At 44.9% G+C, this 288,358-nt stretch overlaps 1 protein-coding gene across 1 annotated transcript; it reads left to right on the top strand.

Annotated features, from left to right (window-relative positions):
- The first annotated feature begins 13,469 nt into the window (after window positions 1–13,469).
- On the top strand, window positions 13,470–240,209 carry LOC147747128 (cytochrome P450 4B1-like). Its single transcript, XM_086952389.1, has 12 exons — window positions 13,470–13,748; window positions 73,883–74,027; window positions 113,557–113,598; window positions 127,583–127,710; window positions 155,281–155,405; window positions 160,413–160,564; window positions 194,820–194,926; window positions 199,667–199,857; window positions 205,758–205,891; window positions 214,125–214,189; window positions 237,378–237,460; window positions 239,972–240,209. Exons 1-12 carry the CDS (start codon window positions 13,545–13,547, stop codon window positions 240,138–240,140), a joined length of 1,545 nt encoding a protein of 514 aa, XP_086808515.1. The 5' UTR covers window positions 13,470–13,544; the 3' UTR covers window positions 240,141–240,209.
- The last annotated feature ends 48,149 nt before the right edge of the window (window positions 240,210–288,358 follow it).

The following is a 288,358-nucleotide window of genomic DNA, read 5'->3' on the forward strand; positions in this document are numbered from 1 at the left end:
CGTAGTAGGGCGGCTCGTACAAGCATGCGAGGCTAACGCGAGCAGTTTAAACGCTTAATTGTGAACAAGCGGCACATACGCGCTATGCGGGTGAGTGAAGTTCATGCAGGACTTACTGAATGGCCAATGATTGGGAGGTTGCTCAACTTTAGGGACAGAGACGCTATCCTGCAGGCCTCCAGAACTGGGGGCCCCCTGAAGTACGAAAATTCCTCCCTCAGTTTTTTTCCGGACTTCATGCAGGCGGTACAGAAACAACGGCAAAGCTTCATTGGAATCAAAAGGACGCTCCGTGATAAAGGACTTAAATATGCCATGATGTACCCTGCCAAGTTACGAGTGGAACTTGAGGAACGGGCGTATTCCTTTGACAATCCCGAAATCGCCTCAGACTGGTTGGAGAGTCTTTCCTCTCGGAGTGAACAGCGGAGACGGGGCGGAGATGCAGATGAGGGCTCGAAAGAATAAGAATAATGAGTGATATTGTTGCTGGTGGGGTTGGACCGAGTTCGGGGGGGTGGACCTTGGATGAAACGTATCCGCTGACATGTTTTTGTAGATGTGGGTTAAACAGGTACAATAATATCCTTGGGGTCAGGCGGGGAATCGGAGGGTCGTGCTCCTCCTCAGATACACTTTTCGATAGTTATGTAGTTAGATTATGGGGCGACAGACACACTGCGAGTTGGGGCGGATGAACACCGTTAGCAGGGGTGCAGGGTGGGGGGTGGTAAGTGGGGATTGTTTGTGGGGTGTTTTTGTTTTGTTTTTTGTATTGTTTGTTATTGTTCACCAAGGCATCGAATTGGAACATAGCATGATTATTTTGCAGTGGTCGGAGGGTGGTCACTTCCTTTACATCTTTGATGAAGGGGGGTAGGGAACTAAAGGTTTTGAGTTGGAATGTGAATGGGTTGGGGGATAAAATCAAACATAGTGTGGTTCTCCAGTATCTTAAACGACACACTCCTGATGTACAGGAAACGCATTTGGTTGGGAATTTGTGTAAGGCGATGCATAGAATAGGATACAGGTTGGTGGCACATGCAGGCTTCACTTCGGGCTTTTTAGAAAAATTCATAGTGGCACCGGGTTACGTGCAAGAGTTCAAACCACATAAGTTAGACGCTGAACAATAATACAGATTCTAATAGATATTTGTGCGTTTTGTTTACTATTTTATTTTATTTTTAATTGTTGCATCAAAATAGATTTTATTCAAATATTTTTATATATCTTTTGTTTATACATAAAAATTATTATTATTTTTTTTTACATGTTTTTTATCTTTGCAAAAGTGCATATTGTTACATGTGACCATGTACAATTATTTATAAAATACAATCATGAATAAATCACATAGAAATAAAGAGTCATTTTCCAAAATACAGAACCAATTCCTCTTCAACGTGTTTCGGCGATTAGCCTTCCTCAGGAATTCTGTATTTTCTATGTGGCAAAGTGATACTGTGCGGTGGATAGAGCTACTCCGTAATTGTTTCTGGAGTGTGTATGCAGTACTCCTCTATGGACTAATTAAAAGGACGGAAATTCTCGAAGAGTTTGGTAAAAGACTGGTAAACCGTCTTTAATATGTAAATTAGAGCTTCTAAAGCAAGCTCTAATTTACATATTAAAGACGGTTTACCAGTCTTTTACCAAACTCTTTGAGAATTTCCGTCCTTTTAATTAGTCTGGTGTATAGCTCTGGGCCAAGGCTGGCATTGTTGGTGGGAGAGAGAAGTGGAGAGATCTGCTGGGATGAGCATTGTTACTTTCCTGTAAAATGGCATTTACATTTTATTTAGATTTCACCACTGTTGCACCCTAAAATGTTTCAAAACACTGTTCACGCACTAATTTACCAAAATGTTCTTGATGGATAAGTTCAAGAACTCGGAAGAGATATTTTAAATTAGTGGCAAGTTAAAACTTCACTTACAAAGATGGTCAGAATTGGGAAACTTCACACTTTATGAAGCAGAAGAAATGTACTCAATTACGTAAGGTTTATCCTTGGTCTTTCAGGTGTGAGGATTTGCTGATGCAGTGTATCCCAGGTAGGACATCTCCAGCAAAAGATTTTTTGAGCTTGGAAGCTGGACATCCACCACTAGAGGTAAGAGTTGAGGGAAAGAGGGCTTTCAGCTGAAGTCCGCTTATTTTTTTTTTTTAAAAGAACTTCATACACTTTGCATTGCACAATTTTTGAGCAGTTTAAAGAGTCCATAGAGTTGCGAGTCAGCCTACTTCACTAATTTACACCCTTCTACTTAAAATCCAATCAAATTGATATGATTTAAAGTTGGATTCTGAAACGTTGAATGAGTTTGCTTTAATGTGTACCTTAAAATATCCATATATTCCTGCACATAATATCACATAGTATGCGCCTGAATATCAAAACCAGAATATTGATGGCACAGTATATTGAGAACAGGCTATCAAATACATAAAATATGTATGTGTATATATATTTTTTTCACACTGAAACAACAAAGGTTACAGGGACGTATAAAAACAGTGAAATTAGGCATTTATAGTTAGTTGAGCTAACTATAACTTTAGCCTCCCAAATGCACTGCTTATGTCCTCACATATTATATCACTTATTACATGGTTAGTGGCCAGTAGTGCACCAGGAGGCACGTTTGCAGACTGGTGGGGAAAGGGGGCATGACCTCCAAGTCCTCTCAGCAATTGCACAGTATGGGACTTACCGGAGGTAACAGGAGGACTTGTTGGCCCCCCAAGGACCCTCTGTCACCAAGGGGACTCCATCCCCCAACCAGAAGTGTGCCAGGAGGTGCATTTGCAGATTGGTGGTGAAGGGAGTGTGGCCTCTGGCGACATGTTGGAGGTTTAAAAAACCAAACAAATCAGCCCCCCCCTCCCCAGGGCCAATGTAGGTCCTGATGACCCCAACCCTGAATGCCTGGCACCACACTGAAGGGGGCACCCTTGGCATGATATCTAGGTCGAGGGGGCATATGGCAACCCTCCCCAGGCTGGTTCTGGCCCTGCAGACCAAATTCCCTAGGGCCAGGCCCTATCATTAGGGAAGCGGGGCATGCAGCCCCCCCCCCCCCTTTGATCCCCAACCAGATGGGAGCCCTTTGATTAGATTGGGAGAGGGCTGGAAGGCTGGAAGGGAAGGGTAATCAAATGTTAGCCGCACCTCTGGGTTGGGACACACTAACACACACAAGGAGAGAATTTCTCCATTTTGATTTTTGTAAGAACAGTGCACTCTGGGTCACAAATATGCCACACTTCACAGCAGAAGGTGACAACTTTACCCCTATTGGCTGGGGTGTCCCCACTTATTGCCAGCCCAGCATGCAGAATAAATATGGGAGATCTGCAGAAGCCCCTCGGATTCCTGACCAGAACATCTGAAGAAGAAGGACTGTCCTGCTGGACCCTTTGACTACCTCACAGAAAGCTTGTACTCAAAAGACTGCATCTGCTGCACTCTGAAGGTGCCACAAAGAAAGTGCTGTGCCCAATTGAATTCTCTGAGCAGCAGCAGGTAGAAAAGTGCTAAAAGAAACCATCTGCAGCAAGACAACGAGATGGCTACTCCAGCTGACCAGTTACAAGTGGAAGTGGATTTTCCTGAACTGCCCAGGTGCATTGTGGGAGATTGAGTTCCAGACTCCAAGAGGCAATCAAGAACTTCTAAAACCTTGGTTGGTGCTGTTGCACACTGTTCAACACAAAGAAAACAACCAAGAAGAGTTCTGAAAGTTAGCGAGCTTCCTACAAAGTTTTGGTAAAAAACTCCGGAATGAAGTTGAGTGTCAAGCCACCATCGTCGACTCGAGAATCCTTCTGATCATGCTGGTTTGTCCCAATTAATGCTGCGGAGCTCCTTGTCATTGACGCAGAGGACAAAGACTTCCAGGGATTCACAGAGGTAACGCTCTGCAGCAGGCCACTATCGTCTGAGTGAACTCCGGATCAGAGGAACATGATGGCTTGACATCGAACGAAAAGCTCCAAGAAAGAGATTAAGGGGCAGATGTACAAAGCTTTTATGCATTTGCACATGGCATGTTTCACAGAATCGGGCTGTTTGAGAATGCAAAAAGGCATTTTTAAACGTAAAAAGGCCCAATTGTGATTTGGGAACCTGTTATCGAATCGCAATTTGGGTTTGTGATGTGGTATTATGAAGGTATGTGTTTAGGGCGTCCCTTCCTAATAAAGAATCGTAGTGGCATGTATGAATGTTTTGTGACTGAAATGCTGTTGCAAATCATTGGCAATTTGCCACCAACGTCAAGTTGGTGGTAACCCATTTGCAAATGGAAAGGAACCCCCAAGGGACTTCTTGCCCTTTGTAAATGTTTGTAAAAAATTTTTTTGAGAGCAAGGCAGTGGTCTCACGGATCACTGCCTACTCTTAAGAAATGAAAAGAAAACGTTTTGTTTTTCTAGAAACGCATCCAATTTTCCATTAAGGAAAACAGCCTGCATTTAAAAAAACAAAATTGCTTTATTGAAAAGCAATCACAGATAGGGTGTCCTGAATGCCACCATCCCGGTGATTTTTGCGATTCCCAATGGGTCGCAATCCGAGACCTACCTCAATATTTATGAGGTAGGTCCATTTGCGAACCACTGGCAATCACAAAAAGTGTAATACACATATTTGTACATGGGTGCTTGTGATTACCAAATAGCAAATGGGAAAAATTTGCGGTATTGTAATTGCAAATGATTACCTACGTACATCTGGGCCAAAATGCTATATGTGCCTACATGCCTGCATATTACCCCATGGGGTGCTTTTTCTAATCTCCAATACTTTTTTCTCAGCTGTTGCATTCTCTTTGTCGTTACATTCTTGCACTGCCCTCTTCCCCCCTCTCCTCCATTCTTTCTTTCACTGATGTCCTTATATCCTTGCTTCTGCCAACAACTTGCACACAGCTTCTCCTTTCTTTGTTTTCAGCTGATTTATTTAGCTCCTGTTGTCACCAAAAGGAGGCTCCAAAGCACTGTCACTACAGATTGGCCTGGTGCATGCTCATCATTATTCTGGGCTCACTGCCTCTCATTCAGGCCCCCACACCACAGTTATAGCCTCACGCTTTAGCGCGCGAGCCCGTGCACACGAGTGCACTCTGGAGAGTGAAAGGTAACGCTAATCACGTGTAGTGAGACAGGAGTTGAAGCTGCTCCCCAGGGTGCTGACACCTGCAAACAAGGTTCACATTTTCCTTCATGCACAACTCATTGGCACAGGAATGCAGTGAGTTGTGCAGAGGCCACTTGTGGCACACCCTGAACCTTTGCCACAAGGGCCAAAAGGTACATAACCTGCCACAGCCCTGAGATAAAGTCCAGGAACGTCCATTCCCTGTCAGGACTTTGCCCCCCTGCTGAGCAAACGATAGAGAGCAAACACTGCAGGAAGGTAGAGAGTAGAGATATTGCAGGTCAAGGCTTTGGTCTGTTCTTGCTTTGATGACTGATCCTGATACACTTTTACTCTGTAGGTGAGTGAGTGGACCCTTTCTAAATACACAGTGGCGCGGAAACAGTTCTCAGAGTGGGGGTGCTGCCATCAATGTTACATCACTGAAGTCACAGGGATTGTAAAAAATCCAAGTGTCAGACCAACCACAAGTATAGCAAATGATGCACTCCAATTCCGCAGGAGCGGTAAGAGTGTGCTATGTAGAGCATTTTGGCGCACACTGTCATAAATATTTCACAAAAACATGGTGTGGCAGCCCACTGTCATTTTTAGAGAGTGCATGTTCCATTGAAATGGACTGTGACTGGGGGTGAGTGTCTGAAACTTTCTGCGCTCCGTCCATTATCTCCTTGTGTTTGCTTTGATTTTAGCTTCTTGTCCACACTTCCTGTATCCCTATTCACTCCTCCTTCACTGCACCTTCACCACTCACCTGTACCTCTGTATTTTTATTGCACAACTCTCTCTGTCTCTTCTGCACCCCCCTCTCTCTCTTCCATACATATTTCTTACCTTCACTGCATTTTCCCTTTCCTAGTTTACCTCTTCTCTCTATTCAAATTATTTTCCTTTTTTTATTAAAATATTTTTATTAAGAACTTTTTTTTTGGAGCGTACACACAGCACAACAAGGGAGAATTAACAACCAGCGTATTACAAATTAGTTCAGGAATTTGAACAATAAAATAACGAAAAAGAAAAAAGAAAGAAAGAAAGAACAAAAATACGAAAAAACAACAAAAAGAGCTTAAACATAAAGGAAATAAGTAAATAAAAGGACAATGAATATATGTCGCATTTCACATTACGGTTCAATAGATTGCATTAGCCAAAATAATAACACCATTGTACAACATATTGTCCAACAACCTAGGAAAGGAAACCAATGAAAAGTAAAAGGGAGCAACAAGTATGCCATGAAATTTTTCAGCTTTCCCGCATACCCTTTTTCCAACGCCGGATCGGCTCCCACATTTGTTTCCCCAACCTCCTCGCTCTCCTACCCTTTCTCTCATATATACCCTTCTCTAAATTATAAACTGCCAGCATGGTGGCCAGCCATTGTTGCATAGCCGGAGGAATTTTATCCAACCATACCCTGGGTATTATCAATCTAAGAACAGCCATGGCAATAAACACAAATTCTTCATACTCTGTATCAGAGTCCCCGCTGACCCCCAACAAAATCAGATGCGGATTAAGAATAATCTTAATCCCTAGGGCCCCTGCCATCAAATTATTTTCCTATGTTCAGCCCAAATGCCATGCACTTGTTGCACTGTACACTTCAATGACTCTTCCCAGTCCAACCTGGAACATGATAGAAGTCATAGGGTCATATAGAAAAGAACCTTCATAAAATTATTGCTGTTTTAGCGGTAGGAAACTGCAGCTAAAACGGCGTTAATGGGCTTGCTAATTTGCGTTATAGAATTCCAATAGAAGCCCAGGTTAGATGTCCTGCACATCTAACCTGGGCTTCTATTGAAATTCAAACAAGTTTGCTATAGGCCATTTGTTAAAATGTGGTACCCACTGGTGGCCACTTGTGGTAGTATCATAAAACAGCTGTCTAAAATGGCCCAATGCAGCATCAGTCATTACTCCCTAGGCCCACGAGACATGTAGCTGCTAAGTATGTCTACAAAATCATTATTAAACCATCCTAATCTGTTATTTGCTTGTTATATCAGACCATTAACGCGCAAGGAGATCTGCCACTGTTATCTGACACATTTAACTCTATTCCAGCCCTGCATCTCAATCCTCATGTATAATTCCTTACTTAACCCCACACTCTGCTCAGAAAATGTAGTGCATGGTGAGTGAAACTGCACGATCTGTTCGCAAGGTTTTAAATTACTCGACTTCATGTCATTTTCACCTAGGGCAAGTAGTTTGAAAAAAAAATGTTCAGCAGGACCTCTAAAATGGTGGCTGAGAAAGATTTTCTGCTTGAATCCCTCTTGCTGGTATCTGACCTGACTTTTGCCCAATGAATTAGATACTCTCAAATGCAGAGATGAATGATTGATCCTGACAATGCTTCCTTTGTTTTAAAATTTGAAATTCCCAGTTAACTGGCAGTTGTTATTACCCCTGTCGGAAAAGTAGCATTTGATGCAGCAAACCTACTTTTATATTTCTTCTAACATTAACTGAGCCTTATATCCTCTAGTAGAGGGTCTGCATTAAGCATGGGCGGAAAATCCGTTTCGCTCGCGGATTTTGCGGATTTTCGGTAAATTCGCAATCCGCGAGATTCGCGAATCTCCCGCAAAATCCGCAAATCCGCGAGCAGCGGATTTCATGGCTTGCTCGCACTGTTCGCGTGAGTTCGCGGCTTCCCAGTACAACTTCGCGCCCCGCGAATAAGCGCAAAATTGCAGAAATACGATCTTAGCAAAACTGAAACTACTTACCAGGTTCAAAAGTTCAGGCTCATCATTAGTAGCCATTTCCTGTAGTGCTTCCTGAGGGGCCCCTCCAGAGTTCAGTTGCCAGTTGCAACTATTATGTGACCCTGCTCTGAACCTCAGAATAGTTACACATATGCCACAAAGGTCCTGAATTACAGCTAAGGGAGACAAGCAGGAGCCAGGCTGGAGGTTCAAATCCATTAATCAGCCCCTAATTCATTATTGTCAGTTGGGGCAGGGCAGGTGTTGTAACTAATTTTGCAACAATGAAAGCACTTAGCAAGTGCAAAAGATCACTAATCAGGAAGCACTAAGGAAGCAGGTGCCAGCTAAAAAAATATTCTGTGACACATTAATCAGCCCCAAATTAATTCAGGTCACTTGAGGCAGGGAAGGTGTGCTTGCGTTGCCACAATAATGTACACTGACTGGACAACCAGAGGGTGCTGTGATGAAACATAGGGTGGCATGGGTGGGCCAGAGGGTGGCATGAGTAGTCAGAGAGTGGCAGTGGTGACAGAGAGTGGCAGTGATGAAGAAGAGTGTCCCAAACAGGCTGGACACGTAGAAACAACAAGTTCGCGAAACTTGCGACCCGACAGGTAAGTTCGCGTTTTGCGAAATTGTACAAAACCCTCGCGAACTGGCAGAAACCCGCGCGAACACAAAAAAAAAAAATCCGCAAATTCGCGAGAATTCGCGGATTTTGCGGATTGCGAGTTCGCAAATCCGCAAAATTCGCGAACGCGAGATTCGCAAAATTTCAAGTGAAGGATATTACATTGTTCTGACATAATTTCCTGTTATCAAGTTACATCATTACCTATTGCCTACGGTAATTAACTCTTGTGGAGTGGTGTGGCTCACTGGTTAGAGGCGGCAGACCTGTAAGCAGAGAACGGCCCGGGACCAGGGTTCAATTCCCGACGCAGCAGGGTCGTGGACCAGGGTCAAAACGGACTCTATAATTCTCGCCTCGATGCCTACTCTAACCAGGGAACACACTCTGCAACTCTGGGCATTAAGCTTGCCTCATCTCTACAATGGCCCCCCACAGACGCCGGGGATGTCTGGTTTCACCTTGGAGATACCCAGAAAGGGACCATCTCACAGGGAAAACCAGGACGGGTTCCCCAGCGGTCTTCAGCGCCAGGATACTCCATGGAGTCACAGTGCGCTTTACAAGTACAACCGCATTTACATTTACATTTGTCTGTTTCAGACATTGTCTCATGTTTTCAGTGTTAAACGGAAGGTAGATTCTGTGTCTGTTGTTGGTTGGCACTGTATACAATTAAAAAAGAGTGAGTTATTTATGCATGCTTCCGTCGTCTGAAGTCTTGACAGTGCGGTTATTCCTAAATCTTTTTCATTAGGCACCTGTTGCATTGGTCAGTGTATACAGGGCGGTGGTGCACGGCAAATGGCCTTCGTGGAGTCACTTTTAATTACAATTAGTTGTTTATGCCACTTACAAGACTTAGTAAAGGTCCGAATAAATGTCCTCCACCTAAGTTTACAAGTAAAGCATGTGAGAAATGGGGTTACTGGTTGAGGGGGGGGGAAAGCTACTCAAGTGGAAACCACAATTCTCTGTTAGGGTGAAGCCACAAGCAAACACTAAGTTAACCTGTCCTCAACCACCTGGTAGTTTGGCACAGAACAGTCAGGCTTAACTTGGGGGCAATGTTTAAAGTAATGATGCAGCATGGCAAACAGTAATAAAGTGAAACACAAGACAAAAATAATCCAGAACCTATTTAGGAAACAAGAGTAAATTTCAATGAATAATTTAAGACCAAGATGATAAAAACCCATTCATTTCCTCCTTGAATCTCCTTCTCAGAACACATCCGGACGTGTTCCAGAGATTCCAGGAGGTATTGATTTTCTAATCTCCTTGAACATTGAAATTAAACTGAAAGATAAGAAGATAGACAGAGTTTGTCTACTTTATAACCTTTTACCACAACTAGGTCCCTTTCTGACTCTGGAGCCTGTAGGCCCTTGTCCCCATCACTTTGCCGCCTGCAGTGGTGACTTAAGGGTGCCCCCCCTATGTGGTCCCGATGAAGACCCTACTGTAAGGACCCCACTCACCTACAATTAACCCTGGGATGAAACATTGACAGCTTTATTTTGTGTTTACCTTTTCGGACAACTGTGATAGATTCACTGTGTTCTCTTACATTAAGGTTTTGTAAATAGGTGATTGCGCTGGATCATAGGTTAGCCTTTGATAAGGCTGGATTGGCTTTTTATGATTTGGATGTACATATTGTTCACTGCCCTCCCTCACTCACCTACCTTCTCACTTGCACATTGCTGCACTTTTCCCTTCCTGCCCTACGGGGCACCTCTTCACGATTTTATTCAACAAATGTGAAGTTTCTATACAAAAGGACCTTGTGTTCAACATGAAATAAAATGTTTAAAATGGTTACCATTGTTTGCATTTGATCTAACAGGTGTTGTAGAGATTCAAATGTCAGTTTTAAGTTTGTATGCGCTGGCCCAATTGTTCCTTGTACCGCATGTTACCCAGGTTCTAGTGTCTGGGTTTACCCCATTGTTTTGTAACTCTAAAAGTAAAACGGGCCAGCTGTGTTTATGTGGTCACACCAGCCCGGGACAAAGTTGCAGAGCATTGCGTGGTCTCATTTTGAGGATGCTTTGCGCAATCGGGGCAATGCGAGATCCTGCTGTGGATAAGTGTCATGCGGGAAACATCGTTTACAATGCTCGCGTTACAACGCGTGTCATTGCAACACATTTTTTACATCGCAAAACCCATTACAACACATGTCATTACATTGCATAATCCATTACAATACATTCCCCAAAGTAATGCCCCAGCGGAGTTAGAATTGTAATTGCGTTGTAATGGATTATGCGTTGTAACGACATGTGTTGTAACGACATGCATTGTAATGTATTTTGCGGTGTAAAAAATGTGTTGTAATGACATGCTTTGTAACGCGTGCATTGTAAAGTGTCATATTTGTGTCATGCAGCTGCGGTTCTGAGGAGCAGCGAGGCTGCGATGCGATGTCCTGCAGCATCATCAAGGAAACCATCGATAAAGGGCTTGCGATGTGAAGTCCTGTGCTGAATGTGCATCACGCACCGTCTGGTTCCGAAGAAGCTGCATGGCATGTTATGCGGAGTCCTGCGTCATCATTGAGGCTGCTGTCGACAAGGGGCTTGCAATGAGAAGACATGCGCCGAGGATGCTTTGCACAGAGTGGTTCTGATGAGGCTGTGGGCTGTAATGCGAAGTCCTGAGTCAGTGTTGTGTCTCTCAGTAGTTCCAATATGGAGTTTTCAAGAGGTGAGGTGCCGCGATGTGTCACACTGTTTTGGTTCTGCAGGGACTGGCAGAGCACCTACAGGCTCCCTTTCAAGGGTCCAGGACTGGGGTGGCACTTAAGAGGGCAGGACTCACAGCTGGCAGAGGCCCGGTGTTGGATTCAAGACAAAGGAAGCCTGTTCTGTCCCTGAGGCTTCTGATCAGGAGGCCAGCCTATTAGCCCTTGAGGTCACTTTGGTAGTTGTGCATTCAAGTCGCAGGTCTAGTCTTTCTCACTCTGGCAGGAGGGGAGCAGGGCAGCAGAGTGGAAGACCTTCTTGCAGAACAGCAGCAAAGCAGGCCTTATTCTGAGTCTTCCACAGGCCCAGATGTGTTTGGTCTAAGGGCCCAATATTTTTATCTTTGGCCTACTTTGAAGTCGGTGAAGATTCTGGAGCTTTCGACCACCAGAGGTGTTTGGAATTTTCTGCCTCTCTGCCTTTGCCGCTGATTGCCTGGGGTCCCAAAAGACCAGTCTCAAACCCTTTGTGAGAGTGCTAAGGCAGAGCCTTTGGGATATGCAAGTGTAGTAGGAGACCGCTCTCCCCCGCATCAAGTAAGAGATGACCCATGCTGCTACCACCTATTCCCCTTTGTCTTAGTGTCTGGGAGCATTACATAATGACCAGTTGCAGCAAGTTATGTGAACTGTGGGCAGGCTCCAGGCGCCAAATGGTTAAGACAGTAAGACAAAAAAATTACAAATTTCTAAATGTCGCATTTTCAAATGACTGAAAATCCAACTTTGCCATTAAGGAGGGACTTTAATAAAAATTCTTTAGACATCAAACCCGATCTATCTACCTGCTCCCAATTGAAACTTACCACTTATTAAATGTAATGAGAAAACCCAGTGTTAACCTGTGGGAGACGTAGGCCATGCTGTTGCGAAAAAATAATTTAAGAGTTTTTCACTTCCAAGACAAGGAAAACGTAAAAGTACTTGTCCAACTTTTTAAATACATTGCACCCTGCTTATAAGCTATTTTAGGAATACCCTAGGGTTGACTCATATTTATTAATAAGAAAGGTTGGATCTAGGGCCGTACTGGTCGTAGTGGGCATCAGGCATTTACCCGGGAGGCTGGAAGGGTGGGGGCGTTTTTTCAGTGGTGGGGGCTGGTTTTGTTACTGGGGACTGGTTTTGCAGCGGTGCTGCAATATCGGCCCCAGTAACAAAAGCAGCAGTGCACACTTGTGCAGCTCCTCCTCCCCCTAGGTGAGGGGGGGGGGGGAGGCTGTTCCAACAAAATTGCCAGGGCTGCTTTGGTTTCCCGGTCCGGCCCTGGTTTGAGATTGGCAAAACGTCAACCCCCTCAAAAAACCCCAAAAAAACAATCTAACATCAAGTTCGAAGTTTAGGAAAGACATACCTAATGCGTTGCTGCTCCCTCGTACACTCACCATTTGGCTACGCTCTGATCTAAAATAACACACAAACCCCAAAAAAATGTAAATACAATATAGCCATGCTTATTGTTGCAACTTGCAAAGTATCTAGCTATCTCACTCTAGCGTGAATACCATTGGCACTTTCCCACAACGCTACTGCATGCAGTTTCCAAGTGACTACTCCCTTTAAATACTGATCCTAATTTCATTCCCAGCTGGGCCAATTAAACTCAGGTATTTCCCATTTCAGATATTAACTTAATATTAATTACATAGCCACACAATATGGGCATTGATGCTGGTTGCAATGGTGAATAAGTGTGTTATACCATGATGGAAACAGTTCTTTCTTTTGTTTTCATTATTTTAGCCCTGAAGAAGTGGAATGTACCACCCGAAACACGTGTTGACTGAAACTGTTGTGTCATAAACTAGTTAATTGTAAGAATCTGTGGACACACTTTGTAATATTGTGCCACGCGTTTTTTTAATATCTCTTATGTTACTGTTCTGGGTAGAAATGATGGGAACAGTGTTTTTTGGAAAACGCTCTGCTGTTATTGTCTAAGCAAAGAGCCTGGAAGACATTTCAATGAGAAGTCATTATTCGAAGTGTATTTGTAAGTTCAGTATATTTTTGTGACTATAATTGAAAGAAGTTTAATATGTAGCATGCCATTGCATCACGAAGGTGCTTCTTCACGGCGCTGCGGCAGCGGGGCGCCATTGCTCCACCTCCGCCTCCTATAGGAGTCCTGCGTGATTGGCAGGTGGCCAAGCGCTGTTTGCACACAAAGGGCGAGGCGTGGGTGCCCATATCTTCCTCCGTAAGTGACTGCACGCAAAGAGAGTCAGCAGGTCTCGGTGCCTTGCAGAGAAGCGGAGCCTCAGAAACATGGCTTCGTGGCGCGAGGACATGGCGAAGCACTACGGGCTGTCGCTGGCTTTCGGTCCGGTCTCGCACCTGCTCGTCGCGCTATGCCTTGCTGCCGTGCTGTGGAAAGTGGCGACACTTTATTTGACAAGGCGGCGAATGCTCAAAGTCTTCAAGGCGTTCCCCGGCCCCCCTACGCACTGGCTGCTTGGAAACATGCTCGAGGTAAGGCTGAGGCCAGGCCAAGTTGAACTTCGCTCATTGGTATGCGTGGCATGTTCAGATTAAAGCAAGCAGGGAAGAGGGCACACCACAGGCGCTTAATATGTGCATGCATGATGGGCACAGCAGACCCCCTTCGTTTCGCAGGCATGAAACTGAGGTGTTACAAGCTCATGCGTGAGTACATCATTCAAGTCAACATATCACAGCAGGCAAGGGGGAGATTTTGACAATAAAATCTGCGGGGGAATGTATTATCCCCACTGACACATATTAAAACAGAGGCACAATAAACGCCAATTTTGTTGCTTTCGAACTCGAGAGTCTCCCGCCCGCATCGGGCATGTTGGCATGTATGGTTCTGATACCTGCAGTCATGTTCATCCCATTATAAATTCAGAGCTTCAAGGGCCATAGCACAAAGAAAAGACATGGAGTGAATAAATGGCAATCCGGAGAGCTCTGTGTATAGATATGTCAGCATCAACTTACTGAAAACATGTTTGAATATGTGTTGATCTCGGTACTACAGGAAGACAGGAGGAGACAAGAAAGAGGGTGCAAGAAAAAAAGAGAACTGAGAAGGAAATGGGAAAGAGATGGGAATTCTAAAGTGCAAGAATGAAAATGAGAGACAGACGGAGGCAGTGGTATGTCAGGGCTTCAACTAGGAGAGAGGAGAGGCAGAAAAAGGGCAGTGTTGCCAAAGCTACCTTGCTCCACTTTGAGAGGACATGTGTTTATAGTTCTGCACCTGTCTTATAGAAATCTTTCATTGGTGCAAAAATGCTGGCAAATCATTTTTTGCTTTATTTTCTTAAAAAGCCAATTGATTGTGCACTACTACCAATAAAGGGAACACACTGATTTTGCCTCAAGACTCATCCTATGGCTTACGCATGAAAAGAAAGTAGTGAAAGTTAATTTTTTACATCCATTTCTGTAAACAGCCTAAATGAAGTATGTAGTCAATTTTCTCTGTATTTTGCTATGGTTGAAAATCACGGTGATAGAGGGAAAGCAGAGATTTTTCCCTCGACAATGGTTTGCTTCGTTTTCTATATACATACACTTTAGTAATTGTACAACTTAGTTTGTCCAGATTTGTGAAATGTTTCTGTAACATGGCCCTTAATTTTTCTACTACAAGTCATTGTTATCAGATGTGTAAGATGAATTGGTTCAACATACGCAAGGCAAGGCAACTCCCAAAAGGTAGAGGTCTAGTCACAAAGGCATTTTGGAGTATGTTAGGTATTGTGGGCCTCATTTATGAAAAGTGACGCATTGCTGCGTGAAAACAGTGATGCGTCACTTTTCATTGCACCCTACTTGTGACATAATAAATGCGTCAAATTGACTGTATGACGCATCATGTCGCAAGGAATGACAGGTATATCAGATTTACTGACGTATCTGTCAAGGCAAAAATTATGCATTGCTGGAGTAGAAGGGCTATGCCATGAGGCAGGCGTAAGGTTTTGACGCACTTGCGTCCTAGAAGTGGCGCAGTGAAATCTCATAGATTTCCTTGCGCCACTTCCATGAGGATTACTTGCGTGGAACGCCCCCCCCCCCTGCATACATTATACCTGAGGCAGGTACACTGTAGCACAGGGGTTTACAAAGTGACGCATCTGCTTAGATGCGTCACTTTGTAACTTGGGTGCAACAGGGGGCGTGTTTTACACAGCAGATGAGCCACAAAATGTGACACAATGGTAGCGCAAAACTGCCACATGGCCTGATAAATAAGGCCCTGTGTTCTCTCTTTGCACTTTGCTAATAGGAAATTGTACAATGGTAAAATGGTTTTGTAAATTAGGACGAGATGTTTCTGAAGATCCAAGCCTTGAAGCTTCCAACATTATGTGGACACAGTATGGTGACATCCGATCGTAACTGCAGCCATAGCCTCCTTTGAATTTTGCAAAAAGAGCAGATGATGGCCGGAATGCTGACCTAATCAAACATTCACCCCAGTCACAGAACTGGGTTAAATCCATCGTTTATTGCATGCCATGCCGTTCCAGTTTAGACCCAGCTATCTGCAAACCAGTCTTGACCCTGCGCTCCACCGGAACAGTCCAGCATGAACTGCCTGGCCAGGTTCTCCCTGGACCAGAAACAAGCATCCTGGGACCAATTTCGGGGTATCACCCCTCATCAGCCAGGCTCGCTTGATTCCAGTGGCACAGTGAACCTGGGACCCAGGTCTGGGCACACCCAATGCACTTAGGGCAAGAAAGTAGAATACAAAAGACACAGAGATGACAGACAGAATGTGGAACAAATCAAACATTCACCCCCAGTCCAAAGATCTTGGCTAAATCACTTGTTCTTTTGCTCACCTTTCTAGACCCAGCCACTCCACTTGTTTCTATTTATCAACCTCACACATCATAGCTTTAGTAGTTGTAGCCCCCGCCTTTGTGGAATGTAATTATGGATAGACCTATGCTACTCAAACCGGTGTTGTACATTTAGAAGGTGGAGTTCCACCAGGTTGCCACCTCCTGTATGAGGACGTTTACAGGGGCTTCATTACCACACTTAATGATCCTCAATTGCTTTGGGGCTTTGAAATAATAACTAACGTGTGTAATTTTGTCAAAACGACCAATGTCTTTTTGTTTTGAAGAAGTCCTAAACAGCTAGGTTGATGCAATGCACTAAACATAGTAATCTGAAGTATCGTCTATCAGCATTGACTTTGACAATATTACCGCCATTGTCACTGACAGCAAACCTAATACTGAGTCCTCTCATGCGGTCTGATTCGTTGACTTTGGTTAAATTCTTCCAAGATGTTGACAGATGAATTTGATTACTCCATGGAGAATATTGCAACTGTTGCATGGCACTTAAATCCTCAATGGTGAGAACAGAGGCTAACTTTTGCTTATCCCCCATAAAGGAGACCCAATGTGAAGTGATGCATATGTATTCTGTGGCTTGACCACTGTTCCACATGTCTGTCTTGAGGTGGATGGACTGAACAGCATTCTCCTTTATTGCTTCGCCAACCATTTCCAGCGCTTGAAGGTTTAACACTGACTCATCAACCGTAGAAAAAGAGGCTTGGCTTGAAACTTTCCATTTTGGACAGAGGACCTCCTCAAATTCCAGAAATCCCTCTCCTTTCACCAAAGAAAAAGGCAGTAGGTGAATCGCTAAAATTTTCTCTAGCTTCTCATTGTATAAATGGGCTAGCTCATTGGTTGGATGGTATTGCAACTCGTTGCTGAAGATAGATTTGATAGTGCGTTGTCATGATTGTTTTCTTTGTATGGATTACTCCAAAAGTGACATATGATTAGCAGCAGCTAAGCTGGTTGGAAAAATTTTGGGGACACTGTTTTTCTCCTTTCTTTGTGCCTTCTTGAGTTTACCACAGTTGACGACTGTGCACTGAGCAACAGCCACAGGACCACTTCACATAACCTCTTTTTTCTCATCACCACCTTCTCGTATCAGTTCAACAACTTCACTTCTCTCACCAGCAGCTGTCTGTTTGTGGTGCTATTACAACAGAATATGTGTTGATTTTTCTGATAAGCCAGTTGGTCCCTGGTATTGTAAAGTCCACATGACTTAGCATGATGCACTGAGTTATGGCAAAGTAAGTATTCTGCAATATTCTCCTCATGTAGCTCCTCATTTAGCCCAAGTGTAAAGATGTCCCACATGTGGGAGGGAAGCTTTCTTATCAAACCCATGTCTGAAGAAATTGGTAAGGAAGTGCTAGGAGGCTGTATTTGGCTTTCTCCATTACATGCTGACACAGTGGTGGCGGGGGGATAAATGCTGCAGGTTCTTAGTTTCTTGAAAAGATGGAAGCAGGTGGTGGTGGTACTATGTGAATCCACAATGCTGAATAGAGGCGTCCTGCTCTTGCACTGTGCCACTATCTCACTGGTTCATCATCTTCCTCACTTCCAATGGTTTCAGAACCTCCCCTTTCCTTTGTCTCTCTGGGACGACTTCAGCCAGGGTCCAATCCATGTCAAAATCATCAGATCTCTCCTTGCAGGAGATCAAAAGACAATGTGTCCAATGGAAGAGAAGTCACAACAACATCTTTCTCAGCAGTAAGCCCAATGTCCTGCTCAGTTCCTACTCTAGAAGATCAAGTGTAGCAGACTATGGTTGTTGTTGAGTTTCCTGTGAAGATTCTGCTTGCTGCTTGGACAATTCCGTTTCCTATTCACTGCTCTCTACAGTCACTGCAGCACTGTGACTACAATTACTACAGCTTAGAGAGACCTCTGCTTCGATTTTGGTGGTGGTGGTGAGGTAGTTGGTCCAGGGAGGATCCTCCTGCTTCTTCCTGCCCAAGGAAGGGTGCAGAAGGAGCATTGCGTTGCTGGAAAAAATATAAGGATTTGGTGGCACTGGCAACAGACATTTTTTCCTCCCGGCCACTTTCCACACAAGAACCCTCTTCTTTAGGACCATTTGTTTTGCTTCTTGTGTGGGTCAGAAGCACAAGCAGAAGCAGTTAGCTGAGAGGTCTCTCTGGAATCTGGTATTCTTTGGTATTCTCTTGTGCACATACTGGCAATAAAAGAAGGGACAGATGGAAACTTTCAAGTCAATGAAATACAACCATAAATAATCACCATCATCAACACAACGATATTATACAAAATGGATTAAAATAATTTAAAAATACCAATATTTCCCCAGGGCTCCTGGAACTTCTAGGGGGGCAGGGATAGGAGACAGTCAAGTAAACTTTATTGTTAGATTAATTAAAATCATTACAATATAAATTAAATACAGTAATAAATACACAACATTAAAATGATTAAACTTGGCATTTAAGCAGTGGAAGGATCTCCATGTTCGATGATTAATGTCCTGGCTAAAAGGTTGAGTCCTACTTTGTGATAATTAGCAAGACGCAGTTTAGCATGTGTAAAAGGTTTGGGGATGAGTTGCCTAAGGCACAGTCGGTTCATGTAGCCGAGGTGTAGAAAGTGCATTGTGCAAAAGGGGCGACCTGTGCAAGAGGTGACTAAGGCAAAGTAAGTAAGCCAGGGATTTGAGTCCATTTCTGTGATTAAAGAAGGACATACTTTAGCCCTATCCCCGGTGGAGACCAATGGACGAGTGAGCTGTTCATGCTGATGGGGTGCTTTCTTTAAGGCCTTGTCAACTCCCTGGAGATATCTTACTGTTTTGGAGATTGCTCGAGGCTACCCATAGTTTAAACATGCTATTATAGCTTGTCTGCAGGAGGCCTGACCTTGTTCCAAAAGGCCCTAAGCCAGAAGCAGTGCAGATTTAAGGTGGACCTGCAAAGGCATAAAGTGTGGATTGCGTCTCCTTTTAGTTGGCCGCACAACCTACTGCGAGGTTCTCCTTCTGCCCTTATCCAGGGTTCTGCGTACGTGTACGTAGAGAAGACACCAAGGCGATATTTAAAAAAGGTTCCCTTGTTCTTTATACTGAAAGCTTTACTGAAGTATGGTTGTGGTTTTGGCATTGTGCAGCTATGTAGTACCAACCATGCTTGGGCGCGGTTTTCATGAGAAGCCTTGTCCTCTAGGGATGAGATTTGTTTTGAAATTTTGCTAGCTGTCATTTGAAACAACTCATGAGTGAGCACTGCGAACCATAGTTGAGCTAGTCCAAGTAGGTCAATGGAATGTTTGAGATATTTTCCAGCTGCTGAGTGAGTTTATTGATCTCCAGCCAGACATTATGATTTATGGTGTTCCTGTCAGCAAACTGAAGCCTATAGCACATGATGATGAATGCTGTGCTCTTTGCTTTTGATTGTTTGGCAATATCAAGTTCTAGCCTGTTCTGGGCGGCTGAGGTGTATCTGAGGAGATGGAATATTTCCCTGTAGATTCTGATTACAGTGCTATCCAGAGTATTAGAGGCCCTTCCTAGAAGAGCTTCATTTCCATATGCCAGAGTTGGGACTATCTTCGCCTTGCAATTTCTAATTTTCTAAAATAGGGCTGTACGATAGCCCATTTAGGTGCCTAAAAAGTACCTTGAGACCTGTACCCAGAGAGAACCCTTTTCTTTTTATTTCCTCCATTGCGTATTAAAGTTTCTTTTGTTGTTTAAGGTGAGACTGAGATATTCCTAATCAGTGACTTCTTTGACCTTGGTGCACTCAAGGACCCGTTGATTTTGGCACTTGTTCTTCTAGACCAGTTCATGATTGTAAGACTCATTGTCAGGGAAATTGCTCTCCCTCCCTTGCAGCTCCCCCATTAAGTGAGGCCTTCTCTCGAGCCCCTGCACTCTCGAGTGTTGGTGTTCGAGGCCCTCCTCCACCCGCAGGTTTCGCCTGTGCCTCATCCCCGGTGGTCCAGTGGACCCCTGTCTCCATTCTCTCGCTCTGCTTTTTTTCTCCTTTTCACTAGTTTTTTCCTCACTTCTATCTCCCCCTTCATTTTCCTTCTGGGTCTTTCCTCCGTTTTCTGTCATTTTCCCCTCATTTCAAGCTCCCTCCTCCACTCTCCTTCTGTGTCCTCTGTGTCTTTCCTCCACTCTTTCTTGCACTTTTGGTGCCTTATTTGCACTTTTCTCTCTCTTTTTGCCTTTTTCCTTTTGCCTTTTTCAGCCAGTTTTTCCCCGCCGCTGCTGCCCCCGCAGCCCCTCCCCCCAGCACGGCCAGAGCGACCAGCCCAATCCAGCTCTCATCCCCGCTCCCACCTCTCAGCTGTCCAGCCCTCCGCGACCCCTACTTAATGGCAGCCGCTGCGGGGACAGGCGAGCAAGACCACTGTCTCATTGCCAGTGAAATGCTTTCCCTCCCCCGCAGCTCCACCATTAATGAGGCCTTCCCCATAACCCCTGCACTCTAGAGTGTTGGTGTTCGAGGCCCTCCTCCACCCGCAGGTTTCACCTGCGCCTCATCCCTGGTGGTCCAGTGGACCTCTGTCTCCATTCTCTCACTCCCCTTTTTCTCTCCATTTTCACTCGATTTTTGCCTTCACTTCTATCTCCCCCCTTCACTCTCCATCTAGGTTTTTCCTCCGTTTTCTGTTGTTTTCCCCTCATTTCAAGCTCCCCCTTCAATGCCCTTCTGTGTCTTTCCTCTGTTTTTCACTCGTTTTTTACCCTCATCTCAATCTCCCCCTTTCACTCTCCTCCTGTGTCTTCCCTCCACTCTTTCTTGCATTTTTGCTGCCTTATTTGCACTTTTCTCTCTTTTTGCCTTTTTCTTTCTTTCTTTCTTTAAATTCTTTATTTCGGCTAAAATGCCATAAAAGACAGTGCATACATTACATTGCATTTCATTAGTAATTAAAAAACATGTTACCACTTAGGTACATAAAACACAGTACATAAAAAATACAATTCAAGTTGGGGGATAATTTGAGCGGGAACATACATTCATAGAACATAGAATGGACCATCATATCAATCCCAAGCAATCAGTTCAATTACAATTGATGCCCCATTTTTTTCCTTTGATAAAAGATAGAAAGTAAAAATCTACTGACACTAAATACTATGTGTTGAGATGTGTTTGTTGTCAGGATTCTCAGAGCCTGTGAACATGACCTCAAGCCTAAAAGTAGGCATATTGGTTTAATCCACTTCTTTCTTGCCTGTAAATAAAAAGGGCAGAAAAAAAGAATGTGCTGCTCGTTTTCGGTCTGGTTCTGGTCACACATGGGGCAAATTTCATCCATTACTGGGGATGATGAGTCGCGGTTCCTAGACCAACGTGCCAAAGTAGTTTTAATTAATAAATTTCCATACCGAAATTTTAAAAATAAAGTTTTGGCAAGTGGAGGCTCTATCTCGTCCATAAAAATCTCATAAAGGGATTCATCCTTAAAGTTTAGAAACTTTGCAACTAAGGTACCACTGGTTGTAATACTTACAGTCCTACTTAATATGAAACTCCAAAAGGCCCTTTTTAGGATTAATTTGGGATTAGCAGGTAATTGCTCGGGATTCTCCCAAAAATGCTTCAATCCTATATTATTCAGCCATGTCTTAATATGCCTTAGCCATGGGGTGGTGCTCTGGCTGTCAAGAGTCATGATTTCCTTCAACCCGTTTCTGTAGTCTAAAAGTTCGGGCACATGCCATAATCTCACCCACAGCATTAGAGGTCGAATCAAGACTTGGTAATCAGTCCTTTTGAAGTTTAGGTCAAGTTCCAGGGGAACTAGTGGGGTGCCTCTAGGGACCCTTACCAGACTGCGCATAAAGTTATTATCTAGAACACTGAAAGTCTCCCTGGATCCAGGACCCCATATTTTAGCACCATAGAGGACAGATGCTTGGACCTTAAATTTGAATAGTTCCATCACTGGGGACACCGCTTTACTAGTGCTCATACTTTGCTCCCTAAGAATTGGTTTGACATTCTGGGCAAAGATTAATTTACCTTTATCAATTTGGGCTTTCCAAGTAAAGTTTGAATCCAAAGTCACCCCTAAGTATGAAAAATGAGGCACTGATTCAAGCTTAACTCCTTTTAATGTTAGACAGCCCTTGTCCGGTTTAATCGGATTTAGGGCCATACATTTGGTCTTCTTACCATTGATCTCCAACCCCTTTTGGCTACAATATTCATTAAGGGTATTTAATAATGTCTGTAAGCCATTTTTTGTTTGGGAAATCAGAATGGTGTCATCAGCAAATAGTAAAGATGTCACCTTTTCGCCGTTCAGTTTCGGAGAGTCATTTTTACATCTCCCTAAAAAGGAGGGAATATCATTCACAAAGAGGGAAAATAACGTCGGAGCCAGGACACAACCCTGGCGTACTCCACGTTCGATGGGTATTTTTTGAGTTAGTTCACCATTTGGACCCCATCTAACTCTCGCAAAGTTCCCTTCGTGTAACTCTTTAATCTGAACGACAAGATTATTTGGCATACCTGCTGCACTCAAGGTTTTCCATAAGAGATTGCGAGGCACCAAATCAAATGCAGCCCTTAAGTCTACAAAGGCAACATATAGATGGCACCTTTTAATCACTACGTACTTCCAATAGAGGCAGCAGAATCTAAAAATTTGGTCTATTGTGCTGACCTTAGGTCTGAAACCGGCTTGGAATTTAGTTAGAAATGAATTTTCATCTAGCCAATTACTCACGCGTAATAGAATGTGTCGTGAGTACATTTTCTGTAAAATGTCCATTAGACTTATTGGCCGATAATTACTTGGGTCCATCCTATCTCCTTTTTTAAAAATTAAAACAATTTCCGCTCCCTTCCAACTTTCAGGGAATTCTAATGTGCAAGAAAATGTATTGCACAGGTAATTAATATAAGGTGCCCATACTCCTAGGTCGTGCTTGTATAGGTCCCCCGGGATTTTGTCCAAACCTGGGGCTTTCCCAGATTTAATTTGTGTTATTGCCAACTCTGTTTCCCCTAAAGTGAAAACCAGGTGGTCTGCTGGGGGTTCGAGGTTTGCTACACTCGTGTTCATATGTGGGTCATCATATTTTTTATATAGATTCGTGAAATGGGTGACCCAAGTTTGCTCATCCAAGAAAACGTCTTTGACTACCCTACCTACATGGTTCCCATTTGCGACCAGCCTTCAGAAGGCCACATTGTCACGTGACCTGGCGGCTAGCAACAAATCGGCCCATTTGTCTTCCTCCCATGCTATCTTTGAGGCCCTTTGGACAGATTTATAATTACTCCTTGCCCTTTTTACATCTGTTGGAGATTTGGTCTTTATTGCCATTAATAGTTCCCTCTTTGACTCTCTACAGGATCTGTCATACCATGGCTTACTATGGGACAGATTCTGGGTCTTCTGCTGGGCTTTTTTGGCATCTTGGGGACTAATAGACTTAGGTCAGCAAAAAATTTCTGGTGAGTTTGAAGGAATGAAATTTTACTTTCATCATCAACCGTTGCAGCTAAGTAGGGACCAAAAGTACCTGCCAGAAGTGAATATATTTCGCTTAAAATGTCACTGTGATCCAGTATGAATGGCCATTTTAGGGATCTTCTATTATTGCTGATATGGATCTCAGAATTATCAGCACCACTTTCCTCAGATGTAAGTTGCTGGACCGTATCATTGAACAGATAAGCATCTAACGTCAGGTTTAAGGGGAAATTATCACTTTCAGACCGTTCCATTACTTCAAGGTCCAAAAGATGAGGCCAGAGGGGAATAGAAGCAATCACAAAATCTAAATTATTTTTATAATTATTCCTGGTGAATGTTGGTTTCTTCGAGCTATCGGATGATAACCGTCCGTTACAAGCCCTAAGAGAGTGTTCCGTACATAAGTTAATCAATTGTAAGCCCAATGTTGTACATTTAACCGGTTTTACATTCTCCAGGATAGGGATTTTGTTTGCTTGATCTTCCTCATTAAAGATTTCACTGAGGCCCAAGACTGGCTCAAAGTTACAATTTAAATCGCCAGCCAAGATAACAAAATCCTCCCTGGGGTCTAATCTGCTCAGAAAACAATCTAATTTGGCAATGGTCGGTGATTCTCTTGAAGAGGGTAGGGGCCTATTATAGACATTTACAAGAAATAAATTCTTCCCATTATAAACTGTGGTCTTTAGAGCTAATATGTCTACAGAGTTTGTGGGTATCTCCTCAATTTTTACCCTTAAGTTTATTTTCACCCATATCAAAAGTCCACCTGACGGCCTTCCACTTCTAGAAGGTATCGCACCAATCCCGTAGGTCTTGTAGCCCACCCTATGAGGCGTCTCCACTGCCCAAGTTTCCTGAAGGAAGCAGAGATCAAAGGACTCTATATAGTTTGCCTACTCCGGGTCCCTCAGGTTTTTGACAACTCCAGCTATATTCCAACAGATCATTTTAATCGGAATTTCAGGGACAACTGATCTCTCAGTAGAAGCCCTAGGCGTCTCTTCGTGAATAATTGGAAGCACAGATTGAATTACCAAAGCATTACCTCTAAGAGTGAGTTGTTATTTGAAATAGTTGTATGCAAAACCTGCTCTTCTGGATTTTTTGCATCATGGGATACATTAACATCGTCAGGGACAGTTTTACCCACACAAGAGGACACAGTATTGACCAGTACATCATTCGCAGCATCAAAGGACACAGTATTGACCAGTACATTCGAATTATCAATACTCACATCACCAAAACTCATTGTGTCTAGCCCCACACCCCCCCACATCTCATGGCATCAGTCGCAGTCATCTAGACCGCTAAAGATGTCATACCTATTAAAGGTTTCTAGGGGTGTGAAGGGTTTAAGGCTATCCATCCTACCTTTCTGGGTGTTATATGTCTTGGCCGATACGTAGTTCCATCCCATAGAGTCTGGTGCTACCACAGGGCATGGAATGTAATGCATATTGTTTACATTCTGCAGAAGGGGGGGATACAGAGCATAATGATTACTCCCAGCGTTCTGTACAATGGGATGGTTGTTTGATTGGGTTACGGGTATATGCTGTAATGGTTGACACTGCGGCGGATGGTGCTGTGATGGAAACACCACTGACCTTGGATAGAAATAGGTTAATGGTTTAGGGATTATTATATTATTTGAACTACCTGTCTGCCAATTCAATATGAATTGGACATCGTTAGGGTCCCTAAAATTCACCACCACCACGTCACCATCAATGTCTTTGGGTCTGCCCCCCAGCCATTGGAGGCGACGGACATGGACAATTTCACCATTAATATGATTTGCAATTGGCCTGTATACGCTAAGCCAATGCATAATCTTATTTTTTAATTGGGCAAAACCCTCCCTCTTATTTTGTCCGAGCACAGGCACCCCTGTTAAAACTACCACATAAGGTACTGCCTCTGGTGGAAGTTCAGGCAGAGGAGTCCTTCTAGGTTTCCCCCAAGCATGTCTAATTTCCCCCACCTCCCTTGTTGGTTTCCCCAAAGGTGGATTGGGTATGTTACCAATGTTTTTATTTGTAACATTTGATGATGGTTGATCAGAGTTTTTTTGATGGGGAGGTTTAGGGGGTGGGTGGGTTTGTGCAGTCGCCATCACCGTGTTCCCCATAGATTTGGAGGTGGATGCAATTGAGGGAGGGATAATGATAGGAATAGGGGTAGGTTTGGGTGGTTGGGCTGAAGTTGGTATATTTTTTGATACATTGTCTGGAGGTGCATTGGTTACATTGTTTACATTGTTTAAGCCGGTGTGAATTACAACGTCCTTATTACCCAGTGCACGCTCAATTTTACACAGCCTACATTCCACCTCCATCAACCTCTCCAATATACTTGCCGAGTAAGATTTAATCAAGCTCTCTATATCAAGTAATGACACAGGATCCTTGTTCTCAGTAGGTGCGTTAACAACCACACTAGTGTCCATAGAGACCTCATTGGCTGTCGGAGTAATTGACAAGGCTGAAGAAGTTAATGGTGTAATGACCCCCTCGGTATGTATATGTGGAGTACTAGTTTCTTTTGCAACATTACTCATTTTCTTGCCAAAGTCACAACAGCTTAGTTTAGGTTGGAGAGGGTCCCCCCTTTTCCGCTGTTTTTTGTTTGGTGGTGGACCATAGGTTTTTTGAAGGGGAGTCAGTTTTTTAGCCTTAGTACGGGGTATTTTCACAAAAGGCAAGACTTCTCCCTTCGATGTACTTGGACTATTTACATGTGAAGATAACCCATTCACGTCTGACATAGGTAAGGAGTTTTGTGTAAGCACAACAACGTTGGCTTCCAAGGGCTGGCTATCCAGTAAAATAATCGACTCATTTACTATTAGTTCAGTGTCAGTGTCGATAGAACCAGCAGCGGGAAGTGGGGGCAAAAGAACTAACCCATTTTTTATGCTTTCCACGGAGCGTCGTCGGTCCGCCCGCCGCTCCGCCAGGACTATCTCCCTTGCAATGTCAGGGGATGATTTAGAAAAATAATTGTCCAAGGTGTCATTTAACATCACTCCCTGTTTGTCATGTACAGGCTGGTCTATGTTTAGCGACGACATTTACAAAGCCTAGGTAAATAAGTAAAGAGGTCGAGGCTAATGAGGGGAGATAACAGAGCAAACAATACCTGTACAACAAAGATTTATGGCCAGTCCAGTCTCCTCGGTTCTCGGAGGGTCTCAGAGGGTCCGCCCTTAGTCCGGGCTTTGTCCCGGGATGTGTCCCGCACACGCGTCCCGCTAACGCGTCGTAATACCAGGTCTTATACGGGCTGAAAATTAAGGGGCGGAGACACGGGAAGAGGCGTCAGGTGTGCTCGGTGGTTCACGCACAGCCTGGTGGGCCTCGCAGTCCCGTCCTCCTGCAGCAGCAACTCTCTCCCCCAACGCAGATGCCCAGCGGGGCTCCAGGCAGGCAAACGAGCACAGGGTCCAAATATCCTCAGCGAGCGGCCCCCGCGAAGCGGGGGCCGCGAGGAGTTACCAAAGGCTCAGAGCAGGGGGCGGAGACACGGGAAGAGGCGGCAGGTGTGCTCGGTGGTTCACGCACAGCCTGGTGGGCCTCGCAGTCCCGTCCTCCTGCAGCAGCAACTCTCTCCCCCAACGCAGATGCCCAGCGGGGCTCCAGGCAGGCAAACGAGCACAGGGTCCAAATCTCCTCAGCCTTTTTCCTTTTGCCTTTTTCAGCCCGTGTACCCCACTCGCTGCTGCCCCTGAGCCCCCCCAGCACGACCAGTGTGACAAGCCCAATCCAGATCCGCTCCCACCTCCCAGCTGTCCAGACCTCCCCGACCCCTACTTAATGGCGGCTGCTGCGCTTCCGCCCAAAGGGAAGCCCGTCTGCACCCATCCGTGACCCCACTGCGAACAGTGCCAGGAACGCTGGGTCTCTGCACCACCAACACTACCCCTAACGGCACTCCACCCTCTCACCCCAGGCCACGACAATAACTGCAAGCTAGCATCACCAGCCGACACCCAAGGACCCTTCAGCTGTCACCACTGCCGGCACACCTGCAGCACTGCCAAGACCACGGACCCAGCGCAACCCACCTGCAAGAACACAACCAAACCAAAGACCCTGCAATGCATCCTCCTCAATGTCCGATCCCTTCACAAAATCGCCACCGAAATCTGGGACCTCCTCAACAGCATCACCCTGGACGTAGCATTCTTTACCGAAACCTGGACCAACACCACCTCGGGACCGGACATCACCATCGCCATTCCGCAAGGAAACAATATCTTCAGGAAGGACCGCCCCACCCGCCCGGGAGGAGGAATCACCATTGTCCACAAATCCACCCTCTGCCTGAGCACACTCCCCGACGAGCCCACATACTTGATGGAACACCTTCACTTCAAGACACTGGCCAGCCCTACCTCCACCCTCTGAGGAACCCTTATCTACCGACCCCCTGGACCCTGCAGACTTTTCGCCAGCTCCATCACAAACATTATCTCCCCGCATGCCATCCCGTCCACCAACTACACCCTACTGGGAGACCTCAACTTCCACCTCGAAAACCAACTGGACCCCAGCACCACATCCCTCCTAGATAACCTCCACAAAATTGGGCTGCGCCAGATCATGACCGAACCCATGCACTTAGCAGGACACACCCTGACCCCCTCTTCACAACAGGAAACTCAATCACCTTCAGCCACACCACCGTATTCCCATGAACTGACCACTGATGCGTCCACTTCACCTTCAGAACACCCACCATCCACAGACACCAGCACCTGCTCCCACGAAGAAACTGGACCAGAATCACCGACGACCAGCTACCCTCATCACTCAGCAACTTCACCCCGACTATCGCGGAAAACGATGACCCCAATGTGAGAAGGTGGCCTGATATGCAGTGGTCACTATTCTAGTGAACACTATGTATCAGTCCAGCAACCCTTATTGATGATTGGTTGTAAGTCAACCTTATAGACCAGCTATCCTAGTAGCGTGGATACGAGCAGTCTAAGGCTAAAGACTCGAGAGGGCGTGTTAAGCCAGCTGTTATACCACATATACCCCTTGAACACCAAGTGAAAGGACACCACACAAGTGTTATGAAAATAAACAGTTATTTATTAAGGATCACAACAGCCCTGTACTCTTTATGAGGACAGGGTACTAAGCACAAACCAAAACTCTTACAAAAATACTTAAGTTAGCACAGTATATACAAATGCCCGAGGGGCACGGAAAACCATATACTTGAAAAGTGGAATGCGAAATTACTAGCAGGTAAGTACAGTACTAATAGGCTTAGGAATCGCTAGGACTTGACTATAGAACCTTCAGATTACTTATAGGAGGCCTAGGGGACTCGGGTGCATTGTGTGCACTCTCACGCGAGATGCGGGACAAAGTCTATGGTAGCTAGAATTTGCAAAGTTAGTGTTCTCGGGCGAACCCGACCTGGTAGGGAGAAAACGAAAGTGGATCCTGACCCTTGGATAGTGAGGCTATGCTGGGGCACCGAAATGCCGAAGTTACCTAGCCCAGGGGCTGCAGCTGCATAGGACTCAAAAGACGTCGGGAATCCTCGTTGACGGACCAGGAGCCTGGAAGAAAGAAGTTGCTGGCAGGCGACCAGTGAAGAAAGTTCGGTGGATCCAAGCCTGGATCGATGGAAGATGACACCTGAAAGCAGAGGGGACCAAGTTCGAGACTACTAGCCAGTAGTCAGTGGGCACCAGGAGGGCACCGGATGGTAGCCACCTCGACAAGGCGTGTGGGTGACGCTGGGCTCGGAGATCTCACGGACCAGGAGGCGTTGTCGGCGACCAGGAAGGAGGATCGAGCTGTCCCACGAAGATAGAAGCTGTCGGCGTCGCTGGACCCAGGATTGGGCAACAAAGCCTTGGCAAATTCAAGCCCACGCGGTGGACCTAAAATGGCGTCTGGAGTGGACCAGGAGGGTCCGGGGTGCCTCTCTTCAAGAAGGAAGCAAGGGCCAGCCTGGAGCAACCAGACCAGCAGCAGTGATGTCGTCGGGCGTCGTTCAGAAGGCCACAAGCCAGCCGGCTAGTAGCCAAACAACGCGGTGCACAGCAAACAGCAGAAGGGCCCCACGCAGATCGTGGAGATGCAGGGAGGCTGATCTTGGGTGCTGGAGCTGCGCAGGGTCGGGGCTTCTCGGACCCCAAAGCACTCACTCGTGGAGGACACGGTGGGCTTGCAGTAAAGATGTCGTGCAGTCTTGGCGATCGTCGGTCCCTCGAGGTCTCGTCGCACTCACGGTTCTCAGCTTGGCTGTAGAGGTGAGTAGAGGTCAGAGGTGCCAGGGAAGTCGGGTCTCGTCGAGCTGGGTCGTCGGATTCGTGATGAAGGACTTGCAGCAGACCGCAGTGTTCTTTAGGATGGTGCCTGCGGATGCAGGGTGACTACTCCTTAGCCACAAGGGATAATCTTGATGAAGAAATCTTGAAGTCCTTTCGAAGAAAGTTGTGTCTTGATTCCAAAGATGATCTAATTTGAACAGGGGGCCCGCTCCCATCTTTATACCAAAAAAGGGGGCTGACCCGGTGACTAGGTCCTGCCTATGGGTGGGACTAGGAGGGGGGTGGTTACACCCCTCTGCCATGCCGGACTTCCCCAGGCCAGGGGCTGGTGTGCCCCTGGAACTGGTTCAGACCGGCCTATGCGTAGTGAGCACCGGGGTGCCACTCAGCAGTCACCTTCCTGAAAAGCCCTGCCTACCCAGGATACACAAAACCATGTCTGGGACGGTGCTAGCACCGCCCCTGACAGGAAACCCTTTGTCCAGGCTCCCCTCACTGGGAGGACTCCCAGCTGCAGGGGGTCAGACTCGTGTCTGTGGTGGCAGCATCCATTTTGTGGAGCTGAGGCTTCAGTTAACTTTAACCGGGGTTCACAGTTACATACATGTCGTGTCCCTCTAGAAGGGTGGAATGCTAACCCCGTCGCCAGAATTGGCGAGGGGTTAGTATTCCAATTCGTATGACACCTTACTCGACATGTTTTGATAAAGCAATACCAAAGTTAGCATTTAACCGCGAGGATTATAATGCACTTAAGAGTATATGGTATGCGATATCATGGAACAGCTATTAGGACTTGGTTCCGCAAGCTGCAGACAGGCTCAGCTCATGCCAGAGCACCATCTCACACGATTCCAAGCACTCTGCCTTCAGGATTGTCAAGGCCTGCCATAGGAGTGACTGATAGGAATCTGTGTGTCCATTTTAGGGTTAGGTATAGGTATACTACACCTACAGCAAAGCGTGATTACACGACTTTGCCCCAGCTGTCATGCAGCCAGTTGTGTCAAATTTAAGAGGCCAGCCAGGGGTGGCATAATACATGCTGCAGCCCCTGGCAGCCCTGGGTACACCCATGCCCTGAGTTACAGGGTCTGATAGGGTGGCCCAGTACCAATTGGAAATGTACCTAGGGTACATGGAATCCATTTTAAAGAGAGAGCAGTAGGCCTGGGGTCCTGATTGGCAGGGTCCCAGGTCGACTATGTCCAAAACCAGCTAAAACACAGGGCAAAAAGTTGGGGGCAACCATAGTCAGGATGTACCTTCCTACACCCAACACCGCAGCCCAAACCCTGCACAGATCTCCGACAGCGCCAACACCATAGCCCCCTCAAGATAAACAACACTCATGCCAAGAAAGCTGAATGGTTCACCACCGAACTTCGAGAGTCCAGACCCTCTTGCCACCACCTCGAAAAGGCCTGGAGGAACACCAAATCCACAGAACCCCACAACAACATCAGAGCCGCCTCCAACGCCCACCACCAAATCATCAGAAAAATGAGGAAAAAAGCGATTGAAGACAGAATCTCTACTCATGCACACAACAGCAAAGAACTCTTTAACATCATAAAGGGGTTTGCCCAACTCACAAGCGAGTCCACCGACATCCCTCCCTCACAAGACCTCTGCAAAAAACTCAGCACCTTTTTCCACCGCAAAATCAAGAGCATCTACGACAATTTTGACAAAGACAGCCGACACACTGAACCCTCACCAATAAGGGTGGGCGTAAAATCCGTTTCGCGGGCGAATTTGCGGATTTTCCGCGATCTGCGAATCTCACGAAATCGCGGTAAAATCCGCGAATCAGCGGGGACGAATTTTCAGCAAAGCAAGGGTTACAGCAGCAGGTGCAAAAGTTGAACCTAATGTCTTTGCTACCTTTTACAAAAGGGTTACAAACAAATTAACTTCCACTTGGACACCTGCTGCTAATTGCTTCCCGGTGCCTCGTTGCCTACTTGCAACTATTCTCTGACCCTGCTCTGACCCTTGAAGCAGGGTCAGAGAATAGTTACAAGTAGGCAACGAGGCACCTGTCCAAGGAATTAAACCTCATCAGGAAGCACTTACAGATATAAAAAACAGGTAGAAGGGAGAGGATGGCAAATACACCCATTTTGAGTTGTCAGGAGGGGTTAAACTAAAAGAGACCTTTACAGCACAATTTTCATATGCATTTTGCTAAAAATAAAAAGCTGTATGTTCTGTAGGGGCAACTCAGGAATCTGGCCCTTCAGAGATCCGGCCTCTCTTTCTTTCTCTCGTTCTCTCTCTCCCTCTCTCTTTCCCTCTCTTTCTCTCTATCTATCTATCTATCTATCTATCTATCTATCTATCTATCTATCTATCTCTCTCTCCCTCTCCCATAAACGACTGCATGGGTAACTTCGCTATGCAAGCGGCTCACGAAGACGCAAAAATCCCCGCAAACACGCATAAAACCCAGCGAACACGCAAAAAAGCAAAAATCCGCAAATTCGCACAAATTCGCAAATTTTGCGGATCCCGAATTCGCAAATCCACAAATTCGCGGATCGCGAATTCGCAAAACTCGCCCATGCTTACTCACCAACCACCCGATCCCCGAAGCCCTCACCACCGAAGACACACTAAAGGCAATGAAGGCAATCCCCTCCGGGGCCCCCACTGACCCTTGCTCACACCACATTTTCAACAGATTTCTTAGTGATTAATAATAGGTGGTGTTCAAAAGGTGCTGCATCCCCACCTTGGTTCGGCTGACACCATTGCACCCATGCTCTGCCACATCATAAACTGCTCCCTGGCAATTGCCTCGTTTACTGATGACTGGAAACGCGCTGAGATCAACTCCCTCCTGAACATATCTATGGCGGACCCCACCGACCTCAAAAACTACAGACCCATCTTTCTGCTCCCGTTCCCAGCGAAAGTCATTGACAAAGCCATCAACAGCCAACTCGCCACATTCATCGAAGATCACAGCATCCTCGACTCCTCCAAATCCGGCTTCAGTAAAAACCACAGTACGGAAACCTCCCTGCTCGCCGCAACAGACGACATCCGTACCTTACTGGACAAAGAAGAAACAGCAGGCCTCATCCTCCTCAACCTCTCAGCGGCTTTCGGCACAGTCTCTCACTGCACCCTAATAATACCCAGACTCCAATAACGCAGGGATCCAAGACAAGGCCCTCGACTGGATCAGCTCCTTCCTCTCTGGCAGAACGCAGCGGGTCAGACTCCCTCCTTTCCTCTCAGACCTTACACCTACCCTCAGGGGTCCTCCCTCAGCCCTGCGCTCTTCAATGTCTACATGGCTCCGCTCGCCCCATCGTCAGAACCTACGGAATCAACATTGTGTCATACGCAGACAACATCCAACTCATCCTCTCCCTATCCAACGAACCCAACACTGCCAGACACAACTTTTGAGAAGGCATGGAAGCCGTCACCAAATGGATGAAAAACAGCTGCCTACAACTAACCACCAACAAACCAGAAGTACTCATCATGGACCCAAACCCCGATGCCTGGAACAACACCTTTTGGCTCTCCGCACTCGGAAGCCCACCCTACCCCACAGACCATGCACGCAACCTGGGAATCATCCTGGACACAGAGGGGTCAACCCCGTCTCGACCTCCTGCTTCCACACACTCCGCCTCCTACGTACGACCTTCAAATAGATCCCCCTCAGACACACGCCCTGGTCACCAGCAGGCTCGACTACGGCAACCCACTCTATGCCGGAATAAACAAAAACCTCATGCGCAAGCTACAGAACATCCAAAACGCTACCCCAAAACTGGTCCTCAACCTGCCAAGACACTGCCACATCTCCCAGCACCTGCGCACACTCCACTGGCTCCCCATCGAAGATAGAGTCACCTTCAAGATGTTAACCCATGCTCACAAGGTCCTCCATGACACCGGACCAGCATACCTGAACAGTCGACTCAAATTCCACCCTACGATCAGCCCATCTCTCCAATGCGATGGTCCCCTGCACCAGAAAGACCTGATCGGTAGGTCGCTCTTTCTCCTTCTTCGCTGCCATAGCCTGGAACGACCTTCTCTTCCACCCCTGACAGATAACATTGCTCCCCATCTTCGCAAGAAACCTCAAAACCTGGCTTCACGATGGACCCCAACCTTCATGGAATGGAACCGGGGACCCCCAGCGCCTTGAGATCCTTACGGGTGAATAGTCGCGCTTAACAAACACCTGATTGATTGATTTCTTAGTGATTAATAATAGGTGGTGTTCAAAAGGTGCTGCATCCCCACCTTGGTTCGGCTGACCAACACCAAGTCATCAGCATACAGCAAGTTTGAGAGGAGAATAGTGCTGAGCTTAAGGGTGTGAGAGTGCACAAAAGACGTGGATGAGGAAAGGTCCACTAGGTATAGATTAAAAAGCGTTGGGGCTAGAACACAGCCCTACTTGTGCCCCCGAGATGTTCCAATGGCACTCGAGAGGTTAGCCCTGTTACCCAGCTTTACTGTGACCCAGGTATCTGTGTATAGATTTTCAATTGCTCTTCGAAGCACTGGTGGTGCGTCCCAGTTCTTTAGCTTGATCCAAAGCAGATTTCCGGTGACACAGTTAAAGGCCGCTTTGTAGTCTATGTAGCGTAGATAGTTTGGTTCTTTGGTTGTTTTTTAGGCATCAAGCAGAAGGGTCAGTGCCATAATGTTTGACAGAGTCCCGCTTTTATTTGTGAACTCTGTCTGATTGATTGGGATGATTGAGGTACCATTAGCCCAGTCGAGGAGCAGTTCCAATAGAACACATGTGTAGTACTTCACTTTGTTATCGATAAGCGCTATTAATCTGTAGTTTTCGGGTTTTGACTTGCCACGCCCTTAAAGATTGGTGAAGTGATGGACCCTTTTTAGGATGCTGGGATTGTGACACTGAAAAGAGCATGGGTGAATAAAGGGGCCATGTACTCAAACCTATTTGGCTGGGTAGGTCTTATAAATGGCCTCAGGGATTTATTTCCGTCCAGGAGCACCTGTGATTCTGCCTTTAATTACCTGTAATTTCACTGTGGCCTCATCTAAGGTTTGCTCCTCCTCTGAGATGCTGATCTCTTATAATGGCCTGAAGGGTTCAGTTCACTCCAGGAGCGACTGTGATTCTTCCTTTAATTATTTGCCAGTGTGAGACAGAAATTGGGAGTGAGGCAAACTTATAGATAATCAAAAACAACAAATATGTACTACACACTACTGCAATCAGACATCAGTACAAACATATATATATTGAGAAACACATCTAGAAAACACAAAAAAAATTAACAAAAATGCCATGGGCCTGTTCTAATATCAATGCTCCTAGACAATAGAATAAAATGATGAATATTCAGAAATGGTAAACAACCTTTACAACAAAACTTTTACAACGCACTACCATTACGATGCAACTTTTACAACGCAAACCATTACAACGCATTGCGCTGGGGGGCGCTCTAGGATAGGTAATAGGTTTAATGTACTATCCAACACCTTCCCTACTATCCACGGGGACTGGAGTTGGAATAGTAAATTAAACTATTCACTATCCAGCGCTGCAAAGCACTATGCGTTGTAAAGGCATGCGGTGTAAAAACCGCGTTGTAAAGGCATGCATTGTAAAAGCATGCATTGTAACATACATCCGATTGGACCCCAGCCACTCACCTGAAGGCCAGGACTGTTTGCAGGGGCGATGATAGTTCTCCAGTCCTCTTAGAACAGCTCTCAGCACTACTGAATGGGAACAGAAGCTCTGACAGATGTTCCAAAAGGAAAGGGAATTGGGACGAGAGAGAGAGAAGACAAGAGACAGCAACTGTTTGGACCTGCCAGGTTCTAACTTCTCACCGAGATGTGCTGTGCCTTATTGTCAACCTGTAATCAAGCAGGATATTTAATTGAGTAAATCAGTTTACAGCTTATTCTCTTAGAACATACGCAATGTCTGCTTATTAGGTTTACCTTGTAAATATATTGATGATTGTACTAGGTTTCTCTCTTTTAACCTTTAGGGAATCTTTACCAGAAACTGGTTTTTGTGAGTTTTTTCTTAATGTACCTAAAACATACTATAGAAAAACAGGACACATATACATTAAGTTGACGTATTCTAGAGTCACAAAAATCACTGATTTCCTTAACATGAGTTTTATACCTTGTAGTTTGTAGGTAGGAGTTTATTAAGGGGTTTCATTAGTTCCAACTTGACAAAAAATAAACATCCAAGTCCCAAAGTCCAAAGTCTTGTTTCTCTTTTCAGTTCAAAATAATTTTATTGAGATCAGGAAAAACATGAATGCAGAAAATACAATAACAATAACATTGAAAGAATGACATACAATAAAGTCTTTCATTTGTGAGGAATACAGAGGATTTAGATGAAAGTCAATCAAGCAAAGCATGTATAAAGGAGTTGCAGAGTCGAATAAAAAACAGTAAAATAAAAGAGGTAAAAAAAAGAAACTTACATTCTACTGTAGTATACATAGTATAAAGTGGATTACATTTAAAGTATATATTTTCAACATGGAGGAATTCATGGAGGTTTAGTCACTTCCTGTTGGGAAGGAGAGAGAGACAAAGAACTCCGGGCATTTATATCAATAAACAATGTAACAGGCACCCATAAATCTAAACGTTGTGGTGCCATATGCATCGGGTATACAAATATTGTGTCAAGTCTATGATTGTAGCAGACAGCATACCACCATGCCTGATACGACAACTTAGTAAAGTCTTTCCAATTCTTGGTTATTTGTTGAAAGGTAACTGCTAGCAACAAGTCTATTACCTTTACATTAGAATCACAACGTTCCCAAATGGGGGCTAGACTACCTAAGAAAATATCTGCAACAGAGAAGGGGTAATCAGAATTAAAAATCTAATTAATCTGATGCCATACCACTTCCCAAAACCTATGAACAGATTTGCATGTAAAGAGCAGGTGAAATAAATCAGCATGTGGTGAAGAACATGTCCAGCATGTATCTGGGAATGCAGTATGTCTTGCATTGAGGATGTGTGGAGAAAGTAGGAGCCTATTGCATATAAAAAAGAGTGTCTGAGTGGTATTTGCAGCTCTAAAGGATTTCCTAAATTTAAGCCAGAGTTTATTCCAAAACTCCACAGACCAAGAGGTTCCAGGATCTCCTTCCCAAGATATCTCTACCTTAGTTTTTTCTCTCTGAGTAAATGAGCTGTGTAGAAATTTACATATGACGGAAGCCCTAGAGTTCTTAAGTAGGAGGACCCGTAATTTATCTGCCGGGATGAGGTCAGGAGGAGTAAGTTTCTAAGGAGTTGTGCTGGCAGCTTGAATAGCGTGTCTTAAGAGGGAGTATTTAGGGCAAAAAGTTGGTGGAAGGTCAAAAGAGTTGCTGGCATGCGCAAAAGACATAATCTCATTCTGGTTATGTAATTGGCGCACCAAATCAGGCCTCGTTGTCTCCAAGATTTCCAAAATATAGGTTTATTATTTATCTATACTACTATTATAAAGAGAGAACAGAAACCTTTTGGCAAGGTAAACTCGGGAACCACAGCGCCAATCCACACACCCAATACATTGTTGGAATCCTCAGGGTGTGTAGATGGACATAGGCGACATAAAATTAAAAAAAACGTAAATTAAAGAATTAAAATTTACAAACAAAGTAGTCCCCTAAAACTAGCGCCGGTCGCGACGTAGCGCTAACCGTGACCTAGATGTGCGTGATGACGACAGGTGGGGAGGAGCGGTGACGAGCGGCGGCGAGGAGTGGTGGTGAAGTCCGGACCTCGGGGAGGAGCGGCGGTTCAGGTAAGGCGAGGCGGGAGGCGGGAGGCGGGAGGCGGGAGGCGGTCTGAGCAATGTCGGGGCGGGTGAGGGCCCGGGAATGGCGGTCAAGTCCGGAGCAGCTCAGGTAAGGCAGAGGCGGGAGGCAGGCGGGCGGGAGGCAAGCGGGTGGGAGGCAGGCGGGCGGGCGGCAGGCGGGCGGGAGGCGGGCGGGAGGCAGGCGGGGGGCGGTCTAGGCAATGTCGGGGCGGGCGGGCTTCGGGGGCCCGGCTGGGACTGCACAAAAACAGAAAATGCTGCCCCCAGCCCCCTTCTGCCCCGGGCAACGCGGGGGTGGGCTGCTAGTTAAAATATAAGCGTTATGCCAAATAGTAGAATTTAAAACTGACATCCAATCATTGGAATTCGAGGAGGATGTATCCGGTATAACCTTAGAAGTATGTTTAACTAAATGAGTGGAGATTGACTGTGGTTTATGTGTAAAAGACACATTTTCTTGGAATGAAAAAGGGGAGATGAAGGATTGTTCAAGCGTGACCCAAAGAGGACAATTTACAGAAGATTCAGAGAGCCACCTCAAAGCTTGATGTAATAGGAAGACTTATGATATACGGGAAAATCAGGGAAATTTGTCCCAACATTTTGGATGAATCAATATTGATATACACATACGTGATTTTTTTATTACTCCATAAAAAGGAGGATAAGATGGAATTACATTTTTCAAAATATTTTAAGGGGATAGACAATGGTATGTTGGAAATTGTATATAAGACTATAGGAGAAAGCATCACTTTTATGGTATCCAAATGGCCCCACCAGGACAAGTACAGGGGATGCCATTTCATCGTTAAGGAGGATAATCTTTGTATACAATTGTCCATACAGCGTGATATTGTTCCTGAAATAGATGGAGTGAAGTGCAGACCTAAGTTCTTAATGTAGGGGGGCTTCATGTGAAACCTGAAGTGACAAAGTCAGCCTTAAAAGTATATTTTGTTAGAGGGAACATTTTGCATTTATCCTTATTCAGTTTATAACCAGAGACGTGTGCAAAGGAATCAACCTCTTCTAAAAAGGCTGGGAGAGAGGATTGAGGTTGTGAGAGAAAGAGAAGGACATCATCAGTATATACTGCAATTTTAATACTAGTTTCCTTAAAATTAAAACCATGAATATTAATATTTTGACAAATTCCTAACAAAAAAGGTTCTAAGGCAAGATTAAATAGAAATGGCGAAAGTGGACAACCCTGTCGGACACCTCTACTGAGTTGAAAATAAGAAGATATACCCCCATTCACGCATACAGCTGCTCTCGGATTAGAATTCAAAATAGATATTAGGGTGATCATTTTTGGACCAAAGCCAAACCACTTAAGTGTACAAAAGAGGTAAAGCCACTCGACTCTATTGAATGCTTTTTCTGCATCCAGAGCTATTGCTGCTAAGGAGTGAGAAATATGTGAAGTTTTGGAAAGGATTTAAAAAAATAGGCAAGTGTTATCTCTAATGAGCCTCCCCTTCACGAAACCAGATTGTTTTGCTCCTAGGAGATCGGGGAAATGAGAGTCCAAACGTGATGCTAGAGCCTTTGAAAAGATTTTATCATCTATGTTAACCAGAGAAATGGGTCTATAATTTTTACAATGTTGTGGATCTTTACCATCCTTTGGTATGATGCAGATGAGGGCGTCTGAAAAAGAGCCAGAGGACTTACCAGAAAGTAAGAAACATTTATGAGGGTATGTAATTTAGGAATAAGTAAATGTGCAAAATGAGTGAAGAACTCTACAGTGAAGCCATCCGGGCCAGGAACCTTATCTTTCTTGAGTGTTTTTAAGGCAGCAAGAGAAGTTCTTTCTGTGTAAGGTCAGATTCTAAAAGTGAGAGATCTGGGCGTGTGTTAGGGGTGCATTGAATGTTGGACAAAAATTGAGAGATGAAGGAATCTGAAGAGAGAGTTTCAGATGTGTACAGTGTCATTCAGGATATCTTCATCTTTGAACTTCAAAGTGTGATTTTGATCCAAAATAGATTCTATATTTAGCTTGTTTTGTTTGACCTTTAAATAATTAGCCAATAGCTACCCAGCTTTATTCTGACCGCCATGAAATTATAAAATTAGTTAGTTGTGTCTTGATTGAATTGAAACTTAGCCTTTAATTGTTCAGATAGGCATTCTTTTGATTTGGAAGAATAATAACAGTGCTCCAATCTCTTTATTTTGGTTAAAAGAACGTTGTTAATTTGCTGCGCCTTTCTATGCTTTTTAGAGAAAAATCTGATAACAAAGTCTCTAGTTGATACCTTAAAGGCATCCCAAACCACATGAAAAGGCATAGCGTCAGATTGATTGAAAATAAAAAATTCATTGAAAAAGGAAACAAAGGATGACGTGAAAACAGGATCTAGAAGCAGGGCATTATTGAAACGCCATTTTCTAGACAAATTAGGCTTCTGCAAGACATCAAGGTTAATAGTGACAGGAACATGGTCAGATATTAAAATAGATCCTATATCTGCTGACACTAATGATTGAGAAATTTTGCGGGATATAAAAATGTAATCTAACCGTGATTGAGGGTGATGTGTTGGGGAGTAGAAGGAGTATTCTCTTAACGTGAGATTGCAAAGTCTCCAAGCATTTATGAGTTTATGTTGTTTAACTGTTTGTGTAAAAAATGTATGAGATGAGGAACAAAGGGAGTAGACGAGTTACGATCTAAAAAAGGGTCAAAAACTTCATTGCAATCTCCTGTGAGGATAAAGTTATCATCAAAACGTTGTTGGAGTTGCTGAGCCAGAGAAGTCCAGAAGGAGGGATCTCCAACTGTGGGTACATACATTTTCAATAATAGATTGGAGCATGATACACCATAAATTTAACAAATATCCATCTACCCTCTTTATCTGCACACTGTGATAATACTTTAACAGGAAGGGACTTTCGAAAGAGAACAAGAACACCATTTTGTTTACCATCATCTGGGGAAAAGAGTACCTCTCCCACCCATCATCTTTTTAGTTTTGCAGATTCCTCATTCGTTAAATGAGATTCCTGTAAACATGCAATATCTGTTCCCAACTTAGCTAAATGAGTTAAAACTCTCTGTCATTTAATTGGTGAATGTAATCCTCTAACTTTCCATGAAACAAGCTTTAAAGGCATAGATTAGAACTGCAAGTATATAATAATTGAAGACTAAAACAATACCTTAAACAAATTAAACAATGTTGAATATTGAACCAACAGTATGTAAAATGAATCAACTGCGATGAAGAAGAGTGGAAAAAAAAAGAGAAATACAGCCAATAGATACCATTTGAAATGTGAAAGAGTGTCGCGGGATAGGAAAAAATAGGAAGGTGAAAAGAAAACGAGACAAGACAGTTAGGGTAAGAGAGAGATAGAAGAGAAAGTAAATAGTACAAGGGATGAAGAAATTAGGTTGGATGAAAGACTTACATATAATCCAGGACATACAAAGGGTGGAGGGGTGTGAGGCCACGCGGAATACTGACGCGTCCAAAATCCATACCGGAAGGCGGAAAGGAGAACAGAACCAACGAACGCTGGAACATAGGGGAAAGGATGACACACAACAATATCCTTTAGGGAGAAGAAGAAGGTGAAATATATAATTGAAACAACATGTACAAAAATGTACTTTGTATATTCATTTTCAGCCCACAAGCAAACCAATAACATAGTTAAAGTTGATAACAAAAGTAGAAGCATATTAGGAGCCAAAAATGTCTATCTGGAGCTTTATGAAGAAGTAGTATCCATTGAATCAGCATGGTAAGAGTATATGAAGCTTTTTAATTTTGTAGAGTATTAGTAAGTGCTTGTTTTGTTATTGATGGTCACTTTGAATAGGCAGGGGTGGAAGAGACCATATCTTGGACCTATTGAGTGTAATTGCGGTCTTAATGCCAGGAACTCCTTGCGTTTGTCTGCAGTTGGTTTAGCATAGTCTTGAGAAAAAAATAAGGAATTCCCTGACCAAGTAATAACATTCATTGCTCTAGCTGCAGATAAAAAGTTTAGCAAGTCAGTGTATTCTAGAAAGTATAAGATCACTCCCCTTAGTTTTCTTGCTGAGGAGGAGGACATCAAGGATACTGTCGGGCCCAATTGGTGATCTCTCTGGATATTGAGAAGAGTGCCTTCCAGTAGCTTTAGTATCTTTGGGAGAAAAGCTTTGGAAAAGTTAATTGGATCTGAACCTTCTGTTCCTTCAGGTAGACCATAAATACTAAGATTATTTCTCCTATTTCTATTTTCCAAATTTTCAATCTGCTTATTAAGCTTTGACACCTGGGAGCTTAAAGAGTCCACCTTGGAAGTAGAAGAATTTAAGGAGTCCATATTTTGTTCCAGTGTGGTAACGCGTTCTTCCATACCTGACCATTTATCAGAGAGCATCTGTAACTTAGAGTTGTTTTTTTCAACAAATGGGCGTAGGGAACTAATTTCTTCTAGCAGTAAATCCATTGTGACAGAAGTAGGTTGTTTAGGAGGAGAGGGAGGATCTTTCTTCAACCTGTTAGACTGAACTTTGGTAACACCAGAAGCTAAAGTTGTAGTAGAGGACGACGCACCCTTGGGTGAAGCAGTGGCTGAATCATCCATGGATAGACCGCTGTAGCTTGAACTGGTATGGATTAAGAATCTACGAGGCGAAGATTTGGGTTGAGCAAAACCTTTTGACAATCTTCCTATCAATAAGTAGAAAATTTGAATTGGAAAGTCAGTAACAGTGTGTACTCAGCTTGAAATATCTCAATAAATAGCTCCTTAGTGTAATATGAAATAATAGACACACATGAAGATGCAAGAGGTTATGTGTAGTGATTCAATAAATAAAATAAGGTGTAGGTGAAAATCCAGTCTGTGCGCTAAAGTAAGTTTGCCTGCCTTACAAAATGGCGGTCAATAAATGCGCGGGCTACAATATGTTGTTTGGGTTAGTAAAAATCCTTGGGTAAAATGGCATGTGAGGTAATAAATAAGGCATTCAGGTATAGCTTCTGAAGTCCTCTGCTGAAAGATTGTGGCAGTGCAAGCAGCGCGTTAGAGAGAAATCTCCGTCAGCCAAAATGCACAGAAATGGCAGCCAGAAACTTAGCAAACCCTCTGCTCAAAGCACGAATGCAAGGAGAATATCTGCAATTATGTGAGTAATGTGAAAAGCAATTCCTTTAATGGTATAGGGTCTCAGATACACCATTAGTGTCTTGCACATTTGTTTTAAAATGCTTCATGCCAGAAAGTACTGTGAGCGCAAAAATACATTAGAAAGACAAAGTGAGCACAGAAAAAAAAGCATCAACCCAACATGAGTAACACAAGTGACATGTGGTGTTTCAGTCAGCGCGCTAAAGCAGGCTCATTATCAAAATGTTCTAAAATGGCGTCCGTTAAAATCACACGCTACATCCTATTATTTGGATTTGTAATAGTCACTGTAATAAGTGAAGCATTGGAGGGAGGGATGAGTCACTCATATAATATTGCTTAGCACTCGACATTTGTAAAAGTTGGCAGTAGGAGCCGCGCGTTGGGATGACAGCTCCATCGGCAATAACTCACAAAATGGCAGGCGCAAACTCAGCCGGGCCGCGTCACAAGTCACAATTGAGATTAAGCTGTCTGTGGTTCCACAATCGATGGAAAAAGCATTGCCTTCGATTCTTCAGTATTTCTGATGCATTGTCCTCCGGTTATACTGCTATGTGTGAAGGTAAAGTCGTGTTCGGGCCGTTTTCACCTCTGTCGAACCGGGAGAGCTACGGACTGGCCACCAACTTCTTCGAGCGCTAGCCACGCCCCCCCCCCCCCACGTCTTGTTTCTCTTGATTAAATAAAAGTTTTTTGAATAATTGTCTTTCAAACATCTATTAAAATCCACTGAGAATAATCAACTGTTAAGCATCAGCGCTATTTGGGTTCATGTGCGATGCTACTAGAACATGCTATGCACCAGAAATAAGAAAAAGAGTTCAACAATGTTCACCAAGAGTTAAGAAACACTTGCTTTAAAGATCTGACTTCAATTAACAGAAGCACATTGTTCTTTCCAAGAACTAAGCCATTAATTAGCCATAAATCAGTCAGTATGCGATTTAACAAGCAAGCTCATCTGTACTTAGCTTGTAATTGTTGTAGCTTGACATGAGTTCTGAAATTCCTGGAGATCTTCTACATGTGCTGAATGAAGACGTCAGTGGGATTTCTTAGAGCAGGAGGATTTCTAAGAACAGGACGCTTCCTCCCTCGATGACAGGAACAAAAAGCCAAGCGTTCGTGCTGTGTTGGGTGTGGCTATTTATACCTAACAGTTGGGCGTTGTCTGCTACGTTACGTAAGCGCTTCACTAGCGTTTCACTGGAAGATTCTCCAAGCACCTCAAAAAGCATCAGTCCAGCACCAAACAAGCACTGGTAAAACCCAAGGAAACAATGAACACATTTGGTCCTAGCTACACAAGAAAGAACTTCACATGATTTAGTAAGACATGACCTCAAGGCCTATAACAGGTCATATAATTACAAGGAACCAGGAACAGCGAAATGGTTCATAAAAGCACCCAAAGGATGGCAGCAGATAACACACGCCTGATGTGATTGTGAGAGTCGTGAGTTCCTAGTAGGAGGCATAGAAAACAAAGACAAAATGGTGTCTGTGACACACACATTCTCACACGCACATTCTCACTCACACATTCTCCCACACACACTCACACATTAATCTCTCTCTCTCACACACAAACACACACAAATGCACGCACATGGTGGGCAAACTAATGGGAAAGAAAAAAGGATAATGTCTGAAGCATCAGTCTGGACTACTGGAGCCACCCTGATCCTAGCCACCAATAGGTATATGCAGACCAATAAACCCTAAAACTGGCTTGAATACAAGTCCACCTACATGCCCTAGAATTATACAAAATGTCTCTAGCACACAAGCAGCAGAAATATGAAAAATATATTCAAAATATATCCAGGGCCTACAGCAGACTAGCCCCCAAAAAAGAAAACACAAGACAAGTCTGGCCAAATTTTTCAAAAACAGAAGGGAACTGAGGAAATGTTGTGAACCCCAAGCCCCAGCCATCCAAAACTGTTCCATTATAATAATAAAATGTCAACAGAAACAATAAGTATGTTTAAGTGTTTTCTCACGTTCATTGCTTTCAGCGTGGATCTCCAATTCAAAAGCTCTTTTTTCCTGGAAACAGTGATCTTAGCTGTATTCCGAAAAAAGATAAGTCTGTTATTGGACCAGGATATCTGTTTCAAACCTTTAGCTGCTATAGCCACATTCACTGAGGCAGTATACTCTAGAAATAAAAGTAAGACTCCCCTAGGTCTAGAAAATAGCAGAACCATATGTCTTTAGCTTTAGCCCAAGCAGGGTGCTTATTAAATATTTAAGTTAATAAAATCCAGTATGACGTACACCTTTGGGATGAAACTTTTAAAGATGGCTACAGGATCAGATCCTTCTATGTGTTTCTGGTTGACCATAAATTCTTAGTTTGCTTCTTCTTTTACATGTTTCTAAGTATTTTGCAATCTTTTTGACCATCTTAATTACAGGTTGCAGTTCATCCACTTTTGCAACTGTACCTTGTATGTTACTCACTCTTTGTTCTACTGCCAATAGTCTGTGCTCATAATTAGACCATTCATTATCAATGCTCTGAGCTTTTAGATTCTTCTATGAATGGTTTTTCTCCCCTATTTTTCTCCAATAGCACATTCAGTGATGAAAGCAGAGGATTTTTCGAGGGAAGAAGGGCCTTTTTAGGGTGATTAGAAGAATGCAGGTACTATTTAGCATCTTAGCAGAGGTATCAGACTTTGGAATTTGTGGGGGCACTCTTTCAGGGCATTGGCGTCAGCCATCTTGATCTCTCTCCCTGTGACCATCAGGAGCATTCAGAATTACTTGGCTTTTAGGAAGGCAGTAAAAACCTGGCTCTTCCTAGTCTAGTCACTGCTTTCCATTTTCCACCTTGCAATGTTATTTTTGGGCCAAGCCCTGGGACGCCCCGTCGCTGGGGATGCCATACGCTCTACAAATCTAGTAACATAACATAACATAGATGTCCAGACATACTGTTTTGGGCACTTGGAATTCTTCATTTTGGAAGACCAGAGCCGGTATCACAGCAATTCGGAGAGTGTGAGATATTAACAGTAAAGTAGCTTTAGTATAAGGTTTGAGTTTCTTAATATTTCCCATGGATAAAAACTGTGAAGAAAACTAGACAGTGAGGCTAATATTGTGTCAACGATAAATAACTGCAGACTTTCCACAATACATTTAAGAGAAGCTAATTGGTTTGAAAGGAAAACAATAAGATATTAAATATGAATCACTATAAGAGTGGCACAATTGACTTGAACTTCTTACGGTATGTCAATATTAGAATAAATAAATGGTTCTTTCACAAGACTCCTTGTTTCAGAGTGGAATTGAATGCATACATAAAGTGACAGGTGTGCCCTGGCCAAGCTGAGGGAGTGCCTTACAAGACTCAATTTTTAGACTAGTAAACCAAACCACTGACACCAGCATTTTGGAACAGAATTGCTCAGAGGTGTCATGGAGCTCTGGTAACAGACAGACATCTGCAGCAGGATCCAGGGAATGCACTTGAAACATGTATCTTAAGTGTACATTATGTATGTCTATGGTTATAAAAATACACAAAGAATATTGGATGGATTGGTACACTTCATTGACATTTTTACCCATTGTATTCCGTACCCATTGTGGGTGGAACTGTAACCAGCGCATTCCTAAATCCTTGTGAATACTCACAAAGTTACTAGTATTTAGGTATACACCATATTTGCTATTTATGTACTAAGTACTCGGTTTAGCCACTTTTGCACACCCATTCAGAAATTACATGTGCATGATGTAGCAATTGGAGAGTACATTGAGCCAAATAGAAAACATGTATGTGCATATTTCATCCCTCAACTTTCTCCCATTATGTGCTTCCAGAATATTGTGGCAATGCATGTTTGATTACCGAAATTTGAAAATTGGCATCAGCACGATATCTATAACTTGGTGGATACATGTAGAACCTTAACCTGAAAAAAATATAACTGGTAGTTAAAATATTTATTCAATCAATTTTAGTATGATAAGCAGCTACCCTCTTGAACTGAGCAGCAGTATTTGCATGCTAAAGAACCATTGCATAGTAAACACACACCTATTTTTAAGTTCAAGAAAAGTTTTATTGAAAAGAATAGAGGTGTCCATATGCATTGCAAAATATCAAACTCACATCAATTCATTACCAGTTTACTACATCCAAATTACAAGTATTGTACTTAATAATAAAAGTAGAGAAATTAAAGCAATATAAAGGAAATGCGAATATCATTAAAATATAAAGAATTAATTTTTAGAAACATTTGGGGGGTTCAAGGTCGTTCAAAATTTTCTTGCTGAGATGGTTGTGTCCGGGAAAACCTTTTGCCACGTGTATCACTGTATAATGTGACGGGTGACCATAATTCTAGGCGTTTTGTTGCCGTATGTATAGAGTAAACGAAGAATGTGTCTAACCTTTGATTGTGCCATACAGCATACCACCAAGCCTTGAAGGAGATTTTAGTGAAGTCTTTCCAGTTTGCTGTGATTTCCTGGAAAGCAATCCGCTAATAACAAATCAATAGTTTTAACATTAAGTGTGACGTTTTCCCAAGTAGATGAAAGACTTTCTAAGAAAACATGGATAAAGGAGAAAGAAAACTTAGTGGCAAAAATTACATTGATTTGAGACCAAACTTGTTTCCAAAAAGTTATGTACATGTGAACAAGAGAATAACATTCGAAATAAATCCGCATTTGAGGACGAGCACGTCCAACAAGTATCCAATACAGTAGAAATCCTTTTATTTAAAGTTTTGGAGTGAATAAGAGTTTATTGTAAACAAAAAACAATGTTTGCGTTGTATTAGCCGCTCTTGAAGACTTTCGTATCTTGGTCTATATGTTTTTCCATAGTGATAGTGGCCTGAAAATCTCGTTCCCATGCCTCTTCTATTCTAGTTTTCTATGTAACAGTATCATTACCTTGTAAATAGCTATAAATAGTGGATGCTTTGGACATGGTACTCAGCAAATTGTTAAGGCATTCAGAAGGGTCACGAAAAATAGCAATATTGGGTACAAAAGTAGATTGGGTGTATGTGTCTGTCACTTGAGAAGGTTGTATTTATGAATAAAGGAGGCAGGCAAATTGAATGATTGGCTAAGTAAAGAAAAGGGCAAGAGTTTTGATCGTGAGAATGGTTGATGAACCCAGATCAATCCTCTTTGTCTCCAGGTCTTCCAATAGAAGGGCTTATTCCGAATAAGTAGATTTTTGTTGTGCCAAATTGTTGAGTTGAGAAAGGAGTCTAGAGTACTGTGTGCTAAAGAAGAGTTTGACTCCAGCAGTCTGGAAGTGAATTTGATTATGGGAGTGGAGAGGGACTGTGGTTTGCGTGAGAAGGAGAGATATTCTTGAAAGGGGAAGGGAGATAAAAATAGATGTTCAATTGAGGTCCATAGAGGGCAGTCTTCAGTGGAATCAAGCAACCAAAAAGAAGCTTGACGTAAAAGGAATGTTTTTTGATATGCCTGGAAATTGGGGAAATTAATAAAGAAATTCGGGCTTTCGTATTTCTCCATAAGAAGGTAGAAAGGATTAAATTAACTTTCTTAAATAATTTCACAGAGATAGGACCTGGGATGTTAGAGATAGTATATTAAACTATTGGGGAAAGCATCATCTTTATGGTGTCTAAACAACCCCACCAGGATAAATAGAGTGGGTGCCATTTAGTGGTTAACTTCGAGATATTTTGAATACATTTATTCACATATAGTATAACTGTGTCCGAAATTGAAGAGGTAAAGTGTATTCCTAAATACTTAATATGCTTAGGATGCCAAGTGAAATTGGAAGAGGTATAGTCTGAGCTAAAAGTATATTTGTTTAGTGGCAAAATCTCACATTTATCATTATTTAATTTATAGCCGGAAATAAGGGAGAATGATTGTACTTCCGCTAAAAAAGCAGGGATTGAGTAATTTGGTTGTGACATAAAAAGCAAAATATCATCAGCGTAAGCTGCAAATTTGATATGGGAGGTCGACGTTTGGAAACCATATATATTCAGATTTTACCATATTTTAGAGAGAAAAGGTTCTAGAGCTAAATTGAAAAGGAAAGGGGATAAAGGGCAGCTGTGACATACTCGTCTGCCTAAATCAAAGAATAGAGAAATTAAGCCATGAGCGCAGACTACAGCACAGGATTGTCATAAAGGAGAGATATTAAGGATATAAATTTAGGGCCAAAACCAAACCATCTAAAGGTGTAGAACAAGTACGGCCACTCAGCTCTATCAAACGTTTTTTCCGCATCCAGTACTATTGCTGCAAGGGGTTGTTTTATATGGGAAGGGTTAGACAAAATATTTTTAAAAAGTTGTGTTGTCTGTTATGATCACCCCTTGACAAAGCCAGATTGCTCACTACCTAATAAGTTTAGAAGATAAAAAATCTAAGCATCAGGGCTAGCGCTTTGGAAAAAAAATGTGCAGTCAATGTTAACACGGGTGATGGGTCTGTAATTTTTACAATATTTAGAATCTTTACCTCTGAAAAAGGGCCAGTGGAACTATTTATGGAATAAAAAGATTTTAACAAGGAATACAATTTGGGTAATAAAAGTTTGGAAAAGTGAAGATAGAATTCAACAGTAAAACCTTTATCTTGTTTAAGGTGTTGGTGAACAGTTAATAGTTCCTGCTGTGTTAGATCTAATTCCAAGGAAGACAAATCAGGAGGAGTGTGTTTGGGTTTTTGGATAGGAGAAAGAAATTGTGACAATGAATGGTCTGTAGACTGTGTTTCAGATGCATATAATGACTTATAAAAAAGAGAAAATTCATTCAATATCTCAGCATCATAAAATTTTAAAACAGGGTGTTCATCATAAATAGATTCAATATTTAGGGGCCCATTAGGATCGCGGACAGACCGCGACCCCAGAGTAGGAGGGAACCTCCGCATGGCCTGCGGAGTTCCCTCCTGTGAAATTAGGATGTGACCGCCACCCTGGCAGTCACATCCTCTATTTTTACCATTGCGGCGGGTGCGGCTTCAAGCTACATCCGCCGCAATGGTAAAAATGCATACATTGCATTTGTATGCAGAAAGCGGCAGGCACTGTGCGGTGCCTGCCGATTTCTGCATACAAATGCAGGGGGTACCATAGGTACCCCCCATGTGCACCCCCCACCGCCCCTTCACCCAGGGGGCCCGCAACGGGCCCCTGCAGTGAAGGTCCACATGCTTTTCCACGGCGGAAAACCCCCCGCCGCAGAAAAGCATTTTTTAAAACCCATCCTAATATAGCTGGCGGTGTTTGAGAGACACCGCTACCACATTAGAGCTTTTCCGCTGCGGTTGTAAGCCAACCGCGGCGGAAAAGCAGCGGACTGAAACCAGGACCCGCCAGCCATCCTAATGTGGCGGGTCCGCAGCGGATTTTCTGCATCCTCCGGGCCGGCGGTGGCTTCCGCCCGGCCCGGAGAATGCGGAAAATCCGCTACCCTAATGAGCCCCTAAGTTTGTTTTGCCAAAATTGTAAGTAGTTAGCAAGTATTTTCCCTGCTTTATTTTTGTCTCCATAGAATTTCGCACTGGATTTTAACAAGTATAATGAGGCATTATCCGTTGACTTCTTATTAAATTGCATCTTAGCATTAATGAGAGCTGTTAATCAATCTTACAAGTGAGATGTATAATTTCTTTACATCTTGAAAGAGATGAATAAGTTACATACAATAAATTTACATGCATTTTTACTTTTCGTGGCAACAAAACCAATAATGAAATCTCTTGCTGAGGCCTTAAAAGCATCCCAGATAGTTGAAAATGACAGGGACTCATTTTGCTTTTATTACAAAATAGTCATTGAAAAAGGTGGTGAAGGAAGAGGTGAACACTGGGTCGAAAAGAAGAGCATTATTAAAACGCCATCTTCTCGGAGCGTTTACCTTAGGCAGTATATCAAGGCCAATTAATATAGGGGCGTGATCTGATAATAGGATAGGACCAATCTCCGCACTTGTGAGGGCTTGTGAAATAATGTGAGAGACAAAAAAGGTAATCTATTTGTGATTGGGTGTGGTTTACAGGAGAATAAAAAGTATATTCTCTGGTTGGCTTGCATAATCACCAAGCATCAAGAAGTTTATGTTGAGTGATAGTATGAACAAAAGATTTGTGGGATTTATTAGGAACAAAATAAACTTTGGAATTTCTATCTATAAATGGGTCAAAAATGTGATTACAATCACCAGCTAATATTAAATGATCTACAATACAATGAGTAATTTGCTTAGCCAGTGTTGGCCTGAAAGAGACGTCACCACCAGTGAGAGCATAAACATAAAGGAAAGAAACTGAAGCACCCTTTAGTAACAATTTAACATTAAGCCATCTACCATCCACATCTGATTCTTGTGAAATAAATTTTACTGGAAGTGATTTACGACAAAGAATCATAACTCCATTACGTTTACTATCACCTTGGGAAAAGAATACTTCCCCCACAAAATCCTTTTTTAGTTTTAAAGATTCAACATCTGTAAGGTTTGTTTCTTAAAGAAATACTATATCAGCATCTAATTTAGCTAGATGGGTTAAAACTCTCTGCCTTTTAATAGTAAAATTCAATCCCCTAACGTTCCAGGAGATCAATTTTAATGGCATAATATATTAAAAGAAAAAATACACAGAAACATTGAGCAAAAGTCTAATTCAATGAAAAAAACGTATAGGATGTGAAAAAAAGAAAGACAAGGTAAATGATCAATTTATTCATAAGACAAAGAAAGAGAAAATGATCAATTAATCTAAGCCAAGAAACTAAACCAGACTGAGAATTACTAAGGAAAATTGGTATGATAGACGAGAAGTGAAAGACGGGAGAAATAGGAAAGGTCAGATATGTAATGACAAGTGTAATTATGGAGATGAGTAGAAAGGAGAAAATGGAAATAGTGGAGACACCAAAAGAGAAAAAAAAAATGCACGAAAGAACAAAAAAAGACAAAACAGATAACATACCTACAAAAAATGAACAAAGATGTTAGGAGGGATGGAGCTACATGGAGCACATGAAACGTCCAAGGATGACTTGACGGAACAGGGAGAAGATCATGCTACAATGTAGACATGGCTGTGGAGGCGAAGAATAACACATTTAACGTTAATTTATAAATTAGGCAATCAACAAGAGAATACTAAAATCAATTAATGCAAACGAAGATTCACAAAAACAACCATAAGTTGTGAATCTATAACGGTCAAACATTATCCTATAAGTGATTTGGACAATATGTAACCTGCAATAAAAAGAATGATGGGAGCACAAATGCAAAGTTCAAGATAATCAAGGATTATGTGAAGAGGTAGATCCGGAGGAATCCATATGATCTGTGTTGTGCGAGTTGATGAAGCTTTGCACTCGAATTGGACTTTCGTATGTTGTTGTTCTGTTGTTGTATGTAACCTTAAAAAGACAAAAGTGGAATAGACCGTACCTTGCTCCCATTGAGCAAAGATCTGATCTCATGCTTAGAAAGGCTTTGCATCTGGCTGCAGTGGCCTTGGAATATTCTTGTGCAAAGAACAATGTCGAACAAGACCATGAAATCCGTTGAATAGCTTTAGCTGCCACCAAAACTCTCAACAGATCGGTGTACTCTAGAAAATAAAGGATGACTCGTATTGGTCGCTGCGATGGTGAACCATTGGGGGGATACGACCCATCCTATGGGTGCGTTGTATTTTGAGCACAGTGTTCTCTGGCATATGAAGAATTTTGGGAAGGGAGGATTTAAAGGACGCAAGAGAGTTCATAGCTTCGGCCCCTTCCACCAAACCGTAAATACGAATGTTGTTTCTCCTGTTGCAATTTGCAAGGTCTTCAACCTGCTTTTGAAGCGTTGACACTTGAGAATGAAGGAGGGTAACACTAAATGTAAATGTAAATGTACATGTATTTATATAGCGCAAACCACCCACATCGCAGGCATCTAAGCGCTTGCTTAGGGAACCCGTCCTGGTATTCCCCTGTGAGATAACCCCGGCAGGGTATCCACAAGGTGAAAGCCTGGCATCCCGCCGCGAGGGGCCGTTGTGGAGATTAAGCAAGCTATTGCCCAGAGTCGCAGAGTGTGAACCCGTGAGTCGAGTAGGCACGGGCGCGAGAATTATCGAGTCCGTGGAATTATTGAGCTCAAGCCCCGTCGAGGCGGGGAATTGAACCCTGGTCCAGGGCCGATCTCAGCTTCCGGGTCTGCCGCCTCTAACCCCTGAGCCACACTTCTCCACCTCTCCACACTCTTAGTGGTATCCTTAAAGGAGGAGACATTCTGTTCAACTGCTATGAGTCTTGCATCTAGTTGAGAACAGCTGTCTGAAAGGACCTGTAATTTGGAATTGGTTTCCTCAACAAAAGGTCTGAGGGCCCTTTTTTCCTGTAGTAACAAATCCATTGAAACTGGCGAGGTTGGTTTAGTCAGCAAAGGGGAATCTTTTTACAGGTGTTTCACTTTGGACTTTCCTGATGGTACCTGAGTGGGCTCCATTATTCTGTTATAGCCCTATGGCGCAAGTAATCCTGAATCTTCTGATCTAGAAAGTTCTGAGAAGAGCTTTTAGTTTTTTATTAAAGAGCGTTTTGGCTTAGACGTAATGAAGAGAGATCCTTTCGTTCATCCCATCAATCTGAAGCTAAATAGAAGGGAGAGTCTTGATATGAAACTCAAGAATGAGGAGCAAGTATATTCCAAAGAGAAAAACAATTTGAGAAAGACTTTGCAGCTTGGGTAAGATTTGAGGACTTGTGTATCCACTGTAGCGTTAATAAAATATAAAGTCAGTCTTTAGCGTGCTTTTTACTTCATATTTATATAATGCCAAGAAACCAATATGGAGAGGTATGGGAGGAAAAAATGAAAAAGAACCCAGCTATTCATTGCATCTAGCTGAAAAAACATTCTGCAAAATGGCAGTCACAACCACATCCCTTCAGAACTTTGTAAGTTGATGAGTAGAAACTGTGTTGTTGGACTTCTTTATGTTTCTGAAAAGAGGTAATGCTGGGTTTATAATTTGTAGAAAAGGCTGATAGTTGCATAAAACTGAGTCATTTTCGCCACTGTTGACGGAAAACGTTTGTGGCTCGGATCGGAAAAAAAAAGACAAATTGGCAGCCGCGATATCGCAGTGTCATCTAGAGAGGTTTTCCTGAAGATTAAATCTTTCTAGTGCGCTGAAAAAGTGTGAGCAAGGTCATATCCTGGTATGCAACTCCTCAGAAAGACACTCCTCCAGGCAGTTTGCATGGATTTGGCTTGAAGTGCGATACCACTGCACCCGTCCGGAGAGCCTCACTGAGGCGCTGCCATGCTCATGAGGCACCTAGCCACGCCCCCCCATAAACAAACACCTCTGACTGACCGGGAAGCTCTGTCATATTTGACCAGTGCCAATTTGATCAGTGACACCCTCACATAATTGAGAAGCCCCGCTTGCAGACTAAGAAACAGAGCCCAATTCTAACGTGTACAGGGGGAGATTTATATAAAATTCAGACAGCGCAGCCCCCTGCGAGGCTGCGCTGTGTTGTGCGACAGGAAAGGAGCAGGAAATCACCATATCTTCAAAGATACTTTTGTGACGCAAACACAGCGCAAAAGCTTAGTAAATCTCCCCTACAGTGAAAATGCATACAACTCTTTAGTTAATTTCTTTGCATCTCTGTAGATAGTTTGTGTTTGGGTGAGTTCATGCTGTGAGACCTTCCAGTTTTGTTGGGCCCACTTCTATCCCAATCTCAAAGATGATGTGGCTGCATTGCATGACACAGAGGTACTAAGATTAGCACTTGTTCACAGCCTTCTATGATATTCCTTCTTCAGGTGGTTAAGCACCTTGAGTAAGCTATGCTTTGGCTTTTCCAGAATTCTTCTGAAGATAGTAACGCAATTCAGGTACACCAATACATTCCTGTCAACCAGTGTTCACACTATGAGTTTTAGAAATGGTCCCAGTGCTTTTGATAAGCACATGGGAATCCTTGTGAACACACTAAAGACATAATGAAAGTTGAAAGCTGTTACCTCCTGCTTCTTCTTCCACACTGGTATCTGTTATTAAAATTCCTCAGGGTGAGTACTAAAACTCAGTGGATGTCCAGCAAGGCTATTGACCAGGTGTGTCATGAACATGCACCCCATTATTTCTCTGCTGTTCATTATTCATTAGTCAATGCAAGTTCTGATATCAATATCTTTTGCAGGTAACCATATGTGGCACTGCATAAAGCATTTTTCTCTGACAGAAGCAGCTTAGGCATTGCCAGTGGAAACGCTGTGTTTCCTTCACCTTAAAGTGGAGGATGGAAACTCAGAGTAGAGGATCTGCTGATTTACTGTGTGTAAGAAAGTGCCCCTTTTTGACATGGTCCCCTACCTTTTGATTGGTGTTTGATGCACTTTTAAGTGAAGTGCACAGAGTTCGTGGAAACCAGGTCGCCAGTGTTCTTTTCCTAAAAGAAGGTAACTGTTCAGTTGTTCCTAAATAGGCAACGCCTTTAGCACCTTGTAAGTCCCAAGTAAACAATGCCCCTGGTACCTAGGTCATCAGTACTTAAAAAGTTCCCTAAGGGATGCAGCATGTATTGTGCCACCTTAAGTTATTGCCATTGATTGGCTACTTATAACAATGTTCATTTCTCCCACCATCTCCAAGCGACAGTTTTTTTGTTTGTTTGTAGCATTTTCAGTGCACAGTGTGTTTCTGTGTGACACTTCTTTGGAATACACTTTGTGGCATGTTAAGAAAAACGCTTATTTCTATGCAGTGAAGAGCCAACTTCCCTAGGCTACAGCTGACATGAAAGATGGCTATCAATGGGGCTAAGCCCGGGAACAGAGTGCTCAGGATATGACTGGACTAAGAAATGTTAAGCATAGAGGATAGGGCTGGGGACACAGACAGCATAGGACAGGGCTGTAGTGATGGAAGCCTAGCATAAATGATAGAGCTGGAGATACAGTCCACCTAGGACAGGGCTAGAGTGATGGAAGACTTGCATAGATGATAGGGCCGTGGACACAGACTGCCTAGACCAGGGTTGGAGTGATGGAAAACCAGCATAGATATTAGGGCTGAGGACACAGACTGCCTAGGACAGGGCTGTAGTGATGGAAGACTAGCACAGGGGGCTTAGACCAGGGACACAGAGGGCCCAAATCACAGAATGAATTTAAGACTCAATCCTAAACTTACTACTATTTTGGTATTCACAGAATGCACTTACTCATTTCGGTATTCAGAGAATGCACTTACTCATTTCGGTATTCACAGAAGGCACTTACTCATTTCGGTATTCACAGAAGTTAGTAGTCCTAACTTTAGGACTCCTAAATGCCTTCTGTGAATACCGAAAGTCTTAAAATTAGGATTTTTCTCAATTTAGTAGTAGTAAAGTTAGGACTCCTAATTTTAGGACTCCTAAACTGAGAAAAATCCTAATTTTAAGACTTTCAGTATTCACAGAAGGCATTTAGGAGTCCTAAAGTTAGGAGTCCTAACTTTAGTACTACTAAATTGAGAAAAATCCTAATTTTAAGACTTTTGGTATTCACAGAAGGCATTTAGGAGTCCTAAAGTTAGGACCACTAACTTCTGTGAATACCGAAATGAGTAAGTGCCTTCTGTGAATACCGAAATGAGTAAGTGCATTCTGTGAATACCAAAATAGTAGTAAGTTTAGGATTGAGTCTTAAGTTCATTCTGTGAATCGGGCCCAGACTGCCTAGGATGCTGGAGTGATGGAAGGCTAGCATAGGTGGCTAGTGCCAGGGACACAGACTATCTGGGGCATGGCTGAAGTGATTGAAGACGAGCATAGGTGGCTGGGGCCAGAGACACAGACCGCCTAGGACCAGTGGAAGTCTTTCATAGGGCGCTGGAGCCTGAGATACAGATCGCTTAGGGCATGGCTGGAGCAGTGGCGTAACATTGACTGCTGTGGTTTGGGGGGGACCCTGTGCTCCAGGGGGTCCCCTCAGCACTGTGCGCGTGCAGCGGGCACCTGGCCTGAGAGTTCCCATCTAGAGCATGGGGCCCCTGTCCCTCTCCACACACTTTGGAGGGGGGGGACTCAAGTTTTGCTACGCCACTGTTTGTGCTGGATTCTGAATCAAGATTTTGGTTCTGCGGGGGAGGCCACAGGCAGGGCAGCAGGCAGCGTGTGCAGAGTTTGTTTCAAATTGTCACGCCCCAGCATACCCGCAGGCGCGCACCCACTCCACCACGAGTCATCCGTTGGTTACTAACAGGCAGCAGCACCTCCAGGGGCCTGCCTAATGGAACCAATCAGTCAGTGGCAATGCAGTTCAAGAGTACAGGTAAAATAGACTGTAATTGCCAGTGAATTCACAGGCAGGGTTATGTAATACATCCCACAGTTGTCGCTCTTGACTTGTGCTGCTTTCACATTGTTTTAGTACTTTGCATGTCTGATATGCCTCCTTCCAGAATGAAAGTTGTCCTTTGCGGTCTGTTCACTTATTACATGTTGTGTTGACTTATGTGAACGCGCTGCTATGAGAACAATGTAAATTTGTCTCTGTTATTTGGACTTTGGACCGGATGTACATTCTTGTGTGCGTTGTGCTTCCCGTGGTGCATTAAGTCCGAATGTACAAGCTGCTATACATTATTTGGAGTCAAAACACACGCTTTAGTCAAAATGACCATTATGTGTTTGAAGATGAACTTTTGTTGGTGCTCAATTCCGGTTGTTAATGATAGTTATTGCATTGGACTTCGTACTGACCTGGTTATCTAAAGTACATATTAATATGGACAGGCAGTACTTAAATAAACATCTGTAATGGCTTTAAGGAGTACTGCACCTACGGTGCACAGTACTCCACAACACCGAACTAATTTAACCCATTAATGTCCGCTTCTTGCATTTCATGACCTCTCCCTGCACTTAACAAAAGCGATCACTAAACCGTGTATAAATGTCAACAGAACTATGAGATGCCTTTACTAAAACAGAATACAAATGATGTGTCATTTGTATGTGTTTACATATCTGTCTGTAAATCACTATGTGTTTGATTATGCTGGTGTTTTACTCAGATAAATATTCTGGTCACTAGTGTACTCTTACGGGTAATCTTCAGAACGAGGTAATCTACTGTGCTCAGAATATGAGATCATTTTCAATGTGATTGGCAGAGAAAATGCAGAATCTATTTAGTATAGGCAGTAGTAAGGGAAAGCATCACTCTGTCCCAAAATTGGCAGCATCAGTTTCATCAGGAACGTGTGCTTTCTTTCACTGATTGTTTACTGCCCCCAATGGGCTGTCTTTTGATATTTCCACATGCACTCTAGATCATTAACTTATGTCTGCAGAATAGGCCTTGCATCACAGGTGGTTGAGGTCACCAAATACTGACAGAATTTAAAAGTCATTGTAATTGCCACTGGTAGTCATTTACGTATTATTGTTTTTATGTAGCACTTACATTGCCTCTTGACACTAGTATTCAAGGCACTTGCGAACCAGTATTTGGAATCGCATTTGGTAGTTATGTAGTTATTGTTGTTATATACCACTGGCACAAATTGAGCACAGCAGGCACTGATCTCATAGTATGGACTCCACATGATACCCCTGGTCTCCACCCAATAAAGCAAGAACGTTTGCTTGAAATTGCACCATTGGTCCACTCATTTTTAAAACATTTTCTCGGGGTGAGAACCCCCCCGAACTCCCCCTGAAGATTGTTCAGGCACGCTCACTACGCTCGCTCATGACAGTGCAGTACGACGATTGATTTACACCTCCCCACTTTCAAATGTCTCCAGGAGAGTAAAGGGTTCAGTGAGTAGACTGGGCCTCCCGGGCCATAATCCAGAGAAGAAAATTACCTCACAGGTAGTCAGCAGTGCCAATTGAGGAAGTGGTTGGAGCAACTAGAGTAAGTGGGTGGAGCCACTGGTAGAAGTGGGTGGAGCCAAGGGAAGTGGGTGTTGCCTCCTAAAAAGATTTGAGCACCTGCACTTCATATTTTACAAATTAAGCACTGCATGCACAAGATCGTCAAACAGCAAATGAGGATTTTCAGATGATATTTGGACTGACAATCATAGTAGCGCAGGCTAGACACATTGCTTTTACATGCAATATGTAAAACACCCTAGAAAAGGGCTATAAAATAAATACAAAAACTCTCAAAATAATTCAGTACCGTGTATAAGGAGTACAATTATCTGGCAATGACAGCTTTCAGCTAAGGTAGAACTATTTCGTTAAGGCAATGTGTTACTGCGAAAATAGCTCAGCACAGTATTGAAAAAATGGGAAACACACAGAACAGAGCCATATGTACAAAACCAATATGCTGGTAGTATAACCTCCAGTGTGATGCTTTGCACGACGCACAGCCTCTCACCATGGCACAAAGGCGTAGTATTTATTCTGGAAGAATACCCTTCCATTGCAGGTTACTAAGACATCTGCACAAGGGTCAAGTGCATGGGATATGTATGTGCTGAGTCCTACAGCACACATGCAACATGTTGGTTTCTGGGGAAATCATTGCATTCCTCTTTGTTTTGGCCTGTTTCAACTAGGTGTTATTTTTTGTGGCTGATTCTGGTCAGTCTGCCTTAGTAACACAGGCTTTGTATCAAAGACTATGGGTGTTTGCAGTTTTCTGACCTTGGAATAGCCCCTTTGATGGCAAAGTGGCCCAAATTGGGTTTGACTCTTTCAAAATGCTACCTTAGCAGCATAGAACACCTTTCGATTTGGAAAGGTATTCAGAGATGCATCTTTGCATCACGCTGCATTATGCCTAGCTCCAGCACAAATGCAAAAACAAAGGTTGATGGACAGAATGCAGAACATTGTCATACATTCACCCAGCACAGAGATCTGGGCCTAAATCCATCTTTTTTTTGCACTCCACACCACCCCAGTTCAGACATGGCCATATGCAAATCAGCCTTGACCCTGTGCCTTCTGGGAACAGTCCAGCCCGAACTGCCAAGCCATGTCTTTCCTGGACCGGAATCAAGCATCCGAGGACCGGTTTCTGGCTATCAGCCGTCTTCAGCCAGGATAGCTTGACTCGGGAAACAACCTTTACAACGCAACTTTTACAACGCACTACCATTACAATGAAACTTTTACAACGCAACATCCATTACAACGCATGCATTTACAACGCAACCATTACAACGCATGACACTACAACGCACACCACTAAAACGCATGTCATTACAAAGCAGTCATTACAAAGCATGACATTACAACACATAACATTACAACACATAGTACCCTTACACTATCCAACATTTACCCTACTGTTGCACCCCCTGGAGTTAAAATAGTAATTGTTATCCCTACACTATCCAACACTTACCTTACTGTTGCACCCCCTGGAGTTAGAATAGTAATTTTAACCCCTACACTATCCAACACTTACCCTACTGTTGCACCCCCTGGAGTTAGAATAGTAATTTTTACCCCTACACTATCCAATACTTACCTTACATGCAATGTAATGTTATGCGTTGTAATGGTATGCGTTGTAAATGTAGTATGCGTTGTAGTGGAATGCATTGTAAAGGTAGTTTCAAAGAATTTGTTATAATGGCATGCGTTGTAATAGTGTGCGATATAATGGATGTTGCGGTGTAAAAAATGCGTTGTAAAGGTAGGCCTTGTAAAAGTATGCGTTGTAATGTCATACATCCGCTTGACTCCAGTGGTGTGGAGAGCATGGGACTAACGTCTGAGCATACCCATCCCACTCGGGGAGACAAATGCAAAAACAACAGTTGATGGACAGAATGCAGAACAATGTCATACATTCACCCCAGTACAGAGATCTGGGCCTATATCCATAATTTTATTGCACTCCACACCACCCCAGTTCAGACATGGCCATATGCAAATCAGCCTTGACCCTGTGCCTCATGGGAACAGTCCAGCCCGAACTGCCAAGCCATGTCTTTCCTGGACCGGAATCAAGCATCCTAGGACCCGTTTCTGGCTTGGTGAGCAAAATAACGATGTATTAAACCCAGATCTGTGACTCGGGGTGAATGTTTTGCCATTGTGAAACATTCCGTCCATCATCTTGTGTGTTTTGCTGTTCACCCTATGTGGGAAGGGTATGCCCAGACGTGGGTCCAGTGCTCACTAAGCCACTGGAGTCAAGCTATCCTGGCTGAAGACGACTGATAGCCAGAAACCGGTCCTAGGATGCTTGATTCCGGTCCAAGGAAGACATGGCTTGGCAGTTCGGGCTGGACTGTTCTCATGAGGCACAGGGTCAAGACTGATTTGCATATAGCCATGTCTGAACTGGGGTGGCTTGGTGAGCAAAATAACGATGGATTAAACCCAGATCTGTGACTGGGGGTGAATGTTTTACCATTTTGCAACATTCTGTCCATCATCTTGTGTGTTTTGCTGTTCACCCTATGTGGGAAGGGTATGCCCAGACGTGGGTCCCGTGCTCACTAAGCCACTGGAGTCAAGCTATCCTTGCTGAAGACGGCTGATAGCCAGAAACCGGTCCTAGGATGCTTGATTCCGGTCCAGGAAAGACATGGCTTGGCAGTTCGGGCTGGACTGTTCCCATGAGGCACAGGGTCAAGACTGATTAGCATTTAGCCATGTCTTAACTGGGGTGGCTTGGTGAGCAAAATAATGATGGATTAAACCCAGATCTATGACTGGGGGTGAATGTTTTGCCATTGTGCAATATTCCGTCCATCATCTTGTGTGTTTTGCTGTTCACCCTATGTGGGAAGGGTATGCCCAGACGTGGGTCCCGTGCTCACTAAGCCACCAGAGTCAAGCTATCCTGGCTGAAAACCGCTGATAGCCAGAAACCGGTCCTAGGATGCTTGATTCTGGTCCAGGGAAGACATGGCTTGGCAGTTCGGGCTGGACTGTTCCCATGAGGCACAGGGTCAAGACTGATTTGCATATAGCCATGTCTGAACTGGGGTGGCTTGGTGAGCAAAAAAACAATGGATTAAACCCAGATCTGTGACTGGGGGTGAATGTTTTGCCATTGTGCAACATTCCGTCCATCATCTTGTGTGTTTTGCTGTTCACCCTATGTGGGAAGGGTATGCCCAGACGTGGGTCCCGTGCTCACTAAGCCACCAGAGTCAAGCTATCCTGGCTGAAAACTGCTGATAGCCAGAAACCGGTCCTAGGATGCTTGATTCTGGTCCAGGGAAGACATGGCTTGGCAGTTCGGGCTGGACTGTTCCCATGAGGCACAGGGTCAAGACTGATTTACATATAGCCATGGCTGAACTGGGGTGGCTTGGTGAGCAAAATAACGATGGATTAAACCCAGATCAGTGATTGGGGGTGAATGTTTTGCCATTGTGCAACATTCCATCCATCATCTTGTGTGTTTAGCTCCAGCACAAAGCATTAGTAAATCTTGCATAATATTTAGCAAATTAGTAATTCTAGGTCGTCACTGTACAGAAAGAGAAAACAAAAGTAAAGATTCATAAAATTCTATGATAAAATAAAAAAGTATGTAACCGTTATATAGCAGTACAAATTTCAGAATAGGTTAATTGCGACAAAAGCTATACAATACTTCCGTTATATTTGCCAAAGAGGTATGCCACTGGAGTCTAGCTATCCTGGCTGATGAGGGCGGAAAACACGAAACCGGTCCTAGAATGCTTGTTTCCAGTCCAGGGAGAACCTGGCCAGGCAGTTTGGGCTGGACTGTTCCCATTGGGCACAGGGTCAAGACTGATTTGCATATGGCCAGGTCTAAACTGGGGTGGCATGGTGAGCAAAAGAATGATGGATTTAGGCCCAGATCCCTGTACTGGGGGAATGGATGACATTGTTCTGCATTCTGTCCATCAATTGTTTTATTTGCACTAGCGAGCCTGCAGCACTGATTGTGCCACCCTCTTAAATTGCTTTTTAAACATATCTAAGGCTCAATCTGTTTGTGCAATTTTACACTGCCATTTTGCCCTGGCAAAATAAACTTTTTACTGGGCACAAACCTTCTTTTTGAATACATATTTTTAATACATATATGTTACCCCTAGGGTAGGCCCTGGACAGCCCAGAAGGCAGGATGCAGTGTACTTAAAAAGTAGGACACACACTTTTAAGCTTTATATGTCCTGGTAGTGAAAAACTCTTAAATGTGTTTTTCAGTAATGGATGGCCTACCTCTCCCATAGGATAACATTTGAATGACCTTATATCATCTAATAAGCTGTACATTCCAAATGGGAGCAGGTAACTAGTTCATGTTTGGTCACTTTGGAATTGTAATGAAAAGTCTTCAATTATGGTGAAGTCAAATTTTAAATTACATTTTTGAAAATGCCACTTTCAGAAAGGTGGCATTATCTTGCTGTAATCATTTAGTATCTGTAGCCTGTCTCTAGGTCACATGACTTTGTTTATGTGACAGTTGGGCTTTGTGTATTCCTCCTAGACAGGCACCCACAGTAGAGAGCATAGGAGTGCATGGATGGGTCATCACTGGAACGCTGGGAGGCTATTGCTGAGCACACCCCTACTTATACTTGATTAGTCTGTGTCCTGCCTCCAGACAAATGACTGCATACCCCTTGTAGTTAGTCTGGAGCCAGGGTGGGAAATTAAGGATGCTTCTCCTCCACTTCAAAGTGACAGCTGGGTATAAATACTGGACCTCAGGCACCAACTCTTCAGTATATGTCTTGACCTGTGGATACTGAACCCTGCTTTGCTGCTGAAAGGACTGCCACTCTGGTGGACTGCTGCTGTGAAGGATGTCTTCCCTGCTACGCTTTTGTCTGGGTGAGGACTAGACTTGCATCTGTTGAACCCAGGACTCAAAAGTGACTCCAAGTGTTACTTGGCTAGTCCCCTGACTTGAGCGTGAGGGACAGAAGGCTTCAACAACCTTGAACCAGCATCCGTTACTCTACCATGCTAAATAGTGTCATCCCAGTCCTGGACTCTTGGAAGTATGCATAAGGTGGTCTGCCAACCTCTGTGGATACAGCAGAACCAAAGCTTCTCCTCAGCTGTGCCTCCTTCGCGTCCCTCATCAATGGAAGCCTCGATGAAGATGCTGGACTATGCATCGAAGTCCAACAGCTCCTTGGAAGCAACAGATGCCCTGACTGTGCGATGCATCCTTAACACTGGATTTCAAATTACAAGCCCACGTCGATGGAATCCTCGCCAATGATGCAGGACATCACACCACACCCTTGCAGCACCTTGGAACTGATGCATCGATTCGAATGAGCAAGGTATCTTGGATTAAGCATGGGCGAATTTTGCGAATCTCGCGTTCGCGAATTTTGCGGATTTGCGAACTCGCAAATCCGCAAAATCCGCGAATTCTCGCGAATTTGCGGATTATTTTTTTTTTGTGTTTGTGCGGGTTTCTGCGAGTTCGCGAGGGTTTTGTACAATGTCGCAAATTGCGAACTTACCTGTCGGGTCGCAAGTTTCGCGAACTTGTTGTTTCTACGTGTCCAGCCTGTTTGGGACACTCTTCTTCATCACTGCCACTCTCTGTCACCACTGCCACTCTCTGACTACTCATGCCACCCTCTGGCCCACCCATGCCACCCTCTGTTTCATCACAGCACCCTCTGGTTGTCCAGTCAGTGTACATTATTGTGGCAACAAGCACACCTTCCCTGCCTCAAGTGACCTGAATTAATTTGGGGCTGATTAATGTGTCACAGAATATTTTTTTAGCTGGCACCTGCTTCCTTAGTGCTTCCTGATTAGTGATCTTTTGAACTTGCTAAGTGCTTTCATTGTTGCAAAATTAGTTACAACACCTGCCCTGCCCCAACTGACAATAATGAATTAGGGGCTGATTAATGGATTTGAACCTCCAGCCTGGCTCCTGCTTGTCTCCCTTAGCTGTAATTCAGGACCTTTGTGGCATATGTGTAACTATTCTGAGGTTCAGAGCAGGGTCACATAATAGTTGCAACTGGCAACTGAACTCTGGAGGGGCCCCTCAGGAAGCACTACAGGAAATGGCTACTAATGATGAGCCTGAACTTTTGAACCTGGTAAGTAGTTTCAGTTTTGCTAAAATCGTATTTCTGCAATTTTGCACTTATTCGCGGGGCGCGAAGTTGTACTGGGAAGCCGCGAACTCACGCGAACAGTGCGAGCAAAATCCGCTGCTCGCGGATTTGCGGATTTTGCGGGAGATTCGCGAATCTCGCGGATTGCGAATTTACCGAAAATCCGCAAAATCCGCGAGCGAAACGGATTTTCCGCCCATGCTTATCTTGGATGCAGGTTCCCACAATGCTCCACAAACCAGGATTTAAGCTACTTTATTCAGCGGGTCCCTGTAGCCAGCCCTTGCTCTATACTAGTCGGCCTGAACTTGAGACTTTGTCCCAGTCCGACGTGACCAAATGGCCACAGTTGGTGTTTTGTGCTCTTTGGCTCTATTTTTTACTAAAACCTATACAATTATATCTCCCTGGTTCTACTGTTTAGATTTATGTCATTTTGGTCGTGTTTTATTTATTTAAAAGTACTCTATTTTTTAAAATTTGGTGTTGCCACTTTTTGAGGTGTATTCTTTACTGTTTTACTGTTTGAAGTGTTGCACAAATACTTTACACATATCCTCTAAGTCTGACTGCTCTGTGCCAAGCTACTGAGGGTTAAGAGTAGGTTCATTTAGGGTTTGCTTGGGACTTCCCCGATAAGTATTGTGGTTGCTGCTTGAGAAGGGTTTCACCCCCTCAACCAGTAGCCCAATTTCTTACACTCACTGACTGGACGTAGAAAGGCATTGTTTCTCCTTCTGATTCTAAGTTTGGGAGTCTTCTCAGTTCATGAAAATTCACATCTTCAAACCAGGTATCACTGGAAAATCTGCTTTAGTAATATCTCTGATTAAAAAGCTCTACGTTTCTGAAATGTGCCAAATATCTTTGATGTATATATGTATAAATTTATGATCTAACATAATAAAATGCTATTTGAATAACATAACAGCTATAATTAAATACATTAATAGGTAAACAATAGTGGTGTAATTTTATAACTTTAAAATAGTAATTAACATATTAGTTATGTCATTTTAGTTATAGGTATACAAGAGTGCATGCTTATAGGTACAGAGGACACATTGTATTGTTGGAACAGGAACACATTAGACATGGGTTGCTGTCCACCAAGCAATATTATATATGAGGTGGTATGTTTTTGAAATCAGATCTTGAATGGGAACATTTAAACAGGCAGCACATTGTACACTTTAATTTTAACATAACATTTGTTTTTTTACGTCACACAGTTCTATTGTGCGAAGGGTCAAACGATTATTAGTCTAGTGATTAATTAGGAATACTATTGCCAATGCTAATAATAATAATCAAAGTAATACCAATAATATTAAGATAATACCAATAAAGTTACAGTCCTGTATATAATAGATTACATTTAGCTTTTATAGATTTTGAACAAGCTTTGAAAAGCCAAGAGCTTTGAGCTTTAAATATCTGATCTACTGGCATACAAATGCATGCATCAATACGCATGTGCTTAAAACATCTTGAAATGTGCTTCAGTTGAAAGAAAACTCTTTTACAGCCATGCATCATGACCCATCCAAATGCAAGCATGTGTTGTGACAAATGTATGCCTGCATCATTACACCTGTTCAGAAGCTTCATGGTACAGTCACCATTTTGTTATTTTTTTCCAGGATTGGCAGATTTATCAAGGCTTTGGGCTGGTGCACAGACACAAAAAGTGATGCAAACAGGTGCAATGTGTTGATAAACTAATTTCTTTCCTGTGCACATATTGGCAAAACATAATGCAAACAGCACTTTGCAATACTTACGTTACCTTACGTAAATAGAGAGTTCCATGGGTGATACATTGACTATCCCAATGCAGCCTCTTAAGGTTTTTCATTCAAAACCCTATCTATTAATAATGGTAGACAGAACCTCCTGCCAAAAAATAATTCATCTTGAGGCATGAGGCAATCATACAAAAGCAGAAATGCCTTTATCACTTCTAACATTTCGGACATTGCATGTGTGATGCATTGTGTAGCGCAAACCAATGTAGGAAAAGTTATAAATAGAGCCTACAAGACAAAACCAATGCTATATGTAGCTCACACAAAAATTTGACACCAAGAGTGGCAAACTAAAAGAATATGTTTGAGAGCATATTTTAAGGAAGGTGCAGCACAGCTGCAAATTATTATTATTATTTTTTTTTTAAAGTTTTATTGTTTTATTGCAAGGAAATACAGCAAAACATATTAATAAACAAAAGAAAAAAAACAGAGTGTCTTCAAAAAAGAAGAACAAATTATATAATGAATTTTTAACAGAGTACAAAATGGAAGAGCAAATATAGAGTACATAAAAATTAAATCCACTCGGCAATTGGTGCCCAGATTTTTTCTCCCATGATTCTTTTTTTTACCCCCTTGAGCTTATAGATAGCAGATTCCATATTAAACATAAATAGTAATTTTTCCCTCCACATAAAGTACGTGGGGGGATCCTAACTAATCCATTCTTTGGTAATACAGGATCTAATTGCGGCCATGCATAGAAAAAGAAAATAAGAAATTGGTCTAGGCCGAGTAGTAGTGTGATCTATACCAAGCAATACTAATTCATTAGTTAACTTTATATTGCATTTCAAAATAATAGACAAAAAAGTTTCAATTTGTTGAAACAGCAATGATAATTTAGGACAAAGAATGAACATATGCAATTCATCGGCTGCATACAATCCACATCGGCTGCACTTCGTGCCTACCAACGTGCTCCATTTAGCTACTTTTCTAGGAGTATAATAAAGATTATGGATACACATGAAATGTTGAGATTTCATCATCCCAGTTATGAGACATTCTGCAGCCATTCTAATTGACAATAAAATATCGACATCTACTATACCTAGACTGTTGGCCCATTTAATCTGACATTGGTCTAAATCATCCCCGTATTCCTGCATTAGACTTGAATATATAGCACCTATCCGAGGTTTTCTTTGTAAAAGCTCTAGTAAAGGATTTTTAACCGGCGGAATTGCGGAATGGCCCTGTAGGAAGCTACGAAGTTGTAGGTATTTAAAAAAATCATTTCTTCCCACAGAAAAGTTGGTCATTAAATCCTGAAACAAAATCATTTGCCCATTACAAAATAAATCACCCAGGTGCTTTATTCCTTTCTGCTGCCACCTATACATAATTAAATCATGAAAGATTTCTGGAAATAGCTCCATTGATATAAGAGGAGTGTAGAAATTTAATTTCGCTAATTTTATATGTTTTCGAATTTTCTGCCAGACTCCAAAAGCTGATTTCAGCGTCTTATATTTGTTTTTTTTGTGGTAGCTGGGTTCTACTATTCTCAAAAAGCTACCCTTAACTTTCTCGCCCAAAATCATTTGGTAGATTGATGGAGTCTGACATTCTACAAGTTCAATTCTTTCACCCAAAATTAAGGGGCCAATGTATTGTAAGACAGCAGAAAAATAATAAAAAAGAAAATACGGTACATTCCATCCGCCGCATTCCTTACTTAGAATCATTTTTTTAGCAGCTTTTCTGTGACGTTTATAGCCCCAAAGAAAACGAAATGTGGTTCTTTCTAAGTTTTTGAAGGAATGTAATTGGAAATCCAGAGGAATCGTGCGGAATAGGTATAAGACCTTCGGTAAAACCAGCATTTTTAAGATGTTGGTTCGGCCAAAGAGGGACAACCGTAAATGATCTAGACGCTGTAATGAAGTATTGATTTGGGTGATAATAGGGTTTAAATTGCGCTCTGGTATTTTTTCTATAGGTAGCGAAATTTTAATTCCCAAATATGTGACTTCTGAAGTGGTAGGGATATTTGCTGGTGGGTTTTCTCCTGAACACAAAACTTGAGTCTTTTCCAAATTAAGTTTATAACCTGAAAAGAATCCGAACTGTTTAGCAATCTGATCAATAATAGGTAAGGCTGTTTGGACATCTGCAGTAGTAATCACGATATCATCGGCATAAGCAAGGACTCGGTAGTTAATATTAGCTAAATGTATGGGTTTAATATTGGCTTCCGAAAAAAAACGATTGATTAAGGGATCAATATAAAAAGCAAAAAGTAGGGGAGAACAGGGACATCCCTGACGGGTACCCCTAGAGATTAATAAAGGTGAAGATAATTGTCCATTGATTCGAATATATGCTTTGGGGGTAATATACAAAGTTGTCAAAGCTTTAATGATCCCCTGACCTAATCCCTTCCTGAGCAGAATTTCCCAAAGATAGTCCCAAGCAACCCGGTCAAAAGCTTTTTCAGCGTCTAAAAATACGAGTCCAATATTAGACCGAGTTGCTTGGGACCAATCCAGAAAGGAAATCACACGTCGAATGTGATCGGCGGTGTCTCTAGCTGGGATAAACCCATGTTGGTATTTAGAGACTAAAGGGGAAATAATATTAGAAAGTCTAACCGCTAAGATTTTAGAAAAAAATTTGCTATCAGAATTTATGAGTGAAATAGGGCGAAAAGATGAGGGTAATAACGGAGGTTTACCTTTTTTAAGAAACACCGTAATAATAGAATCATGCCATGATTGAGGGGAATTACCTTGCTGTGCATTTAAACATAAATCCAATAATTCTGCTTTTAATGCATTCCTAAAAAGTTTATAAAATTCTAACGGAATGGCATCAGGTCCTGCAGCTTTGCCTGAGGCTAGGGACATTAGGGAGAGTTCGATCTCCTCCCAGGTGAATGGTAGATCTAGTTTCTCCTTCTCTTCAGTAGATAGAATAGTATTCAATACTGGATCAACAAACTGATTAATTTGGTCTAAACAATCAGGACGATCATCATCCGTGTACAGTTTGGAATAGAAATCACTGAAGACTCTCAGAATATCTTCCATTTTGCTAACTGTCAGCCCTAAATGGTTATCTATTTTGTTAATACTAGCAAAAGCTGCTTTCTGTCTTGCCCTCTTTGCCAATATTTTGCCCGAGTTTTCTCCAACTTCATATAACTCTGTCCTGAATGCAGAGACTTGCTGTGCAAATTTCGCGGCAAAACGTTGGTAAATCGTATTTTTTAGGGCTGCTAGTTTCTTTATAATGGTTTCCGTAGGTAATCCTCGCTTATATGACTGCATAAGTTGGACCTCTAAAGATCTAAGATTTTTAAGTTCAGAAATTACCTGGCCTCGGGTTTCTTTTTGTTTGCTTAATGAATAACTAAGTGTTTCATCCCGAACCCCGCATTTAAAAGCATCCCAAACTATTTCTGGTGATGCAGTGCCTTTATTATTAAGAAAGAATTCTGGAATCCAAACATTCATACGATCAACATAGGCTGGGTCATACAGTAGTTTACGGTCAAAAGACCATGAGCGGGTAGTATTAACGATATTCAGTGCAAACTTGAGTATTAAAGGATTATGGTCTGAGATAACTTTTGGAAGGACCTCATATTCTACTTGTGCTAAATCATTATATAATCCCTTATATACAAAAAAATAATCTAATTTAAAAGATCTTTGGTGCGGTGCAGAAAAAAAAGTGTGCCCAAACATACCTCCTCTTTTCTCATGTCCTACATCAGTTAGTCTGTACTCTTCGATGATCCCTTTAAGTGCTATAAATACCTTCTTCTTCCTACCCTTGTATGGAATCCTGCTATGAATATCAAATGTTTCTTCCAAATGTAGATTAAAATCTCCACAAAAAATAATATTGGGTGACCATTGTGCCAGCTCTACACTTAGAAAATCAAGTGCACCAGAGTCATCCATTATAGATCCATACAAGGAACATATAGTAACTACCAATCCTCCAACTTTAAGTTCAGCAATCACCCACCGTCCAGATAAATCCTCTTTAACTCTTTTGACTTCCCCCATTCCACGCCTCTTGAGTATTGCGACCCCTCGTGTTGTGGAACCCTGACGAGAGCACCCTACCACTTCCAACCCAAGATCTCTTAGGGTCCCTCTGTTAGACCAGGCAATATGGATCTCTTGAATGCAAACTACATCCACCCGCATAGTTAATAACATCTGGGCCATTATACCTCTTTTTCTTTTATCATTCAAACCACATACATTGATAGAATATATCGATAATTTAGCCATTATAAAGCATTTTTAAATGAACTTGACTAAACACAAACATATGAGCAACAACTGCCGAAATCCGATATCTACCAAAAATGAATCTTAAACAAAAAACAAATACATCTTCCAGCTGTATGACCTTGCACCCCAAAAGAAGAGCTTCTTCCCACCCACCCACCCCTTTGTTCCCCCCACCCCTCCCTTCCCCCACCACCCCCCCACCAGAAGCGTAAGGGCTATTGCCCTCATTGATGGAATGTGAGTATCAGCTGTGAGTTCCACCCGGGTCTGACCCTCCTGACAAAATAGCAAAAGAAAATAGAGTGCATCTGGGACTAGAAAAAACAGCAAAATAAAGAAAAAAAGGAGAGCAGTTAAGTATCAAAGCATATTGCTAAGGGGGTCAGCCTATTGAAACTAACTGCAGTGTTAAACATAACCTTGTTCCTATAACTCTTATTACATAGTCTCTAAGTATTGTTGCGCTTTTATCTCCGATACAAAAAATAAGGTTCTTACTTTATGCACGACTTTGAGTTTAGCAGGGTTAAGTAAGAAAGTTTGACCCCCCTTAGCTTGCATTGGTGCCATAAGCTGTTTTAATCTCCAACGTTGTTGAACAGTTGCAGCACAAAAATCTGGTCTAACAAAGAATTCGTGCCCCAGACCTTTTCTGGGTTTAGAAGGTCTTGCCAAATCATAAAGAATCTCGTGGAGAAGATAGTTCTGCACACAGATGAGAATAGCTCTTGGATGTTTGTTCCTCCCTTCCTGATCTGTTTTTTGATTAAATGGGAACCGATGAGCTCTTATAATTTCTTTATCCCAGTCCCATCCAGTGAGATCTTGAAAAGCATCCGAAAACAAGTCTATTACAAAACGTCGAGTGTCTTTCCCTTCTGATTTTTCCCCAACTCCCAAGATACGCAGATTGTTGCGCCAAGCACGATTCTCTAAATCCGTTAACTTCCAGTCCACATCTTGCCTAGTACTGTCCAAGTCTTTAATTGAGTTCTTTTGTAGCGTTAACTCATCCTCTACCGCCGATATACGTGTTTCAGTCTCTTGCACTCTCAAGTTAGTGTCCGTACTAGACTTGGCCAATCGTCGAACAACATTTTGAAGTTTACGTACCGCTCCCTGAGTCCGAAGACCCTCTACCTTTGTTTCTTCTCTATGAGTTAGAATCATACGATACATTGAGGCCTGTAGCTTATATATGGACTTTAAGGTGATCTCCTCAGTTTCCTCTAATAACTCAGGAGTTTCGGAATTTTCATGATCGAATTCATTATTTACACCGGCCCCATCCCATTGAGGTTGATTCATTGCTGTTATATTCTCCTTAGATTTTTCCTCTATGACCTTGCGGACTGTATTTGAAGCTCCTTCATTAGTTAGAAAGTCAGGGCCAAGCATGTCTTCCTCTGTGATTTGATTGCACTCCTCCGACAGCTGCAAATTAAATGATGTCAACAAAAAAACTAATATGAAGGAGAAGTATGTGGGATAGTGATAGGCAATGCAGAGGAGTAAATGCTATATTACAGATATTTAAAATAATTAAATAAACAAAAAGGCAGGAGGGATGGGGTGATGGTGGGGAATGAAATGTATGAGCTTAAGGGGGGCCGGTGGAAGGATGGGGAAGCAACACACGAGGAGATAGCAATAAATACACATTTACTCTCAGGGAGTGCTGAAAGCAAAATAAAAAATAGTCCCCTCAACTAAGCAGTGGAATGCTGCAATTCATCTAAAAAGAATAATGTGAGACTGAAGGCTCCTAAGGGAGACAAACACAATAATAGGAATGAAACGCATCTAATGAGAAACAAGAAAGTGACATAGACAACAAAGCCATCCAGTCCTGAGCAAGAAGCTGACCAAACTTCTACTCTATGAATATGTAAGCAAAAGGTCTGGCTAACTCAGCTAAATCTCACTATAGCAGAGACTTAAAAATTTAAGTGTTAGTTGATAAGATGTCATAAATAATTCTATTAACCTCTTTCCAATCAATTTCTATTTAAACTTAAATATTTAAAATAAATTTAATGAACGTTAGGCATTGGTTGGTAAAATAGTACAGAAAATGTACAGAACCATTTGCTAATCAAAACCAACATTTGAAAAAATGTTCATGGTCCTGATTCCTGGTGGGCCAGTCAATACTGATCCCTGCCAAAGCCCTGGTTGCATATGGTTTGGAATTCTGAGATTTACTGTAATCATCGCACCCTCGCAATTTCCCCCGGTAAATTTTATCCAGTCAAAGTTGATGAAATTTATTGGGAAAAATTTAGTTCTGGATGTAATTCCTCAGTGTCCTGAAGAAAACACGGAATAAGAGGAATTTGCCTGGTACTATAAATACCCTACCCTTTTCTGGCCCACATTGAATCAGGGTCTAGATATTTTATAAAGCTGATTAAAATTAGCTTTGGCTGTCAAAACACCCTACTTTTTGCTAATCAATCATAACATTTTCTGAAAAACTCAAGTAGGTTTATAACTTTTCAAAGAAGAGATAGATTGATTCATAAAAATGTAAGAAGGTCCTTTATAGCATTCAACTAACTGATACCAAACATTGTTCAAAATAATCAGAATTCCTTTTAATACAATAAAGAACAAAACAAAACATTTTATAACATGTAAATGATACCTATACATTGTGTTCAACTTTGTCTTCTTTTTTGGTTCACTATGCACATTCTTTTACTCATTAAACATCATAAACAGCAAAATGTAGTGAAACAGGAATTATTTTCCATCCATTTAATGCAGAATGCAAGTTCATATTTCCATGTCACCATCACAACTTCTAAAATTGTTTGAAGATCTATGAACAAAATTTAACATTAAAATATTGTTTTCTGTGTTTTGTAGTTTCGGCAGGATGGGAAAGATTTAGATATATTAACACGCTGGGCAGGACAATATCCATACGGACATCCTGTTTGGTTTGGGAACTTTGCACCTGTGCTATTCATCAACAAGGCTGACTATGCCAAAACGTTACTTGGCAGAGGAGGTAAGAAATATACATTTATGGTCTAGAATGTAACACATAGTTTGATGAGTCCCACTGCTCCTTTAACAGAATGACTCTTTGACGAACATGCTGCTGTAAATACAACACAGTATTTTAAAACCTTTATAGTATTTAAAATTTAATTAGAATAACGGAATTGTTAATGTTAATGTTAATGTTACCGGATTTCTACAGCGCATAGCTGCCCGTGAGCGTCCCAGCGCTGAACCATTACAGATGGAATGAAGAGGGGGGAAGCTCACGGGAACAGCCATGTCTTCAGAGATTTTCGAAATGCCAGCAGGTTGGGTTGTGCACGAAGGTCAGAGGGAAGGGAATTCCACAATTTGGACTCGTTGTACGAAAAACAACGACCTCCTGATCGTGCTCTATTGATCTTGGGTACTCGAGTGAGGTGGGCATTAGAAGATCGGAGGGGTCTGGAGGTGGTATAAGGAGTGACCAGATCTTTAAGTATAGGGGGGGCTTTTCCGTTAAGAATTTTGTGCGTAAGGCAGAGAGCCTTGAACTGCACTCTTTCTATGACGGGTAGCCAGTGCAACTCTCGGATAGCTGGTTTGGCCGAGCAGCCGGTCTAAGTATTGGTCAAGATCCTGGTGGCGGCGTTTTGTACTACCTGTAATTTAGTTGCAACTTTCTGTGGTACGCCCAGGTACAGTGCGTTGCTGTAATCCAACCTTGACAAAATAAGGCCTTGGATCAAAAGTTTCCTTGATTGGAGAGGGAGCAGTGGTAGGATTTTTCGGATTGAGCGCAAGAGAACGAAACAAACTCCCGCCGTTTTCCTTGCTTGGGTTTGCATGGTGAGGTTTTTATCTAGCCATAGACCGAGGCTTTTAATCTCGGGCTTGGGAGTTGGAGGTTTACCCATGCAGGGGGGCCAAAGAGAGTCTGGGTGGAAATGGGCCTGATTCCCCATCACCATGATCTCCGTCTTGTCGCTGTTAAGCTTCAAGTGAGATCTGTCCATCCAGCTGACTATGTCTCTCAGGCAGGAGTAGAGGTCTATGGTTGGATTTTCCTGCTGGGTGAGAGAGACCACCAGCTGCGTGTCATCTGCGTACGTCAGGAGTTTTATCCCATGTGGGGTGACTATCTTTTCCAGGGGGGACATATATACATTGAAGAGCGTGGGGCTCAAAGAAGAGCCCCGAGGCACTCCACAACGTATAGGGGTCTCTTTGGATGTATAATTGCCCTCTATAACCTGGAATGAGCGGTCCTGAAGAAACGATTTCAGCCACGACAGGGCAGTGCCTGTGATCCCAAGATCGCTAAGTCGCTGGATTAGGATCTGGTGGTTGACCGTGTCGAAGGCCGCGCTCAGGTCCAGGAGGATCACTGCCACTGATCCTCCTGTGTCCATGATCTTCCTGGCTTCCTCGACCACCGTCACCATCGCGGTTTCAGTGCCCTGGCCCGGGCGAAAACCTGTCTGTGAGGATTTAAGTAATTTATTCGGTTCGAGATAATTAGACAGCTGGGAGTTGATTAATTTTTCTGTAATCTTGCTAGTGCACGGAAGGAGGGAGATCGGTCTAAAGTTGGAGAGGTTGAGGCGGTCTAAGTTAGGTTTTTTAAGTAAGGCCCTAACCTTCGCCTTCTTCCAGCTAGGGGGAACCAGTCCATTGGTCAGCGAGGCATTGATCACATTTACCAATGGTTCGAGAATGGTAGGTGCAACCAGCTTTAAGATTTTAACTGGAGCGGGGTCGGATGGTGAGCCACTTTTGAGTGAGTGGAAAATGGGAGACAGGGTGTCAGGACTTATAGGGGTGAATGAGTCAAGTCCCGTGTAAAGGTAGTTGCCCTGCAGTACAGGTAGCGATGAGTGGTCTATCGGGGAAAGGGGTGGGAGTAGCTGTAAAATGTTTTGGATCTTTTGATCAAAAAACGTAGCCAGTTCGTCACAGTGGTTGTTTAAGGGGTCAATCGAGCCTGTGGATTCTGGTGTTTTGAGAAGTTGTTTGACGATTAAGAAAGTCTTCCACGATGAACATGATGCCGAGCTGATTTTCTCTTGAAAAAAAGCGGTCTGGGCATTTTTCAGGGCTTTTTTTATACGTAAGAATAGACAATCTGTAGTCCTTCTTGCGGTTAGGGTCGAAGTCTTTCCGCCACTCTCTTTCGGCTTTCTTGCAAAGTTTCTTTAGCTGGCGAGTCTCCTGGGTGAACCATGGGGCAGACGTTTTTTTGCGGGAGGTAAGGTGCGTTTTTTTTGGGAGAATCGTGTTAAGGGAGTTTTCAATCCAAGAGGAGAACTCCATATCTGCTGTGATAGGGTCTGTTTCCTGGGTTGGTTTGCAGAGTTCCAGGGCCTGCTTCCACTTATCAGTGTCTAGTTTGGCCCAGGGATGCTTAGGTTTGTCAGGGGGTTTATTGGGAAGAGAGATGTTAGGTACTTCCCACCTGAAAGGGATGAGTAAATGATCCGACCATGGCAGAGGGATCGGGACATTAGTTTTAAAGTCATCAATGTTGCTTATGATGGGGTCGAGTAAATGTCCGAGCATATGCGTGGGTTGATCGCTCTGAAGGTGGAGCTGAAGAGTCGCTAGGTCTGCAAGTAATTCTAATGCAGTATTGTCATCGCTGTTGTCGAAATGTATATTAAGGTCCCCTAGGACTATCATGTTAGACGAGGTGCTAGACAATATAGTTGAAAATTCCAACAGGGAACTACAGAATTGGCCCAGAGGTGCTAACATTTTGTGTGTCACTACAGGGAATTAGGTGTTGGGATTTTAGCCCATCTATCTGTGAATGGGTCTCTCCCCTGCAACAGTAAAGACCCCAAAATGAACCTGGGGACCTTAAAGATTTTTCCTTAAAATGTCAGTCTTTTTTTTGTGGATACATGTCCTTGTGGCATTTGGGCCCAGGGTCAGATGGCAACCTTCCAGACATTGTGGTGAAATTTGCATCAGGAGAAGTGGGGGAATATTGGATGGTTGGGTTTTTTCTCAAGCCTTGCAAATTCTAGAAAGTTCTGTCAGAGAAATAATTGTTTTTTGCTAAAGGGAATTGTAGGTAAGAAAAGCACTTTGATCTTTTCAAGCCACAGTATTCTGGACTCCCCTGACTGTCTAGTTTCTTGAAATGTTTGGGAATTATAGGTTTCCTTGGGTGCTGAACAAAGAACAAGTATTCCTGAACTCAGATTCTTCGGCACATTTCAAGTATACATAGTTTTCTTCCACACACATTATAGTTCACCTTATGAATTGATGCGTGATCGGTACACAATAAATTCAACATGTGGAAAAAAGGACACAAATTTGACATGGATATTGTTTTGTCGAATACAATTATGAAGACTTATTGCAAAATGGCACAAATATCAAATAAAAGGCTGTGCACATGGGCAGGGGTGGAAAGAACGTAAAACTAAGGGCCGTGCACATTGTGTGGTTAGCTGCCTGTGGGGAGGTTGGATGCAGGTCCTGCTGTGTGCTGCACTGGGGTGGCTTTACTCATGGTAACAAAATATTACTTTACATTAAAAAGAACCTTGAATTTCAATAAAAAAAAACAAGGGTTCAATTAGCATTATAGTTAAGGGTGATATATATGAATATATATATATATATATATATGTGTGTGTGTACAGCTGTAAAGAGAGAGTGCACAACGAGCAACTGTATAATGTGGTCTAATCTGTCATTCGGGTTCGGTCTGGAGACATCATGAAGCAGGAGACTGAGTAGTTTGTACCATCACAAGAACCCTGTACTAGGTATTTAGGACCTTATTATATTATGTTTTATTTTAGTACATGTTTATTTTGAGGTACTTAGCTTGTTTTCAACAAAATTAAGCTAACAACGGTCACTGATTGGAATTAAAATGTTTAGGTTTTATTTTCCGTTCATAAATTTTTGATTAAACAGATACATAATTGTGAAGGTCAGTGCGTTTATGTGATTATGTGTGTGGCTCCAGAGTTTACTGCATAGTTATGAATTTAATGCATTTACCACATATTTGCAGTATTTACAAATGTCTTGAAAAATGTTCTTTATACTCAATTAAATTGAAATAACGCTGCCCGAGAATGTGCAGCATAATTTGTCGTTGATGGCACATAAATTGGAAAACGCTTCTCCATAATGTTTGCTTCTCTTGCCATCAAATCTTAGTAGGCTTTGTGTAGTGGTTTGTGGTCTGTCATTAAGATGATGAATCCCACATTTTCACACAGATATGTTTGAATGTGCATTTTTATACCACTACACTGGGTCATGAAGTGTCATCATTCTCCTCCCCTCCCTCAGCAATGGTCATAAATAGCATATTACACAATGCTTATCTCCATATATGGTTTATGCATTGTAATTTTTAATCTGTATTTTGTTTAACCAAAGGTAGACACTCAAAAACAGGATGCAAGGCGTTAAACTTGTGCAGTAAGATAAAATTCCACTGAAGAGGCATTGCAAATGTTTGGAGAATTGTTCCCTTTCCCTGTGCAAAGAAGTTGTTACCTGCAATCTGTGATGCAATAAACAGCATTTCTGCTATCTCAAGTTTGCTGAGCTGTGTCGTAAACTTGAGTTTGACCTTTGTGTTGTAGTGACAAAAGTAAATCTACATTTATTAATACAGTTGCTTTAAATGGCATGTTTCATTGGGCCATGATGTGGGTGTATATATATGTATTCACACAGGTTCAGGGACGTTATAGTTAGTTTGACATTTCACTTGTACAAAACCAGAAAAATTCGACCTCAGTACACGATTCAGGAACCACAAATCTGCAATAATTAATAAGAACATTGACCAGCCTGTAGCCAATCATTTTAACCTTGTGGATCATTCACTGTCAGATTTGAAGATTTTCCCCGTGGAACATGTTTCAAAGGAAGAACTACTGGACTCAAGGGAAAACTTCTGGATGTACAGTTTAAAATCACTCTTTCCAGATGGACTGAACATTACTGACAATACAACCTGATTACTGCATATCTCAAGAGCTCTTAGGACTGCATTGATTCCACATTCCAAATGGAATCTTACTCAAGGTGCTTTTTGAAAATTCAGCTGTTTCATCTGTGCTACCACTGAGCAAACCATCTTGTACTACCTGAGGAAGGCGGAAGCTGAAACTTTGTAGTGGAAATATATTTTTGTTCTTTGGTGAATCTGGTGGAGAAATGTGGCTCAATGATTAGAGCGGCAGACCCTGATGCAGCGGTCTAGCCCGGGACCAGGGTTCAATTCCCTGCCTCGGTGGGTCTTGGGCTCAAAATTCCACGGACCTGATAATTCTCGCCTCGGTGCCTATTCCAATCATGGAGTCCCACTCTGCAACTCTGGGCAATAGCTTGCTTAATCCCTACAACGGCCCCCACAACGCTAAGGAAGCCTGGCCTCCACCTTGGGGGTGCCCAGGAGTGGACGCCTCACAGGGAAAGCCAGGATGGGTTCCACAGCGGTATTCGTGCAAGCGCCTTGAGACCCTTGCGGGTGAGTAGTGCACTATACAAGTATCAATTTACAATTTTATCTGTTTGAGTCACTTCTTTCTTTGTCAATGACAACATTAATATTTTAACCCCTTCGCTGCGGCGGCTATTCCGCCGCAGTGCTAAGGGGGTGGGGCGGCCGCGCGGCGGCTCCATACTAGTGACGGAACCGCTCCATCACGGCTCGCGGGTGAGCTGTGCTTGTGACGGAACGGTTCCGTCACGAACCCACCCGCCCATTAATGCGTCAGCGCAGGCGCGAAATCAGCGGGCCGTGACGGAACCGTTCCGTCACAAGCACAGCTCACCCGTGGCTTGTGACGGAGCGGTTCCGTCACAAGCATGCAATGGGTTAAACAACAACAAAAAACACTGACATTCACCAGATATAGTTAGCAGAGCTAACTCTAACTTGTACCCCACCATGCTCTGCTTTTGACCACACATGTGATATCACTCATGATATGTTCTATAACATCATTTATGGTATTTCTGATGACATTACTGATTACATCATCCAAGCTTCATTTGTACACATTGCTCTATAAACAGGTAAACTATTAGAGCTATGAATGTAAGTGCAGAATAGATTGGAATAATATGAAGCGCCATTTCTGCTATCATACACACAACCCTCATAGGTAAAACAAGCTTGTGTGATGTGCAACATTGGCCCTATACCATACACTTCATGGTTTGCTGAGTTGATGTTGACTATGAATCACAGATGAAAAGGTAACCTATCCTGTACATGGTGTTCAATCTGTATACAAATGTCCCGGAAAAAACAAGTTCCTCCAGATACTGAAGCCCTGTTACATAACTAATGCCCTACTATGGACAGTCTTAACCTGTATAAAGCACCTGACAATCACTGAACCTACATTGAGAAAAGAAGTAGATATAAGTTGAAAAGCGGGTACTGTTGACAGCGTTTACCCTTCTGAGCCTGTAGACTTGTTGAGAAACTTGAGTTTCAGATTGGATAATGCCCTTTCTTGCAAGACCCAGATTTGCAAGTCTCTTCCTCCTGCTTCGGGAAACTCTGTATCCTGCGGAAATTTCTCCACTTCCTCCCGATGGACTGCAGGAGAACGGTGGTTCATGCCTTTATTACATCCCATCTGGACCATGCCAACAGTCTGTACTTGGGTCACCCTGCATATCTGATCCACAGACTGCAAATAATACAGAATGCAGTGGCTAGACGGATTTGCAAGGTGCCTTACCGACACTCCATCACACCCCACCTAAGAAGCCTCCACTGGCAACCCGTCATAAGGAGAATAGAATTCAAGGCACTCACCCTGGCCTACAGAGCAACTAGGAGCTGAGGCCCAGCCTACTTGAGATTTAGACTCCAACACTACCAGCATGACCGGGTCCTGAGATCTAACCACCTGCAGGTCCTCACCACCCCCCACCATCGCAAGGCGAGGGTAGGCGACAGAGCCTATGCAGTTAGAACCACTAAAACTGTGGAACAATATGTCGCTCCCTCTACGTCTGACTGAACCTGAACCCGCCTTTAGACGAGCTCTAAAAACCTGGCTATTCAACCATCACTAAGGCTACTTGTGCCCTGTGTCTCTCGACTGCCTTAGCGCCGGGACACCTCCGGTGGAGGTAGCTGCGCACCCTACAAACTCCAAATAATAAAAATATGGAGGGAGTCCACTCTGTACCAGTTTGTTTGAAGACAGACATTGGAGAAGCGTGGCTCAATGGCTAGAGCGGCAGACCCTGATGCAGAGGTCTGGCCCGGGACCAGGGTTTAATTCCAGCCTCGGCGGCTCTTGGACTCAATTTCCCCGGACCTGATAATTCTCGCCTCGGTGCCTAGTCTAATCATGGGTCCCACTCTGTGACTCTGGGCAATAGCTTGCTTAATCTCCACAACGGCCCCAGCAGTGCTGTGGATGCCTGGCTTCACCTTGGGGGTGCCCAGGAGTGGACATTTAACAGGAAAAGCCAGGATGAGTTCCACAGTGGTATGAATATAGCGCTACGAGGCCTCTGAGTAGAAGTGCGCTATATAAATACTCTACATTTACATTTAAATGAGAAATACACCACAGAGTAATAAATAGTCGCTACTAAGAACAGTGTACACTCAATGCAAAACTCGTCCAAAGAGCTACTATTCACTGAAAATAACCTTGGTATTAAGATGTCAAAGATCATAATACCTCCATACCTTCATACTGTGGTGAGCACTTTACAGATAGGTCATCTTCTGAAGCAAAACAAGCACATGTACATAGGTTGGTACCTGGTGCACACAGTCGTCTATGTTTTTTTTCTTTTAAATATCTTTATTGTATTTCTTTTTTGTTTTTCTTGGTTATACAAACATGCAAAGGTTATTCACAATTGCATTGAGTCATATATGGACACACAACGTTAAATGGTACATATGGTTGGGGTTCGCAATACAGTTACAAATTCAAGGCACATTCATTTCTTTCTTCATACAACATTGTAAAGAGAACAATCGCACTCCATGTCCTTTGCATCCCATGTCACTTCTGCAGTCACGGGTAATGTCGCCTATGTGCCACACAGTCATTAAAAGCACGGTTGTGGCTAGGTACAGTAGTCAATGCTCAGTTGTATAATACATTTGGGCGGCTCGCAAAGGGTCACCTCCACTTGCAACCAAGGGGTCTTTGGATTGTGCTAGTAAGATATATGTATTCTAATCTATCAAACTATTAACTCAACTAAAACTGCCATCCAGAAATTTTCACAGCTGGGTCGGTGTATGTACGACTTATGCGTGTTACGATTCAGTAGCTCGCTGGGGTGATGTGTCGGCTCGTGCGCGCAGTCAGACACCTAGATCAGCAGGCACACAATTATTACCATGGGTGTTGCTTGTGTCGGTGAATGCAGGCTGTGCCCTAGTATAATTATAGGTCACAGCTGGTGCATGAGATACCATACATCTACAGGTTTATGGCCGCAGAATTCTCATTAGCTTCCTGTGAAGAGGCAGTGCTGTCTACTCTGTCTCTTTGTGTGAATGCCGAGAGGATGGTGTCCTAGGACTGCGCTATTGGGTACTTGCGTAGTCCTGTAGTCTCCTCCAGATGCAGTGTTGTGCTTTCTGCTTGTGCCCATACCATGAGGGATTTTACCCAGCTGTCTATTACTGGGGGGCCCCATGCTTCTATCTATTTGTAATGAGGTGCTTCGCCACAATCAATCCCAAATCTTGAAATCTGGAGGTGACCCTGTTCTTGTTGGATCTAGTATACAGGCCCAATATTCAGACTTCACATGAGTGTGCGAGTGATACATCTGTGCATTGCGTGAGCGCTGCGGTGACCCCAAGCCCAAAAGTAGGTGTTGAGAAAGGTACAGGACCGTAGCATATGTAGGAGATCTGCATTTATGTGTTGACACTACGGACACGCAAAAGTGGTGGTCTCAAAATACCTATTTATTTTGTCCGGCGAATTATATGCCCTCCGTATTATGGACGTTTGTTGGAGTTTAAATTTCTAGCTCCTGGGTATGTATGAGGGACTGGCGAGTGTTATGCCCTTTTGTTCTCTGTCATTGGTTGCCCTCTGTCTGTTTCCCACCTCTCCCGGAGGCCAGACATGGGTTTGAGTTTATGTGTGAGTAGAGCTTCTACTAACCAGTGTACTATATGCAAGCCTGCGCCCATGATATGTAAGTATTGCAGCAGCAAGTGTGTTTCTGGCTCTGTCGTTATGTCTCCCCACGCTACTGTCAAGGACCTCACAATGGAGTTATGTAGAAGGAATTGTTCTGCTGGTAAATCATAGTCTGCCGTCAGTGGCTCGAAAGAGAGCAGGGAGTCGTCAGCGTAAAGGTCGGCCAGTGTCTCTAGGCCTGCCCCTCTGAAGTGCCCGCCCTCCTTTGGGCGTCCTCCTATAGCACCTGTGCGCCAGCACCAGCTATATCTGGGGTGGGCGTGAGAGACGAGTAGTGGGTTGAAACAAGTGGTAAGCCTGAGATTTAGACCACGGTTGCTGCGTGCCAGCCATGTCATCCAACCCCGTCCCGCTTAACCATCTTGTTACCCACTGTAGCTGGGCCACTAGATTTCACAGTACCATATTTGGAACTGCCAGCCCTCCATGGCTGATGGAGTATATAAATTCCACAGCGCAACCCGGGGCCTGCCCTTATTCGAGATTATGTACTGAAACAGGCATTCCAATTCTCAAAATATTTTGGCCTGGACATAGACCGGGAAGTTCGAAAAATAGTATAGCAGTTTTGGAAGTTTTATCATTTTTGTCAGTGTTGTGTGGCCCAGGAAACTTAACCGAAGAGTTTTCCAAAAGTGTACCTGAACTCTAACCGTGGAGATTGCTCTAATTAGGTTTCCTTCCAATATCTCAGTGTGGACCGATACATAAAGATGCCAAGGTAACGAAACTTGGTTGGGTACCAGGCAAGGGTGGAGTTATTTATAGACAAGTTTATTTCCGCAAAGGTGTCGCTAAACGGGTAAGCTCCCGATTTAGCCCAGTTTACCTGGAGTCCTGACATTTTCTCAAAGTCCCTAAGGGTATCTGCTATAGTCGTGGGGATGGTGTGTAGGTCGCGTTTGTACAACAGTAAGTCATCTGCGTATAAAGAGATGGTAGGTATTCCGTCTCCCAATCGAATGCCCCATTCGTCACCAGCCTGTCGGAGTAGCGTCGCTAGTGGCTCCATGGCTAGGGAGAAAAGTAATGGGGATGGGGGCAACCCTGAAGTGTGCCCCTTCTCCCTGAATAGTGTCTGAAATTAGCCATCCTGTCTGGACTCTGACAGTGGTGCGTCGATAGAGCAATGGGATCATACTCATCTAGTGATCCCCTAACTCGTATTTACTTAATACCGCTGTCAGGTAAGGCCATTCCAGGGAATCAAAAGCCTTCTCCAAATCTAGTACTAGACAGCCAGATTGCGGTCATCCATGCAACACGTATTTCAGTACCCTGAAAAACCTATGAATATTGAGGGAGATACTTCCTATGAGTGCGCTGCACAGTTGAGGCATCGGAGCCGTTCTAACAACCGAGTATGTTCCTCCCTATTCCGTGTCAGCAATCCAGTGGAGCCCTCGACCGCCTCCCTCTCACTAGCTGCCAGTTTCTTCTCTAGGGTAGTGAGATCTTTTACTAGCTGGACTCGCATTCCTGCCTGTGCTCCCAAGCAGTGACCCCTTGCGACCACCTTGAAAGAGTCCCACTCTAATAATGGCGTTGAAGCCGTGTCTGCATTTTCCACAAAGTACTGTGCTATTGTAGTTGCCAATAGGTCACGGAATGGTGCGTCAAGCAGGGAGTCATGTTATAGGCGCTGGATGGGGATCGGCGGTGTGCCGCCCACCCACTCTAGTTCCAGCATGTGTGGGTTGTGGTCCGAACGGGTCCTTCCTAGATATAGAGATGCGGAGACATTCGATAACAGGTCATCAGCGACCATGAATCGATCTAATCGTACATGGAGGCAGTGTGGTCCCCAATAGTAGGAGTACATTTTATCTTGTGGGTTTCTATGTCTCCATGCACCTGTTAAGTGCCATTGCGTTGCCCAGTTATTTAGCGCTTTCATTGCGGCATGTGTGAATGTGCCCTTACGGGGGAAGGAACAGTTTAGTGAAACATCTAGGACACTATTGTAGTCGCATCCCAACAAAATGGGGGTCTCGTGCCACATGGACAACTTGTGGGACATGGTTTTGAAAAACAAGGCCTGGTCGGAGTTTGGTGCATATAATGACGCTATGACCACCGGACTTCCATCCAATATGCCTTTTACTACCAAATAGCGACCCTCTGCATCTATTAAGAAATCCAAGATTCGAAAGGGAGTCCCTGGCCGCACCCATATCGAAACTCCTCTAGCAAATGCTGAGTAGCCTGTGGCATATAGCTGTCCTCTCGATCTCCTTTGCAGCTGTATCACCTCTGACTTAGGCAAGTGTGTCTCTTGGAGGAGGGCTATTTGTATGTGATGTCTTTTAAGGTATGAATAAATGAGATACCTGGGCGAGGGGATATGTATACCCTGCACATTTCAAGTTCCTATTTTAATTGGGGCCATGGTATTCGGTTGATGTTATTGTGTAAGGCTGTATTAAGCTAACAGCCATGGAAAGTTGGAGCGTTGTGGCTGAAGACGGTTGTGGTCGCCGCACCTCCATCGAGCTAAGTCTCCAATTAATACATCCTATCTTGTGAATGATGGTAGAACAAACATAAACTGTTCAAAAGAATACCAAAAGGGCGAGGGTGCAACAGGCAGTCATCCAAACAGCTAGTGGAAGTAACATTTAACTAATCTCTAGGGGTGTTACTGTGTGCAAAAAAACTGTAAGTGTCAGGCTATAGGGAATCTGCCTCAGCAGCATTCCACCCTCCTGCTAGGTATGTGTAAATCAGGGACTCATTACTAAACTCAAACATCATGTTCCCATTGGGGGGAAAAAGAAAGCAGGTGTCCCCCATATGTTAACACTTTGATTCATTTTGGCTATGACTCCCGCCTCCCGCCTCCCGCCTCCCGCCTCCCGCCTCCCGCCTCCCGCCTCTGTCTATATCTTCGGCTGCAGTACAACATTTCTACAACTGTGAGCAAATAATTATACAATGTGGCCTAAGGCAAACTTGTGACACTTGCGTGCATGACGTCACAGCTCTATCCTTGCCAGACAGAGAAGTCCAAAAGGAAGGGAGAGAAAGCGGGACTAAACAATGTCATCAGAGTTTTGCGGGGTGACCTGAGGCAGTTCGCATGAGTCCTGTGAGGCTGGGAAACCAACTGAGAGTTCGTCATCACTGGCCTGTCCATGTTGGCTAGAAGTTAAGGCGGTTTCCTCTTCTTGTGTTCTGAAGTTGCTTGGGGCCGCCTGGAGGGCCCTGCAGTGGTCACTTAGAATCTGCTCCGGATCTGACCCGAGCGCTTGAGAGGCTTCAAGTGGAACCCCACCGAAACAAGAAGAACAGTCACCCAGGCCCTCGTCACCAGCAGGCTGGTCTACGGAAACGCCATTTATGCAGGAATTTCGGCCAAGCTCCTGAGACGACTACAACGCATCCAGAATGCCTCGGCATGTCTGATCCTTGATATTCCCCGCTGCAGCCACATCTCAGCCTACCTGAGAAATGCACTGGCTCCCCGTCCACAAGAGGACAACCTTCAAGCTCCCCATCCACGCTCACAAACCTCTCCACAACACCGGCCCAGCATACCTCAACAGACGATTCAGCTTCTACACCCCTACCCGCCAGCTCCGCTCCCCCAGCCTCAACACAGACCCCTGCACCCGAAGAACAACCTTTTCCGGCAGATCCATCTCCCACCTCGCCGCCAAGACCTGGAACACCCTCCACACCAACCTACGACAGACCCAAGAACTACTGGCCTTCAGAAGAATCCTCAAGACCTGGCTCTTCGATCAGTAGCAGTGCCCCCCGCTAGTGCCTGTAGACCCTGATGGTAAGTAGTGTGCTTTACAAGTATATTGATTGATAGATTGATTGATTGGAGTTGTTTCAGTTTCTTCTCCCTGAAACGGTAGCCTGAAGAGGCGCCGGGGGGCAGCGTCCCTTGTGCCAGTGGTCTGGGCTCTGGTGCCCCTGGAGTCATACGTGTCAAGCCAGTCCTCCGCCTCCTCTGAAGTATTAAAGAAGTGAGCCTTTCTGCTCGCACAACTCTCAGTTTCGCAGGGAACATCAAGGAATGATTGAAGCCACCTCTTCACCGCTATGTACCGTTGCCTCTGTACTTGTAGCGTGCAATCTGGGAAAAACCTGACTTTATGATTGTCAACCAGTATGTCCTGCAATTTCCTCATTTCCTGAAGTACAGAATCCCCGTCTCTGTAGTTCACCAAGTGGATTAGGAGTGGTGTTGGATTGGAGCCCAGAGGGGGGGCCTGGCCGGCACTCTGTGCGCTCTTTCGATGACAAAATGCATAGAAAGTGTTTCCTCAGGCAGCAGCGTGCAGGGCCAGGACTTAACATGGGCCACTGGGTCTTTACCTTCGGGTCCCCTCTGGCAGGCCCACCACTCTGACGTTGTTCTTCCGGGCCCGGCCTTCGGCGTCCTTGGCCTTATCTTCCAAGTACTCCACATGATTCAGGAAGCCCTGAATGTGCTTGTCCGCCGCCTTTGCCCACGGGGAAATGCCAGCAATAGCAGTTTCAATAGTGGTGGTGCAATCCATGAGCTTTCGATGATCTGTGTAGAGTAAGGTTAGGTCGATGGCCACCTTGTCAATCTTGTCTTCCAATAGAGTGCAGGTTTGGTTCAGCGTTTCACCCGGTTTCTCCACCGCCGCCAGCATGGCGTTTAGCTTGCTGGACATTGGGTCAGGCGATCCTACATCCGCCATCTTGTCCGCTTGGGCTCGGGTCTGCGGGGGTGGGGCTGTTGTGCCCCCAATACCAGACTTAGGGCCGCCCCTGTGCGACATGTGTCTCAGGGCATCGAGCGGGAGGTCCAGCAGTAGGCAGGGCAGCGCAGTGAGTGTCGCAGGCAGATGGTTGTTTCCGCATAGAACGCAGGACATGTAGGTGGAGTCCACCGCTCCAGTGATTTCTAGGCCTGCTTACCACTGTGGTCCGCTGCGTGTATGTGAGGCCCCTCTGTTTTCAGGGTGGCAGTTCATGGGTTCTGTGCCGGTCCACGGCTGGGTCCTCCTGCAGGGTGCCTTATTCCAGCGCCTTCATTGTCACTATTGCTGATGCCTTCCACCATCAGGTGCCCCCTCGCTTCTTGTAGAGGCGATATCACTTCTCTCGTCCCATGTCGGAAGCACCAGGATACCCGTAGGGTGACAGTATGCGCTATATAAGTACTAAATCATCATAAATCATCATCAGGTAAGGAAATGTTTGCTTGCAGGGAAGGGCAATTTTTTTGAGCCACCCGGCCCAACCGGTGTGTGAGGCAAGACCGCTAAAACTGTAACATGCCGGTGGGCATGTGACTGTGCAGACACGCAGGTATTTTAAAGTAATGGTCCACCACACAGAGACACTGCACCGTGAGGAGCCCTCTGACCCCATCTTGATTTTCTGTACCCCCGCTGCTCTGTGCTGTGTGCCTGTGCCCCCTGCCCATTTTCGCCATTTTGTCTTCTTTGCTCTTGTGACCCCCCGCCTGGTGCCCATGCCTCCTGCCCGTCGTGTATTTCCCGCTGCTGCCTCCCCTGTGGCCCCGACCCCCCATGCCCATTCGCTGCCCGTCCTACCCTACAGCCTCCCAGCTTAATCCCCACTCCCCACCTCCACTTAAATGGCGGCCGCTGTGCGTGTGCGCGCAGCAGGCGCGGCGCTGGCGCGCCGAAGGTGCACCTAAGGCAAGCCCGTCTGTGCCCATCTGCGCCCGTCCGTGCCTGGACCGCGCCCAGTGCCAGACCTCCACACCACCTAGGACTACCGCTACGACGCCAACACCCTCATCGCTCTCAACCACGGACGAACCTTCAGGTGCTACAAAGCCACCCCCAAGCGCACTGACGGCCCCTTCTCCTGCCAGAACTGCAACTTCTCCTGAATCAACGACACCGATGCACCCTCCAGTAACAGAACCCAATCGACTGGGTTGCATCCTGCTCAACACCCGCTCCGCACGCAAGCACGCCGTCGAACTCTGGGACCTACTCACCACCACATCTCCAGACGTGGCCTTCTTGACCGAGACCTGGATGAACGAATCCTCCGCCCCAGACATCGCAGTCGCCATCCCCGACAGATACAAGATCTCCCGCAGAGACCGCACCAACTGATTCAGAGGAGCAGGGCCGGCTCTAGGCTCATGGTGGCCCTGTGCAGGGAGCGTAGGTGGGGGCCTCGGGAACTTTGCCATTAACCAAGGCGTATCTCGCTGCTCGTATGTCACCCTTCAACTCAACAAGCACGGCTAGTGCATATAAAAGGCAGCCAGAAACAAACACTCACGCAAACAACCACACATTCGCGTGCTCACGAACGCACAAATGTGCACGCACGCACTCACGCACAACAGGAACACACACACGTTGAGGAGCACACAGACGCATGCATTCATGAGTTCTCGGTCATGCACAGGCACACACTCAAATGTGCATACACACGCGTGTCGTGAACATGCCTAATGCAGACAAACCATTCAGTATTGACTACGCTGCGCATCTGAGACATGTTGTTAACACTCACATAACTAGGCAGCTCAACTGGAAAGACAGGCGATTACATTATAATTATTTTGTGAGCAGTCTCGTCTTAGAGACAGAGTCAGACTCTCACCGTTCCCAATTTGAAGGGTCGGACTCGGGGAAGAGTCGAGATAGTGCCGGAGTCGGACAGGTGTTCTCTGTCTGATGATCGGGTGGCGACGTTAATTGTTCTTTATTCTCAATCTCACACGATGATGACGCACCGCTCACTCACGTCACGCACTCTCCCTGGCGGGAGCGTGACCACCGTGACGCGTCACTGAGCGGCTAAGAGCAGCAGGTGCACAGTTGCGCACTACGCACAGCGCGCGGGGGCTATCCCAGGGCCGTCACGTCATTGGTATAGTAGGGCTAAGATTGACGGCCCTGGGACCCAAACTGCCTGCTGGCTGGGCAAGTGAAACTGAAAACAACAACGCTCACGCTGCCATTGCCCGGAAGCCGTCGAATCCTGCCAGGGGGCCGCCAGACGGGCCTGCCTGTCAGTGTATCCTGTCCGTCTTTCTGTGGAGGTCTGGTGTCCTGCTCACCCTCTCCTCAGGGGCAGTTGCCGGTTGGTTCCTTGTTATCCTAAATATTTGCCATTGTGCACACTGTTTGTAGGACAATCTGGCCTGTGATGTGCCCCACCATGGACAGCAGCAGCCGGTGAAGGCGCCGCTCTCAGCTGCCCACGTTGGAATCCTGGTGCACTCGGCGTTCACCAGTGGTGGCCGCAGAGTGACCAGGAGAAGCACCGCTGGAGGGAGCTGTTTCACCACCGAATGCTCTGGCTGGATCTATAGACGGAACAGAACTCAGAACTGCGCCTGAGGAACTAAAACTCGCATTCGATGTGCATATATATATATATATATATATATATATATATATATATATATATATATATATATGTAGCTGCATTTATAGGGTTTAGATGGAAACGTGAAAATGGAAGTACAAAGCACAGCGTTGTGCGTGTTGAAGTGTGTGCTCACAGACTGATAACACCTTCATTTCCAGAGGCGGTGCGGGTGCAGTCCCAAGATATGATTGCACACACAGGCCCCAGTGACCGGAGGGCGGTGAAGTACTAACCTCTTCAACTAGTAAATCCGATTCCCACCGTCCACGGGGTGCGTGGGGGGTGTCTCGGGGAGGGTAAATCAGTGCCGCCTGTGCCAAGTTTTTCACTTGGGAATGGGGCACAACAGGTACAATCGGGATCTGCAGCGCAATTTCTCTCAGGTTTTGTCTTTTGTCCTGACCTGGTCCCCTGATAAGTTCCAGCCCGTCGGTCCTGTTGCACAGCCAGGTGTGGGTGTGCCGTGTGGTACCTGTCGCCCAGCGCCGCGTTTCATCCTCCGTGCTGTTTGCAGAGGGATCGGAATTTAACGAACTCTGGCTGCTATCAGCGCCAAGTAACCCCCACCCAAACCCAAGCAGACTGGAAACACCCCAGTTTAGCTATCGGGGATATCTTAAATTCCACCCCTCCCACCAATCAACGGATTGCTATAGCGCGGCGAATCACTCGGGGGTATCCAAGTGCTGGGGCCGTGCGGGGCTCAGTGGCCCCTGGAAGTCCCAGAACAGGCGAAGAGGAGCAGGAGGGCGGGGGATTGTCCATGCCTCGGTCACGAGGTACACACGATCGAGTAAGTAAATCTATCGAGTCAGAAAGAGCCTGAACCTGTATTTGCGTCATTGTGTGTTGTGGGTCAGTCTGTGTGTTGTTAGCTCAGGCCTGCGCGGGACAGGGGACGTGAGGCGGAGGTGCCCGGCGCGGGGAGCACGCCTAGTGTGCCCTGGGGGTGTGTCACTTGTCTCAGGTTTGAAGGCACGAGCGTGTTGTGTACTTTACATACTTGATACTGTGACTGCACGTGCGCTGCGCTCTCCGCGCTTATCAGCAGGGCCAGGTGAGTGAGGCTGGGAGTGAAGTTAGTGTCAGGAGCCTAATTGTTGCATTTGCAGCCCTTTTTGTGTTATCTCCTAAAGGCCTGATAATGATTTGAGACACTGCTGCAATCCTTGTGAAAAACCCATTTTGAGCTGGCCCTTATAAATGGTGCTTCTTGTATTGGTAATTCCGAGGTGCAGTAAAGGCCGCCCCTTGGTTACTCGTCGGCGGGTCAAACCTGCTGGAAGTTGCCCTGTGTATTTACTGACAGTTTGGCTGTTGTAATCGCCAACGCCCGCAGATTATTCCCCAAAGACTCCGAGTGTGTGGTAATTATCGCTTTTGGAACATTCCGAACACCCCCGGGTCAGATTATTGCATCCGAGGCGTGTCCCCTGTAATCGGGCCATGGGAGTGCTCGTGGTCCTTGTAATCCTGCAGTTTCATTTTTCGGTTATTAACTGAACTCGGTCACCCTTTAAAAAATCCTGGCAGTGCGCTACTGGAACATTTTTAGGCTCCGTTCGAGTCTGGGTTTAACATCCTGTAATTCTCGGCAAATCACTGCATCTCCCCGTGCCCATAAAACTGCAAAAAAGAAATGTGAATTTGGCAGATCCTGTTCAAACCTTGCACTCCGATTCTGTAAAGCAATAGTGTGCAGCACTTTCACCATGGGGGCCGCCAACAAATTCCCTTGTTCAGGTAACACATTTGCATAATAACTCACTTATCCTTACCTGGGCTGCCTGGTGAACTGCAGTGCAGACTCGACCCCTGACTAGCTGTCACGGGTCGGTCGGGACTCGAGTGAGAGTAGACTCGTCTCTGCAGTCTGTCCGTGTCCGTCTAGCTCCAGGCGCTGGGAGTTGATGGCACAGTGATGGCAGCCAGGCTTCCTTCTTCCAGTACGTTCCGAGGACCACCACCACAGAATGCACTGCAGGCACACGCCGACGGGGGAAGCAGTATGAGGTTGAGTCTGCGCAGACTCGAATCCTCGGCTTCCGGCGTCTGCCATACCCGACGCCCTTGGTGAAACACTGCCACTGCCAATCAGGGATGAGAGCCGGAGGCCGCCAAATCCCTGCCAGGGGCCGCCACACAAATATTGTATTCATCCTCGTGGCGGCCCCTGGGGTTTGGCGGCCCTGTGCAGGTGCACAGCTTGCACATGCCTAAAGCCGGCCCTGAGAGGAGGTATCTCCATAATTCACAAGAACACCATCAAGGTCTCCACAAACACAGATGACACCCTCACCACCGCCGAACACATGCACTTCAAGATCCACACAGACCCCAAGACCACCCTCAGAGGCTCCCTTGTCTACAGACCACCCGGCCCACGTCCCCAATTCTGCAACTCCATCGCCGACTTCATCAGCACGCATGCGCTGACCTCCACCGACTACATCCTGCTCGGTGATCTGAACTACCATCTGGAAAACAACAACGACAGCAACTCCTCCACCCTGGTCGACAACCTCGCCACCCTTGGACTGAAACAGATCGTCACAACACTGACCCACATCGCCGGCCACACGCTCGATGCCATCTTCTCTTCCAAGCCACACGTTGCCTTCAGCCACGATTCCGAGCCCACCTGGACCGACCACCACTGCATCCACTTCACCTTCCAGAAACCCGTCACACACCATTGCACCCCACAGATCCCCCGCCGACGCTGGGGCAAAGTCATCAAGGACCTACTAGAAACACACCTTGCACTCAACCCACCGACTAGCCCCACCGACCCCGAGGATGGGACCCGCACCCTCAGACTCTGGATGGAAGACTGTGCCAACACCTTAGCACCAGTAAGACAACCCACCGACAGAGACACCAGCCAGAGAGCCAGCTGGTTCACCCCGGAGCTCCTGGCCTCCAAGCACACCTGCCGGAAACTTGAAAACATCTGGCTCAGCGATAGAACGCCCGCCAACCGCGCATCCCACAAAGACACCATTCACAACCATCACCACCTCATCAGGACCACCAAAAGAGCCTCATTCAAAGACCGCCTCAACAACAACCCCTACAACAGTAAAGAGCTCTTCAACATCGTGAAAGAACTCTTGAATCCTAGCTCCTGCACCAACGACATTCCGCATTCACAAGACCTGTGCGACACCCTCGCTGCCTTCTTCCACCGCAAGATCACCGACATCCACAACAGCTTCAATCCCCGGCTGAACCCTACAGACCACCCCACGACGAACACTCCAAACCCCACCGACCTCGACCTTCTGACCACATGGAGCAACGTGAGCACCGAAGACATAATCAAGACCATCAGCACCATCCACTCAGGCTCCCCGTCTAATCCACTTCCCCACCACATCGTCAAAAAAGTCAACAGCCTCATCGCACCCCACCTGCGTAACATCATCAACCTCTCCTTCGAGACCGCTACCTTCCCTGAGAGCTGGAAGCATGCAGAGATCAAAACCCTACTAAAGAAACCCAAGGTGGACCCGAGCGACCTCAAGAACTTCCGGCCCATCTCCCTGCTCCCATTCCCAACGAAAGTCATCGAAAAGACCGTCAGCACCCAGCTCACCCGCTACCTAGAAGACAACAGCATCCTGGAGCCCCCCCAGTCAGGCTTCCGCAGCAGCCACAGCACCGAGACTGCCCTCATTGCCGCCACAGACGACATCAGAATCCTACTCGACAACGGCGAGACAGCAGCCCTCATCCTCCTGGACCTCTCTGCCGCCACGACACCGTCTGCCACCACACACTACGCACACGCCTCCACGACGCAGGGATCCGAGACAAGGCCCTTGATTGGACCACCTCCTTCCTCTCCGACAGTACCGAGAGAGTCCGCCTCCCCCCGTTCCAATCCAGAACCACAAAAACCATCTGCGGCGTCCCGCAGGAATCCTCCCTCAGCCTGACGCTGTTCAACATCTACATGGCTTTCCTCGCCAGACTACACGACCTTACCATAATCTCCTACGCTGACGACACCCAGCTGATCCTCTCCCTTACCAAGAATCCCCTCACCACCAAATCCAACCTGTACCAGGGTATGAAGGACGTAGCCGATTGGATGGAGGCTAGCTGGCTCAAGCTGAACACGGACAAGACGGAGATCCTCATCCTTGGGCCCAACCCCTCAGCGTGGGACGATTCCTGGTGGCCAACATCACTGGAAACCCCCCTCCCCCCACCCCCCCCCCCGGCACCAACCAACCACGCACGCAACCTAGGAGTCATCCTCGACTCAAATCTCAGAATGACCAACCCGGCAGGGCTCAGAACCTAAATGCCAACATGTTTAGTATTCGAGTGTGGACAAGTTCAAATTGTAGAAAGAAATTTTTTTATTCGTGGGCAATGTTCCCTCTAATTTTTTTACTCTGTGTGCGGCAGTGTAAGGTCTATGTGCGCTGCTTCCAAGGCTGTGTGTGCCAGTAACCAGGTGCGCGTGTGGGTGCAGCGCTAAATATCACTCCAAACCTTTGCTTAAAAAAGTGAAAAGTGCATTTCCGCACATACAGATCCACATGAACGGTGTTAAGGCAGGTTTGAAACCGTCCCACATAGCAATTTGAATCCTTAGCAGCTGTGTTGCTGCATTTCTTTTCTAAATAGAGCTGGGCTGCGGGGTGATTGTGTGCATTTGTTCGAGTTTTCATGTTAATTTCAGCTCATGGTGGGCGCTGCAATTAACATGAAAACTTTAACAAATGCTCTCTTTAAGCAGGAAAAATAAAATTATAATAACGTTATTATAATTTTACTTTTCACAGTTTCAGGGCTGGATTACGGTAGGGCCGCATCAGGGTTTTGACTATCATTTTTAATGCTAGTGTCCGCATCTCCGCATTAAAATGCATTAGTCACGTATTCTAGCACCCCTCTAACAATACTGCAATTAAGGCACACTGCCAATGAGGAACGGTGATGGATTAAACCCAGATCTGTTGACTGGGTGTGAGTGGTTGATTGGTTCAGATGCTCCGTCCATCACCACCCCCTTTTGTACCGCTTTGTTCGCCATAAGTTGGCAGGGTATGCTCAGACGTGAGTCCCTTGCTCAATTTGCCACTGGATTCAAGCAAGCCGGGCTGAAGACGGCTGTAATGCCAGAAACCGGTCCTCGGAAGCTTGTTTCCGGTCCAGGGAAGGCATGTCTTGGCAGTTCTGGCTGGACTGTTCCTATGAGGCACAGGGTCAGACTGATTTGCATATAGCCATGTCTGAACTGGGATGGCAGAGTGGGCTAAAGAACGGTGATGGATTAAACCCAGATCTGTTGACTGGGTGTGAGTGTTTGATTGGTTCAGATGCTCCGTTAATCAGCACCCCCTTTTGTACCACTGTCATATGCAAGAGGTCTGCCTAATCTAATTCTTTTGGGGACTCACAACCCTCAATCATGCCAGGCATCAGCCTTGCAGAGGGCGGGGTCTGAGTTGGTTTGTGGAGGCCGGTCAGCACCAGTCTGGCTCTCGACACAGGAAGTGCCCAATGTAGCCCCTGAGGTACCTTTATTTTAATATCCTTATGACTTGATGTGCTTCCATGCACATCCCGTGCGGTTATACATTCCTCTTTAATTATGGCCACGTTTCACAGCTGACCATTATATAGGCACACATGGCGCACCTGCTTGTTTGCAAAGAATGCAGTTGATTATGAGTGCAGAAAATTGCAGTTTCTTGTGTCCATTTTGCACTTCTGTGTTTTGCTGTTGTGTGTTTTGTTAATGTGACGCTTTGGAGATGGCACAGGCAGGCAGTGCTGCCGTGACTCACGGAAACCTGGATGAACGCCTCCTCAGCACCCGACATCGCCATCGCTATCCCGGATGGATACAAGATCACCCGGAGGGACCGCGGAAACCAGACCGGAGGAGGCATCGCCATCATCCACAGGAACACCATCCGCATCACGACCAACACCGACGACACCCTGACAACCGCCGAACACCTGCACTTCCAGATCCACACCGACCCCAAGACCACCCTCAGAGGCACCCTCATCTACAGACCCCCGGGACCACGCACACAATTCAGCGAAGACATCGCCGACTTCATCAGCCCGCACGCCCTCCCCTCCGCTGACTACATCCTCCTCGGGGACCTCAACTTCCACCTGGAGAACAACAACGACCGCAACACCACCACCCTGCTGGACAACCTCGCCAACCTCGGTCTCAAGCAGCTGGTGACCACCCCCACCCACTACGCCGGACACACACTCGACCCCGTCTTCTCATCCAGCAAGGACATCGTCTTCAGCCACGCCACCGGACTCCACTGGACGGACCACAGCTGCATCCACTTCAGCTTCAGAAGAACAACGGTCCACCACCACCAGAAGCTGGAACAAGATCACAGCCGACCAGCTCGCCGCATCCCTGAGCCAGCACCCCCCCACCAGCTCAGCGAACCCCAGCCAGGCCGCCGACAACCTCAAGTAGTGGGTCAGCGGCTGCGCAGACGACCTCGCCCCACTGAGGACCCCGCCTAGCAGACCCGGCAGTAAGAAAGCACCTTGGTTCACCGACGAACTCAAGAGCTCCAAGAAGAACTGCCAAGCCCTCGAGAGAGCCTGGCGCAGAGACCCAACACCAGACAACATGACCACCCTCAAGCTCGCCACCCAAAAACACCATCAACTGATCCACGCCACCAAGAAAACTGCATTCAAGGAACGACTGGACAACAACGCACACAACAGCAAGGAACTCTTCAACATCGTTAAAGAGCTCTCCAACCCCAACTCCGGAAACAACGACATCACCCCATCTCAAGACCTCTGCAACTCCCTTGCCTCCTACTTCCACAACAAGATCGCTGACATTCACAACAGCTTCAGCACACAACCAACGCTCCCCACGACCGCACCTACGCCCCCCACCACCACCCTCCGCGCCTGGACCCCGATCAGCACCGAAGACACCATCCGCACGATGAACACCATCCACTCCGGATCTCCAACCGACCCCTGTCCTCACCACGTCTTCAACAAGGCCGACGCTGTCATCGCACCCCACCTGCGGGACATCATCAACACCTCCTTCGACACCGCTACCTTCCCTGAGAGCTGGAAGCACGCCCTACTGAAGAAACCATCAGCGGATCCCACCGAACTCAAAAACTACTGCCCCATCACGCTCCTCCCGTTTCCGGCCAAAGTCCTCGAGAAGACCGTCAACAAGCAGCTGGCCACCTTCCTCAAGATGAATGGATCCCTCGACCTCTCGCAGTCTGGCTTCCGGGCCAACCACAGCACCGAGACCGCCCTCATCGCTGCCACCGATGACATCCGAGCCCGGCTCGACAACGAGAAACAGCGGCCCTCATCCTCCTGGACCTCTCCGCGGCATTCGACACTGTCTGCCACCGCACCCTAGTGCAGCGCCTCAGCAACGTCAGAATCCAAGAGAAGGCACCGGAGTGGATCATCTCCTTCCTCGCCTGAAGGACACAGAGAGTCCGCCTTCCCCCGATCAGATCAGAAGCCACCGAAGTCATCTGCGGCGTTCCTCAGGGCTCCTCGCTCAGCCCCACCCTCTTCAATGTCTACATGAGCCCCCTTGCAGCCATCGCACGCCAACACAACCTCAACATCATCTCATACGCCGACGACACTCAGCTGATCCTCTCCCTCACCAACGACCCCGCCACCGCCAGAGCCAACCTACACGAAGGGATGGCAGACGTAGCCGAGTGGATGACGACCAGCCGCCTGAAACTGAACTCAGACAAGACGGAAGTTCTCATCCTGGGCTCCTCACCCTCCGCCTGGGACGACTCCTGGTGGCCCCCCACCCTGGGCAGCGCACCCAAACCGACAGACCACGCACGCAACCTGGGCTTCATCCTGTACACCTCCCTCTCCATGACCAGACAAGTCAACGCCGTCTCCTCGTCTTGCTTCAATATTCTGCTCATTCTACGTAAGATCTTCCAGTGGAACCCCACCGAGACCAGGAAGACGGTCACCCAGGCCCTCGTCACCAGCCGACTGGACTACGGCAACGCCCTCTACGCCGGAACCACCGCCAAGCTCCAGAAGAGACTCCAGCGGATCCAGAACGCCTCAGCAAGACTCATCCTCGACATCCCCCGACACAGCCACATCTCCGGACACCTGAGAGACCTGCACTGGCTCCCGGTCAACAAGAGAATCACCTTCCGTCTCCTCACCCACGCTCACAAAGCCCTACACAACCAAGGCCCAAGATACCTCAACAGCCGCCTAAACTTCTACACTCCCACCCGCCAGCTTCGATCGACCAGCCACGCCCTCGCCGCCGTCCCCCACATCCAAAGAGCCACAACAGGAGGAAGGTCCTTCCCCTACCTGGCCGCCAAGACTTGGAACTCCCTCCCGACCCACCTCCGCCTGACCCAAGACCACCTCGCCTTCAGGAAGCAGCTCAAGACCTGGCTGTTCGAGCAGTAGCGGACCCCCCCTCCCCAGCGCCTTGAGACCCTCCGGGTGAGTAGTGCGCTATATAAATGTTTTTGATTGATTGATTGATTGAGAAAGGGCCAGGTATCACACTGTGTTGAAGCTAGCCGACTGTACTATGTAGGCCGGAAGCGTGCCGCCCTTGTTCGGAGCCCAGCTCACTCCGCATCTGCAGCCTGGCTCCAAAAAGAATGGGCGGTGCCGAGGATAGTTAGGACCAAGCAGCAGCTCGCCAGCCAACTGGAACACATTTAATCTGCATTGCCTAGTTTCTAGAGGGCAGGCTGTTGGCTTCTCCTAGTAGCTTTGAGGCAGCCTGGACTGTAAACAAACACAGGAGGTAGGGTGCCAGATTCTGCCTAATGGGCCTCTCTCTCTTCACACTGCCTGATAGGAGTTTGGGGAAAAGGTCTACAGGCCTCATTCAAGGGCTCTCAGCTGGAAAAGCGTTGTATTTTAGGCAAAACATTGGTTTTCTAACACCCTGGACATATTTATTTGACAAAGAGAAACATACAAACTATAGCCTTTCACAGTATCGGTCAACTGACATGACCCACACATGTTCGAAAAGCTGCATTTATTTCATGAGGATTAGCTGTAACTGTTTTTAATAGTTTAGTGCCCTTACATTTCTGTTGCTTTACAACAGTTTAAAGATATTAGAGTTTCTCATTCCTCAAACAAGTTTCTGATTTTAAATGTTTCCTTCATCTTCATTCTTTGATATTGTTCGTATAAAAATGCCTCTCATATTTGTTGAAATGTCACTCATAATTACCTCGAAATTATGAAAATGTCACACATGGCAATCTGAAACCTTGGCAGCTATACATTGGAACTAGCGGTCCCTAAATTACAAACTTATTTTGTGAACAGTGAAACATTGCAGCGAGCAGCTATCAAATCCAAAGTTTACTTTTAGCATGAGTCTTCCTGCATTTATTGATGTACCTTAACGCCAAACCCGAATTGCTCACAATAAACATCTACTCCTCGCAGCCGCGCAGTTAACCTCTTTCATGCCACACACAGGTTTATGCAACAACCTGAAATTGATCCGCTAAGTACCGGGCGGCCCCACACCTGTGAAAGTTTAGAAGCCTGAGCTAACTTGCACACTCACAGGGACATAATTACACGCAAATACGAGGGACACCGAGGGAAAAGAAATACAATGTATTCCCCAAACGAGGTAGGGTAGTGGCAAGGTAGCTCCGTATTTTGAAATTTCGCTCACCTTTAGCAAGAGCCAGGTTAGCACTCCTCAGCCCAACACCTCCTATCCCTTGCCTCAGAAAGGTGGTCTGATTGTGTCTTCGCAAAAAAACCCTTCCTGGCTTCTTTACCCGGCTATTGTTCCTGACCTTTACCGTAATCTACAGAGCAACTACCACCCCTAAATGCCTCTTTCTCCTGTCTGCTGAAAGAGGAGGAAAGGGGAGGGGTCTTCCCTTACCGGGAACTTTAACCTAATTAAGAGGGCACTCAAATCCGGCAAAGCGAGGCTGCGGGGGGGGGGGGGGGGGGGGCTGAGTGCTTTCATTTAAATATCCATGTTAATCGCCACTCGTGAAGAGGCTGCAATTAACATGGATACTTAAAGAAAAGCACTCCATGCCCCTTGCAGCCTCACGTTACTAATAAAACATTGCAGCAAACAAATGCGCTTCAGGGCAATAGAAAAAGCACACACTCCTTTCGCCGCAATCTGTAAATGCCCGTTTTTCGCGGTGGCGGCGCGAATACTCTCGGCGGATGTGCCCTCTGTGCGTGCTCCTCACATGGGACTGCGCGCTCGGGGGTAGAGAAGTGCGCGTGCGCCCGGGCGCGTGGCCTCCTGGGAACAGTGTTCGTGGGTCCTGTGGATAAATCAGTGTGCCTTTAATCGAGTAATTCAGTGATCCTTAAAAGATCTTGTTGTAAACCATACTCCGTTTGGAACACACCGAGCGGGAGCACGAACACATGCTCTCCTTCCGACGGCACTCATGTCACGAGGAGTTATCCTCTCCGATCTCGCCAACCTTGCAGACGTGTTGAACTTCTCCGTGAGGCAATCCAAACGGAGTATGGTTTACAACAAGATCTTTTAAGGATCACTCGAATACTCACACGCTGGCATTTAGGTTCTGATCCATGCCGGGTTGGAATTATCACCGGTGGAGCGACCTCTATTTCGAGTTTATCACGAATCATAGCCCTGAGGAGTCGCGGGAGAATTGTCCCAGAAGCGACGAAACACGTGTCGGCTGGTTTTCCTTTATCAACATTAAACTACTTCACTTTCAAGAAACTGACAAGAGAACTTATTTTGTTACCAATTTTATGGCTTTGTTTCTGTTAAAAATGTTTATAGTGTCTAAACAGACACCACCTGTTATTCTCAAATTATGTGTGCAAGGGTATTTTGCTGATACACGAAAAACCGTCACCCACGCCCTCGTCAGCAGTCGACTCGACTACGGAAACACCCTCTACTCTGGAGCCCCGTCCAAACTCATCAACAGACTCCAAAGAATCCAGAACGCCTGATCCTAGACGTCCCACGCCAAGACCACATCACCCCGCACCTGAGAGATCTGCACTGGCTCCCCGTCGACAAAAGAATCACATTCAAACTCATGATCCACGCACACAAGGCACTCCACAAGACCGGCCCAGCCTATCTCAACAGCACAGAACCACTTCCGCGGGCAGATCTTTCTCCCACCGTTCCGCCAAGACCTGGAACACCCTCCCCCTCCACCTATGACAGACAGCAGACCTCCCGGCCTTCAGAAGACTGCTCAAGACCTGGCTCTTCGACCACTAGCTGCAGCTCCTTCCCCCCACCCCAGCACGTTGAGACCCTAGCGGGTAAGTAGTGCGCTTTACAAATCCCCTAATTGATTGATTGATTGATTGATTGATTGATCGGCTGCAGATGGAGTGAGACCAGGTTCGGTGGCAGCAGGAGATTCCGGCGTTTCTGCTGCAATGTGCGCCACTGTGCAAGGCCTAGTGAGCGGGGCCTGCCTGCGGACTTGTGTGATGGTGATCTTCCCCGAAGTGGCAGCGATCTGCTGGGCGTCCCCAGACCTTGTGGAGCGTTGCGCGGAAATCTTTGTCCGCCGTTGCCACAATTTTCACCAGGGCATCGGGTGCTCCTCAGGCGTTGACAGAGAGGCACCCGGTCCCAGCAGATGCATAAAGACAGAGATATGCAGCTAGAGAGGAGAGCCGCTGACGGAGCTCTACACGAGCACGTCCGTCTCCATTGCTGCGTAGCCACCCCCCACCACAGTCGTCTATGTTAAGAAGAAATTGTCATGGTAATACAATTATGTCTAATAACTCAAGGCTGCTTCAAATATTTAGTATGTAGTATGTAGAATGTTTGCCCAGCTGGAAACTTCTTCTGCAGTACCAAAAAACCTGTGTGGAACGTAATGACCACAAGTCAACTGTCACTTGCACACAGAGTTACTATTCAGTACAAAGATTTATAACATGTTCAATACCTCTACACACCTATGGTTCATTAAGAGCACATGCGTTTTGTAAACACTTAGACCAATAAGCTGGACATAGGCCGTACAAAATTGGGTAAAATATTATATGGTAGTTACCCACCTCCACGTAAACTTAAAAAAAAAAAAAACACACTTATTGGATGATGTCATCAGTGATATCATCAATGATGTCATAGAACGTCATGAGTAAGGTCATGTGAGATCATACAGTGCATAGCAGGGGAACAATTTCTGTGTTTTTATTTAGTTCAAAACATGAATGTTGTCACTGAAAAATTTACCTACCTATAACCTTACTTTAATCTTTGCTTTTTTCAGTGAATTTCTAAGGGGCTTCTTTAAACAAAAACGGATCTTTTTATCACACCTAACTATGACGTTACTTTAGCCTTTGTTTTGGTCAGTGAGTTTTTAAGGATTTTTTTATTGGAAAGTAACATTTAATTACCAATGTGCGGCGGGGAGTGGACTACAGAGCCTGGTCTGCAGTCAGACCCTGCAGTGTAGTCGACACATGCACTTCAACTCATGCTGTGCATGGCCTCTGGCCATGTGCAGTGGGGGTCGGCCACAAGGCCTGGCCTGCTGCAAGGAGCTTTGACCAACCGTGTAATGGCAGCCAACCCCACACTGAGCAGGGGCTTCTGTCATGCACAACAGGGGGTTGGCCACAGTATCTGTGGCAACCCCGGCATGCAGCCAACTCCATGCCTGTAGCCAGGCCCTGTAGCCAACTCCCCCAACAGGCAGCCAACCCACACACTGCACACAGTTATTGGCTGTTTGCAGCAGAGGGGTTTGACCACAGGGCCTGGCCCTGGGGAAAACATCACCCAGGTCCTTTTTTTAAGGGGAGGGGAGTGGTGTCGTCCCCCTCCCTGGGCCTTGTTTTGGCCCTGGGGACCGCATCATCCAAGGCCACTATTTCAAAAAGAGAAGGGGGGTCGTGCAGCCGCATTCCCCTAACCTTAGGCACCCCAGAGCATTACTAAGAATAGTTCAGCACCCCTATAGATCCTTGTTCGGCCCTGAGACCCCATCCCCCAGGGCCACACGTTTAAATAAAGGGGAGGGGGGCCATGCCCCCCCTCTGAGCCTTGTAAGTCCCTGGTTGCCCCATTCCCTGGAGTCATTGCTAAAAATGTATGGGGGAGTGTGGACCCAGAGCCTTGTTAGGCCCTGGGGACCCCATTCCCCAGGGCCATTTCTAAAACTGAAGGGGAAGCAGGTCATGCAGTGCCCCTTCCCGAGCTGCTATCGGCCCGGGCACCCCATCCCATGGCCCATGGTTTTTAAAGGAGGGTGTCCTGGGGACCACTAATGGTCACCCACCATATACTTGTTGGGGGTCACAGAGGGGGCTCGGCGGCCCCAGCCAACTCCCCGCAACCAGCAGGAGCCGGCATTGCACCCTCCTGGAGGGAACAACTACTAATGCTGCTCCCTCGGGGGCAGAAGCAATATTTTGATCTGTTTCCCTGCCTGCTTCAGTGTGGGCAGGAAAACAGATCAGAAGTCTAGCATGCAGGAGCATTTTCAAGGCCCCTTCTCTCTGGGAGCAGACTTTGTGTTTGCTCCTGCTTGATTGGAGACTTGGAAATGCTCCTGCCAAGCCTGAGCAAACAAAGGTTTCCCTGCCTGCTAAGCTGCAGTCAGGGAAACAGCTATGTCCCAGGGTGGGCTTCCTAGGGCATAGGTTGTGAGTTGGCCCGGGGGATGGGGTCCTCAGTCCATTAATGGCTCATGGAGGGGGGCTGCGCTGCCTCCCCTCTCTGCCATCGTACCCTAGTACAACGCGTCAGCAACGTCGGAGTCCAAGAGAAGGCACTGGAGTGGATCATCTCCTTCCTCGCCGGAAGGACACAGAGAGTCCGCCTCCCTCCGTTCAGATCAGAAGCCACCGAAGTCATCTGCAGCGTCCCTCAAGGCTCCTCGCTCAGTCCAACCCTCTTCAACATCTACATGAGCCCCCTCGCAGACATCGCACGCCAGCACAACCTCAACATCATCTCCTATGTCGACGACACCCAGCTGATCCTCTCCCTTACCAACGACCCCGCCACCGCCAGAGCCAACCTTCACGAAGGGATGAAAGAGGTAGCCGAATGGATGAAGAACAGCCGCCTGAAACTGAACTCAGATAAGACGGAAGTCCTCATCCTGGGATCCTCACCCGCCGCTTGGGACGACTTCTGGTGGCCCCCCGCCCTAGGCAGCGCACCCAAACCAACAGACCACGCACGCAACCTGGGCTTCATCCTGGACTCCTCCCTCTCCATGACCAGACAAGTCAACGCCGTCTCCTCGTCGTGCTTCAACATCCTGCGCATGCTTCGTAAGATCTTCCGGTGGATCCCCACCGAGACCAGGAAGACGGTCACCAAGGCCCTCGTCACCAGCCGTCTGGACTACGGCAACACTCTCTACGCCGGAACCACTGCCAAACTCCAGAAGAGACTCCAGCGGATCCAGAACGCCTCAGCATGACTCATCCTGGACATCCCCCGTCGCAGCCACATCTCCGGACACCTGAGAGATCTGCACTGGCTCCCGGTCAACAAGAGAATCACCTTCCGTCTCCTCACCCACGCACACAAAGCCCTACACAGCCAAGGCCCAGGATACCTCAAGAGCCGCCTCAACTTCTACGCTCCCAAACGCCAGCTTCGATCGACCAGCCTCGCCCTCGCCGCCGTCCCCCACATCCGTAGAGCCACCACAGGGGGAAGCTCCTTCTCCTACCTCGCCGCCAAGACATGGAACTCCCTCCCCACCCACCTCCGCCTGACCCAGGACCACCTCGCCTTCAGGAAGCAACTCAAGACCTGGTTGTTCGAGCAGTAGCAGATCCCCCCCCCAGCGCCTTGAGACCCTCTGGGTAAGTAGTGCGCTATAGAAATGCGATGATTGATTGATTGATTAAAGAAATTGGTCACGGGGTGGCCTTCCCCTTCCGTTAATGGTTCAGTGAGGGGGGCCGTGCAGCCAAACTATTTTGACCCCAGGCGGTTGGCTCACTGGGGCCTTTTGAGACCCAGGAAGGGGGCGGCCACACGGCATTCTATGACTGGGGATGCCGGGCTGCACAGACCCGCTTCCCCTGTACACTTAATTTAGCTTTGGGAGGGGCTCAGGGAGGGGGGCCATGCGCCCCTCCCTATTTTGTAAAATGGCAACACTTATTTTCCCACCGATTTAAGTAGCCTTTTAAAACATGTCTCGGGTCTGCCATTGCAGCCTTTATGCAGTTTTGAACAGCCATTATGACCCAGCAAAATGCCAAGCTTAAACCTTCCTTTTTAATACACATAAGTCACCTCTAGGTTAGGCACTGAACAGCCCATGGGGCAGGGGGCAGAGAATTAAAAAAGTTGGACATGTACTTTTAAGTTTTGCATGTCCTGTTAGTGAAAAGAAATTAAATGTGTTTTTTAATGCTGCAAGACCTACCTCTCCCATGTGATAACATTGGTCTACTTTATTACATTTAATAAGTGATAAGTTTTGATTGGGATTAAGTAGGAATGTCGAGTTTGGTCTCTAAAGAATTGTACTCCTGCATGAAAAAGTCAGATTTTAAGTCACAATTCCAAAAATACCACACTTTGAAAGTTGGCATTTTCTTTTCCTAATCATTTGGTGCATTAGATTGCATTTTTGTCTTTTTTGGTCTCAAATAATTTATTATATTATACTTTATTTTTCTAAATTGATGTGGGATTTTTCTTGTGTTGTATTTTCGCTTTGTTGCTGTTTAAGTGCTGCATACATACTTTACACATTGGCTATAAGTTAAGCCTGACTGTTTTTGTGCCAAGCAACCAGAGGATTAAGCTCAGGTTAATTAAGTGACTTTTTGTGATTCACCCTGACAGGAATTGTGGCTGTTGCTTGTGTGGAGTTTCACCCCTCTCAACCAACAACCCAACTTCTCACATAACCCAATTAATTTTGAGGGGCACATTTTATGGAGTACTGTTCACTTTTCTTTAAAAGGTTTTTTTGTTGGAAATATGTTTGCTGTCAGCCTCAACTGGCAGCAACTCTCTCAGTGAAGAGCTGAAATTATTTTTCACCATTGAGGATATATATTTTTACTTAAAACACAGTTAGAAATTGAGTAATAGTTATGGTTCAAATTTGTTAAAGTAATGAAATTGGCTATTTTTAGTTTGAGGCACATAAAATACCCATCACCTCTCCTCTTCATTGAGAATTTCATCACATGCAACAGCATCGAAGATATCATAAGTGACCACATTAATTCCATCACGTATGCCTCCATAAGTGATATGACTACTTAAGCCATAACATACATCAGGATAAACAAAAAAGTGGTCTGACTAATAAGGAGCAATGGGACTGGGATAATCTAAATACAAGGGTTACATTTGGCCAAAAGTCCATGGATCTAGGATAATAAATGTATCACAGGCATGCAATAGATTTTCTACATCGGGTAAATGTAATTCTCAAATGACTTCACCACGATTTAGCATCAAAACAGATAAACCCCAGACATGGAATACATATAGACACTGTAGTACAGTAATGTTGCAGGGCCGGTCGCTCCACACACCGCGCAGCTCCCTCCTTGAGTGCAGGGACCCCTGACCCCTCCGCTGCTGCCTCGCACAGCCGTGTGCCTGGACTGCTGTTCTGCCGGTTCTTTTCCTGTCTCCTTTGCCTGTGCCCCTGATCGTGTATTTTACTGTGTTTTCTCCATTGTTTACTGTGTTTAACTTCTGTGCCCCTGATTGTGTTTTTGCTGTGCCTTCTGTGCCCCTGTATTTGCTGTCCTAGTGCCCTTCCCACCGCTTCTCCCCCTCTCCACTCCCCGCCGCTGCTCCCCTGCGGCCCGCCCCTTTTCGCTTCTGTTACCCGCCCATTGGCCATCCCGCTCCTGCCTCCCAGCTGCTACTCCCTCGCTCCGCCCCCCCCCCCACTCTCCATTTATGGCAGAGTCTGCACGTACGCGCAGCGTTCCCGCGCAGCGTTCCCGGACCTATACTGCACCCGCCAAGCCGAGCAACAGCCGCAATCACCTGAAGTGCATCCTGCTCAACACCCGCTCCGTCCACAGACACGCCGTGGAACTCTGGAACCTACTCGACACCACATCTCCAGACGTCGCCTTCCTCACGGAAACATGGATGAACGCCTCCTCAGTACCCGACATCGCCATCGCCATCCTGGACGGATACAAGATCACCCAGAGGGACCGCGTCAACCAGACAGGAGGAGGCATCGCCATCGTCCACAAGAACACCATCCGCATCACGACCAACTCCGACGACACCCTCACAGACGCCGAACATCTTCACTTCCCAATACACACCGACCCCAAGACCACACTCAGAGGCACCCTCATCTACAGACCCCCAGGACCTCGCACACAATTCAGCGATGACATCGCAGACTTCATCAGCCCACACGCCCTCGCCTCCGCTGACTACATCCTCCTAGGGGACCTCAACTTCCACCTGGAGAACAAGAGCGACAACAACACGACCGCCCTGCTGGACAAACTCGCCAACCTAGGACTCAAGCAACTAGTGAACACCCCCACCCACTACGCCGGAAACACGCTGGACCCAGTCTTCTCCTCCAGCAAGCACATCTCTTTCAGCCACTCCACCAGACTCCACTGGACAGACCACAGCCGCGTCCACTTCAGCTTCAGAAGAAACGTGACCCACCGCCACCCACATCAGGCTCCCCTCAGGAGCTGGAACAAGATCACCACCGACCAGCTCACCACATCCCTGAGCCAGAACCTTCCCGCCAGCTCAACGGACCCCAACCAAGCAGCCAACAACCTGACACAGTGGATCACCAACTGCGCCGACGACCTCGCACCTCCGAAAAACCATCCCATCAGGCCCGGCAGCAAGAAAGCCTCCTGGTTCAACGCCGACCTCAAGACCTCCAAGAAGAACTGCCGCATCCTCGAGAAAGCCTGGCGCAAAAACCCGACTACAGACAACATGACCACCCTCAAGCACACCTCCCGCAAACACCACCAGCTGATCCGCACCACCAAGAAGACAGCATTCAAGGAACGACTAGACAACAACGCACACAACAGCAAGGAACTCTTCAGCATCGTCAAAGAGCTCTCCAATCCCACCGCCGGAAACAACGACATCACCCCATCACAAGACCTCTGCGACTCACTCGCCTCATTTTCCACAGCAAGATTGCCGACATACACAACAGCTTCGGCGCACAGACCACGCACCCAACCACCGAACCGACGCCCCCCACAACCACCCTCCGTGCCTGGACCCCGATCAGCACCGAAGAGACCATCCACACGATGAACACCATCCACTCTGGATCTCCAACCGGCCCATGCCCCCAACACGTCTTTAACAAGGCTGACTCCGTCATCGCACCCCAACTCCGGGACATCATCAACTGCTCCTTCGACACCGCCACCTTCCCGGAGAGCTGGAAGCATGCCAAACTCAGCGCCCTGCTGAAGAAACCTTCAGCAGACCCCACCGACCTCAAAAACTACCGCCCCATCTCGCTCCTCCCTTTTCCTGCCAAAGTCATCGAGAAGACCGTAAACAGACAGCTTGCTGCCTTCCTCGAGACAAACAGATCCCTTGACCACTCACAGTCCGGGTTCCGGGCCAACCACAGCACCGAGACCGCCCTCATCGCAGCCACTGACGACATCCGTGCCCTGTTCCACAACGGGGAAACAGCGGCCCTTATCCTCCTAGACCTCTCCACAGCGTTCGACCCTGTCTGCCACCGCACCCTAGTACAGCGCCTAAAGAACATCGGAATCCAAGAGAAGGCACTAGAGTGGATCATCTCGTTCCTCACCGGAAGAACCCAGAGAGTCCGCCTCCCCCCGTTCCGATCCGAGGCCACCAAGGTCATCTGCGGCATACCACAAGGATCATCACTCAGCCCCACCCTCTTCAATGTTTACATGAGCCCCCTCGCAGCCATCGCATGCCAACACAACCTCAACATCATCTCCTACGCCGACGACATCCAGCTGATCCTCTCCCTCACCAACGACCCAACCACCGCCAGAACCAACCTTCACGAAGGGATGAAAGACGTAGCCGAGTGGATGATGAACAGCCGCCTGAAACTCAACTCAGACAAGACGGAAGTCCTCGTCCTGGGATCTTCACCCTCTGCCTGGGACGACTCCTGGTGGCCCCCCACCCTGGGCAGCGCACCCAAACCAACGGACCACGCACGCAACTTGGGCTTCATCCTGGACTCCTCCCTCTCGATGACCAGACAAGTCAACGCCGTCTCATCATCATGCTTTAAAATCCTACGCATGCTCCGAAAGGTCTTCCGATGGATCCCCACCGAAACCAGAAAGACGGTCACCCAGGCACTCGTCACCAGCCGACTGGACTACGGGAACACCCTCGACACCGGAACCACAACCAAACTTCAGAAAAGACTCCAACGAATCCAGAACGCCTCCGCACAACTCATCCTGGACATCCCGCGACACAGCCACATCTCCGGACACCTGAGAGACCTGCACTGGCTACCCGTCAGCAAGAGAATCACGTTCCGACTCCTCAACCACGCACACAAGGCCCTCCATGACTTGGGCCCGAGGTACCTCAACAACCGCCTGACCTTCTACATTCCCACCCGCCAGCTACGATCGACCAGCCACGCCCTTGCCGCCGTTCCACGCATCCAAAGAGCCACCATGGGAGGAAGATCATTCTCCTACCTGGCGGCCAAGACTTGGAACCCCCTCCCCATCCACCTCCGCCTGACCCAGGACCACCTCTCCTTCAGGAAGCAACTCAAGACTTGGCTGTTCGAGCAGTAGCGGACCCCCTTCCCCCAAGTGCCTTGAGACCCTCCGGGTGAGTAGCGCGCTATACAAATTTCGTGATTGATTGATTGATTGATTGAAACTGAACACCAACAGATAAAACAACCATAGAGGAGGATGAATGAATTAAATAAACACCATTCATTAATGGAATATTTCATTAGTTTTGGCAAGAACGTTCTACAGGTGTGCGTGCCCCTTGTTGCAGGTGTGGGTGAGAGTGGGTAAACCTGGTTCTGCATCAGATACCCTCATGACACTCTAGATTTTCTGCCTTTGGAGCGCTCAAACAAATATCTAATTGTTGGTGGGGGTACTGGTATGGGTGAGTAGGGGGGGGTGGAAGCCTAGACCTGAATCAGACACCCTCTACCACTCTATGTTTGCTGCCAATAGAGGGCTCCAAAAAATCCATGATTCTGGCCCTGTGTACCGGTATGGGTGACTGGGGTGTGTTCATAAACCTGGACCTGCCTCAGATACCCTCCACCACACTATACTTTTGTTGACTTTGGAGTACTCTGCCACAAACCTGAATGTGGCTGTGAGTGCAGTTTGGGTGGAAGAGGTGTGTGCATAAACCTTGACCTGCGTCAAGCATCTTCAATCTCACTGTACTTGTGCTGCCATTTGAGCACTCCCCCAAATTCCTAATTGCCCGGGGATATGTGCGTAAACCCGGACCTCCATTGCGCATCCTAATCTGTACTCTTCTATTGCAGCCGTTTGAGCCCCCCCCCAATCCCAGATTTTAGCCCTGAACGCTAGTATGGGTGTTTGGGGTATTTCCATAAACCTGGAACTGCGGCAGACACCCTACTCCACACTCTAAGTTTGCTGCCATAGGTGCTCTCCACCAAACCGATATGGTGGATCTGAGCACTGGTATGGATGAATGGGGTGTACATGTGAGTCTCGACCTGTGTTGGACACCGTCCGCTGCTCTATCTTTGCTGCCATTGAAGTGCTGCCCCAAATCCCTGATTGTGGCCTGGCAGCTAGTATGGGTGTGTGGGGTGTCCGCGTAATCCTGGACCTGCATTAGACACCCAACACCTTACCCTACTGCTGCGTCCATTGGAGCACTTTTTCTAATCCCTGATTGTGGCCCTGAGTGCTTCCAGCAAATTGTGTTAAAAAAAAATCAAAATTAAATTTAGAGTATTAACCTTTTAAATCCTGTTCTGCACCTTTTTTTAACTTAAGTATCCAAACTAGTTCTGGACAGATTTACACCAAATCAGAAAAAAGAAACTTTCGAAATAAGTGTGATGTACTTCAGCACATCGGTTTTTGATCTATCTTTCAGAAAGTTTTCTTATGGGTGTCGCTTTAACTTTTTTCCTGTGGAAGATATTCATGAAACTTGTCACTCCGAAACTTAGCTGAGTTTTGGGACATCACTCCAGGTTCTATGTGGAATCCTCCCATGTATTCCATGTGGAATCTCACGATGTAAGGGGGTTCTACTGTTGTTAGTTACTAGTCAGCTGTTGATGGATGAGGTAAATAAATCGGACCTGAGCCTTACCTGGTGTACGTCTATTTAATCTTATGCGGAGAACACCACATTTATCTGGCGACGAGCGTGGTCTTACCTCAACATCAAGCCTTAGTTGTCTTTCTCCTCCTTCTTTGTATGAGAAGTGGTGGTTCATCCTGGATTGCCTGGAGTGTTGTGCAAGTGCAACATTTTGAAAACAAAGCAGATACCTATGGTCTGCAGGAAGTTTACAAAACATCCATGGGATAAAATAGCTATTGATATTGTTTTACCCTTGAATGGTGTGAGTGATACCCCTTATTTGATTATTGTCTTGGATCTTTATTCTAGATGGATTGAAGTGAGCTCAGTCAGGGATATTTCCTCTGCAAGTGTAAAAAAATTCTTAGAAGGAATATTCAAGATGGAAAGTTATCCTAATAGCATTCTTTCTGATAATGGCCCACAATTCTTTTCTTCGGAAATGCTGAACTTTTTGAAGGATTGGGGGATACTTCATACGAGAAGTTCAGTTTACCATCCAGAAACAAATGGAGCTGTTGAGGGGGTGAATACAACCCTCAAAGAAAGCATCCAATTAGCCAGGGCGAGTGATTTAATCTGGAAAATTGTCCTACAAGACAAGATCACTGCCTATCGCATGACACCTCACTCGTCTATGGGTAGAACTCTCTTTGAGTTATTCAAGGGAAGGGCCTCTAACTCTAAGTTGTGTCCAGGTTGGATTGATATGAATAAAAGGTTTAAAAACAACGAGTTAGGTGATTGGATGTACAGAGAGCTTGATAAACAGTGGGTAAGGAAAATGTACTTCGATGAAAAGAAGTCCGTTCAAACCGATGATGTGAATATGGGTGACTATGGAAGAATTAAGGCACCTGTTGGATGTCAACCTTGGTCAAAGTTTACCAGGGTAAGAAACGTTGCTAAAAGTTTTAAGAATGCTGTAAAGACTGAACATGGTAGGCTTTGGAATAAGAGCAGAGTTGTAATGGTCCAAACTAATCCAAATCCTGCTTTCAGGGAGACAAGTCGCTCTAGCATTTATTCCACGACAAGTGATGTCGATTCTTCTCCGACAAGGTCTCATTCCGTGCCTGTTAATGTTAAAGAGAGGAGTCAGAGAGTGCATAGGCAACCTTTGTAGATGAAAGACTATGTTTGTTGAATTCTCTTTCATGCATTCTTGTTTCCTTTCTTCTGATTATTCATTATTTGCCATGTTTGTTACACTCCTCCCTCACTTTTGTTTTTTTATGTTTTATTGTCTCTTTTGTTGTAAAGAGGAAAGATGTGAGACATCACTCCTGGTTCTATGTGGAATCCTCCCATGTATTCCAGGTGGAATCTCACGATGTAAGGGAGTTCTACTGTTGTCAGTTATGGTCAGCTGTTGATGGATGAGGTGAATAAATCGGATTTTCCTGGTGTACGTCTATTTAATCTTATGTGGAGAACACCACCCGTTTCCCCTCATAGATTCTCTATAGAGCCAAAATAAGAGTTTTGCAACACAAGGGGTGACTGGCACACCGGGAGAAATGTGCTTCGAATCCCTCTCTTGATTGCGAGAAAAAACAGCCAGAAAAAGTCAAGACCAAAGATTGCACTGAATGTGAGTGATTTGTGTAACTCGGAGACTGACTATTCTCTTGCAATGTTTACATTTTCAGATCCCAAACCCTGGACCTACAATTTCTTAACCCCGTGGATAGGTATGTACATCACTGACACAGAGATTAAATATTTTCCAAATGATTATTGCAAATACTGTAATTTGTTAATAATTGATATTTTTCTACAACCTAATGAAGTAGTGAATAACATATGCAGGGACGTGACTTTGTTGTTCTAAAGGCTTGTCTAATCTACTGCTTTTCCATCACATACTCAGTCGACCCTATCTTGAATTCATTGTGCCAATATTTTGAAAGCAGCTTATGTCAAGACTTCGAGTGCCATATGCTGTGACTACATACGGTGACGCAATCAAATGATGGACGGAATGCTGAATGAATCATACATTCACCCCAAGTCTAGAGATCCGGGTTAAATCCATCATTCCCAGGGAGCATATGGCCTGGCAGTTCGGGCTGGATATTTGCATATGGCTGGGTTAGGGCCGAACTGGTCATAGCGGGCATCGGGCAATCCACCGGTGCCATAGCGGGCATCGGGCAATCCCCCGGTGCGCCGCACGGGTGCGGGCCGGTTTTGGGTCCCTGCGGGCCGTTTTTGTTACAGGTCTGTTTTTTGCAGCATAGCTGCAAAATCGGCCCTGTATTAAAATCGTCTGAAAACCGGCCCTGGCAAAGAGCTCAGCGGCACCTCCAAACCACCCCTCCACTCCCCCCCAGTGAGGAGGGGCGCCGGCCGAGCACTTTGCCAGGGGCGGTTGTGGTTCCCAGTCCGGCCCTGGGCTGGGTCTGAACTGGAATGTCATGGGGAGCAACAAAAATTGTGAATTTAGGCCCCGATCTATGTACTGGGGTGAATGTTTCACATTGTGCAGGATTTTGTCCAACACTTGTTTTTTTTGCAAGTGACATCATATGGTTAACACAGAGAGAAAGATTTAGACTGCAGGGTTTCAAATGTGTGTGGACAGTTGATCCTCCTGTGGCCCAGCACCCATTGACAGGTTTCACCTCCTGTCTACAGAGAAAAGTGAAGCAAATCTAATAATGTATGGTGATATTGGTGCAAAAACCAAGGACTGAAATAAAAGTGATGGCTCCTGCCTGGGCCCAATACTATGAGGAATACGAAAGGCTACCTAGCGTGCCAGGAATGACCAGCATTAATTCACCATTTTTGATTCAGTAAGACTGCACCAAGACCCTCATTTTGAGTGGCCCATAGATTCCAATGGGCCACTAATTAGAGTTAGCTGCTTCGTCAGAGTTGTACCTTTTGCAGGAATCCTGGAGCTCTGTGTGTTTCACCCTTTGATTTCCACTGCCCTATACAGAAAAAAAGTCTCTGGGTGAAATACCAGCGAAAAACACATGGGAATATGCATGATAAATGGGATTGCTGCATGTTTTACCCCAATAAATGATAATCAACATAATTTCTGATTCCTGGAACTACCTGGACCCACATAATGGCAATTCCAGGGGAGAAAAGTAACTGGGATTAATCTGGGCCACTCGTGATGAGGGCCTAAATCAGGGGGCACAATCTGATGGCTAGCAAACCTTTGGCTATGCACAGTAAGATTTCCGGGTGGTACCGTGCTCTAGCACACTGCTCTGCTGCTATTCAGCCAGCTACTTATTTTATCTAGGTGCTAGCACATTGATTCTAGAAAAAAAGCAAATATGGATGAGCCCTATTGAAATGGTATGCCTTCCAAAGCAGAACAGACTTAAAGGCCTTCATATCTAAGTTTTAATGTCGGTCACTACAACAGTATCTTTAAACTCCACTGTTTAGTGCAAATGTCACATATACAAGCCCTGATAAAGCCTAAAAGTTTGACGTTTGCATGGTGCATGCAGACCAGTGCCATGTAAAGGTCACACAGTGTCGAGGTACAAACTGACATGGTGGCTGACAAATGCAAAATAGTGATCAACTTTTAGGAACAGTCTAAATCCACAGTGTGCAGAACAGTTACCAAGCGCCAAAGCCAGGCGTCAAAATAAAAACTGATATTGTTATATATCTATTTTTTTTAAAAAGCATGGCTCAAAGAAAGACTGGTAAGTGGGTCCGATGGGTAGAGTGTAGGCTCCTGTGATTTGTATGTAACTGGTAAATAATAGGCTTGAATCCTGCCAAAGCGGAGTCAGTGTTTCAACCTTCAGAATTTGATGAAATGAGTGCCATTGAGATGTCTGATAACATGACCTGCTATTGAAGCACAAAGAGAACAAACAGTGACTACAGTGATGTTTACATATAAACACCTTTCAAGAAAATACAAAAAGGAGGATAGTTTAAGCTGTACCAAATGTGTACTTCTATTTCAAGACTACTTAGTCTTCTCGTGGGCTCTTTATGAGGGATATCACTCCATAATCTACGTAGAGGTGGAGACCGTGGCCATGCAATCCACCCTTGCCCAGTTAAGGCAAGTCATGAAAGGATTGTGCCTTCTTAGCACATTTCCCAATAGGGAGCTGGACGTTCTGGCCTGATTCACAAAGGATTACAAGAGCATGAAAAAGAGGCCTCCTGTAGCATCACTTTCTGAAATCATAAATGCATTGGGCCCGATTCACAGAACTAATTTAAGACAAATCCTAAACTTACTACCATTGTCGTATTCACAGAAAGCACTAACTCATTTCGGTATTCACAGAAGTTAGGAGTCCTAACTTTAGGACTCCTAAATGCCTTTTGTGAATACAGAAAGACTTAAAATTAGGATTTTTCTCAATTTAGTAGTAGTAAAGTTAGGACTTTTAACTTTAGGAATCCTAAATGCCTTCTGTGAATACCGAAAGTCTTAAAATAAGGATTTTTCTCAGTTTAGTAGAAGTAAAGTTGAGAAAAATCCTAATTTTAAGACTTTTGGTATTCACAGAAGTCATTTAGGAGTCCTAAAGACTGCAGATGAATTATTCAACGCTGATTTACATATGGGGGTCGCACTTACACGTCACGTGAAAAAAGGAAAACCAAAATCACTAGCGAGAACGGGGGTAAAAAAGAAGAAGGGTCCAGAAGAAATTATGGACAACATAGACACTGGGGAAGGAGGATCCTCTAGCCACACTGTAATGGCCAACGAATATCCAACATGGGTCACAAATCTAGTGTTGGACTTACAAATTCAAGTAAGGGCTAATGTAAAGGATGAGCTTAAATTTCTGGTAGAAAGGGTTGACAAGCTGGCTATGCTGATCGAGGCCCAGGCAGGCAATAGAGGGGAAATGCATGGGAGGGAAGCGACTGTTAGTGGTCAAGAAGCCCAGGCTGCACCCAGTATCAATAAGGCTGACCCTCCACCGGTACAGAATGGCACCATTACCATCATTGCTCCAAAACAAGCTAGACAGTGTACTTTAAGTTCTAGCAGTGTGTTGTAAACGAAATGAAGACTCTGGATCCAGGTAGGTGGCAGATAGGTAGTTTAATGCAGCAGTAAAGAAAGTAACAGGACCGTCGCCCATCTGGCCAAGCAGTAACTGACACAGGATAGAACCAGGGATAGTGTCACAGGGAGAATCATGTAAACGATCTAGAAGGTTGGTACAAGGACAAGCAAGGAAGAGAACAGGTAAGGAAAAAGCCATGTACAACACATCTCCCCCCTTTGGACAATAAAAGAAAAGAAAGAAAAACAAAAGACAAATGAACAGAGAAAACTCTCAATGAACATAATCATTTAAATAAGCAGGTGGATGACGAGAGCGAGGACTCCTTAAACTCACGCTAGAAGAAGAATGAGCAGAAGTAGAAGCGGGGACGGAAATCCCAACTCCATCATCACACAAAGAAGAGGACGCATCGCCACCACCCACCTCCCCCCGTACAGCAGGCAAACAAGGCAAACTGGAATCCGCCTGAGCTGATAACATATAGCCATTGCAACTTTTATCAGAAAGACTAGAAGAACAATCTGAAGGAATTGTTCCATTTTTTTGGTAAAGCGCAACTCTCCTGTAGTTCCATTTAGCACCATTTTCAAGCAATACAAAATGAGGAAAAGCCTTCTTTACACGAAATGGACCAGTAAATTTAGAGAGGCCTTTGGCACACCGACCAGGTTTGACCTTGACAAGATCGCCATTGAAAATAGGTAGAGGAAACAAATTTGATGGGGAGGGTTGCTTACCATTGTCTCTTAACCAGGCAGGAGTCAACCTTGAAACAGGGGAACGACCCCGCATTAGTTCAAAGGGAGATTTTTCTCCCTGCTTATGGGGCGTTGAGCGATACGCCCAAACTAACTCTTGCACACGTTCATCAGAAAAACATCCACTCGCAACCGACATCTGAATCACACCTTTCACCAGTCGGTTGACTCTCTCACATAGACCATTGCTCTCAGGGTTGTAAAGACAAGTGCGGTGATGAGATATGCCACATTCATGTACAAAATTAGCCATTTTGGTAGATGTTAGCTGGGTGCCGTTATCGGTAATTAGAACGGATGGAAAACCCTCATTCATAAAAACAGACTTAAGGAAAAGAATAGTGGAATCAGTTGTGATTTCCCTCATGAAACGTACAGTCAACCACTTGGAAAAACAATCAATAACGACCACCGCAAAGCGTTGACTTGGAGGTAGTTCACTCATAGGACCAATGAAGTCCAAGCATATTGTATGCCAAGGTATGCTTTTAAAAGAGATATTTCCAATTGAATGAGAACCAACGATTTTTAGACGTTTCTCTCCTTCTTTACAAAAGGAACATTTAACTACGCAGTCTACAGCATCACTATCGATTGAAGGCCACCAGAAATTTTCTTTTACACGCCGCTGAGTGAGGGTTTGGCCCAAATGACCCTCATGAGCCAAATTGAGAATTTTACTCCTCAAGGAGCTGGGAGGAATAAAACGATCACCCCTCATTAACACATTCTTCCCAAGAAGGAACAATTCACCCAAAACTCTAAGAAAAGGTCTGACAGCAGGTTCCAGAGTACTTTCTCTTCTTGCCCCCTTGAGGACAAGATCAACAACAGCCTTTAAAACATGATCTTCATCCATGCTCGTGGACCACTCTTCAGCTGAGAAAGTACTCTCACACAAAAACAAAACATCTTGCAAAGAGGCAACAGCTATGTCATCACGAATCTCATCTAATGAATCTTGACCACTAACAGAAGGAGCAGGGAGGCGCGATAAACAATCGGCTTGAATGTTCCTCCAGCCATGAACGAACTCAACCTCAAACTGATAATCCTGCAGACGAGAAGCTAATCTGGCTAGCCTGGGCGAACCTTTGCCCGTTCCACCAGGCGCTAACACATTGACCAGGGGTTTGCGATCTGTGCGAAGAACAAAACGTGAACCCCACAAGTATGTTCTAAAATAGTTTACACCCCATGCAGCTGCAAGGGCTTCCCGTTCAATAACGGAATAATTAATCTCAGAGGTAGATAATCGTCTAGAAGCAAAAGCTATAGTTTTTTCAGTTCCTTCATGTTTCTGGAGAAGTACGGCACCAAGGCCGACACCACTCGCGTCAACCATTAGGACAGAAGACCGTTTAATGTCAAAAGGGGTAAGGACATCAGAAGACTTGAGTTCAGATTTGATGCCACGGAAACAAGACTCTTGTTCATTTGACCAAGAGAATTTCACCCCCTTTTTCAACAGGGACCTTAAGGGAGCTGTTTTCGTAGAGAAATCTTTCACAAATTTAGAGTAGAACTCAATTAGTCCCATGAAGGACCTGAGTTGTTCCTTATCAGCTGGGGAGGGAGCTAACTCGATAGCTTCCAGCAGATTTTTTTTATGTCTTATACCCTCTGCAGAGAGGCAGAAACCTAAATATTCCACCTCTTTGACCAAAAATGCACATTTCTCACGGCGAAGCGTGAGACCAGCATCAACAACTCTACGAAGAACATTTTGTAAGACATTGTTATGTTCCTCCAAAGTATCCCCGAAAACGAGAATGTCATCCTGGAAGAAAATAACCTTATCTAGCCCCTTGAACACCTTGGTAACCATTCGCTGAAACACACTAGCAGCAGAAATGAGGCCAAAAGGTAACCTAGTAAATTGAAAAGTTCCTTCGCCTGTAATGAAAGCCGTAAGATGCTTTGAACTGTCGTCCAAACGAATCTGATGATACGCGTGTTTAAGGTCTAATTTGCTGAAGAATCTTGCTCCCTTGAGTGTGGAAACTAACTCACCTATATTGGGTAAAGGGAAAACATCAGCCACTACACATTTATTCAAAGAGCGCAGGTCTACACAGAACCTAATTTTGTTGTCGGGTTTCTGTGAAATGACTACGGGGGAAACCCATGGAGAAGCTTCTACTGGCTCAATGATGCCACCCTGAAGCATCTCCTCTAGGACAGTTTTAACCTCATCACGCAAGGCAAAGGGAACTCTCCTGGCTTTATGTTGTACAGGAATACTGCCATCTTTTAACAGTATTCTGTGAGAGTAGCCCTGTAGTTCACCTAATTCTTTTCTGAATACAACACTATGATTGGTAAGAATGTCATCAATAGAGCAGTCATCAATAACTAAAACAGGTTCGTCAGCTCTGGGATTAACAACTATGTGCAAGTCATACTGGTGGGAACGTCCCAATATTGCGGGACCATCTACGGACACATAGATCTTACCCCAGGTGGACCTATTTTTAAAAACAATCTTCCCTTCAAAGTAACCAAGGAGGTCAATTTTCTCGCCCTGGTAGCCGGAAGGAAAAATGTCACATACCTCTAGACATTTGTTTCCCCATACTTCCTTCAGCATAGATGAAGGAATAATAGTCCACTTGGAACCAGTATCAACCATCAAGTTGACACATTTGTCATCAACCATAAAGCTAGCTTTAGGGATTCGTTCCCTCTTTTCAGCACATGAACACACTGAATCATATAACACTAGAATTTTGTTGACATCACGCTTCAGGTCACTATATTCACTCACAACAGTAACTCTCGGGTTAGATCTGTTTTTGCACACTTTTGCAAAGTGACCTATCTTACCACAACGCAAACACTCCTTATTGTTAGCAAAGCAGAATTTTGCATCAGACGAGTGTGAATAACTCCCACATCTAGAACACATCTTAGACATGAATATGTTGCTAGACTGTAACTGGGGTCTATTGAAAGACTGTTGAGGCATATTTTTTTTCTGCAAAACATAACCTTTCTTTCTAACAATAGCGACAGCAGCTGCTTCATCATCACTAATGTCGCTATTGACAGGCTTATGAGAAATTTCAGCAACTTTTGAGTCTGTACTATTCTTTTGCAATTCCTTAATGCACTTTTCACTCTCTTCAACAACCTTAGCTAATTCAATTGCTACTTTGAGGGTAGGGTTTTTGGCAGCCCACAACCGTTCTTGAATCTTCCTATTATTAGCTTGAACAATTAATTGGTCCCTAATGTGTTCATCAGCCATTTGACCAAAGTTACATTTAACAGATAGTTCACGTAGGCGGGCAACGAAGTCATCTATGCTTTCACCCTCGAGTTGTTTGTTCTTGTAGAATCTGTAGCGTTGAAGAACTAGATTTTCTTCCTTCCCAAATCTATTCTCCAGTCTAGCAATAGCTTCCTTAAACTCATCCAAAGGTTGTGAAGTGGAAGAGAGAACCTGAGGTAAATACTTAAAAAGACGTTGTCCTTCCTTTCCCAGTGTAGTCATCAAGAGCGCTTTTTTTCTTTTGGGTGAGAAGTCTTCTCCATCTAGAGCTTCAATGTAGTTATTGAACATTATAATCCAATCCTCCCAGGGAGTAGATGGATTGCCTGGCTCAGCCAAAAATTGTGGAGGAAGAGCAACATTTATAGACTGTGCCATGACAAAATACTTTTGAGTAAAGTCTATGAAAGGCTGGGTTAATTAAGGAAAAGAGGCAAGTCACCAAAGTGCTAATATATGTCCAAGCACCAATATTATAAACAATAAATGGGTTGATGCCACAAAGTCACGTAAATAAATGTCTTGCGCTTAGGTAAATATCACAGGAATGAAGAAGCGCCACAAAAATCAATGATAAAATAAGCTTACTTGTATTTTGAAGTCTTGAATCCTTTCTTAGGATTAACGAACCACTTATGCGCTGAAATCACGAGCGTTTTTCTGCCGATATTGTTTACAGGAAGAAATGTTTTTTAAAATGGCCGCTTGCGCCACACGTCATAGAGGTCACGTAGTTAACCTCGCGTAAGTGATGCACGGCGTTCAGTTCGTGAACGTTCCTGTGAACGCGCAACACACTTTGCATCTTCAACTCTTCGCGTCACATGTAAACAGGGAGACGGGTTTACATGGCAACAAGGAATGCCATTCTGCTTACGCACCTTGTTGCTCCGTTGCTGGGTAACGAAGAGGACTGCACGCGACTCACAACGTCATCAACTGAAATCGGGCAGAGAAGGCGGAGAAAAGGGAAAAATTTGATTTTCGGTCGGTATTTCTCAACGCCGATCAGCACCAGAGACACCAGGAAAACGGCAGAATAAAACGCTGTATCCAGTGGGTTCGTTGGGGAACGGATCGCTGTTTTTCTTCAATCCTTCTTTTGCTGCAAGCGGAAATGGCCAGATGCATCCCAACCAGAAGTCGCCAAAATGTTGTAAACGAAATGAAGACTCTGGATCCAGGTAGGTGGCAGATAGGTAGTTTAATGCAGCAGTAAAGAAAGTAACAGGACCGTCGCCCATCTGGCCAAGCAGTAACTGACACAGGATAGAACCAGGGATAGTGTCACAGGGAGAATCATGTAAATGATCTAGAAGGTTGGTACAAGGACAAGCAAGGAAGAGAACAGGTAAGGAAAAAGCCATGTACAACACAGTGCCAATTTAACATCTCCACAACCACATAACAGTAGGCAATAGCAGGAAAATAGACAGCGGGAGGGGGTAAGATCTATTAAAAGTACAGAAGCAAACAAAGAAAGTCTACCCCTCCCGTGCATTAATCTACCACCTGCCTCAACCCCATATGTTGTTGTCCTTATAGGTATTCCTGAGCTTAGGAGGGGGCAAAATGAATCTCAACAGGAACTAAAGAACAATTGTATGTTCTGGTTAGCCGATCATGAGTAATTCCCTTATGAGGATGCAGGCGAGATCCTAACAACCCGCAGAGTCAGCTGGGTGGGCTGGAGACCCAAGGTTATGCAGGGAGACTGTATAGTGATACATTTCAGAAATTCACTGGTTGCCCGAGCAATCCTAAGTAGGGATGACTGGAGACAGGAGGGGGCCATAAGGGCCCTCCCGCTGGATTACTTCTACCCTCCAGGGAGACCCCAAGAAACTAGAAGGCAGAATGACTAGGAGGGGAGAACTTCAAATCAGAGCTACCAAACTACCAACCGAGATTACGATGAGCCCAGGTATCTACTCTTTAATATTCCAACAACAAATAGATTTGGTGGTTTAGAAGGAGTAGATTGACTTGAGCCCAAGAGCTGTGGGCTGAAAGAATACTATCACCAGAGAGAGCTACAGGTGAAAACTGTCCAAACAGGGGAAGTCATAGGCCAGAGTATGTCATCAAGAGAGGGTGAGACAGGTGGGAGGCTGAGTGGGACATCAAGGGATGAAATTGATAGATGTAATATGGCCACAGACAATGTCATATTTCATCCAATGAGGTCATCCAGAAGCCACATTTGTGTACTGGTGGGACCCCGCACCCGCCCGCCCCTGTACTTGCTGCTATAGATAGCTGGCCGGATCCATCAAGGCTGCGAGTTCTATCTTGGAACATAGCTGGACTAGCCTCCAAGAATGTTAATCGCTGAATGGGGGAGATTTATTGAACAACCTGAGATCTGAATGTTTCAAGGGACTTGGGCAAGGGGGGACATCCGTAAACTAGGCTACACATCGTATAGCGTAGCTGCAACATCGGGGGGAAAGGGGAGGCCCTCAGGGGGGCTCTGTATCTGAGTGGGTGTATATCTGGGCTGTACTGTTAAACATTTAGAAACATGCTCAAATGACATTCTATGTGTTCTCCTTAACTTTCCATCAAGGATCACAACCGCCCTAATAAATGTCTACACACGACCAGTTGGCCGTAGTCAAGAGTCAAGGACACTTGATGAGCTAACAACTTTTCTCACTGCTATCCCTGATAACTGCCTGACGATTTTAGGAGGGAACTTCAGCTGCCAATATGAGCCCTTAGATGGTATGATCAAAGATAACCCTTGTGAAGAAGATCAACATTGGGCTATTCCAGAGACTACTAGTCCATCAGTAAGAGTCTGGACCCCTTTGGTGCTCCAGATGAACTCTCTTGCACTAAAACATTCACTGAGGGCACATAACGGTAGAACTAAGTCCGACACACCAGGCAAATACACCTTTAATAGAACTGGACACGGCTCAATACTAAATTATATTCTGATTGATAGAAAATCCTGTCATATGTAGCAGATTTTAAGATCGAGCCACGTCACAATAGTGATCACAATGCCTTAATTCTAGAGTTACTATAAACCAAAACAAATGCCAGTACTGAGCACTATTTACCAATCACTATATCTCTGGTGCCAATGCAAATCTGTCACAGGTCCCATGCAAGATCACTTTCAAAACACTTTGCGCAACCCATGGACTTGCATACACTATCCTAGATAACAGATTACATTGGATGCATTTGTGAAAATAAACAGAACTCCAGTCTTCTGTGATTCCTTCTCACTCGTGCATTGGTGAGAGTTGGGAGTGGCATCATTTGAAAGCAAGAATGCACATTCAAACCATCTGCAAATAGGCGTACTTCCTGAAAATGTATATCGTCTTGTTTGTTTCTGTGAAGTAAAATGATCTAGGTATCAGGAGGGAGGCATATTTACACAAGGGATTAAAGCGCATTAGTTCATTTCAGTAAAGGATAAAAGCAGCACAAAAGAAAGAGGAACCCACTCCATATGTGGACTTGTACAACGAATGACTCACTAAAACCAGCTGCACCATTTACAAAGCCATCGCTGCCAGCACCCCAGCTTATCGTGCAGACAAGCTCACCATATCTGCGGCACACCCACACCCAGGATTCCTTCAGACTTCAGACTATCAGACCAGGGGCCAGATGCAGGTAAGTATATTTTACCGACTCATAAATACCGAATTTTACCGATTCGGTATTTATGAATCGGTAAAATTGAAGGAGGGAGATTTAGGTAAATTCGGTAATTGAATTACCGAATCTGTAAAAATCGGTATTTACCGAATCGGTAAATGCCGATTCGGTAATGCCCATTGATTCCTATGGGCCTTGAGGCCCATAGGAATCAATGGGCATTACCGAATCAGTATTTACCGAATCGGTAAATACCGAATCCTGCAAGGGTGCAGGGGGTGTCACTTTGACACCCTCTAGCACCCCAAATACAGGCATGTGTGCCATGTGGCACACAGACATGCCCTAAGGGCATGTCTGTCTGTCTCATGGCATAGGTGTGCATGCACACATGTGCATGCACACCTGGATTCGGTATTTTACCACCCAATTGGATTGGGTGGTAAAATACCGAATCTGTAAGGCCTTTGGGACTCAGAAGAGTCCCACCTACATCTGGCAGTTACCGAATCGGTAAAAATACCGATTCTGTATTTTACCGATTCAGTAAATTTACCTAATCGGTAAAATTGGCCCCCTACATCACAAATACCCATTTACCGGTCGGTAACGGCTGAAATCGGCCGTTACCGGTCTGTAAATGGCCTCCTACATCTGGCCCTAGATTGTGTAAAAAGAAAATGGCAGCACTCCTTTACCTTCTATGCTCCCAGTATCTGGAACATCATCCCTGTATTCATCAGGACTACCCCAATGTTGCTCCAATTTTGGATAGAGTTGAAGATGCACCTCTTTAACCCCTTCCATGCTGATGATGGCCGGGAGCCATCATTGCACACAGTGCTCGTGTGCTGATGACGGCTCCCGGCCGTCATGACCGCACCCGCGATTGGAATGCGCCGCACTGCAGCCAGGGTGTTCAAGAACACTACATCACAATGCATTAATCATCCACAACCCAGAGAACTCCCCTATTACTCGTTGACGTCATGCTTGTCTTTGACTCTGCACAGCGCTCTGCTGCTTTTTTGCTAGGGTTGCGCTATAAAAATACCACATGCATACATACCTCAATGGAATGTCTGTGCACAAACTAAATCACATATAGTCAATTACATTTTTATTGTAAACGACCTAAAATCATTACAAATATATCGAGAGTGGCCCTTTTTCTTGAACTGAGGCTGAAATCACAAATTCAAAAGCAGTGAAATATAAAACAACTTGTAGACCAACACATGACATAATATCAAATGATGAGTAGATTGATGAATAAATCATGCAGGCCATGGTTATGTGGTTATATATCAATACTTCATTAAGCACAAATTAAGTATAGTGACTGCATCACCATGAATAAGCAAGTCAACACATTCTGTTACTCCACGTTTCATTTCATCTTCTGAATATTTTCCTCTACACACAAGTGTGCTGCCTCTTTCGTGGAGGTCATACACTGTTGGTGAAAAGTGGTTTTAACAGTTTACCATATTCGATTTTAAGACCAAATATATCAAATGAAATTTCAATTCACAAATGCGACAACAACGACAATTCAGTTATACCGCCACCTCCAATCTACTGATGTGTCAGCTATTGCTAACGTTACAAATCTAAAGCTCACAAATTTCCTTTTTTAACACCTTCGACGCTCATGACGAGCTCAGCTCATCATGAGGTACACCTCTCGTACACTCATGCCGAGCTGAGCTCGTCATGATTAGTAGGAATTACAGATTTTCAGCGCAGGGGGGGAAAACCATAAGCGTTGATGGTGTTAAAGCATGCAGTCCACCTCTCAACACACATTGATTTAGTCCCAAACTCTGTTGGCAAAAAGTACTTCAGGGTACTCCTGATGGGATCATGAAGGCGGTAGCCATGTTTATTGCATGTCTTTTTGGTACTATCATGGAATTTCATGCAGTACTAAATTGTGCCAGTGTTTGCAGGCTGCATAGTGGGGATATCTCGTGCCATTCGCTCATCACCCCTGGCTCACCCCTCCACGGTAAAACACTTACAAATGATTGATGTCCTCTGCGTAGCTTTATTATTATAGCAAACACCATTTCAGTTGTGGGTAAAACTTCCCACTTTGACCATTTATTAAATTCACACATAAGTGCTGCGCCCCATACATATGTGCCACAGTTTGCCATATATTGGCATCTCTAGAGGCGTGTTGTACCAGCAGGACACAACACCACCCCCTTTTCCAAGCCACCAGCTACTAGGGTAGAGCCAGAGAGTCCAGGACCACCAGCAGGATGGCCCCCTCTCCCGCCAGCCTAGAGCTGCCATAACTGCCTCCCCTGCTCCAGGGTCAACTGTTTTTCCGTCCAAAAAGAGTCCCCCAGCCTTTTCTCTAATCAGGGACCCCGCCCCCTCAATCGAACTTAGGGATGGGTGGGTGGGCAACTAATTTCCCGGCTAGCCTTCTTGTAATCAGGGGAGAGACGAAAGAGGGCTACTGCCTGGAGTGCTGCACTTCTTATTGCCTTGGGGGGAGGGTCCTCAGACGCCCACCAAGCGTCTCACATTACGGAGAGACCCTCCCCATGACGGCAATCTCATGAAACGAAACTCACCTACTGAGGCGGGCACGGAATGCCCACTAAAGGCCCCCCTCCCCTAGCCGCGGGGGTGGCCTTTCGTTCCTTTTTGGGGACCAGGAACTTATTTTTACCATCAGATTTTGACTCAGAGCAAGAGAATGAAAACAAAAATGGGAGGAAGAAATAGGTGGAAAAATGTATGAAAACAACAAGAAAGAGAGAAAGCGAGGATGAAAAGACCCGGAAGCATGAGATAAAGAGTAATGCTGGGTGTTGGACGAAAGAGGCATGAGATAGAGTCAGCAAAAAAGAAGCTTTGATATTTGGTACTTGTCTGCAAAATAAGTGGGCTGTGTTGAAAAACTTTGGGTCCATGAGCTTAATTGTTTTTTACAAATTGACTCACTAGCTGACTTACCTTTTGCTTGTTTTAGGGAAGGGTTTGTTGATCCTCGCTGGACCGAAGTGGTACCAGCATCGTAAACTGTTGACTCCTGGATTTCACTATGACATTTTGAAACCCTACGTGAAACTGATGTCTGATTCGACCAAAGTGATGTTGGTATGATACACAATCCAGAGTTTTCTATTGATGCATGCGCAGTGGGTTAATGTTAAACACAAACAGGGATATATTTGTTCAGATTGGCAAGAGTGAAACTTGTGAGAAGAACGATAAATTGAGGGAGAGACATACAATGACGAGAGTAAATGTGTGGGCTACAGAGATACTTCAAGCACTGGAGGTACTTACATATGTACTATATCCACAGCACTTTTTTACAATATATTCTTGAGATTTATATACATCAGTTTAGCCCATGATTTGTAATGAAATATACTTAACCCTTTCTTCTGACTCTTGGTTCTCGCTATGTGGCCAAATGGGCTAAACTGTAATTTGAATTGCTGCATTAATGTTAACTTCCCTTTACTTCTCAGGCAACTAAGAAAAGTTTGTTACAAAATAAATGGTAATATTGTCCCACTGCTCCAGCAGATGTTTGACTATGGAGTCTCCATACATAAAGGATAGGACTATCCTATTGTTTTATGTGTGGACATTCTGCTCTCGTAAATCCCTTTGTGAATGGCAAGCAATCATAAACTTACACAAAAGTGTAAGGCCCAAAGTTTGCATGTAGCAGGACAGGCAGAGACATTGGTTTTCTCTGAGGCCTGCTAATGGCTCAAGTGATATTGTGCATTGGTTAGTTCAATAATACAGTCCTCATTCTGATCTCTTGGTAATCCTGAATTGACAGTAGACAGAAATATACAATTATTGCAGTAGTACAGCATTTTCTTTAGAAACATTTTGTTAGGTAAAATATTGCAAAATTAGTTTCAGTAAAATATCTGCATTCTGCGTTTTGCATCTCAGCACAAGGCATCTGCTATTCCTATGCCATCCACCATTCCCAAGTGCAGAATTCAGAATGAGGAGGCAATGATGCACCTAGAAAATAATGCACTCAGCTGTACTGTTAGTTAATGGGGGCTCTATTATCTCAAAATAACTAGCAACCTGGCACTAGACCCAATGGGCCTCATTTATGAAGGCCTTGCGCCACCGGTGCGTCACTTTTTCCCATGTTAAAAGTGACACACCGGCAGCGCAAGGCCTTCATAAATAAGACCCCGTGTTTTATACATGATATGCTCCCTGCTTCTACTTCAAGGAAAACAATAAATATGCTTTATTAAAAGACAGTCTGTTTTATGCATTTGTCATATGTTGAAAACTTGGGGCCATATCATCAAGAAAGGGCGATACATTATCGCCGCTTTTATCTCCAGTAAACTGCTGCTAAAGCGGCGATAATAGGCTTGATAATATGCCCTTGTGAATTCCCATAAAAGCCCAGGTTCTGGTGTGATCCTGGGCTTCAATGGGAATTCACAAGGGCATATTATCAAGCACATTATTGCCGTTTTAGCGGCAGTTTCCTGTCGATAATAGCGGCAATAATGTATCGCCCTTTCTTGATAATATGGCCCCAGATGTTTGAAGGGCGTTCCTGGGTGCTTCAAGGGGGAGCTAGCTTTAGACGTTTAAAAACATTCACAAAGTATTACCATTTCTATTTTGGTGTCAAGGGAAATGGAATACACTCAAATGTGTTGGGGGTGCGAGGGTTGGGGTTTTTCTAGGGGGAAAAATTATTTCCCTGTGTATAAAAAAGAAAGAAAAAGTATGTATTCACTACATTCCTGCTCTGCAGAGTTCCAAATAAAAGATGACACGATTTGACTAGGAACCAACATGGAAACTACAGTGGCGTGATGCAAAGTGATGGACCCCCCTTGCAGAATTTGAAGAAGGGCCCCTAAGTCTACTGTATCACACAGATACTTATTGGACATTGGCTTAATAAGGGCCCCCTTTTGTGTTGGGGGCTCCCTGAAGGGTTGATCCCCCTGGGGCTTGTGTTATGCCCATGGGAAACAAGTGTGAACTGTAGTTTTTCACTGCAAATTCTTTGATGAGTTTGTGAAGTCAACAAAGTAGAAAATTGACACTGCAATATAAATGTAAATATCCCTATGTAGGCACCAGAATGTCTGTTCCCACAGAGTACATTTTGTAGCTTCTATGGAGTCATATTAGAACATATACATAGAAAATTTTTAAGGACCATATATTATATCGGCCCTATCAGCTGCTTTCCTATGTGAACCTATTTTACACACAAACGAGCCTACACACACAAACACACACACATACATTTGCCACTTGAAAGACTGCACACAGTAGGTATGGGATGCATATTTTACACATGATGTCCGTGCCCCATCATTACCTGCAACCATGTTGGTATGGGCAAGTCACACACACTTACCTTTTTCAGGTCACGCCTACGCAGCGCGCATGCGCTGCATAGGAGGACTTTTAGCTGTTGCTCTGCTGTTTTTGGAAGCACATACTCGGGCTTCTGGGGGCATCCACCTTGCGGGATCGAACAGCGGCGCGCATGCTAATTTGCTGTTGCTTGCTCCTGCAAGGCGGATGGTGCCACAAGCACGAGTGTGCCTAAAAACAGCCACTGCTTCTAGCGTGATCACTTTCACGGCTGCGTCGCTTTTGCGGTCAATGCTTGTTCTCTTTCTGATTCATTCTCTCTCCCGTAGTTTGCCATTTTGTGCTCTCCATTCTTCTCCATCGCTTCTCGCCTCACTCCTTTCATCGTCTCCACATTCGTCTTCTCTTTCCCGTACAGTTTCTCTGACCACTCATTGCTCCATCTCACCTCCAGTTCCTGACATATCTCTTCCCACCCCACTTTTCTCCCTTTCCACACTCTGTCTCCCCCTTATTTTCACCATCTCTCCACTCTGCTTTTCCACTTCCCTCTTTCTTAGTTCCCTTCTTCTCTCCAATGACTGCCTATAAGCCATTCCCACCTCTCTTCCTTCGTTTGCTTCCATGCTCCCTACTCCTTGAACTTACTTCCTCTGTTTCTCCATGCCTCTTTTGCCTCCCCTTTCTTATTACGCCTTCATCTTACGTCTCCCACTGCTCTTTCATCCTTATCTTCCTTGCTTCACTAAACTTCTGTGCAGCACTGGCGTATTTAGGCAGGCTTCAGAGATGGGAATTTATTCTAGGAAATACATTCGCAATCAGGAAAGAAATGTCTCAGCAGAACTCAGAAACGGTGAGTAAAGTGTTCGGAAGATAATGGAGATTGTCGAAGGTCTGTCAAGCTGCAGTAGATTTAGTCATGAATTCAAAGACGTGAGTGTTGAGAATGCAATTTATGACATTTCTCTTAAAAGTAGTTTACTGTGGAAATGTCTTCAGTAACAGTCTACAATAAGATGACTGTCTTCCTGTTTTGAAGATGTGTTTACGGGGCTCGGGAGCATGTTAAATTGAGAAGTAAGAAGTAGCATAAAAATGGATATACATCCCACATAGAGACACACTTCAGATTTGGCGGTATTGCTGCAAACTAATTTAATTGCTTGCAAAAGACAATCGTTCCCTCCCCACTTTTCTCCCTTTCCACACTCTGCCTCTCCCCCCTTATTCTCCACCATCTCTCCACTCTGCTTGTCCACCTCCTTCTTTCTTAGTTCCTTTCTTCTCTCCCATGACTGCATTTAAACCGTTCTCGCCTCTCTTCCTTCGTTCACTTCCACGCTTCCTACTCCTTGAACTTCCTTCCTCTGTTTCTCCATGCCTCTTTTGCCCCTCCACTTCTTTCTTATTACGCCTTCATCTTACTTCTCCCACTGCTCTTTGATCCTTATCTTCCTTACCTCACTAAACTTCTGTGCTTCTCTCAGCTCCCTGCTCCTCACACCTTCTTCCCTCTTCATCTCTATGCTTCGCCCTTTGCTTTTTAGCCTCCTTATCCTGCTCCCCCTTTCAAACATGCCCCCCACTTCTTTCATACCTGGCCCCCTTTTATTTTCCAGCGATTTTTTGTCTGCCTCAATTACCTCCCTCACTTTTCGCCCACTTCCCTCCCTCCGCCTCACGTGTCATCATTCTCTCTCTCTCTCTGGCCATTCCTCGCACCCTCTTACAACCTGCCCCACATCTCTTCACTCTCCGCTCTCCCCTCAGGCTCCCCTCAGGCTCTCTCCCCCCTCGTGTCCCCCCCACCCCACCTCCTGTGCTGGGGGTTGCCCAGCATGCTGCTGCTGCTGCCTTGGCTCGCAGCCCCTGTCAGACACATTCTGATTTGTTCTAGCAGCTGCTGCAGGGGTGCTGGCCCAGTACCCATCACTAAACCGATGCATATGTGTAGACGAATGTTGTCAGATGACCACCTATACCCCTTGACTTCCCTCAAAGTACGCAGATAGATTGTCACAACTTGTGCCCTCATAGAATGCCCTGTGATGCCTAGTTTAAGGGTGTCATCTGCAATCAGCAGTGTAGTTAGAAATGTACTCTGGGCAACACCAGAGGACATGCTTTCGGATTTTTATTAATCTTGAAATAACAGTATGTTAATAAGTTACATTACAGCTTGGCGGAAACCATGGAACTTATAGTGTAATACCAGGTATGTAGCTTTCAATGGTGGAGCAGTGGCACAAGGGGTAGAAAGGTTTGAGGGGCCCACCACTGAACCCTGTTTATTGCTGCGTTTCAGCCTTCAAACAGCAGACAGGGGTTCCATATTCTTCCTTGCACTCAGGGATTAGGTTGAGTCATTTCAGTATGTATTTACGTATGCTTGGATTGTCTTTTCTTTACATAGAAAGGTAGGTCTCTACTGCTCTAGTGTCTAGGTACATTCTTTGAAAGAAAAGTGTTTTTAATTATTTATAGCCTTTCTAATAATGAAGTACATCCCTCATGGCAATCTCAACCTCATATCAATGAAATTACTCTATAAGGACATGTGGCAATATTATTTTGATTTCATTTGTTTGTTTTGTGGTTCATGCTCCAGAACAAGTTACTTTGAGGAATGTTATCAATGGTTCATTTTAACAGATGCTTTTGCTCTGTGATCCGCTATGAATTGGTACATATATTGTAACATACCAGTGTAACACACACAACAAAGGAGATGAGGTGGTAAGACAAAAAATATATTATGATCTATTATCACCCTCTCTGGAAATCCATATATAGGTAAAAAGTAATAACATTTTGCTTTTACTCAGTGTGTGAATAGAGGGTGACGCTGCTGCCACAACCCAGGTTTTAAAGAGTTGAGAAATTACCTGGGTAAGAAGCAATAGTCTTAATCCCACTGGTATTCCTGTATTTTTTAACCCCATGTTAATGCAAATGTGTTGATTGGCGCTTCACATTGAAAATGTGATATTGGGAACAGAAGGCATTACTGTGCATGACACAATCAATTACATGAGTTTTTGATCCCAATTGATGCGGTTTGGGTGCAAGGACCACATACATTCACCCTCTTGTGGAATCTGATTGAATTTGTTGTTATTTGTTTTACAGTAAATTCCTGGTGTTATGAACGGAAGTGACAGGTAAGGTCACTGCATGACATTACATCACGGAGAATCTTACTAACTAGTGCAAACCAGGAATTGTGATAGTGACTACAGGTATCTTAGTCCTGATGAAGGCCAAGGACCCTGAGTGATCATAGATAACTAGCTGAAACATGTTGACAGTATAAGAGATGACAGGTAATAATACCTCAATACCATCGCAGGATACGTTTTTAATGCTGCCTGGGGGGGCCAGAATAAAATAGAGAGGGAAACTCCTGGGGCAGATTTAATAAAATATTGCACGGTGGATCACTTGTAATGTTTATTTCGAAGTTATATATATCTATATCTATATCTATATATATATATATATATCTATATATATAAAAACAAAAGTATGTCATTCTATTTGTCCTTCATGCTTTACTACACCATTCATCCGATCGGGATGAAACTTCAGGAAGTTGTTGAGTATACTCCAGCGAAGTTTTATGGCAAAAAAAATAATAAAAAAAAAAAAAATATATATATATATATATATATCGGCCCCCCAGTCCCCCAGGTCCCTCATAATCTTTCCAATACTGAACGTTTATAGTTACCGGTGCGACTCGCTTTTGCAATGACCATCAACAATGCACAAGGACAATCGCTGCAAGTGTGTGGACTAGATTCGGAGAATCCGTGCTTCTCACATGGACAACTGTATGTGGCCAGCTCACACATCGGAAAACCTTCTGATTTATTAGTGTACGCACCAGACAGAAAAACAAAAAATACAGTGTATCCACAAGCACTCGAATAAATAAACAGAATTAAAACAACACTTTAAATTGTTTTCCATATTAAAATGAATAAGTTTCAATAAAAGTGACACAATGTAAATTGAGTGTTATCATAACAAGTTTCCTTAAATTTCCTTTCTTCTGAGATCGCAGGAACACGCGACGAGTAAGCTAGTATCTATATACATAAAAACGAATGTATGTCTTTCTGTCTGTTTATCCTTTATGCATTACTACACATTTATCCGATCGCCATGAAACTTTGGAAAGTTGTTGAGTACACTCCCGCGAAGGTTTCTGGCATAAAATCTTTTTAAATATCGGCCCCCCCAGGGCCCTCATAATCTTTCGAAAACTGAAATTGTCAGCGAATTTGCGAGCATCGTCGACAGTTATGCCCCCCAAAACGGAAATTGATTGGTCGACCTACATCTGATGGACACAAGAGAAAAAGGCATTACAAGCTTCAGAAATAGATGAGCTACGGGAAACAAGATTAGAAGCTGTTCGAACACAAACTGCTCAAGCACGTTCTTCTCAAACGAACGAGCAACAACAATCAAGATTGGAAGCCGATCGAGTACGAACTGCTCAAGCCCATTCTTCTCAAACGAATGAGCAGCGAGAATCAAGATTGGGAACAGATTGAGTACGCACTGCTCAAGCCCGCTCAAATGAAACAGGAGAGCAACGAGAATCAAGATTGGAAACCGATCAATTACGCACTGCTCAAGCCCACTCGAATGAAACAGGAGAGCAACGAGAATCGAGATTGGAAGCCGATCGAGTACGCACTGCTTAAGCAACACTTTCAAATGTTTTCCATATTAAAATGAATACAATTCAATAAAAATGACACAATATAAATTGAATGTTATCATAAGGAGTTTCCTTGAATTTCCTTTCTTCTGAGATCGCAGCAACGCGCAAGGGTAAGCTAGTATATATATATATATATATATATGAAAAGTACAAATATTCAAACACCACACTCCTGCTGTGGAAAACGAAGACACGGACCCAATGGCTGCAGTAAAGGAGATTTTATTAAAAACCTCTCTGGTTACGCGTTTCGAGCAACTTGTGCTCTTGGTCACACACCGCGCACCAGGTCAGCTACAAATTTATACCATTTTTTGAAGTGATGCTCCACCCATTTCCGTGAGTCACATGGTGTAAACATAAAAAAAACACGTTTTTGTAATTTAGAATACGTGCACACCTATTTATACAATAAAAACAGTGAGCTAGGCACTGAAACAAAATAACTGCATGAATGCAAATACTCTGATGTATTACATAATTTGACATGTACAACCTATAAGTCCTATATAAGATTTATCTATGAGGCAAAAATACACAATAATTTATATACACCTAGAAAAATATATACTATCTATTTACACTGTTCACAAAGTGTGAAAAAATATATATATATATACAAATATATACTCTATTTCTATATACAGTTCTACATACATTCTAAACAAAATCATGACTCCATGTGTCAATATCATAATCTTAGGGACTTATCCTAGATACAGGAATCCTACTAGTATGAATAATTCACAATTAAGATATATACATGTACATTATGCATGCCATCACCCATATATCAAAACCCAGTAGTGATTCCTACCAATATGAACTGAAGTGAAAATGTGAGCTAAAAACAGACTACTGGTTGATTTACAAAAAATTCATTAATCAACTATTCCTACTTAAAGTTGGTACAGAGAGAAAATTATTTACAGGGAGCAAATGTATATCAAGATCTATGCAACTAAAGAATCTTGACTAGGCTCCTATACGGTGCCGCATCGGCGCCATCCAGTGTCAATTTTTTCGTTCAGAGAGACCTTGAAAAGAAAGTATGAAAAAGACCACATGTGAATATTTTCTGGATATACTACTGCAAGTTGTTATCAGATAACCAGAAAAAATGCAGAGATAGACAAAATTACAACAGATGGTGTAAGTCTTCAGTGGTGTTTAACCCGTTCGGGTATTTGCTGTCTAGTTCAATTATATATTCGGTTTCTTTTCTGCGTAACTTCAATGGTTTTGTATGAGTGAAATGTCCAGCTAACTATAACACCCCTAAAACTTATAGTTTTTGAGTGAATTTCAAAGGTTATTTAAATGCTAATTCATAACTATATCACTGAAAAAAACAAGGAAGGAGCAGAACTGAGCTGGCCAAAATTTTGGAAAATTGCACGCAAATTCCTCAATCGACTCCAAAGTTATTCCATATAGATTGTTGCGGATTTCCTATGAGTACAGAGCAGTGATGCCATGTCAAGAGAAAGAATAACAGCATTGGTTATATTATTCTATTTCCCTCAGGTCCTTTCTGACAAATCTACTGCTCAAAATGAAAAAGAGAATCTTCCTTGAGCCGTTAGTATTTCCTAGACATAAAATGAAAAGCCCATACAGGGCTCAATTCTGAAACCACAGTACGGTTTATGATAATGAAATTGGTCTTTATTCACGAATTGATTGCAAATATTCTCTGTGTTTCTCTTTTCCTACAGTGGTTAAGATTAAAAGAGGCGTTATACATTGAAAATAATGATTTTTTTGTATTATATTATGTATGTTTGTAACTGAAATTTTCCTCATTTCATAATCATTGTTTAGATGCATTTTCTTACTTTACACTTGCACGTTAAAATGAATTTAATTATGTTTTTTGTACTATATTTACCCATCACAAGATGGCCACCTTGTAAACTACATCATTGAGGTTGGTGGAAATTCCATCTTTTGTTTTCATGGTGATGATGACATGTGGAGGGTTAAAAATAGTTGTTTTGCATGATTGTAATCGACATTGAAAAAGCCGCGAGGCGAAACGTGTCTGTCGATAGGGGGGAGAAGGCTGAGCACCGAATAAAGCATTCTTTGAAGCTTTAATTTAAAACTATGTGTGTACCTTTCAATTTGCAAGCTGAAGGCAAAACTATGTGAAAGTAGATGAATCTGTTATGACCAAAAGCCATCTAATTTATAATTGTAAATTGTCTGAATGGTATATGCAAGGTCTGTTGAAAAAAGATGAGGTATCATTTCTCAAGATAGACAAACCTGTGACCCCAGTAATGTACCTAATACCAAAAGTACATAAAGATCAAAGAAATCCACCCGGTAGACCAATAATTTCCGCGATTCAAAGTGGCTTGTCCAACACATCCAAATACATTGATTCATTTCTGTGCCCATTGACTAAATCCCTCCCATCATACATTCAAGACACGGGGGATTTCTTGAAAAGAGTATATGATCTGCCATGGGAAGAGGATTATATTTTGGCAACCATTGACGTAACTAGCTTGTACACAAGCATAAGACATCGAGATGGACTTAATGCAGTTAGTTACTTCTTGGGGAGTAGACCAGTCAAATATTGGGCCCACACACAAATGATTGTGGAAATGACTGAGATATGTCTGCTAAACAATTATTTTCTCTTCAATGGGGAACTGTTCCATCAAGTCTGTGGTACTGCGATGGGCACCTGCTTCGCCCCCAGCTTTGCTAATTTGCATATGGGCTGGTGGGAGGAGCAGGTAGTCCGGAAGCAGTACCCAGACATCTGGCAGACCAATATCATGCATTGGAGCAGGTTTATCGATGACCTCTTCATCGTATGGAAAGGTACGGAAACCCATTTGGTAAACTTCATCAAAGATCTAGAGCACATTGATTTAAATCTGAAGTTTACCAGCAACATCAGTAAAACTGAGGTCAATTTTCTGGACCTCACAGTTTACATAGAGAATGGAAAATTAGAAACAGCCCTCTATCGTAAACCAAGTGCTGGTAACACTTTGTTACACGGCAAAAGCTTCCATCCCCAGAACTTGATTCGTAGCATCCCCTATGGGGAAAGTCTACGTACCATACGCAATTGCAGTAATACCAACAAATGCAATGATGCCCTTACCAATCTGAGCAGTCGCTTTAAAGCCAGAGGCTACACCACAGAATGTGTAAATTCGGCAATTTGTAAAGCAAAGAAACCAAGAGAGGAAATTCTGTTTGGCAAAAGTAACAGCGCCAAAAGAAAAGAAAATGAAAATCAGAATACTTTCAGAATGATCACCACTTACAACACTGAACATACTCAGGTTAGGAGCATTCTCAACAAGCACTGGCACTTGATACGGAGTGATCCTGTCTTAGGTAAAATTGTCACCAAAAAACCCCAGATCACATTCCGAAAGGCCAGATGCTTCAAACAAATGATGGTTAGCAACACTTTGAAAGTTCCTCCCCCTAAAAAAACAACCAAATTGTGGTTAGTGAAAAAGGAGGGATTTTTAAAATGTCTAAAATGCAAGGCATGTATTCATGGTAAAAACACCTCTACATATACATCCAATCTCTCAAACAGAAAATTCAAAATCAAAGGGCACTACCACTGCAAAACTGATCATGCAGTCTACGTGCTTCAGTGCCCTTGTGGCCTGAAATATGTGGGCAGCACGACCCTACCTGTTCATATGCAAATTTTGCAGCATCTACGAGCGATCAAAAATGGAGACAAGACATATCCTGTCGCTAGACATTTTGACAAAATCCATGATAGAAATTTGACAGGACTGTCTTACTTTGTGATAGATGCAGTAAAGAAACGTGAAAGAGGTGGAAATTATGAAAAGAAGCTGCGAAAACTTGAGTCGATGTACATAATTAAGCTTAATAGCAAGTACCCGGGAGGTCTTAATATGGAAGAAGATCTTCATAGACACCTTTAACACTCTTGCAGTACAAAAACTCCCTTCCAATGTTTGCAGTTGTTTTTAACCATTTTTTTCATTATTTTGGGTTTCTTTGGTGTATTTGTTTAAAGCTTACAAGAGAATGCTAGCCATGAAATATGCCGCTGGTAAAACTGCCCACTGGGGCTAAACTTATATGAATCAAAAAATGTATAACGGTACAATTCTTATGTATTTTGACTATGTGTATTTAATAGAATTTATACATAGCAAACTGGTATTCACGCGCACATGCGCTCAATTTTTTGACGACGGTCGATATTTGAATGCACTAGTCACTTTATTTAATGCTTTGAATGAAATCGCATTTTTTAAAACAGACTGTGTAAATATTTGAAAAAAAAACATGAGTTTCTAAAATGTTTTACCGTTTGTATAATACTCGACCCGTAAAAAGTACGAGTCTGTTTTCAGTGGCAATGGAATTGTAGTTTCATTCACGTAATTGTACGTAAGTGGGCTTTAAGTAATGCAAACTTTACTCGCACTGTGGTGAACAAGCCTGGTGAACAGGCGAAACGCGTCCCAGCAGCCGACTTGTAAAATAAAACTTATTTGACAAAAGCAGAACATGGCGTTGTCTTCCTGTGCCTGTGGGTAGAGGATTGTTTTTTATATATATATATATATATATATATATATATATATATATATATATATATATATATATATATATATATATATATGAAAAACAGCACTCCTCGCAAAATAAGAAAGGAGAAGAGGCCACACGAGGGAACTGTGCAGGAGCCGTTTTAATGAGAGACAGCGTAGCAAAATGCATTTCGGCAATAAGCCTTCTTCGGTTGCTGTTGCTGACACGTGATGACCCCACCTGCATCTTCAAAATGTCCAATACCACCCTCATTGGAAGGTAAGTAAGCCCCCGCCCCCAAGTCACATGTTGATTCGACCATGGTGGCGCAAAATGAAACTTCAACTCCCAGAAGACAGTGCTGCTGGCGAGTATTGCAGGGGACGGCAGACAGAGTTAAAGGAAAAATGCAGTGATGAAATGAGGTAAACACGTAAATAGAAAGTCTTGCGCACTCCTACACATCCCTCTCAGTTCAAGCCTCGAGCATAGTGCAGCCCAAAGTTTAGCCAAAATGCAGAGCCGAGCAGTCAATGCAGCCGACTCCTCGTTAAGTAACGAGCTGCCAGCTGGCAGAAGGCTGAGGCAAACACAAACTCGAAGCGGGCAGAAACTGGTCCGGGAAACGGGAAACACTGATGCTTTGGAAGCAGGCGCCAGCTGATTTCTGCCACTTGAAGAACCGGAGCCTCCAGCGCACCTCTGGCATGTGCGTGAATTTGAATGAAAAACAGCACTCCTCGCAAAATAAGAAAGGAGAAGAGGCCACACGAGGGAACTGTGCAGGAGCCGTTTTAATGAGAGACAGCGTAGCAAAATGCATTTCGGCAATAAGCCTTCTTCGGTTGCTGTTGCTGACACGTGATGACCCCACCTGCATCTTCAAAATGTCCAATACCACCCTCATTGGAAGGTAAGTAAGCCCCCGCCCCCAAGTCACATGTTGATTCGACCATGGTGGCGCAAAATAAAACTTCAACTCCCAGAAGACAGTGCTGCTGGCGAGTATTGCAGGGGACGGCAGACAGAGTTAAAGGAAAAATGCAGTGATGAAATGAGGTAAACACGTAAATAGAAAGTCTTGCGCACTCCTACACATCCCTCTCAGTTCAAGCCTCGAGCATAGTGCAGCCCAAAGTTTAGCCAAAATGCAGAGCCGAGAAGTCAATGCAGCCGACTCCTCGTTAAGTAACGAGCTGCCAGCTGGCAGAAGGCTGAGGCAAACACAAACTCGAAGCGGGCAGAAACTGGTCCGGGAAACGGGAAACACTGATGCTTTGGAAGCAGGCGCCAGCTGATTTCTGCCACTTGAAGAACCGGAGCCTCCAGCGCACCTCTGGCATGTGCGTGAATTTGAATGAAAAACAGCACTCCTCGCAAAATAAGAAAGGAGAAGAGGCCACACGAGGGAACTGTGCAGGAGCCGTTTTAATGAGAGACAGCGTAGCAAAATGCATTTCGGCAATAAGCCTTCTTCGGTTGCTGTTGCTGACACGTGATGACCCCACCTGCATCTTCAAAATGTCCAATACCACCCTCATTCGAAGGTAAGTAAGCCCCCGCCCCCAAGTCACATGTTGATTCGACCATGGTGGCGCAAAATGAAACTTCAACTCCCAGAAGACAGTGCTGCTGGCGAGTATTGCAGGGGACGGCAGACAGACAGAGTTAAAGGAAAAATGCAGTGATGAAATGAGGTAAACACGTAAATAGAAAGTATTTTGACTATGTGTATTTAATAGAATTTATACATAGCAAACTGGTATTCACGCGCACATGCGCTCAATTTTTTGACGCCGGTCGATATTTGAATGCACTAGTCACTTTATTTAATGCTTTGAATGAAATCGCATTTTTTAAAACAGACTGTGTAAATATTTGAAAAAAATACATGAGTTTCTAAAAATGTTTTACCGTTTGTATAATACTCGACCCGTAAAAACTACGAGTCTGTTTTCAGTGGCAATGGAATTGTAGTTTCATTCACGTAATTGTACGTAAGTGGGCTTTAAGTAATGCAAACTTTACTCGCACTGTGGTGAACAAGCCTGGTGAACAGGCGAAACGCGTCCCAGCAGCCGACTTGTAAAATAAAACTTATTTGACAAAAGCAGAACATGGCGTCGTCTTCCTGTGCCTGTGGGTAGAGGATTGTTTTTTATATATATATATATATATATATATATATATATATATATATATATATATATATACATATGTCGCTCAAGGTTTCCACCTCTTTCACAATAGAAACCACGCACTCCAAGCTGATTTTATTGTTCGCAACAGACGCGTTTCGGTGCTCTGCCTTCCTCAATGTTACAAACATTATGAGGTGGCGCCATGTTTTATCACTCGCATCCACGTGAATTTACAATGAAAACAAACAAGGGACTATAATCAAGACGCCAAATTAGGTGATCTTCATATTAAGCTCACGTTATACCTAAGTAATCTAATACACATTAACATGTTTTCATAAGTGCATTACGCTTCAGATTACTATTTCCGATTCACAAGTTAATTGATTCATTTGTACTCGTCATGATTTGCACTGAATACATTATAGAGCAAAAATACAAAATGATATTGTCAGGCAGTGTATCGGCTCCACATTAACCCGTCAAATGGGTCGAATGTTCGACCAAGATTAAAGCGCTGCCACAGTCAGTTTGTTTGGCATATACTCTTAACCTTTTCTTTGATAACTGCCATTCTGGTAAGTTATATCAGTACCGAAACCGGCAGCGCCATCTTGGTGGTCCCACCCCAAGCCAGGTCAAGTCATTCAGCCGTGTATCGGCATGACCAGATTACTTTTGACAACCCGTGACACTTCATCTTATTAAGCCATGGATCGGCCAACTTCCCTTGTCAAAATTTGTTTTCACAAAATACTTTTTATCATAATTCACAAAATTCATAAAGTTCATTGGGGGATCACCCACAATCAATTCTGTAAAATTTCCATTAAATTCAGCAATTACAAAATTATCTATTCAAATATCGAATACATTTCAAAATTCCAAAATTGCTAAATAAATACTTCAATCAACATCCGTTCTGTTCTTTCCTGTAAGGGTCACACAGTATTAATCTAGATTTTACGTTTCTTTTCTCAGAATTCTTTCAAACTTACACATTATCATAAGTTCTCAATTCAATTTTTGTATTCTGTTCTCTGTCTATATTATAGGGTATATCTTAGAACCCAATATGAGATGCCAATTCTTCTCCCGCATTTAATCCCTTAAGGTGTTTTGTCATTAAGTCTATTATGTACCGGGACTCTAATCTTCTCAATCTATGCAGCCTGTCCCCTCCCCTGGTAAAAGGAGCGCGGATATATATATATATATATATATATATATATATATATATATATATATATATATATATATATATATATATATAAGCAGTCCACTTCCTCCCTTTACGCCGGGACCTCTCAGCTGTGGTGCATTCCAGGGGCGGAGGTCGCCCTGTCTAAATTATTTTCCACAGAAACACAGCAGCAGCCGTGTATATGCACTCCCTCCAGCGTTTCATAAATCCACAAATCCACAGAGACCAGTGTGTGCGCTGCAAATCGATTTATTCATCCATAGCGTTCCAGCATGTAATCACAGCAAACATGGAACCAACACCCTGGTGTTGGTTCCATGTTTGCTGTGATTACATGCTGGAACGCTATGGATGAATAAATCGATTTGCAGCGCACACACTGGTCTCTGTGGATTTGTGGATTTATGAAACGCTGGAGGGAGTGCATATACACGGCTGCTGCTGTGTTTCTGTGGAAAATATATATATATATATATATATATATATATATATATATATATATATATATATACATATATATATATATATAGGTAGTTATAGTTAGGATTATTTTCTATAGGAAAACCACAACATTCTGTTGGGAATAACTTTGGCGTCGATTGAGGGATCTGCCTGTAATTTTTCTGACATTTGCCTCGCTGTGCTCCGCTCCTTCCCTGAAAGTTTGGGGGGGATTCGTCAAGCGGGGGCCGAGATAAAAGGGGGGTCCCAAAACATGTTCTCCCCGTGTTAATTTCCATAGGGCGGTTGGACTCACTTTTAGCCCGAACGGCTGAATGGATTTCCACCAAACTTGGCAAAATTGTAGGGACTGGTAGGCCGATGTGCCTTTGCTATGTCTCAAGATATGTGCTCCAGTGGATTTTGAGTAATTTAGGTTAAAAAAAATATATATATCTATAAGCGCGCCCCAGTACGCGCACTGGGGCGCGCTCCAGCGCGCTACGCAAGTTCGCAAGGGGAAAGCTGATTGGCTCTTGGGTGTCTGTCAAAATTCAAAACAGTCCGGAGCGGCTGCCATCTTGTGTCTCGGTCGGATCGAGACACAAGAGGTGGCAAAAACAAAGGGGGAAATGACCAAAAGGGGGGTAGGGTAGAACCCCCTGGCCCCCTAGGTTTGATTTGGGGGCCATAAAAGGGCCCCGCGGGGCAAAAAATTATTATATTTTTTTTTCGATTTGTGCACCGCGGAGCGTACCGGGGAGCGTACCATGGGGAAAAAAGAATGACAGAGTTTTTTAAAAATGTAGCATTTTTTTATAAATTGGAGGTAGTTCTAAAAAGAACTGTTTTTTTATTCTTTTTGTTGTTTTATATTTTTTTTATTGTTTTTTGGAACATTTTTTACTTTTTTTGGCTTTTATGAACAATTTTATATTTTTTTTTGTAATTTGTATGGGGACAAACAAAAAACAGGGAATTGTAAACGGCTTAACTGGAGCAAAAAAAACAAGAAAAAATTAAGGTTTCTTTTTACAGTTGTGGTTGTCTCCAGCACGGTTGATGAGTTTAATACTTTGCTCTCCATAGCAAATTGTAGTCCCGCAAAATGTAGAAACTATTTTAAAATCTCCAAACTGGGGTTGGATGTTTGGGACCATCTCCCTTGTCTATGGACCCGATGGAGTGGGTTGTTTACTTTGGGAGGTGCTGGGAGAAGATTGTGGAGCGTTTCTGGTCAGTTCTCTGACCTCTGCCGCAGCATAGTTGTTTGGGTGCCGGCGTTGCATGTGGCGAATCATAGTGTTGTTGCCAAAAGAATACTTTTTGGCAGGGTTCCCCCTGGAAAGTACAGTGCCACAGATCAGACAAGTAACCTTTGGCGCATTAACTTTCTTGAGGCCCCTTGGGATTTTAAAAAACTCCCAGACAATGTGCTCCTTTGGCTTATAGGGGCTAGTATCTTCAGGCAGGAACCGCCTCTCCTCCTCCTCCTCCTCCTCCTCCTCCTCTTCTTCTTCTCCACCACTGTGGTGTTGTGGTGGTCTTTGTGGTGGGGGTGGTTGAGATGCTCCTGCTGCTGCTGCTACTGTAGCCATTTCTCAGTACAAATAGGTACAAATAGGTCTGCAAACAGGTCTTCCTCAGTCAAAGTACAAAGTGAGAATGAGGAAAAAAGGTGGGGGCTTTCATCATTTGGAAAACAAAACTGTCCTGAACCAATGAAAAGTGTTATTTTCAGGTCACATGACCCGACGCGCTTACGCTACGCGCCCCGGGTCCGCTTACGCCGTGCGTATCACGCGGACGCGACTACGCGATACGTCACAATGATGTTTTCGTTCGCGGCAATAGCGCAAATGGGACCCTCACCACTACGCGCACTGGGGCGCGCCGCAAGACTGCGCTTTCCGGTGCGCACACCGGTACGGGCACCGGGAGCGCTCTAGGGCAAAAAAAAATATATATATACATATAAAAAATAGTATTACATAAATATACAATATAGGATTCATTATAAAAAATATTATATTTGATAGCAATAGAAATTTGCTATTAAAAAATCTTTGAAATTCACTGAAAAAAACATAGTTTTGAGGCCCTATATATAGTTAGGAATTAGCATTTAAAAAACCTATGAAATTCACTGAAAAAACATAGGTTTCACACCAGTTATAGTTAGGAATTAACATTTAAAAAACCTATTAAATTCACTGAAAAAAACCATAGGTTTGACACCAGTTATAGTTAGCTGGAAATTTTACTGACATAAAACCATTGAAATTCCCATCGGTGATGTCATCAGTGATGTCACTGACCATGTCATGAATGATGTAATATGTGACATCATCAGCAGTGGATTGCGGGCGCGCAAGTTATAGTGAGTACAACTAACTATGACGGGGGAAGTTCAATGGTTTTGTATGAGTAAAATGTCCAGCTAACTATAATATATATTCACTGAAAAAACCGTAGGTTTCACACCAGTTATAGTTAGGAATTAGCATTTAAAAAACCTATTAAATTCACTGAAAAAACCATAGGTTTGACACCAGTTATAGTTAGCTGGAAATTTTACTGACGTAAAAACCATTGAAATTCCCACGTTATAGTTAGTTGGACTCACTATAACTTGCGTGCCTGCAATGCACTGCTGATGACGTCAAATATTACATCACTCATGACATGGTCAGTGACATCACTCATGACATCACTGATGACACCATCCTTGTGACAGAGTGACAGACCTTCTTTCAGTGTAATGTAACCCTTGAAACACATATTCAAAAATAGAAACTAACATTTTCAAAAAAATGGAGATACCCATACCAGTTACAACAACCAATTCAGTAATTCCACCATCTATATACACATCCACTCATTCACCAACAGTTCTATATAGTCACTCATACATATACTCACTCATCATATGTAGTGATACACCTATACATCCTGTTACACACCGACAGTCATCCAAAAGTTACTCACACACATACTCACACATGCAAATAAACTATTGAACATCCATTTATTTGCATATACAGCTATACACACACTACCACCTTACTTCTAAGGAAACTTACACATACTTACTCTCTTAAACAATCACTTATAGAAACACATACTTATTTAAACAAGAACTCTTTCAATCTCTCACTCTCACATATACCCAATTATATACATCAATACTCACATATACTAGATTAAAACATATGTAGTTACTGATAAAGACACTAGTGAGACAGTCATTCACTCACTAACACACACATATACACACTCATCCACCCATACAGTCCTGTACATATGCTGTCTTCAAAACACATACAAACAGTGAGTCAGTCATTGATGCATCTATGTGCTAAGTAATACCCCCACCAAACCATACAGACACTCATACTGATACTAAAAAAAACATCTAATAACGCATATACACACACATGTAGCTACTCACCAACCCATGCAGCCACTTATACACACAGTGAAACACTGATACATATATTCAAATATTTAAACATTACTCGCTAATATATGTATTCACTAAGATACACTTAATAAGCCAGTTAACCAATCAATTTTTTTTAAAAACATCCATTTAGACACTTATTTAAACATTTATTCTCCCATCGACCTTTACAAATACATATATAAAACATGTTTATTTTTCAGAGAGACACACATTCACTGGATGGTGTCATCAGTGATGTCATGAGTGATGCCACTGACCATGTCATGAGTGATGTAATATGTGACGTCATCAGCAGTGCATTGCAGGCGCGCAAGTTATAGTGAGTCCAACTAACTATAACGTGGGAATTTCAATGGTTTTACGTCAGTAAAATTTCCAGCTAACTATAACTGGTGTCAAACCTATGGTTTTTTCAGTGAATTTAATAGGTTTTTTAAATGCTAATTCCTAACTATAACTGGTGTGAAACCTATGTTTTTTTCAGTGAATATATATTATAGTTAGCTGGACATGTTACTCATACAAAACCATTGAACTTCCCCGGTTATAGTTAGTTGTACTCACTATAACTTGCGCGCCCGCAATCCACTGCTGATGATGTCACATATTACATCATTCATGACATGGTCAGTGACATCACTGATGACATCACTGATGACATCATCCAGTGAATGTGGTTTGCTTTGATATTTAAATATGTATTATAAATACACTACTTTGCATTGAAGAATTAGTGGATATATAAATATAAATGTGTGGATGGTGGTGGATTTAGTAACAGTGTCATTGATTGTTTCCTTGACTAATTTGTAGAGTCTCACTATACATAATGTGTAGTTACTAAACTGTGTGAAAGTATTTATTGCCTTGTCTTAATTGCTATGTTAAAGACTATATTTGTTATTGGTTTCCTAACTGAGTATTTATATGGGTAAATGAATGTCTATGTGTTTTGGTGGGGGGTGTGTGATTGCCAAAAAATGTGTGAATAGTTCATTCAGTAGGTATATGAGGTTAAGACTACATGTTATAACAGTTGTTTCAGTGAGTGTATATGTTTATGGGTGTGGTGGTGATGAAATATTTCTCTCAATGGTACATCTCCATTAAACTTGAAAAAAAGCTGTGTATGTGACAGTTATATCTAATTAAGTGTGCCTAAGACTTAGTGATTGTATGAGTCACTATATGGATAACTGTATACTTGTAATAGTGATTTTATAACACACTAAGTGTGAGTTACTATCTATATAAATAGATGAAGTGGCGTTTGTATAAGTGTGTAGGTGAGTAAATGTAAGTATAATCAATTGTTTGCATAAGTCAGAAGGATGTCTTTATAAGTGAATGCAATGTGTGCTGGTGTGTACTGTTGAAATAGGCGTATAAGTATATTTGATAGTGTTCTGTTGATTATTCACGGCATATAACACTGAATCTATAGGCAAGTAATTAGATGTGTGTATAGTTCTATGAATTACTGAGTGGGTGTTTAGAAATTTCTATTGGTGTGTCAATGGTTTCAAATATGGCACTTTCTATTGTACAGTGAGTGATGAAAGATTATACTATTGTGTGATGAGGTGTATTTGATTGTCACATGGATGATGTCATCAGTGATGTCATCAGTGATGTCATTTGAGATGTCATCAGTGATGCCATCAGTGATGTCGCTGACCATGTCATGAATGATGCACTTTTTGTGACGTTCCGGTGGCGTTCCGGTGACTGAGTGATATTTATCAGGCTGGACAAAACCACTTTTTGTGGCGTAATCCTGCCTGATAAATATCAGTCCCTTTAACGCAGTGTCCTGCGTTAAAGGGGTGTGCAATGGGTGTGGCTGGGGGCGTTCCCAGCGGCATCCATGGACTTGAGTAATTTATAGCATCCTCAAAGTCAGTCTTTCAAAAATTCTAAAGTATAGGACATGATAATCCAAATCCAAATGTTTCTCAAGAAAAGTCATAAACCGTGTCCGTGGGTCATATCTGCCCAAACGCCGATATTACGAACGATTGAAAATTACTTTTCTTTAGAAACATTTGGATTTGGATTATCATGTCCTATACTTTGGAATTTTTGAAAGACTGACTTTGAGGATGCTATAAATTACTCAAGTCTGCCCAAATTGTGTGGGTAAAATTGATACCTAGTCACTTTGAATAAGAATGTACTTACGTCTCGTCTAACCTTTGGAAGAAATATCTAGTTATATGACAACAGGATACCGACATAACTTGAAGGAAATAAGAATGCCCTGAAGAAGTTCTGTTGTACAGAACGAAACGCGTCGGCTGGCTGTGGTACATAAACTTAAGGAAAATAAAAGCATTTGAATATACTCCAAGATTCAGCACTTCAATAAGGAGTCTAAGTAATATGATTTGATTGGACTTGTTGTGCAAGTGGTGCTGTGCCAAACTTTGGAATATTCTCCACTACTCTCTACTACTCACTCTTTACTACTCCACTACTCTCTAATACTCACTCTCTACTACTCATTCTCTTCTACTCTAGAACTCTCTACTACTCTCTCTCTACTACTCACTCCCTACTGCTCGCTATCTACTACTCTCTACTACTCACTCTCTACTACTCTCTACTACTCATTCTCTTCTATTCTCTCTCTACTACTCACTCTTTACTACTCACTCTCTACTACTCTCTACTACCCACTTTCTACTTCTCACTCTCTACTCTTCTCTACTACTCACTCTCTACTACTCTCTCTCTACTAATCTCTACTACTCACTCTACTACTCACTCTCTACTACTTTCTACTACTCCCTCTCTACTACTCTCTCTCTACTACTCTCAACTACTCACTCTCTACTACTCACTCTACTACTCACTCTCTACTACTCACTCTCTACTACTCTCTCTTCTACTCTCTACTACTCACTCTACTACTCACACTCTAATATTCCCTCTCTCTGCTACTCACTCTCTACTACTCACTCTACTACTTACTCTCTACTACTCTCTACTACTCACTCTCTACTACTCACTCTCTACTACTCTCTACTACTCACTCTACTACTCTCTACTACTCACTCTCTGCTACTCTCTCTACTGCTCTCTACTACTCTCTACTACTCACTCTCTACTCTCTATTACTCACTATCTACCTCTCTACCTCTCTCTACTAGTCTCTACCTCTCTACCTCTCTCTAGACGCACACATATACACATATACATATGCATATATATGCATATGTATTTATATATATGTATGTGTGTATATATATATATACATACATATATAAACATATATAATCTGCATATCTATATAAATACAAATATAAATGCATGCATAAATATACATATATGCATACATATGCATGTTATTTACATGAAAGTTTGAAAAACACTAATAAAAGCAAAGCTAAAAAGCCAACTCATTACAAACAGAATGGCTTTAACTTAAACGAGGGCGAGATCTATTGCATTTTCAAAGCTTGTTTACTTTGGTTCCATCAAGAAGGCATTCAGATGTGTCACACATTTGCCATAAATTCTGAATGTTAGCACTCTAGTTGCTCATTAGATCACTGTAGTAAAGCTACTGCTCACCAGGGAAGTCTGCTGCTGGTATTCAAAGTGCATGTTTCAGTCTGCATGTCAGATTTTTTTTAATGAAATAGAAGAGGATTTGAGAAGTCACTCAAAATGTGCCCTAATTTTTCTTTCTGAAGCACTAATCATACTTTCTATGGCAAAATGAACCCCCTCCTTTTGTTCCTTTTTAAATTAAATGTTTTTTGACTTACCACTTCATTCCATTCAAGATGGCTTCTGGTGTGCCATACTTTTGTCATAAGTAAGACTGTTAGCGCTCTAGTTGTTCTTTAGAACACTCTTGGACATTTTGCCATTGGGCTATACTTGGGCTACATCTGGGTGATATTTGGGCTACATTTGGGCTCTTTTATCTCTGGTGGCCATCTTGCGAGACTGCATGTCAGAATTTCTTAATGAAAGAGAAGAGGATTTGAGAAGTCACTCAAAATGTGCCCATATTTTTTCTTTCTGCAGCACTAATCATACTTTCTATGGCAAAATGAAACCCCTCATTTTGTTCCTTTTTAAATTAAATGTATTCAGACTTTCCACTTCATTCCTATCAAGATGGTTTCTGGTGTGCCATACTTTTGTCATAAGCAAGACTGTTAGTGCTCTAGTTGTTCTTTAGAACACTCTGGGACATTCTGTCATTGGGCTATACTTGGGCTACTTCTGGGTGATATTTGGGCTACATTTGGGCTCTTTTGTCTCTGGTGGCAATCTTGGGAGACTGCATGTCAGAATTTGTTAATGAAATAGAAGAGGATTTGAGAAGCCATTCAAAATGTGCCCTAATTTTTCTTTCTGCAGCACTAATCATACTTTCTATGGCAAAATATACCCCCTCATTTTGTTCCTTTTTAAATTAAATGTTTTAAGAGTTACCACTTTATTCCAATCAAGATGGCTTCAGGTGTGCCATACCTTTGTAATATGTAGGACTGTTAGCGCTCTAGTTGTTCTTTAGAACACTCTAGGAGGCTGCAGTAGAACACAAAGCAATCAACTTACAGTCTCTGTCCTTGTTGGATGTACATGTTTTACTGAGAATGTCAGACTTCATTCTCACATGACAGAGAAAGATAATGTGAATTTACAGAAAACATGCTTTCAGTTTAGCTTATAGATCCCCTTCCAAACCACTGTGGGAAAAGCATTAGATAATAGTTTTCTTTCAAACATGATTCATGATATCCCCGCTGAAGGTTTTTTCACAAGGTAAAATCACCTTAGAACACACCACAACTCCTAAAATGAGTATGGTCCCATCAACAAATGATTTATAATGTAACTAAAGTCTTAAAACCTTCTATTAACTGCAATGCTTTTAATGAGATGCTATCATGTACGCGTACACCGTGATTTAAAAATAAATTGGGCCTTGGGGGTCCTTGTGGGACCCCCTGAGCAGGCCTAGGGGGTCAGGGTGCTTCTAACCTGCTCCCTTTGCGTGTTTTGCACCTTTGTTTTTCTGATTCCCTGTGCCTCAGTCTACCGAGGCACAAGATGGCTGCCAACATTTTCTGGGTTGGAGTGTTTACAGACATTGGCAGACAATCAGCATGCAGCTCGTGCTCGGAATGGTACAGAGTAGAGTAAGCTTACAGTAAGCTTACAGTAAGCTGCTATAGATATATATATATTTTCTCTTTTGATTTTCTCAGGAACTACTGGAGGGATTTACACCATTTAAACAAAAGGCACTTCTGCGTACCTGTCCCTATAGAATTGCCAACTTTGGTGTAATTCCGTTCAGCGGCTCGGGCTGTAGGCGTGTCTAAACGTCTAATGGAAATTAACATGGGGAAGACACGTTTTGGGACCCCCCTTTTTTCTTAGCCCCCACTTGACGAATCCCCCCAAAACTTTTAGGGAAGGAGCAGAACTGAGCTGGTCAAAATTTTTGAAAATTGCACGCAAATTCCTCAATCGACTCCAAAATTATTCCAAATAGAATGTTGCGTATTTCCTATGGAAACTATGTCCTAACTATATATACCTACTGGCGACCGCCAGTAGGTAATAAGGCCTGAAACCTATGGTTTTTTCAGTGAATATATATATATATATATATATATATATATATATATATATATATATATATATATATATATATATATATATATATATATATATATATATATATATATATATATATATATATATATATATATATATATATATCTCCCAACAGCTTTCTGCTTCTCCAGCGCGGCATGCAGAAATCACGGACCACCAGGCAGCTTTCCAGTACACAGGTAAGTTTATTATCACCTTTTGTTTTGTTTGGAATGACGCGTTTCGGGTAGACACTACCCTTGATCACATAACAGTCATGTAGTACGAGATACCATTAAATACTCATTTCTTTCACTCTGAACACCACGTGACAATAGAAAGTGAAAACATACTGGTGTTTGTGATGAGAACGGCAATCTCTCTTTGTGAGCAACATTCAATTACATTTCTGATTTGTATTAAAAGATCTCAAGCGTGGCATAATTATATCCACAAATTATAGCAGCATAAATGCATTAATGATGTTTTTAGCACACATATAAATAAATAAATACGCAAATAATTTAACATGGTATGATTTTTGCACTGTAAATAATTATACACATTTAAAATTATTTACAATTATATACACTATAAAATATCCTGTACAATGAAAAAAATATATATATATATATATCTATACAATTATATACATATGCATTTGATACACCACATTTAATTGTGCAATATTCCAGCCTAAATGCTGAAAAAGCATGTGCAAAGTACGCCAGTATGTTAAGTAGTCCATGTTCAACCCAGTTGTTTCCCTTTGGAAAACCACGGACCTCGTGCAAAATTACTGCCTCAATGCAGTTGCGTATGTGCAAATTCGCTGTTTATGCATGCTACATCTTTCTATACAGAAATGTGCAAAATTAGTTAGCTCAAAGATGTTGCAATTCGACACCTGATCCCAGGTGTCCCCAAGATGCTCGTTCAGTTACATCCTAAATTTACCAAAGTGCTAAGTGCTATACCCTAAAAAAATGAGTGAATCATAAAATTATTACATAAAATAACAGTGAAGATCTATACATATTCGAGAATCAAATATTATTCTACAAATTCGTTTCAGCACTATTTAGGGAATAGTATAAATGTTGTTAAAGTTCATCCCTATATATATCCACCAACTGTCATAACTGAGTTCATTAAAATATTAATCCCTGCAAGCCTGCAGGAAAATTCAACTAGTTAGTGGAGAAAATTCTCTTAATGTTCCTTCCTCTTGTTGTCTTCTCAGAATTCTAAAATATAAGAGGATATATGTGAATTAATAGTAGCAAATCAAAAGAGAAATCTCAAAGAAAATAATGCAAATCTTCTGTGTTGTTCAGGCCGTTAGGAAATTTGCTATTAAGATTCAAGATGTATTTTGTCTCTAGCTGCCTTAGGAGTATCTCCCTGTTGCCACCTTTTCTGGGCATGTTGACGTGATCGATAACAAAGTACCTCAGGCAATTGATGTCTTTGCTATGAACAGATTTAAAATGCAGTGCGACCGGATAGGCCGGATCGCAATTAATAATAGCTCTAATGTGCTGCAGTATTCTCATGTGCACCTGGTGCTTGGTGCTACCCACGTACCTAAGCCCACAGGTGCACGTGAGAATGTATACTGCAAAATCTGTGCGACAATCAAAATTGCCCCAGATATTCAGTTCCTGTTCTCTGAAGGGTGTGCTGTATTTTGAGGTGTTGACACCAAACTTGCACGCTTGGCAGGCAGCACATTTGAAAAACCCCTGTTTAACAGGTAGCCACGTTTTAACTAACGCCCCTTCTGCCATGGGTTTAGATAAATACGCCTCCATGGTTTTGCATTTCCTGAAGGTTACAGTTGGTCTCTCTGGTAATCTTTCCTTCAGGATATTGTCAGTCAAAACTATGTGCCAATTTCTGCTTAAAATAGATTTAATCTTGCGCTCCTGCAAGCTATAGGTCGTAATTAGTCTGGGTGCCTCTTTATCATCCCCTTTGTCTGTCTCATTGTCATGGCTGACTGGAAGTACGGTCTCCCTAGTTCTGTTATTGGCTTTCAGGACTGCTTTAGTTAGAATGCTTTCTGTGTAACCCCCTTCTTCTAAAACGTTCCACAGTCTCTACCTTGCATTTCTCATATTCCTCTGGTGTACTGCAGATACGCTTCAATGGCAAGAGTTCCCCGAAGGGAATACTTGCGATTAAGTGTTTTGGGTGCGCACTGGTGGCATGCCATAATGCATTGCCTGCCGTTGGCTTCCTAAAGGCACTTGTTATTAATTTCTCATCTACTGCCTGTATGCGTACGTCTAGGAATTCAATAGTAGTTGAACTGATGTGAGAGGTGAAGTGTAGGTTATACTCATTCTCATTGATCTGATCAATGAAGTCCTGCACACTTTTGCTGTCTCCATTCCAAATTATAAAAACGTTGTCAATGAAACGTAGCCAATAAATAATCTTCTGTTCAAAGATGTCTCCATATTTAGCCATGAGGACCCGCCTCTCCCAGAGCCCTACGTGCAAGCACGCATAGCTCGGGGAATAGCAAGCCCCCATGTCCACCCCCTGCTTCTGTCTGAACAGATCCTTACCAAAGGAGAAAAAATTATTCTTGAGGCACCAGGTGATAAGTGACAATAACATCTTATTGTGCATTACGTATTCTGCTGGTCTGGTGTTCAAAAAGTATTCCACCCCCTTTAGACCATAATCATGTTGGATACTCATATATAACGACTCAATGTCCAGAGTCACTAATGTTAAATCTTATATATATATATATATATATATATATATATATATATATATATATATATATATATATATATATATATATATATATATATATATATATATATATGTATATATATATATATATACTGTGCTCCAGCCCTTGCATTGGCTGCACAGGAGGTGTTGTAGCACACTCTTTGATGAAACATGCCACTATTAGTGGGTGAGGGCACTTTTTACCCATTTATGGGTTCCCAGAGAAGGTGATAATATATTGTTAGTCTTACTTTCTCAGGCCTTTGTTGTGTGTGTTAGGTTTATGGTTAGGGAGGACGGTTGAGGAGTTGTACATCTCACCCTTTTTCTTTGTGTGTACAGCATACCAATGTCAACAGGATTTAAAGTGGTGGATTGCCTTTCTGTGTTGCACTAGGATAAATGGGAAAAGCTCATCACCAAAAATAACACTGTGGAACTTTTTGAGCACATCAGCCTGATGGCCCTTGACAGCATCATGAAATGCGCCTTCAGCTATGAAAGCCACTGCCAGACAGACAGGTAGGTGCTTACCAGTAGTAGAAGAAGTGCATCTCTAGACAGATTTACACCTTGAAGGACCAGGAAAGGGCTCATTGTGTCAATTAACCACAGTCCAGGTCAACATAGTGAACATGTTGAACATGGTCAAGGGTCAACTCCCTCAACATTGCATTGCACTGAGAAACAAAGAAGCATGATGCTAAAAGGGCAATTTATACAATTTCCCAGGTGAGAGAGGTCTGCTTGGACCACAGTGCCATAGTATGGAGAGAATCACAACCAGCACCACATCACTTCACAAGAGGTAAGGTAGAAATAATGCAGGGACTGAAATTCATACCACGGGCAAACATTCTCAGATCAGTTCCTACAACAGTGACAAAGAAACCCAAACTATTCACACATATCATTGTACGTCATTAAAAACACATGTGCCTTTCTTTGCAAAAAGGTTACAATATGCTATGGGGCTGATTCACAGAACTAACTTAAGACAAAATCCTAAACTTGCTACTTTTGATATTTACAGAAGTTAGAATTTTGTCTTAAGACAGACTTAAGACAGAATCCTAACTTAAGTCTGTCTTAAGACAAAATCCTAACTTCTGTGAATACCAAAAGTAGTAAGTTTAGGATTTTGTCTTAAATTAGTTCTGTGAATCGGGCCCTATGTGTTTATCTGGGAGGGAAGCCCATGTGGGTCAATGAGAAACTTACATATATGTGTTAATACTTCAAGCCATTATAATAGCAAACTGAGTCTAAGAGAAAGGGAGGATCTTGTCCTGCTCAGAAGCAGTAGAGTCAGAAATAAAGCACTGGTCAGAATTAAAACAAGCTTTATCAAAGCCAGTATGCCTGGGTTTGATGGGCTAATGCATGCAGTCTTAGCATATTAGAGTGAGACACGCAGGAGAAAGTTAGCAGGGAGGACAGAGAGGTCTATAGGTGTGCAGTTCTTTGTGGACACAGGAGAAGAGGTGGGAGAATGTACTCAAACAATCAATATCATGATGTGAGGAAGGGATACTCCATTGGGCTGAACCAAGATATGAATGACACAGTCTCAAGAAAGATGCTCGTAAAAAATGCCAAAGGTTGAAATGGAAAGTCCAGTCCAAGCATATTGTTAGCAGTAGGTGTGTTTAACAGCAGTACTTTCGAAATCCAGACCTAGAAACTATAAGGAACTCAAAATCAAATGTCGATTGAAAGTGAGGTTTTGGCCTAAGAACGAATACTTTCAGAAGACATCCACTGAGGGTACCAAATGGTTGCTGTTAAATACACAAGTTTGTTGTATGTGAATGGAGCTTACCAAGCAGCTCACTGTGCCCTACATGCTTTGTGTGTGTGAGCGAAGCTTGAAATTATATGCTTAAATCTATATGATGTGCTTCAAGCCACAATATATCTTTTTGCAACAAACTAGCATATTTACAAGGGGAGTGCACCACCGGAACGTCACTTTTTAAAAATGTTCTGGTGGCGCAGTGCCCTGCACCATATTTACGAAAGTGGTGTTAAGCCACTTTTGCTGGCTTAACGCGGCTTTGTCTGTATGGTACCCTTTCACGCAGGTATCTGCTTGAAAGGGACGTGCAATGGGTGTTGCTGTGGGCGTTCCACTGCAACACCCATTGCTTTTTAGCCGTTCCCCAGAATTACAAGGAGATGTAAATCTTAGGCTGCGCCAAAAATGAACCCAACTCAATAGCAGGCCTTAGAGTGGTGCAACGAGGAGGAATATTTTAATTCTCTTTCTTTTTGCTTTTTATATGTGTGTTTCAGAATGTAGCACACCTAGAAAGAGCAAAATGCCATTAAATATAGTTTATCTTCCTGCACATAAATCATTAAATAATTACTTTTTACTATTTCTATGTCTGTTGCAGACACAGAAGTAGCAAATTGCCATTATTAATTGTTTATGTGCAGGAAGGGACACCTCCCTGCACATAAACAATCATTCCCTGCAAAGCAGGCACTCTTGCACTATGGAGCAAGAGTGTATTTGATGGAGCTAGGCAGCTACTTTTAGCGCCAGCACTAGGGAAAAACACAGGGGTGCTCTATATTGTTGTAAATACAGCTTATCCTTGTGTTTTAGAAATAGCGGAGCATGGTGCTGCAAAATTTGCAGCAGCTCCGCGCTCCATCATTTCCTTGTATACCTGCCCCCAAATGTTCATACATCGCTTAGTTTATTTATTTCAGAAACATACAGTTAGTCAAATGCACAATGCTAAAAGTTTTCTTTGTTTGGTAAATATGTTTCTTGTGAAAGCTGGCATGTATTGACATAGATTATTTTTTTGCCTTACAAGCTTGTCATATGGAGTGGAATTCTGCAGTCCAGTTTTGAGACAGTCACTTAGAACATCTGTTTCAAAACAGGCTAGATATTTTGTCAGATTACATGTCTGAGGGATATTTTTGCTTTCTATTTAATGAGATTGCTGCAGCTTGTGGAATAACCCTGCTGGTTCAAAGGCCTGTCATTATAGCATTGATGTAGCAGGGGGGACAGTTAGTCCTGCTCTTTCAGTAATAACCCTATAAAATATGACTCATTTAATACCAAAATCAATGGCACAGAAAATTGTGGAGGGCAGTATGGTGAATTAAGTCCTGTGCTGAAGCACTTCAGTACAAATGGTTTCCAGCTGGAATAGATAAGAAAAGTTAGGTATCACATTTGCATTGCACACCTACCTGCACCCAGGCAACCCACGTCTTTTCATTGCAACATATCTAAGGTTCACAGTATTATAAATGGCATGGCGTTACTCTTGTATGGTTCAACCTGAGGTTGGTCAAAGTACCGAACAGTTAGCAATGTCTACTGTATGGAAACTTGTTTATAAATGTATGTTAATAACTGGGTCCAGTTGTCTTGGAAGTTTAGGAATGTATCCTTCACTCTCTTGTCCACCCCAGTGAGCCTCTGACTTCTCACTTGAACTATTTACGTTTCATAGGCTGGTAGGTATTTACTTTGCACATAAACACTAAAGAGATCTTTTTTAGAACCTATTTAACAACAACAGATCCGTTTTTATCATCATCTCTGATTATCCAATGCTGCTCATTGAAGATGGGTCGGGCAAGTGTTTCTAGTTTCTAGTTTCTAGTAAAGCAATGAACAGGTACTTATTGGCAGGTTAGATGTACAAAAATGTTGTTTTGGAACGCATCTAAAAATCGCTTCAATATTTCCATCCGCAGAGGTACTTACCAAAGACAAATAATATGAAATCAAAAAGTAGCTGTAACAACCTTTGTGAAGAATGGCAAAATTGACATAGCCCCTTCGCTGCGGGATGTTTTCCCCACACTGTGCGAGGGGGGGTGGGGGGGGGGCGTGTGGCTCGGCTGTGCTGGTGACGAGCTCAGCTCGTCATGAGGCGCAGCGGAGCTGCACTCATGACGAGCTCAGCTCGTCACGGCCACACCCGTTTTTAGAACGTTCAGCACAGCGAGGAAATTACCCCCGAGTGTGAATGTTCCAACGGCCGTGACGAGCTGAGCTCGTCATGAGTGCAGCTCTGCTGCGCCTCATGAGGAGCTGAGCTCGTCACCAGCACCCATGAGGTTAAAGATTGTTCGTGAAAGTACGGAAAGAAAATAAAATTATTAAAAAGTCTAAAAATCTGTTTTGTGGAAGAACAACCAAACTGGGGGGCATATTATGAAGCCCCTTATCGCTGCGTCATCGGCACTTTTCTGCCAATAATGCAGTGATATTTGCACCGCCCTATTATCAAGGCAGAGTTAAGTCAATTAACGTGGCTTAAAGTGGGTGTTGCAGTGGGCGTTCCACCGCAACACCCATTCACTTCGACGCTGCCACCTATTATCAAGAGAGGCGATAATAGGTGGCAGCGCCAAATTTAAGAACTGGAAAGACCTGTTCTTAAGGCGGCGAAACCAGGAGAAATGCTTCATTTCTCCTCGTTTTTGCTTTTTCCATGTGTGCTGCCTTGTGTATCACACATGGAAAAAGCAAAATGCTAAGGTTTGTTTATGTACAGGAAGGTGTGCCTTCCTGTATATAAACAAACCTCTTTTTAAAATGCCAATTCGTAACTTACATGTGTGCTGCATGAAGCAGCACACATGTAAATTACAAAATGGCATTTGAGCTTTGTTTATGTGCAGGAAGAAACAGCTTACTGTACATAAACAAACCTTCCCTGCCTGCACTGGCGTTAAGTTGTAAAACGTATCGCCATCGCAGGGGGAAACGCTAGGCTGCACCATATCCGTTTCCGAAATGGCGAAGAGAGGCGTTAAGCCAAGGCGGCTAACACCTCTCCTCGCCACTTTGTTGGTAATATGCCCCTGAGTTTTACTGATGATATTTTCCAGGAAATAAGTGAAACGTCCTTTTCAGTTTTTTCTTACAGTTCTCTGGCCCAATAACAGTAATTAGTCTATTAATATGAGACTTTTTCAACCAGATTGGAAGATTTTCGCCATAATTCCATACCTTCGTATTTGACTGAACAATTTAAGACAATTGCAGTTTCAAAATGTGCAAAATTGTGTATTTTAAACTTATTGCAAACAATGAAGTAGAATTTCACCCACTTCTAGATACATAAATATTAAAGTTTAACTTGTCGAGTTGCTGACAGCTGACTTTGTTGTGTATACGTACCTGTTTTGGGTTTCCAGTGTGTGTTTTTATATCACATTCAGCACTCTTCAATTCAAGATGTCTTTGTGATATAAATATCATGGTACATGCATGTGTTTTGCATTATATTTCCTTCCTGCTTTTTCTCTATAGGTAGCATTTCATAGTGGTGCATCAAAAGGCATATCACATGTAGAAAGTCAGGGTATGCAATTATTGTCTACATAGCAAATAAAAGTGAAGGAACTCAGACCATTATTAAACCTGTGCAAATATGTCTTTCAAATCTTTTTTAATGTTATAACATAAATGCCGCAGTAGTACTTGTTCACATCTAATCTGAAGGAGCCTCTGTTCTTACACATCAACTTATGTACCTGCAGCAAGAATCCTTACGTCCAAGCTGTTTATAGCCTGTCCTACCTGAGTGACCACAGAATCCGCTGGTCGCCATACCATAATGATATCCTTTACTACCTCAGTCCCCATGGATACCTCTACCGCCGGGCCTGTCGGATAGCTCACGAGCACACAGGTACTCATACTTTTTTTTCCCAATCTGAATGTATTTCTTACTCATCACGCATTTACCTTGGTGAAATGCAACTATTGTTGCTGCTTGCAGTTCAATACTGTCCCACTGTGTTACAACTATATTTTGACCCTAAGCCTATGATCAGTAATGTAGCAAGGATGCCATGGGCCCTGGTGCAAGCAAGGAAAATGGCCCCTTTTAATAGTAAACTACGGCAGTTATCAGGTATCAGTGGTCCCCTCGGGTCCTGGGCACAGGTGCTACTGATGCAGAGCTACTCCGGAAATAATTTCTAGAACTCCAATACCATTCATCAGTGGGGTCCATAACAATGTGGATCATTCATACACACTTTCTCCCTACTACATGGATCGGTATGAATCAAAGGAGAGCTGCTGCTGTGTTATAGTGGAGTGTTTAAGTCAAACTAACTATTTATATTATATACATCTGCAGTTTTATTTCATTTACCATGGTTTTATAAAAACAAGGACATTTATTTAACCCCATCACTGCTTGAGATATTCCCCTCCTGTGCTGAGGACCAATGATAATGGGTGTGGTCATGACGGAACCGTTCCATCATGAGCATCAAAGGGGTAAAACACACCACCATTGTTGGCGACAGATCTGCTAGTAAAGAATTGGGCTAAGGATGAACAAGACCAGCTTAATTCTTCATTTATCTAATTTTTATTTAAAGAAGATTCTCCTAGCATAATCAGTTTTATTCACTTTAAATTAATTTATTGCAATTAGTATAAGGAAAGAAAAGAATTTTAACTCGCACATATATATTTCATTTCAATTATAAGTTCAAAGAAAATGAATGCAGTATTTGACATTTACAAGACATAAGTATTAGCAAAAGACAAAATAGTTCCCAAATTCTATCAATCTATTCCCTCAAGCTATTAGCCCTCATCTAAAGACTCCGTACTCATTCGAACAAAGCTTAAAGTTGAAATGTTTAAGGAGCATATAACCAAGGGGGGCGATAGGCAATTATCACCGGTTTAGCGGCCGTTTTCAGCCGCTAAGCGGCGATAATTCTATCGCTCTATTAGCAAGCTGTCGCTAACTGATGTTAGCGACCGCTTTTAGGTGATAGCGAGCGGTTTGGGCCCTGCATTGCATGTCAGCGACATTGATTTATCGCTAATGACATGCAAAGTGGGCGTACCCAACCTGTTAGCGACTGAAAGCAGTTGCTAACGTCGCTATCGCCTATTAGCAAGCCAGGAGTAGCGATGGAAATATTCCCGCTATCGCCAAAAACTAACGCCTGCTCGGACCAGTTCTTAGCCATGTTATCCAATGGGAGGTGGATAACATGGCTAAGAGCATTTTGTCGCTAATGCATGATTATCGCTGTATTCTCAGCGATATTCACGCATTTCGCCGCTATCGCTGGATATTTTAGCACAATGGAGAAAAACGTTGCTAATAGCATGTTTTCACCACTAACATATCCAGTGATAGTCAGCGATAAAAAAATCGCCGCTAAGCCTATTTAGCGATAAATATCGCTACTTGTTGGTAATATGCCCCTAAGTTCTTACGCTCCAAGGAAATTCAGCATCCCGGCAGCATGTCAGGATACGCAGATAGAAATCGAAAAGGGAGCTTTTTCCTAAACTCCGGACCTATTCTTTTATACCCTTTTTCCTGGCTAAACTATGTAAATTCAGTAACATTTGGGGTCTCCGACGATTCTGATTGGTTGGTTCAAGGGGTGGATGAGCATAACCTCATCATCTTATTAGTTGACTTCCGCAGAGTCAGCTAAATTAATTTGACCATTGTCTTTAAGGTTACCGTTCCATTGTGTCCTTTAAATTGTAATTTTAAGCTTTTGTCCCAGGGTTTACAATACGGATGTCCATTTTATTGGCAGTCAGTCAGGGTTTCAGAGCACATCGTCCTTGACCTGTTCCATTCAGCACAGTCAGCTCATACGCGTCTGCAGCTCCACTCAGCAAGCGCATGCGTGCTTCACATTAATCTCGGAGTCATGGAAATCATCCATCTTGGACTAGGCCTCACAGGCCACAACGGGAACTATTATAGAAACAAACAAAATTGAACGGTAATTATTGAATTATAGCCCTTCTGTTTACCTCCCCCTTACTAAGGTATCCCTGTTAGTGATTACCTAGCAAATAAAGCCACATTTATGCGTAGTTTGCTCACCTGTCTTCATGTTTTTGCCAAAAATAGACAAACATTAAGCACATTTATGCCACTTTTTGGTTAAATTATAGCCTTTGCGTTATTTTCAGACATCACATTATCACTCAGTTAGTTGATTATGGTTGCAACACAAGCAATTTAGTATCCCACGTGTATTTTGTGTGTGCATTCTATTCTATGTTGGTTAGTTTTTTTCAAACCACACGATTAGTTAATGTTACTGTTATGAGAGAGTAACTTCACGAGGGGTATACAAAAGTTTGCTTTTTAGCTCGCTCCATCATTACTTCACTTGCTGCAACAGTCAGTCAATCAGAAATGTTCATTTCGGAAGTTTCATCTCATAAAACATGCAGTACAGAATACAAAATAGGAAGTTAATAGAAAACCTTAAAACATTCAAAAAGATAACATAAAGGTACAGTACGATTCATTGAATGTAAACGGTAAGTTGTAAGAGCCTGAGATTTCACAATTTTGTGGATCATAGCATATATAGCACAGGGCTAGTGCAAACCATGATGCAACATTTTCTTTAAAAAAAAATTAAAAAACACTTTATTGACATTATGATTCAAAAGAGCAAGTTGTAGACGCAGAAGCCTTGTCTGGTGGAACCATGTTCCCCGACCCCACTCTTGCCCCCATATCCACAGGTATATTACATTTACATCCATGCCAAATATTTTGCGGGTTCTCCCCTTACAGTTCTGTTATTTCTATGCAAATAAACAGCATTAACTCCCTCTCCATGTCATGATTACCATTTTCTTAGTATACGCGTCTTATGGGGTTTTCAATTGTCTCAGGTTATTGCCATCCAGCTACCCTTGCATTAGCATCCACCCGCCAGCCGTCTTCCGCCATATCAATCATCCAGTGCATCGGGGTCTGAGAGTCCCTCAGGTTCACTAGCATAGCTGCCCATACTCGAGAGTCATCCTTGAGCTTTTCATCCCTCCGGACTTGCTTTATATGGATCAATTCCTTGATGGCCATTCACACATGTCTCACAGCCACATATCAATTCCTTTGGTAAAGGGCCTATTGCAGTACGTCTCTTCGCTAATACTAACTCCAAAAGGACAAACCGTCTACTCAGTTTCTTAGCTTTGGGAGTGGGTAACAGTCCCAGCAGCACGGATCATATCTTCCCTGGGTATTGTCCATCCTGTAGCTTTTTGCAAACAAGCCAGTATATTCTCCCAATATTGTGCTACTGTCGGGCATGTCCACACCATGTGTAAAAAGATCGCCTCTGTCTCTCCACATTGGGACCATGCACTTGAGTGGCCAGGTAGATTTTGCATAATGTCGGCGGGGTAAGATAAACGTGAGGCACGATATTGTATTGTATTAGCTTAAATCATGCATTAGAACTCACCTCCCAGAACCTTCATGAATTCTCAACCAGTCTTGCTCTGAGAGGGTTTCCCGTACCGCTTCCTCCCACCGAGCCTGTACCGGGAGAGTCTCCCAGGGGAGGTCATCACGAAGCTCCGTGTATATGTGGGATACCAAACGCCATCCCTGTGCCATATATAGCATTACTGTTAATACAGTAGTACTAGGGGGCTCCTCGGAAAAGGATTACCATAGTTATCTGGGAACCTTGGATATCTTTTTATATAGCAGGAATTGCCAAGTTCCCATATCATAGGTGGTCTCGGCTGCCTCCAGTGTTTAAAATTGTTCATTGTTGTAGAGTTCTCCCATCTAGAGGTACCACCTTCTTTCCACCTCCGAATCGACATAGATTCTCCTATGCACCTGAAGGCCTTCACCACCCACAGTGGCATGTCCGGGGCATAGTGAGCATGCCACACCTCCCTCCTGACTGAGGTCTCCCATACCACGACCACGTGTTGTACGATATATAGATAGGTCTTGGGGATTCCTGGGGCAAAGCATTAAGAGTTCCAGCAAAGAGCAATCGCCATGAGTTCCCACCAAAAGTCGCTTTCCCAATTACCATGCTCATCCGGCCAGTGGACTGCATGTTGAAGCTGGGAGGCCATGTAATAAAGCTCTATGCAAGGCACCTCCAAATCGCCATCTCCCCATTTTCTTTGAAGTGTTGCCAAACAAATCTGTTTACGCTTGGTTCCCCCGAGGAGCTCTACCAGTAGGCCGTCCAGGGTTAGGAAATAGTGCCTGGGGATCTTATACAGGGAATGATGTAGGGTGTAAATGTATCGGGGTCAAATAATTATTTCTATGATTGCTATTCAACCGATGATGGACAGAGGTAAGTCCGTCTAAAATCGTATGGAGCTACGTTTACCCTCCACCACTTTTCCTAAGTTGCACTCAAAGTAGTAAGGGGCCGTATACATAAGGTGAATCCCCAAGTATTTTGTCCCTTCAGTCGCCCACAAGAGGCCCACTACTGGTAAATTGCCCTTTGACCCTTCCACCAACTTCCCCACTGAAATCAGCTTGGATTTTTCCGGGGTTATACAGGGTCCGGATACTGGCCCAAACTCTGCAGCACTGTGACAAGAACCGGGACTGCTGGAGCTGGTTGACGTATGTATACCAGTGTATCATCGGCTTATAGGGAAACCACATGGTTGGGGTCCTCAAGGGATATTCTCCATCCGCCCATCTGTTCTCTCAAAACCACTGCCAGAGGCTCCACTGCTTCCGCATAGATAAGCAGTGACAAGGGACAACCCGGTAGAATCGTCTACCCGGCCATCTTAGCAGGCCACGTCCCGACACCATGATGCAATATATATTTAGGCTGACTACTAGCAGGCATGATACAGCACTACGGGCCCGATGTAGGTAAATCTGATTTACCGACTCTAGAATACCGAATTTTACCGATTCGGTATTCTAGATTCGGTAAATCAGATGTAGGTAAAAAATCGGTAATTTGTACCGAATCTGTATGATTCGGTAATTACCGAATCGGTATTTACCGATTCAGTAATTGCCATTGATTCCTATGGGCCTTGAGGCCCATAGGAATCAATGTCAATTACCGAATCGGTAAATACCGATTCGGTAAAATTACCGATTTTGCAAGGGGGACAGGGTGTCACTTTGACACCCTGTTGCACCCCTGATTCAGGCTTGTGTGCCATGTTACACACAGACATGCCATTAGGGCATGTCTGTGTGCCACATGGCACAGGTGTACATGCGCAGATGTGCATGTACACAGGTATTCGTTATTTACCACCAAAAAGTATTTGGTGGTAAATAACGAATCAGTAAGGGTCTGTGGCACTGTTTAAAGTGCCACCTACATCTGAATTTACCGATCGGTAAATTTACCGATTCGGTATTTTACAGAATCTGTAAATTTACCGAATCGGTAAATATACCGATTCTGTAACTATAAGGCCCCCTACATGTCAAACAGCAAATACCGGTCGGTAACGGCCGAAATCGGCCGTTACCTTCCGGTATTTGCCGTCATACATCTGGCCCTTCAAGCTCTAACAATTTAAGGATAAGTAGCAGCATTGGAGTCAAAATTTGGCGAGCTAAAATGTAAGCACAATAAGATAGGGTTGGATCGTTAACAGCATTTAAGAAAATAAAACTAAAGTTTGAACAAAAGATCAGTAGAGCACAACCAGACTAGAAATTACCATTTTTCCCTCCTTCCTTCCTTTCTTCCTTAGGATTAGAACTTTAGATCTCTTTGCTTTCTCAAAAGCACTACTGCCCGTATATATTTACCCAAGGAGAAAACAGTATCAGTTGCCCTTCAAAACCCTCAAGGTTTTCTGGTAGCATCTGACGCCATGCCAGGTGCATAATGTCAGGTCCACTTGGCTCTTGGGTTTGCATAGGCATGACAAAAGAACAACACATGGCTGATGTTCATTGCACATCGGCGTACATTAGTAGATTCGGTTGGCCTTCTTGCAAGCAATAGAGATGTAAAGGGCACTATTTCTAGGGTACCACAACAAAACTTCAGGTACAGAGTTTTTTCCAGCTGTAGTTGCTGTATGTTCAAAAAAGTCCCATTGTGTGGACCAAATCTTGAGCTAAAAAACTCTTCTGATAATCTCCCTAAAGAAGGGTTCTGAAGATTATTGATTTATATAGTCCTAGCAAGTACTTTTCAAGTACTTTTTAGAGGATGGGGTTGTCTTCCTGTGCTGTCCAGAAGCTACCAAGACCTAGATTTGCAACCATTGTTGGATGTGCCTACACCACGGGAAAGTGTTCACAGCATTTCTATATGACTACAATGTCTCTGCTGTCCAAAGCCTCCCCAGTATAAAAGAGGTGTTAGCCGGGCTGTTCGCCCAGCTTTTTGATTGCAGTGTCAGAACAAATTGGAATAAGAGGTGTACTCTTGAGGAGGTGCAAGAGGGAACTAACAAACTTATTCTCGCACAGGGACAGTAGCTCGGAGTTTGCATGTTCCCATTTTAAGAGCCATAAAGTGCTGCAGGTTGGATTTTTAACTTATACACTTGCGTGCAGGGAGAATGGCTTTTGTAAAAGATGCCTAGTATCTTTTGAGAATGGCCGAAGCTAGGTGCTGAAGCCCCGACCTCCTCTTTTTAATGTGTGTGGACCACAACACTCTAGTATCCAACATAATGCCTAGATATTCAATTCGAAAAACATGCTCCAGCTTCCAATTGTCCAATGATACGGCACCCCTAAACGGCTTGGGAGTCTTAAAAATCATGAATTTTGTTTATTGAAACATTAACCTCCTGTCCCTTAGATACACAAATATCTTTGAAGTTTATCAGTTGATGCTGCAGGCCTATAGGGGGCTGGGAGATTAGCAGGGTGTCATCTGTGAATAGCAGAGCAGAGATGCAGGCCCTCTCCTAGCTTGGGGTATCTATGTTGCCGCTAAGTAGAGCCCCTATAACATTGTTTACTAAGAGGTAGAAGAGTGTAGAGTCCCCACCCCTGTCTCACCCCTCTGCTGATCGGGATATGGTCAGTCAGTTGCCCCTGTGGACCACAGCGAACTTGCTCATTGTTGTTCTGATGGAGTCTTATCAACGTATTGAGCAGTGCATCAGGGACCCCCAGCCTCTTAAGTGAGGCCCATAACAACTCCATGGGGACCAGGTTGAAGGTGGCCCTAAGATCGACCAAGGCTACATATAGGTGGTTATTTCTCAGTTTTGTGTATTTCCAGATGATTAGTAGAAGCCGTAGGACTTGGTTTATAGTGCTGACTTTGGCTCTAAACCCTGCCTGGTATGGGTCAGATTCTCTCTGTGATTCACCCAGTCACAAACTTCATTAGGTATTTGTCTTGTGAAAACCTTCCGCATGGTGTCTAGTTGGATCATTGGTCTTTAATTGGCTGGGTTCATACGATCCCCCTTTTTAGGTCTCGCCTGGAAATAGCATCCGAAGGATGCGTCCAGGCTGGAGACTTATAGCTAGCTGACACGGGGGAATGAGGGACAAGAAACTGTCACGAGCTTATCCTTGGCTGGATTGAGCTGCGTGCACGAGCTTTCTGCCTTCAGCCTTCAGTTTCTTTTACAATGTTTCTTTTTCTTTGTGTGAGCTTGCCTTAACCGACAATGTTTCTTTCTTGGTGTGATCGTTGTTTCACTTTCGTTTCCCGTGTTAGACCGTTTTGTTTCTCGTCTCAGACTAGAGTGTGTTTGTTCTGAACACGAAATATGGGGCACAAGGCACACATTCACTTGACACGAAGCAATCAAACAGCAAAGAGCACATTTTAAATACAGCCTTCCGACTGCGTGCAATCAAACAGCACAGAGCACATTTTAAATACAGGGTCACTTTTCAACACGAAATAAATAGAATATCATGTGTCTTTAACGCATGCCTGCCTGCCTCAGGGATCACGCCAGCAACTCCCCGGGCGGCGGCGCCACACCTTCAACTCCCGGCGCAGCCCAGGCAGCAAAGCAACAGAGGCTGTCCCGGTGTGTGCATGAATGGCGGTGGCAGTCTTCAGGGCGTCGGGGCAGCTCCTAGACCAAGCCTGCCTCAGCTCGAGCCGCCCGTCTCAGGGTTCCTGCCTCAGGGGAAGGTCCGGTCCGGGAAGGTGCTGTGTCGACGGGAGTCGCAGCACATGCGCCCCAGCGCCTGCTCGCACATCCGGCCATCGACACTCAAAACAGGGGGGGTGATCCTCCGCAATGTTCGACCACCCTAACCCACACACCAGGCGATCACTCCGCTACCCCAGCCAGGGCCATCCTCACCGCTATTTCGCCATCAGCCGGGATCCTGTCTCCGCAATCTCTCGGCGGGGCAGGGCGCCCCCGGGTGCACAGCCCTCACGCCGCGAGTCCGCTCACCAGCGCAGGCAGGATTGTAGGGACACCCAGGTCTGACCGGCGACTTCCGGTCTCGGCTTCCGGCACCAGTGATGATCTCGTGCTTGCCCTCTGCCTCCCGCTACTATCTCTGCTGCCACTGCTGATACCGTGATCCTCAGAGCCCCAGGGATTTTCTGCGATGCCTCTTGCAGTACGCGGTTAGTGGGTGAGCTCCGTACCTCAGGTTCCTTGGTAGCAGCTCGCGGCCGCCTCTCGCCTCTCACCGCTGCCGCATGCATGCACACGCATTTACACTTACACGCAGGCACCCAGACAGGCAACCCCCCACAGTCACACACACACACACACGCATACACACAGACTCCAAGACACAGACACACACACACACGCACGCTCACACACATGCACAGCCCGTCGCCGCACGCGCGCGCGCACACTCACACGCCCCCCCCCCAACAAGGCGAAGCCCAACTCACCGGCTTCCTCGGCTCTCACCGGCAGCAGGACTCTTCCTTCCTTCTTCGGCACCGGGGCGCAGGGTAGGCTCCTGCCTGCTCCGGTGCTCAAAACAATCGCGGGCTTCCTCGGCTCTCACCGGCAGCAGGACTCTTCCTTCTTCGGCACCGGGGCGCAGGGTAGGCTCCTGCCTGCTCCGGTGCTCAAAACAATCGCGGCTCTTCCGTGGGAGGCGTGGTAGGCTCCCGCCCTCCTACTTCCTGTTTCCGGTTGTCCCGCCCGGCCTGCCTGACTTCCTGGTCGCAGGCCGGCGGCGGACTGCAGCACGCGCCATGCTTGTTCCAAGGAGAGGCCGGCGGCTTGAGCAGGGGGATGGGCAGTTTGGTGTTTGCGTGGTATAGGGAGGTGAGAGCCCAGCAGGAGGACGACAACTTGGAGTTTGTTCTCATTTCATTATATTTAATTAGTGTTCTGTGTATTTGTCAGCCTTTTTAAGACTTTCCAGTGCGGACTTCCAGCGCTGTTACGATTCATTGGATGATGAACTTGAACGTTCTCCGCCTTAGTTCCTGAAAACGCCAGGGGCACGTTTTACTTTTCCTTTCACCTTGTTGAAGGTATTAGTTACAGAACGCATCCATCCATTCAGCAGGCAGGATGGTCTTTAGGGGAACCTCCAGCGCCCTTTATATAGAACAAAACTAGAAATTCCCGTTGGTGTATTTGGCTCATCTTTTGTCCCTCTTTTATCAGTGCCCGTCTCACTCGCCTTCTCTTTTCTAGCGCCAGCCAGACAGCAGATGTCCGCCTGCTCGAGGTTTTTTGTTTGTTGCTGATTGTATCGCACGCTAATCTTTGAAAAGAAGTATGGTGACTCCTTGCAGCAGACAAATGCAGAGTGCAGAGTGACAGTAAGTGCAGAGTGCGTGCAGAGTGAGTGCAGAGTGAGTGCAGAGTGACAGTGAGTGCGGAGTGACAGTGAGTGCAGAGTGAGTGCAGAGTGAGTGCAGAGTGACAGTGAGTGCGGAGTGACAGTGAGTGCGGAGTGACAGTGAGTGCAGAGTGACAGTGAGTGCGGAGTGACAGTGAGTGCGGAGTGACAGTGAGTGCGGAGTGACAGTGAGTGCAGAGTGACAGTGAGTGCAGAGTGACAGTGAGTGCAGAGTGACAGTGAGTGCAGAGTGACAGTGAGTGCAGAGTGAGTGCAGAGTGAGTGCAGAGTGACAGTGAGTGCGGAGTGACAGTGAGTGCGGAGTGACAGTGAGTGCAGAGTGACAGTGAGTGCGGAGTGACAGTGAGTGCGGAGTGACAGTGAGTGCGGAGTGACAGTGAGTGCAGAGTGACAGTGAGTGCAGAGTGACAGTGAGTGCAGAGTGACAGTGAGTGCAGAGTGACAGTGAGTGCAGAGTGCGTGCAGAAACAGTGAGTGCAGAGTGCGTGCAGAGTGACAGTGAGTGCAGAGTGCGTGCAGAGTGACAGTGAGTGCAGAGTGACAGTGAGTGCAGAGTGAGTGCAGAGTGCAGGGTGAGTGCAGAGTGACAGTGAGTGCAGAGTGACAGTGAGTGCAGAGTGACAGTGAGTGCAGAGTGACAGTGAGTGCAGAGTGAGTGCAGAGTGAGTGCGGAGTGACAGTGAGTGCGGAGTGACAGTGAGTGCGGAGTGACAGTGAGTGCGGAGTGACAGTGAGTGCAGAGTGAGTGCAGAGTGACAGTGAGTGCGGAGTGACAGTGAGTGCAGAGTGAGTGCAGAGTGAGTGCAGAGTGACAGTGAGTGCGGAGTGACAGTGAGTGCAGAGTGACAGTGAGTGCAGAGTGACAGTGAGTGCAGAGGGACAGTGAGTGCAGAGGGACAGTGAGTGCAGAGTGACAGTGAGTGCGGAGTGACAGTGAGTGCAGAGTGCGTGCAGAAACAGTGAGTGCAGAGTGCGTGCAGAGTGACAGTGAGTGCAGAGTGCGTGCAGAGTGACAGTGCGTGCAGGGTGAGTGCAGAGTGCAGGGTGAGTGCAGAGTGACAGTGAGTGCGGAGTGACAGTGAGTGCAGAGTGACAGTGAGTGCAGAGTGACAGTGAGTGCAGAGTGACAGTGAGTGCAGAGTGACAGTGAGTGCAGAGTGACAGTGAGTGCAGAGTGACAGTGAGTGCAGAGTGACAGTGAGTGCAGAGTGTGTGCAGAGTGACAGTGAGTGCAGAGTGCGTGCAGAGTGACAGTGCGTGCAGAGTGACAGTGAGTGCAGGGTGAGTGCAGAGTGCAGGGTGAGTGCAGAGTGACAGTGAGTGCAGGGTGAGTGCAGAGTGCAGAGTGCGTGCAGAGTGACAGTGCGTGCAGGGTGAGTGCAGAGTGCAGGGTGAGTGCAGAGTGACAGTGAGTGCGGAGTGACAGTGAGTGCAGAGTGACAGTGAGTGCAGAGTGACAGTGAGTGCAGAGTGACAGTGAGTGCAGAGTGACAGTGAGTGCAGAGTGACAGTGAGTGCAGAGTGACAGTGAGTGCAGAGTGACAGTGAGTGCAGAGTGACAGTGAGTGCAGAGTGACAGTGAGTGCAGAGTGTGTGCAGAGTGACAGTGAGTGCAGAGTGCGTGCAGAGTGACAGTGCGTGCAGAGTGACAGTGAGTGCAGAGTGTGTGCAGAGTGACAGTGAGTGCAGAGTGTGTGCAGAGTGACAGTGAGTGCAGAGTGTGTGCAGAGTGACAGTGAGTGCAGAGTGCGTGCAGAGTGACAGTGCGTGCAGAGTGACAGTGCGTGCAGAGTGACAGTGAGTGCAGAGTGAGTGCAGAGTGACAGTGAGTGCAGAGTGACAGTGAGTGCAGAGTGACAGTGAGTGCAGAGTGCGTGCAGAGTGACAGTGCGTGCAGAGTGACAGTGAGTGCAGAGTGCGTGCAGAGTGACAGTGAGTGCAGAGTGACAGTGAGTGCAGAGTGTGTGCAGAGTGACAGTGAGTGCAGAGTGCGTGCAGAGTGACAGTGCGTGCAGAGTGACAGTGAGTGCAGAGTGTGTGCAGAGTGACAGTGAGTGCAGAGTGTGTGCAGAGTGACAGTGAGTGCAGAGTGCGTGCAGAGTGACAGTGCGTGCAGAGTGACAGTGCGTGCAGAGTGACAGTGAGTGCAGAGTGAGTGCAGAGTGACAGTGAGTGCAGAGTGACAGTGAGTGCAGAGTGACAGTGAGTGCAGAGTGCGTGCAGAGTGACAGTGCGTGCAGAGTGACAGTGCGTGCAGAGTGACAGTGAGTGCAGAGTGCGTGCAGAGTGACAGTGAGTGCAGAGTGACAGTGAGTGCAGAGTGCGTGCAGAGTGACAATGAGTGCAGAGTGACAGTGCGTGCAGAGTGACAGTGCGTGCAGAGTGACAGTGAGTGCAGAGTGACAGTGAGTGCAGAGTGACAGTGAGTGCAGAGTGACAGTGAGTGCAGAGTGCGTGCAGAGTGACAGTGCGTGCAGAGTGACAGTGAGTGCAGAGTGACAGTGAGTGCAGAGTGACAGTGAGTGCAGAGTGACAGTGAGTGCAGAGTGACAGTGAGTGCAGAGTGACAGTGAGTGCAGAGTGTGTGCAGAGTGACAGTGAGTGCAGAGTGCGTGCAGAGTGACAGTGAGTGCAGAGTGCGTGCAGAGTGACAGTGAGTGCAGAGTGACAGTGAGTACAGTCACTCAGCACCACCACATTATCACTCAGAACCACCACAGCACCACTCAGAACCACCACAGCACCACTCAGCACCACCACAGCATCACTCAGCATCACTCAGCACCACCACAGTACCACCACAGCACCACCACAGCACCACCATAGCACCACTCAGCACCACCACAGCATCACTCAGCATCACCACAGCCCCATTCAGCACCACCACAGCATCACTCAGCACCACCACAGCACAAATATGTTCTCTCAATGTTTCGAGCTTTATTACAAATGTCACAAAAAGATGTTAATATTTCACTTCTGTTCTTGGATTTCGTTACAATAAAATACACTGAACATAATCTTCACAAAAGTTATTTACAAAAGTTTAAGCTATTGCCATTATAAATTACAATCACTTTTATTAAGTATTAAAAAAAATTAAAAGCCATTGTTATTTGTAATATCAATACATCTAAGTCACGTAAATACAAATGTTGCATTACAAATGCTATAGGTGTCACATTTGCAAAAGTTATAACTATTGGCATTGTAAATGACAAAGCTATTAATTTAGCTATTTTCAAAACCAACACATAAATGAACATTTGGTGAATTACCATTAACATATTTGACTTTTTTACTAAGATATTATTGTACTCTTTTATGCAAACAAAATTTAGATACTGCATAAATAAGTTTAATAAAACATATTTTATATGTAGCTTTTTATGTAAAAAAAAACTATAGCACAAAGCAAAAAACAATTGCCATTTACAATGCTAATAGCTCAAACTTAAATAATGCGAGACCTATTGCATTGCAAATGCTTGTTATATATGGGAATTATCTCTGCACCTTTCCAAGTATCGGGATTTGGAGCGCTCAAGGCTAAACCGTTACAGAGACAGTTGATGTAGGGGGCTCACAATGATAGATCGTGAGACTGCTATTCACCCAATTTGTTGTATAACCCAGGTGCCTTTCCCAGTTTACCACAACTATAGTGGCCTTGGTCTCCACAAAGGTACATTGTAAGTCTCCAGGGGTGTGATCAAGGAACAAGAGGTTGTTCGGTCATGTCTTCCCAAAAAGATCCTGCATTTAGATTTGATTGAGATAATGAAATGCCACAGAGTAGATAAGGTATGGGATTTCAAATTCTGGCTCTAGGCCTAAGATAAACATTAAAATAAAATAGGCTAACTACCTCTGGAAGTTTAATTTTTATCCCTAGTAAATCAGGTGAGACGAAAGTTGTTCAATGCAAAGATTTAGGTAGATTTTAACCCATGTCAATAGACCCCCCAGAAGTCCTACCATTTACGGACGGGATTGTATTTGCATAAAAAGTGATGTAACCAGATTCATGTATTAGCTGGGTCAACCAATTTTCCCTTGACCTGGGTATTGTAGAACTGGCACATCTTTAAGGACAATTAGATACGGTATACATTCTGGGTGGAATTGTTGATAGAGATTGTCCAGCTTGCGGGTTTGGCCAATTGGGAACAGACCGCTGTGATCTCTTACCGCTCAGCCATTCTTATGGTAAAAGGGTTACACCTACTGGCTTACTACTTTAGCCAGGTTATGCAGCGTTTCTAAATCCCAGCGTTGTTAAAAGTGAGGCAGAGCAGTGATTGTGGGGTGTAACTTTGGGTCATTCAATTGAGCTGCTTCTGTGGACAGAGTTGAGCAACTCCCTGCTTTCGGTGGCAACAAAATCTTTTTGTTAAGTCTCTAGTTTTTGTTCCACCAGTTCAAGATGGGCAAGTAAGAGTGCAAGTTCTGCTTTTAAGGTATTTATGAACTTCTCCAGATAACACCCATTGGTCTTAGCCATACGCTCAGAGCTACGAGTAGGAGAGACCACATACCCCTGGAGCGGTGCAGGCAAAATAGAGTCATCATTGCACAGAATGTGCTTCTCCTGTGTGATCTTGTGTTGCATACAGAATGATATCTCGAAGGTCTTTGTTATTTGGTCAGATTGCATCGTGTGGGTAGCCCTTTTAGGTTTATGATTTTGGGTAGTCAGAGGGGTGGATATCGTAGATGAAGCATTTGAAGGGATAGTGAGTATAGGGGTGGAAACCTGAAGCAGGCTAGGGTAAGGGCTAGTTGGTGGCATGCCCAACGATGCTGGAAGCAAAGCCTGGACGGAAGGGCTTGTGTTCAGAAATAGCATTCTCTCTGAAACGGCTAATTTTGTACTCACTACCCCTATTGCCCTTTCCAGCATTCGGTCCACATATGTGAACTTTGGGCCGGAGGTTGGGCTGCGTCACCTCCTTGTAATTTCCTTTTCTCCATCATATAAGAGCAAGGGACACCACTCTAGACATACTTGTTGCAGACTTGTTACAGTCAATGAAGCAATGTAGCAATGAAGCAGTGCTATAATGGGTCCTCGAGAGTGGACAGGACGGCGAATCAGATCAACGTTGTTAGTGAAATCATGTAAATTGCAGGGCAGATACAATGCAGCAACAACTGGAACTACCACTTACCTCCTCCCCTGGCTTTGGAGATTGCTGCCGCCTTCACCCACACACAGCTAAGCAGCATAGAGTGGACTGTTGTGAGCGCCTCTGTAGCACCGGCTGGGGGCTCCCGGTCACTCCAGTGTCCGTCGGTGGCCACAAATGGCTCTTGCACCCAAAGTACTCAGGGATAGAGTGACATGGTTAATGCTGGCTGTGTCATACAGCTTTTTTTCTTTACTTTCAGCTATGTTGCAGCATGGCTAAGAAACTTTGGCAAAGCCAATAGATCTCACATAGGTGAGACCTGTTGGCTTTGCTAATGGTTGTTATAGGGAGATCCTTGATCCCAAGAACCACACAAGGGCAAAATGTGCATCCAAACAGAGGAAACTGATTTTTCTTTCGTCCTCAGGGAGTAATGTGATAGCAAAATATAAGGTGCCTATACGTAATGGCTATTCTGATCATAATGGATGCATTTGACTATGCCCGTCAGATTGTGGATTCAGCAATATTGCATCCAAGCTGTAGGGTGCTAACATTGTCGTCAATATAGGTAGACAAGGGAATATGATTGCGTTATTGACGATTTTCTGCCTGTGAATTCACTTGTGTAAGAAACATGCTCCCATTCTTCTAGGGGCTCCCTTTGTTCGGCTAGCCTTCCCCTAAAACTTCAGAAATAACGCGCTGCCTGCATATGATCCCTGCCCCTACATTGGTGAAGGCTTCTTTGGTAATTGTCTGGCTTGACGGGAAATACAAGGTAATGCAGTCTGAACTATGTCCTCCTGATAAGAAAAGTGACCTAAAACCAATCTACTCTTATAGTCCGGTGGTTGTCAGGAGCTTGAACACAGATCCTCATCTGATTAAAGCTGCTCCTCTTGGACTAGTATTTAGAAGTCTTCTTGACCAAAGGTGTGCATGAGGGGACACAAACAGTAATGAATGGAGACTACAAGCAACAAATGATGAGGAAGCAACTACGGTGGAAACAGTGATGAATTCCACGACAGAATGTAGGTCGGGTGGCTCAATTCAGTTCAGAAGACCAAACGGAGTAAAGATGCAAGGGCGGCCATGTTCGAGTCTCGGCATCGGCTCAACATCTTGTGATTCTTAGCAAATCAGCTAATAGCCCGTGCTTAAACAAAGAAATAAACAAAGGACTTCTATAGCACATGGGAGTTTTATTTACAGCCAAAGGTCGCACTTAGACATCTGGATTCCTAACAAAAGATCATCCTAGTATTTACAAGTTTATTTTAGGTGCTGAATCTGCGGGGTGCTTTTCAAAACATATTGCCCTAACTATTACAGAAAAATGATGGTTAAGGTAGTAGGTGCTGCAATTAGTATCTGGGATGGTGTCAGAAAAAGGCTTGAAGTTGTAAAATACAATCAGTATATTCCAATATGGCACTCCACTTTATTTCCAGGAGTTTTTCATGACGGGAGGTGGAAAAAGGCTGGGATTATGAGGTTAGGTGATCTGCATTACCAGAACCTCTAACAGGACTTTGGTCTAGAAAGGGGCTCCTTTTTAGGTCTCGCGCCTGCGATGCATATGGCGAAGCCATATGCCATCGCGCAGGCGCGATACTATTGCTGCCGGGTCTGCTTCCCAGGAGACAGGAGATGTCACGAGCACGCTCTGGAAACCGATCGGCGCCGGCCGCGCGCGCGCTTCCCCATCTCCTGTCTCTCTGGGAAGCACACAAGCAAGCCCAGCAAGCCCCGCCAAGGTAACTTGAAATAATCTTTATTTCTTGTACAGACTGACGCTCGGAAACACTCGATGTGAAGTTCTCCTAAGTCATTTAACCTCGTTTATGGTGAGATTAATTTAATCTAGTGACTGGTGGGTGTGGGTGCTGGGCTAATCGCATCGGAGCTCCCTCTGGCGGCTTGTGATTGTAGTGTAGCCGGAGACTGAGCTCCCTCTATCGGCCGGCGCCCTTCGCTGTTGCTCTGAAGGAGCCCCCCTCAGATGCTGCGGCAGCCTCGAGTCTCAGTGTTGTCCCTGGACACCTGCGAGAGGAAACTCCAGACGCTATAATGTAATGCTGGCAAACAAAAAGTTTTCACTACGACGCGCTATATAAAGGTCTCATGTGGAAATATTTTACACCAAGGGTGACTTTGCAGAGAAAGGCCCACTATCCGTGGACTCTGTGCTTTCCATCCCCAACTTACAAACATATCACTGCACGAGCAGTAGCACAATTAAACAGAATAACCCAGCCCAAAGTAGCAGTTGCACACCATGGCATTATGGGTATGCAAATGAGCCCAGGAACGGCTTCTTTCTCCACATTGCAGTATGCGACCTGTAAAAATTGAAGGCAACATTTCAAGTCTCGTGGGAAAAAAATGTCAATTTTGCAGTGAATCTCGCGTTTATTCAAAGACAGTTAAATAAGTCGCTCACACTTTCTTTGAGATATTCAGGACCGGCGCAAAATACAATTCAGTGTCAAAATTACATTCTGTTCGGTTTTCATAAGTAGACGTGCTTCGCTGGAATTCATTCGCCTTGACCCATCCCCGAGATGAAAGTTAACATTGAAGTGCTTAAAAATTATGACACAAAAAAGTAGTTTGTCAAAGGCCAGTGCTGCTGTACGGGGCGCACTTTATAGCCAGCCAGCAGACACCACTGATGTTTATTGTGGCCACGATCTGTATATTTCACAAAGTTTCCAGCAAGCAGAGCCTGTGACTCTGTACAGGGTCCTGAGATTGCTTGCACCCCACCTGCTAGGGCTTTAATCACAGAAATGTAGGGCCTCAGTCGCGGCAAGAAGGTGGGTGTGATCTGTTCTGTGTTGCCGACCAGCAGACCCTCTGAAGCTCATTGCTGCCCCCATCTGTACATTTCAAAGAGATGCCAGCCAACAGAGTACACAGTCTGCAGGGCTAGCGCCACATCTCTTACGACTTTAATCACAGAATACAACATCTCCAGTTCCCGCAAGATGGTCTCAATGGCACCCTGGGGGGCGCTGGGCATAATTTGGGTGTGGGGGTGATTGTCCCTCCTCAGTCTCCTGAAGGGGCAGGGCTCTCTTTGAGGGCAGCTGCGCGCCCTCCTGCCCTGTCTCTTTCCCATGGTTGGAAGTCTAGCTCCTTACAGATGACACTGCGCAGCGCGGCTCTAGGCGCTGCTTGGGTGAGGGCAGTTCTCTGCAGACTGCTGTTCCGATGACAGTTTGAAACCAGTGATTGACTCGGAGGCAGTTCTCGGTATTTTCCACAGGTACAACAGTAGTTGTGTGATTGTGTTAATAGATTTTCTTTTCCTTCAGGAGGTCGAAGTGAAGTTCTCGGGACTCACTGCTACAACAGTAGTTGTGTGATTGTGTTAATAGATTTTCTTTTCCTTCAGGAGGTCGAAGTGAAGTTCTCGGGACTCACTGCTACAACAGTAGTTGTGTGATTGTGTTAATAGATTTTCTTTTCCTTCAGGAGGTCGAAGTGAAGTTCTCGGGACTCACTGCTACAACAGTAGTTGTGTGATTGTGTTAATAGATTTTCTTTTTTTTCAGCAGGTCGAAGTGAAGTTCTCGGGACTCAGTGCTACAAAAGTAGTTGTGTGATTGTGTTTGAATTTGAATTTAAAAAAATTGCCTGCTTCTCACAATCCAACAGCGCCAATAAACCGCATGGTAAAAGTGCGCTATAGAAATGTTTTTAAATTCAAATTCAAATTCAAGTGTGATTGTGTTAATAGATTTTCTTTTTTTTCAGCAGGTCGAAGTGAAGTTCTCGGGACTCAGTGCTACAAAAGTAATTGTGTGATTGTGTTAATAGATCTTCTTTTCCTTCAGCAGGTCGAAGTGAAGTTCTCTGGACTCACTGGGCACCTTCCTCAGTCATATGAGGGCCGGCCATTTTAACCTCAGTTTTGGTGAGATTAATCTAGTGACTGGTGGGTTTAGATGAATCTATTGACTGCTGGGCTAATCGCATCGGAGCTCCCTCTGGCGGCTTGTGATTGTAGTCAGGAAAAGAAAATAGCCAGAGAACTGCCCTCACCCAAGCAGCACCTAGAGCCGCGCTGCGCAGTGTCTTCTGAGGAGGGACTATCACCCCCACACCCAAATTATGCCCAGCGCCCCCCAGGGTGCCCTTGAGACCATCTTGCGGGAATGAAGGCCTTGACTCGACAAACTTAATGTGGAGAAAATGGAGGGGCATGATTGAAATAGAGAAGCCCAGGGAAACGAGGCAGATTGATTGGAATGAGAGGATTCAAAGCGCAGTAAACTCCAAACCATTATGGATGTCCTGTAGCGCTTGAAACAGTGTAATCTTCATAGAAGCCACCAGTGAGCTTTGTGCAAGTTCAAATGAAGAACAGGGGGCAGAAAAACAGAAATCTAGGACAAAAGTTTGGGAAAGGATATTAAGAATGAGCAGAGTGGGAGGAAAGTGAAGGCAGGTTGGGGTGCTTGCTAGAATTTGAGGAAGAAGTAGACGTGTGGGTTGTAAAGAATAAAGGAAGGCAGGTATGTTGTACAGAAAAAAATACTTGGTATTGGCACTTCACAGCTCGCGTAATTATTAATGGTATTTGTGTTATTGCTCATGCTGAGTTCTTGGAGTAGCAGATGTAGATGTTTGATCACTGCCTGCATAGTTATGATATGCAGACTCAGGACTCGAATCCAAGCCCAGATCACCAGGATCCAACCTTCTCCGGAGTTGAAAACCCATGTATTCAAGCAACTTCCATAACTGTGTAGCCTCTTCAGTGCTATCTGCTCCTAAAAGGAGGAGGGGGTAGGGTAGACATGGTCCTTTCCAAGGGCAGTGGTGTTATGGGTTAGTCCACCGCTGTGCTCAAAGGCAGTGAGGTACATTTATTTTCCCCCACATTTTCAGTGGGTACTTGCTGTCCTGCAGCAACATTTGCAATTGTGAACTGGGCACCGGGGCAGTTGTCCTCTATACCACAATGAAAACAAAATGAGGTGAAGGGTCCTTGTGATAGCTGCAGTAGCACCCTCTCTGCTTCTGAATAGGGTGCTGGAGCATGTTTAGCTGTCCTGGTCCTTCTTGGCCTACAATTCTTTGAGGTATTGTCACCGTCTTCGAAATTTAGGGGCAATGGATTTCAGGACACTTGATACTTATCAAACCAGTACCATAAGATCCAACATACATCCTTAGAAATAAATGACATTTCCTGAAAAAAACTAAAGTTTAAGACAAGACAAGGTTGAGCATGGTTTTAATAGTGGCTACAGTGCAAAACCAAATTGTCTGCCAGGGTTTCTGTTGCTTTGTCAAGCCTCGCCAAAGTTACCAGCAAATTAAACAAGCATTTGCAATGCTACAGGTGTCGCATTTACTAGAGTTTGAGTTATTGGCATTGTAGATTACAATGCCTTTTATTAATGTGTTGGTTTTTTAAACAAATAAATAAAAGCCATTGCCATTTACAATGGCAATAGCATAAACTCTCGCAAATGCGAGACCTATTGCATTGTAAATGCTTGTTTTTCTAGAGATCAGGGATTTTTGGAAAAGTTACCAATTGGTCAGCTCTCACTTTATAAAATTGCCCTTTGGTTATGATGCTCAGGCAGGGTACAAAGATTTGGCAGATTTACGTTCTACTAAACAGCTTGGCAGTGGACGATTTGGATTATCAAGACTCTAAGTGGGTTGGCAAATTGGGGACTCCAGGTCTGTATATCCGAACCTCAGTAGAGATGGGTTGAAAGTCTTGTTGACTGCAAGCGTGAAATCTCAGTATTATAAAACAATTTTTCATTTGTATTACACACCTGCCAAACTATTAAATCGGGGCAGAAGGGTGGACGATAAGTGTCTCAGCTGTAGGGAAACGACTGCCAATTTAGGTAATATATTTTACGACTGTGAAAAGGCAGTCTCAATGATAGAGGGAATTGAAATCTGTTGGAGCAAGAACTTTAGGAGAAAAATATACATAATCCACTCATTGATGCTCATTGGGGTCGGTTCTTCTCTCACGGGGGACAAGGGGCAGGTTTGTTTTATGTTAATCTCTAGGGAGGTGGTGCATCTCTTGATAGCAACTGCCTGGAAAGACTGTGAGCCACCCACAGTACAACAAAGGTTTATCAAAATGACAAATATGTAAAACATGGAGAAAGCATTGTATAATTGCAAGGGGGGGAATGCTAGAACGCTGGGGGCGCTGGTCTGCTGTTTAGCATTTGTGGTGATTGTAGATTTCAGAATGAAATGTTGGATATTGTATTATGTTAAGAGTAAATCATGTTAAATCCAGAGATGGTCCTGCATTAGGACTAGATGAAGGTGTTCTGGAGACAGCGGCACCATGAAAAATCGGGAGAAACTCAAGCTGGTTTTCAATAGCCTTGAGCCAATCCACAATCGGGGACTGATGCGCCTGAAGAGCAGCCACAAACCTTTTACAATCAGCCAATAAAGCTTTAGTGATGGTCTGGAGGGAGTTAGTACCCATACAAATCCCCCTTGATTTAATTGGCTGGATTCCTCACAGCGAGAGACCTTTGCCCCCATCTTTTTTTTTTGTCGCTGAAGAACCAGGGCTAGTCTTACTGGTGGCAGTAAGCGGCAGGTGGCAAGGTTCAGGTGCTCCGATGGAATTCGTAAGAAGAGTTGCTAAGTAAGGAGGACTGTTAGCCAAATTAGTGGCAAGAGCAGAACCATGACTAAGACCAAGGCACAAAGACAATCTCTGTTCGGTCAAGGCAATTTCATTACTAATTACACCCGTGGACCCATGGTGGACCTCGCCAACATTCGATCGATGGACGTGCCTTTGACCGGTGCAGCAGCTGCTTTTGAAAGAGCTCCAGATGCCTTGTGTTCAATTAACCATGTTAATACAGTGCCTGCAGAACCGGTTTCTACTGATTGCTACTGGGCACTAATTCAGCTAACACATAAGGTCACTCACAGCGGTTTAATGCATCGCCCACCATACAGGACGATATTACGCAGTTCACCCCATAAACCAATAGTAACCCAGTAATGGCAACAAATAGCTGGTAGACAGGGCACAAGTCAAGGGTACACGCAGGTACACGGCGTCCACCCACTATTTTCATGGGATGGGTGCTCTCCACCCTGACAAGAGGTTGAGCCCCACCGAAGTATGTTGAACTTGTCCCAGTGTAATTTTCAGACACTTTCAACAGCCACTGTACGTTGTCTGCTTTCCATTCCCAGCAGCAACGTGCAGGCCAGGCATTGGGAGGGATTTTTTCACCTCCAGCTGGGCCGAAGAGAAATGCCAAAGATAAAGGGCGTTCAAGCCTCCTTTTGTTTGAATATGCTCACTGGAGGCGGCCTGGAACCTCATACTCAAAAGTAAATGCAATGAAGGGGAAACAAAGGCACACGGCTTGTTATCTCTTCAGAGGTACTTAAGAGAGACATGCTTTTGACTTTGCTCAGTCCGTGTATGTAAGTGCATGCACTATAGGAATGTCAGAAGTGTTGGTCTGTGCCATATTTACACAAATAACAATTTCAATAGCACTGTTTTATTTCTTTTATAGTGCTACACATCCCAAATCTGGGTGTCAGTGCTCTTTACAAACATACATGTTATACATTGACAATAAGCCATGTAAGTGTGTAAATCAATGTACAAGATGAGTGACATGAGACAGGGTTACAAGGTGTACGAGTCTCATGTCCATATATCAGTGTGCTATATTAGAGGGATAACAATTTATGAAAAGCAGTAACCCACTTACCTATCTACATAAAATAAATATCTATCATCTGCATGTTACATGAAGTGCTTAGCAGGAGACACATTAACCTTCTATAGTACTTTTATATGGGAATTCGCAAAACAGATCTCTCCCACAAATGCGTTAACCTCCAGAGTTATCTTACCATTAATACTATTCCCTGAAATTTACTGGACACCTGTGCAGCAGATTCCTTAACTCAATCAAATATTTAAAAATGCAGACTTTGCAATCAAATAAGCCGAACAGATATTTTACCATGCTTCCCCGTGTTGTCAATATCTTTGTGGGAGGGTTTTAAAAAAAAGATGTATTAGTTGAAACCCAGATTTTGTGTCATGATTGCGCCACTTTTTTGGCACAACCCCAATGAAAAATCTCATTTGTTAAATCTCATGACCCCTTCCAGGAAGGGAGTTGCCCCTTCCCCTTTCCTGCCCACCTCCCACCAAACTCCTCCTGTAACTTCTTAAATCACCACTGACAAGTTTGCTTTGGTGCCATAATAGGTTGCATTTTATTTAACATCACATGTTTATACATTGCAACGTTCATGGTCATCACCTCTGATTCTTTAGTGTCCATGCCACACATTTGTATTTACTGGTCTTTGCCATTGTTTTTGCTCGCAGTATGGACCCAGCCTCCTCAATTTCCCGGAAGGGGAGGGACCCCCTATCTGGGCCTCTGATTTATGGGTCTAAGCTTTAACTTGCTACCAACTTGGAGGGTGTTCGTCTGGACCTGCCCGGGCTGCAAGTGCTGTCCCGCTCATCCTGTACCCTTTTGTGGGCCCTCCCTATTCCCAGGGTTCCCTGCCATGTGGCATCCCAAGGACCTTACTTATAGAGCATCTACTCTATCTTTCCTGAGGCCCTGCATCTTTCTCCCTTGGTACCCCTGCCGTGAGGCATCCCAAGGGTCCTGCAGGAGCATCACATCTACTCTTTCTATGGCGGCACGCCGCCCCTTGGTTCCCTCAGTGCCCCTGCCGTTAGGCATCCCAAGGACCCTGTGGGAGTCTGCCATCTATCTTTTAGTAAGTTCTCTCTTTTTACTACCTTCCTTGTGTTTGTTCCGCCACGCTACCTACGGTTTCCTGACCGGAGGGAGCTCCCCCTACCCCGGCCTCCTCTTAGCTCTCAGTTGAAACCCATCTGCTCGAGCACCCCTACAATGTTCAGTAGGAACATGTCCATTCCTACCCCAGTAAGGTGTACCCCGTCTTTCAGGTGATAATCAGTGGATCTCAAGTTTATGAATCTGTGCCTAACGAACCCCCATTCTTTAGCCCTACAAACCATAGCCATGGTAATATTGAGTTTCCGTCTGGATTTCTCCACCGCCCCCAAGTCCACTGCCCCTCGCCAGGCTGTCTGCACTATTATTTCTGCGAAAATTACTTTGGCTGGTAGTATCAGGCATGCCAAGGCTGTGAGGCTTTTCTGCATATTTTCTAAGAGAGCCTGCCTACCCAACGCCGCCAAGTCATTTCCTCCCAGGTGGACCACCACCACATCCGGTTTGCCACCTTGCCTCAATGCTTCCTGTGCCGCGGGTAGCAGGTGGCCCCATTTCATTCCAGAGTGCCCCAACCAGATTATTTCGGTATCCCACAGCCATATCCCGCAGAATTTTTGTCTGACCGTCGCCCATTGTTGGGGCCCGCGAAACGTAGGAGTGCTCCATGATCCACACCTTCTTTCGTGAATTGTTCGGGCCTAGATGGGTGCGGGGGAAGGAAAAGAAATCGGACTCAGTACATTGTGGGGCATACGTAACGCCTAAATGCGCTGGATGCCCAGTGCCCTATTCCCTTGATCTGCTCACTGCCCAACCCTAGTCCTGCGGCTGTGGTGGCCGCCCCTATCCTGAAAGAGTGGAAACCAAACTCTTTTGCAGGGAGGCCCATCGCATCCAGGGTCTTTCTCATGACTACAATGAACTGAAAGCGGATGAGGAATGACCCACACCAGTGCTTGAAAAGCCGCCCATCGCTGCCTTCCCAAGGTCCCAAGTATTCTTGCAGCAAGCAGACCGGGCAGCAGGCTGCGTCCTTAATGCAGTACATTCTGGTCCATGTTCCCCTTCCTGGTCCGTTTTGGATCGTCGCAGCAGTATGCCCATGCATCCACTGCCTATCTCTATGTTCATTCTGTGGTTGCAGCTTGCTGACCCTGTAGGCTCAAAAGAATGCTAGTGCGAAGGCTGTGCCAAAGAGCGTTGTCTCATGCCTCGAGGAACATATCCCTGCCAAGGCCCTCAACATCCCTTGCAACATGCTAAAGTGGATGGGGCGACGTGCATCTTTCTTTGCTTGTTGTAACCTGCCCCAACGTCTCATTGCCATCCTGCATTGGAAAGACATAGTTGGGTCCTCCCTTGCATCCATCTTTGTGTAGTAGACCACTGCGTTGACAGGCAGGTTTTTGTCCTGCCTGTCATGAAAGCCCACTCAATGAACCTTAGGACTTTCTCTTGCGTAACCCACCGGCCCCCTTCTAACCCTGCCCAGGCCATGAATGTCTCCCAACACTTACGGTAACGTTTGTCGGTCTTAGGGGCCAATGCATTATTCAGCAGTGTCTTCAACCCATGTCCACCCATGCCTACGCTTCCTCTGGCACAGGTGTCATCTCTTTGTCTGCAACTGGAGCCAGCTCTCACAATTTCTCCCACTGAAAACAAGAAATTGCATCCGCCACTGAGTTGTCTATCCCTGGGATGTATCTTGCCCTATGCGCAATGTTGCCCCTTAGCTGGCAGCTAACTAGTTTCTGCAGCAGAGTTGCCCCTGCCGGGCATTTCGCTGACCCTGTGTTAATTGGCTGCACCACTGTGTGCCTGTTTGCTAGATGCTGTGGTCAAATGAGGAAAGCCACCACTACTGGGAACAACTCCAATAAGGATATGTTCTTGGTGAGCCCAACGCTCTGCCAGGCCGCTGGCGAGGCCCCCAATGCCCATGCTGTCCTGATGATTGCTCCAAAACTGAACCCCCCATCCGAGTCCATATAGAGCTCTAACTCAGGGGTCTTGCCATATTAGGGTGTATTGAATTCTGACAGGAAATTTTCCCATTGCCCCAGGTCCTCCCTCGCTCCTTGCGTGATATAGACCTTTTGGTGCTTCTGTGTCATGCCCCTGGTCAACCATGCCAGGCGTCTTGCAAAGGTGCGCCCAGCAAAATTCTATTTCCCTAGAATCTGCTGTATTTCGCCCAGCGTCGCCTTTTTTTGCTGCCTCAATCTTCCTAAGGTGTCCCGCAATTTGGCTACTTTCTCTGGCGGCAATTTGCAGGTCCCGGCTACGGAGTCCAGCTCAATCCACGGAAAGGACGGTTTTGTGGTTGGGTCCTCTGTTTTATCCTGTGCTAATGGGATGCCTGACTCCTGGGCCACCGTTATTAAATTGTTTAGAAGGTTGGCGCACTCTCCTGTACCTGCTCTCCCAATAAAGAGAAATCATCTAGGTAGTGGACCCGCGAGATCACAGCTCCTACTCAGGAAAACTACTGAAGGCCTCAAAGTGCGTGCATGATATTGAGCACCCCATTGGTAAGCATTTGTCATAATAGTATTGCCCCTCTAGTTTGAAACCCAACAGTTGGTGGCTGTCTGGGTGCACCGGCAATAACCTGAATGCTGACTCTATGTCTGATTTTCCCATCAGGGGGCCCTTCCCTTCTTGTCTAATCAGATCACTACATTGTCCACCAATGCTTAGACCACCGTGCATGCCCCTTGTTCTTACCAGTCGTTGATGGACTCTCCCTTGGGGTTCGACAGGTGATGGATCGGCCGGAATTTTCCTGGGTCCTTTTTGGGCAACACGCAGAGCGGTGATACCACCATGTCCTTCATTGGGGGGGAGGGAACAGGCCGGCCACCCTCCCCAGTTGTACTTCTTTCTCTACCTTCTGTTATGCCACCCCAAGGTTGTCACTCACTGATTTCAGATTCAGGCTCTCCTGGGCACCCCTTGGTCCTCGGTAAGGGATTGGAAAATATTGTGTGAACCCTTCAGCTAACAGCTGTCTGTCTGTTATCTTATAATAGTCCTTTAACAAGTGTAATAGTCTGCTTACCTTTACGGGTCTTGGTAGCGTCTGTCCCCCGCCCCGTACCCTGTTGCCCCTGATTGGAGGGGCCTTTGCCTAATTTTTTTGTGCCTGTCTTATCCTGTCTTATCCTTGGTGGCCCCTAGCCCTGTGGCCTGTCTACAGCGTATGGTGGGATGGTTTCCCTAGCATGTCCCACATGCATGCTTGAATCTGCATGACGCACCCCACTTGTACTCGTCTTTGTCAAATTTCCATCATGGCTTACTGATTTGCTACTGGCCTGGCTCTTCCCCTTGAAATATTTTCTTTGCCCCTCGAATTTGCCCTTACTCCTGTAGGGACGAAAATTGCTCTCTTTTGTGCTGACCCCCTCCCTGGATGCCACCATCTGTTTCGCGAGACCTTCCATGTCCTTACAGTCCCATCCCATTATTGGCCATACCTGCATCTTCTCACTAAAACCCTTGTCGTATTTTAGCCATGCCTGCACCTTTTGCTTGTATAAGATCAGTGCCATTGCGCTTTGAGGGAATTTTTCGATGAATATGCATGCTAATGGTCTAAATGATTTCAGCCAATTGTCTATTGATCTCTCTACCCTGGGTTTATGGGTGGCCCTCCTGTCATCATCCTTCTTGTCCTGTGTTGCTAGGTATAAGCCTGCCTAGCGCACTTCCAGCAGTGAAAAGATGTCTATGAACTCCTTTCTCCATATCCTCTCCTTGACTGTTAGTGGGATGAGGTTGGCCAGCCCTATCAGCTTTGCGGTTGAGGGTGGGTCACTCAAGGAGGGGCGCAAGTATTCACTGGCCATCTTACCGTTAGTGTCTGGCCCCACACCCATCTTGCTTGTACCTGAATTATCCCCCCAGTGACTCCTGCACCCTCTGGTGTCGTTGCCTTGGTTCTTGTCCCTTCCCCCTGCTGCACCTGGTTTGCTGCCCCTGTCTCCTTGTTTGTCACCTTTTTTGTGTGGCTTCTCTTGTCTGCCCCTTGGTCTTGCATCGGGCGGCCCCTTGGTTCTGCTGCTGGGGGGAGCCAACAATAGCATCCTCACGGCCTCAGACGCTCCTCTCAGCTGCTAGGCTGTGTGCTTGCACTCCGTGTTGTGTGCCTTTAAGGCTTGTGTCACTCTGCAGGATGTATCCGCCCCTCACACCGCGGCAGGCTCTCCTTCCTCATAGCAAGTCGGCTCGGCTGAGGGCTGTCTCTCTGCAGCAGGGGAAAAAGGGCGCGAAAACCGTCCGAAGTCCACCTCTCGTGACGACCTCTGCTTGTCCCACCGCACCAGATCAGCTTTTGCGGCTCACACCGAAGAAATAAAAGATGGAAGAGTAGGTCCGGCTCCAGGCAGCAATCCTCCAGCCCAGCTTGGTGTCGGGTGCAGTATTTCCCTGGCTCCAAGCAGCCACTTTTCTGACTTCTCTGCTGTAAGAGTGGGGGGTGGTTGTGTTTTTCCTGGGCCCTGGTGGTCTCTTTTATCCCCCCTTTGCCTTACCCTGCTCGCCCTCTGATTGGGGGGCCCATGCTTGCACTTGGGGACCAATCCTGGTTACCCCCACCTAGCTGCGATGCTAATGGGGGGGGTGGCCGGGGAGGGCTGCCCGCCCCTGGACGGCGTTCGACCCAGACTCCCATCAGTACCTAATAAACTTATGTATGAGGTCTTAATATCTTATGTCAATTCCTGTGATGTCACCTGCAATGTCACGCATCGTGACATTATGCACTGTGATGGCACGCGTTATGCTTTCACTTGCATATAACTACCTGGTTAGTCCCCCCACTTCTTTTTTAGGTCGAGCAGACCTACTCTCAATGCGTGAGCATTGAGAGTGTCTGCTTCAGACCTTTTGTGGCCCGTATTTAGGAATGTGGACAGCTACCAGACGCGCGCTTTGACGAGGTCAGATTTCACCTCCGGAGCGAGCGTCTGGTAGCTGCGCATGCGCAAAGCCCTTTCTCACACACAGACACAGGCAGCCCCCACCCCTCTGCATGCATGCACGCACGCACACACACACACACAGGCGCGCGCATGCACACGCAGGCATACGGCACACATACAGGCACACTATCCCCTACCTCACATTCTCTCTCAATCACACACAGTCACGCATGCGCACACACGTTCCCTTGCGCACACATGCACACACGCGCGCACACCCCCCCCCCCACTCCCCCTCAGGCATACACACAGGCACGCACGCACTTTACATCAGCCCTGGGCCCCACTCACCAACTGCGCTCTTCCGGCGGGGCTCCTCACGGCGCGGCGTCTCCTCATCTAAATCGGGGCTCCCTCAGGTCAGAGGAGCCCCGCAACAGGCGCCACACTCCTCCCTCTCCCCGGCCCCCTCCTGGGGACCCGGGCTACACCGGACGGCAGGGCGCTCCATGCGCCGGCAGCTCGCGGACCTCGGGAGGCGGGACTTCCGGTCGGCCGCGAGCGGATTGGCCGGCCGGCCAAGAGCTTCCGGGTCGCTGCGGGCAGCGCGGCGGCGCCTGCCTCCCATGGGATTTTTTACACCCCTTAGTGCTTGTTTATTTAATGTAATCGACACTATAGCATCACGTGATCCCGTCCGAAAGCTGCCTCTGAGGTAAAGTTGAACGCAGGCCCTCAGGGAGCAGGACTCCATGCATTGCCAAACTCAACCTGCTTTTCCAACAGGGCAGATGAACCATGTATTTTATTTCTCTAACTGGTGTCCCTGATTGCTATGCCATGCCACTGGACACTTTGGTACAGTTTGTTATTGATTCTGTGGCGGTACAGATTTCAACCCCCGGTAACGTGTTTGTAGCCTGCGGTGTCGGAAGCGCTGGCTCAGCCTGCGAAACATTTGTTGGCTTCTTGTTTTGCACGTGAGCGCTTACCATATATGCAGCACGCGCTTGTACTCAGCGACATGTTTATCAATTTGGTTTCTCGTGTAGCAGATGCATGGCGATGGCTGCTGCCTCGACTCAGATCCATATCTGAACTTTTGATTTTCAGCTGACTTTCCGAGTAAATTTCAGCCCAAAAGCTCGATTTTCACAAAACGGAACCAACAATGTATTTTAAAAATTAGCTTGTGCACCTGACTAACAAGGGCAGCACCTAGGTTTCCGCGTGTTATCCATCAAGCCTCTGCTCTCATAAGAATCCCAGCCAGTTCCTGAAGTACTGATTAAATGGGAGTCGGTGTCCCTGAGCTGTTTACAGTTTATTTTAACAGTTGTGCCTCAATTGCTACTAAGACAGATATGTGAGCCAGTGCACCTGCTGCAGAAATCTGCATGCACATAGAAGGTCACCAGTTGAAGTCCTGGCTGTGCCATCATTGCTTTTCACCCGATCAAGGTCGATAAAAGAAGTTCCAATTAGTTGGTGTAGAGTAAGTAAAGCATTTTGTTTACATCAGCATGCAAGCTCGCTGTTACAAAAAGAGGGCTCCATTATCAAGGCTGGCACAGTCATTACTCGTTTGGTCCTGCTGGTCAATGGCCCTCACAGGGACAGTTCAAGAGATTCTGAATGTCGGACCCTTTATTTGGAACATGAACTTATGTTGCACATGGCCGCGCCTGGGAACTGTAGAATAAATCAGCCCTGCGCCCTTCTCTGTAAATCCCTGATGAATCGCGGGCAGCTGTGTGCGCTCAGCGCTTTATGTAATAATACACATATTACATTACAAATGCTATAGGTGTCACATTTGCGAAAGTTAAAACTATTAGCATTGTAAATGACGAAGCTATTAATTTTGCTATTTTCAAAACCAACACATAAATAAAAAAATTGTCATTTACAATACCAATAGCTCAAACTTTCCTAATGCGAGACCTATTGCATTGCAAATGCTTGTTTAGGACTGGTGCCATGCTGGTAGCTAGACAGTCACAACGCCTCCTAACACCGTTACCCAAGAATTTCACCAAGGTAACAATGGGGGCAACGAACGGAGCAATGAATAAAAATAAATATCAGTAAATGCGGGTTGGTATGGTAGGTAAACACTACAATATAAGCTCACCCATGACCATAAAAAGAGAAGAAAAATACCAAGTACAAATAAGCATAATACATGTGTGAAGAACACGTGCAAGTACTAAACGTGCACGGATGTGACAAAAGGCAGGCAAAAATGCAGCATACTAAGGTTTACCCTCAGCCAAACCAAAAGTGGAACAGCTGACAGGAAGAGAAGAGGGCAGAGTAGGGCGAAATACTGTCAGCATGAGTCTGATAGTGATGCCTGGACCCCTCTCACCCACTCCTCTCTGTAATCAACGCTCATTGTTGACCGGCCCTCTCTCAGCCCTCTGCTCGATCTGAATCAGGACTAGCGAACCTCCACTAGCAGAAAACGCGGTGTGCAGGCTGCATCTGCAGCTACTCCTACTGTCTGCATGCGCCATCACTCCCTGCAATGTGACTGTACAATTTCTCATAATTTTTGATAACAGGATACTGGTTTGAGCAAAAATTGTTTCATGGGAGCAGTAAAATTTCGGCCATGAGACATGTTCTTCGTGAACCAGCCATGTATGTTTTGTTCAATAGGTATCATTTTACAATTTTTTTTTTTAAATTACAGATGTAAAAATAAATTCAATTTCACCCTTTCACTGGTGTAAAAATGAATGGGAGGCTTGAATTCATTTGTTGCAGAGTGAAAGATTACTGAATGACTGCTGACCACGCAAGGTTGTCTGGCCTACAAGTTCTAACAATTCTATCTCCTTACAAATTCAGAAGTGTCCCGAGGATTCAGAAGAGACATTTTATTTTGAGGAATGTGTATAATGAGCCTCTGGTATTAGGGCATTGGTGGTCTTCTAGTATTTTAGGAGTGCAGTTTAGGCTTATGATATGTGGGCTTTCCTCTTACAATGATCACATAGATCATGTATCTTTTTATTAGCTTTGAGCTCTAATCAGATTCCTACGTCAATGCATTTCTTCACAATCAGATTTTGCGTGAGTCGAACCCCAATGCCACCATAATCCTCGAGTGGTGTGTGCCCCCGATCTGCCGATGTCATGTATGTCAGATTTTAGAGGTTGCTCAAAGAACCAACATACTAATGTGGATCGGCCCAGGCATTAGACACTTTATTGACTAAGGTCTTGATGAAGATCTGAGGCTGTAACATAAGGAACCCAAGACATACAAAGCGCTAGTTGTCCGTCTAAATCTACATAGCGGTAAAATGATAATACCCAAGATTTACAGTTTTATTGAACATGATCAAAGTCACACTAGAAACGTTGGAGGGAGAATTTATCTAAGACTAAGGGGTCAAATCCGATTCGGGAAAAACCGCTCCAAATAGCCGTTCGGAGCGTATTTCCCATCCGAATCGTACCCTGCAATGTCCCCCGTACGTACGATGAAGTACGATTCGTACCAGGAGCTGGACTCCGTACGAATCGTACAGAGACCGTACAAATCAAATCCTCGTACGAATCTCCCTCGGAACCCGCTGTACCCGACATCTGTACGGTTCACGGCTGTTTTTTCCGACCCAGCAAGTACGATTCGTGTCGGGTACGCAACAAACAACCCTTTTTCTACGGGAGCTGAAAACAGCCGTAAGAGCAGAGTTCGCCATGAAACAGGTACGGAACAGCCCCCCCGGGTACGGTGCGTATACCCCATGATAGCAGGGGTACGGTGGGTACCCCTGCGATCACGGGGTGTACGCACCATACCTCCGCGATCTTGAGGTGTACTCACCGTACCCCATGTTCGCTGGGTGTACGGTGCGTACACCCTGCGATCGCAGGTTCGGTGCGTACACCCCAAGCTCGCAGGGGTACGTTGCATACCCCTGCTATCATGGGGTGTACGCACCGTACGGTGTGTAAGTGATTGTGTGCTTTTCCGTACGAATCTACCCTTACCTGACGTGGACCGTACAAATCGCATCCTCATACCCCGGTCCGGATCGTACTCGTCAGGTCGTACGGCATGTGTATGAGTCGTACGGTTCACTGTTTCAGCCTTGCAATACGTACGGATCGCGACGATTCGGACGGATTGACGGAATACAGATCGTACTACACGACTCGGAGAGGACGGGTACGAATCGTGCGGCGATGGCTCCGGATGAAAATCGTACGGACGTTTTTTTTTCCAGGATCGGAATCGGCCCCATAATGAGACTCAGCTGTAGAGTATCCAAAGATAATGTCAAGAAACATCAGTTTGAAAATGATTCAATTTCTTATTTTACACTGCACGTGCCTAACTCCAGGGTCTTTGCATCAAACTTTTCCCCGCTGACCCTTACCTAAGATGTAATGTAGATGATGCTAGCCATTTAAATATGTTATGGACATGTCCATCAATATCACATTATTGGTTGGAGATCACTGAGTTAGTTATGGAGCTCAGTGGCAAAGTGAATGTATGCTACCCTAAAAGCTGCCTGTTGGGCTTAATTGTCAGAACCATAAATCAAATGTAGCTTTTTCGACCGAGCTGTAGTATTAGCCGAATGACAGCAAACTTTTCTATAAAAATCACCCGGGGACCCACATGTTACACTCTAGAAGACAGAACTTTTCAAAAGTTGATAGAACCCAAGAAACCTCCACATATATGAAGGTCCACCTCAGTTTAGGGAAGGGGTTGAACTGATCTCCAGACTGAATAATTTTAGCAATGTGATAAGAACAGTGAGCCCTCAGGGCATTACGTGGATGAGTGGATCTGCAGTCAGCTGCTGAAGGGGTAGGTGGGTATTTAACTTGTGAGTTGCAACCACATAGCTGGTTGTCTTATTGACTGATTTCAGGCACATTGTTGTACCTTTTATTAATAATAATAATAATAATAATAATAATGTAGCTTATAAAGTGCATAGCTACTCCTAGACGAGTGTCGCAGTGCTTCTAGGCCTATGACATTATCTTGTTAAGGTGGATAGGGTACGTAGAGTAGTGGTTGACATATGATCATTATTATAAGACCTCTGTGTTTATTGATTGTATCCGTAAGTCCTACTCTTTTATGACCTCTTCATCGGGCAACCTTTAGAGACCAAGCTTAGTATTTGGTTTATTCTCAATGTTGTGTCCTTTGGAAAAAAAACTGGGGAATTGATTCTCTGTGACTAGTTTTGTTAGCTCAATTATTCCCTACCTTCCCTTCATATAAAGCGCTCTGATTCCCACTAAGGTCATGTTCACACTATACAAAAATGTATAAATAAAGATGAACAAATAAATCATGAACCTCTAACTCTAGTCTTTTTCTTCCACCTGGACAAGGCACCTGGACAACTAAGCATCTCCTGCACGTTGTTTATGGAGTGTCAGCAACATGTTGTGTTTACTTAAAATGATCCTGGTAAATGATATCTTGTCTTGCTATTGCTTGCTCTTACTCATTGCGTAGGATTAACTGACTGATGATATTTCTCATTCATGGATACAGATAAAGTCATTAAGCAGAGAAAAGAATTGTATAAGAATGAGAAGGAGCTGGAAAAGATCCAGCAGAGGAGACACCTGGATTTTCTGGATATCCTTCTGAGTGCCAAAGTGAGTATTTGAGAGGTGTTTTGCTGTTTATTTGAGGGGTATTTTGCTGTGCTTGAGGGTTCTTAGGAGGGAATAACCGCCCCATACCTTTATAGGCTGCACTTTATTTTTTACCGGTTGTGGGACAAGAATAAAATCATGCTTTACAGCTTCCACAGCTTCTCCAGGTAGATCCACATTAGTTGTATCATTTCTTATGATACTTTATATTGTTACTGTTCCAGTTTGTCTCATTCCCAAATCAAAATATTTGGTTAAGAGTCCAGTAGGATCTAATGGACCCAGAAACAAGTACTGGTTGCCACCACTATTAGACATTCATTAATTTAATGTCATCTAACTTCGCAGAAGGAGACACCAGTTAATTTGTCACAAACGGCATAGTCTTATGACATGTATTAAGTGGCTTTTTATACATACATGTTTGCCTATCAGGCACTTGGTGATGTCCATTAAGAGAATGTGCTGTATGTCATAGATTATGAGTAATGAATTCCACACCCATGGAGGAAGTGAAGAATAAGAGCTGCTCCATATCTCCCTGGGCATATTGCAGTGGTGTCATTCATAGAACCAGAGTCAGTCCTTAGTTCCATGAAGGAAGGGGACTGAATGCTACACAGTAAAGCAGCACTCACTACTCTGTGAAATGATTTATATTCTGGTTGACAGTCCAAAAACAGAAACCTAGAGCGGGTTTTATGGATGGATACGCACTCATGGGCTCATTCAGAATCCCACAGTGAGTATGTCAGCTTCAAAGGATGTTTGCACCCAGTTTCACCTTCTGAACTGGCTGTAGATCCCTCCAGGTAACTTCTTGTGGAGTTTGTGTGAGGACAGCAGGTCGGAGGAAGGTATTGCTTGCGGTTACCTAAACTGCACCGTATGACAATGAAATGAAATGAAATGAAAGGAGTCTTGTCGTGCGCAAACTTAGCCCAGTGGGCGTCAAGGCGCAGAAGCAGTGTTACTGTCTAGTTCTTCCACTGTATTCTGAAAAAAAGCAGTTGGTCTTCTTTAGACTGAAAATCTTAATTTCATTTATTGACGGGTGGTTTCCACGGCTTGTAAACTTGTTTTTGTGTTGCATGCGCTTTGAGCATTTTTAAATAAACCTCAGTGGATAACATTTAAACACAATTCCAAGCAATCACTTCTCATTGTTCTGGAAGAACAGGCCAATGGTTTAAAGTGCCTGACACAAGAGGCACTAATCCAAACGGTGGTAGATACTGAAATATATAAGTGCTGGTACCTCTTTGCTACTGGAAAGTTCTGGTAGTCTGCTGATAAACATCTTGAATGTCTGCAGAGAGGTGCTGGTACTCTACCTTTCAAATTAAAAAAGTTCGAGTACTCAGAAGCTGATACCACCTGCCTATTTCAAGCGCTTCTCCCAGCTCTACCCCCACCCCCAAGTTGATCACATCCATTTTCTACACTGGTCACTTCTTTCTACGAGCTGAAGGGAGAGGTTCAATTTCACTAGGGTCCGCATGTGTGATGTCATTTGACCAATATTTGTTGGGGTAGTGGAATGACCAGTGATACCCTTATTTCACGGAAGTGACATCATGATATTTAATCTCTAATAATGGCCATTATATGAGTGTATGTTCCTGAAAACTGTAGCATAACGCATGTTAATGAACAGTGATTGATATTAGCTTCAAAAACCAACAACTAAAACAAATAAAAATGGATATATTCTTATTTTTATTAGGCAAAGCAGTCTACAGAGCTTTCAAGTGGCAACTTCCTGCTTCTAAGTAATTCCAAATGATGCATCATGATACCACTAAAGATGTCTCCGAGCTGCATACTAAATTTTGATTGCTCTTACAAAGTCATTCTCAGTACAACCTATGAGAAATTAGGTTGTTGGCTAAGTGGAGTGTTAACCCTGCCCAAGCAACAGACACAATTCCTGTCAGGGTGAACCACTAAAGTCACTAAATTAACCTGTGCTTAACCCTCTGGTAGCTTGGCACAAAGGAGACTGACTTAACTAAGAGGCAATGTGTAAAGTATGTATATAGCACCTAAACAATATTAAAGTGAAAACACATCAAACTAAAAATCCTACACCAAAATAGAGTACAATTTGATAAATTATTTAACCCCTTCACTGAGGCGGCTCTTCCGCCTCAGTGCTAATGGGGCGGGACGGGAGAGCGGCGGGCGCATGCTGGTGACGGAACCGCTCCGTCACCAGCGTCGGTTGCGCTGTGCTTATGACGGAGCGGTTCCATCATGGCCCCGCCCGCTCAATAGAACGCTCAGCGCAGGCGCGGAATTCGCGCCGCACATGAGCGGCGAGCGGGCCATGACGGAACCGCTCCGTCATCAGCACAGCGCCACCGCAGCTAATGACGGAGCGGTTCCGTCATCAGCGTCGATGAGGTTAACAACAAAATGACAAAAATCTAATCAGTGGAACGAGAGTGGTGCATTTTTCAAGTTTAAGGTACCAACTGGTGCCTAAAAGAACAATGGCAGACATCTAATCGTGCGAGACCGAGACAAAAACGAAAAATGTGACTGACTCCAAAGGAGCGCGAGTCGGATATAAAAAGTGGATTTGGCCAGTTCGGCTCTTACTTTAAGACTTAGAAGAAACTTCAACGAAAACTTGATTGAGAACGTAAAGTTCAGCAGGGCACGGCTGCTGGAGAAGTCTGAGGATGAGACGTTGTCATCAGGCATCCTCTGGACAAAGTCGCGGTGAAGATTTCTACATTTGGACTTAGTCTCTTTTTTAAGTCGAAAATCTCAAGTGTGACAAATGTGGAGGCTGTAGCTGACAAGAGTTCCATGAGGCCTAATACCCGTTTGGTGAAAGACTGCTGAACAGGACTTGCTGCTGTGGAGTAGAACAAAGCGATAGCTGCAGCAAAATCAGGCCAACTGGTGATATGCCTTGGGCGGATAGACAAACAGGTTGCTTCTGGTCTCCTCTCGATTCTCAGAGCAGTTTTTCTCCAAAACTGTTCTTCTAAGTCAAAAGTTTTGGATTTTGATATGATTGGTTTGATTTAGGTATTTATAAAGTGCAACTGTCACTCTGAAAGGAGCATCCTGGCTCTAAGCAGATGAAGAGAAAGGTAGACAGGTAGAACAATATATATTATATGAGTGATGAGCACAATTCGCCAGAGGATCCAAAGATCTAAGTCTTCAAGGCCTTTCTGAACTGGTTTTCTGTTTTTATCAGCCTTAAGTGTGTGGGCATAAGGTTCCAGGCTCGGGTTCCTAGTGCTGCTAAGGATTTACCCGCTCTTTTTTTCTACCTAAAGGTTGGGCTTGAGAAGATTCGCTGATGAGGATCTAATTATCCTTGCCGTGATGTAGGGGGTGAACCTGGCTGAAAGATTGGTGGACCCTAGGTTCTTGCATGCTCTGTAGGTGATTAGACGCACCTTAAATAAGATTCTCTTGTGCACGGACAACCAGTGAAGGGTTTTGAGGGTTGCCGGAGAAGATGATCTGCGAGGTCTTTTGAGCTCTAGGCGGGCTGCAGCATGGCCATATGGGCACTTTTAACTGCACCACCAACAGTCCAGGATTAGAGAAGCACCACTTAGGGGATTAGGGCTCACTCAGGCGTGGTCCAGATGCCGGTTCAAAATTGTTGGAGCCTTTGCTGTCCCTGAGGCTCTGATCAGGAAGCCAGCCAAATAGCAGTTGGAGTCATTCTGGTAATCTTGGGTTCAAGGAGATGGAACACGGCTCAAGCAGCGGGCAGGCCTTTGAGGGTACAAGGCAGGTTTCAGGCAGCAAAGCAGTTCTTCTAGGTACAGCAAGACAGTCCTCTGAAGTACACAGCAGGCCATAGCAGTAGGTAGTCCTCTGAGAGTCCTTCATTAGGTCCAAAAAGTGAACTGAAGAGTGGGCCAGAGGGGTCTATTTTTATACCTGGTAACTTCTTTGAAGTAGGAACATTTTCTAGAGGATTCCCTTTGAAGTGCTTGACGTTTCCTCCGTCCTCTGTCTTGGCTCCAGTCTGGCTGCATGTACAATGTAGTGTGACACATCCTTTGTGTGAAGGCAGGGCACCACCTATTGAGTTGCATATAGGGCTGTACCTAGCTCCATCTACCTTCCTGACAATGATGGCCCATCTAGGCACACCCATTCCTCTATTGCATGACTGTCTAGGAGGAATAAACAAAGTTTAACTGCCAACTACACCTCATCATGTGACCCAGGAATAGAGTGCAGGCAACAAATATTTAGGGCAAAAAATGCTAGATTTCTAAAAGGGGCTTCATTTCAAAATTGTAACTTAACGGCTGACTTTGTCATTAGAGAGGATTTTAAAATACAATTTCTCAGACACCAAACATGAAATCTTTACCTGTTCCAAATCATACACTAACACTTATTAAATGTAAAAAGGCAACACAATGTTATTCTATCGCAGAGATAAGTAGTGAATAACTAATTTGTGAGTTTTTCACTACCAGGACATGTAAAACTTAAAAATACATATCCAACTATTTAATTACAATACACTCTGCGCTGTGGGCTACCTGGGGAATACCTTATTGGTGACATATGTAATAAAAGCAGAATGTAAGGCTTGGCAAGGGGGTTAATTTACAAAGCGAGGAAAAAGGTTGGTCTGTTTGCCTGTGGCGATCCATATCCATTACAAGTAATGACTTTCAAGTAAAACCTACTGTGATAAGGTTTCAGTACAGAATAACTGCTAACAACAGTTTTACAAATTTCTAGGATGAAAATGGTGAAGGATTATCTGATGCCGACCTGCGTGCTGAGGTGGATACTTTCATGTTTGAAGGCCATGACACAACAGGCTGTGCTATACCCTGGACCCTCTACTGCATGGCAGAGAACCCTGAACACCAAGAAAAGTGTCGTGAGGAGATTAAAGAGATCCTGGGAGACAAGGACACAATTGAATGGTATGAAATATCATCTTCCTGCAATTGATAATCATCTCTTCTTACCCATGCCTCCTCTACTCACTACCGTTCTGTTGATATGTCCCTAGGTCGATGGATGGACTTGAGGCGGCCCCTATGTAGTTTTGAATTGTGTGTAAAAATATTGTAGAAAGAAATATCGTTTGACATAAATATTATGTCCAAAATTGTATTTACAAAAATATTGTCCAATTTGGAACAGATTCTCTATTATTTACCCTAATGAGGCAGTAGCGGCTGGATATTGTAGTAGGGTGGGGGGCAGATGGGACCCACACACATATACATACATTCACACATATACACCCTTTCACAACACTCATTAACAAATATTCAAACATATACGCACACATGCATCAAATCTAAATGCTTAAAAAAATCACACTTATCTGCAGCTCTGCCTCGGAGGTCACAGTAGGTTTGGAACTGCTGCCTTACCTCACTGGCTGACCTAGGGTCAGCCAGTGAGGGTAGGCATCAGACTCAACCTCGCCACAGAGTGGGATGGGTCGATGAGACTGCTGAATCCACCTCACTCTGTGACAAATTGTCACTGATTGACACTCGACCCTGAGCCCTATAGGGCTTAAAACTGAAATTCCCTGGTCCAGGGCAATGACTGACCGAGAGGGAGGGCCTTAAGGACCCTTGCTGAGGAGGTCTTGCCCACAGAAGTTGTGACATCCTCAGCCCAGCATCAGCTCAGGCAGCCAAAAGCCTACGCATTAGGCGCATGCCTAGCTCCTGACTGCCTGGCCTGAAAATGAGGATTGTCAGTCAGGCTGACCTTTGCTCAGCCGGACAGACACTGTTCTTGAGGGGCAAAAGGTGAGCGACGTGGCCCCTCAGCCCAAATGGACTGTCTGTGGCTGTAATGAGGTAATATTTTTAAAAATTATCATTAGGCCACGATATATATGTTATACAAAATTCTGTCAACAATATTTTAGTACCACACCATAATTTTCTGCAAACTGCTAGCCTCAATTAAAAGTAATGCATATATGTACATATATCCTCACACACAATACTGCTATTACAAACTAACCACCCCAGAATAGGGAGTAACTCTGTGACCAAGTTTCTCTGGGCACAATTCCAAATTGTATGTCAATTATTGTTCCCATTTACCCCCTGCTTAGAGATCAAGTAGAAAAAAGGGGAGTGGGCTAGGCTGAAGTGGGATGGGGGTGCCCGTGAAAGGGATTATGTGGAGACGGAGGCGAATCAGTCTTAATGACCGGATTTGTGGACCATTTATGAGTTTTTCTGGTCCTAAGATGCCCAAAAGGCTTAACTGCATAACTGCAGCATCTAAGATATGCTAAACCATGGAGGAGTCTATCCAGGTGGAGATAATGAAACATAGCAGAGGTATATACATTACCACAGCCTCACCAAGGACTTTTGTAAGTATTATCTTGAAGACTTCAACATCCCCTAAATCAACAGTAACAAGAAGTGAGCCCATATCTTCTGAAAGGTGAAGGTTTGTCATTACGACAACATATTACACATTCATTTTCAACCATGTGTCGTACATTCGGGGTCTTCCATTTTCCTAACATGCAAATTATTCCCCCTACCAGGGACTTTAAGTGGTTGGACATGCCTGGAATTAGAGATGTATCAGGTAGTAGTCAGTAGGAGACTGATTCTTGGAAATCAAGGCAGCCAGAACGCTTCATAGATTTCCACGCTTGTTGCCAGTATTTTGCTTGTTCGGGGCAGGACTGCTGAACATGTAGCACATCACAACCACTTATCCTGCCTCTCCGGCATGTTGAATTATAAACGAGGTGAGTCAGTTCCATTTTGTACAGTCACTAGTGGGAGTCATTGAATATTTTTAAATAGCTAAATTTGAGGCATACCTTTCTGAGCCCTTTACCATGCAGTGGCATAAGGGTTAGCCATCCTTTATCCGTATACTCAATTGATAGTCTATTTTTCAATGTCTCTTGGAGATACACAGTTAAACTGACCCTACAAATGACCGTTTTGGTGAGGAGGAGAGTTGATAAGAGGCCAGGCCCAAGCTGAGTTTGAGACAATGCGATAGTTGGCCATATATCCTTTGTAGAGATGAGTTAAGCCTGACTTCCATTTGCAAATTTTGTAAAAGTTTTCAGTCTTCCATGATTAATCAGATTACAGAGTTTGGCAATACCTGTAGAATGATGCCAACGATAAAGTGCGCCCACCAACCAGGATTTTAATATTACTCACGCAGGTTCCCCCACATATAAGTGAATGCACATTTTAGGCTTTTTATGACTGGAACTCTGTGCAAACACTGTGGAGTGTAAGGCAAAGTTCAATTCTCCTATTACTTTGTGATTTTCACCATAAAATAAACCTAATTCCTTCTAAGAGGCCTAAAGGTATGTTTCTAATTCTACCCAAACAGGCTTACACTTTTAAGTATTCAATGACAGATAAAGCTGTTGATGTGCCGTATAGTAATTACCCATTTACTGCAGTCTGACACCCCAGCCGGGGCAGTGACATGAAGCTTTGAGACCCTGAGCTGTTGCTGTCTCCATCCCATATGACTTTATTGATTTTCACTTCCACTCAGTCAAAATCTTTAGAGATATCTTCAAAGACAGAATGTCAAATTAGTTGTTAAAACAACGCTACTGAAATCCTCACCACCTGCACTCGCGCCCCACATTGACAGCTGGAGACCAATTCATCGTAGCAAGTCTGCTGAAGTTCTCAACAGAAGCGGGTGCATGTTATCCACCTCCCTGCCCTTGAGTCTGTTGACCAGATTACCCAGATAACAATTTTTTTGGGGCAGCCTATTGAAAGGAAACAGGCCAAATGCATCCCTGTCCTTAGTCCCAATAATTGATAGCACCTCACTTGTTTATCTGGTAACCAGACGCATGTTTGTATATCACTGCTGCAAGAGGTTGCAGCACCGGATAAAACAGTACTGAGGACAACTGGCAGTCTTGGCTAGTATCCTATCTTGTTGGGGAAGTTCCATGCATCATCAGTTTTGCTTTAAGTTGCACCCAGAAGCAGAGAAGATGTGTTGGTTTTGCTGAATCCACAGAGATTGTGACCACTTCCAAGAGTCCAGGACTGAGGTAGCATCACTTGGCAGGGTAAACTCACAGAAGTCAGAGTCTAGGGGCCCGATTCACAGAATGAACTTAAGACTCAATCCTAATCTTACTACTATATTGGTATTCACAGAATGCACTTTCTACTTTTGCCATTCACAGAATAAATTTACTACTTTTGGTATTCACAGAAGTTAGAATTTTGTCTTAAGTCTGTCTTAAGACAAACTTAAGACAAAATTCTAACTTCTGTGAATACCAAAAGTAGTAAGTTCATTCTGTGAATACCAAAATAGTAGTAAGTTTAGGATTGAGTCTTAAGTTCATTCTGTGAATCGGGCCCTAGGTGGAGGAGTTGAGGTTTATAGAATCTTCTATCCTCGGAGGCTAGCCAACTGGCCCTTGGAGTCTCTCTGGGGTACTGGGTTCCATAGATGTAGGTTTAGTCCTCCTTACTCAGGCAAGAGGGCAGCAGTTCAGCACAGCAGGGCAGCAGTAGAATTGTAGCTCTTTCAACAGCATAGTAGTCTTTCATGCAGGCAGACTATCCAAAGGCCCAGAAGTGTACTGAAGAGTTGGTATCTGGTGTCCAATATTTATAACAGCGCTTAGATTTGAAGTGGAGGAAGTCTTTTATCACCTTGATTTGTTTTATCAGGTTGGCCATCATACTCACAGGTACAACATTTAGGGTACTGCTTGTGGTCTATCACTGTAATTTAAGTAGAAAACCCCAACTAGTGTAGATTGACTGTTTTTAGGTCCTCATGAATTGCCGTCAGATCTTATGGCATTAAGGCAAGAAACATGTTGACCACAATGTAGAGCGCGGTATCCTGGCGCATCATATCAGCAGTGCGCCACATATATATTTTTTAACCAGGTTGGAAGCCATATTCATTAAAACTGTTCTACTTGGATTTCCATTTCCTGTTTTAACCCTTGCACGGTCCATTGACCCATACTTCACACATCTACACCTGTAAGACCCTCACACCCACGGCACCAAACGGCACGGAATAAAAGATCTCCGCCAAATAGCCCGTCATAGGGTACCTGTTATACTTGGCACCATTGGCGTGTCTCCCTTCCACCTTTTGCTGTTGCCTCATCTGTTTTTGTTGGTTTAGATGCTTTGGGCACTTTGCCACTGCTGGTCAGTGCCAAAGTACAAGTGATCCCTATTGCAAAATTATGTAATGGATTAGTGATTCCATGATTGGTTGTTTGATTTACTTGTCAGACCCTAGTACAGTGCACCATGTGTGACCAGGGCCTGTAAATCAAATGCTGCTGGTGGGATTGCAGCACTGGTTGTGCCACCCACAGAAGCCACTTGTAAAATATGGCTCAAGCCTGCCATTGCAGAGCCTGTGTGCAGTCTGTGACTGCCATGTCGACTTGGCAAGTTCACCCACTTGCCAGTCCCTAAACATTCCCTCTTCTACATATTAGTCACCCCAAAGGTAGGCTTAAGGGCAGGGTGCATTGTATGTAAAAGGTAGGACATGCCCTGATGTGTGTGGCATGTCCTGATAGTGAATTACAGCCAATTTTGTTTTTCACTATTGCAAGGCAACCTGTTCCCATAGGCCAGAATGGGCAGTTTGATTGTAACATCTTATAATCCTAACTGACCCAGGGAACAAGTGTTTTATGCCTGTACTCAGCATGTTAAAATAAATCTTATAGTGAGGGTGATTTTTACATTCTGTGTTTGAAAATACCACTTTTATCACATTGGTATTTTCTTGTCTAACCGTCCAGCCTGCCTCTGCTAGGTTTGTGTATTCCATGTCTGTGTTGTAAGTGACAGGAGGCTAGGGAGGGCCTTGGCTCCAGCAGTCTGATGGGTCAGGGCTGGGGCTGAATAGGGCCTGCATTGAATAGATTGTGGGGGGCGGAGATTTCCTTTCACTGACCTGAGCCCTCATAGAAAAGAGAGTAGGGAAGGAAATTCCTTTTCAGCTACCGGGGTCAGGTCTGCTCTCAAATAATGCTGTCTCCACCTCCTGCCAGGAAGCTGCATTCAGGAGGACAGAACTGGTTTTGACTAGGTACAGACCTTCAGAGACAACAATTTCTGTGCATAAAAAGGGGGACCCAGACCCCAGAACTTTAGATCACTTCTGAGAATTCAAGAGGAATCTTTGCCAAGGAGAAGAACCCAGAGAAGCTGAAGGAAGACTACTGCCCCTGTTCTGTTTGCGGTCAGGGGTTGGCCTGCAGTGGTTACTTGTTGCCAAGGAAAGGAGAAAAGGTCTTTGCTGTTTGCTTTGCCATCTTGAGGAAGATCTCCAAGGGCTTGAACTGAGCTTGCCTCCTGTCTGAAGTCTCAGGGACACAAATACTTCACCACCAGCTCCCCCTGAACTCCCTTGCTGGGAATGCACTTACTACTTTTGGAATTCCCAGAATTAATTTACTACTTTTGGTATTCACAGAAGTTAGGATTTTGTCTTAAAATTGTCTTAAGACAAACTTAAGACAGCCTTAAGACAGACTTAAGACAAACTTAAGACAAACTTAAGACAGACTTAAGACAGACTTAAAAGACAGACTTAAGACAAAATCCTAACTTAAGTCTGTCTTAAGTTTGTCTTAAGACAAACTTAAGACAACATCCTAACTTCTGTAAATACCAAAAGTAGTAAATGCATTCGGTGAATACCAAAATAGTAGTAAGTTTAGTATTGAGTCTTAAGTTCATTCTGTGAATTGGGCCCTAAGATTTCACAGCAGTAAATCTTCTGTTAACACCTTGAAGGACAGTAACTGAATTGTATGTTATTTTACTTCTAGGAATGACCTTTCACAGATGACTTATACCACCATGTGCATCAAAGAGAGCCTCCGTCTTTATCCACCGGTTCCTATGGTGGGCCGGCAACTCGCTGCACCTATTACATTCTGCGACGGACGCACTTTGCCAAAAGGTGAGCTTCCTTTAAGTCTGTATCACCGCCCTGTGAGATATGTTGAAATGTTTCGTAGGTAGGGCTTCATGTGAAGGCAGTATGCCGTGGTTCTGTGCTGCTATATTGCTCTGGCATTGCTCTTTGTCGCATTGCTATTTCTATTTTATTTAAATACTAGCAGCCCGTCCCGACGTTGTCCGGGTATGAATTGCTGCCAGCCAGTAGTATATTGTTTTGTAGGATTTCGTTTTGATAGCATTTCTTATCAGTGTCAGGCCTGTGAAACGCTCTGAGTCACAGTGCACTGCTGATGCACTTAAGAGTGCGCGTTCAGTAGTGTGTGAACTCGAGTTTCCCTACTTTATTTTGCTTGCAATATTATTTAGCGTGCACTCGAGCACAATTTACATTACAGAACAACACATTCATTTGTGGTAGGCACGGGGAGACAAAGCGATTTGCCTGGAATCACAGGATGTTGAGCTGATGCCGCGATTCGAACGTAGCTCCCCAGCTCTAAAGTTCGCAATTCTAGAACTTTTGGCGGGAGGTGTGTCTAAAAGTGTATGTCGGTGCTGGCCATCAATGAGGGAGACCTGTGCATTTTTTAAATGGGTGGTGAAAAAATATGAGTATGTTGCTGGAGATGTGCCACCAATGTACTTACCGGGGGAGGGTAAACACCCATTATTCCGCAACTTTCTTTCCTCATACCATCACTCCGCATACTTTCATTACGAAAGTACCATGACTCCGCAATGCCATTATAACGCATGGCATTACATTTTATATGCTTTTACCACACATACATTTGCAACGAAATTCGTTGTAAATGCATGAATGGTAAAAGCATGTTTTTATTTTAATGTTTGGATAAGGTAAGTATGGCTATAGGGGTATATGTTTTGGGGTACTGAGGTATACGTTTTGGGGTGTTTGGGTATTTTAAGGGTTCAGATATAGTTTTGGGTTATGGGGTACAGGGGGAGTTTTAGGGTTTAGGGATAGGTATGGGTTTTGGGGTACAGGGGTATTTTTAGGGTTCAGGGCTAGGTTTGGGTTTTGGGGTATGGGGTATTTTTAGGGTTCAGGGGTAGGTTTGGGTTTTGGGGTACAGGGGTATTTTAAGGGTTCAGGGATAGGTTTGAGGTTTGAGGTACAGGGGTATTATTAGGGTTCAGGGCTAGGTTTGGGTTTTGGGGTACAGGGGTATTTTAGGGTTCAGGGGTAGGTTTGGGTTTTGGGGTACAGGGTTATTTTTAGGGTTCAGGGATAGGTTTGGGTTTTGGGGTACAGGGGTATTTTAAGGGTTATGGCGTAGGTTTGGGGTAAAGGGGTATTTTAAAGGTTCAGGGCTAGGTTTGGGTTTTGGGGTACAGGGGTATTTTAGGGTTCAGGGGTAGGTTTGGGTTTTGGGGTACAGTGGTATTTTTAGGGTTCAGGGCTAGGTTTGGGTTTTGGGGTACAGTGGTATTTGTAGGGTTCAGGGGTAGGTTTGGGTTTTGATGTACAGGGGTATTTATAGGGTTCAGGGCTAGGTTTGGGTTTCGGGGTTGAGGGGTATTTTTAGGGTTTAGGTATAGGTTTGGGTTTTGGGGTACAGGGTATATTGATAGGGTTAAGATGGGTTAGTGTTTAATGGTGTTGGGGTATTTTAAGGAGTAAGGGTGGGTTATGATTATGGGGTGCAGGGGTATTTACAGGGAGCAGGGTGGGATTAGCACACGATATGAGTCATGGAATGAAGGGCGGAACGTACCACACGCCCCCAGCATTTGTCACACCCCCAGCACACGCCCACAGCACAATTTAGACACGCCCACAAGGGACTACTTTGCTGGCACGGTTCTTTTACCTTTTAAATGTATATGGTGGGCGTCTGCACAGCCTATGTCCTTCTGCTGCAACTGCTCTTTTCAACGCTGTATTGGGTGTTGTGATTGGTGCTGTGGTTCCTGAGATTACCCGCCTCAAAGGTTTGGGCTCTCTCTTTATTATATTAGTATGGATCACAAGCTCAATCATAATGCACTACTTAAAGTAACAGTTTCAAAATGGATAATCCAATGATGTAACTCTATGTCAACCAATCACTAAGCAGTCTACTCTTCCAGAGGACTAATGTCTTGTTGTCCTTCCTCTTCTTTGCTGCTCTAGGGGAGGACAACTGGGTATTATGCCTTCCTTTTTTCTGAATTTGTATTTACAGAGTACTATGGTTAGCAATTTTTAATAATTTGCTATGGCTAGCGATTATTGTGTTTTCACACTTTACTGAAAAAAATTCATTAGCAAGGTGTGGGCTAAAGACACTTTTGTCCGACAAACCGGAGCTGTCTTGCATTTTTGTTTTGAGTTGGGCAACCCAGGGCTAGTATCTTATGCATTGGCTAGAGATTCCACAGGTATAACCTGCCTCTTTTTCTCAAAATGACCACCTCAGAGATTGCATAAGTTGCAAGCACTGCAGATATGGAGGTAGTTAAGGCTTGGGAGGTTGCAGGTGTTAGGTGAGGTATGGTAAGCTGGGTAGGTGTGGTAGGATTAGTATGGTACGTAGGCATGGTAGGAACTGTAGGAATGGTAGATAAATGTGATAGTCACGTTAGATATAATAGACAAGTTATAGTAGACTGTGGTAGGTATGTAAGGGACAGATATGGAAAATAGGTTTGGGAGGGTGTGGTAGATAGGTATGGTAAGTGAGGTATTGTAGGGAGGTATGATAGGGTTGATAGGTTAAGTATGGTAGTTATATGTGATAGGTATAGTTGGTTATGTATAGCAGTCTAAGCATAGGCATGGCAGGTGAGATATGGCAGGACATAACCTTTTTGTCTAATATATACATTTGCTCTCTTTTTCCAAACAACCTGTTTACACACCACAGCGTTGTTAATGAGAAGCGCAAATGCACTGTTTTAATAAACCAGTTTGCTTGTTACAAAGCATGTAGGCATGTACCCTTGATAATAATCTTAATCCCAATCATAGTATGGAATTTTAAAAAGAGTCTCTCTGCTGAACCAATTGACTTAGTTCTAACAGAGCTATGCCATACCCTCAAATAAGAGTGCTGGGAAATTAGGACAGAGGATGTCTTTAAGGGGATGACTCCCCATTTTGTGGCCAGGAGAATCAAACAGTACGCAGACTCGTGCATTTTTAGGTCATCATACTCCAATTCTCTGACAGCATCTAGATTTTGGGGACAGTGGATGGGCCGATGTTTTTTTGTACAGGCTTACAATCACTATGGAGCTCTCTCCCAGAACATCTCTCTAAACTCTTCCAGAAAAAACCTGAAAACATGGCTATTTAGCACTGTTGATCAATTCTTTATTCCTTTTGATCTGCAGACACTGCTGAGCTATGTGTCTCCTAAGCTCCAATAAACCACTGTTGAAAAAGCGCTCTACCAAGTATGATTAACATAATATATTTTATAACAAATATAAATAGTCTAAGAAAAATGTGTCACAAAGATGCATGCTTTCCATTAGAACTTATATTACTTGACGAAAGTATGTGGTGCTCATTAAGATAGTGTGTCAGGCTGATAAACAAATGAAAAATAATTACTAGGATAATGGGTTTCCACCTGACAGATAATCCAGTTACACATGCCAATGCTATTGTGCTTACTAGCTATATTTTTATTGGGGCAAAACTTGGAAATTAACCGTGTGGTGACATTAAACACAAAGGGGAAGATTTACAAGCCCCTTGCGACAACTTTACGCCGCCGTTGCATCACTCCTGTGACGCTGCAGCGTCGTAAACAATGCACCGCACTGCGACATATTTACAACGTGATGCATCTAGGGAAAGGCGTCATGTTGTAAAGCCCTGCGCTACATAATACCTGAGTCAGGTATATTGTATGCAGGGTGTGCGTTACGACGTAAGAATGCCTCGTAAAAGTGACACAGTGAAATCTACAACATTTCATGGAGTCACTTTTACAATGCCACGGCGTCAAAACCTTACCCCTGCTTGGAGCAGGTGCAAGGAGTGACGCAGCATAATAGAAATAGGCATTCTGAAACATTGCTGGAGTTGCGTCGTGCTTGTGACACAACTCCAGCAATGCGTTGCCTTTACGCCAATAGAAGTGTCACGCATCTCTCAATCCTTGCCCCATGGTGGCACAAGTTTTTTTTTAAGTGATGCATATTCACTGGCGCATCTCTGCTAATATGCAGAGATGCGCCAGTTCTTGTAAATCTGCCCCAAACTGTATTGAAATGGGTAAAACTTTTTCCTTTACCCAGTTGCATACTAAATAGACCATGAGTTTGGACCTGACATAATTTAGAATGCCTCCAGGCTGAGCACCACTAAAAACCACTAACTTTCTAACTTCACGATCAACTACACAAAACTAAGCAGTGCATCTTCCACAGCATAATACAATAATTTAGAATGTCACCAGACATAAAGACATCGATGCAATGAGATTGCCACTTTCGGACTCCCGACTTACTCCCATCTTTTGATTTTTCCCCAAAATATCTTTGCACATGTTTCTTCACCCAAAACAGTGGGAACCCATAGTCGGGGCTTGGATAGTTCTCCTGCCTTCAGAGTTCACTCAGAAAGGAGGAATTAGCTTTCAAATCAATTTTGGCCTCTAAACATAGAAAGATTCTGAAAGCACCAGACTGGCCTTATGGATCTACCTTTTGCACATTTTATCACAGGGCACTGGTTCAGATATCTCAAAATGTGATTGATAAGCTTTAAACTTGCCATAACTAACTTCCAGTCTTGCAGTAGATTCTAAAATCTCCCTCTCTAAAGTGATACGGAGACTACTATTATGCCTTCTGAACATTCCCTTCATGATTTGTTCATTTTCTAGTAAGATTTTAGTTTGGTGCCAAGATCTGGAAGGTGTCATGTTAAAGTTTATAGTTCTTTACAGTACAACACTAGCTTAGTCCTCTCATAAGCTGGCCTGCTCGGCAATTGGTTGACATGAAGTGAGATTATTTCGACATGAAATACTGGAATGTGAATGCTTGGGGTTTCCGTTTGGCTTTGTCAGCCATTTTAAAAGTATTTGTTTACTCATCTTTGCTGCTAGAGTTTAATGCTCCGAGGTCAAGTCTTGACTAGATTCTACCCCCCAATGCAACATTAGTTTGAAGAAATTACATTATGTTGAAAATATTCCTTTCTTCTTCCAATGAGATCCCAAATTTAAACCTTATTAGCTCCAGTTATATTAAACTCACCATTAGACAGATTCAAAGGGTAGGTGCTAATATGTTTTTGAATGTGTGGAGTTCCTCGTTATAAGGGTTTTATGAGGGCTTAATATAAATATAAATTCGATTTGTTTAGATTAGATTAGACAAATTGTCTGGGTTGTGACTTTTTACACTCACCTAATATTTAGTGTTCGAAAATGTCTCTTTTGGCATGATCACCTCAATTTTGTGAACTGGTGCTCCTGGCTTTTTCACTCTGTGCATTGGGACTATGCTAAACACGCCCCAGTACATGTGCTCTGAAACCTAAAACAAGTCAAACTTGGCTCTACTCCTAATTGACACATTTAAATTACCTATACATACCTGGTACATGTACAAAGTGTACCCAGGGCATGTAAGGTAAATGTCACTGATGGACTGCAGCACATATTGTGCTACCACTAAAGTGATATTGCAAAACATGACTGCAGGGCTGCCACCAGTAACTTGGCTCTGCAGGCTTGAATTGAATTGCAAATCCAGTCTTTCAAATAACACCTTTTGCCAAACCTAAACCCTCCGTTCACAAGCTCCTTGATTAGGTGTAAACCTGCTCCCACAGTTGAGATAAAGGCCTAAGATGCGGGGAGGTGGCCTGTTCCCTTGATGGAAAGAGCATCTGGGCAGTGCCCAGGAACTTAATTATTCTCATAAATGCATACCATGTCACAGGTAGATGTTATTAGCACCTGGGCCTGCCACCTCCTGTGTCCTTCTGGCCTGCTAGGCACCAATCCTAGTGGGAGAAGAGCTGCCTTCAGAACTGGTTTTGTGTTACCACAGAGGAGGGGTTGCACATTTCTAGGCCCACACCTCTTGATTGGGGACAGGAGCTCTGTACAAGGGAGGAAATGCTCTACCGTCTTGGTTTCAGGTAGAGAGGGGCACTGTGGAACTGTTTGCAGCAGGGAATGCAAGAAGACCTGCAAAATTGGTTAGGGTTATCCCTGCGATTTTTGTTCCTATTGTTTAAGTAGGGGCCATGAGACAACTCCACCCACAGGTTAGTGGCAGGCATAAATCTGTCACCTCTCGGCACCCTCTTCAGGAAAGTACTAGGGGCATATTAGCAAGAACCTCGTTAAAATTATCGCCGATAATGGGCTTGCTAATATGAGTTATAGAATTCCAATAGAAGCCTAGGTTAGATGTCCTGCACATCTAACCAGGTCTTTAATTGGAATTCTATGATGCATATTAGCAAGCCCATTATCCCTGTTTTAGCTGCAGTTTCCTGCCGCTAAAACAGAGATAATTTTAACAAGGTTCTTGCTAATATGCCCCCTAGTTCTGTGAAAAACAGAAGAAGGACTGCACCTGCTGTTGAGACCTATGAGGAAAATCATAAGGGCTAGACCTGCTCCCACCTATACCCAGGACAAATAAGTGGACTCCAGGGGTCAGTTGCCTGACATCATGTTAAGCTACCGGGTCAGAAAAGCTGCAAGAAGCCCACCTTAATAGAAGAGCTCAGCTGACTAGTTCCCAATGGACCTGCCCTAGACCCTGTTGATGGTTTCCTTTGGAGTAAGTCCTGACCACCCAGCTTTGGAACCCTTGGCTGATGTCAGAGTGTACTTCTCCTGCCAAAACCTTGAAACCTGGGACTTTGAAACATTATACAAAATGTTTGCCTGGAAAACCATCAAGGGACCAGGAGCAACCTGCCAGCCGATCCATTGAAGGTGCATCACTAGTGGGCTTGACTTTGCCACAACTCCCACTATCTACTTCTCCACAGCAGCAAATCTATTTCTGAGGGTTCAATGCCGACCAGCATCGGATGGTGACAAACCCTCTTTGGCTACATCCTGCAGCCTTGCCCCACTGACGAAATAGGACTCCTATAAATTAATCTAAGTCCAAAGGTAGAAATATTCACCGAGCCTGACGCTGAGTAGTATTCAATCAACGTTGACAACATCCTGAGTGCTAACTTTAGACCTTTCCCGCTCACAGTGTTTTCTGCCTTCATCAACTGCTTTACAGAGACTTTGTCCTTCATCAACCTGTCGATAGCAAGACCATCTTCAGTTCCAGCCTGTAGCCTTGCCCCACTAAGGACTCTGCATTATTGAAAGCATTTTAAGCGGGAAAGTAACTTTTTGACCCGGACCAATCCGAGCTGTGTTCCCAACAAATGCTTCATAGTTGTCAGCCTAAAACCTTACCCTTGTCTCGGTCCAGCATGACCAGGTGTGTGCAGTTGGTATTTTTTGGCGCTATTTTTATTTAAAACTTGAAAATTCATATCTCTGGGTTCCTCTTATTGGATTTTTGTCGTTTGGTGTTATTTCTTTCATTAACATATTCTCTATTTTTATAATTTGGGGTGGGATTTTCATTGTGTTTTTGCCATTTTTGTTACTTCTAAATGCATTACACATTTTCCTAAAGGAAGACTGTGTGCTCTCGGCTGTAGTTACCTAGGTTTCAGTAGTAGCAGCCAGTGTGTGGATAGAGTGGGGGGGGGGGTGGGGGGGTAGTCGGGGTTAGAGTGGAGGGAGGGGTTGACGGACAGACAAATGACAGAAATGCATAAAATAAATTAAAAAAATTAACTTACCTGGCGCATTGCACCCCTCTCTACCGCAGGCAAAGGCTCCCAGAACTACTATCCACCGCAACTAATAATCACCCTTGCACATTTAGCACCATATGACTTGCTGTGTGTATGAGTTGTTATAATCTTTTTGTTATGATCAGGACCCTTTTGCAGTCACACATTGTTTGTATTTTGTGGCTCTCAAGTTCTTCAGAAACGAACTAACTATAGCGCATTTCTATATTGCCAAATGATATCAATGATGTTTGTATAATTAAAAATGCAAACATACAGTATATATCTTAAAAAATGATATAACCGGTTCACGGTTTTTACAAAAAACTAGTATATGGGATGTGCCTGAAATGTACAACCTTTTAAAATGGTCTACTTTTGGATGATTATGTCCACGATGCTATATTTTAACTTGTTATGGTGTTTCCAACAGACTCCCTTGTATCAGTGAACATTTACTCACTTCACAGAGACCCCGACATATGGGAAAACCCAGAGGTAATGTATTGTTATGCTTATCTTTTGGTACATATGGATTACTGCAAGCAACACGGTATTAGGAAACAAATAACCAAGAATGATCATTCTTGGTGATCACCAAGAATTATCATTCTTGGTGATCAATGATCTCTATTTCTTTACGGTGGTCCATTTTTTCACCTAAGCTTAATTTATCTATCCTTTAAAGAATCACTATGACAATAAGAACAACACGCGCTGGCATAGCCAATATGTCCCGCCTTTGGGTCCTTATAAGTGTTTAGCCATGCAACAGTTGATGCTGTTGCACCAAGGGTATTGTGCTGCATAACTAAATACTTATAAGGTCCCAAAAGCGATACCTATTGGCTATGCCAATGCTTGTTTCATTACTGCTACCAAGACGGTGATCATAGCTGTTAATCTTGTATTGGATGGGCAATATTGCCTTATGTGTACAGCAAGAATAATATCAGTATATTGGCATGGTTTTCATTGATTTCTGGATAATGGTTGTAAAAACCATTAAGGTAATCCATGACACTGACACACTCCTTGTTCATACTTCATGTTTAACTTAAGCTTACATTCTTTAAGAGTGTGTTTTTCTCCCCATATGTTTTTATTTTCATGCATCATGTTTACTCATGCATTGTGTGCACTGTGAACTGTTTCTTCTGTGTGCCTGTGTGAGATTAGGTTGTAGGTGGGTGTTTATAACGGGTCATCAGTGACAGCTCTGGGGCTGATGATGTGGAAATGCCAGTTTCTCCCAGTGCCAGTCAGTGGGTCATAAAAGTGCTGAGAATACATGCTCATCCAATCCTTGGCCTCTCTGCAGATCGCACAAAGCGCTGGCCATGTGTGCCAATTCTAATTGTGATTCTGTGCAAGTGTTTGAAGGAGGTACACAACTGTTGAAATATGGACAGGGAGGGAGTAAAAGAAAATGCAGTGCTTTCAATTGAATGGGTGAGTTTTGTGGGGGATGTTGAACAAAAGGCGATGCAAAGATGTACTAGCAGAATAGTGAACAGAGGGGGCTGAAGAGAAAGGAGGTCAGGTGTCAGAGGTGCATAAGAAAGATTTGTGTAAGAAGTGAGGATAAAAATGTCATGTGTCATAGAGAGACTGCAGAGAAAAGTGGTATGCAGGGAAAGACGGGAGCAATTGAGAAAGTCATTGTTCCTCATTTGTCTGATTTTGCTAACAAGCATTGGCAAAGCCAATAGGTCTAGCTTGTTTTAGGTGCTGCCTTTTACCGATTATTGGTGGATACAATAGAAAGAAATTTCACAGACAGGCACCGAAATCCTGGTCGCATGGCACATCATGGGAAGCACAGGAATCTAGTTTACCTGATTGAAGCCACATGCTTAATTACATAGGCAATGCCTCTTGGAAATACGCCTATTTATGCTTTTTCGGTCATGCCGGTTTACAGATCCTCACCAACCACTTTTTCAGCCTACTTAAAGCCCTGCCAAGCCTCTTCCATTTATTACAAATGCTAACGTTTGCACCACTCTTCTATAAGTTCCAACTAGTGTTTTTTCAATTACAATTTGTTTTTTGCCTAGCAGCGCGCCGAGTATATGTCCCTTTCATCGTTCTGGACTTCTGGGAGATGAGCGGTAAATCAAGTCAAGTCAAGTCAACATTTGTATAGCGCACTACTCACCCAGAGGGTCTCAAGGCGCTTGAGGGAGGGGGGACCGCTACTTATCAAATAGCCAAGTTTTGAGTTGTTTTCTGAAGGAAAGGTGGTTCTGTGTAAGGCGGAGGTGGGTGGGGAGAGAGTTCCAGGTTTTGGCCGCTAAGTAGGAGAATGATCTTCCTCCCATAGTGGTTCTTCGGATGTGTGGAATAGCGGCGAGGGCTTGATTGGATGAACGTAGTTGGCGGGTGGGGGTGTAAAAGGTCAGGCGCGTGTTGAGGTATCTGGGTCCTAGGTCGTAGAGGGCCTTGTGTGCGTGGGTGAGAAGGCGGAACGTTATTCTCTTGTTGGCGGGGAGCCAGTGAAGGTCTCTCAGGTGACCGGATATGTGATTGTGGCGGGGTATGTCTAGGATGAGTCGGGCAGAGGCGTTCTGAATGCGTTGGAGTTTTTTCTGTAATTTGGCTGTGGTTCCGGCGTAGAGGGTGTTTCCGTAGTCCAGTCGGCTTGTGACAAGTGCATGGGTGACCGACTTTCTTGTTTCGGTGGGGATCAATCAGAAGATCTTTCGGAGCATGCGTAAGGTGTTAAAGCATGATGATGAGACGGCGTTGACTTGTCTGGTCATCGAGAGGGAGGAGTCTAGAATGAATCCAAGGTTGCGAGCATGGTCCGTTGGTTTTGGTGCGCTGCCTAGGGCCGGTGGCCACCATCAGTCGTCCCATGCAGAGGGGGATGATCCTAGGATGAGGACTTCCGTCTTGTCAGAATTCAGTTTTAAGCGGCTGTTCTTCATCCACTCGGCTACGTCTTTCATTCCTTCGTGTAGGTTGGTTTTGGCGGTGTTTGGGTCTTTGGAGAGGGAGAGGATCAGCTGAGATGATGTTGAGGTTGTGCTGGCGTGCGATGGATGCGAGGGGGCTCATGTAGACGTTGAAGAGGGTGGGGCTGAGCGATGATCCTTGTGGTTCGCCGCATATGACTTCGGTGGCCTCTGATCTGAAGGGGGGGAGGCGGACTCTTTGGGTTCTTCCGGCAAGGAACGAGATGATCCAATCCAATGATTTTTCTTGTATCCCGACGTTGCTAAGGCGTTGTACAAAGGTGCTATGACAGACTGTGTCAAACGCTGCAGAGAGGTCCAGGAGGATGAGGGCAGCTGTTTCCCCGTTGTCGAGTAGTGTTCAGATGTCGTCTGTGGCTGCGATGAGGGCGGTCTCTGTGCTGTGTTTGGCTCGGAAGCCGGACTGTGAGGGGTCGAGGGAGCCGTTAGACTCGAGGAAGGCAGGGAGTTGACTATTGACGGTCTTCTCTATGACTTTGGCAGGGAATGAGAGGAGCGAGATGGGGCGGTAGTTCTTAAGTTCAGTGGGGTCTGCTGTAGGTTTCTTCAGGAGGGCACTGAGTTGGGCATGTTTCCAGCTTTCTGGGAAGGTAGCGGTGTTGAAGGAGCAGTTGATGATATCCCGGAGTTGGGGTGCGATGATGTTGAAGATGTGGTGAGGGCATGGGTCGGTTGGTGATCCGGAGTGGATGGAGTTCATCAAGCGGATGGTGTCTTCAGTGCTGATCGGGTTCCATGCGCAAAGGGTGGTGGTGGGCTTCAGTTCGGTGGTAAAGCGAGTGGGCTGGTCGCCAAAGCTGTTATGTATGTCAGCGATCTTGCTGTGGAAGAACAAGGCTAGAGAGTCGCAGAGGTCTTGAGAGGGAGTGATGTCGTTGGTGTCGGCGCTGGGATTGGTAAGCTCTTTAACGATGCTGAAGAGTTCCTTGCTGTTGTGGGCATTGTTGTCGAGTCGATCCTTGAATGCTGATTTCTTGGTGGATCGGATCAGCTGGTGGTGTTTGCGAGTGGCGTTCTTGAGGGCAGTCATGTTGTCTGTGGTTGGGTTTCTTCGCCAGGCTTTCTCCAGGGTGCGGCAGTTCTTTTTGGAGTTCTTGAGGTCGTCATTGAACCAGGAGGCTTTTTTGCTTCCTGGCTTGTTGTGATGTTTTTTCAAGGGTGCCAATCCGTCAGTGCAGTGGGTGATCCATTGTGCGAGATTGATGGCTGCTTCATTTGGGTCCGATGATCTGGCGGGAGGGTTTTGGTTTAGCGATGTGGTGAGCTGGCCGGTTGTAATTTTGTTCCAGTTTCTGTGGGGGACTTGTTGTGTGTGGTGGTGGATCGTGGTCTTTCTGAAGTTAAAGTGGACGCAGCTGTGGTCCGTCCAGTGGAGTCCTGATGCGTGATTGAAGGAGATGTGCTTCCTGGAGGAGAAGATTGGGTCGAGCGCGTGTCCGGCGTAGTGGGTGGGGGTGTTTACCAGTTGTTTGAGTCCGAGATTGGCGAGGTTGTCCAGAAGGGTGGTGGTGTTGCTATCGTTGTTCTTTTCCAAGTGGAAGTTGAGGTCCCCTAGGAGAATGTAGTCCTCGGAGGGGAGGGCGTGTGGGCTGATAAAGTAAGTGATGTCTTCGCAGAATTGTGTGCGGGGTCCTGGTGGTCTGTAGATGAGGGTGCCTCTAAGTGTGGTCTTGGGGTTGGTTTGTATCTGGAAGTGAAGGTGTTCGGCGGCTGTGAGGGGGTCGTCGGAGCTGGTCGTGATGCGGATGGTGTTCTTGTGGACGATGGCGATGCCTCCTCCTGTTTGGTTGATACGGTCCCTACGGATGATCTTGTAACCGTCCGGGATGGCTATGGCGATGTCGGGCGCTGATGAGGCGTTCATCCAGGTTTCTGTAAGAAAGGCGACGTCCGGTGTTGTGGTGTCGAGTAGGTTCCATAGTTCGATGGCGTGTCTGTGCACCGAGCGAGTGTTGAGCAGGATGCACTTCAGGTGGTTGTTGTTTGAGCTCTGTTTGGCGTTTGTGGTTGTAGATTGGTTCTTGATGCAACAGAACTTGCAAGATTGGCAGGTGAAGGGTCCATTGGTGTGTCCTGGGGCGGCTTGGTGGCAGTTGGGGAGTCGGCCGGTGTTGAGTGCAGAGAGGGTGGCGGCGTCGTATGTTAGGCGGGTGGAGTGGTTTTTGCGGGGGCCAGGGGGTCTGGCGCTGGGCGCGGTCCTGGCGCGGACGGGCGTAGACGGGCTTACCTTTGGCGCGCATAGGGCGCGTCCGCTGCGCGTGAACGCTGCTCGTAAATTGCACTGCCATGAATGGATGGTGGAGGGGGGCGGAGCGAGGGAGGAGCAGCTGGGAGGCGGGAGCGGGTGGCGAGTGGGGAGGGGATTGGCTGTGGATACTGTAGGGAGCAGGAGTGGGGCCGCGGGGGAGCAGCGGCAGGGAGCAGGGAGGAGAGCCGGGCTGGGGCACAAAATGGCACCAAACAACAACAACAACAATGCAGGGCGAGATCGGGGCGCAGTCTAGCACAGTCTAGCACAGATACTGAACAAAGCGGCAAATGCGATAGCACAGTAATCAAAGCAGATCGAGGGGCCCAGTCTGGCACAGGTACTACTACAATCTGCAAATACGATACCACGCGAAGCAAGCAGGGCGAGGGCACAGTCTGGCACAGGTAGAGGACACCACAGGTAGAGGATATCACACGAGGCAGAGCAGGGCGAGGGCACATTCTGGCACAGGTAGAGGACGGCCAGGAGCTGGTGGAGCGAACGGTTCTGACTGGGTCCGGACGGTCACAGCTCTTCACCGCTTCGGACAGTCCTTAACCCCTTCCATGCTCATGACGAGCTCAGCTCGTCATGAGGCACACTGGAGCTGTGCTTATGACGAGCTGAGCTCGTCATGAAATAAGGCCTTTCAAGCTTTTCCAGCACAGGAGGGGAAAAGCCATAGCAGCCAAGGTGTTAAGTTCCAGTGGGAGGGAGGAGCAGCTGGGAGGCGGGATCTGCTGTGGATACTGTAGGGAGCGGGAGTGGGGCCGCGGGGGAGCAGCGGCAGGGAGCGGGGAGGAGAGCCGGGCTGGGGTACAAAATGGCACTAAACAACAACAACAACAATGCAGGGCGAGATCGGGGCGCAGTCTAGCACAGATACTGAACAAAGCGGCAAATGCGATAGCACAGTAATCAAAGCAGAGCGAGGTTCACAGTCTGGCACAGGTACTACTACAATCTGCAAATACGATCCCACACGAAGCAAGCAGGGCGAGGGCACAGTCTGGCACAGGTAGAGGACGGCCAGGAGCGGGTGGAGCGACCGGTTCTGACTGGGTCAGGACGGTCACAGCTCTTCACCGCTTCGGACAGTCCTTAAGCTCCAGTGGGAGGGAGGAGCAGCTGGGAGGCGAGAGCGGGGTGGCGAGTGGGGAGGGGATCGGCTGTGGATACTGTAGGGAGCAGGGGTGGGGCCGCGGGGGAGCAGCGGCAGGGAGCAGGGAGGAGAGCCGGGCTGGGGCACAAAATGGCACCAAACAACAACAACAACAATGCAGGGCGAGATCGGGGCGCAGTCTAGCACAGTCTAGCACAGATACTGAACAAAGCGGCAAATGCGATAGCACAGTAATCAAAGCAGAGCAAGGGGCACAGTCTGGCACAGGTACTACTACAATCTGCAAATACGATACCACACGAAGCAAGCAGGGCGAGGGCACAGTCTGGCACAGGTAGAGGACACCACAGGTAGAGGATATCACATGAGGCAGAGCAGGGCGAGGGCACAGTCTGGCACAGGTAGAGGACGGCCAGGAGCGGGTGGAGCGACCGGTTCTGACTGGGTCAGGACGGCATCCAGAGGGGTGGCTGTAGGGACATAGAGAAGTAGGTGAGAAGTTATCCAGAAACCTGGAAGGGAAGATGAAGGCCTGGAGAGGGATCCATTGAGAGTGATAAAGAGAATGCTTGGGGCATGTGAGAGGCCAAGATTACTGGGGGGGGGCAGTAGATGAGAACCCGTATAGGAATCAACAGGTCAGCGAGGGCCTTGGCAGCAGAGCCCGCAAAGTTTACATTGAAAATCACAAGCCCTCACAAGTGTCTGGTTATTGAATTTCTTACTGAAGCATTTTGCTGCAGTTCTTTCCTCCCAATTCTCCATTCTGCCCCGTTGATGGAAAATTGGAGTCCTTCATCTTTTTTGCAAAGATTCTGGATTTTTGGTTCTCAAGAACTGGTCATCCGATGTATGACTCAATTTCGTCTCAATCATGTCCTCATGAGGGGTGGGTTTGAGAGAGCTGAGGTAGAGACAGGAGGATAGAGGTAGAGATGTAGAGGTAGGCACAGGGTGGTGGTGAGATAAGTGAGGTGGTGAGAAACAGGTAAATCGAGGTGGCATATGGATGTGGATTAAAAGGAGGCAGGGGAGGGATGATCGTAGGAACGTGGAGATGTTGGGAGGAAAGGAAGGAGAGAGAGGTGTGGTGGAAAAGGTGAGGGAAAGTGCCACAGAGACAAGCCACAGAAAGATAGTTCATGCAAAGAAAAGGGGTGGTAGAGAGAGGAGAAAAGTAGTTAGTGAGAGGGATAGATAAGGCAGAGGTGGAGAGGAAAGTGTAGATTTTGTTGTTGAGGAGAGAAAGATAAGATTAAATAATATAGAGTGACAGAGAGACATGAAGAAGAGAAGGGTGTGACAAAGAGGGCAGGAGGTAACGAGAGAAAGATGCAAAGAAAACAGCAGGATGTCAGGGTAAATTAACGGGAGCCCGAGAAGTGGAGAGACTCAGGGGTGAGTAAGGTAGGGAGAGAGATGATGTAGCATGGGTGAGGTAAAGAAAGGTAGGAAGAAAGACTGTAAATAGTCATCGGGATATGCAGGGAGAGGTACAGGAAACCGGAGAAGTGTGGAGATCGAGAAAAAGACAAAGGGGAAGAGAGGGGGAGGGGAGAGAAAACGAGAAATTTACCACTAGTGTTGCAATTAACCATGGGCAAAGCACTACGCTACGCTCGCGTAGTTTGCGAAGTTTGCGCTACTTCACACTACGCAAACTGCATGTAGCATAGTGCAAACATGCGTAGCGTAGTGCAGTGGTAATTTTTTTGCTTGATCGCGGTCCTCAACGTCAAGTTGGCGACCGCAAACAAGCAAAATGACATCCCGGTGAGACGTTGTCCTCGTTCGCGATCAGCAACATCAAGTTGACGATCGCGAGCGTGGAAAATAAACCTCCTGGCGAGATTCTCAATGCGGGGAGGTCAGATTTCTCATTGCGAGTGGTCGCGTATGCTCGCGACCGCTCGTGATGAGAAACTACCAGTCCGCGTTGAGAAAGCTGCCGCTCGAGTAAAAATCTACTCGAGTGGCAGAAAACTAGAGATCGCACTGTGCAAGATTCCGTTTTCAATGATTGCACAGTGCCGGATGCTTGTCCGCACTGTGCAGTCATTGAAAACGGCATCTTGCACAGTGCGAACAGGGTACTGCGCAGTTCGCATAGTACTACGCGTAGCTCGCGTAGTGCGAAGTGCACTTCGCGTAGCTACGCGTAGCGCTACTTCCCGAACAACGCCCAGGGTTAGTTGCAATAATTTTATCAGCACCTTCTCTCCCTCTGAAAGATTCCTGGACAACGTCCCCCTTTGCCTCATGCTTAGCATGCTGTAGGATTCCTTGTGTAACCTGACCCCACGACTGGCTTTTTCATAATTTGCGTTATTATTTAATCCACATTCTCTCCGTTTTTCATAGCGCGAACTCGTCCCTTGATAGTGGAGCGCGTTACACGAGCAGCATTACATTAGACAAGGTCCCATTCATTGAATTTTTTTTAATTATGGAGATATTAAATGATTTGCTCAGAATCGCGGCAAATATGGGGAAAAAGGACCCACATCGGCTGTAAAGAAAGTGAAATTACCGACAAATTTTATGCACCAAATGACTGATTTCCATTCCTATGAAAGTTAACTGAAGGAGTGCACATACGCAGCGCGCAATCACGCTAATGCATTCGCTCACTCCATTCACAAGCGGTCACACACATGCACGTGCTAACCCCACTCACGAGCAGTCACGCACACTCCACTCACAAGCAGCCACACACATGCACATGCAAACTCCACTCACTAGTAGTCACACACATGCACACTCCACTCACGAGCTGTTGCGCAGACTCCACTCACAAGCAGTCACACACATGCATGTGCAAACTCCACTCACGAGCAGTTGCGCACACTCCACTCACACGCAGTCACACACATGCTCGCTCAAACTTCACTCACAAGAAGTCACACACATTTCACTCATGAGCAGTCACACACATGCTTGTGCAAATTCCACTCACAAGCAGTTCCTCACATGCGCACGGCACACTCCACTAACAAAAAGTTGCACACATTCCACTCAGGTGCAGTCACACACATGCACGGCACACTCCACTCACAAGCAATCAGACACACTCCACTCAAAAGCAGTGACATACATGCACACACACACTACACACACGATCAGTCAAACACACATGCATGCACAAACTCCACTCACAAGCAGTCACACACATGCACAATACTCACAAGCAGTCACACTTGTGTATGCTCACACTCCTTTCACGAGCAGTCACACTCATGCACTCACACACTCACTCATTAGCAGTTGCATGGTGCACGCACACACCACTCACAAGTTGTCACACTTGTGCAAGTGCACACTCCACTGACAAGCAGTCGCACACGCCACATGCACAGTCCACTCACAAGCAGTCGCACGCGGGAGCACTCGAGCTCTTCCACTGATGTTATGTGAATGTGATGACATGCAAACAGCATCCTTCAATCTGCAGGCAGAATGCGGGGTGATTGTGCAGACATCTTTAGGAAGAGCACACTGTCGGGGAAACTTGTGGTGTGAAACTCTCTGATGGATCCTGTCTGGAATGAAAACTGAAGGGCTCAGGAAACAGAGGGAAACTATGGAACAGTAGGAAGCAACAGTGTAACAACGCCCATTCCCCTTTCATAATAAAAACATGAGAAGGCCTTCTCCGGTGTGATATAAAATGCATCAGAGAAGTCTAATGGGCAGGTAATTTTAACCTGACTGGAATGCAAAAGCATTAGTAAGCCAGCTCCATCCACACAAGTCTAAAATATGGTTGAACGAGAATCACTTCCGCTCAGTCCTTGGAATGGGAGTGGAGTCTGACCAGTGCTTCATATGTCCTGTTAGGGGATGCAGAAATCCCCATTCCAAGATAGCGAATTTTCCATTGAAGTAGATAGCTTTTTCCTAGCAAAAGCACCAACTTTGAATGAGCATATTTTGAGCTAGCACATAGCCAGATAAAACGTTGGACCACTTTCACTAATCCTAGCACAGGACCTCGCGAGACCCCCGGTTTGTTAATGGAAACCACTGTCTCCAGCCCAGTCTGCCTTGCTTGTTTCCAGAGTCCACTTTATTTTAAGTAGATCAGTGAACGCTTCAGTGAACCCTTCAGATGTTCATTTTGGGAGGCTGGAAAGTGCCTGGACCACCACCTCCCATATCGCACAGAAGTGTCTAGCCAAGAGGCAAGTTGCATAATACGCTCTAAGAACTAGGCGCCCTGTTGAAACTATTGTTCTGAGCCGGGCCCGGAAAACTGTTGCACTGTCATTTGATGTTTTCAGCACTGTATGTGTGTGTTTGTTTTTTGGTTTTTTTTGTTTTTACTTCAAGGACCTTGACAATCATGTGAGCCCACTAAAGGTAATCAATGTTTTCCAGTGATGGGTGGGGTCCACAAAGGATACCCTTTTTCTGAGTGAAAGTGGTGTCACCTTCGAGACCAAGGTTGATGTGGTGACTGGAATTGAAAGCTTGTAGGCAGGGCAGCTTTCTTGTGGAAAAGAAAAGGGACCGAATTGTGCTGTGTTCCGAAACATTTGCATCTCAGATTATCTTTATTGGGGGGTGGGGCTGTTTTTAATCTTAGGATGTGGCGTATTTGCTTCGGCACAAATATGGTGCAGCTCTATAGACTTTTATCCATCCCTATGCTCGTTGTAACGACATGCGTTGTAAAAGTTGCGTGGTAAAGGTAGTGCGTGGTAAAAGTTGCAGCAGGACAGTCCTCTGATAGTTCATCCATAGGTCCAGAAGTGAACTGAAGAGTCTGTGGATTAAGGGCGGTCGGAAAAATCTGCTCCGACCTGAAACGCCCAAAGGAACCAAAAGGGATAAGAGTTTAATGTAAAAATTGCTGTCATTAAAAAAAATGCTGTCATAAAGAAAAAGGGCCCAATGCATAGAGGATACGTAAGGGAAATAAGGGAATATATGTGGATGAAACTAAAGGAGCAGCATATACTCAGTGCAGTATTGAAAAATTCGGTGAAGGCAGACTGGTGTTTATACATGAGTTAGAAACTATGGGAAAGGAAGCTGAGCACACAGGGAGACCGATGTAAAACCATAGAAACAATTATGTGATGTAAAGCACAATGATGGGTGGCCAGAACAGAAAATAAAAAACAAGCACTGTGCAGACAAAAACTTAAATAAAAAGTCCCACAAACCAGATGAAAACCGTAATTGGGCAATTGGAGACTGATAACAGAAACACACAGAGGAACAACAGAAAAGAGTATGCTAAAGGTAATAGAAACAGAGGAAAAGTAAGTGGCAAGCATGCCTACTAATGAAAAGTGAGGGCGGTACGTAATACCCTTGTAATATTTATGTTAAATACAATAGATTTCTTGCAGGTGAAACCTAAAAATGTTCTAAGTTGGGAGTTACCTTTGTACCCTGTCCCATTCGCCATGCAGAAGAAGAGTCAGTATCCCACATATGTTTTTTGCAGGGCCTACACGGTACAAAGGAAGAAATGGATTATTCCGTTGTGTTGAAGAATTGGCACTAAAAGACTCCTAGAGGCACTTACAAATCTTAGTAGCGAGACAAGTGTACTCCTTGTACACTGTTTCTCATGATTTTTAATGTCTGCTCAGTTGATTAACGGTCATAGTGAGGAAAATATTTGTCAGTGTCTTTGGGCTAAACTCTGCACTTTGTGGAAAAGTAATTTGTTATATTGGCTAAATTGATTTATTGGCTTTTTTTAATTCTGTATGATGAAATAGGAATACTGGAAGTTTGTAACTTATACTGTATTTAAATATTTTTTAGAGTTACATGTTATTATATTGTATAACTGAATTTATGTGGAATGTGTTTTTAAGTACATTTTTTCCACAATAAACAAATTGATTTTGAGTGGTAATGACTAATGCATGTTTTATTTTGTTATGTAACATTGATTGTTGACTTTTACCTTTTGATGCCGGTTGAGGTGCTTTGTGAGCAGGAATGACAAATGCATTTAGGTTATTTACCTTTGATAATTATAAAGAGCTGGACTTTTTCCATGTTGACTGGAAAGGGGCGACCACTCGGTCCCCCCGAACGTATGGCAGAGTACCACGATCCCCCCGGGAAGCCATCTTGGGCGGGAGGCGAGGCTCGGCTGGTATGCCCAAAGAGGCGTAGCCGGGGCGCGCCTTTTCCCGCCCTAGAGTGGGTTGGCCTAGACACTGACGCGGCTGGCCACGCCCTAGGGGCAGGCAGGGGCGGGTTTACGCCCGCCCTGAAGACGGATAAAAGGAGAAGCAAGATCCGAAGGCATCCTCTTGTTCCTGTGCTCTGAAGCTGCACCTCCTCGCTGCACGTGAGCTCGAGACGGAACGAAGAGCCAATTTTGAGTGTTGTAATCGTTCTTGTTTGTTTTGCAGATACTCTGTTGGAGAATGCCGAAGAAGGCGGGAAAACGCATGACTACTGAACAGATGCTGCGTGTTCTCATGAAGGAGATGACCGAACTAAAGAGGCGAATGGATAAGAACGAGGAAGGGGGGCCGAAACGTCCCTTGGCGGGAGCAGCCCCGGGAGGGAAAAACAAGAGGCCCAGGAGGGGAGCAGCGGGAGAAGACATCCCGGTTCCCAGTACCCCGCTCGAGGCACCAACTCCCGTGCCGAAGGAAGGGAATCCGATTCCCGTTGTGGTCACCCCCGTGTCCGAGGGAGATATGCCGCCCGAGCTGGCAGCACAATTGGCAGCGTGGTTGGGAAAGGGTAGCGAGGGCGCCACGGCTGTCGACGCGCAGGAGCTAATGAAGCAACTGCGTGAGTCACGGGAAGCAGCGAAGGTGTCCACGCCGGCTGCAGCAGTAGAGAAGCCGCAGGGGACGGGTTCAGTAGCAGAGACAACGTCCGGTGCAGGTAAGCGGCCATTGCCGATTGCGAGGGATGAGTCGGCACCCTTTCGTAGGGAAAAATTGGGTCAGCATGTTCCCTTGGCTATTAAGGAAAAGATATGGGCAGGGGAATACGTAAACATATTCTCGTTGCTTACTGATCACTATGAGATGGAGCATGTCAAGGGCCAGAAGGAGCTCATGCATCCGAGTGTTTGGCGCGCAAAAATGGCCGCCTTTAAGGTAAATGAAAACATTGGCAATTGGGGCCAAGCGTGGGGGGTTTTTACATCGATCTTGGGGGAGCGAAGGCCCGATCTGTTACCCGAATTGCCGATTTATCAGTCACGAATTATGGGGTACTCGGTATCACACGAGGGTAATCATTGGTTCTGCTATGATAACCTGTTTAGAAAGGCTAAAGAACATGATAAAAACTTAACATGGGATTGTTATGATTCTGTGTCATGGTCCAAAATGAAGGAGACTGGTATGTTAAAATTGCCATTGGTGGGGAGTGTTGTTGGCGAATCTTCCCGCCAGTATGCGGGGACGCCCTTTCGGTCAGGTGCGGGTACAGACAATTACTCGAAGCCTGCCGGTAACACAGGAAAAAGGGGGGTTTGTTGGAACTTCAACAGGGGTAAATGTACTAGGCCCCAGGGATCGTGCAAATTTAGACATGAATGTAGTGGGTGTGGGCAATCATCCCATCCTGAGTCCACGTGCAGAGCCAAAACGGGTGATAACGGGGGTAGAGGAGGCACCAAACAGGTCTAACATAGTCCGAGGGGCGCCTTTACCTACCCCGATTGATACCTTGGCAATGATTCCTTGGCTCAGTAAATACCCGGATCGTGCTTCTGCTGGGGTGTTGCGGAATGGGTTTTCTTATGGTTTCCGCATCCCAGTGGGGGACTTTCAAGGTGCAACGAAATGTAAAAATCAGCTATCGGTCTTTCAGCATACGACTGTGGTACAGGATAAGATCAGGAAGGAGGTTACTCGAGGTCGAGTCGCCGGTCCGTTTAGTGTACCACCGGTTCCTAATTTTGTTTGTTCCCCTTTAGGCGTGGTCCCAAAGAAGGACCCGGGTGAGTTTCGGCTGATACATAATTTATCAGCCCCACGTGGTCTTTCCGTAAACGAAGCGATAGACCCGGAAGTGTGTTCGGTGCGGTACGCATCCTTCGATGAGGCCGTAGCCATTTTGAATCGCCTGGGGCCCGGGGCGCTGATGGCAAAATCTGATATCGAGTCGGCGTTCCGGTTGCTCCCGGTACATCCAGACGATCAGCGTCTCCTAGGTTTCATGTTTCAGGGTCATTATTACATGGATAGGTGTATGCCGATGGGGTGCTCTATATCTTGTGCCTATTTCGAAAAATTCAGTAGTTTTCTACAATGGGTCTTCACAAGGAAGACGGGTTTCCAAAATGTGATGCATTACCTTGATGATTTTTTGTTCCTGGGGGCAGCCGGGGACCCGGAATGTGGGCAGGCTTTGGCACAGTTTTGTGTCTTGATGAATCAGTTTGGCGTGCCATTGGCACCAGGTAAGACTGTGGGGCCTTCCACTTGCCTCGAGTTTCTGGGGATCGAGTTAGACTCCGCAGAAGGTTGTTTTCGTTTACCAGCTGACAAAGTGTCAAAGTTCAGGACATCCCTGCAGATGTGTATAAGGGGACCTAAGGTTAAGCTGCATCAATTACAGCAGTTAGTTGGCCAGTTGAATTTTGCCCTGAGGGTTATACCAATGGCCCGCCCCTTTTCCCGTTCGATCGCTCAAGCCATGGTCAGCCTGAAGGAGTGCCATCATCGCACAAGGCTCTCGGCAGAGGTCCGCCAGGACATGCGCATATGGTTGGCATTTCTGGCGGATTTCAATGGTCGAGTCGTCTGGAACAAACCAGCCGTGTCCTCTGAGGAGCTGGGGCTGTGGACAGATTCGGCAGGGAGCGTAGGTTTTGGTGCCATATTCGGCACAAGATGGTCTGCACAAAAGTGGCCGACATGGTGGAATGATAGTGGTTTAACAAGTAACATTGCTTTCCTGGAACTTTTCCCCATTTTAGTGGCCCTGAGAACTTGGCCCGAAGGGTTCAAAGATCACTCTGTGGTATTTTGGTCTGACAATATGACCGTGGTCGAGTGTATCAATAGTCAGGCAGCACGATGCAAATGGATTTTGAGACTGCTCAAGGAAATTGTTTTACTTTGTATGCAATTAAATGTGTTATTCAGAGCAAGACATGTCCCAGGGGTAATGAACCAGGCGGCTGATGCACTGTCTCGTTTTCGTATGCAGGCTTTCTGGGGTTTCCTTCCCACAGCGGACCCGGAGCCGGCACCCTTTCCCGAAGCTCTCTGGTCTCTCGGTGCCCCGAACTTCGTAACCTCGTGGGAGAGAGTTTAGCACCCAGAACGAGGAAGGCATATGAAGGGGCGTTCCGGTCCTATTTGGACTTTTTGGGGACTGATAGGGAGGAGCTTTGGCGCCAGGAAGAGTGGGTGGTGGATTTCCTGATGTCCTTACATCGGGTCGGGAAATCGGTGGCCACGGCTCAGAGGCATCGGGCTGCCATTTCCTTTGTTGCTAGGGCTCACGGGATCCATGACCCGACAGCGTCTTTCGTTGTACAGAAAGCGCTAGGAGGGTGGCAACGCCTTGAGGGTCGCAGAGTAGATGAGAGGCGCCCGATAGGTTTGGATAGGCTGGCCCAGTTATTATCCAGACTCCCTGCTACGTGTTCATCTCAGTTTGAGACAGTGTTATTCCGAGCCGCTTTTACGCTGGCATTCCATGGGGCTATGCGGGTAAGCGAATTAGTGGCGAGGAACAAGCAGGATGTGACAGGAGGATTGTGCCAGGAGCACGTCCAGATCAGAGGGGAGACGATGACGGTCTCATTTGTCAGGTCCAAGACCGATCAAAGTGGGATGGGTGACTGCGTAATCATACGCAGGATTCCCGGGTCTTCCATGTGCCCGGTAAGGTGTTTAGAAGATTATTTAGCACGAAGGGTGGCATCATGGGGGGGGACCTTGTTGAGACACGCTGACGCCACCCCACTGACAAAGTTTCAGTTTCAGCGGGTGCTTGCGATGTCGATTGCCGCTGCGGGCTTGAACCCGGGCGAGTTTGGGACCCATTCCTTTCGGATAGGGGCTGCTACAGAAGCTACAGCCAGGGGTCTGGATGTTGAACAAGTTAAACGGGTGGGGCGTTGGTCCTCCAATTGTTATAAAAGGTATGTGCGGTTGCACATGTTGTGAAGCTGTAGCAATGTACTCACGCTTCTTGTTTTTGTTTGGTTTTCAGTTGCGCAAGCCTACGAGGCGGGGCGGACTTTGCAGGCGACCTTACACCAGGCCAGCGGTCAGACATCACCGGCTGTGAAAAAGGAGGTGTGGGTTGTGGGCCACTCATACGTGAGACGTGCCGCAGACGTATTCAAGGCAGGTGATATGATTCACGTAGCTGGGGAATACGGGTACAGTGTGTCCTTCTACGGAAGAGGCGGTCTCTGTATTGACCAGTTTCAATCATTTTTTGAGGGTTTGCTAGGGCGGACGAGGTCACCGCCGTCTGTAGTGATAGTACACCTTGGGGGTAATGATTTGGTCACCACTGGTAGACGACTTCTTCTTGAGGAGATGCTTTCCACTGTAAGTTGGTTAGCGAGGAGAGTTCCAGGGTGCACAATTGCGTGGTCCCATATGATCCCACGAAGAGTGTGGCGGGGGGCTATTTCGGTTCCTGCTTTAAACCATTCTGTTAAGAAGCTTAATAACAAAGTGAGTAGGTTGTTCCGTTCCAAGACACTGCATGCTATTTCACATGGGTGTATTAATGATGACAGTATGTATTTGGGGGATGGAGTGCATTTGTCTCGAATGGGGAATGAGTTACTCATAGGAGACTTCTTAGCATGGCTGAAAACGTTACACCATGACCTTTAGGTAGGAGTATTGTGGGGGGTCCGGATAGCCGGTCAACTATCCGGCCTGTGGCGGTAAGGTCATGATCGGTGAGCACTAATTGGAAGATCCCTATGAGTGGGCGTCACCCAGCACGGATGGGAGCGCTCGGGGGAGGTGGCCATTGGCCCCTCAACGGGGAGGCGGTCCCTTCTAAGGATGGGTCGCCGAAAGAAGAGGAAAGGCGGTCAAGGCCCCTTCCTGGGTAGGAGGGGTTACAGCCCCCTCCTGGGGAATTTCCCGGGGCCAGGACGTCTGCGACGGCAGATATGGTAAGTTGTGTGGGGTTTGGGGGGGGGGTCTACGCGACCTTCTAGATACCTCACACGAGTCCTCGTACGACCTCTAAGTGGCGTCGAGTTTTATTGGGGCCCCCGTCAAGTCAAGGGAAATTGGTAATTGCACTTGAGGTACGCCTCTGGGCCGCCCCTCACAAGTGAGGGCGATATTTCTGGGTTAGGGATCTTGACACCGGTTACGACCTTGCCGTTGGCCCTTAAACGTTAGGATGTACAATTTCAAAATTTCAAGTAAATGTTTTGCAGGATGTTAGTTCGGCTAGGAGAACCTTTGTATTAGAGAATCTGTTAAGGTTAGCCAAACATCGCAATGTGGTAATGAAATTGTACATAATATGAAACTGTTTATTTAATGTTTTAATTTTGTTTCATATTTTAATAAATACGGCCGGGGGGGTTACTCCCTCCCGTCTTCCAAAGACTTCAGAACTGTTTCCGGTTTCCCATCCTTGGGGATTGTGTTGAGAGGGGGTGGCGGGTATCTCAGCCATATGGAAAGGGGCGACCACTCGGTCCTTCCGAACGTATGGCAGAGTACCACGATCCCCCCGGGAAGCCATCTTGGGCGGGAGGCGAGGCTCGGCTGGTATGCCCAAAGAGGCGTAGCCGGGGCGCGCCTTTTCCCGCCCTAGAGTGGGTTGGCCTAGACACTGACGCGGCTGGCCACGCCCTAGGGGCAGGCAGGGGCGGGTTTACGCCCGCCCTGAAGACGGATAAAAGGAGAAGCAAGATCCGAAGGCATCCTCTTGTTCCTGTGCTCTGAAGCTGCACCTCCTCGCTGCACGTGAGCTCGAGACGGAACGAAGAGCCAATTTTGACCCACCCACCAGCCCCTGATGACAGCAAGTGGTTTTGAATAAAGTTGATGGATAACTCTGATTTTCGTTTACAGGTTGTGGTATTATCGTGATGATTTGGAGTATGTAATAAAGAATGTCGATTTGTGTTACGTTTTGCAAATAAAGAAATTCTGCTTTAGTGTTCATTGGTAAGCATGCTTTTAATAAAAGTATAGTTGCTACTGTATTTTAGTTTAGTCATTTAGTTAGCATTGTCGTATTTATTTTGGTCGGGCGGTAAGGTCATGATCGGTGAGCACTAATTGGAAGATCCCTATGAGTGGGCGTCACCCAGCACGGATGGGAGCGCTCGGGGGAGGTGGCCATTGGCCCCTCAACGGGGAGGCGGTCCCTTCTAAGGATGGGTCGCCGAAAGAAGAGGAAAGGCGGTCAAGGCCCCTTCCTGGGTAGGAGGGGTTACAGCCCCCTCCTGGGGAATTTCCCGGGGCCAGGACGTCTGCGACGGCAGATATGGTAAGTTGTGTGGGGTTTGGGGGGGGGTCTACGCGACCTTCTAGATACCTCACACGAGTCCTCGTACGACCTCTAAGTGGCGTCGAGTTTTATTGGGGCCCCCGTCAAGTCAAGGGAAATTGGTAATTGCACTTGAGGTACGCCTCTGGGCCGCCCCTCACAAGTGAGGGCGATATTTCTGGGTTAGGGATCTTGACACCGGTTACGACCTTGCCGTTGGCCCTTAAACGTTAGGATGTACAATTTCAAAATTTCAAGTAAATGTTTTGTAGGATGTTAGTTCGGCTAGGAGAACCTTTGTATTAGAGAATCTGTTAAGGTTAGCCAAACATCGCAATGTGGTAATGAAATTGTACATAATATGAAACTGTTTATTTAATGTTTTAATTTTGTTTCATATTTTAATAAATACGGCCGGGGGGGTTACTCCCTCCCGTCTTCCAAAGACTTCAGAACTGTTTCCGGTTTCCCATCCTTGGGGATTGTGTTGAGAGGGGGTGGCGGGTATCTCAGCCATATGATAAATGACAAACTCGATTGTGAATGCCTTTGTATTTGCACGTGATTTCTTTCTTAGTCAAGCTTGCTTTGTGAGATAATCATACAATGCCATGACTTGTTGTAAAACTTGCTTTGGGAGGAGATGCTGCATAATATGTGTGCTCATAACTGTAGCTACAAGTTTATTGATTTACTGAGGAGCTGCTACCAGTGTGCCTAACAACATAATTATTTTGTATGAAATGTCATGAGTTTTTTCAAATGACACCAAATTATGCTTTTAGAGTGAAATATGGTTTGCTGTATTACATTCGCAAAAGAGTCCCACAAGGTACTGGCAGGAGAATAGTTCAAGGAGAAAATATCTCAAGAAATGTCACAAATGTTGCCTCATGCAAAATTTGAGAATTTCATAAATTTAACCAGTGTAATTTAAATGTTCCCCAGATCTGGAGATTACATTTTTACAAGGATGGATGTTGAAAGGAGCTACACCCTTCCTCCGCCATAATGGGCTTACTTATGAGAGCCCTGTGTCAATTTTGCACCACTTAAAGTGGTACATGCGTGATGCAGGACTCTCATAAAGAGTTATGAAGCCAAGCAAAAACTCCCTGAGAGGTTTTGATGGCCTCATAAATCATGAGTAATCGCTGCAACACCTTACTCTGCACCCGGGAGGCTTTCTATGTGCGTTGCAGTGGGTTTTCCCCTGCAATACCCATGGAATTTGATTTCCCCCAGATTTAAGCAGTGATTTTAACCTGAGGTGAGGCATAACGAGGAGAAATATGTTTATTTCTCCACATTTTTGTTCTCTTTCCACATATGCTGCATGCTGCACACTTAGAAAGAGGAAAACGCTTTGTAGGATTGTTTTTGTGCAGGAAGGCGCTTTAGGAAATAATACGATTTTGATCCAATCTCACAGAGCTATCTATCATACATAGAAACAAAATTTAGCATGTCAAAAAATATGACTTTTCTCTCAAGTTAATAGCAGTAAACTATGGTTAGAAACAACTAGCAGGTTTGACATATCGTAATGCATATCTTTTAAAGTTAATAGCAACAAAATATTATTGGAAATTGTGAAAGTGCCAAAAAGCATGAAATGCACTTTTTCATTGAGATGTATTGCCATTAACAAGGGCATTTTGGCAGGGATGTGAACCAAGATCCTGGGAGGGGAAAGGCAACTAAAAAATTAATCTAATGTAGTCATAACCTTGTTAGATAACATTTGCATTCTGGGATTTCCATCCATGTTAAGTAAGGCTCCATCCTAGAGGTTATCAAAATTGGCATGTAATTGAGTACTGAGGCCATGTATCATGACCACATGATTCTCAGTGAAATTAAATGATAGCATGCAGGGAGGTTCCTGTTACCTTTCTTGTAAATTGGCACTGTTATAGACTCCCTTCAGTAGTCGATGGAGGCCTCCCTAATGACTGTACATTGGTGAATAATAGTGCCCAAAATTCCAGGTTACATTTTAGCATGTCGATGGTAACTTCATCGGGACCTAGTGCCTTCCCAGGTGCAGCTTTCTCGATAGCAATAGTGACTGCTTTTAACCAGGTCTCATTAAAAAACAATGGGTCAATGCCGGGTTCCAAGAAAGGTTCACCCAGCTAATTACTGGGGTTAAACATTTGAGAGAGATGATTGATCCAGTCTTGTTCTAAAACATGGTGTCCCTGGTTTGCTGAAACATGTCGACCACATATTATATCTAGACGGTCTGTATATCTTCTGACTGCCAGTAACTTCTACTTTTTAATATTGGAAGGCAGGGTAACACCAGAATAAAGTTATAAGTACCCACTATCCTATTTTATCTTCACCACAACCTTTTTTGTCTTTTTACTTTAACACTTTAGAGCACTGCAACATCAGTCCCCAGTTTTTTCTCACCTTAAAACTTGAGAAACAAGACCCTAGCCAGACTTCACTGATCGGCGGTGGAGCTCCTTCTTACATCAGGACCCCCGACCGTGTTAGTATATCGGCTATTCCATTGGTGGTCTTGGTGGAATCCCAAATGATGAAGGGCGGTTCCGTGTGGTGACTGATGGGCATCCCTCCCTGATCATCAAGGGGATGACCTTTATATTTTTGCTACACAGGGTTTGGAGTAGCTAGAGGACACCCTGTTAGGATTCATTGTGTGCCAGACCATCCAATATCATTTTGTTGTAATATGTATGTAGGGAGCATGTTGGAGTGTGGTCTTTAAATTTCCCCTTGGTCCCAATTACCTGTTTATTGCTTGTTCTAAAACATGGCATTCAATGCCATAAGATGGCCATATGAAAAAAGGGGTGGTTTATAACTCTCCAAAACAGTCTGGTATCATTCAACTGGTCAGCTTTATCTAAATCTTCCCAGGTTTTAGTACGGATTTCTCTTTTTCTTGTTACTAACTCCTGTTTATAATGTTTTCTGGCTCTCCGCACATCCTCAATATTACGTGGAATTGTATTGGAAGCCTTCATAACGGCTTAAAGTGCGGATGTACAATCTGAGCAAAACCAGATTTGATGTATATGGTTCTTGGGTGGCTTATTTCTAGTTTACAGACGGGCAGCTGTAATACAAATTGCTACATAGTTATCACAAATCTTACTAGACCCACCATTGGTGAAGAGGCAGCAAAAGATATTGTTGCCTGCTTCTGTAAACGAGTCCGTAAAAATGTGTGCGAACCCCCTTGTTTGGGGAAAAAAATTACGGGGACTTTGGGTTCAATTTTTGCATTGAAAATGTTTAAATTCTTAGCTCCGGTTTCTCTTTTTGGATGTTTGTTATTATAGTGTTATTTTATTTACTGAAATGTTCTCTATGTTTCTAAATTTGTTTCTGATTTTTCTTGTGTTGAGCTCTGACTCTATTATTGTTTTGGTACTACATAAATACTTTATCCATTGTCTCTAAGTTTGGCCTATCAGCTCTGTGCTATAGCTACCCAGGGGTTAAACTCTGGTTTATTTAGGGACTCTAGTGGTTCACCCTGGCAAGGATTGTGATTATTACTTGAGGTGTGTACTTACTCCCCTCAAATAATGATGCAGTTTCTCACAAACATAATAAATGCACATTTTACATCACTTCCATCTACACGAGGGTGTGAGTGATAATCCTAATTGGTAATCAAGTTGGGCACACATTTTAGAATACGCTTGCTCATTAAGTGATATATTCTCCTAAAGAAAATTATTTGGAATACCCCAAAGAGTTTTTTCACCCTGTTCTGTACAGTGAAAATTGCAATCACACTGTAATGTTATTACTGAACTGAGAGTGAACTGTTTTTATCGTCCATTGCCAGCTGAATTATGTGCCCTTTGTTTTTTCACAGACCAAACAGTAAGTATGTACCAGACCTTAAAAGTGCTGTAGATTGTAAAATTCTTTGGTTCTATCTAAATGTCAACATTCCGTATCCTTAAGTTGAAAGATGGGTTTATGAAGACCCATACGGCAACTGAAGCTGCACTCCCTGAAATAGTCACTAATCTATGATACATGTTAGAAATGATGCACATTATTGAAATCGACTTCTGGAAAATCAGTAAATATGATTGCAAGTTTGATTTGAGGAATTCTTTGGGCCAGATTCACAGAACTAACTTAGACAAAATCCTAAACTTACTACTTATGGTATTCACAGAAGTTAGGATTTTGTCTTAAGTTTGTCTTAAGACAGACTTAAGACAGACTTAAGACAAGTATGTCTTAAGATTGTCTTAAGTCTGTCTTAAGTCTCTCTTAAATTTGTCTTAAGACAAACTTAAGACCAAATCCTAACTACGGTGAATACCATAAGTAGTAAGTTTAGGATTTTGTCTTAAGTTAGTTCTGTGAATCGGGCCCTTTCTGTCTTGGGTTGTTTTAAAGTGGAGCTACAATATTGTTTATAGAAATTCGCCTTCAGGATTGTAATTAAACCAACATATATTTTCCACCCTTGGCCTGACCATTCTTTCTTAAAGGGTGTTTTCATGTAAATGCTTAAAGGAAAAGAAGAAAGAGTGCACAGCATTTTTTAACCCTTTTGAAATTGTTAAAAGCCATCTTCACCTTGTCTGTTTCATATCTTCAGGCCTTTGGTCTTGTAAAGATTCTTTGTAAGATATTTTGGTAAGATGCAGCCTTCCGTTCCGCATCAGTGGGATGCGGCCATACCAAGGTGTCCTCTTTGAGGGAATATGAACAAAAATGCTGACGGTATTACAGACCTGGGCAGCAGAAAGCTGAGGCGTTGGTCCAGTCAGGGGGAAAGGTGTGGTCATTTGTGGGACATTCAGTAGTGAGGCTTGCTCACTGCCTGCTTTAGAGTTCAACTTTTTGAAGACCTCATGTTCACATTGGTGTTTTGCATTGCAGGTGTTTGATCCGCTCAGATTTTCACCTGAGAATTCGTCCCACAGACACTCTCATGCGTTCCTGCCTTTTATTGCTGGACAGAGGTAAGCTCACCCGTAAGGCCTATGGACACGTGCCTTATCTATGTATAGAATCTGGAACTGCATTAGGAATTGACCGGTTTGTGGTGGGGATCACAGTGCTGATGGCTACTGGACAGAAGACCAAGTGAAGAGAGTCATTTTGCTTTCCTGTTGAAATCCCAAAGGCGTGATACCTATCCCTACTCCCTCCACAGAAGAAATGAGAGCTGGGAAGGAGGGCTCCCACATTTATCTCATAGTCCCCTCGATTGTAAGGAATTGCGCCATGTAGATGTGGGCATCATTATATATCTGCAGGCGATCTCAACCTAAAAAGAAATGAGCCCCCAACTCCCCTCCCTCTCCCCGCGGTTATAATGCCTTGTCTGGTGGCTTAGTGCACTATTGCGTCCACTGTAGGGGCCAGTGTTCGACCTCATGGTTGAAGATTCAAATCCTGGGGGGTCACTCAGCCTTTCAACCTTCTGAGATCGATACTATGAGTACCATTGAGGTGGGTAACAATAGGTATCTGCTTTTCCGCGCCAAGATACACTTGGGTGAACAGGCACTTTACACATACATATTTTATGTTATTATTTTAAATACAGTATAAGTGTGCAACGTGCCTGTGAGAAAAAATGACAGAAAAGACGTACATTTTCAATTTCTGCCCACCCTAATAAATGCGGCAATGAGGTATGTGTTTGAGTGGTACAGGACGTTAGGTTTATCTGTTTATCTTTAGACTTCTGTACTCTGCATGTGGGTGGTTTATACATGTTTCTGTGCTTGTAGGCATCTTCACATTAGTACCATGTAAGCGAGGAGTGGTGTGGCTCACTGGTTAGCGGCAGCAGACCCGGAAGCAGAGAACGGCCCGGGACCAGGGTTCAATTCCCGACGCGGCAGGGTTGTGGACCAGGGTCAGCGGACTCGACAATTCTCGCCTCGGTGCCTACTCTAACCAGGGATCACACTCGGCAACTCTGGGCATTAAGCTTGCCTCATCTCTACAACGGCCCCCAACAGACGTCGGGGATGCCTGGTTTCACCTTGGAGATACCCAGAAGGGACCATCTCACAGGGAAAGCCAGGACGGGTTCCCCAGCGGTCTTCAGCGCCAGGACGCTTACGGGCAGCTGTGCGCTTTACAAGTCCAACACATTTACATTTACATTTATGTCCCTGATTAGCCTCTGTGTGGCCAGTTATATAAAATAGTGTGAATTTGTATGAGGGTGAATCAGTGAGTCCCGTTTTCTGGAAAAAGTTGTGTATCTCTTGCTCAGAGTTCCCTCTGTTTGCTAGGATATTACGTTTGCATGTACTAGGGGCTTTTTGTCTACCTCAGTGTGTGAGCTGGTCTGCCTGACATACAGATCACATCCCCTACTTACTTACATTTTACAATTTTGGGATGGGCTTGTGGGAGCATGTGCCTGATTTTAAATGTTAAGGTGTGTGCTTGTATGTGTTAAGTGTTTTAAGTGCGAAGACCGCCATACAAATCAGCCACTTTGAAAGGTGAACAAAAGTATACAAATATTACATTTGTGTCTGATATGGGGATATCTCTTCTCTGTCTCAGCATTTTTAGGTTTTTGTGAGATTTCTGTTTTCCTGTATGTGGGAATGTTTGTGACTCTTATTTCACCTCTCCCTAATGCAGTGCTTATTAATTGTTTTTATAATAAGTACAAGGGGCCACGGTATTTGACAGGAGGCCACAGCTTACCCTGCCAGTGTGGCCAAAGGCCAGTACCACTGTTATGTAATAACCATTACACGCCACACTTAATTTTAATTTGTAAATGATTTTTTAAAACTACCTACTGATGTGCTCTGCTCAGAAATATAGAGACATCACCCCTATTTTGCTGATTGTCATAAATAGGTGCCAGTGTTGAGAAATAAGAGCAATGTACACCGGTGCAAATTAAGCACTCATTCTTCGCACCATCCCAGTACTCAACACGCTCTCCATTGGAGCATTCTAACTTTACTTTCCCTCTCTCTGAAGCACACACATCTATGCCATTAATATCCATCTTATCCTGGGCATCTGATTTCCCATCTCCCTTTTATCTCTGATGCCCCTCCCCTCCATAATTATTAAAAAAATGAAAAGAAAAAAGTGCATATTGTAAATTATGCCTTAAGTATATGCAAATTCACCACTCCATAAAACCTCACCCTACTGCCAATCAAGGCATTGGCGGACTATGATCCCCTCTTACAAAGACCCCTGTACAAACCACAAACCACAAACCTTAGCATACAGAAAAGCACAAAGATTTCAAATTGCCTATGAAAGCTGTGAGGTACAAAACATAGGACTGAGGCATAAGAGAGCACACAGTAGCCAGTGGTAGGCACTGTCAATATTTGTGTGTGTATTCCACTCTGGGGGTCTGTAAGTATGATGATTGCAGTACTTTGTTTACGTCCACATCTAGGTGAATCTCTGCAGTTGTGAATGCACAAGGGACTGCAGCCTTTTCACTAAACATGTCACCATTCCTCCAACAGGAACTGCATTGGACAGACCTTCGCCATGAACGAGATAAAGGTGGCTGTAGCGCTGACCCTCCTTCGTTTTGAGCTTTCTCCCAGCAACATGGAGCCTCCTAAAAAACTACCACAGCTGGTCCTGCGGTCAAAGAACGGCATCCACCTGACCCTGAAGAAGGTCAAGTGACAGAGCTGCGGCCAAAACATCAGTGTCTCTGTGTCATGTTCTGATGATTAAACAGACAGGCTGGCCACAGCCAGAGTTGTGTTGCTTTTATTTAATCATCAATCCATTATTTACTTTAAATGAAGTTGAGAGGTCATTCGAAATCCCAAGAATTGCAGTAGGTGTGCTGTCAAAAACAAATGAAGGGGCCTATTACCAAGCCTTGTGATATTAGATTATCCCCGCTTTAGCAGCCGTTTTCGGCCGCTAAGCGGTGATAATTCTATCGCCCCATTAGCAAGCTGTCGCTAACAGCAGTTAGCGACAGCTTGTAGGCGATTGTGAGCGGTTTGGGACCCGCTTTACATGTCAGCGATATTTATCGCTAATGACCTGCAAAGTGGGCGTACCCAACCTGTTAAGCAGTCGCTAACGTCGCTATCGCCTATTAGCAAGGCAGGCATAGCGCTGGAAATATTTGCGCTAAGCGCGAATATCTCCAAAACCTAACGCCTGCTCAGACCAGTTCTTACCCATTATATCCAATGGGAGGTGGATATTCTGGCTAAGTCCTCATTGGCGATAATGCGTGAATATCGCTGGATTACCACCGATATTCATGCATTTCGCCGCTAACGCCAGATATTTTAGAGATAAACGTTGCTAATAGCACGTTATCTCTGAGACAATATCCGGCGATGCTTGGCGATAAAAAAAAAACTCGCTAAGCCCATTTAGCGATAAATATCGCTAGTTGTTGGTAATATGCCCCGAAATCCTTAAAATGAACTGCCGTGCCAGTACTAAAGAAGGAAACAAGAGGCAAGCTTTGACCCTGCAGTAGGTTTTGCTTTCAAGGCGCGCTCTACATTCACTAGGTGGGTGTCTATTTCCCACTTCTGTTTTACATCATACGTTAATGGTGTGCCTTTAATTCTTCGAGGAGCTACTGAGACACTGTGGGGCATATTATCAAGCAGAGCGTTAAAAATTATCGCCATTTTAGCGGCAGAAAACTGCAGCTAAAGCGGCGATAATGGGCTTGATAATATGGCCTTGTGAATTCTAATAGAAACCCATGTTCTGGTGTGAACATGGGCTTCTATTGGAATTCTCCAGGGCTTATTATCAAGCCCATTATCACCGCTTTAGCTGAAGCTTTCTGCCGCTAAAATGGCGATAATTTTAACGCCCTGCTTGATAATATGCCCCCGTGTCTTTCCAGAAAAAAATAAAAATTTAATGGAGGAAGGGTAATCTGTTTCAATGTTGATAGCACCTTCTTCCCCTGACCGAAGAACGACACTGATTTCAGGAGAGGCTCAAAATCTTAAAGGAAGGCAGTTACACACTTTAACAAAACAAAGGTCTCGGAGATCCCAAGGATTGACTCACAAGTCGCAAGTGAAATGCAGCGCTTAGCTTCCTCCATTCCACTAGCTGCAGATAAACTTTCACACGTGCCAATATCACTCAGGCTTTAGTCGTTTTCATTCACGCTGGTGTGGGTGTCAGATTTCAGATGGGGGGCCCATCACGACCCAGTAGAGTGCAGTAAAAGTGCTCCCAGAAAAATCATTACCATAATTTCCCTTTTCAAACATATTCACAGCGCTCCGCACGGGCTTCACTAGCAGCCCATCTGCAAAGTGAACTTAAGTGTGGTGCTGGTCAGAATGTTACAGGAGTGTCAGTTGGGGGGGCCTGTGGTGACTGAGGTATGAGAGTGAGTGGCAGAAGCCACAGGATTTGCTCCTTTTTAGATTAAGGGGGCGATTTTAATGTCAGGCTGACACCGTCTCATAAACGAGACCGACCGACCTCGGTCGGCGGTCCCACCCACCTCATTAGGATGAGGCCGAACACTGGTCAACCCATCCCGACATTTCCCTATGGGAGCATGCATTACAGCCGTAAACCGGCCGTACTACATGCTCCCATAGGGACATGGGAGCTGTTGTTCATCCCTGCACCCCGTGGCAGGTACCTCAAGGTGCCAGACAATCTGTGCAGGGATCAACAGGGGCACCATATGTGCCCCCATCAGCCCCCAACTGGAGGCTGCACACACAAGGGGGCCCTGCTGGTAGAACCAAAACACGATTTATGTCAAATAGACTCACCCTTTGGATTATGAGCCAGTTCCGACTAGCCAAAGGGCTCCCTGAGCCCCTCGGAAGCCAGCCGGTTTCAATTCCGACTGGCTGATACATAATTAGCTGGTCGGAATTGAAACCGAGGATGGGGGAAGGCTTTCTGACCTCCATCGTAATAGTTCCCTAGGCATCCTGGAAGACCTCGCTCTGAGCCAGTACCAGGCATCTGGTTCGAACTAGAATTGAGCCTTCAGTGGCTTGCCCACCTCTGTGTTGTGTATGTATATTATCTCACAAAACACCTGTTACCAATTCCACCACAGCTCTCAGGGCCCCAAAACCGGACAAAGTCAGCAATTACTCAGTCGAAGGTCATGGCTTCCTAACCAGGGTGGTGAGTCAGTTTTAAAGGAAATAGATGGTAAAAAAAGAACTCCAAAGATCTCGTATTAGCTGCATACCACTCTCTTTTTATTGGTGAAGCAGAGAGTGACAGAAACCTGAGACAGCCCCATCATTTGAGGCTGACAAAGGGTTGAAACATCGGTCACAGTCCAGCTGCAGATACATTTATTTCACAAAAGTATTTCTACGCTTTATCACAATCATTGTTTGCCTCGTTTTTGTCTAACACGTTGTTTCTCAGGCTTCGTGGTTTCTACCAACAATAAAAAAAAAAACACTGGAGTTTCTGCCTGTGTATTGGTGACGAGGTGTTAATCACGTGTTGGTCAAACGTCACCTGTCCACCACCTCTCACTTCTATTTTGCACAATGCGCATTGTACCTTTTTTTTATACCAACTTGTTTACTCTGAGAGCCAGGTAGGGCAGTAAAAATAAAACAAGCGTCCCTGGGTTTTCACGCAATGTATGACATTGGTGTCCATTTTGATTCAACACGTTCTAATAGGTCAAAATAATTTGGCAATGTCTCACAACATAATTTGCCTTTAATTCAGTCAACTCTCTTGCAATGTTTGGCCTCCAAGGCTGACTCGTTCTGGTGACTCTAGCTGTGGAGCTGACCCTCCATCATGTAATACTTAAAATGTTAACAAAATGCGATGCCCAACCTCCTACATAGGTATCTTCACTTCTGACAGCTGGACGTGCACTGACCTAAAGTGATCTGAGAGCCTCAGCCTGATCTTACGACCTAAAAGCATTGTCATCAGGACCGTATTACAGATAGGTCGTACTTTCACTCACTCTTCTTCTGAAGCTCATCTTGAGGTCCTTGAATTTCCATTTTCCCTTGCCCCCCTTCATATCTCAGAGTCCCCTTCTGTCTATTAGGGCATTATCCATATATATCCTGATGAAGACAATACATGATGAGCCAAAACGTTGTGTACAAAGATGATATGTGTTGAAAAGGTTTCTGGAAACGAGATGGAAGTACTGGATGAAATTCATATTGTTTGGTGTTTGTGTCTCCCCTTCCCAGAACTTATTCAGTTGATATGTGTGAATGCGAAGAGGTGCCTGGAATAGTATTTAACTTTTTAAAATATTTTCATAGATATGCTGTGTACTAAATGGTATTTGATAGAAAAGATTATAAAAAAGTTTAGATAGCTGGTGACTGTTTTAAATTTGTATGGATTTTATTTGTATATAGAGCAATAAAGATGACATGATAGTGATTTCTACTTTTTAATTCTGGATGGAGTTATCGATATTTATACAGCCGAAATTGTGGGAATGAAATCATCAGTTGATAACTAATTAAAAGAGCAGTATCAATATTGAAATTAAATTTGAAGAAGAGTGACTAGATACTCTCCAAATGCACAGACTTACCCAATTAAAAATTTACAAAAAGGCAAATACTCTTACAATGGACAAAAAGAGAGAAAAGAGAAACTCTGCTCATGGCCTTTGGAATGCAAGAGAGAGACGCTCATTGTGAGTGCTCTGTGGAAGAAGCAGCATGGGCAAAAGGCAGGAAGCAGGTCCTCACCATTGGCTCTGTAGAGGAAGAGGGACACCACTAACACAAACAAAATGTGTTGATTTATACACACAAACTTTATATGTGTGCAGCGGCTCAGATTTTTTTTAAGTAGCTCTTGGTCAGCGTTGCGAAATGCACAGCTGCTCATAACCAAGGCAACCAAGATTTGGTTTCACCTAAATCCTCTTTTTTCCACCATCCTACTCTTCAAGTCTCTTTTTTTAAATCTTGCAAGTTTATTTTCCACTCTCCTTTCTTCCTTTGTCAGTGCTTTCCTATGATTCTGTTCTCCTCATTTTCTGCCTCTCTCTCTCTTGCGCTAGTCAAAATCTCATGTTAAAAAATAAGTCTTGGTGTCCACATAAAAGTGCTTGTGCCAACCACTACTAACGATCTGTGCAAATTAAAGCTGTTGATATTGTGATAAAAGGATAGTGGTGTGCTCGACATTGGTGCCACAGAGTCAAAATGCAGAGCATTTCTGAAAGAGAAAGAAAGGAAAGGAAAGGTGGATACATTTTGAGTTGTTACATAGAGACTTTTCCGCCAGTTTGGAACACTGTACCTAACGTGTTTTAATACCATGATTAATTTTTTCTCAGAAAGAGGATTAGTTGGGTTTGAACTATCCAGTATGAAGCCTGTAGTTTATATCCATGGCTACTTGAATTATGTGATTGTGCGGCTGCAGCATTTTATATAGATTTGCCACATAATACATAAATGACAGCATAATCCACATATTTTAACCGGTTCCATGCTCATGACGGAGCCGCTCCGTCATGAGTCGCGGTTGCGCTGTGCTCATGACGGAGCGGTTCCGTCATGGCCCTGCCGCCGCGCCTGCGCGGCGCGTTCTATTGAGCAGGCGGGGCCATGACGGAACCGCTCCGTCATGAGCACAGCGCAACCGCGGCTCGTAATGGAGCGGCTCCGTCACGAGCATGCGAGCGCCGCTCGGCCCCCCCCCCCTTCGCTGCGGCGGAATTGCCGCCGCAGCGAAGGGGTTAACAAAAAGACTATTGTTTTTTCTCAAGGGGTTCAAAAGTTACCTAAAACGCAGCAACATGGGTTGCTGCACCATAGAAGGACATTAGTAATGCTTGACAACTCACCTTTCTGTTGCTTATTTCTATATTTTAGTGTTAAGCTGGTACTAATGAGGTACAAGCAATGCCCGGACACTGAACAAAGTAAAGGTGGCTATGCCAAATTATTCGCACAGCCTAAGCCTTACGAAGTTTAGGGAAATCAATATACATGTCACCAAGTGAATCCAAGAACAAAATTAGGGTTGGTGCTTGTTAGATTTGGAGTTCTCTAGTTCGCAGAGGTGGGTACCTTTGACCAAATAGGGACCCTTGCATCTAGTCAAGGTAAGGGGGTACACTCCTAAAATAACCCCTGCTCAACCCCTTCGTAGCTTGGCACGAGCAGACAGGTTTATCTGAGAGGCAGTGTGTAAAGCATTTGTGAACACATACAGTAACCCAGTGACAACACTACAGATGGACACCACACAAGTTGTAGCATGAAAATAAGTATTAAACACAAGACCACAATGCGTCGGTTCTTTTCTGCATGGGGGGGTGATGCGTCGGTTTCTTACTGCGCTTTCCTAGCATCCCTGAACTTTTTGCCTTCCTCCTGTATTTTGTTTGGCCTGTTTTTGTTGGTTATATGACTCTGGGCACTCTACCACTGCTGATCAGTGCTAAAGTACATATGCTCTCCCTATTGTAAATTGATGTATGAATTAGTGACTCTATGATTGGCTGGTTTGGTTTATTTGTTAGACCCTAGTACAGTGCACCAGGAGTGCCCAAGGCTTGTAATCCAAATGCTGCTGGTGGGCTTGCAGCAGTGGTTGTGTCACCCACAGAAGCAGCATGTAAATGTATGTCTAAGGCCTGCCATTGCAGAGCATATGTGCAGTCTGGTACTGCCATGTTGACTGAGCACGCATCCAATTGCCATTCCCTAAACCTTCCCTTTTCCTCATATCAGACACCCCTACGGTAGGCCCAAGGGCAGGGTGCATTGTAAGTATAAGGTCGGGCAAGCCCTGGTGTGTTCATGTCCTAATAGTGAATTACAGCCATTTTCGTTTTTCACTATTGCAAGGCTACCTGTTCTCCATAGGCCGGAATTTAGTTAGGGTTAGGGAAGTTAGATTATTACATTTTATAATCCTAACTGACTCAGGGAACTAGGTAGAAATTCGAGTTTAGTATGCCTGAAGAATGATAAAATACATCTTTTAGTGAAGTTGGTTTTAACATTCTGTATTTGAAAATACCACTTTTAGAAAGTAGGTATTTTCTTGTCTAACTATCCAAAGCCTGCCTCTGCTAGGTTGTGAATTCCTTGTCTGGAGTTTGAGTGACAGGGCTGGGGGATTCCAAGAGACAGAATGAGTCAGCCCAGTGGTGAATAGAGAGATCTGCATCTAGATGGGAGGGAGGAGTTGCACCTGGAACCTGAATAGGGCTGTGCCTGCCTTCCACAATGCTGGCTCCACCTTCTGTGGTGTGGCTGATGTCTCTGCCCTGTGAAAGAAGAGAAGGAATGATGTCAACAAAGTGCTCCAGGGCTGTGCTTTCCCTCCACAATGCGGGCTCCACCTCCTGTGGGGCGTCTGATATTTCTGCCCTGCACTGTGAAAGGAAAGAAGGAGTCTGGTGAACCGAGTGCTCCAGAACTGGTTTGGACTGAGCAATGGCCCCTCTGCCCTCAGAGGACAAAGGATTTTGGGATATAAATATTGGGACCCTGATCCCAAGAAATTAGATCACTTTTGGACAAACAAGAAGAAACCTTTACTGAGGAGAGGAACCTGAAGAAACTGAGGAGAGACTATCTCTAAGCTGAAGTGCTGCTTGGGGGATTGGCCTGCAGTGGTTCTCTGACTGCCAAAGGAAGGAGAAAAGAACTTTGTGTGCTTTACTTTCAACTTGTGAAGGATCTCCAAGGGCTTGGAAAAAAGCTTGCCTCCTGCTGAAGTCTCAGGGACATCAGACTTCAACCCCCAGCTCCCCAGAGTTCTTTGGAAGTGTCTGCTGCTGTTTTGGGGCCTTCTGAGGGACTGCGCGCCCCAAGGAGATGGAAGCGTGACTCAAGAGGAAGAAGCCTGTCACCGTCGCTGCTGCTGCCATCGCAAGTCCGAAGGAGGGTGTTGCCACTGTAGCGGTCATATTGCACCGCATCGAGAGAAGTGTCTCGCAACGAAGAGGAAGCGTGTCGCTGCTGCCGTCGCAACTCCGAAGGAGGGTGTCGCCGCTGTAGCTGTCGTATTGCACCGCATCGAGAGAAGTGTGTCGCAATGAGGAAGAAGTGCGTCGCCGTCGCTGCTGTTGCCGTCGCATCTTGGATGTTGCCGCTGTAGCTGTCGTATTGCACCACATCGAGAGAAGCGTCTTGCAACAAAAAAGGAAGTAAGGTCGCCATCGCTGCTGCTGCTGTCGCATCTTGGATGTCCCCGCTGTAGCTGTCGTATTGCACCACATCAAGAAAAGCACCTCGCATCCACGGAGAAGTGTGCCGCCGTCGGAGCTGCTGTTGTCGGATCTTGGATGTCGGCGCTGTAGTTGACGCATTGTGCGGCAGCGTCTCGCAACGTCGGAGAAGAGTGTCGCAGCCAAAGCTGTTGCGTTGCATTGCGGAACAAGGGTGTCGCTGCTGCAGCTGACGCATCGAATCGAGACTTCTCGCATCATCGGAGAAGCGTGCCACATCTGGAAGATATTCACATCTATATTTCTTTGCACTGGAACTTTGCCGCATTTCCATCGCTGCAACACTTTTGTTGTGGAAGTGTAACGCATCGTAAGGTGCATTGACTCAAAGTGTCGCATTTTAAGAACTGAACAGAACTAAGCTAAAACTACCATTTTAAGTAAAGTATTGTGGATTTTTGTCATTTGTGGTCTTGTGTTAAGTCTATATAAGAAATACTTCTTTTTTATATAAAACCTGTGTGGTGTCCATCTGTAGTGTTGTCACTGGGTTACTGTATGTGGTCACAAATGCTTTACACACTGCCTCTGAGATAAGCCTGCTCCTGCCAAGCTACCAAGGGGGTGAGCAGGGGTTATTTTAGGAGTGTACCCCCTTTCCCTGACTAGAGGCAAGGGTCTCTATTTGTCACAAGTACCTACCTGTGCCAACTAGAGACCCCGAAATCTAACACTCCCCACATGGGGTTCCCTTAAAGAACCATCCAGGCTCTGAGACTGAGGTTGGACACTATCGGTACGTAACCCATTCTCACTCCTTCCCCTTAAAGACAGGACTTGAGGCCCTACACCCCTCCTCTTACAACGGGACCTAGCTGTGCTACTCTGAACCACTTTCCGGACTCTGGGTTGAAAGATACCTGAGTCACTCTCCTTAGGGTCACTCCCCAAAGCCTCTCCAGACCCTCTGGAATCCACCAAAGAGTCTGCCTCCAATGTGAGTTCCCTGGGGTCAGAGAACTCACTCTGCAACAGGTGTTAGCATGACTCTGGAAAACAGGGACTTACAATATGCTCTCCCACAATTGGATTACACAGCCCCCTACAAGGGTTATCTAAACTATCCTTCACCGCTCCATCCAGTGCCTCACACACATACTCCACACCACTCTCTTGAGATTGGCAAGACAATATCTTACTGTCTCCATCACTCAACCCACACTCTTCTGGGCGGTCTTCACACTCACACACCAGGACTTCATCCTTGGGGGAACCCCTCTCCCTGCACCTCTCATCTAGAGTCAGTAGAGTGTCCCTCCCACTACTAGGACCATGAACCCCTGCATCAGTTTCCCCATTCTCCACAGGGACACTGTGCGCTACTGGAGCTGCCTCATGTTCTTGAACCTCCTGGTGTATGTTAACCCCTTCCTTCAAGTCAGGCACCACATCTCCAGGTGTATGTACTGCTCCCTCAGCACTAGATAACCCAATTCTGCTGTCACCATCTGAGCTGGATTTCACCTCCCACTCAGTAAAGCTCTCTTCCTTAGCTATACACATTTCTTTTCTCTGGGCTGAGACACTCATGGCCTCAAGCCTCTCGGGTTCCAAATCAAGCTCCCTCATTCCCAACTCATGCTCAAACTGCATCTCCTTTTCCTCTAGGGCCAATTTCCTATTCTCTAACGCCAGTTGCCCACCCAACTTGAGCTTGGCCAGCTCCATTTCATGCATCCTACAGTCCTTCCTGTCCTCTAGCTCCTCTGGGGACAGTCCTTTGGCAAAAACACTGCTACCTACTGGAGAGGTTGCTCTCCTTCCCCCTGGACCAAATTGCCCCTCCAGCTGCCCATCTGCATTCTCAGCCCCCTCCGCATTCTCAGGGGTATTCCTTGCTTTGGCCCAGGCCCTCAGCGCCTTTTGGAATTCACCCTTCTTGGAGGGACCGGTCATTGCAACTTTAAATTTCCTGCAGAAGTGCTTTAGCTGTTTCACATTGTAGCATTCCAGTTTCTCCTCTTCCCACTCATAATCAACAGATGCTATGGACATTGCTTTCTCCATGGTGGTTAAACTTGGCAGTTCTTTGCAAAAATAGAAAATCCCAGGAAAAACAATCTACCAAAAGTATGTGGTCATGTTTTGCTATGCACTTACTAGTAGTGTTCACCAATTACTTTATATGAGTCACAAATGCAAGTCCAAATCCTAACCGCTGACCACCAATGTTAGATTTGGGGGTCTCTAGTTGGCAGAGGTAGGTACCTTTGACCACGTAGGGACTGTTGTGTCTAGTCAGGGTAAGGGGGTACACTCCTAAAATAACCCCTGCTCACCCCATTGGTAGCTTGGCGTGAGCAGACAGGCTTATCTGAGAGGCAGTGTGTAAAGCATTTGTGAACACATACAGTAACCCAGTGACAACACTACAGAAGGACACCACACAAGTTGTAGTATAAAAATAAGTATTTAACACAAGACCACAAATGACAGAATTCCACAATACTGTACTTTAAAAAATGGTAGATGTAAATTTCAGCACTTTAAGTTTAATGTACCTTTGGATGCGTAACGCTATACAACGAAAGTGGTGCAGGGAAGGTGATGTGTCGATTCCTTACACGCAAGAACGGTGATGCGTCAGTTCCCTACTGCTGCGTAGGGGACAGTGATGCGTTCCGTCTTCTCTGCAAGGGGAGGCGATGTGTTGGTTTCTTACTGCGCTTCTGTGGCGATGTGGCCCGCAACGCTGTGATGCGATGAAGATCCAGTGCAATTAAACAAAATGGCGTCTTCTTCTTGATGCAACAATGATACGTGCACACCCGACGGCCGTGGGGTGACTAAACGATTCTTCTGAGCCGCGACAGGCCCTGTGACACACTTCCTGGTGATGCGGCGACGTCTGATACGACGTCGGTCCTCTTCTCCGGCAATGCGAGTTGCTTTGGCAACGATGCAACAGCTGCAGCGGGGGCACGCTTTCCCAGCGATGCGACGATGGCGGCTGCGGCAGCAACACGCTTCTCCGATGATGCGGCCGCATCTGGTGCGATGTCGATCTTCTTCAGTGGTGGTACGAGGCGCTTTCGCGTTGAGAAGCGGTGGCGACACGCTTTTTCTTTGTGAGTCACACTTCCAGCTCCTTGCGACACGCAGTCCCTCAGAAAGCCCAATACAACTGCAGACACTTCCAAAGAATTCTTGGGGAGCTGGTGTGTGAAGTCTGTTGTCCCTGAGACTTCAGCAGGAGGAAAGCTCTATCTCAAGCCCTTGGAGATACTTCACAAGTTGAATGAAAGTAGCACAAAGTCCTTTCTCCTCTCTTCGGCAGTCAGGCAACCACTGCAGGCCAATCCCTGCCGCTTAGGGATAGTCTCTCCTCAGTCTCTCTGGTTCCTCTCCTCAGCAAAGGTGTCTTCTTGTTTCCCAAAAGTTATGCCCCCTTTTATACTCATTTTCCCTTTGTTCTCTAAAGGCAGAGAGGCCTTTGCCTAGTCCAAACCAGTTCTGGTCAGTCCTCGAGTACTTTGTTGAGAAGACTCCTTCTTTCATTTCACAGTGCAGGCCAGGGACATCAGACGCACCCACCCATCTACATGCAGATCTCTCTATTCAGCCCTCTGCTGACTCACCCTGTCTCCTGGAATCCCCCAGCCCCTGTCACTCAAACTCCAGACAAGGAATACACAACCTAGCAGAGGCAGGCTTGGATGGTTAGACAAGAAAATATCTACTTTCTAAAAGTGGTATTTTCAAACTCAGAATGTTAAAACCAACGTCACTAAAAGACGTATTTTATCATTTTGAGTTCAGGTATACTAAACTCGAATTTCTACTTAGTTCCTTGAGTCAGTTAGGATTATAAAGTGTTATAATCACACTGCCCATTCTAGCCTATGGGGAACAGATAGCCTTGCTATAGTGAAAAACAAAAATGGCTGTAATTCACTATTAGGACATGCCACACATATCAGGGCATGTCTTACCTTTAACCTACAATGCACCCTCCCATTGGGCCTACCATAGGGTTGACTAATATGCAGAAAAGGGAAGGTTTCGGGACTGGCAAGTGGGTGCACTTTCCCAGTCAGCAGGACAGTACCAGACTGCACACAGGCTCTGCAATGGCAGACCTGAGACACACTTTACAAGCTGCTTCTGTGGGTGGCACAACCAGTGCTGCAAGCCCACCAGCAGCATTTGATTTACCAGCCAAGAGCACCCACAGTGCGCTGTACTAGGGTCTGACAGTAAAACAAATAAGCCAATCATGAAGTAACTAATCCATACTTCAATTTACAATAGGGAGAGCATATGCACTTTAGCACTGATCAGCAGTGGTAAAGTGCCCAGAGTCATACAACCAACAAAAACAGGTCCGACAAAATACAGGAGGAAGCCAAAAAGTTCAGGGACGACCCTGCAAAAAGGGCCAAGTCCAACAGTGCTCTTCTGGTATTGACAGCGTGCCACTCCGCCGCCAGAAGGGCACAACATTACGTTTTGAACTTTTTCTGTTGTAGGCTTATCAAGGCTTTCCTACACGTTGACCACAATTCACCTACATTTTTACTGTGTGTTGTGCTGTCAAAACCTACACTGCTTAGAAGCTCAAACGTCTATACTTGGCATGATCAAAATCGCTTCTGCATAAAGAATCTTAAGCTGCAAATATACTTTATAGTAATTGACCTAACTCCTGTGCACCACCAGTACATATAGGTTTCTAACTTTGGTTTTAGGCTCACCAGGTGTTGCCTTTTTCCCCTTATTCTACTGCTCGATCGCCTGTATATGGTGGGGGGTTGCAAATTGAATGTTTACAGGTAAGCTCTGCACTATCATTTCAATTACATGGTTGGTATCACATGTCTACTTAAAATTTTAAACATGACATTGCTGCTGATATGTTGGCAAATCCTCCATTAAGAAGGATACTTTGAGGGCCCCACCTCTAATTATGCATGCTAAGTCTTGATAGGACTAACAGCTCTTCAATTACATCATATGGGAAGCTTGTTACAGCACCACTTGACGTACCTGAGTCATTCATCACTCCCAGTTAGACAACTGCAGTTTATATTTTTTGGATTGACATAGGCCTTGTCAACATTTATGTCATTTCAAATATAATTTTCTCCACTGTCTATTGCACCTCTCAGATTATGACACTATGGCCATAAGCATCCCTAAAATTCTATACTATGATCCACGTAACTTCACATTTTTGGGTATAAAGTTCATTCTAAATTATTTTTTTTACATTTAGTGAGGCATGATTTTGCCACGCGATCACTCTCAATATTGTCCGTATGCGGTCATTTCAGGTATAGTTTGTAGTATTGGACATTTAATTATAATTATATATATTTTCTAGATTGGGTTGCTTTGCTAGTTTCTTTTTACAGAAGATCTTTTTTCCAGTTTATTTCCTCTATCAGAGCCTTTCAGAGCTCTAATATCTCCTTTCCAATTTATCATTTTTCATTTCACTTTGTTTGTTCTGTTGCATCAAATGTGGCACTTCCTTTTGTCACTATGCAAAGACATTGGCTTGGACAATTACTGTTGCTCTAACCTTTGTAGTGGATATGGTATACTTTTGTCTTTTTAAGCTATCTGTCTTTAGGATCTCATCGGTGTTCTTCTCAAAACTTATTTTGTGGTGAAGGTGTCTGTTCGACCTGGCATCCTAGGTGTGGGCTTCCTCTGTATTTCTGCTTTTTCCTCCTATGTTTTTCCTGTGTGTTGGACTTCGTTTTTGCTGGTCTAGATGCTTAGGGCACTTTGCCACTGCTGTTCAATGCCAAAGTGCAAGCGCTCCCTCTGTAAAGTGTTGCCATGGATTGGGGTTTCCATAATTGGCTTGTTTGGTTTACTGTTAAGTCCCTGGTACAGTGGCACAGTGTGTGCCCAGGGCCTGTAAATCAAATGCTGCTAGTGGGCCTGCAGCACTGATTGTGCCACCCAAATGAGCAGCCTGTAAATGTAACTCAGACCTGCTACTACAGTGTCTGTGCAGAGGTTAATGGTTTTATTTGAAAGTGCTTAATTTTTTCTAGGAAGGAGTACATGATCTCTTAAAAATAGTAACACTTTCTGTGGGTTCCTCTTTTGACTAAGTTAGTTTAAAAGCTGTACTGCGGTGCCATTAAGGTTCGGGAAACTTGCTGCCAAGGGCATCTAATGACAAAGCCTCACAATTAAATACTAAATCTACGTGAGAATGGTAGGGCAAGGGGTTGCTCTCTGGTTAAATTCGGGGTTTGAGATGGGAGGTTGGTAGAGTCGTAAGGATGCCTTTCCAGGCCACCATGAATGGGAGTGTGGCCAACCCCTGTGGGGGGCAGGGTGTGAGGGAGCAGAACCCAATTTATTTTATCCACTACTTCGTCTTACAAGGGGAGTGAAAACTACATCTCAGATGCAGCATCTCCTGTGGCAAGACCTCACCTCATACCCCAATGCCAGGGCGGGAACACACACCAGATGCTGTGCATGCTGGGTATTATCGCGGACCATTGTCATCTATAGAATGCCAATGGGCCGCGATAATCTGTGTTGGGTTGGGAAGGAGCTGCGTAGCCTCTTGAGTTCAGAGCAGTAGAGCAGGCCTGAACTGACGGGGAACTAAACCGCCCACCATCTGGCCTTGGCACTGGGCCTCGGGCTCCGGGCAAATGGCCGCCTTGCCAATCCAACCCTGCCTGGAAGGGGGCATCTGGGGGTCAATGGGACTCCCTTTCCTCCCCTGAGAGGGCTGCATTTAGAAGGCGCACTGAAAGTGCACCACATTTTTGTGGAGCTCTTTCAGTGCGCCTTCTAAAGGCATGTATGCCTGTGCGCTCCTGTCAGTAATACAGCAGGGGCGCAGAGGAAAAATGATCCCCTCATTGCCACTCTCCCATGCAAATGAGGGAACGACCTCTAATGACAACACTGGTGCTCTATGTGTGCCAGCGCTATATGTATTACAGAAAGGGATGCACAAGCGTCTGCGGCCTCTTCTGTAATACCAAAGGGTCCCGGGGTGAATCAGGCTGGTGCAAACTCCCTTTGTGCACCGTGGCACTTACGGTCCCATGTGTGATTCTAAGTGCCCTCACTAGGGGCCCGATTCACAGAACTAACTTAAGACAAAATCCTAAACTTACTACTTTTGGTATTCACAGAAGTTAGGATTTTGTCTTAAGACAGACTTAAGACAGACTTAAGTTAGGATTCTGTCTTAAGTCTGTCTTAAGTTTGTCTTAAGTCTGTCTTAAGACAAAATCCTAACTTCTGTGAATACCAAAAGTAGTAAGTTTAGGATTTTGTCTTAAGTTAGTTCTGTGAATCAGCCCCTAAGAGCCTTCGCATATTGTTCATGCACACATTATACTACCATCATGGCCGAAATTACACACTTAGTGCCTGATTGACAGAGGTAAACTTACACTTTTGTGTAAGTTTATGATTATTTGCCATTCATAAGAGGATTTATGAGCAGTACCTTTATGAGTGCGGAGTCTCTGGACATAAAAGACCCTTTTTATGTGCAAAGACTTTCCTACCGTAAGATCCTTCTTGCAAATCCCTTTGCGAACACCAATCGTAAATTTACACAAAAGTGTAAATGTACCTTTGTACTGTAGCACTGTTTCAGAGGTCTCGTATCAAAAAATAATAAGCTGATTTTCCATAGTTGCATTTCAGAATAAGCATCACCCAAATGCAAATGCATCTTTCAGATTTTACAAAAAAAACACATGTATCTGCTACTTAACCACATGCCTTTCTCTCTCCTATTGCGAAACGTTCATCATCGGAACGGTGTAAGCGCGGGGCTCGTGTGACCTTTATTTTTACAGCTGCCACACATCTCTTCACCCAGTTGGCCCAATCAGTTCTCTTTGATCTTGGGCCACAGTAGAGCACAGGTGACTTATCACTGCACTCTTGTTACAGTTTAGCTCTGTTTAATAGACAATGCACAGCAACTTCTGTCTCAACAAGCCTTGGCAAAGCCAATAGTTCGAACATTTTTTTAAATAAGCTTTGCCTAAGCCAATAGGTCTGACGTGTGATTGAAAATGCACTTCAGACCTATCTGCATTTGCAATTTGTGCTCATATTGCACACCGTTTCCACTCTGTGCCTGCCAAAGACACACGAGTTCTATGAACAGAAAACACACAACAATCCTCAGTCATGTGTGTTATTTGCCTGCCCTATGAATTTTTGAACGCTTCCATTCCTGATGCAGGTTGCAATATCTCACCCTGTTATCAGAGGAGCCTTCAGGGAGGGCTGTGAATGGCTCCTGCCTGAACCCATCCTTTGCATTCAAGAGAAGGCTGTGGATCCAGCAGGCGTTTCATAATATGGTACCCTGCTCAGGGGTCAGAACATCTGGGAGTTGCAGTCTTCACTGTGACAGAAACAGGCAGAGATCCTCGCAGCTAAGGAGAGATTAGTAGTTGCAGCCTACCCTGTCCAGGCTTTTGTTTGCATTCTGGTCCTAGTAGCCCTGAATTTAAAAGGATTAAATAAAGCTACCAGTAAGAGAATGCTTCACAACTCAAAGAAAATGCAACCCAGGCTTAATAAACTAACTCGACCCTGGATTGGGACAAATTGATATCTTTGGGAAAGTATTTTATTTTGATTAAAAACACAAGGACGCCTTAAGTTGGTTCGTCTGGTCTGTGGGTAACAGTAGGAGGCATTCGCTCCTTTGCGGGTTCAGCTAAAGTTGCATATATGTCATTCAAACACTGAAATCCCTGCAGAAAGGAGGGTAAGGCCTTGAGGCTCAGGGAACGTTCATTGTCGATATATCTAGCTCCCCTCTGCCCTGCAGCTCCGAACAAAGGCAGTAACTCAAGCTGCCTAGGCCCCTAAATTGATAACACACCGTTCAGGTTATTTGTTCTATTCAAAATTCAGGACTATTAATATAATACTTCAAGTAAGTAAAGCCTGAACAGGATTAGCTGCTCAGAGGTGGACTTGGGAAACTTGAGAATCTGCTGCCTCCTCCCCCCTCTGATGCCACACTCTCTTAAGCTGTCGACTTGCCATATATTTCCAGCCCTGGTTTACGTTACTTCTGTCTTACATTTATTATTGGAAAGACACTAAACCATGCACGTCGAAAGGAAGTGATGAACTTGACTTAGGGCAACCTGAAATCGGGATTTCCCCAAGCACTTGAACAAGAATACATATATATATATATATATTTTTTTTTTTTAAAGTAGCGCAAGCAACCTTGTGCAGCCTTCTCTTCCGAGACGGAGGAAACAATCTGCAGGACTTAGACGTGAAATAAAACACGCACTAGTGGTGGTTAATAGTAGGTGTGTTCATTACACAGTTTAACGGTACTTAGGGGTCCATTAGGATGACGGACGGACTTAGTCCGCCCGCCATCTCATCGTGTGAAGGGACCACCTGCCATAGGGGCGGGGGTCCCGTGGGGGGTTTTAGGATGCGCCCACCACAGTGGGGGGCGCATCCCGTATTCTTAGCATTGTGGCAGGCGGTGCTGATAGCACAATGTGACAGGAACCGCGCAGTGCATGCCACGTTGTTCCTTGAAATGCACGGGGGTACCATAGGTACCCCCCCATTTCCCCCCCGGAGTCCCTGGGTGCCCGCAACGGGCCCCTGCAGGGAGACTCCGTATGCCTTTCCGTGATGGCATTGCGGCCACAGAAAGGCATTGTTGAATGTCCATTGTACTATGGGTGGCGGTGTCTGATAGACACCGCCACAATATACAACCCTTTTCCGCCCGGTCGCAAGGCGACCGGGTCGGAAAAGCCGTGGACGGGCTTTCCGTCCGCTGCGGACCACCCAGCCATTTTAATATGGCAGAGGGGTCATTGCAGCAAGGATGGCAGGCGGTTCACCCTCGCCTGGCTGGCGTTGGCTACCGCCAGCCTAGCGGGGCGATCTGGCCGCCATCCTAATGGGCCCCTAAGTTTGCTAACCAACTAAGAGCGGGTGAGGTAACTTTAACAGGATTCAAATGAATAACCTGCTGCAGGTCACACCAGTTATCAGTGGCTAACTCGCTGAGCCATTTTCTTCACTTTGTTACCTTGAGGTGAAGGACACATGTCTCCTATTTGTTGATCTTCTGTCTTTGCACTGAGGGAAGGGAAGTTTCTTCAGGGACACACTAGCAGTATTGAATGGATGCAAGTGAGGGTCAGGGAAAGGGATGGCAGTCTAGGCTGATTAAGTGCACTTCTCACACAAGCAAAGACAGCTTAACACCTAGTGTGCTGCACCGATTTCCCCCCAGTGCTGGACATTCCATAACTGGGTGTGGTCGTGACGGAACCATTCCGTCATCAGCACAGCTCAACCGTGACTGATGACGGAATGGTTCCGTCACAAGCATCGAAGGAGTTAAGGATGAGGTGATCAGGAAGATGAAGTGGGAAAGAGAGACAGATGTTAACAATACCTTTAACAATAAAGAGGGGCAATGTAGAGGACAGAGGTCCCTAGAACAGGTGCATGCGTGGACTGAGACCGAAAATAGGCCTGGGCACTGATATAAAAGTAGCCCCTGATAGTGAAACTGATGGTTAAAATGTGGACTATTATGATCTGGTGGACTGGTTTTTACTGTTGATTATCTTTGTTTTAGCACAAGCATTACCTTCAACAAGCACAAGTACATGCTGTCTCCCACACCTCGAGAAGCATCGTCCAGTGGATCTTTACAAGTTCAAAACGGTCTGATCTGTGATGGTTTGTGTTGGCAGTGGCGTAGCTAGAGGGATGTGGGGGGTGGGGGTTGCGGTCTGCCCCAGGTGGCATCATTTTGGAGGCGGCCGCAGGGCACTGGAGATCCGTTGCGGCGGCCTTTATAATTTATTTGGAAACAAACACAGTGTCCCCAAATAAATTATAAAGGTGACCGTGGCCGCAATGGTCCTCCAGTGCCGCGGCCCAGTTTAAAAGTGCAAAGCCGCGCTGCACTTCACTCCGTCTCCTTCTGACCTGCTTTGATAACAGCTGAGCTTATGCAGCTCATCTGTTACCAAAGCAGGTCAGGAGTGGAGTGCAGCGCGGCTTTGCACACAATACAAATGCAGGACTTCGTTTTTGGCAATTTAATTGAAAGCACTGTAGGCAGGCGGCCGCGGTGCTTTCAATTAAATTGCCAAAAACTTAGGGCCAGATGTAGGTAGCCCTTTACCGATCGGAATTGGCCGAAAATACCGATTTTCGGCCGTTTCCGATCGGTAAAGGGCTATTGAGATGTAGTGGCACATTTTCGGTAATTTTACCGAATCGGTATCATTACCGAATCGGTAAATTTACCGATTCGGTAAAATTACCGAAAATGCAATGTAGGTAGGCAATGTACCTTCTGCACATGGCTTACAGAATCGGTATTTTACCATGGAATACAAATCCATGGTAAAATACCGATTCCGGTGTGCATGCACATGTGTGCATGCACACCTATGTCATGTGACAGGCAGACCTGCCCTTAGGGCAGGTATGCTTGCCACATGGCACCTGTGCCTGTTTTGGGGGTGCCAGAGGGTGTCAAAGTGACACCTCCTGCACCCTTGTGAATTCTTTAATTACCGATTCGGTAGATACCGAATCGGTAATGCCTAATCATTCCTATGGGCTTCAAAGCCCATAGGAATGAATGGGCATTACCGATTCGGTATTTACCGAATCGGTAATTAAAGAACTGTTAAGGATTCGGTAACAAATCCAGATGTTGGGACCTACATACCATTTACCGATTTTGAAATACCGAATCGGTAGGATTCGGTATTTCAAAATCGGTAAATGGGATTTACCTACATCGGGCCCTAAGTCCCGCGTTTGTGTCTCCTCAGACTCCTCGACCGTTGTTGCCCCCCCCCCTGTCACAGCCTCAGACAGAGTCCAGGGCCGTCAATCTTGTAGCATGGGCGGGCGCTACCAATGACGGACCTGTATAGTGATATTTTGGCTAGCCCTCGTGATGAACGTAGCAGTGACGCGTTACGCGCTTCACCGCTATGCTCTTGCAGATGATTCTAGTGCCAGAATGGACAGCCAACCCCAAGAAGGCTCTATTGCAGAATCCGAGGACTTGTCTGGCAAGCAGTGGGGTAAGCATGCCCGTGGTGTTTCATGTTTGCGTTTTTACTGCTGTGTTGCGCTTAGTTACTAAATTATATCAAACTTGTCGCACTGAATAGAGAGAGGTGACATTCTAAGTTTCAGCCATAGTCACTGGCCAAGACTCTTCAAATATTAAATAATAATTAATTCCTGCCATACATTACAAAGGTTTATAGGAAGCACATGAAGAATATTATGTCACTGGTTGTATCCTTGGTGCCTTACTATTTCTGCCATGCAGTGTCTCAAATACTTATATATTTGACTAAACTAGTTGAGCTTTGCACATTTTTGGGATCTGAAATCAATGTATTATTTAGAATTTAAAACCAAAATTAAACGTCTCCCAGTTTATTTGTTCTGGGGAGCTAACATAAAATAGACAGTAGAACTGATATAAACAAGCATTTGCAATGCAATAGGTCACATACTTGTAGAGTTTGAGCCATTGGCATTGTAAATGGCAGTGCCTTTTATTTATGTGTTGGTTTTTAAAACATAAATAAAAGACATTATCAATTACAATGCCAATAAGTTAAACTCTTGCAAATGTGAGACCTATTGAATTGCAAATGCTTCTTATTCAATGAAGAGGTATGAGAGACACTAGTGGCCTGTCTGCGCCCTTGCTATTCACTGAAGAGTTATGAGGGACATGGGTGGCCTGTGAGCGTGTTTGTTATTCAGTGAAGAGGTATGAGATACATGGATAGCCTGTCTGCATCCGTGTTATTGAATAAAGAAGTATGAGATACACCTATGGCCTGTCTGCGCCCTTGTTATTCAATGAAGAGTTATGAGATACATGGATGGCTTGTCTGCTCCCTTGTTATTCAATGAAGAGGTATGACGAGATACACAGATGGCCTGTTTGCGCCCTTGTTATTCAATGAAGAGGTACAATATACACATATTGGCAAGGTGGAGCTGACTGACCCCTGCGTTTAGTTCTAAGGGCACACAGGGAGTCATTCCCTGTGAATAATGAATTTGCGTTTTTTGAAAGATAAAGAATCACAGGCTTCGACACTGTTACGTTGGTTTTGGGTCCCCAGAGCACATCACGTTTGTGCAGGTCCCCACTGCTTTAATGGGGGGACTATGATGTATGGTCATTTAATGTCAGCTGTAGATGATAGATCCCTGAACAGTGCCATGTATGTGCATGTTTGCATTGTGCTGAGGGGATGTCACATGCGGTTTTTCTGAGTCCCCAGATAGATCATGCAGTCTGTATGTTCTCTTTTGTACTGCCGGTGTATTCAACTGTGTAGCCTTTGACCGTTCATGTATGTGCATGTAACTTGCATGATCGAGGTAATACTACGCGTCTCTCGGACATCTTTCAAGTGCTCGCCGTCCTTTTTCCCCAGCACCCCCTCCCCCCCCACCCAGGGGCGGCAATCTGAGGGATATCCCCGGGCGCCACAAGCTCTAGCTACGCCTCTGTGTGTTGGTCATTTAAGGACATAGAGGGTCGATTTACATATTTTCTATCAATGTCAGATCGTTCAAAAATTCTGGCTGGATATGTGGTTGAAAATGATTTCTATTCTAAACACCAATATTCCATTCAGTTACAGTAAAGTTCTATTATGAAGTTTATTGGAGGAATGGAAATGCCGCCCTGTTAAGGGAAAAATAATAAATTTACTTATTGCAATAGCAATTCAACAAATATAAATGAATTGAAAGAATAATTTGTGTCTTTCCTAATTGGCTAGGTGGAATGGCATTTGCTTTAAAAATAAAATTGCTAATATAAAAATATTAAGTGGGACCCGAAAGAAAAAGGGATTTATTGGGCCTATCATTTGTTAATTATTTTGAGAAAGTTTTGTGTTGTATGATGACTATCAGTTGGATCGTCGGTTATGTTGACAATCATGAAGCAAAGACTAAAACAACCGGCAGCATGGAGTATTAAACTGCGTGTAGTTGCATTTCTGTAAAGTTAAAAAAAAGATACATTACCCATGATTTAACAACCCACAATGGTTGGGGCCCTCTTTGTGCCCAAATGCAACGGAGCACCAGCTGATTGGCCAAGCACAGGATGGGCCATTGGCTAGTTGTTTGATTCCTTGAACCTGCCGGGCCCTTGTCTTCTGGGCTTCAGGCTGATCGTGGCCATGAGGCTCCTAAACAGACAGCCTTCTTCTTTCAACCTACTTAGCCAGCAAACTGTACCTTCTCACTTCATTTTAATTTCAGTGTCACCCTCTACTATGTTAACGACTCATGTTAGTTTTTTTAATCGTTCCGCCTCTTCAGATTCTAAGTGGTAAGGGTTGTGAAGCCTGTACTTAATTTGTGATTGAGGTTGCAGGTGGGAGCTGGATTTATTTTTCCTCAACAGACTTTGACCCAGAGAGAGAAAGAGAGAGCAAAAGGAGGAAAGGAAAAGTAGGGAAACCGTGACCAGCCAGCTTCGAGGCGAATGGACAACTGGATAGAACTGCATTTGCAAAAACAGTTGATCTGAGGCTTAATTTTTGCCGGAGTTTGCCAGTGCTCTATGCCAGCATTATTTGTTGAAACTGGCACATCTTTATTTATTTATTTATTTATTTATAAGGTTTTGTATAGCGCGAACGTGGCCCACGAGGGTATCAGAGCGCTTTACAGTATACAGTTATTAAACAAAAGAAATGAGGTAGCATGCAAGCATATGATAATCATCATTTCAAACAAAAGAGGTATATAGTGTGTGGATAACATATGTGACCAGTAGTCAAAACAATATGCATGGTTATTAAACATTCAGGTGGTTGAGGTCATAAACATACATATAATATTCTCCATCGATACACAATAGGTAGGCACTGAAATGTAGATCATGTAGGAGACTCGCGGTCAACCTAGAATTCAGTCTTAGGACGTGAATTTGTTCAAAAGGAGTTTTTTAACTTCTATTTTGAAGGTGGTAAAGGAGGAGATTCCATGTATCCCAGGAGGTAAGGAGTTCCAGATCTTTGGAGCAATCCCTGAGAAAGCTCGGCAACTAATTCTCTTTTTATGGAAGGATTGTGGTTTCAGAAGTAAAGAACTCTCGTGCTGCGTGTTTGTCTGCATCCTCCCGAACGCTCCAGCTTTAGAGCTAAGTAACTGGGTGCATTGGTACGCAGTGCCTTGTGGGTCATGCAAGCAACCTTTAGGTGTATTCTTGCCTCGTAGGGCAGCCAGTTCAAAGCTTTCAGGGTCAGAGAGATGTGGCTATTTCTTTTTGTTCCTGATACCAGTCTTGACGCAGAATTAAGCGATGCCCTCAGCGGAGCCATCTTGTGTTTGGGGAGACCGAAAAGAGTGGTGCTTCCATAGTCTAATCTTGGTAGCTCTAGGGCTTGCACTGCCGTTTTTAGGTCGTCCTGTGGGAGGAAGGGTTTGAGTTTCCTTAGTATACTCAACTAGCTCCCTTAGTTGCATTAGTATTGTGTGCCTGGATATTCAAGTGTTTGTCTATGGTGACTCCCAGGGATTTCGCGGAGTCAGGGATGAGGGGAGCACAGTCAAATGAGGTTAGGTGTTTCAGCCATAGATCTATTTTAGGAGTTTGATTAGGTGGGGAGATGAGAAGGAATTCCAATTTTTTTGTATTAAGCATGAGATGGTTGTCAGTTAGCCAACTTTGCGTGTCCTGTAGAATAGCGTTGAGGCAAATGAGGTCTTCTGGAGTGGAGATTTTCAAATACAGTTGGGTATTGTCCGCATACAGGTGATATAAAATGTTTGCTAAGTTCAAGGCCGTCACCAGAGGTTCCATTAGTAGGTTGAAGAGAATGGGTGATAGAGCTGAGCCCCGTGGAACGCCTAGGGTGACGTGGAGGGTTGAGAGAGTGAATGCTTTGTCTTGATTCTTTGTGTTCTGTTATTTAGGAAGGAGAAGAACCATTGTAACACTGTGCCCGTAAGGCCCATACTTCGTTTCAACAGGGACAATAGGTTGTCATGTTTAACCGTGTCGAAGGCGGAGGATAAGTCCAAAAGTATCAGTAGGCATGATTCGTTGAGGTCTAGCATTTTTAGTATGTCATCCATTATGTGGGTAAGTACAGATTCTGGGCTGTGACCTTGCCGGAAGCCAGATTGGTGTTTGTCTAGGAGGTTGTAGTTCTCGATGTGGTTACATAATTGTATTTGTACACATTTTTCCAGCAATTTCGACAAAGTGGGGATGTTGGATATAGGGCGGTAGTTGTTGAGATCTGATGGGATGGCGTCAGATTTCTTTATTATAGGTGTGACCTGCCCTATTTTAAGACAGTCCGGTATGGAGCCTTGTCTCAGAGATGCGTTTACAATTTTTGCCCATAGGGGTAGAATAGATTTTTTTTACATTTTGAATAAGACAGGAGGAAGGGGGTCCAATAAGTGATTGGAGGGGTTGATTGCTAGCTGAGTGTTATAGATTATTTGTTCAGAGATTGTCGGGAAAGTGTGCCAGGAAGCATTGTTTTTTGTTTTATTGTTTTATGGAGTATTTAAATGGACCTTGAGCTGAGAGTAACATTTAGTATCCTGGGCCACAGGTTGTGGAAGGGTCATCTTAGATTGGATGTCCAGTTCGATGGTCTTTGTCTTTTCTCTGAAGAAATTGGCAAGCTCATCACAATTAGGTGTAGCCGCGTCATTTAGTTCCCTAGCGTTAGTTGAGTTGCGTGCTTGTTGCTTGACGATTTTGAATAGTTTCATGGGATGGTTTATGGCTTGGTTCAGCTGGATTTTGAAAAAGTCAGCCTTGGCCTTTAGAATCTTCCTATTTTATGAGTTCCTTAACACTCTCAGGTGGCATAGGTGGGTGCTGATTTGCATAGTCGGTCAGCAACTCTTAGCTTGCGTTGCTCGGAGTTCAGGGTCTCATTGAACCATGGTTTGGATATTTTGGAGGAGACTTTTTTTTCATGGAAGGGTACTGTAGAGTCAAGGATTTCAAGCATAGTGGAGTTGTAAAAGACTGTGAGGTCATGGACATCATCCATATCTGTTGTGGGGGTCAGGGCCGAGTTGCAACGGTTTACCAGGGTGATGGGGTTAATATTTTGCAGATTCCCTTTCCATTGCTTTGTTTTTGAGGGTTGTCCCCTTTTTTTAATTACCACGATATTGATGTAGAAGATGATGGTATGATGATCAGTCCAATCACATGGAGTGATGGAATCTAATGATACAATGTTTGTTTTTGCTATGATGAGGTCTAGTGGCACTCCCTTGTTGTGAGTTGAAGTATCACAGCATTGGGATAGATCCTGTTCTGCCTGAAACGCTTTAAGGCAGCTTACACCATGATCGTTTAGGTTGTTCCAGTGGAGATTTAAGTCGCCCAGGAAAATCTGTGGTACTTGTGAATTGTCGTTGGAATAAATGACTTTCATTAACTCGCCGATGAAAGCCAGGTCATCACCCAGGGGGTTGTAGAATATGTGAAGCTTGCTGGCGAGGCGCTTATCGTCAGAGATATTGATAAAAAAGATATTCACAGGAGGATAGAGCAATGGAATCTGCTTGCTTGACTAAGATTGTGTTATGTTAATTGCAAGCTAACTCACCGCCGGGTAGCCAGCTTCTGTCCAGGCAGATTAAGTCGTGACTGGGAGGAACCAGTAGATCAACGATGGGAGAGGATGAACTATTTAGCCATGTTTCAGTAAGGAGGATGATGTCTAAATCATTCTCTAGGATGAGGTTGAAAATGTCAGTAGCATGTTTGCTAGCGGGTCTGCAATTAATGAGTGCACACTTCATCTTGCTATTCGAATGGGTAAGGGTAGCCTGCCCTATATTGACATTTGTGAGGTTTTCTATATTCATGGATCTGTTGTTGTGTGTCGGTTCTCTGAAGGGGTTTGTTTGAATGGATTGGATAGTGCCACATTTCAAGTTACTGTTATCAGTCGCCTCGGCATAGGAGTTTAGGAGGTCGTCTATGTTGCTGTCAGATAGGTCACCAATTGCTCTCCCATGGCAAGATGGGGGAGGCAGCTTACTCTGACTAGTGACCTCATGTTGTGAATTCTTAAGGATATATTTTCTAGTTTGGAGACTAATTCCATTCACGGTGGCGTTGGTGGCTCTCTGTGTGTTTAAAAGTTCTTTGGTGATAGTTGATAGGTTTTGCATCTCGTCCTTGAGATGGGATAGGCCTGTGGCAAACTCATTGAATTGTGCGATCCAAACGGAGTTAGGAAAGTTAGTAGTATGTGTGGGTGTGTGTTCTGTAATGTGGGACGATCCGCAGGTAGTATCTGTTAGTTTGCAAGATCACGCTCTCAGGTAGCCTGCCGATATCCTCATTGGTTGAGCAAGGAGATTTGTTGCAGGGTCCAAGTTAGTGTGTGGGATGGTTGGTTCCTGGTTGGTGGCTTCCCTCAAGGACGTCAGGGGTATCGGAGGTGAATCTGCTATGAAGAGATCGGTATTTAGGAGTGGTCCTGTCCCACCTGGGCCAGAGGATCGAGCGACCGATGTGATTGGGAAGTAGGGATCATTGGGGGTATCTGCACTGAGGTGATCGGCAGCTAAGTATAATCCTGTCCCTCCTGGGGCTGTGGACCAAATTGTGGTTGAGACCGATGAGGCTGGGTGGTACGGCTCATTGGAGGTGTCTGCCCTCAGGTTGTCAGTAGCTAAGTGTAATCCTGTCCCTCCTGGGCCATGGGACCAATGTGTGGTTGAGACTGATGAGGCTGGGAGTTATGGCTCAATGGAGGTGTGGGGAGATATTGGTTCAAATGAATTTGTTTTGGGACTGTGTAGTGGAGTTGGGGTGGCATCTAGAAACTCGGGATGAGTGGTTGCGTGGAGTGTGTTATACCTGCTGTTCACTACTTGCTTGAGATTAGGGAAGAGCCTGTCTATGGCATCAAGATTAGTATCAGAGGCTTGCATAAGGATATTACCACATGGTGGCGGTGTCTGTCTACTTTTAACCATCAGAAGATTATTAAACATTGCAAAAAGCATAAAACGTAATAATACCAGTGTCTTTAGGACAAAATTTACAGCTGTGGATGGCCATCAATAGTCCATATTGAGACATTTTCAGGAGTGTGATGATAACTATGGAGAATTAATACTGGTGGAATCCATTTTATTTCAGGTTCCATTTTGTGACTCCCAATAGGAGTATGCCTGCAAAAGGTGCACAGCTGTTGTCCTCTAAGTGAACTTGAACTGTTTGTGCTTTTCCTGTCATATCAAAGGCCTTGAGAAATGACCAAGTCACAAGTGTACGTGACAAGATGTTTCAATGTTTCTTTTGATGATTTCATATATTAATGCCCAGGTATAGCTATTATTTTGAATAATGATTGGATAAATGAGTGGAAAACCCCTATTGTTTCACCAAGCAACTGGCTCTCACTGGCTGTGTATCATTTGTGCAATATATGCAAGATGTATTGCAATCTATAAAAACCCATGGTAACTACTGTCTTTTTGGTCTATTTTGGTTCAGGTCCACACTGGCACCTGACCTGGCTCCTCGTAGCTGATGAATAATAAGATACGCTAGAAATTAAACTCTTGTCTTTTTCTAAAATATCTGTTTATTGATTATAGACTTCCACGCTGGCATTTGACAGCACTGGTGGTGAAAGCTTTAGGGACCTTCTGAGAAGTATCCTGGGCCTTGACACTTATTTTTTCACAAATCAATCACAGAGTTGGTCCTGACACACAGTGGCTCTCATTTTGTTTTGATTGCAAATTCTGGATTCAGGCACAACTCCTACTGTTATAACTAATTGCTCATTTTGCACTGTTAGACCTGTCTGCATCTGGGGATACTCTAACCAACATTATTTATTTTTGCCCCCTTAGCCTCCCAGAGTTTCTGTTTTTATTTTTTATATATGTCCACCAGGATTTTTCAGTGCTGTCAGGGGGCTAGGTGTTCCTTGGTTATGACGCCATTTTCCCCTCATAACCTGTGAGGCCTAGTCAAGCCCTTGAAAATCTAGGGACACCCAGAAACCTAAAATGGTGTCCACCAACTGCCATAACGGACACTACTGGAGAACAGGCCCATAGGATAACATGAGGAATTTTCTAGAAGCATCCAGTGACTTCTGCAGGTCTCAGGCCACCCTATAAAAGGCCAGTGACCAGCAGCCATTTTGTAGTAGTCTCAGGAGTGACCAGTGAGGAGAGAGGCGACTTGCGAAGGAGGATTGCGCACCAGAGGTGACCAGATCGACCTGTGGGCCGGCAGTCGCGTTATTGGGAAGTGCCCCCTTTCTATCTGACCAAACCCCACTGTCACGTCATCCATAAAGCGTGACCAGAGACTTTATGACCAGATTGCGAACCGGGTCGTGATGTGAGAAGACCCTTATTAACTGCAGCCAAGCGACCCCTGTGAGTGACCTGCGCTACTGCCCTGAAGGCTGTGGGTAACTCAGGGCTCTGCCGATTGCCTGAGGAGTAAGGATCAACCCTGTCACAACCTACGCGATAGCCTCGCAGCTTGTGGTGTCCAGCGGTGAAATCGGCAGGAGTTCCTACCTGCTTGAGGCGCCAGCACCAAGCCTGTCCCAGGCGCGAAGGAGAGTGCCCAGCTGTTCTGTGTGACGGCGGAGGGAGGCGGCGCTGGAGGAGAGGCGGAGTCCGGAAGCCGAAGGAAGCCAGCGGCGTCACAGGAGGCGCGCCTGAAGGCCAACCCGCCGGTCGGAAGAGGCGGAGCCCAGGAGGGGAAGCGCCGGACGCCTCGACAGCGGAGAAGCGAGAGCGCCGTTCACCTCATCGGCGGAGCATCGTGAGCACCAACAGACTCGCCGGTGAGACCGCGGCGAACCGGGCGGTCCCACGCTCTTCAGGCCCCGCCTACGGAGCACTCATCCACGACGCCGGAGGCTAGAGCTTGATCGAGCTACTTCAGCCGGTGTCCCCGTAAAAGAAGTAAGCAGGGTGAAGTGAAGGGAGCGGGAGGCGGCAGCACCGGGTGTCTAAAGACACTAAAGCGGCGGAACTAAGAACAAGGTAATTAACTGTAAAGCCGCCAGAAAGCAAAATACGAGGAATTGGGCTATTGATCCGCCCAGACCATTTGAATCTATCTCCTAACTAGATAAGAGGAGAGGGGAGAGCGGTGTGCAGGGAAAAACAGGGCTCACGAGTAAAAACCCTTACAGCCTGTTATTCATTGAGGAGGCAGATCCTCCACCAGTAAGGTGTAGCCTGTGAATTGACCAGGGGGGAGCCTTGTTAATTCTACTTTGTCTTCTTTTAGCCACATAACTGGTGGTTTATGCTGAGACGATCCACACCTGTGGTAGAGGTCTGTTGAGTTGAGCTGAAGGCTAAGAGCTGAGGGGTAATGTACCTGCCTAAGTGCTGTTAAATAGCATATTGAAACTGTAGAGTGCAATTTCCTTTCTGTAACTACTCAGTGGAGAAGTATATTGTAACATTGACAGCAACTTATCACAAATGTGATGTACCCTTGATTCTTATGTACTGACTGGGAAAAGTATTGAATGTGTTTTGAGATCTATGAGAACTGTGTAAATTATTTGTGTACTGCTTCTATTTAAAACAAGAACAAGAAAGAACATTATTTTTATAAAAGGTACTGGTATTTTTCCAAAATTGGTGTTGTGTATTTTATTTTAGTGGTTAATCACTGAGTTACTGTGAGTGGGTCTTGTAAGCACTTAACCAACGCCTTGAGTTTAGCTGTGTCCACTACTGTGCCAGGCTACCCTATGTAGTCTAGGATACCCTAGGTCTAGCATAATTGGTGTTTCAGCGGTGGGATAACGGATTTGTGCTTACACTCACTTAGTAGTAACGCAGTGCCTACCACGGGACCCCACCTGGAGTTTTCTCCCTGCGGCCCTCCTAATCTAAATTTTGCTTTTTCTAAATTAACTACTGGTGGTGGGTGGAGGTTGACCCCAGGTCACTTTTTGGATTTCTCCTGTGTAAAAGTTTATACTCTAAGTAGAAATGGAGGTAAATGTGGCAGAGCTGGAAAACTATACCGTGACCCAACTAAAGGAATGGTGTCAGCAGCAGGGGGTGTTTTTTAAGAAAGGCGCCAGGAAAGTTGAGCTGCTGACCAGTATCCGGGCATGGGTGGAGGCTCATTCCGGGGAGGAAGTAGATCCTGAGGGGAGTGACAGGGACACTGTCCTGGAGACCGCAACTCTGTACCAGGCGGGAGGGGGGAACCTTTTATCAGGTCCTAGGACACCTTCCAGAGTGGGCAGTAGTGTCTCGGAGAGGGGATTGACCGACGCCGAGTTAGAGGATAGGAGGGAGGAGAGGAGGATGAGAATAGAACTAGCCAGGATGGACATTGAAAGGGAGGACAAGAGGTTGGCGCATGAGCGGACCATCAAAGAGATGGATCTACAAGCCCTGAACCTAAGAACCCCCAAATCCGAGAATGGTGGCAGCGATACCCAGACCAACATCAGAGAACCCAGACCTTACTTACAGAAAGATGTTATGGCATGCTATGTACCCAGTGATGATATTGCAAAATGGCTAGCCGCCTACGAGGTCTCACTGAGGGCCCATGGGATCTTGGAAGCCCACTGGGGGGGTGGGTTATATAAATACATGCCCCCCACTGGCAGGGATACCTTGTTGGCCCTAGATCAAAGTGAACAGACCTACTACCCTGCTATGAAGTCGGCGCTGTTAAGAAAGTTTGGGTTGACCCCTGAGAAGTATAGGCAAAAGTTCCGGGACAGCCACAAACTAGGCACACAGAACTGGGTAGACTTTTTGGATTACGCCAGGAAGGCCCTGGAGGGTTGGGTGAGAGGCAGCGAGGTAGGGGACTATGAGGGTTTATATGACCTCATACTCAAGGAACACCTACTCGAGAAATGTCTTCCCGAACTACGACAGCATCTGGTGGACAGCAAGCTGACCAGCCCCTGGAAGCTTGCTGAGGAGGCGGACATCTGGGTTAGTACCCGGGTGTCAACTAAGGGGACTGGAGGGGATTCCCAGAAGCATGGACAGGGCGCCCCCCAGAAGAAAGAGGGCGGAGATAATAAGAGGGAGTTCTCAAAAGGTCCACAAAATACTTCGCAAGGAAGGGGCAGAGGATTCATCCCTAAGAGTAACCCCCTCGCAACCCCAACCCTGGCCAAAGCCAGCAGCCAAGGGTTGTTCATTGTTTTGAGTGTGGTGGTGTGGGACACTATAAAGGAGATGTGAGATGCCCAAAAAGACCACCCCCTCCCACTGGAGGAAAAGCCCCGGGAATAACTAGTGTAGTGCTCGGGGAGGAGATGCCTTTGGGTAACGGAGGGGAGCGGGCGGGTGTCACTTTAGTGTCCCTGGGAGATAAGGAGATGGTTCCAAAGACCCAACTGCCCTCTAATACTACTAAGTATGAGCAGTGGGTCACCATCAACGGCCGTAGAGGGGAGGCTCTGAGAGACACAGGAGCCAGTATGACTATGGTAAAGAGTCAGCTGGTGTCTCCAGAGCAGGTCATCCCAGATGTACTCCATCCCGCCGTAATGGCTGACGGCAGATTGGGCCACTACCCTGTGGCCGAGGTTCCCTTTGAGTGGGGAGGGGTTGCAGGTCCACTTCGAGTTGCCGTAAGCCCTGCCGTGCCTGTTGACTGCCTGTTAGGGAATGATATGGAGCACAATGCTTGGAGGAGGGTGGAGTACCAGACTCACTCTGAAATGCTGGGACCCCCTGACTGGACTTGTGTCAGCACAAGGTCCGCGACTGCCCGAAGGGGGAGTTCACTTACGTTGGAGCCTGGAACAATGGCCCAGCCGGCTGCCAGAGAGGAGAAGGACAGGAGGCCGGAGGACCCTGCCTCGACATCTCCACCTCGTGAGACAGACGGGCCACCTGCGGAGGTGGATCTGGAGTCCACAGGGGAGAATGTTGCTTCCCTGGAGAACCTACCCATCCCTACTGAATGGCATGTGGAGGGAGGTCCTTCCCGGGAAGAGTTCTGCAAAGGTCAGAAGGAGTGTCCTACTCTCGAGGGGCTGCGGCAACAGGCCAAAGCCCAGGCAGCAGGGAACATTGTAGGGAGCTACCAGATTTACTGGGAGGATGGACTCCTCTACAGTGAACCCAAGGCACCTGGACATGGTTCATCCAGGGCCTTGGTGGTCCCTCAATGCTTTAGAGCCTTTCTTTTGGAACTGGCTCATGAGATACCATTGGCAGGACACCTAGGACAGGACAAGACCTTTGCCCGGCTTGTCCCCCACTTCTACTGGCCTCGAATGAAAGTGGCGTCTGATACATATTGTCGGACGTGTGTGTCTTGCCAAGCCAGTGGGAAAACAGGGGTGAAGCTAAAGGCTCCCCTGGAACCACTACCTGTCGTTAGCACCCCCTTTGAGAGGGTGGGCATCGACATTGTAGGGCCATTGGATCCACCAACTTCAGCTGGTCACCGGTTCATACTGGTTTTGGTGGATCATGCCACACGGTACCCAGAGGCAATTCCTCTGAGGACCATTACTGCACCCGCAGTGGCAAGGGCCCTGATGGGGATCTTCACCCGAGTGGGTTTCCCCAAGGAGGTTGTGTCCGACAGGGGGACTAACTTCCTTTCAGCATACATGCGGGCTATGTGGAAGGAGTGCGGCGTTACCTATCGGTTTACCACCCCTTACCACCCACAAACCAATGGTCTTGTGGAAAGGTTTAACAAAACCTTGAAAGGTATGATAAGGAGTCTACCTGAGAGCCTGCGGAGGAAATGGGACGTCCTCCTACCCTGTCTTTTGTTTTCCTACAGGGAAGTGCCACAGAAGGGAGTGGGCTTCAGCCCCTTCGAACTTTTGTACGGGCACCCTGTACGGGGACCTCTCAGCCTGGTGAAAGACGGATGGGAACAGACTCCCAGGAAGCTTCCCCAGGACGTGGTGAGCTACATGCTGGCCTTCCGGAGCCAAATGGCTAAGCTGTGGAAGCAAGCTTCAGACAACTTGGAGGCCAGCCAAGCAGTTATGAAGGAGTGGTATGACCACAACGCTCACCCAGTGGAACTGGAGCCTGGACAAAAAGTGTGGGTAATGGAACCTGGAGAGCTAAATGCCCTCCAGGACCGTTGGACAGGCCCCTTTGAAGTTTTGGAGAAAAAGGGTAAGTCCACCTACTTGGTGGATCTTAAGACCCCGAGGCAGCCCCACCAGGTGCTGCATGCCAATCGCCTCAAGCCACATCATGAGAGGCCCGAGGTTGTCTTAATGATGGTGACCGATGGAGCAGAGGAAGAGGAAAGCGAACCTCTCCCTGATCTTCTCTCGTCCCAAGAAAAGGATGGGTCGGTGGAGGGAGTGATTCTCTCGCCATCCCTGACTCCTGAACAGCAGAGTGATTGCCGCCAGATCCTGGAGCAATTTTCTTCTCTGTTCTCCCTTGTCCCGGGTAGGACCCACCTGTGTACCCATGACGTGGACACGGGAGACAGCCCACCTGTGAAGTCTAAAATCTACCGGCTGTCGGACAAGGTGAAGGCCAGCATCAAAAGTGAAGTCGCCAAGATGCTGGAGCTAGGAGTGATTGAACCTTCTGGTAGCCCTTGGTCTAGCCCGGTGGTTTTGGTACCAAAAGCTGCCCCACCAGGCACCACACCCGAATTGAGATTCTGTGTGGACTACCGAGGCTTAAATTCAGTAACCAAGACTGACGCACATCCCATCCCACGGGCGGATGAGCTTATCGACCGGCTGGGAGCTGCCCAATACTTAAGTACCTTTGACCTAACTTCAGGGTACTGGCAGATTTCCCTTACCGAGGGGGCGAAGGAAAGGTCAGCCTTCTCTACACCTCAGGGACACTACCAATTTCGTGTGATGCCCTTTGGGCTCAAGAACGCCCCTGCCACTTTTCAGCGGCTGGTGAACAGGGTCCTTTCTGGTATGGAAGCATTTTCTGCTGCTTACCTGGACGACATTGCTGTCTTCAGTAGCAGCTGGGAGGACCATTTGCAGCACCTGCAAGCTGTTCTTCATGCCCTGCAACAGGCTGGCTTGACAATCAAGGCCAGCAAGTGTCAGATCGGACAGGGGTCGGTGGTGTACCTAGGCCACTTGGTGGGCAGAGGGACGGTGCAGCCCCTCCAGGCAAAGATTGAGGCTATCATAGCCTGGGAGCCCCCCAAGACTCAAACTGAGGTCCGAGCCTTCCTGGGCCTCACTGGATACTACCGTCGCTTCGTGAAGGGGTATGGCACCATCGTGGACCCCCTCACTGAACTTACTTCCAAGAAACAACCCCGACGGGTAGTCTGGACGGAGGCTTGCCAGCGAGCCTTCATGACCTTGAAGCAAGCATTGTGTTCCGCTCCAATTCTCAAGGCCCCTGATTTTGCTAGAGAATTCATTGTCCAAACAGATGCGTCAGAACATGGCATTGGGGCAGTGTTATCGCAGCTAAATGATGAGGGCTTGGATCAACCTGTGGTCTTTCTGTCTAGGAGACTACTCCCCAGGGAGAGGAGGTGGAGTACAATTGAGCGAGAAGCCTTTGCGGTGGTTTGGGCACTGAAGAAGCTGCGGCCATACTTGTTTGGCTCGCACTTCCTGGTTCAGACTGACCACCGCCCCCATCGTTGGCTAATGCAAATGAAGGGGGAGAATCCTAAGTTGCTAAGGTGGTCCATCTCCCTACAGGGAATGGACTTTAGGGTGGAACATCGGCCTGGATCGGACCATGCCAATGCAGACGGTCTATCCAGGTATTTCCGCCTTAGTGATGAGAACTCCCAAGGGATTGGGTAGCTCTCCCCACTTTCAGCTGGGGGGGACGCGTGTTAGACCTGTCTGCATCTGGGGATACTCTAACCAACATTATTTATTTTTGTCCCCCTTAGCCTCCCAGAGTTTCTGTTTTTATTTTTTATATATGTCCACCAGGATTTTTCAGTGCTGTCAGGGGGCTAGGTGTTCCTTGGTTATGACGCCATTTTCCCCTCATAACCTGTGAGGCCTAGTCAAGCCCTTGAAAATCTAGGGACACCCAGAAACCTAAAATGGTGTCCACCAACTGCCATAACGGACACTACTGGAGAACAGGCCCATAGGATAACATGAGGAATTTTCTAGAAGCATCCAGTGACTTCTGCAGGTCTCAGGCCACCCTATAAAAGGCCAGTGACCAGCAGCCATTTTGTAGTAGTCTCAGGAGTGACCAGTGAGGAGAGAGGCGACTTGCGAAGGAGGATTGCGCACCAGAGGTGACCAGATCGACCTGTGGGCCGGCAGTCGTGTTATTGGGAAGTGCCCCCTTTCAATCTGACCAAACCCCACTGTCACGTCATCCATAAAGCGTGACCAGAGACTTTATGACCAGATTGCGAACCGGGTCGTGATGTGAGAAGACCCTTATTAACTGCAGCCAAGCGACCCCTGTGAGTGACCTGCGCTACTGCCCTGAAGGCTGTGGGTAACTCAGGGCTCTGCCGATTGCCTGAGGAGTAAGGATCAACCCTGTCACAACCTACGCGATAGCCTCGCAGCTTGTGGTGTCCAGCGGTGAAATCGGCAGGAGTTCCTACCTGCTTGAGGCGCCAGCACCAAGCCTGTCCCAGGCGCGAAGGAGAGTGCCCAGCTGTTCTGTGTGACGGCGGAGGGAGGCGGCGCTGGAGGAGAGGCGGAGTCCGGAAGCCGAAGGAAGCCAGCGGCGTCACAGGAGGCGCGCCTGAAGGCCAACCCGCCGGTCGGAAGAGGCGGAGCCCAGGAGGGGAAGCGCCTGACGCCTCGACAGCGGAGAAGCGAGAGCGCCGTTCACCTCATCGGCGGAGCATCGTGAGCACCAACAGACTCGCCGGTGAGACCGCGGCGAACCGGGCGGTCCCACGCTCTTCAGGCCCCGCCTACGGAGCACTCATCCACGACGCCGGAGGCTAGAGCTTGATCGAGCTACTTCAGCCGGTGTCCCCGTAAAAGAAGTAAGCAGGGTGAAGTGAAGGGAGCGGGAGGCGGCAGCACCGGGTGTCTAAAGACACTAAAGCGGCGGAACTAAGAACAAGGTAATTAACTGTAAAGCCGCCAGAAAGCAAAATACGAGGAATTGGGCTATTGATCCGCCCAGACCATTTGAATCTATCTCCTAACTAGATAAGAGGAGAGGGGAGAGCGGTGTGCAGGGAAAAACAGGGCTCACGAGTAAAAACCCTTACAGCCTGTTATTCATTGAGGAGGCAGATCCTCCACCAGTAAGGTGTAGCCTGTGAATTGACCAGGGGGGAGCCTTGTTAATTCTACTTTGTCTTCTTTTAGCCACATAACTGGTGGTTTATGCTGAGACGATCCACACCTGTGGTAGAGGTCTGTTGAGTTGAGCTGAAGGCTAAGAGCTGAGGGGTAATGTACCTGCCTAAGTGCTGTTAAATAGCATATTGAAACTGTAGAGTGCAATTTCCTTTCTGTAACTACTCAGTGGAGAAGTATATTGTAACATTGACAGCAACTTATCACAAATGTGATGTACCCTTGATTCTTATGTACTGACTGGGAAAAGTATTGAATGTGTTTTGAGATCTATGAGAACTGTGTAAATTATTTGTGTACTGCTTCTATTTAAAACAAGAACAAGAAAGAACATTATTTTTATAAAAGGTACTGGTATTTTTCCAAAATTGGTGTTGTGTATTTTATTTTAGTGGTTAATCACTGAGTTACTGTGAGTGGGTCTTGTAAGCACTTAACCAACGCCTTGAGTTTAGCTGTGTCCACTACTGTGCCAGGCTACCCTATGTAGTCTAGGATACCCTAGGTCTAACATGCACATTTTGGGTTTGTGCAATCTAAAGCACAATTAGAATGTTATTTCCCATTCGAAGCCCAAAGCTCAGTCTAGTGGGGATTGTGTACCCAGAAAATACCAGATCCAGCAGTGTGGGGTCTGCACCCAGGGCAGAAAGTTGGCCCAATCTACAGAACATGCTCTCTTTACTTATAATAATGCTGATAGTTGCTGTGCAATGTGATCATTATCACATTGATACCAATTTGTTTTACAGCCGCCTTGCCCATGTTTTATTGGTATTTCACTGAATGCAGAGCACAGGTGAATTATCAGCTAGCTCTTCTAGAGTTCAATTACATTTTAGTGGGTGGAGTTTGAAGATATCTATTGCATAATGCCTGATTAAAGTGTAAAAGAGTATATACTGCAGCCTTTCGCACCATTGCAAAACCACAACAAGCATTAGCAATGACAGTAAGTATGGACCCTATTCACAGAACTAAGGGCCAGATGCATCAAGCGAAATGCGCTCCCAAAAGGGCCAGATTCTGAGAATCTGGCCCTTTGCGAGTGCAATTTTTGCATTTGGGATGCATCATCCCAAATGCAAAAATCGCAAATAGAGAATTCGCTAAATTGCGATTGTTTGCATTTAAGGAATCTCAAATAGAGATTCCTTAAATGCAATGCATGAAAGTATCAAAAATAGCGAATTCGCTAATAGGGCACGCAAATTACCACGAAGTACAACTTCATGGTAATTTGCAAAAACTTTGAAAAATGCACTTTTGTGCATTTTTCAAAGTTTCATGTTGTGCACACACATGCCCTAAGGGCATGTGTGTGCGCAACATATGTGCACAGATCACATTCAGGGGTGTAACAGGGTGTCCTTTGGACACCCCTGCACCCTTGAACTCGCAATCTCAATTTGCGAATCGCTAATTGCGATTCGCAAATTGAGATTGTCTTCCCATTCTTTCCTATGGGCCTCTAGGCCCATAGGAATTAATGGGGAGGTATTCATTAATTGCGACTCGCAATTTGCGAGTCGCAATTAAGGAATTCTAAGGAATCGCTATTTTTATAGTGATTGCTTGATGCATTCCATTTTGCTATTCCTTATTAGCGATTCCTTATTTTTCGCTAATAAGGAATCGCAAAATGGATGCTTGATGCATCTGGCCCCAACTTAAGACAAAATCCTAAACTTACTACCATTTTGGTATTAACAGAAGGCACTAACTCATTTTGGTATTCACAGAAGTTAGGAGTCCTAACTTTAGGACTCCTAAATGCCTTCTGTGAATACCGAAAGTTTTAAAGTTGGGATTTTTCTCAGTTTAGGAGTAGTAAAGTTAGGACTCCTAACTTTAGGACTCCTAAATGCCTTCTGTGAATACCGAAAGTCTTAAAGTTAGGATTTTTCTCAGTTTAGGAGTAGTAAAGTTAGGACTCCTAACTTTAGGACTCCTAAATGCCTTCTGTGAATACCGAAAGTCTGAAAGTTAGGATTTTTCTCAGTTTAGGAGTAGTAAAGTTAGGACTCCTAATGTTAGGACTCCTAAATGCCTTCTGTGAATACCGAAAGTTTAAAAGTTGGAATTTTTCTCAGTTTAGGAGTAGTAAAGTTAGGACTCCTAAAAAAACACACACATATTAAAACCACGAGGCGACACTTCTATACCTCCATATAATTCATGACTGCCCCCCAAATCTGACGGCCTAGTTTCATTTTCCGTCTGCCTTTCACGGCATAAAGGCTATATTCCAAATTAAAGATTGACAAAAAACTTGCCCTCAAAGCTCCAAAAGATGGGGGGTCCTTTTGTAACCACATTGATGCAATGCAAAGCCTAGCAACAGCAGTGGCAACAAAAATCAAATATACAGATTGCATACGAAGAATATCAACTATTGATCGCTTTTCAACCCCCAACAAAACCTGAGTAGCAGATAATCGTATAGGTACACCAAAAATCTCAGCTATAAATTTCTCGATATGTCCAATAAACATATTTAAATGCCTACAAGAGTAGAAAACGTGTACAATATCCGCCACTTCTGTCCTGCAACGAAAACGCTTACCCCCATTAACACAACCCCACTTAGCCAGTTTGGCTGGTGTATAATATAAATTAAAAATAGTCTTAAAATGTTGAGCATGAAGATTCGCTGACAAGAACAAGTGCCCAGCCAGCTCTATGGAGGTCTCCAATCGTATGCCAATTGTACATATCCATTTGTTTTACAGGTAGCAATAAAGTGGTGATTGTGGATTTTCACCCAGGCGCTGGCCTACGCCCTTGATGTTTGGCTGATGTCACGGAATGCAAGGAACAGGTGAATTGTCAATGAACTCTTGTTGAGCCTGGGTATGTCCAGCCCTTTCCAGAACTAGATTTAGCCGGTTTTGAGGTGAAATAGACAGAAAGTAGTTGCGCTGGGTGCTGTTCGTGCCCCCATCAGGGTTACATATAATGTAAATATATAGCATTGTTGCGAGCTCAATACCACACCCACTGGTATCTGTATTTTCCTGATGTGCAATGTGCACCTGTATTTGCTCCCAAAGCATAATAGGACCCATCCTATGAAACATTTGTACCCATCTCTTGATATCTGTACTGGTGTTTGTGATAGTTAAACGATCTATATCACATAGATATCCATTTGTTTTGCAGGTAACAATAAAGTGGTGATTGTGGCTTTTCGCCCAGTCGGCTGACACATGCCTCTCGGTGATTGGCTGATGTCACAAATGGAAGGCACAGGTGAATTGTCAATGAACTCTTCTTGACTTCACCTCAGTTGCACAGAACATGAAAACAGTACAAAAAGAGTTTTAGTGCAACCTTTCCCCCCCATTGTGAAACCACATAAAGTAAACGTCAGCAATGAGTAAAAAAGGCGAGCAAATATCATGTAGCATGTTATGCTATAGAACGAGTACTTTTCCAAATGGGAGCATTTCTATCAGGAAAAGCGTGGGAATGCTTGGTGGTAGAAATGTGTGGACCCTCACAGATTCTGGATGTTTGCACAGAAATGGGAGGAAAATGTGCGGTTTTAGGCAAAGTCTGATGTTTGAGGTTTGCAGGGCATTGTGGATAGGAAAACCTCATGACTCCATGCAAGGCATACCACCCTGGACTTCCCTGTGGGTTGCTTTCCAAAACTGTCTGTGTTTGGTAGAATTTCCTGGGTGGATGCCGAGCCCAGGTCCTAATACTACAGCTACCCCTAGCATCAAAACAGGCCATTTAGCTAAAGTGCAAGGAAGATCACATTTACAAATGGACATCTGAATCACATGATAATATGGGTAATTTCTAATTCAGAGGTGTACAAATACCTATTAAAGCCAGTGTCATGTATACATTTCAGAAACATATAGGTATCCTTTATACCCATTTTGTGTTCATTAGATTGTATTGTATTGTATGAATTGTTGTATGGTCAGTACAACAATAAAAAAACATTATAAGAAGCTCAGTTTTCGGTCCTGGCTATTGTGTGTTTTTGGACAACCAACAAACACTATATATCTCTGCAACTGGAAGAATTGACAAATGTAACAGTATCTTTTGTGAATTAGCCATCAGGGTAAAAAAATACATATGAAAATGTTGTCACCAATTGCAAATGTTTCCTTCTTATTTTCATTATATTTGATTGTAAAGATTAGTTTCTTTCAAAATACCGAGAGCAATTCACATACATGAATTTGAAATTTTGTCTATTGCTCAGAAATGTATAACTCCCTGGATTCACTTTTAGGGTTTATCCCCTGATTCCGCCACAAACTGCAAATAGGCTGAAAGCACAAAAAATAGGAAACATGGACGGCCAGATATAACAAGCATTTGCAATGCAATAGGAGACGCTTCATCTTTCGTTGCAGGGGGCAGCCTGACACCGGACCACACGCCCCAGAATCCAGTGGAGCACAGCGTGCAGTGGCAACCCCTCCTTTCACCACCAGGCACCATAAAACTGACAGCGACTCGTGCATAGCGGGAGACGCTTCATCTTTCATTGCAGGGGGCAGCCTGACACCGGACCACACGCCCCAGAATCCAGTGGAGCACAGCGTGCAGTGGCAGCCCCTCCTTTCACCACCAGGCACCATAAAACTGTCCGCGACTCGTGCATAGCGGGAGACGCTTCATCTTTCGTTGCAGGGGGCAGCCTCACACCGGACCACACGCCCCAGAATCCAGTGGAGCACAGCGTGCAGTGACAGACCCTCCTTTTACCACCAGGTGCCATAAAACTGTCCGTGACTCCCGCTTCGCGGGACGCGGGCGGGCCCGTCTGAGCCCGCCAGGGCCAGAAAGGGGCAGGGCAGGGCCACTCCCTTTGGCTCTTTTCCCCGAGGATTAACTCCCGAGTAGTGGTAAGACCATCGATGACATTGACTTTTTTACATGGTCTGCCTAGCATGTTTATTACACTTGTAGAGACATTGTGTGTTTTAACTTTTTCTTTTTTGTAGAAACAGACTGTTAGCTTACTTGGCCTAAAAGTTAGTCTAATTAGCCCACATCAAACTGTGATTTTTGTTAATTTTTTTTAACAAAAGCGATGGAAAACCGAAAGAGCACTGTGGGCACTTTAGATGCCTTCCTGGTTAGAGCGGAATCCCTTCTTAATCACGAGATTCAATTAACCGAGCGCAGGCTCTCACTAGATCCCTTACAATTTCCATTGACCCGAGAGGCAAAGACAATTAGATTATCAAACTCAAACACTAACATCTCACAATCCAATTCTAACTCCCCTCTGGCCACTCAATCCCAATCTCATTTGATACCAGATAGGGAGCTTGAGAACATTACACCTGTAGGGAAAGGGCCCCAAACTCTGAAACAAACTAAAGCACTGAAAGGGCACACTACAATCATGAAACAGAGGAGAGTCAAGGGGGGTAAGGAAGATAGGAAGAAAGATCATCATGGGTCCAGTCCCTCAGGAACTGTTTCAGTAGTAACCCAAACATATGCAACTCCCAATCATCCTACTTCACAGTTAGAACCACCCATCCTAAACCCTAAAGAGGTCCAACAAGCCTTCAAGGCCCCTATTGAAGATCTTTTTAGAGGACTTCTAGAAACACACACTAGGGCTATGATGACCCAGATAAGGGCGCTAATTGATGAGGGATTTGGCCGACTAGAGAGGAGGATTGACCAACTGAAAGACACTGTAGACTCAATCAGTGTCCATTTCGAAAACATTACTTACAGAAGTAAGGAATATATTATTATTGAAAAGGATTCCCATAGGCAATCCACTCAAGAGACTATATCTGGCTCGACAAGGGAACCCCATTCAGGAATTGTATCAAGACACGTTGCAGAGAACCCTAAAATAAAGGTGATCGCTAGGGTGGAGGACAAAAGAAGTCATGGGCAGGATAAAAGGGACATTCTTAGTGATTCTATGGTCCAACCCAGCACAGATAATCTACATTTACCACCTGCATCCTGCCCTTACGTACTAATTCTGACGGGGTCCCACCACTAAAACAGTCACAGTCTGAAACTTCGTAATAAAGTTGTGGATTGGTTGACAAAATACAAGCATTTCAACCCTCGGTATACTAATGAAATTTTGACGGCTCGTAGAGTGAGGTGGATAGGCTCCTCATCAAAGACCATTTTGGGAGACTGCATAGTCATGAATTTTAGAACGCCTCGAATAGTCCGTTTTCTCCTAAACCAAAAAGAGGTACCTCTTGCAATAGACACAAGTATTACGGCCCTCCCCCTGGGATTCTTTTATAAACCTGTCCAGGGGACTAGAGGAGAGGGGATTGGTTCAGTTATAACCCATAATAGGTTTGAGCATTACCACTTCTAGAGGAAGTGGATTGATAACCAACTCCTGCATAGTTACCTCTTCTTGCCCAAATGAAGGAAACATAATATGTCAGACAATAATTCCCCATTCTGCACTTCCTCTTGTAGTCGCTTGGGCAGAAAATTCTTTATCTCTTACTATTAAACCCACTATGAGCCCTTTGGAACAGGAGAAAGAACCTTTAAAGGTCAATTTTTGTAACGGATCTAACCAACAGAGTATCCTCACAACAAGTGGCCAGGATCGACGCATGGGTACTCTAAATGATAGAACCTGCCCAAAAGAACAAGGGGCTTTGGGAACAGCTCCTTTCCCTGACGTAAATTCCGCGAGAGGGGTTCCATTTAGTATCAACTTCTGGAACATTGCAGGTCTCTGTTCTACGATCGACCAATGTGAGTGGCTCACTTTCGTGAGGCCCTACAGCATTATTTGTTTACAAGAGACTTAGGCCGTTCTACCCATTAATTTAAATGGTTTTAAAACCTTTTTTTCTCCTGAAACTCCATCTCCATCAGGGCGTGCAAAAGGTGGCGTAGTGGTTTTTATTTCAAATTTAACAAAAGTGAGGAAAATTACTGCCCTAAAAATGGAGGAAAATTATCAGATAATCTCAATAGAAATCAACAAACAGGTTGTTTTAGTGTTGGTCAATTTCTATAATAATTTACAGCAGCCCCAGCTAATTGCCAACCAGAAGGAAATTCGAAATTCACTTTTAGATCTCAATAACAACCTACAAGGGAAACATTCTATTATCATCTGGGGTGGTGACTTTAATGTACCTCTATGTGAACATAATGAAAGCATCACATGTGGTCTCCTAGATGAGCAAGATAATAACATGACTCATTTTACCCACTCTCAGATCGGGGCTTGTCTGAATGAGACGTTATCGATCCTCCAATTGGCCAGTACAAATGAATTGATTTCGCCCATTGTTCCTTTACCTCCAACATTCAATGGCAGAGGAGCCACTAGTTGAATTGATTTAATCTTTTTGGTAACCAGGGCCGCATCCTTTTTATCGAATTTTAAGACCCATGACTGTGTTTTTAGCAATCATTTCCCTATCTCGATTACCCTTTCTTGTCCGCTAGTACGAGGAGAGGATAAAAGGCTGAGTATCTACGGGGATGAATGCTTGGCCATGAACAGATTAAATGGTTATAACCTTAAGTGGGGCCGGGCGGATCCTGTAAAGATTACGGAAAAGGTTGTAAAGACCTCCATGGCGGCAATAAGTGCCTGTTTAGCCGATTCATCTCCCCCGCAGGCGATTGTGGATAACTTCATGGAGATAACCAAATCTGTTAATAAAGTCCTAAATGTGAAACCCAAAAGGGGAAGAAAAAATAAGGTCGACTAGTTTAACTACATCTGCACTAAAGCATATTCAAACCTCAAAAATGCTGTTATTAAAACCCCAAGAGATAGGGAACAGATAACCCAATTTAGGAAGACCTACCACAAGGCCCTAAAGCAAAGGAATTCAGAATTGAAAGAGGAACGTTGGGCAGAATTGCATAAAAGCTGTGTAGAAAAGGATAGTGCTGCTTTCTGGGAAGTTATAAATACTCCATTTTTGTCTGATCCCAGGGATACAAGTAAAATGGAAGCGGCAATTGACGAATCAAGTTGGATTGCTATTTTTTCTCAAATATTTGGAGCACCTCCTAATTGGTCCGCAGCTCAGTGTCATCCAGGGACGAGTAGCAATAGGAACAGCTCGACTACTATCACACTTGACTTAGCCTTCACCTTAGTGGAAGTCGAGCAAGCATTAACCGATAGCAAAGGGGGTAAGGCCCCAGGCCCTGATGGGGTGCCTGTCGACCTATATAAATTTGAAATGGATCTTTGGGCCCCGATTATGCTCAGGGTATTAGACGCAACCGCAAGACTTGGTCCCCTAGATTCCTGGTCAGAATCCATACTGGTTCCAATTTTTAAGAAGGGAGATCGCCTAAGACCAACTTGCTACCGCTCTATTTTGTTGCTCGACTCGCTTGGGAAAGTCGCGGGCGCATAAATTTAGAACGACTGCAGCAGTGGACGGAAGAAAAAAAGATCATATCTGATATCCAGTATGGATTTAGGTAAGGCCTGGGGACCATAGAGCAGGTTTTAAATTTGACCTTAATTAGGGGCAAATACGTGGAAGCAGAGGGCGGGAGACTCCATATGGCTTTCGTGGATCTCACCGCAGCGTTTGACTGCGTAAGTCACTCAAACCTCTGGGACATTCCAACACGTTGGGTCTGGATCCTCTTTTAGTTAATTTTCTCCGTGAAATCTACTCTAATGCGACAACCAGAGTTAGATTTGGCACGGGGGTGAATTAACAGCACCATTCAGGGTTGAGCGGGGAGTCAGACAGGGTTGTGTCCTGGCTCCCTTCCTTTTTACCTTATACACAAATGGCCTGGAAGTCGCCATGTTGGAGGGGTCCTGGGACCTACCCCAAATTAAAAATCGGCCGATCCCCACTCTCCTATATGCGGACGACGCAGTGATTGTAGCCCGCACTCCCCTCGAACTCCAGCGTTCACTAAATCGATACAACTTGTTCATGTCAAATTTAGATTTAAAAATCAATATTAAAAAAACCTTTGTCATGAACTCTGGTCGAAAAGTGCGCAAAGGGAGAGATATTTACATAAAAAAGTTTAGGGTGGAGAATACCCCTACGTATCCATATCTTGGAGTTGTAAACGACCAGAAAGGCGCATGGAGAAGAGCTAAAGAGGCCAGAAAATTGCTGTTTTTAAAATCAGCCATGGCCCTAGTAAATTTTACACAGAGATTAGGTAAACGACCCCCTGAGGAAATGATTCGTATCTACCAGGCCAAATGTGTTAGTACTGCCATCTACGGTGCAGGGGTTTGGGGATATGTACAGGCGGAATCTCTCCAAAAGTTAAAGAACAGCTTTCTAAGGTTTCTGCTTGCTGTCCCACAAAGTACCTCTACATATAGTTGCCACTTAGAACTAGGCCTCCCTTACATCACCGACATTATAAAGTTACAGCCAATTCTTTTATGGCATTGCCTCTGGATGTCAGATAAGTTAGTCCTTACAAAAACTGTTGTAATGGACTGACTCCTACTTGACAATGTCACTAAGATTGGCTAGCTTTAATATGTCAGGAATTTTTTTTATGACCTCGGGATGGAGAAGTACTTCCCCAACCCAGGAGACTTGGCACAGATTTCAAGGAAATTGTTAAAAAATCAATGTTTGTCCCATCTGGCTGTTCTTCGTTTAGCGTCTGAAGCCAATAAACGCTCGGTTCAGCACTCTTTGTCGATACAAATTTCTTTGGAGATTCAGCCATACTTAACCTGGAATCTAAACACCTATGATAGATACTTGTTGACCCAATTTAGAATTAATATTTTCCACCGATTAGTCACATTTCCAACATTCAATGATTGGTCAAACCTGCTATCCCAATGTCCTTGTGATGGTATATCCCCCCAGTCGCTTCTACACCTGACTCTTTTTTGCAAGTTCTATACTGAACCTAGAAGGCGTTGGCTGACCCCAACTTTTAAAAGCATGGGGCTACACTAATGCCGCCCAGCTTTTATGGTTCTTCAATTTCTGGAGTTTGATTTTCTAGCTTTAAACATAGCTAGATTTTTAAACTTTTGTATTCGTCACAGAACCAACTTATAAGTGAAGAATGATGCACTTTATACTTTGTTGTATTCTTTTTTAATCTAATCTTTGGAACGTTAACCTACTGTTTTTTTAATTAATAATTCATGTTTTTATGGAAACATTTATTAATTCTGATATGTTTATGCTTTTATGGTTTTCTAATAAGTGAAACCAAATAAAGTAAACAAATTGATTGTAAAGATTAGTTTCTTTCAAAATACCGAGAGCTATTCACATGCATGAATTTGAAATTTTGTCTATTGCTCAGAAATGCATAACTCCCTGGATTCACCTTTGGGGTTTACCCCTGATTCCGCCGCAAACTGCAAGTAGGCTGAAAACCCAAAAAATAGGAAACATGGACGGCCATATATAACAAGCATTTGCAATGCAATAGGTCTCGCATTTGCGAGAGTTTAAGCTATATACATTGTGAATAACAATGCCTTTTATTTATGTTTTAAAAACCAAACCATATATAAAAAGCATTGTAGTTTATAATGCCAATAGCTCAAACTCGCGTAAATGCGAGACCTCTTGCATTGCAAATGCTTGTTCAATCTTCTCATCAATGTTTAAAATCCGATTGGAGCCAAAGCCAAAGTGTTTCATCCACTGGGGCCTTTTCCAAGCTAAAAAATTGTGCACAATTCAATATTAACAAAATTAAAAGCATTACTGTGAAATAACAGCGCCAATGTAATGCAACATGCAAAGGACTTCATCAAGCATTACTCTTCTCTTTTGATATATAGAATGGCTCCTTACTTTTGAATAGATTCACTTTATAACATAATACATTAATTTAACCTTTAATACCATATAATATGTCAACAAAACTTGTTTATGTACAGACCATACACTGCACGACAAGACTCTTGCACAAGTCACACAAACAACAACACTTCTAACACTCAGTCAACACGACTCAGAGAGGCCAGTACATAGCAACCTCTGCAACTTCATGACAGAACTTTCAAAACCAATTAGATTCTCCCGATTGTGATGGAGCCATGTACTGACTCCACGAGCGCTACTAGACCTTACCAATAGCAGAATGTCTGCTACACAAAACTTAAGTCCAGCAAGGGTAAACCAGAGATAGAAGGCATGAAAGCGAGTTGTTCCACACAATAATTAAAATGAATGGATGTGAGCAAAAGAATAAATCACATGACCCTAAACACACAAATATCCTATTTTGTGCTAAAGGGATGTCTTTGTTACTATCAGAAAAAAACAGAGTCTAATAACTGGTGTACATGTTTATACGTCAACTTCATTTCAACCCAGGATAATAAACTAGAAGGCTTGAAGTTATGTTCGTGGTGCATGAGATCCCCTAGTGCCCACTTGGCCAGGATGAGCAGTGCCCTTTTGGACACCATGACGGTAAAATTCCCAGAGAACTTTTACCGCAGACAGAAGGAGCGCTTCCAGAAGCGCAGCAGACCGCAACACAGACCAGAAAGCAAGCCAGGTGCTGCTATACGACTCTCGCTGTCCCGCTCCCGCCATCTTGATAGCTGGCCAGTGAGCAGCCCTAGCATCTAAAAATGTAATTTGGCGAGCCTTGCCAGAGAAAAGAAAGGCGTGGTCGACAAATTCTAGCAGCGCAGAACACCGCTTGTGCCGCTTGCTGCTTACGAAAAGTTTACCACCAGTCTATAAAACTCCTGAAAAGCACAAATACGATCTCGTATACACCAGACATTTTTAATACAAGTTAGCAAACTGCCACATATGCAACCACAACTCACCCGTTACCCCATAACCAACGTCGATCCGGCAAGTGGTGTGTGCGGCCGCCACTGCAGCACGGGGTGCCGGCTACTTAAAAAAAAAAATACACGGAGCTAGAGGGAAGCGCTGCGACAAGAAAGAAACACATTTTTTTAAAAAAGAAACGCCTTAAGTGCGGAGGGGTGGAGATGCTGGGCACATGCTGGGCTGCAAAAAATTATAACATTTCGCTCAAAAACACATACAATACAAAAGCGGATGAAAACAGTAGTTAGGCGCTACTGCTTCCGGACTAAATGGAAGTGAGTATGAGATAAACAGCCAGCTAACAAACAAATGCCAATGTTACACGAATGGGAAGCAGCAGGAGAAATTACCCAGAGTTTCACTCTAACATACAGATTACTTGATGTCTCAGAGAGACAGCGCATGCGTGCTGCCTAGGCGAGACCTACAAATGGAAAAACTGTGGTAAAAATGTTTTCCCTTTACTAGTCTGCTTGTTCCTGACTTCTGTGAAGATGGTGACTTTGGGAGAGCAAACTTTTTGTTGATGCCATTTTTAAGAAAATAAAGACATAGGGCCCGATTCACAGAACTAACTTAAGACAAAATCCTAAACTT

The sequence above is a fragment of the Lissotriton vulgaris genome, chromosome 1_1, assembly GCF_964263255.1.
Source record: "Lissotriton vulgaris chromosome 1_1, aLisVul1.2, whole genome shotgun sequence".
Lineage (NCBI taxonomy): Eukaryota > Metazoa > Chordata > Amphibia > Caudata > Salamandridae > Lissotriton > Lissotriton vulgaris.

Bases quoted from the DNA above. Each gene is read 5' to 3' on its own strand.
- LOC147747128 (XM_086952389.1), top strand. From the start codon at position 13,545: ATGGCTTCGTGGCGCGAGGACATGGCGAAGCACTACGGGCTGTCGCTG. The intron at 199,858-205,757 runs GTATGAAATATC...TTTTACTTCTAG, and splicing joins GACAAGGACACAATTGAATG to GAATGACCTTTCACAGATGA. The intron at 205,892-214,124 runs GTGAGCTTCCTT...TGTTTCCAACAG, and splicing joins CGGACGCACTTTGCCAAAAG to ACTCCCTTGTATCAGTGAAC.